The 273940-nt window shown below is 42.8% G+C and overlaps 6 protein-coding genes across 12 annotated transcripts; 2 read left to right on the top strand and 4 right to left on the bottom strand.

Moving 5' to 3' along the window:
• Positions 1–45295: 45295 nt before the first annotated feature.
• Positions 45296–98333, bottom strand: LOC133388758 (protein regulator of cytokinesis 1-like). 4 transcript variants are annotated; one of them, XM_061635025.1, is made up of 14 exons: positions 98114–98331; positions 88915–89047; positions 87164–87286; positions 85126–85359; positions 83715–83885; positions 74585–74737; positions 66098–66245; positions 65699–65835; positions 62130–62225; positions 61033–61173; positions 59145–59234; positions 50821–50913; positions 48022–48123; positions 45296–45808 (listed from the first exon to the last, which is right to left on the bottom strand). In XM_061635025.1, the coding sequence occupies exons 1-14, from the start codon at positions 98305–98307 to the stop codon at positions 45737–45739; spliced, it is 1887 nt and encodes a 628-aa protein (XP_061491009.1). In that variant the 5' UTR covers positions 98308–98331; the 3' UTR covers positions 45296–45736. The 4 variants fall into 4 exon arrangements, with proteins under 4 accessions (XP_061491009.1, XP_061491036.1, XP_061491026.1 ...); XM_061635052.1 differs by lacking the exon at positions 98114–98331 and adding an exon at positions 97766–98021; XM_061635042.1 differs by lacking the exon at positions 98114–98331 and adding an exon at positions 96920–97152.
• Positions 97907–166304, top strand: IDUA (alpha-L-iduronidase). 4 transcript variants are annotated; one of them, XM_061634984.1, is made up of 14 exons: positions 97907–98864; positions 100462–100602; positions 129948–130030; positions 132186–132293; positions 135911–136006; positions 139245–139447; positions 139759–139938; positions 144175–144391; positions 147674–147880; positions 155263–155384; positions 159076–159201; positions 161723–161799; positions 162698–162798; positions 165221–166304. In XM_061634984.1, exons 1-14 carry the CDS (start codon positions 98656–98658, stop codon positions 165316–165318), a joined length of 1968 nt encoding a protein of 655 aa, XP_061490968.1. In that variant the 5' UTR covers positions 97907–98655; the 3' UTR covers positions 165319–166304. The 4 variants fall into 4 exon arrangements, with proteins under 4 accessions (XP_061490968.1, XP_061490976.1, XP_061490986.1 ...); XM_061634992.1 differs by lacking the exon at positions 97907–98864 and adding an exon at positions 101566–101599 and having other exon boundaries at positions 100470–100602; XM_061635002.1 differs by lacking the exons at positions 97907–98864; positions 100462–100602 and adding exons at positions 118038–118128; positions 122582–122671.
• Positions 111402–117817, bottom strand: SLC26A1 (solute carrier family 26 member 1). Its single transcript, XM_061622448.1, has 3 exons — positions 117810–117817; positions 114020–114626; positions 111402–112904 (listed from the first exon to the last, which is right to left on the bottom strand). The coding sequence occupies exons 1-3, from the start codon at positions 117815–117817 to the stop codon at positions 111402–111404; spliced, it is 2118 nt and encodes a 705-aa protein (XP_061478432.1).
• LOC133376879 (purpurin-like) lies at positions 166255–182098 on the bottom strand. Its single transcript, XM_061609784.1, has 4 exons — positions 182058–182098; positions 174106–174218; positions 172560–172772; positions 166255–166417 (listed from the first exon to the last, which is right to left on the bottom strand). Exons 1-4 carry the CDS (start codon positions 182096–182098, stop codon positions 166407–166409), a joined length of 378 nt encoding a protein of 125 aa, XP_061465768.1. The 3' UTR covers positions 166255–166406.
• Positions 182099–182584: 486 nt separating this feature from the next.
• On the bottom strand, positions 182585–188073 carry LOC133382899 (uncharacterized). The gene is made up of 3 exons (XM_061622578.1): positions 187700–188073; positions 185494–185562; positions 182585–183416 (listed from the first exon to the last, which is right to left on the bottom strand). The coding sequence occupies exons 1-3, from the start codon at positions 188064–188066 to the stop codon at positions 182665–182667; spliced, it is 1188 nt and encodes a 395-aa protein (XP_061478562.1). The 5' UTR covers positions 188067–188073; the 3' UTR covers positions 182585–182664.
• A 7681-nt stretch (positions 188074–195754) lies between these two features.
• Positions 195755–236156, top strand: PDE6B (phosphodiesterase 6B). The gene is made up of 22 exons (XM_061622710.1): positions 195755–196225; positions 198453–198605; positions 198712–198801; positions 208566–208706; positions 212158–212232; positions 212315–212379; positions 213263–213329; positions 213702–213749; positions 214003–214152; positions 215302–215445; positions 216727–216792; positions 218330–218476; positions 219165–219272; positions 220617–220726; positions 221057–221144; positions 223555–223655; positions 224547–224654; positions 227412–227475; positions 230416–230490; positions 231882–231965; positions 235407–235563; positions 236088–236156. The coding sequence occupies exons 1-22, from the start codon at positions 195755–195757 to the stop codon at positions 236144–236146; spliced, it is 2571 nt and encodes an 856-aa protein (XP_061478694.1). The 3' UTR covers positions 236147–236156.
• Positions 236157–273940: the final 37784 nt, after the last annotated feature.

Consider the following 273940-nt stretch of genomic DNA (forward strand, 5'->3'; position numbering starts at 1 on the left):
TTCTCATTGCTGCTTGACAGGAGATTATACTTGGCTAGCTTAGTGAGCACAGGAACACCATGGCAAATTGAGGTCTTGTGAGGTTGGGCTCCTGGGGCCTTTTCACACATTACATTTACTGTATGGGGAAGGACAGTGCAGTCAGTGTGACTACTTCCTGCACTGCTTAGGTAACTTGAAAAACCCAAGCTGATTCCTTTCTATACCTGGTATGGGGAGAAGCATCAGTGTGGCCCCCCTTCCATGTGGTCCAAGGCTTCTCAAGAGACCTTGAGTAACGTCAGCAAGAAGCTACAGTACAGCAGCTCACACACTATAAGCTTATCAGGAGAAAGGGCCTCCAGCTGAATCAGGAGGGATCTGTTAACTCTGCAATGTTTTCAACGCAGCCATTTGTTTAATTAAATATTGCACTATTTTGCAGCAAGGTCTATTCCCTTTTTAATTATTGGTATTGTAGATTTGCTGCACTTTCTCAAAGGAATTGATTCTTTTTTTTTTTTTAATAATTTTTATTCAAATTTTTCCAAAAACAAACAAAACAAAGTCAAAAAAACATAACAATACATCAACAAAAAATGAAAATAAAATAGTTGACTTCCGATTTGTCGCAGATCAGCTATAAGTATATAATATACATCAAACCTGTCCCTTAATGTATACATACAGAGTCCCTTTTCTCCGTAGGCTGTCTTAATTAATCGTCAAATCCCAGTATCATCATTTTATTTTGATCTTTCAACAAAAAGTCTAAGAGAGGCTTCCATTCCTTAAGAAATGTATCTGTCGATTTTTCTCTAAGTAAACATGTCAATTTGTCCATTTCTACTAAATCCATTAATTTCAATAGCCATTCTTCCATTGTTGGTGTTGATTCCATTTTCCACTTTTGTGCATATAATAATCTTGCTGCCGTAATCATATAATATATTATTCTTCCATATTTCTTTTCTATTTGTTTATCCATAAAACCCAATAAAAAAAATTCTGGTTTTGACTGAATATTTATCTTTAGAATTTTTTGCATCTTCCTACCTATCTGTGCCCAAAATGATTTTGCCTTTTTATATAACCACCACATATGATAAAATGATCCTTCTTGTTGTTTACATTTCCAACAAACATTAGAAACATTACTATACATTTCTGACAACTTTTCTGGAGTCATGTACCAACGGTACATCATTTTATAAAAATTTTCTTTAAGATTATAGCATAGTGTAAATTTCAAACCTTTTTTCCACATATTTTCCCATTGATCCATTTGTATGTTATAACCAAAATTTTTTGCCCACTTTACCATACACTCTTTTACTTGTTCTTCCTCCATATCCATTTTCAATAAGAGTTTATACATTTTCGCAATTATATTTTCATCATTTGTACACAATCCTATTTCAAAATCAGATTTACTTATTTCAAACTCATACATTTTCTTGTCCATTTTATATCTTTCTAACAATTGTAAATAGGCAAACCATTGAAAACTATATCCTTCGTCAGTTGTTCTCTCTCTTTCATTGTATATTCTCCATGTACATTTTCTAATAGTTCTTGATACGTTAACCATTTCTCTTTTCCAGCCATTTCTCTTCTATAAAACGCTTCTTGACTTGAGACACATAATGGTATTTTCGAATAAAACCTTGGTTTATATCTATTCCATATTTTCAACAGAGGACGTCTTATAAAATGATTGTTAAAGTCTACATTTACTTTTACTTTGTCATACCATAGATATCCATGCCATCCCCACTTCAAATTATGGCCCTCCAAATCCAATAGTCTTTTATTCCTCAATAAAATCCATTCCTTTATCCAGACTAAACAGCAGGCAGCAAAATAAAGTCTCAGATTTGGTAATCCCCGTCCTCCTCTTTCTTTGGCATCTTGTAGTAGTTTAAATTTAACTCTTGGTTTTTTTCCTTGCCATACAAATTTAGAGATATATTTTTGCCATTGTTTAAAAGGTAAATCAGAGGATATTACAGGTATTGTTTGAAACAAAAACATCATTCTCAGTAATACATTCATTTTTATCACAGATATTCTACCCATTAATGACAGTTGTAGTTTATTCCATCTTAGCAAGTCTTTCTTAATCTCTGTCCATAATTTTTCATAATTATTATGAAACAACTTTGAATTTTTATTTGTCATAATGATACCTAAATATTTCAACTTTTTCTCTATTGTAAAATCTGTCTTGTCCATTAACTCTTTCTGTTCCCTTAAAGTTAAATTTTTCACCAACATCTTTATTTTTTGATTGTTGATCTTAAATCCTGCTAACGGTCCAAATTCTTTTAATTTGTCCATCAATACATTAATTCCTTCCAAAGGATTTTCTAGTACAATTATCAAATCATCAGCAAATGCTCTCAATTTATATTCTTCTTTTTTTATCTTTAATCCCGAAATTCTTTTATCTTGCCTTATATCTCTAAGCAGCACTTCTAAGACCAGAATAAATAAAAGGGGAGATAAAGGACATCCCTGTCTTGTACCCTTTTGTATTTCACATGAATCCGTTAAATCTCCGTTAACAATTATCTGAGCCTTCTGAGATGTATAAATCGATCTAATCCATTTTATAAAATTGTCTCCAAAATCCATTTGCTCCAAAACCTGGAACATAAATTTCCAATTCAAATTATCAAATGCTTTTTCAGCATCTAAAAAAATCAAAGCTGCTTGTTTATCATTTCGTTGTTCTAAATATTCCAAGACAGTCAAGACATTCCTGACGTTGTCACGTAATTGTCTTTTAGGTAAAAACCCTGATTGATCTTCCTGAATAAATTGTTGCAATATTATTTTCAATCTTTCTGCCAAGATCATTGTAAAAATTTTATAGTCATTATTCAATAGAGATATTGGTCGATAATTTTTTGTTTTAGTTAAATCTTGCTCCTCTTTAGGTATTGTTATATTAGCATTTTTCCAACTATCCGGTATCTTTCCCTCTTGCAGAATAAGATTCATTGTAGACTGTAAAGGTAGTAAGAGTTCTTCCTCCAAACATTTATAATACATTGCAGATAACCCATCTGGTCCTGGTGCCTTTCCTAATTTAATTTTGTTTATAGCTTCAGATATCTCTCTTGACGTAATAGGACCATTAATAGCTTGTCTCTGAAAGTCTGTAATTTTAGGCAAATTCTGTTTAGATATATACTCTTCTATTTTTTCAGATGGAATTTCCTGACATTTGTACAATGTTGAATAATATTGATGAAAAATCTTTTTAATTTTTACATTATCTGTCAACGTCTCATCTCCTTCTTGTATCTTTAAAATGATATTTTTTTGACGTTCTTTTCTTAATTTATATGCTAACCATTTCCCAGGTTTATTTGCAAATTCAAAAGTCCTTTGTTTAGCAAAATTTAGTTTTCTTTCAATTTCTCTAACTGTCAGCATTGATACTTGCTTCTGTAACATTTTGATTTGATTTACAATAGAAACTTTAGTTGGATTCTTTTTCAATTCTTCCTCTTTTTGTTTTATTTCTTCCAAAATTAATTGCATTTTCTGTTGTTTCTTTTTTTTTAATTCAGAGTTACATTTAATAAGATATCCCCTCATAAATGCCTTACTTGTATCCCAAACGATATTTTCACTTGTTCCTTTATGTAAATTATGTTCAAAAAACTCTTTTAATTTCTTCTGACATTCTTGTACTACTTTGTCATTCTGTAATAAAGATTCATTTAGTCTCCATCTAAATCCAAGATTTTTCTTTTTTAAAGTTAATATCACAGGGTTATGATCCGAAAAAGTTTTTGGTAATATATCCATTTTAAAAGTGTCCTTCACTAAAATTTTAGACATCCAAATCATATCAATCCTCGAGAATGTTTTGTGTCTTTCTGAAAAATAAGTAAATTCCTTTGCATTATCATTTATATATCTCCAGGTATCCATTCTAAATGTTCCATCAGTTCAAAGCAAATCTTCGGTAATTTACCCTGTGTCTCTTTGATATTTTTTTCAGAAAGCCTATCAATTTTTAAAGGAATTGATTCTTGAAAAGTGACAGACCACGCAAGACATACAAAAAGGAATGGGGAACCTGTGGCTCGCTCTCCAGATGGTATTGGACTCCAACTCCCTGGCCGCTAGCCTTTTGGTAGTGGCACCTGGGCTATAGAATAGCTTCCCCAGAGAGGCTCACCTGGCACTTTCTCTACGGTCTTTTCAGGGGGAGACCTTTTTATTCGCCCAGGCTTTCTAAGTGAGTTTTAAATCTAGACTGTAAATTATGTCATGTTGTCTCTGTTGCAAGGAAGATCTCTCTCTCACCCTCCCCCTTCTTTTTTTTTATCTGTCCTTTATTGCTTGTTGTTAATTTTAATTATTATATATTGGATCTTTAACATGTTTTTGTTTTTAAGCCACCCACAGAATATTCATTGATGGGTGGCTATATATATATATTAAAAATAAAATAAAAATAAATAGAAACATCAGAAGGTCCATCTGGCTCATTATTGTCCACACGGACTGGCTGTGGCTCTCCAGGATTTTAGGCAGGAGACTTCACCAGCCTTACCTGAACATTCCACAGACTGCAGATGGAAACTTTTCCTTCCGAAGCAGGTGCTCTGTCACTAAGATACAGTCCTTTCCAATAAAATACGAGCAAAAATCAATATTCAGACAAATTACCAGACTGACATTTTGAAAATCACGTGCACAGACAACCTCATATCCTCTTGCAGGTTTATGTGGAGAATAACAGTTTACAAAATTACAGCTTACAGTCGCTACAGAAGACAAACCTAATTAATCAAATATTTCCACGGGCTTAGGGGTGCCTAACTCTCTTCCAGCAGAACATCATCACAGCCACCCTTCTGAAATCTAAGACTGACTTGTAAACAGCCACTTGCCTGGTTGCCAGGAGCAAGTGAAAATCACCCTTACGGGCAACCAGCCATGCAAGCTTTTGTAGATTGTTCTCTCCAATAACCCCCCCCCCATCAGCACCACCTTATACTAATTGCAACAGATTAATAAAATATTGTAACAGCAACCATTCATGTATTGGGGGGGTGCAGATTAATAGCTGATAATTAGATGATGTTTCTTTAATGAGAGTTAATGGTTAGGAGGCAGCTACTTGAACAACAGAAACTCGCTTTGCTGTGCTTGAAGAAGATACCCAGCAGAGTTTGGAGAACCCACATAAGGCAGGTGGGGGAAACCTCAGACCCAAGCTACTCAATTTGGCTATCTCCACGCCATACCCCTCACCATCCTTGCTTCACACTTTCCTTGAGTGGCTTTGCCTGGCTGCTTTGGGGAGGGTATTCATGGACTTGCTTGCAAGGCTGATTTAAAACCTCATTCCAACATTTGAAATGCTGGAAAAGAAAGTAGTTAATGTCTCTTATCCATTTTTGTACAGGACACCTGAGCAGTAAGTTACGCTTTAAGAACGAGCCCAATGAGTATAGAACAAAGGAAGTATTAAGAAACACATAACATTCAAAAAGCCCCGTCTTCAGTTTTTTCTTTTTACATTCTGACTTCCGTACAGGGCTGGGGGTGGGGTGGAGAGCTAAAGGATTTGATTGTCAGCTTTTCTATGGCTTAGTGTAGCACTCCACTTGAAAGGGGGAGCAGGGGTCTCTCATTTTGCAGCTGGGCGTTTCCCTTCCTGGACATGAGGGCTAAATAGAGTTTCCTCTTTCTTTGTTTCCACATCACTTATTCCAGTAATACAACTCAGGCACTTCTTGCTCAAAATGGCAGCCTCCTTGAGTATGGGCCACTGTTTGCATTTATGCACCAGAGGACTCCCACACTGAAAATGATGGCATGGGAATGATGATTATACCTGTGTTTTCTGGCACTAGAAAGAACAGGAAAGTTCCTCCTCTTCCTGGCTTTTAGCCACCTTGACTGGAAGAATAAGGAGAGAACTTTTTCCCAGTTACGTTATCTCAGTAACCCTTATAAAACTCTAGAAAGTAGGTCAGCATTATTATCCCCATATTACAGCTGGCATCTGTGATTCACAATGTCAACATATACACATATCCCACTCCAATACTGGGAATGCTGTATACCAGGGGTGTGGAACCCTTTTTCAGCCTGAGGGCCACATTCTCTTTTTGGAAACCTTCCAGGGTTGACATGCCAGTGGTGGGTGGGGTGAGAGGGGAAAAGTGAGTGGGACAACATATGTGACTCTTATCTTTGTACAGTGGGCTAAATTCTAGCCACAAAAAAGTGTGTTTCTATACACACACACACCCCCCTCTATCCAGGCAGGCAGGAGGCATTGGCACAGTTCAAGGACACATTCCAACCAGACAAAAGCTAGAGGGTACAAAGCAGGGGCAGGGTTGGCCTGGGGGAGCAGGGGTGAGACCTAGGAAGGCGTGTGGCTGGGGATGTGTCCCAAGGGCCAGACAGAGAGACCTGGAGGGCCACATATGACCTTGAGTTTCTCCATCTCCACTGTATATGATGAGAGGCAACCTTTGGTTTGCACCTTTTACAATAGTGAGGTAATCTGCTAAACCAGGCGTTCCCAGATTGTGGTCTGTGGAAGACTAGTGGTCCTTGAGCTTGATTCAGGTGGTCCATGGTGTGTCTGTGAAGAACACTTCAGCAATTTTCAAGTGCTCAGTGGGGAAAAAGTTTTGGGACCCACAGGGCTAGAGAAAACGACAGCTTTTGAGACAGCCTTTTTAAAAAGAAAAAAGAAAAAAGAGGAGTTTCTTTCCTACTTCATAGTTTTCTGTGATGGCTGGTGCTGGGCCTAATTTATAATTTTTGGTGATAGCTCCACATCTGTGCAGTGACCTCCTCACTGAAGTGCATCTTGCCTCAACCTTATTTTATTTTAAATCCTAGGTAAAATCCACATTTTTGTTGGGCTTTTTGGAGGCTGATGAATTAAGTCATTTTTATGATACAGGAATACCCCGCTATACGGACCTTCACTTTACGGACACTCACGAGTACGGACATATTTACAGTAGCACCATTCCCCTGTTTACATACACTCGCTTCGCAAGAACGGACACTTAACGGCATGACGCCACCGCCCAATCAGTTTCCAACTACAAACGTTTTCTTAAAATAAGGCCTACTGTGTTTATTTTAGTTATAAATGCATTATTTACATCAGTTATGCCCGTATATGACGACTGCAGTGCAGTATATGCATCGATAATTGAAAAAAGGTAGTGCTTCACTTTAAGTACATTTTCGGTTTATGTACTCGCTCTGGACCCATTGCGTATGTTAATGCGGGGTATTCCTGTATTGTTAATGATGTAATTTATGAGAATTATTGTAATGTTTCTGTATATTATGTTTTTACATTACCCTATTTTCATAAACCACCCATTTTTGGTGAAGGGAAGTGTAGAATCTCTTAAGGAAGAAAATAAAAGAACAGATCCTGGGGCTCATGCCGGCTTAGAAGTCATTTTTTTTTTATCTCCAAGCTCTTTTATCCCAGGTATGTTGACTTGGCTGTGGGGAGTGTCTGGTGAATGGGAAACATTGAGGAGGAGAGTCTGAAAACCAGTTTCTGTAACAGGCGAGTTCTGAGCAAGGGAAATGTTTGCATCTAGTTAGCATTCTTCATAACACCTGATAGTCAGAAGCTCCAACTATCTTGAGAGATCACCTCAGAGCTTTTCCCACCAACTCGCAACATTCCTTGATGCTGCCTGCAATCTTCCCTCGCTATATCTTCTTGGAAAGAATTGAGGCTTCTTCACACAGTGCTTAGTTAAATGATGGAATTCATTCTCACAAGAGGCAGTGATGGCCAACAAGAGGATTAGACAAATTCATGGAGGATAAGGTTATCACTGGGTAGTAGCTATGGTGGCTATGCTCTTCCTCCATAGTCTGAGGCAGTTTGCTTCAAAAAAGCAGTTACTGGAAACTGCAGGAGGGGAAAATGTTCTTTGCACTCAGGTCCTGCTTGCAGGTTTCCCATGGGCAACTGGTTGGCCACTGTGAGAACAGGATGCTGGACTAGATGAGGCTGCACATCCCGGGACGGGACACACGGACCTCCCTCCCTCCCTCACTGACTGATAGAAGCCGGAATACAGCAACATGTGGAGAGAAGCAGGTTCCCCGTCCCTTTCTTAAATATACACCTAAAACGATAAAATATGGAAAGACAAACACGTGCATCACACTGGAAAACTTGCCAGGCGGGCTTCGTTGGTTGCAGCTCCCTGTTGAGGATACACTTGATGGCAAATGTGGGTTTGCTCAGAGGTAATGCGCAAAACAGTCTCATTTGGTCCTTATTTCAGCAGAGTTCTCATATAGCCTATGAAAAGTTCACAATGTGTTTTCTCCTTCTTCTAGATATACAGGCTTCATTCCAAATTTTGAAAGTGTAGTTGGAGAAACCTATGGCAATGCAACACGAAAGCTGCTTGCCCATCGGGCAAAGCTGTTGCGATTAAGCCACACTGCTGTTGGCGTACCTAGGCACAGAAGCCGTCTCAGACAGCCATGTGGCCATCATTATACTCAGCTGGCAGAAGACAGAAACACTGCATGCGGTATGACTCCTGTCCTAATGATATGATTTAGTTAGTTAGTTAGCTATTTTATTTGTATCCCGCCCTTCCTCCCAGCAGGTGCCCAGGGCGGCAAATAAAGCACTAAAACACTTTAAAACATCATAAAAACAGATCTTAAAATACATTAAAACAAAACAGCATTAAAAACATTTTAAAAAACAACTTTAAAAAAGGGTTAAAAACATTATTAAAAAACTTATTAAATTCTGACACAGATGCAGACTGGGATAGGTCTCAATTTAAAAGGCTTGTTGAAAGAGGAAAGTCTTCAAAAGGCGCCGAAAAGATAGCGGAGATGGCGCCTGCCTAATATTCAAAGGGAGGGAATTCCACAGGGTAGGTGCCGCCACACTAAAGGTCCGTTTCCTATATTGTGCAGAACAAACCTCCAGATAAGATGGTATCTGCAGGAGGCCCTCACCTGCAGAGCGCAGTGATCGACTGGGTATATAAGGGGTAAGACGGTCTTTCAGGTATCCTGGTCCCAAGCTGTATAGGGCTTTGTACGCCAAAACTAGAACTTGGCCCAGTAGCAAATGGGCAGCCAGTGCAGTTCTTTCAGCAGCGGGGTGACATGTTGGTGATACCCTGCTCCAGTGAGCAGTCTCACCGCCACATTTTGCACCAGCTGCAGCTTCCGGTCCAACCTCAAGGGCAGCCCCACATAGAGCGCATTGCAGTAATCTAGCCTAGAGGTTACCAGTGCATGGACAACAGTGGTCACATTTGGCACATGAGAATGAAAAATACTTCTCTCCCAGCAAAAACAAATTCTAAGAACATAAAAATAAATAAATAATAAATAAATAAATAAAAAGAGCTGTGCTGAATCAGGCCAAAGGCCATCTAGTCCAGCATGCTATTCTCACAGTGGCCATCCAGATGCTTATGAGAAACCTGCAAACAGGACCTGGCTCTTCACACTAGCAGTTCCCAGCAACCAGTATTCAGAGACACACAGAGGTAGAGCATATCCTCCATGGATACTGCTTTTTAAGGGTTGAACTGCACATTAGATGTTATGCAGACATGCCACACAAACTGTGATGGGTTGTCCCCTGCTCCACTTGTTAAGTGTAGGATTACTTATGCTGTACTGCATGTGGGGAACCTTTTTCAGCCTGAGGGCCAAATGCCCATTTGAGCAACCTTCCAAGGACCGCATGCCAGTGGTGGGCAGGGCCAGAGGCAAAAGTGAATCTAAATTTTACCTTTTCTTATAGTAGGCTAGTTTCTAGACATGGTCACACAGTCCTCTCTAGCCTCTATCCAGACAAGCAAGAGGCATTATCAGAGTTCAAAGACCAGAGCTTGGAAAAGTTACTTTTTTTGAACTACAACTCCCATCAGCCCAATCCAGTGGCCATGCTGGCTCGGGCTGATGGTAGTTGTAGTTCAAAAAAGTAACTTTTCCAAGCTCTGTCAAAGACACATTTCAGCCAGGTTAAAACAGGGTGGGAAGCAGAGCCAGTGAGGGGTGTGGCCTACAGAGAGTTCCACGGGCCAGGTAAAGAGGCATTTAGTCCCCACTTTGTGACATCATGTTGTGTTTCTCCATCCGAAATAACTGGCTGCTGCTGGCAGTGGCAAGGAAACATCCAATGTGATGATCACAACAAGAGGAAAGTGAACCAACATGTTATGGGGAAGAACTTGTGAGCTACCTCCTTGTTGCATCTAATGTGTGGTTCTGCCCCAAGACTGGAAGATTTCTAAGAGAGCTGAAATGGACGGTCACAAATATTCTGAAGAGGTCTCAACATTTTTTCCAATCAAAGTTTGAACTTGCAAATTTGAAAGATTTAATGCTTTAGGTGTGGCACCTCTTAGATTGCTTGTGGTAGGTGTATACTATGCAATCTGAAGCTGTCATCTGCCAAACTAAACGCCATTTTACATCAGCAAACAAATATTAAATACCTGTACATTTGAAAATGGCATGCGGTAAAATTAACATTTGACTGTCAAATAATATCAAATATGAGATCACATAGCACATCAACTATCAAACACAGGCAAATATTGAAATCAATTCCTGCTTTTCTTGTCTTTCACCTCTCTCCTTGTCTACCTTTTTAAGTTCCATTCTCTGCAGACTCAGGATCCAAACAGACTATCTGTTTTGGTGGTCAGTTAGATATCAACACAGGTTATGCTACCTTGAAAGTGCTACATAACTCTGACCGGGGGGGGGGGACTAAAGATAAAAGGGGGAAAGAATGAAAACTAGCACTCAGTTCAGACATAACAATCTCTGATCTGATAGACCATAGGTTTTTCAGACCAAGAATGAGACTTATGCCTGCATGCTTCCTTCTCCTCCTCCCTCTTATGCACCTTAATGCAATATTTCCAAAGTCTGTTAAAGCACAACTAGTTGTTGCATTCAAACTATGGTTTATACTCTGATTGCAGTGCTAGTTTACAAACCATGATTAAACTGTGGTTTGAAATTCTCATTTGTATTTATTTATTTAATTTATATCCCACCCTTCCTCCCAGAAGGAGCCCAGGACAGCAGTCAGAGCTTAAACCAGTTTCCCATTTTGGAAACCATGGTTTAACAAACCCCAAAAGTATAATCAGATCAAGATAATTACACCTGAACCAAGCCTAGCAATGCAATTTTTGATTCTCCAAAGGTTCTGAAAAAGGAATCATAAGCATCTACTCCGTACAGTACTTTCTTGCCCAACCTAATCAAATCAATCCATAGTGCACTCCATAAACAGATGAATGGGGAGGTGAAAGGCATGGGGATTGGCTTTGAAAGTTTTCAATCCCCCTTCCCACTTTTTAGCTAGTAGCAACCAGTCAAAATAAGTGTCAGCGTGTTCCTAACCCAACCTCTGTAGCCACCCATATTATAAATCCATGTATCTTGGTTACATCAATTCAGGAGAGGCAAAGGGCTTCTCCACACACTGAATTCATTAGCAGGACATCTGTGGGCAGCTATGCCACCTATCCTGTGCAGAAATCTACTCTAAATCAGTTGAAACAGGTTCTTTCCTCCCAAGCCTCATAAAGAGGAAATTGTATGGTGTTTCAATTCCACTTTCCTTTGGAACAAAGCAAGAGCATAAAAATAATAGCCTCATAGAATAGTAGAGCTGTGCCTAGAAGGCCCTCAACTCCAACCCCTGCTCAATGCGGGAATCCCAATTTAAAGCATACCCAACAGGTGGCTGTCCAGCTGCCTCTTGAATGCCTCCATATCCCCAGAACTAAGCACAAGCAACATACCTTTTCAACATCATCGCAAAGCAGCTTGACACTAATAGGAAAGCGCATATGAAATTTACAGTTTTATGAGCAAAACGAAATAGGAAGTAGAAAGACATAAATGATCTGAGTTGTCTTAAGATGACAACCAAGCATGAAATTCCAACACTGAACCTTATTATCTAGAATTAAAGCAATGCCTTCCTGATTTCAAATGCATGTTCAGTTTTTATCTCCATAAGTGCTATAAACTTTCCTTCTGTTCCAGAATACCCACCAACAAATACCAGTCATCACCACTTCACACAAAGACTTCTCTATGATGGCGATCCTTCAACTACTTCTGCCATTCAGTCAATAGAAAGGATGAAAGAAGACTTAAAAACACCACCAAAATCAAGCAAGACCCAACAGCTCATCCTAGCCAAGCCAGAAGATGAGACAGTTATGGTATGTAGGTTTCAGGACCGATACTGCTATGGTTTTCATACACTCCAGAAAGTATCAACACTATCTGGTTTTGATGTTACACATTTAGAACTTCAGGGGTCCTCTAACTGAAGTCAATGGCTCAGGCTAGACATAATGCCAAGCCATGCTTTGGAATTTTATTTATATATATTATTTGATTTATATCCCACCCTTCCTCCCAGTAGGAGCCCAATTATATGACAGAGCTTTCTAGCTGCTTATTCCCCCCTCCCCCACTCACATGCTCCACTTGATTAGTAACTTCCTGGGCTTGGGCAAACCATAGTTCAGTGCTAAATCTGAACTAGCAAAGTATGGTTTGTAGGAGGCCTGCAAACCAGAATAAGAAACCATGGTTTGGTCCTGGTTCCATTTCTTAGCTTACAGGATAAGAACAACCCATAGCTTTGGCAGTTCAAATGTAACAGAAAACTGTAGTTTGTCAAAACTCAATACATTACTAACGAAGCTTAGGGGAAGGAGGAGAAGGAGGTGTGCAAGCACAGGGTTCATTCATGTGATGTCAAACCATGATTAGCATTACACGGACCCAATACCATGATGGCCACCAATGATTAATGTAGTGTTATACATTGTCTGTGCAGACAGACTAATAAAAATGTTTCAGGGCCAGGACGTGAGGACTTTTAATGTTCAAGATGGTTTTATCATCATCATCATCATTGTATACACCACTATCTGTGAATATGGCACTTACAAATTAATATAAGCAAAAGCTAGCAATGCCCTATCTCCAGGAAGCTTAAGGTCTAAATTTTCACAAAGCGGGAGATTACTGTGAGAGGGCCAAAAGACAGAGGCCAGGGAAATGGGAAGAATATGCAGAAACACAGCTACAAGTTTGAAGCTGCGTTTCATTCTAGGGCAGCATTAATCTGTAAGGGGCATAGGAGCATAGTAAACTGCTGTATACTGAGTCAGATCATTAGTCTAACTCAGCATTGTCTACACTGACTGGTAGCAGCTCTCCAGGATTTCAGATGGGGATCTCTTAGCCCTACCTGAAAATGCCAAGGATTGAAACTGAGACCTGCTGCATGCAGAGCAGATGCCCTGTCACTGAGTTACTCAGCATGCCAGCTGAGCACTGTGCCTGGAACCAAGATGGCCTATTTTCTCTTTCTTCCAGCTCCACCTTTCCTCTCTCTCTCTCTCTCTCCCTCCTACGCCCCCTCAATCATCCCTTTCTCTCTCTTTCTGCCAGTCCCTTTTCCCATGCTTCCTGTCTCTTTACCACCTTCATGCAATTAGGCTGATGTCTGGGATAAGCATATGACTTCTCCAAAGGATCCTGGGAACTTTAGCTGCTTAAAGGCGCTGGGAATTGTAACTGTGAGGTGTAAGCCACAGTTTCCAGGATTCTTTGGGGGAAGTCATGTGCTCGAAATGTATGGTGTGTACGCAGCCAAAGTTTTCATGAAAAATATCAGTTGTGTGTGTGGGGAATCAGAGAGGTGGCATCACACCTTGTTCTCAGAGGGGTTCAGGCAAAAGAAGCAGCAAGAGAGATTGAGCAGAGCTGGTTAAGGGAGTGGGAGACATTTGAACTGTTGAGGATGTCAGAGATGGAGACGAGAAGGTCAGAGGGTCATCATTTTATTCTGAATTATTTCTACCATGATAGATTTCATCTTCTGCAACACATAGTTTGCCCTCTGATAAGAAGATGTCTAAGAAGATCTCGGGTACCACCATCCCCAAGACTAATAATGAACAAAAAGCAGAACGACCCCAAACATTATCCCCTAGGAACAGAGATACAATTCAAAAAAGACAAGGCAAGACGATATACAGAACTGACTGTGGTCTCCTTCCAAATTACACTGGCTACATTCCAGGTATGTTCCCACCACCACCAGTCTAAATCTGTGGTTCCATTTGCTTTAAAAACCTTAATCTATTTTGCCAGCAAAGCTTAAAAGCAAAACAGGAAATAAAGTCTATCCCGGTCAATTCATTTGCCCCTTTAATATATCCCCATTATAAGCCATTAGAGAAAGTGAAAACATTGTCTGCACATATGTGGATCTAATCCTTAGCAAATTGAGTGTTGCAAAGAGGGTGAAGGGCAATTTCACAAATGAAAATTGAGATAGTCCGTACAGAGACTCTCCTTGCCCTTTTCTTTTGTTGGGTCACACACAGAAGCAAAGAACTTCCATACTTAAGGATTTTCATGACTAGATCCCAAAGTTTTGAAGGAGCTTATGGCCTCACAACCTACGTTATCCTGGTGACAACCACAGTGAAAGAGATTTGCTCACTGGATGACATATCCCCACTCCACCCCATCAGATGTAACCAGGGTTAATTCTAACCAGGTTTTGCTCTCTTTTAGAAATATTTTTCTTTTTTAAACTTTCACATCAATTTCAGCAAAACAAAAGACCCCATAGCTTAAATACAGACACTGACAAAAATAAACTCAAGGCACTTCCAGGCCGATGTTTGCTGTGCGATGGGTGGACCTTATGCAGGCAGGTTTTTTTGCAGCTTCCACATGACATACTTGTCATCAAAATGCCAGCCCACCCATCCCATTTAATCCAGATTTACCCTTTTCAGGGGAAATCCAGTAGGTTGAGAAAGAATATTGCCAACAACCCCACTGCAATATCTCAACAGCCCCCTAACCTGTCCCTGTCTGCAAGCACCCTACATTTCAAACCTATACATAAAATAAACCGGAAATAGGGCTTGAAGCTGAACCAGGTTTCAAACCCTAGTTAAGAGCTAACTTAGGTGATCTCCCACGGTAGAGGTTTATGCCAATGTCATCCTATTCTTTGTAACAAAACTAGTGCCTGAATTCAGTCATTGCCTCTTCCCTCCCAAACCAATTTCCTTTTGCGTCTTTTAGATTGTTAAACCTGAGGGCAGGAATTAATTTTTATTTTATTTATTTTATTACATTTTTAGACCGCCCTATAGCAACAAGCTCTTTATAATCTTTATAAGCCATTCTTCCAGATTTTTTAAACCTAGTACAAGAATCATCCCCTCTAGGATCCACACCTTAACGTGGTGAGGGGGTTGAGAGTGTTGAAGAAGCTGAGAGCAATGCCGTCAGGAGTGTAGACCAAGAGGCTAGACTCCTAGCAGGGTCACCCAAGGCGGAATGGTCAAAGCTGAGACACCAGACTAAGATGCATCCAAACTCGGAGGAAGGCAATGGTAAACCACCTCTGAATACCTTTTACCATGAAAACCCTATGAATAGACTATCCAAAATGCAACATGAGATAGTGCTGGAAGATGAGACCCCCAGGTCAGATGGCACTCAGTCAGCTACTGGGAAAGACCAACGGACAAGTATGAGTAGCGCTGTGACTAATGACGCAGCTGTGTCAAAGCCAAAAGGAAGCCCAGAGGATGATGCGCACAGATGTGAAAGGAGAGTCCGGAGTTGTACGACACACACAGTAGGAACATGGAATGTGAGAAGCATAAAGCAGGGAAAGTTAGAAATTGTCAAGCAAGAAATGGAACGTATCACCATTACAATACTTTGGTGTGAGTGAATTAAAAAGGACAGGAATGGGACATTTTCAGTCAGGCAACTACAACATGCAGGAAATGAGAAATTAAGAAGAAATTAGCATAGTGAGATGTAGAAAAAGCAATTAGGAGCTATAATGCAAGATCTGAGCAAGTGATTTCAATGAGATTTAACTGGAAACCTATCAACATAACCATCATCCAAGTCTATGCTCTAACAGCAAACCCAAAAGAGGAAATGGAGAAATTTTACACAGAAGTACAGGAGGAAATGGATCACACACCTAAACAGGATGTTCTGATAATTATGGGGGACTGGAATGCAAAAGTAGGGAACAAACTAGAAATTGTGGGGAAATGGGGCTTAGGAGATAGAAATGAAGCAGGAGAAAGACTTACTGAATTCTGTGAAGCCAATAATTTGCTTCTTGCAAACACATTTTTTGAGCAACCGAAAAGACGACTGTACACGTGGACATCACCAAATGGTCAATATAGGAATCAAATTGATTATGTAATTGGTAGCAGAAGATGGAGAAGCTCCATACTTTCTGCGAAAACAAGACCAGGAGCAGACTGCGGTACAGATCATGAACTGGTCGTACTGAAAATCAGAGTAAAAGTAAAGAAGAACCAAGCAATCATAATGCCAAAATACAATTTAAATAACATCCCAGAAGAATATAAAGATCAAGCAGGAACAGAGTTGAGGCTTTAAACTTAGTTGACAAAGAACCAGAACTATGGAGTGAAGTCAGAGACATTATCAGGGAAGAATGCAAAAAGACAATTTGTTGTTGTCGTTAGGTGCCTTCAAGTCAATTACGACTTATGGCGATCCTATGAATCAATGACCTCCAAGAGCATCTGTCATGAACCACTCTGTTCAGATCTTGTAAGTTCAGGTCTGTGACTTCCTTTATGGAATCAATCCATCCCTTGTTTGGCCTTCCTCTTTTTCTACTCTCTTCTGTTTTTCCCAGCATTATGGTCTTTTCTAGTGAATCATGTCTTCTCATGATGTGTCCAAAGCATGATAATCTCAGTTTCATCATTTCAGCTTCTAGTGACAGCTCTGGTTTAATTTGTTCTAACACCCAATTATTGGTCTTTTTCACAGTCCATGGTATATGCAAAGTTCTCCTCCAACACACATTTCAAATGAGTTGATTTTTCTCTTATCCACTTTTTTCACGGTCCAACTTTCACAGCCATACATAGAAATCGGGAATGCCATGGTCTGAATGATCCTGACTTTGGTGTTCAGTGATACATCTTTGCATTTTAGGACCTTTTCACGTTCTCTCACAGCTGCCCTCCCCAGTCCTAACCTTCTTCTGATTTCTTGACTATTGTCTCCATTTTGGTTAATCAGCGTGCCAAGGTATTGATAATCTGTGACAAGTTCAATGTCCTCATTGTCAACTTTAAGGTTACATAAATCTTCTGTTGTCATTACTTTAGTCTTTTTTAAGTTCATCTGTAGTCCTGCTTTTGTGCTTTCCTCTTTAACTTTCATCAGCATTCTTAAAAAAGATAATACCTCTAGTTAAAAAGAGAGAAAGACCTCAATGGATGACTGACAACATTCTTAAAATGGTTAAAGAGAGAAGGAAAGCAAAACCAAAAGGAGATAGAAACAAAGTTAGAACCCTAAATGTAATAATATAGCAACTAGTAAGGGACAAAGAGAACTATTACAATAGATATTGCACAGGAATAGAAGAGGATAATAAAAAAGGTAGGACAAGAGCCCTATTCCAAACGATTAGAGAAATGAAAGGAAATTTAAACCACAAGTAGGGATGTTGAATAATCAACAGGGGAACACACTGACTGACCAAGATGAAATAAAAGGAAGATGGAAGCAATACACTGAAGAACTCTATAAAAGAGATGCCAGGATGACAGATTCATTCACGGAGGAACCGTATGATGAAGAACCAGAAATTTTAGAATGTGAGGTGAAAGCTGCTCTTAAAATACTTGGAAGAAACAAATCACCAGGAATAGATGGCACACCAATAGAGTTGCTACAAGTTACTGAGACTGAATCTGTCCAAATTTTGACAAAAATTTGTCAACAAATATGGAAAAGAAAACAATGGCCCACAGACTGGAAGCGTTCCATATACATCCCAATTCCAAAGAAAGGGGATCCCAGAGAATGCAGTAATTATCGAACCATCACCTCACAGCTGGTATAGCACAGTGGGGAGGAGAGCCTGGCTGGAAGGCCAGAGTCTGTGAGTTCAAATCCCCGCTCGTGTCTCCTGGGTGTCAAGGGCCAGCTGAAGATCACCCCCACAGTGAATGGCTCAGGGGTTACGTGCCCTGCCACCTCTGCAGCTGTGGGCAAGCTGCATAGTCTCAAGGAGCCCTATTGCCCCCCAGCTGGCAGTTTCGGACAAGGAAGGGACTGGCTTGTGCAGCTGTGTCAAGCTGAGCAGGCCCTAGCAAGCTGGAGAGGACTAGCCTCAGAGGGAGGCAATGGTAAACCTCCTCTGAATACCGCTTACCATGAACACCATATTCATAGGGTCACTATAAGTTGGGATCGACCTGAAGAGAGTCCATTTCATCGAACCATTGCTTTAATATCTCATGTAAGTAAAGTAATGCTCAAAGTTATACAACAAAGGCTCTTACCATATATGGAGCAAGAAATGCCAGACGTCCAAGCTGGATTTAGAAAGCGAAGAGGTACCAGAGATCATATTACAAACATACATTGGATAATGGAACAGGCCAAGAAATTTCAGAAGGAAATCACCCTGTGCTTTACAGATTACCTCTCTCACCACAGGGAGAAGTTAGCAACTGGGCTAGGAGACCTTATTGTTATTTATTTCTTACAGTTGTATCCCACTTTTCCTCCACGGAGCCAAGGTCACCCAGTCAGCTTTTCAGCTGAGTGGGGATTCAAACCCTGGTCTCCGAGGGCATAGACCAATACCCTAACCATTACACCACACTGATCTTGTGAACAAACTACCCATGGATACAACTGAGCATCCCCAGACACAATCATGCCTTTAAAATAGCATCAGTGCACAGATGTTGGCAGGACATGGCTCATATGATTTGTTAGACAATTTATACCACTCCCTCTGTGACTTAGGCTGCAATCCTAACCCCACTTACTTGGAAGTAAGCCCCATTGAATTCAGCAGCTGAAGGAACTGCTTCTCAACCATTTTTGCAACTCAGAGCCTGGAGTATTACAAAGGAGCATTACAAGGGATTAGACAAGAATTCCAGCTACAGCTATACACGATAAGATACAAGATAAGTTTACCATCTGTTTATTGTTGTTGTGCCATTGTCGACCTTGTCAGGTAGACTCCACCAGTGGGACATTGGTGGGAGACCCCCCTCCTTGTAAACATATGCCTTATTACCTATGACCCAGCACTTTTGATTAGAGGAGGAAGCCCACCCAATACTATCTAACAGAGGAGGCGATACGAGTCAGCTGTGTTATTCTGCTGCTGCCATTGCTCTTGCTGGGTCAACTCTATCAGTGGAACTCTGTGAAAGATCCACCTTCTTACTGATCCAGGCTCTGTCAGCCGATACTCAGTAGTCTCTGCCAGGAGAGGAAGTTTTACTTAAGAACTTAAAAACACCCACTGGGAGAGAAAGTCCTCTTAAGAACAGCCCTGCAGGAGGGACTGCGCCAGATGATATTAGCCATCTAGCTGCTGCTGCTATTTTTGTCGGGCTGACTACCTTGCAAACCCAGGTCCTAGGAGAGAAAACCCGTCTAAGAACATCTAAGAACATCCACAGGGAGAGGCAGTCCACCTAAAAACACCTACATAGGAGGGACGCCGCCAGATGACGCTAATCATCCAGCTGTTGATGTTGCCTCTGCCGAGCTGACCCAACCAGTGGGCCTCTATGAGAGACTGATTGCCCCGCAGACCCGGGCCTGGCCTGTTTCCTAGATGGGGGAACAAGGGCAGGGTCGATAATTGATGATTTTAAATTAATTGTTGTTGGGGGGTGGGTCTTTGGTAGGGTTGTGGAATTTTAGGGTATTCTGGGTAGTTTTAAGAGTAGGTTCGGGGCGGTTTTAAGCGTGGGCGGCCTGCCTGAGTTGCGGACTCTAGTGTTAGGGGCATGCATATATCGGGGGACTGATGGGGGGAAGCCAAGATATAATGAGGCTGGACGGCAGATGCTGGTGGGGTGCTAGGGGCAGGCCACGTCAGGTAAGAGGAACGAGGGAGAGATACGTAATATCTGTCCCTTATTCCGGGCCTGCCCAACACCAGAAGATAGCTGGGGGATGTGGGACTCCATGTTCTGACGTTCGGCTGCTGCTGTGCAATGCCAGGTCTGTCGCCCAAAAAAATCTCTCATCCATGATATGATATTGGATGAGGGCGCGGACCTGGCATGTATTACGGAAACCTGGCTGGATGAGGACTTGGCTCCCATCCTTGAGGCCATGTGTCCAGCTGGGTCCCTATGTGCACATCAGCCGAGGGTTGGAAGACGGGGAGGGGGAGTGGCAGTCATCTATTGGGGGTCCCTGGTTCTCACCAGACCTCCTCTCCATGAGACCAAGGTAGCTGATTGCGTGTACTGGAGGTTGGGCCCGAAGGGAAGCTTGCTTAGGGATTCTGCTCGTGTACCGTCCATCCCACTGCACGACAGACTCCCTGGCCGAGGTGCTGGAGGTGGTCTCGGATGTGAGGGCACAATCCCCAAATTTGCTGGTTCCTGGGGATTTAAACATACATGCTGAGGCCACCCTCACAGGGGCACCTCAGGATTTCATGGAAACCATGGCTTCCTGGGAGCTGCACCTTATTTCCATGGGGCCCACCCATGTAGCTGGTCATGCACCTGACCTTGTATTTGCCTCGGGAGAGGAGGGGAGTGATCTGAAAATGGGGGCTACATTTCTTACCCCCTTGTCATGGTCAGATCACTACTTGGTGAGAGTAGACCTTTCAATGCCACACACCCTCCGCGGGGGCAAAGGACCCATTAGGATGGTCCGCCCAAGGCGTTTGATGGATCCCGATGGATCCTGATGGATTCCTGAATGCGCTTGGGGATTTTGTGGAGCCTGCAGACGGGCACTCGGTCGAATCCCTGGTGGAGGAGTGGAATGAGGCGATCACCTGGGCATTAGACCGGGTGGCTCCGAAACACCCTCTCCCCCTGAATAGGACTCAGACGGCACCGTGGTATACTCCACGGTTGCGAACTCTGAGGCGGGAGGTGAGACGCCTAGAACACCGGTGGTGGAAATCTCGCTCTGATGACGATTGGACACGGGTTAGAGTGGCTGCAGCAGCCTACCATGTGGCAATAAGGGCAGCAAAAAAAGGTTTTTATGCTGCCTCTATTGCGTCCGCAGAGTGCTGTCCCAGGAGACTGTTCTAAGTGGTCCGAAGCCTGGTTGGTCCGTGGTCCAGTTGCTTCGGAACCGATGGGACATTCTAAGACCTCCTGTGATGAGTTTGCAAAGCACTTTGCGGATAAAATTGATTGTCTAAAGCGTACGATTCCGCATGCTATGGATACAGTGAGTGAGCCAGAGTCAGCCAGTGGTTCTCCGGTGATGTGGGATCGGTCCAGCTTCTTCCTTCTGATGAAGTGGACAAGGTGCTTTCAAACTTAAGGCCAACCACCTGCTTACTCGACCCTTGCCCATTGTGGCTCATTATGAGCTGCAAGAACAGACTGGGCGAGGGGATCAAGGCGGTGGTAAATGAGTCCTTGGAAGAGGGTGTGATGCCATCAGCTCTCAAGGAGGCAGTAATAAAACCAATTTTAAAGAAGCCCTCTTTGGATTCCCAAGATCTGAACAACTTTTGCACAATCTCAAACTTACCATTCTTGGGCAAGGCGGTCGAGAGGGTGGCGGCGAAGCAGTTGCAAGCGCACTTGAAGTGGATTATCTGGATCCATTTCAGTCGGGCTTCAGACCTGGACATGGGACTGAAACAGCCTTGGTGGATGATATGAAGAGAGCGTTGCATGGGGTGAATGCACCTTCCACGTCCTCCTGGATCTCTCAGCGGCTTTTGATACCTTTGACCGTGGTATCCTTTTGGACCGCCTGGAGGAATTAGGCATAGGGGGCACTGTGTTGCAGTGGTTCCATTCCTTCGTCTCTGATAGGCACCAAAGAGTAGCATTGGGGGATGAAGTTTTGGATCCTTGGCCTCTCACCTGTGGGGTGCTGCAGGGCTCCATCCTCTCCTCGATGCTATTTAACATCTATATAAAGCCACTGGGGACTATCATCAGGAGATTTGGGCTGCAGTGTCACCAATATGCAGATGACACGCAGCTCTATCTCTCATTTAAATCTTCACCGAGGTTGGCTGTAGAAACCCTGTCCAAGCGCCTGGAGTCAGTGAGTGGCTGGATGGGAAGGAATAAGTTGAAACTGAACCCTGACAAAACCAAGGTACTGTTCGTGGGAGACAAGGGAAGGTTAGGGGATGTTGACCTGGTGCTCAACGGGGTACAATTGCCCCTGAAAGACCAGGTCCGCAGCCTCGGGATCATTCTTGACTCCCAACTGTCCATGGAAGCTCAGGTTTCGGCTGTGAGCCGGGCAGCGCTGTATCAACTCCATCTGATACAGAGACTGTGCCCCTACCTTTCCAATCATCTGCTCCCATCGGTGGTACATGCCCTGGTCTCCTCTCACCTAGACTACTGTAATGCGCTCTATGTGGGGCTACCCTTGAAAACAGTCCGGAAGCTGCAACTGGTACAGAATGCGGCGGACCGCCTGATTAAAGGCAGCCGCTGGCGAGATCACATCACTCCAGGGCTAAAAGAGTTGCACTGGTTACCCGTTGCTTGCCGGGCCCAATTCAAGGTGTTGGTTTTGACCTTTAAATCCCTATATGGTCTCGGCCCAGCCTCCAGCATCATCAGCTATGCCGCCCAACAAGATCAGCCTCAAAACGCCTTCTCTCCATCCCATCAGTCAAAACAGCCAGACTGGTGAGGACTACAGAGAGGGCTTTTTCAATTGCGGCCCCCACCCTGTGGAACTTCCTCCCAAATGATCTCCGCCATGCCCCCACTATAATGAGTTTCCGCTGGGCCGTGAAGACCTGGCTCTTCAGGCAGGCTTTTGGGGAGGGCTAGATTTTATCATTGTTTTCAGATTTTTAATGTCTATTATATTTGTATGCCTATTTTGGACGTCACCCAGAGTAGCTGGATAGCCAGTCAGATGGGCGACTAAGAAATTCAATAAATAAATAGAGAAGGTTAGGCTTGTGCTGTAAGATGTCCCTAAATAATTGTGTCATTTTTTAAAAAATAATTCCTTTTGTTTTCATGGCTCTTTCCACATGGCAGTTCATTGCTGACTCAGTGCTACTCAGGTATGCAAGTTTTGTGCCTTGTCCACACAATGTCATTCTCATCAAAATGCAAACCCATATCCTTGGACTCCTCCTGGAAGGAACGGCGGGATATAAATCTGATAAATAAATAAATAAATATCCCCCTCCCTAATTTAATCCAGATTTACCATTTCTGCTGGGGGGTTTTGTTTGTTCATTTTTCCTTATTGTATTTTCTGCTGAAACAGTAAATCCCAATTAAATGGGAAAATAATATGGGACAGCATTTTGATGGGGAAAGTGTTGGGTGGACACTGCGTTGCACTGAAAGAAATGTTGTTACAAGGGATCCTAAAGATACCCAGGGTGGAAGATCTGTGAATCAAAACAGAACTGCCAGAACCTAGGTATATTATTAAAGTTAATTGTATTAAACATACATAAAAGATAATTTAATGCTGTTAAATTCACACATATACATACCCAGTACTTAGGGTTGCCAGGTTCAATCCCTGAGACTGATCCTGTACCTTTAGGAGAAGAGAAAGTCAGCCAAGTGCAGGTGTTCTTGCAACACTGTGATGGAAAAAACCACAAGGTGGAATTCTCCTTCCCCCCTGCACAACTTTTAAAGATACAAAAGACCTCTGGGAGGCTGGGCCTGGCAACCAAGAGGTCTTTTGTATCTTTAAAAGTTGTGCAGGGGGGAGGGAGAATTCCACCTTGTGGTTTTTCCCATTAGAGGGTTGCAAGAACACCTGCACTTGGCTGACTTTCTCTTCTCCTAAAGGTACAGGATCATTCTCAAGGATTGAACCTGGCAACCCTACCAGTTGGCAGTTATCCCAGCGCATTTACGCCAGGAGTGGGGAACCTTTTTTAGCCCAAGGGCCGCATTCTGCCATGGGCAACTTTCCAGGGGCCACATACGAGTGGCCAGATTCAAAAGTGAGCCGAGCATTAGATGCGACTCTTACCTTTGTACGGTAGGTTACATTCCAGCCATGCAAAAGGCAGGGGTTTCTATATACACACAGCACATCTCTCCATCCTACATCCAGGTCCAGACAAGCAAGAGACATTATTCAGCGGCACATTCCAGCCAAGCACAAGATCATGAGGTGGGGGTAGCCTAGGAGAGGGGGGGTGACCCAGGAAGAATCTTCTTGAGGCCTATGTAGGGAGGCCTAGGAAGGCACATTTAGACCCTGGACGAGAGGCTTCCCAACCCTGCTGACTGGGCAAAACGCTGGAAGGTGGACTTCTTAGCTAGCAATTGGGAAGAACTCAGAATGCAGTCAGCACATTTTGTTTTCTGTCTTAGAAAGCTAAGGGGTGAGAGCCTTACTTTCTTAAACAAATGCTGAACATTCCAGGAAAGGGCTTGGAATTTCCCTGGCAGCGTCAGCACTCCCCACAGTTCCCTCATATGGCTACAGCCCTATTTGCCTTGATTGCACAGGAGACTCAGACTCTTCCCAATTGGAGAAGGGGCTGTAGCTCAGTGGTGGGATAGAAGGTCCCAGGTTCCATCCTTGGCATCTCCAGGTAGGGCTGCCTAAAATCCCTCCTGCTCCTTTTTCCTTTTGTATCTTGTCTCTTAAACAGTAAACTATTATTATGAAATGAAAAGCACCTTGGGTGCTTTAGCAGAAAGGCAGCTACATAATAAATACATGAATTAAATCTGGTAGTTCACTAATGTTCCCTTCTATGCTCAAATAGAAGAATCAGGTAACACAAAATAAAACTAACCATGAATTCTTCTCCTTCAAAAACTGGCCACAAGTTTTCATTTGGAAAGACCTGGGGAGTAAGCACCAGGGACTCTCTGGGATCAAGAAAGAGGCCTTTTGTATGGACTTCTCTTACGTGAGCTGGGCTGATGGGAGCATTTGGAAAAGGGCATGATCAAACCGCATGCGTTAAGAGAGCATCAGTGCAAATATTTGCTTTGGCATCTGAAACACATTAAACTCTGTCTACACTTTTTAAAAGCATAACTGTATGCATAAGATAACTTCTACCAAGGCTGAGCTGAAACTAATCAGTTTTCACAAACTTTTCTCCTCAGAAATATAAAAACAAAGTCTCTTTTTGATTATTTTTCAGCACCCCTTGCAAAACAATTATTACTTACATGTTTACATTTTGCCCACTCCCACTCACAGGCTGTGTTCAGGCACAACACTAAACTATGGTTTAGCATTATGTGAACAAGCCTCCGGTGACATATACACTCCCCTCCCCACTCCAGCATGGCAATGAGCAGGACATCTAAAGTGTTGGTGCCCATTTACAACTAATTGCAGTTATGCCTCAACTGGGACAAACTGTCATTAGTTTTAATTCTAGTTTGCTCAAACAAGCCAACTTCAAACTGTAGAGTATAATCTTAGCATGTTTTGATAAACTATAGTTAAACCTGCAGTATGCTGTTTGAACAAAATGACAAATTACCATTAACTTAAAATGGAAAAAGATGCTGCTGATCTCCCTGCAGCTGCACTGGACGAGGAGAGGGAAACAGGCTCATGTACATAACACTAAACTGTAGTTTAGCAGTACTTCTGAACGAGGCTGCAGTTGACATTGCTTGCCTTCAGTGATATCATTGTATGACCTAATAGGCTTAGCCACATTGCATTGTGACATCATCCATTTGCTCTGTGTCATCTCTAATTGGGTGGGACCATCTGGAAGGAAGCAGCAGTAGTGGGAGAACTGGGAAGCAGAAAGAGCATTAAACAAAACTGGAAAAAGTGAACATCTGCAAAACATGCTTTTCAGGATTTCCACCCCAACCTCACTGAAATAGGTATTTGCAACCTGAAAAATGGTCTTGGGAATATTCAGTGTGGCTCTGCATTCTGCATGTTTATATTCATGTGATGTTCTCTTCCATTTCTAAGCCTGTATTGTATAAAAACACCAACCCAAAACAAGTCATGCTGGTAAAATTCAGAACTTGGAAAAGTTACTTTTTTTGAACTACAACTCCCATCAGCCCCAGCCAGCATGGCCACTGGACTGGGCTGATGGGAGTTGTAGTTCAGAAAATTAACTTTCCAAGCTCTGGAAAATTCCACTCAGCAATGCAAAATCATTTAAAATGTTCTTTGTTTTAGCTGCCGTTTACAGTTACTGCAACAGTGGCAGTAAGCGATGAAGATAGGGGAAGGAAAGGCAGAAAACAAAATGCCAATTGACAGGCTGCTAATTATAAAGAACTTGCAAGTCTTGATGTATCAAGAAAGGGATAGGAGAGGGATTAGTTTAGGTCTGCATTTAAATCCTAATCTATCAAATTCACACTTTCCGAAACAATATGAGAATCAAAACACATCCATCCTTTGAAATGCACAATCTGAATTTTACAGTGCAGTTCTTCAACCAACCAATTATTAAAAAATGCATCTATTAGAGGAAGTATGCACAAAAATGAATATATTCGTGAAAATAACATACAAAATGTTTTATATTGTTTAACATTTTTAAATTGTGTTTTAAATTGTTTTTTAAAAAGATGTATTTTAAATTGTATTTGTTTTTAGTTACTGTAAACCGCCCAGAGAGCTTCGGCTATGGGGCGGTATACAAGTATAATAAATAAATAAATAAAATGCATTATATTAAGATTTTTTTTGAGGATTTTTTTTAAATGGCAAATTGCTCCAGAATTGAATTGAAGACTGGAAAAATGTAAAACTGAGGGAACTGAAATTAACAGACCTTCCTATCCCTAACAAGAAAGGAGTCAATCTTTGATTACTACTTGAACATAGACAAGATCAGAAATGCTAAACATCAGAATATTCTCACAACTTTCCTAGTTTTGTCCAGTTCATCATCTATCAACAAATCCACACCCACCTCTCAAACAGGAAACTATCAAGATTCTTTTTACCCAGAAAAGTCCTTCTGATCTGTTTGGCCCAAAGACACATCCTATTGTATATTTCACCCCATTACATAGCTTTAGAACACTAAATCCACTATGTAATTCCATATTTTCAATGTATATTTCAACACTTTTTGAACCAGAAATACCTCCTAGTGACGTGAATAGCCTAACCATACTGAGTTTCTTGCCGCAAGATTATGTAAACAAAATTAAGAGAAGATACTCTCTTCCTGTTTATTATATTACTAACCTATTAAGATTTACCAACAGTCCTTTTATTGACCCCATTCTCCTAATGCTATTTTGTTCTGCAAAAGGAAGGCAAAGGAAAGAGTTCTTCTTATGGTTATCACATAAATACAAAAACCTCTTACAGAATTAAGAAACCTGTGCTAATTACTTGAGGTCATTATTTGACCCAAAAGATAAGAAAGCCTTTACATTAATTTGTTTCACTTAGCTGTTTTGGAAGGAACCTTCCATGTGCGAATTGGGTGTGTTCGTGAAGAAGATGTACATTTTGTGGAACTTTATTAGAGAGACAAAAGGCTTACCTGTTGTTTGATCATTGTTCTCTTCCCAGTGAAATGTTTAGAGTGGTATCCGGCCTCCCTCCTCATCGATACACAATCTTACGTAACCAAGTCTTGCAGAGTTTGTATTCCGAACCATTACAATCCATAAGTAACTTTTACAGAATTACATCTTATTTAAATTTTCAACAATGAAAAAATGTATTGTTAGTGGGCTGCTCTGCATTTCTGTGTTACCCCCCATCCTATTGCATGGAATCAAATGCATGTTGCTTTTTGCAATTTGAAGGTCTGTGAATTATTAAACTTGAAGTATTCTGATCACTTGTTATTTATTTATTTATTTATTTAAGCTTATATACCGCCCGACTAGCAACAGCTCTCTGGGCGGTGAACATTAAAAATACAATAAAAATAACACAATACAATATATCACAATACAAAATTGTACAAAAAACTGTACAGTCTAAAATCAAAATATAATAATTTAGAATTAACAGGAATTAAAATGCCTCAGAGAAGAGAAAGGTTTTAACCTGGCACCAAAAAGATGATAGTGTCGGCGCCAGGCGCACCTCCTCAGGGAGACCATTCCATAGTTTGGGGGCCACCACTGAGAAGGCCCTAGATCTTGTCACCACTCTCCGGGCTTCCCTATGAGTCGGAACCTGGAGGAGGGCCTTCGTAGTAGACCGTAGTGTACGGGCCGGTTCATATCGGGAGAGGCGTTCCGACAGATACCGTGGTCCCGCGCTGTATAAGGCTTTATAGGTAAGTACCAACACTTTGAATCTGGCCCGGAAGCATATTGGAAGCCAGTACAAACGGGCTAGCACAGGTGTTATATGCTCAGACCGCTTAGTTCTTGTTAGCAGTCTGGCCGCCGCATTTTGCACTAGCTGTAGCTTCCGAATCGTCTTCAAAGGTAGCCCTATGTAAAGCGCATTGCAGTAGTCCAGACGCGAGGTTACCATAGCATGTACCACTGATGTGAGGTTATCCTTACTCAGATAAGGACGTAGCTGGGCTACCAACCGAAGTTGGTAGAACGCATTCCGGGCCACCGAGGCTACATGAGCCTCAAGTGTGAGGGAAGAGTCTAAGATGACTCCCAGACTACGCACCTGTTCCTTTAGGGGGAGTGTAACCCCATCCAGGACAGGGTATATATCCACCATCCGATCAGAGAAACCATCCACCAACAGCATCTCAGTCTTGTCAGGATTGAGTCTCAGTTTGTTAGTTAAGAACATAAGAACATAAGAAGTGCCTGCTGGATCAGGCCAGTGGCCCATCTAGTCCAGCATCCTGTTCTCACAGTGGCCAACCAGGTGCCTGGGGGAAGCCCGCAAGCAGGACCCGAGTGCAAGAACACTCTCCCCTCCTGAGGCTTCCGGCAACTGGTTTTCAGAAGCATGCTGCCTCTGACTAGGGTGGCAGAGCACAGCCATCATGGCTAGTAGCCATTGATAGCCCTGTCCTCCATGAATTTGTCTAATCTTCTTTTAAAGCCATCCAAGCTGGTGGCCATTACTGCATCTTGTGGGAGCAAATTCCATAGTTTAACTATGCGCTGAGTAAAGAAGTACTTCCTTTTGTCTGTCCTGAATCTTCCAACATTCAGCTTCTTTGAATGTCCACGAGTTCTAGTATTATGAGAGAGGGAGAAGAACTTTTCTCTATCCACTTTCTCAATGCCATGCATAATTTTATACACTTCTATCATGTCTCCTCTGACCCGCCTTTTCTCTAAACTAAAAAGCCCCAAATGCTGCAACCTTTCCTCGTAAGGGAGTCGCTCCATCCCCTTGATCATCCTGGTTGCCCTCTTCTGAACCTTTTCCAACTCTATAATATCCTTTTTGAGATGAGGCGACCAGAACTGTACACAGTATTCCAAATGCGGCCGCACCATAGATTTATACAACGGCATTATGATATCGGCTGTTTTATTTTCAATACCTTTCCTAATTATCGCTAGCATGGAATTTGCCTTTTTCACAGCTGCCGCACACTGGGTCGACATTTTCATCGTGCTGTCCACTACAACCCCGAGGTCTCTCTCCTGGTCGGTCACCGCCAGTTCAGACCCCATGAGCGTATATGTGAAATTAAGATTTTTTGCTCCAATATGCATAATTTTACACTTGTTTATATTGAATTGCATTTGCCATTTTTCTGCCCATTCACTCAGTTTGGAGAGGTCTTTTTGGAGCTCTTCGCAATCCCTTTTTGTTTTAACAACCCTGAACAATTTAGTGTCGTCAGCAAACTTGGCCACTTCACTGCTCACTCCTAATTCTAGGTCATTAATGAACAAGTTGAAAAGTACAGGTCCCAATACCGATCCTTGAGGGACTCCACTTTCTACAGCCCTCCATTGGGAGAACTGTCCGTTTATTCCTACTCTCTGCTTTCTGCTTCTTAACCAATTCCTTATCCACAAGAGGACCTCTCCTCTTATTCCATGACTGCTAAGCTTCCCCAGAAGCCTTTGGTGAGGTACCTTGTCAAACGCTTTTTGAAAGTCTAAGTACACTATGTCCACTGGATCACCTCTATCTATATGCTTGTTGACGCTCTCAAAGAATTCTAATAGGTTACTGAGACAGGACTTTCCCTTGCAGAAGCCATGCTGGCTCTGCTTCAGCAAGGCTTGTTCTTCTATGTGCTTAGTTAATCTAGCTTTAATAATACTTTCTACCAGTTTTCCAGGGACAGAAGTTAAGCTAACTGGCCTGTAATTTCCGGGATCCCCTCTGGATCCCTTTTTGAAGATTGGCGTTACATCTGCCACTTTCCAGTCCTCAGGCACGGAGGAGGACCCGAGGGACAAGTTACATATTTTAGTTAGCAGATCAGCAATTTCACATTTGAGTTCTTTGAGAACTCTCAGGTGGATGCCATCCGGGCCCGGTGATTTGTCAGTTTTTATATTGTCCATTAAGCTTAGAACTTCCTCTCTCGTTACCACTATTTGTCTCAGTTCCTCAGAATCCCTTCCTGCAAATGTTAGTTCAGGTTCAGGGATCTGCCCTATATCTTCCACTGTGAAGACAGATGCAAAGAATTCATTTAGCTTCTCTGCAATCTCCTTATCGTTCTTTAGTACACCTTTGACTCCCTTATCATCCAAGGGTCCAATCGTCTCCCTAGATGGTCTCCTGCTTTGAATGTATTTATAGAATTTTTTGTTGTTGGTTTTTATGTTCTTAGCAATGTGCTCCTCAAATTCTTTTTTAGCATCCCTTATTGTCTTCTTGCATTTCTTTTGCCAGAGTTTGTGTTCTTTTTTATTTTCTTCATTCGGACAAGACTTCCATTTTCTGAAGGAAGACTTTTTGCCTCTAAGAGCTTCCTTGACTTTGCTCGTTAACCATGCTGGCATCTTCTTGGCCCTGGCGGTACCTTTTCTGATCTGCCGTATGCACTCCAGTTGAGCTTCTAATATAGTGTTTTTAAACAACTTCCAAGCATTTTCGAGTGATGTGACCCTCTGGACTTTGTTTTTCAGCTTTCTTTTTACCAATCCCCTCATTTTTGTGAAGTTTCCTCTTTTGAAGTCAAATGTGACCGTGTTGGATTTTCTTGGCAATTGGCCAGTTACATGTATGTTTAATTTAATAGCACTGTGGTCACTTCTCCCAATCGGTTCAACAACACTTACATCTTGCACCAGGTCCCGGTCCCCACTGAGGATTAAGTCCAGGGTTGCCATCCCTCTGGTCGGTTCCATGACCAACTGGTCTAGGGAATAGTCATTTAGAATATCTAGAAACTTTGCTTCTTTGTCATGACTGGAACACATATGCAGCCAGTCTATGTCCGGGTAGTTGAAGTCACCCATTACTACCACATTTCCTAGTTTGGATGCTTCCTCAATTTCATATCTCATCTCAAGGTCTCCCTGAGCATTTTGATCAGGGGGACGATAGATCGTTCCCAGTATTAAGTCCCTCCTGGGGCATGGTATCACCACCCACAACGATTCTGTGGAGGAGTCTGCCTCTTTTGGGGTTTCGAGCTTGCTGGATTCAATGCCTTCTTTCACGTATAGAGCGACTCCGCCACCAATACGTCCTTCCCTGTCCTTCCGATATAGTTTATATCCAGGGATAACCGTATCCCACTGGTTTTCTCCATTCCACCAGGTCTCCGTTATGCTCACTATATCAATGCTCTCCTCTAAGACCAAGCACTCCAGTTCTCCCATCTTGGTTCGCAGGCTCCTAGCATTAGCGTACAGGCACTTGTAAGCAGTGTCTCTCTTCAAGTGTCTTTGGCACTTGTGGTTAGGCCTGTGGTAATTTTGCTCTTCTGAATTTATATCCTGTGCCCCTGCTCTCACAATGCCTACTTCTAGGCCTACCCCTTTTAAAATTTCATCATTTCTTTGGTTTTTATCCCAGGGGGGAGGTTTATTCCAAACCGGACCTTTCTCAGCTCCTGTCGGGTTTCCCCCCTCAGTCAGTTTAAAAGCTGCTCTGCCACCTTTTTAATTTTAAGTGCCAGCAGTCTGGTTCCATTCTGGTTCAAGTGGAGCCCGTCCCTTTTGTACAGGCCCGGCTTGTCCCAAAATGTTCCCCAGTGCCTAACAAATCCAAACCCTTCCACCCGACACCATCGTCTCATCCACGCATTGAGACTGCGAAGCTGGGCCTGTCTGGCTGGTCCTGCGCATGGAACCGGTAGCATTTCAGAGAAAGCCACCTTGGAGGTCCTGGCTTTCAGCATCCTACCTAGCAACCTAAATTTTGCTTCCAGGACCTCACGGCTGCATTTCCCCATGTCGTTGGTGCCAACGTGCACCACGACCACTGACTCCTTCCCAGCACTGTCTACCAAACTATCTAAACGACGGGCGATATCCGCAACCTTCGCACCAGGCAGGCAAAACACCTTGCGGTCTACACGCCCATAACACACCCCACTGTCTATGTTCCTAATGATCGAATCACCCACTACAAGGATCCCTCCACCCCCTGGAGATATATCCTCGGCACGAGAGGATAGCTGCTCATCCCCCAAGGAATGGGTCCCTTCTAAGGGATCGTTTCCCTCTTCCTCAGCTGGATGCTCTCCTTCCCGGAGACCATCGTTGTCCATGATAGCAGGAGAGCTATCATCGTTGGAGTGGGACTCAGCTATAACGTCCCTGAAGGCCTCCTCCACACACCTCTCTGCCTCTCTCAGCTTTTCCAGGTCCGCCACCTTGGCCTCAAGGAAATGAAGTCGTTCCCGGAGAGCCAGGAGCTCATTGCACCGAGAGCACACCCACGACTTCTGTCCAACAGGCAGATAGTCGTACATGCTGCAGGCGGTGCAAAACACTGGAAAGCCCCCACACCCCTGCTGGCTTCTTACCTGCATAGTTTTGTTTAAGGTTTATTACGTCAATGGGTAATAATGTAATGTAATGATGTAATGTATGATGAAAGTGATCACCTCAGAAGCTGTCAAATGGAGTAGAAGCAAGAAGACTGTGGCTTATGGGTTGAGCAGGCCTGAATGTCTGCTTTAAGGACAGAAATGTCTCTGTATGCCTAGACTCTGCTGGATAGTGAGGAACAGAAAGCTTGGGCACGCTTCAGTTAAGCTGAGATCATATTCCTGTGTGAAGAAGATACAAGGTGTGATACTCTCCACAGCCAACAGTGCTGGGTGACCCTGTGCTGGAATAGTCAAGCCGAGATCATGCCAAGATGAAAAGGAGTCATTAGCAGCTCTGAGTGACCTTCACAAGGCTCCTTGTACCCTGAGAAGGCTGAACTTATTTCCTATTTGGACCATTCTGGATTCATCTTTCTCAGCTTTCCCTCTGATTCCACAGAAGCCAGTTTCAATGGATCCCTGCTTGGACTGGTACCCGCTTTGTATCTGGTGGTGGTGGGTGCCAGTCCATTGTCCAGTCCATTGTCGCAGCCAGGCAATGGTTCAGCACGTCGACTGCCTCACCTGAAGAAGATGTAAAGGAGAAGTAGAGCTGCGTGTCATCAGCATACTGTGCCTTCTATCATGTTTGCTTCAAAATTTTCAATAATCATAATCCCTTTTTCTAATGTTTGTGCAAACCGTTATATTTGCAATGTTTCCTTTGAGTCCTAGAGTCTTAAAAATTCCTCTGCCTCTAGTTCTTATATAGTTGATTTCCTCTCATATCTATATGCTAATTTAAAAGCATCTAATGGATTCCAGGGTGTAGCCATACAGGGTCTTGGGAGGAGGTCTTAGTCCCTTTACTTTTTTGGGAGCAGGATCCCATCAGGGTCCCTTTGTCTCCAGCATCCTACAAGCCAATCAGTATGAAAGGGGAGTGTGTTAGTCATTGAGAAGGGTCTTCTAGCCTGCTTCTTTGCCCTTTCCTGCTGATTGGGCCCAATCAGAGTGAAAGGAAGTGAGTGAGCCACTGAAAAGACTCTTCTCAGTAGCTAACACTCTCCCCTTTCATGCTTATTGGCGCCTTGGGTTGTTGTGGGAGAAGGCATTAACAAGGATCTCATTCTCAACTAGTAACAAAAAAGGAGTGTTTATGGCCGTAACTAACATAAAGGGACCCTGAACTTCTGAATTTGCCACTACACTACTACTGGATTCTCTCCTTGTCACCTATCTGCTAAGGCTTTTTTCTTTAGGTAAAGTGACTGGTGAAATATTTGGGGAGTGAGGAGGGTAGAGAGACACTCTTCCACATCCATCTATTTTTATTTCAAAGTTTTCTCCAAAGAGCCTTCTATTATACATTATACAATTTTAGTAAACAGATTAGGTTTCAGCAAGCTGTTTCACTGCCAGCATTTTGGACGGCAGTTGAAAGTAATTTTCTCTTCTTTTTAATATCAGCCTTTTGAGCCCTTGTAGATAATTACACTCACCCCAGTCCCCTGAGTAGCGAGACCCAGGTTCTGTTTTCTTGGAACGAGGCCACTAAAGGCTTTTGGTGTTTTTGTGACATAAGGTTTTATTTACACATATACACAACTGAGCAAAGGTGGAGACACAGTTTAGCTTCAGCAGATGCCTCAAAGTCCGCTGGTTCTCATCAGAGCTCTAGGTGAACACAGCCAGCCCATCAAAATGCTGCAAACTTCCGAACTTCCGGGAAGGGTGACTTAGCCTGTGCCTGCTTTTGAGACGGGCTCCTGCCTCAAAAGAAGCTTATTCAGATATATCAGTCAGATTTTTTTTTTTTTTGACTGATTAAACTTCTCCCGGGTAGGGAGAAACGAAGAGATTAACCTCAAAGCCTATTTTTGTTGGGACGACCAGATCTCATTAATTTATGGGACGAGGTCCAGCCGACGAAGGTGGGACGGATTTTCAACAACAAGCTCTATCTGATAAAGCGAACGTTCATCTTATCTTCTAAGAGAGAACGCACTAACAGGCAAGCACCCTTCTTTCTATATTTTTCTTTTACTTGACTTAAATTGTTGCTGTTTAAAAGAGATTTGCCAGATTGATCGGTTTTTGACATCTCACTGGGGAGCCATAACTTCTCTCTGCTACTCACTAATTAATAGCTTATCTCTGTTTTTGTTGCAAAAAGCTGTCCTGGATTTGCATTCTAAAGATATACACAGAAGAGGGATTTCTATTCCAGATTTTTATTTTGAAGAATATTATATTGTCTGAGACTACTCTCTTTTTGGTCTATTTTATTTTGACGAATCTGTTTCCTGACGACCGCCATTAATTGTTTTGATCCTGGGAACTGCATTTTGTTTACTTAAGCATGGAGAGATAAGGCTGTCTGCTCTGTTTATGCTGTGATGTCACCAAGTTTGGAGTATTAACCCAATTGTTGCTGAAATAAGAAGTGGTTTTCCTATATTTTTCTTTTAAAATGGCAATTAAGAAAGTGGCTGAGAATCTGGAAATAACTATGTTTCAGAAAATAATGGATGAGATTGAGATAACGAAACAAAACCTGCGACAGGGTTGTAAGGAGCTGAAAATTGAATTGAGTAAAATGAAGCAGGAGATTAAAGATATAGGGGTCCCTGTGAGAGAGGTGACCCTGGAAGGGGTCCCTGTGAGAGAGGAGACCCCGGAGATTGGAACAAACGTGGAACAGGAAAAAGATTTGGAGTCTATGGACTTTAGAAACAAAATCTATTGTTTGGAGACACAGGAGATTAAAGACATAGGGGTCCTTGTGAGAGAGGAGACCCTGGAGACTGGAACAGGGGTCCCTGTGAGAGAGGAGACCCTGGAGACTGGAACAGGGGTCCCTGTGAGAGAGGAGATCCCGGAGATTGGAACAAACGTGGAACAGGAACAAGATTTGGAGTCTATGGACTTTAGAAATAAAATCTATTGTTTGGAACTCAATGTTATCTCTGAAGAAATTAATGAAGATTCTAGAGATAAAGTTATCAATGGCATGGATAATCTTCTGGACTGGACTGATGTGATGGAGCCCAATATAGAGAAAATCTATGGAATTAACTGCAGCCATGTGACAATGGAAAAACTTTCAAGAGATGACCCAGTGTATTTTGAAAAAAAGAACAGAGATATGATTTTACAGCAGTATTTCAGCAACCTATTCAGAATGGATGGCAAGAAAATATTTGGGATAGAGGTAATTCCCATCAGACTCTTACTATATGACTATGGCTTTGACAGCAAGATTATTATGGAATACTGATAATGGAAGATTGGATACTGAAATTACTGGACTTAACAAGACTACTGAAGATGGAAGATGGAAAATGGAACTAATAGGGATAATAGAACAATGGCTACTGAAATTACTGAACCTAACAGATTCTGATGTGATGGATTAATTGAAATGTTTATTTTGACTATGGTTATGACAATAAGATTATCATAATTAGTAATGAGATGGATTAATCGATATGCTTATCTGGAAAAAAAAATTGATAGATATATTTCTTAAAGAATTGAAACCTCTCTTTGACTTTTTGTGGAAAGAATAAAGTAATGTTTATGAGATTTGATGATTAAGTAAGATAACTACTGGAGGAAAGTGATTTTATAATATGACTTAAGAGACAGGATTGTTATATATTATAGACTTATAACTGATTTGATCTTTGACAAATGGGAAGTCAATATTTTACTCTTTATTTTTTATTTTTGTTTTTTTTTTCTTTTTTTTTTTTTTGTTTAACTATTTTTGATTTTGTTTTTTGTCTTTGAATGTTTTATGATTTCGTCTTGTATGTTTTATGAAAATCTGAATAAAAATTATTGAAAAAAAAAAAATGCTGCAAACTTCCAGGGGTGTCATGTCCCCTTCAGAGGACTCCGCAGAGGAAGACTCGGGGGCAGCATCAGCAGACCCAGAAGAAGGAACAAGGGGAGTCCCTGAGGACGCAGCTCCAGCTCTCCCTCAGCTGGAGAGTGTCTAGGACACAGCTGAAGCCTCTCAGTCAGATTCAGAGAATGAACAAGAGGCTCCCCCACCACCCCTGCAGAGTGAAGATGTTAGCAAGTATTGCAACAATGCCATCGGTCTGGCTGTTTAAGACAAGCAAGCTCTTAGAAGATGGGAGGCTGATTACCTGCACCTGTCTTAGGGAGTGGGATTTAAAAGGCAGTTCGTGATTGCAGCAGGCTGCTGACTACAATGTTGGTCGTGATCTCCATGCAAGACCCAACTTCCAAAACCCAGATCTTCAGACTGAACTCTTGGCTCATTGGACCCAGATTTCCCCCTTGACTGTGCTTTTGGATGCTGGCTTGGTATGTCTGTTTGGAAAGACTCCTCTGCTGAGTTTACAGCCCAGCTATCACGCCTCCAAAGCTGACAGTTTGTAGTCAGCCCAAAAACAAGGAAACAAAGCAAGAGCTGGGAATTTGCCTGCCATGGAGCAGCTCCAGCAGGAAAACCTGCTTTTATGCCCGTTCAAGTCTTACAAGTTCAGCCGTCAGCAGCCCCACCCACCACACCAATGGTGAGAGCCAAATGCCCTGTGGCCATCCCAGAGAAATTTACTGGGGCTGCTGACCAGCTCTCAGTGTTTCTGGCCCAAACCCAGCTCTTCATGAAATTAAGACCAGAGGCCTTCCCTGATGATAAGACCCAGTTGGATTCCTGATTAGCCTGTGCACTGGGGCTATAGCTAGGTGGGCCACGCCCGTTCCTCGAGCGTAGCCCGGTGTTAAATAATCTGGCTGCCTTCACCACAGAGCTGCGAGTGATGTTTGAGGGCTTGGTAAGATCGACTATTGCTAACAGTTGCATATGCAGGCTGCGGCAAGGCCGGCGCCCCCTGGTAGAGTATGTGACTGACTTTCGCTAATTGCAGCAAGACCTGAGATGGAAGCAAGCGTTTCTGAGTTCAGGACTATAAGTTTTGTAAGGTTTTGTTTTGAAATGTGCTTATGGGAAGCAACAGAATGGCATGGGGGTATTTTCAATTTAACATTGTGGAATGCAAAAAATCCATACTGGCTATAGTATACAGCCACTCTCGTGGCTCTATATGCCCATTTATTGTTCTCTTTTACTCACACGTATCACAATGACATCACTTCTAGCCAGGGAAGTGAGAGAGAAAAATATGCCTTCTTTTGCCCTGCTGGCTGTCACTTTCCTCAAGTTTCTCCAGCTGTTTAGTCTGTGGCAACACATTGTCCCCAAGGATAATTAAATGCAATTGGTCTGAACCTTTTTGCAGCTGTCCACTTCTGCAGATCTCAATCCTGCCCTATCCATAACTACTCAGAAGTAAGTCCCACTGAATTCAATGAAGTTTAGCCCCACCTAAATGGTTTAATATAACCTGAGAAAATCCTATTCTAAATTCCTGCCTCACTTCAGTTGCAATCCCGTTCATGTCCACTCAGGAATAAGCTCAATTGGGTTCAGTGGGACGTTCTCCTAGGTGTGTATTGGATTGCAGCCTTAGTCTTCTATTAGCGTTAAAATATTACTGTTCCAAGTTTTTTTTGGGGGGGGCTCTACCTATATTCTTGAATTTCTTCCTTGAACTATGAACTTGCTGTTTTCTAACTCTATAGCTGTTCTGATTTCCAGATTTTATAGTTACTTCTGGTCTGAGTATTTCTTCCCCTTGCATTTTTTAAAAAATATTTTAAAAGATGTATTTCAGGAACCACTGCTGTAGCTCATCTCTGCTAGACCAGGAAGTTCACCTTGCTGCACTAAACTGCTACAGCTAAGGCTCCTCCTCTCTGGTGTACGGGTTAAGGTATCTCGGAAGGCTGCTGCCCCACAAATGGCTAACAGAGTGTTGCATTTGCCCCTATTTCCTCCTGCCGCTGAGAGGGGGAAGGTGCAGCCACAGTGGGCTCACAGGGAGCGATGAGAAGTGCCTTCATGTGGTTGACCATAGCTATGGGGTTGGTGAATGATGACTTCCTCTCTTTCCACAGGGCTCCCTTTTCCTCCAAGTATGCACAAAAAATTAAGAGTTGTTGCAGGGTTAAATAAATCTTACTCAAATATATGAGTTCAAATCAATTAAATCAGCTCCAGGCCAGCTCCAGACACTCTTGGATGAGACTGATTATCTGGATACATTTCAGTCGGGTTTCAGGCCTAGCTTTGGCATGGAAACAACCTTGGTCGCCCTGTATGATGACCTTTGTCGGGAGAGAGACAGGGGAAGTGTGACTCTGTTGATTCTCCTTGATCTCTCAGCGGCTTTCCATACCATAGACCATGGTATCCTTCTGGGGAGACTGGCTGAGTTGGGAGTGGGAGGTACTGCATTGAGGTGGTTCCACTCCTACTTGGCAGGTCGCCTCCAGAAGGTGGTGCTTGGGAAACATTACTCGGCACCCTGGACTCTCCAGTATGGGGTTCCGCAGGGGTCAGTTCTGTCCCCCATGCTGTTCAACATCTACATGAAACCATTGGGTGCAGTCATCCGGAGCTTTGGAGTGTGTTGCCATCAGTATGCTGATGACACACAGCTCTATTTCTCCTTTTCATCTTCTTCAGGTGAGGCTCTCAATGTGCTGAGCCGGTGCCTGGCTGTGACAATGGACTGGATGAGGGCTAATAACTGAGTCTCAATCCAGACAAGACTGAGATGCTGCTAGTGGGTGGTTCTTCTGACCGGATGGTTCTGTTCTGTTCTGGATGGGGTTGCACTCCCCCTGAAGGAGCAGGTTTGTAGCTTGGGGGTTCTCCTAGAACCATCTCTGTCACTTGAGGCTCAGGTAGCCTCGATGGCACGGAGTGCCTTCTACCAACTTTGGTTGGTGGCCCAACGACGTCCCTATCTGGACAGGGATAACCTGGCTTCAGTTGTCCATGCTCTTGTAACCTCCAAATTAGATTACTGCAATGCACTCTACGTGGGGCTGCCTTTGAAGATGGTTCGGAAACTGCAGCTTGTGCAAAATGCAGCAGCCAGATTGGTAAAAGAGACCAGACGGTCTGAACATATAAAACCGATTCTGGCCCGCTTGTATTGGCTGCCTGTATATTTCCGAGCTCAATTCAAGGTGCTGGTTTTGACCTATAAAGCCTTACACGGCTTGGGACCACAATACCTGATGGAACGCCTCTCCCGATACAAACCCACCCGTACACTGCGTTCAAGATCAAAGGCCCTCCTCCAGGTGCCTACTCCAAGGGAAGCTCAGAGGGTGGCAACAAGGGAGAGAGCCTTCTCAGTGGTGGCCCCCAGATTATGGAATGATGCTCTTGACGAGGTGCGCCTGGCGCCAACACTGTTATCTTTTCGGCGCCAGGTCAAGACTTTCCTCTTCTCCCAGGCATTTTAGCATGTGTTTTAAATTTTAAAATTGTGTTTTAAATTGTTTTTAACATGTGTTTTAAATTGTATATTTGTTTTAATGTTGTTGATTGCTGTAAACCGCCCAGAGAGCTTCGGCTATGGGGCGGTATACAAGTGCAATAAATAAATAAACAAAAATAAATAAATATGCATATCCCTACAATGATGGGAAACAATCATGGAAGAAAAAAATGCTCCGTTTTTAATATGATGCACAAATGTGTCACTTCTGCTGTCTGCAGTTTATTTTGCATTCCTAACATTTTGTAAGGTTTGAAAGTGCTGCCTGATTTAAGAACGAGCACCTTCATAGTCAGATTTATTTTAATGATCAATCTGATTAAACTGATTGAAAGCACAACCCCACACATATTTACTAAGAATTAAAATTCTACTGTGTCCAATGGAGCTTGCTCTCAGGTTAGGTATGCATATGATTGCAATTTAAAAGGTATAAGCCTTATTAAACACAAGATGGAGATGTGAAGGCCCAGAAAAAAACTGAAAAATTAAAAAAGAACACCCCATTTTTCATTTTCAAAAAATTGGGGGAAAAACAGAAAAGGGGTTTCCCTCCAAGACTTCACATCTCTAGACACAACAGGCCTTAATTCTGACAATGCATGGATGGGATTGCACCATCAGTGCAACTTCATTTGTTACCTTAATTTAGGCTGCTATCTGATGCCTGCTCACCTGGAAGTAAGCCCATTGCGCATAGGATTGCACTGCTAACCACATTCTTTTCTATCTTCAGTGGGCTTGATAAAAATGTATTTCATCTCTTCTGGCAAAGACAAGTGCAAACCATTAACAAAGCAAACCTTTGTCAAGTACAATAAAAAGAATTTACCAAGCATCCCTGCCTGCAGTATTTAACCCCATTAGTAAAATCTTTTGATCAAGTAAATTCACACAGCCGTTGAACTGTAATTTAATGATTCCCACACTTTGCTGTGAAAAGTGGCTGCATGGATTGTCCTCTCCCACATTTGTTTGGAGCCTCGTTATACTGAGTGAAATGATCAGAGATAGTTGCAGAGCTTGGAAAAGTTACTTTTTTGAACTACAACTCCCATCAGCCCCAGCCAGCATGGCCACTGGATTAGGCTGATGGGAGTTGTAGTTCAAAAAAGTAACTTTTCCATGCTCTGAGTTTTGCAAACATAGCTTTTTATTTAGGTAACTGCAGAGTTAGTAGAATCTTGCTTTCCAAAACGCTATTCCATTTAGAATGACAAAAAAGTACAAATACCTGACATTTTAGAAGTCTACAAGGCAGCTATTTAAAGATCATGTTAATAACCTTTTAAAAACACAGCTGAACACAAAAAAGCTGTCAATACAGAATAGTAGTATTCATATCAACATGTTACCATGATAAATTGTTTCTAAACAAAAAAACTCCGTACCCAGCTACTTGTTATATAACAAAACAGAAGTTGGATTTACAGCTCAATTCAATGCATGTTCGTTTGGAAGTTAAGTAAGCAAGAATGCTTAGGATTGCAGCTTTAAATCTCTTGCATGGAACACAGAGTCAGGGTTCTGGTGTTTTCTGTAGAAGGCATTTTGAACCAAATGAAAACAGGATCCTTAGATGTCATACTGCTTTTGATGGTCAAGTTTAAATTAATGTAGGTCATCATGATGATGAACTGTCACATGTATTTGTTAAGTGTGGGCTGGATTTGAAAGGCAAACAGTGCTGTCAGTTAAAGGATCCTGTGCATATGTTCCAAGGTCCTGGCTTTCCAGCATGTAGTAGAAAATCTGTTAATGTCATTTTTGTCTAATCATTTGATTTTAGGCTACATCTTTAAACTTGGGCAGTTTTTAACCAGGGCAACCTCCATGTTCAGCAGACTTCTTTGGCTGCAGTTATAACTCAGCATAGGAAGTCCCACTATTCCCTTCATGTTGCATAATGGACGGAGGGTACGTTGGAGCAAAAAAAAAAAAAAGGCTAGTGGTAGGCATCCAGAAGTTTCCCATTATGCATAAGCTTATTTGGCAAAATGTTACCAATCTCAGTACTGAGACTTTATGACATGCTCCATATTTTGATTAGTCCCTTCTTTGTACCTCATAATCCGTCCCTTTCTTTTGTTCACCCACTTTTCTGTTTGCACTAGGTCTTTTCTTTTTAACTGACTGTCTGTCTCTCCCCCCCTCCCAAAAAAACCCTTTGCTTTCCCATTTAGGGTTTGTAATTTAAGCGTACTTTAGAGCTTGGAAAAGTTACTTTTTTGAACTACAACTCCCACGAGCCCAATCCCTGGGGCTGATGGGAGTTGTAGTTTAAAAAAAGTAACTTTTCCGAGCTCTGGATTCACGTGGTGGTGATGAAATGCCTTGTGCTACCATTTTACTACAGTAAATTTGTTATTACTAGTTAATATACATTTGCCATTTATGAAGGAGTCGGACAGTAGAAAAATAGAGGAGTCGGAGTTGAAGGTCTGGTGTACCGACTCCACAGCCCTGCTTGCAATTATTGTTAACTACAAGAGTTCTGTATGAATTGTGTCCTTTAAACAAGCCATCAGAATAATCCCCTGTTGTATTATTCATAATGGGCTGGATCCATACACAATACCCTTCCATATGTACATTTCAACTCATGAAAGATGTTGAACTCTTTGCACTAGAGCAGAAGCCAAAGTTTGTTTCTGACTTCCTGCTTGTGATTTTCTTGGGAGAAGCAAGTCACAAGCGCTGCTTCATACCTAACACTAAACCAGATGCTGTGTGGCTCGTTTCTCCACCCTAGGAAAGGGGTAGTGATTCAAGGCTCAAGCTTCATATCAGCGTGCAGCTCCTACAGAAAGCTAATTTGACTAACTATGGTTTGTGGCAAACACAGCCAGTCTCACCAAGTATTAGCATTAAAGCAATTAAATCTTTTCTAGTAATATTACATACCAGCAAGCCTTCTAGACATTTGGTGCCAAAGCCGTTAAAATGCCTGGAATGAAATAAGGTCTGTTCATAAAACTGCTCCTTGTGCTTTGCTTCTAATTGAAAAGGGTGCCATAATCTCTCTATGAAGAGGACAAGTAAACATGTGAGGGAGGGCAGAGATGAGCACACTAAGTCTAAACCAGGAATGGGGAACTTGTGGCCCCGGCCCTCCAGATGCTATTGGACTCTTAACTCCCATAATCCTTGGCCATGATGGCTGGGAGTTGGGAGTCCAACATCTGGAAGGGCACAGGTTCCCCATCCCTGCTCTACACCCTTTTTCATCGTTTTTCTATCTGCTTTCATGGGTTGGAAGGTAATAAAGGCAACAGAGGGAAGCAGTGCACTTACATTGTCCTTTTTTATAACATTATTATTATTATTATTATTTATTAAATTTATATACCGCCCGACTAGCAATAGCTCTCTGGGCGGTGAACATAAAATAGCATAAAAATACAATGAATAACAAAATAATACTAAAATACAATCAACAATCCAATACAATAAACATTTTTAAAATTAAATCAGTGTAGCTTAAAATGCTTCAGAGAATAGGAAGGTTTTGACCTGGCGCCGGAAGGAGAGCAGAGTCGGCGCCAGGCGTACTTCCTCAGGGAGACTGTTCCATAGTTCGGGGGCCACCACTGAGAAGGCCCTAGATCTTGTCATCACCCTCCGGGCCTCCCTGTGAGTTGGAACCCGGAGGAGGGCCTTCGTAGCAGAACGTAGTGCACGGGCCGGTTCATATCGGAAGAGGCGTTCCGCAAGGTATCGTGGTCCCGCACCGTATAAGGCCGAAGAGGGCTCATTATCTTTATATTTATTCCAAATATTTATAGCACTATCTGTAAAAAAAACCCTTTACCTTCCCATTGCTTTCTCTGTAATTCAATCAATACCTTCACAGGTATAGAAATACTTTGCAGCCCTATATACTGTATTCCAGCTAAGGTTCCATCGGCATTATACATGTAAAGCAGGATCATACCACTTTAAATAGTCATGACTTCCCCCAAAGAATCCCGGGATCTGTAGTTTGTGAAGGGGGTTGAGAGTTGTTAGGAGACCCCCTATTTCCCTCACACAGCTACAGCTCTCAAGGTGGTTAACAGTCAATCTCACTTCCCAGGGGAGTTGGGAACTGTAGCTGTGTGAGGGGAATAAGGGTCTCCTAACAACTCTCAGCACCCTTCACAAACGATCCTTCTCAGGATTCTTTGAGGGAAGCCACAATTGTTGAAAGTGGTATGATACTGCTTTAAACGACTAGTTCAAATGGGGCCTAAGACCGGAAAGGATATCTTTTATTTCCTAACCCTGACACATTTCAGATAGGATTGGATCATGGCAATTTTGTTAAATGGCCAACAAAATCCTTATCTATGACTTGTTCTTTTGAGATCGATTCTTTGATGCCACTCCAGCTAAGGGCAATGCTTCCACGGCTTGAAGAAGCAAGCTTGGAACAAAGATGAAAGACACACCGACTAAAGGGGGTCATGCCCCTTCCTGTAATCTCCCAGACATCAACTTGTAAACTTATTAACATAAAGGTGTGGGGAACCTGCTGCCCTCCAGATGTTGCTGAACTACAATTTCCATCATTCCTTCCTTGCTGGGGCTGTTGGCAGTTGTTGTACAGCAACATCTAGAGGGCCAAAAAGGTTAATATAACTTTACTCTCATAAATTATTGGGTAAGAACCACTGTCAACATGGCATTAAATAAATAAAAATGAGTTTCCAGATCATATTTGAGGCAGCTCAGGATTTCATGGCCATTTTATTTATTTATTGCATTTGTATATATTTATGATTAAAATATACTATCCTTCAAACAGACTTTACCAGGTGACTAACAAATGACCGTGATAACCACGAGTTGTTCCAGAGTGTTTTAGGCTCAATCCACATGGCAAGTCATGCTCCTAGCTTTGGGGCTGGGAGGGCAAGAGATAATGCCCGGCTTCATCCATGTCCACGCTAACATGCATTTATGCATCAAAACTTTTGAAAAGAAAAAGTACTTGTTAAACAAAACTTTTTATTTTTTTTAAATTTAACGAGGAAAATGCATTTTATAATTTAAAATGAAGACATTTACAACACACCGCTAGACAACATAATAATGCATGACTTAGGCAAATATGCATGACATGATTTAGCAAGTCAGAAGTTTCAACATTCAGAACACAAGGTTCCACCTTGATATCGTACGTCAAGAATATTCTCTGCCCTTTACCATGACTCCCGTGCAAGCATTTGCTAAACACCTTTAAAGACAATGTCCTTTCTTCTCATAGGTCATACTCCAAACATTTGATGGTATACATTGCTGTAATAGGGACACCGTGATTTAAACAAACAAAGGTATTGATATCTTGCAAGAGCTGTCCGGAATGTATATATTTTTTAATACTGCCCTTTCTTCAATGAGCCTTGTATCAGCTGAAATCCTGATGGGCTCATTCATTTAAATTCTCCTTGAATGTAGAACTGAGAATCCTGCTGTTGCTGCTTTGCACAGAAAGTTCTTTCTGTAATGTTTTAAAGAAATAGTTACATCTCTCTTTAGCAGTAAGATGCCAGTACAGACAATATGGTATTGCATCATCAAATTAGAAGAGATATAGCAGAAGGTTTATACCTCATTCATTCCCCTTCCACACTTCTGCTAGGCTTATAAACCAGATGACCACCCCTTTTACTCTCCAACAGCTCAATACACGCCACAGGTTTTGCCATTATATGGTCTGTATACTCGATTAAAACTTCGATGCTTACAATATTGTTGTTATGACAATTAAGCTTCTTTGTAAAGTTTGAGGCAAGTTTTAAATATTTACTTCTAAACATTGGCCATAAAAGTTTCCATAATGCTGGGTGACGGAATTAAACCACAACTACGTTCAGGGTTCTGTCATCATTACTCTTTACTAGTATTCCAAAGTAGTAAGCCTTTGAATGACAGCACCCCTACTCTTTCCAGATTAATTTCCTGCAGTGGTACTTCCCTGTAGTTAAAACATTTTAGCTCATTCCTTCAACCTCAAGACAGCATTTTGTTTTATATGGAATTTAATTTTCATCCTGTGGTCAACAAGCATTTTAGACATTGACCTTCCCTGCGAGTAGAAATTTGAAGCTTGTCTATTCTTCAAATTTTCCTCCAACCTTGGCACACCCAAAAAATTACTTCCAAGGTTAATGATCAGGTTTTCCCCATTCCCAGTATGAAATAGGATCTCCTGTCACTAACATGTAACTGAGGGAGCTGCCCATATTCCCAAATCTTTATTTATACAATGCTATTAGTGTATACAAGGCACCTTAAAGAGTCAACAAGCAAAGAATAAAAACTAAAGATAGGGAGCTTACAGTCTAAAGGAGATATAGGAAAAAAGGGGAGCAAGAGAATAATGTGGAAAAGTGGGAACAAAGATGAAAGGATTAAGTCAAAGAGTTTAAAAAGGGGTGGAGCCAGTTGAGGATATGGTGGCATTGAAGACAAGCTGCCAAGCCTCGAGAGTGGGCAGGAGCAGGTAAGGAACATGATGTTGTGGAGTGTGATTGCTTTCAAGGTGTGGAATAAAGTTGTAGAAGAGTTGGCAACAAGTGGGGAATGAGACTTGAAAAGAAATGATACTGGAAACAAGCACCAAAAAGTGGAGGAGACAAGTTGGGGTGGGACTTGAAACCTCAGAGAAGAAAGGATTCAGAACAGGAAAGGGGAGGTGAACTGGACAGAGTGGTGGATGTCATAAGGTGTAACTCACTAGGGGAAGGGAGATCAAAAATGAACACTACGCTAGTGATTTGACAGCCATCATTGCTGATGGGGGACTAACACAACGGAGACGTACTCCTTAGTCCAAAGCAACTACAGGAACAGATTTCATTTACATGAACTAAAAAGAAGAGTAACAGCCAAGGGATGAGAGCAAGCAAAACTAGCAGAAATTGTGCTTGAGTTTCCTTTAGTGAGCCAGTTTGGTGTAGTGGTTGCAGTATCCAACTAGGACCAGGGAGTCTCAAGTTCAAATCCCAGTTTAGCCATTAAGCTCACTTGGGTGACCCTGGACCAGTCACTATCTTTCAACCTAACCTACCTCACAATGTTAATGTCAAAACTGATGGTGGTTCGTGGAGGATATAGTAGCCCCAAGCTGCTTGGAGCTACCAAAAAAGCCAAGCAAGAACTAGTAAAGGCTAAAAGCAATTTTTTTTTGCAACAGCTGATGGGTAAACCAATCCTACAGCCACACTCTTCAGTTCCTTTAGATAAGTATTCCCAGATAGGATGATGCTCATCCCAGAATGCAAAACAAAATAACTGTTTGCCCTCTAAAGCAGATTTTGGAAAAAACTCAACCCACATTAAAGTATAATACTACAATGAAACAGATCTTTGCCAGCATTAAATTGCCAACCAACAAAATTGTGACTACTGTTTCTTCAAGCACTCCATGAAATACTGTTAAGTACTTTGTTTCTGAACTTTCCCTAGCCTCTGCTTATTTTCATTATTTCCATAATCATTGAGCTTCTTCTGTATGCTGAAGATGCACCTCTTTACCCTGGCTTCTGCTTCGTTTAACCGAAACTGTGCTGCTTTTGTTTGGGATTTTTACTTGCATGATTATACTGTTATAACCTGCTCTGGGATCTTAAGGTGAAAGGCAGATAAGAAATCTTATAAATCAAACTTCCTATGAAGCTATGCAATAAAGATACACAGGATAAGACATACCACAAAATCTGAATAGCTAGGTTGGATGGTTGATTTGCTTCCCTTGCACTCTTCTAATGGTGTTTGATACAGAGAATCTAGAGGTGTTCTTTTGGAAGGAGTCTGCAAAATGTAATTGCAATTACACACCAACTTGTCTCAAACTTCATTTAATACAAAAAAATCTAATGTGATGTGGACCTGTCATGTGACTGGAGGAAAAGTTATTATATCTAGTATAGTTGAATGATTATGTAAAAGTTCCAACCAGTTCCTCCTCAGAGTGAGTTCTGAAGTTCACCTAACATTTCTGCATCTTTGCTTATCAACCACGTTATCCAACATAGCCACTGGATAATTCTTGTTCTTCATGCAGCTTTTACTTTGTGCTTTATTATTCTACATTTCAGAGACTAGTTCAGTAACCATCTAGATACTGGCTCAACTTCTATTACTCTCTGCCAGAAAGTCTTATTGGCAAGCTGCATTGTTTTCCAGATTTCTTTTTTGGGATCCTTTCTGCATTTTCTCATTAGCAGTTACATCTGATCAGGCCTTATCCGTGCCTCCATTGCCCTTAGCTCTAAGTGCATTTACTGATACAACCAAAGTCTCACTCGATTTTGAACATATGTACCTACTCCACCAATACCACCCCAATACACAGTCAATTCTGTTTTCTAGCTTTCCATTAAATGAAGACTTCCCTATAGTCTTCTCCATCTTTCACGCTATTGGGTGGATCATTATTTCAGGTAGAACATGAACTTTTAGGGAAGGATCTAACTTTAATCAAACTGCTTTACAAAGACCAGTTGTTCTCCCAGGCAGAGACTGCCACAATCTGTTGTATGTTTTGCATGATTGCTGTAGTGTGCCGTGCTCAACTCCTCATTATCTTGCTTGGCTGGTTGAGATTTAAAATTGCACATTTAAGAATGGGGCAAGAGCTATCAAAGTGAAACAATGCTGGGCACAGCATCCATAGCCACAGTTCATCTAGTTGGCATCCTTTGCTTTTAGAGCTACTTCTGAATGCCAAGTGATGTCGAGTCAAGTATTCGGATTGTTATTGTGATTAACTCCCCTAAACTAACATATTTTTAGGAGGAAACTATTCCTTCTTTCTCAAGTGCAGCAAGTTCTTCATAAGACTTAAGGAGGTACATACTTAAGGGAGAGTAAATCATGCTTAGTCTGATTTACTTCCATGTAAGTACTGTTAGTCATGCAAAGTGAATGGAATGTAGTAAAAGGGAAACTAGAATTTAAGAACACATTTCTCCTGGCTTATTCTCAGCCTTGAACATCCGTGCTGTACTATGACTTTTTCCTAATAAACAGAAAATATTTAAGAAGTTTCACCTGGATATATTCAAGAGGACAAATTCCGACATAAGAGTTTTTTCCCTTTGGCAGGCACACATAGGAAAGTCTTTCAGACTTTCACAAAACATGAAGGAATGAATACTTACTTCTACTGTTATTTCTTGGAAACGCACATGGACCTGAGATTCCATGCAGCATTTGCCTTATGGCAGCCATGCTCAAACAAGTTAGGACCAGGTTTAAATGTGTTGTTTACAAGATGTCCTTAATGAGTGGAAAGGGAAACTTACACACAAGGCCCTTCTTTAGAAACATCTAGATGGGGAACCTGTGCCCCCCCCTGTGTTAGACTCCAAGTTCCATCAGTCAAACCAGCATGAATACTGGTCAGGGATTATGGATCTTGTAGCCTGGAAGACCACATATTCCCTGATCTAGATCTAGATCCCCTTTCTCAGGAAACAACAATGCAGAAGTGTTTTTCTACAGCGTTAAAGCACAGAGCTCTTGTGGTTCATGTTGAACTCTCACAATTGAAGTGGATCACTAAAGGGATCACTTCTCTCTGCACACCTAACTCCCTGGAACCAAGACAACGGTTCTGCATTCACTGGACAATAGCAACATATTCTGTAGTGGATAATATTTTTGCTAGGTTCAAAAGTGCAAGCTTACAGTTTCCTTCTGTTGGGGAAAGTTCATGTCTATGGCCTTACAGTTCCATCTATCAAAGCTAGTTTTCACAAGCAACATGATTACAACTAGCACAATCGATGTTTGTTTTGGGAAGCTGAAATAAGGTTAAGTTATCCTCTCCAGTCTGTCTTAACCCCATACATGCAGCAAAGATCGCTCCATTCTCTCCCCACGCTCACCCCTTTTTTGTTTTGAAGATTATCTGTCAGAGGGGCCATTGGTTGTTAATGAAAAGCTAAAATATAGAAAGTGTGACTCACATATCATGAACATCCAAACCAGATGAGATAACCAGAGTAAAATTGTTCTGAACAAACATTTATGGAAAAGACAATTTAATACTTGTAGATTCCAATCAGTTCTTGCTTATTATGATCCTATTTTAGGTATTTATGAATACTCAACTCAATTTAACAGTTTAAGTCAGAGCTGGTCAACCTATCTTGCAAAGTATTCGATCGAGCCTCTCTAGCACAAATACATTATGCAACTCTCTCAATGCATTGTGGGGCAGGGGGATTCCTATCTCTAGTCTACATAGCACTCAAGTGACAGGCAGGAATATAGGTCATGCTTATTTGCCTTGCTATTCTCCAGAAATGCTACAACTTGGCAGTGCTACTTATCCATGATTTAGGATAATCCAGCATTTGATAGTTAAGTATTGGATTGGCTTTAGTCAAACACATCCCTAAGATTGATATGAGCACCCTTTATTTTACAACCTCTAAGAACATTTCAAAGTTTTAAAATATACATATAATAAAAAAGTAATTTCAGATTAATTTTACTCACCTTTGTTTGAACTGACTGTTTGCCAGCAACAGCAACGTTCGCTCCTATGTTAATGCAGCTGGTTGCTTTCAGTACAGTTAGGTTAGAGGCTACCTGCAACACACAGTTCTTATTTAATATCAGAAAAATGAAGCTTAGGAAGACTTCATATTAAGCTTTTAATTCTAGCATAAAATTAATATTTTCATGGAAATCTATCAGATGTGTCAAGGACATCTTGAATATTATTATCAGAGACTTCATTAACTTCAGTATCCCATTCCTGTTTTGAAAGTAAATAAAAATCCAGAGGGGGTCATGCCTTCAAGTCTCAGCCTAGGTATCAATGCCAGCTTAAGTTTCTGTACCGTACAAATATGGAACAGCAAACGTTGTCTGGGATGTATGGATCAGAACATTTGACCCTTCCCATGAAAGTTCCTTCTGGTTTGGTGTGACTGAGACATCTAATAGGGCCACAATCTCTTCCTAACACCCAGGAAGACAGGGCTCACGAGACCTAGATTTCAAACACTAGGTCTGGTGCTTCAAGACTCCTCTCCAGCTCCATTAACCAAGTGTGGGACACAGTATAGACTGAGGAGTCTAGAAAGTAAAAGTAAAGAATGAAATACCCCTAAGCAGGATGTGCCTGAGATACCTTTGTCATACCAAACCAGAAGGAATCTTCATAGTTAAGTGTTCAATGTTCTGTTCTTCATTTGCTGTGAAGGAGATGTTCAATAGTGGGATATACACAAACAAACGCGATGTCCAGGGAGGGAAAGGAAAAGCAGCTGAGGCGGTGACAAAGAATGTGCTGTAGTGCTCTCTTCCCAAAGGCTGCCTCCTCAGAGGCAAGCGTATATAGCTTATGGCATTCCATGATGTATTTGGCTGCCCTACACATTTCTTTGAGGGGTATGTCTGTGCTGCAGTGAGAGTGGGCTGTGACATGGAGGGGTGGTGGTGGTAAAGGCTGAGGCTTGTATTCTCTCGCTCACGCTTGCTCCCACTCCCTTTCCCTCTCCCTCCCGCTCCCCTTCTCACTCCCTCTCGTCCCCCCTCTCCCTCTCTCTCTTCCCCTCTTGGCGGTTTACAAAAAAATAAAAACATAGAACATTAAAAACAAATATACAATTTTAAAAACCATACAAAGTTTAAAACCATGAAGCACAGATAAACAAGGTAAAAGACCTGGGCTCAGAGCTCAGCACATGCTGTTAGAATGCCTGGGAGAAAAGGAAAGTCTTGATCTGGTGCCAAAAAGATAACAATGTTGGCGCCAGGCAAACTTCATCAGGGAGATCATTCCATAGTTTGGGGGCCACCACTGAAAAGGCCCTCTCCCTTGTTGCCATCCTCTGAGCTTCCCTTGGAGTAGGCACCCAGAGGAGGACATTTGATGTTGAGCGTAGCGTAGTGTACGGCATGTATGGGATGGCAACACAAACTTGGAGCCATCTGGTTTATTTATTTATGTTTATTTCTTGGATTTCTAATCTGCTTTTTACCAAAGGTCCTAAAGCAACGAACAATAATAGCAAAATATACAGACCTGTGTCAATTAAAAACAACTCGATACAATACAATCATTAGAGCATTAAAACAATACAGTACAGACAGCCTGGCCCTGAGGCAGTACTGGTCAGTTCCACTGAAGACTTGGCAGACAATGTGTTTTACATTGAGTCAAAACTTAACAGTGACGCCACTGCTGTGCTTCTAAGGGGAGGGAATTTCCAAGCTGAGGCACAATCACCAAGAATGTCCCAACACGGCAAGCAAAACTCACCAGTGGGACAACAGACAGCCCCCCCTCAGTCAATCTTGGAGTCTGGTCCGACTGATATGGGGAGAGGCACTCCATCACATACATGAAGGCCCCAGAACTTTAAAAACCAACAAACTGTCGTCATGTGAATAAGCGAGTGCCCAGTTCCGGTGTTACCCGGCAGTGAGTGAACCAGAGAACAGAGACAAGTGCAGACTTCTGAAAGTTTTAAGAGTCCTTTACTTGAGTTAGACACAAGCCTCAGACACATACAATCCAGCTCCACGTTCCTCTCCATAGACTTTCCCCCCACACTCTGGTGGTTTCGCTTTCCAGCCTTTATCAGGATGGTTGCCCTTGCCAACGCCAGGTGTTGGCCTTGGGTGCCTGGCAAGCTTCAGTAAGCAGCTTAACCCCTGCTCTGCTTAGCTCTGCCATAGTCTTGTGGAAAAACTCCAGACTGTACTGCTCAATGGTCAACAGCCCCCACCTTTTCCCACAAAGGCTATAAAGTGCACACATCCATCCCCTTTTTACATTCATTAACATACAGTAAATACATTTCAACACTGCATTAATACATTTTCAGTTACATGTTTCAGTTCAGTGTACATTTACATTTCCTTTATTCCTTTATTTCACAGAGGTTTTACAAACACCATCAGTTTATCACTTTGGGTTTTACACACTCTAAGTACAATGTGTCAAGAACCATTTCCCTGTGTGTGTGTGCTTCATTTCCCTTAACTGTGGCAATCCTAAATCTGTCAGGCGGCACACCCAAATTTGCCCTTTCAGAACGTCTCAACATTTGATTGTCACTTTTACCAGGTTTTTCAGTGTCTTCTTCTTTTACCCCTGTTTCTCTGTCATGTACTGTGGGTGCATTTGACGAACCATTCAAAGCAACATATGTATCCCAATCCATTTCTGATACCTTTATGCTTCAACTTAAGACTACCTGTCTTTGACTGGGAACCCATACTCTATAATAGGCATTCTGAAATCCAATCACATTCCCCTTTTGAGCATTTGGAGCCAACTTCCCTCGTCTTTTACTTTTGGGAATGTGCACCCAGCACTTAGCCCCAAATCTCACTATGTGATTCAGCCTCGGCTTTCTGCCTGTTATCTTTTCATATGGTGACTTTCCAATGACTCTATGCAGCACCCTATTCTGAATATACGCTGCATACATCATGCATTCTCCCCAAAATGCATTAGGCAACACAGAATCTGTTAGCATGGCTTTCGTGGCCTCCAGCAATGTCCGGTTTTTGCGTTCAGCTGTCCCATTCTGATATGGGGAAAACGGGGCAGTAAAGTTTTGTTCTATGCCTTTCTCTTCCAAGAAATCTCTCCAGGCTTTACTCGTAAATTCTCCCCGATCACATAGTATGCGCTTAATTGTAACTCCGTGTTGCGTCTCTATCTTCTTGATAAACATCTTTAGTTTCCCTTCTGCTTCATTTTTCCTTTTAAGCAGATACACATTGCTAAACCTGGAGTAATAATCTACAATGACCATAAAATACTTTGCACCCCCTTGCGACTTTTCAAATGGTCCTGCCAGGTCTATGTGAATCAATTGGTATGGTGCATCTGTAGTGCTCTCTGCTTCATTGTTAATGTTTGCTATTGTGGCTTTCGCTTGGCTACATGCATTACATTCATAATATTCTCCACATTCCCGCAATTTCATGTCCTCACTATGCTTTGGGGTTTTCTCTATTGTTTCATAATGAACGTGCCCTAACTTTCTGTGCCAGTCATGTACGCAGTTCTCATGTAGCTTGCTATGAGCTTTCAGTGTAGCACACCCTGCGTGTCTGCATTGCACATAGAAAAGAGAGTCTTTCAGAAATCCTTGCATACAGACCTCACGTCCCTTTACAATGTTACACTTCCCTTTTTCAAATATTACAGTGTAATTCATCTCATTAAGTTTCTTAACTGACAAAATGTTGCTCTCTAACTCCGGAACTAATAACACGTTTGTCATTATTGTATTTAACTTATCTATCTTAATGGAACCCCGCCCCAAAACACTTCTTCTGGAGCCATCAGCCAAAATCACAGTCTCTTGCACGGCTTTCGAGGTGTGAAACAACTTAGGGTCTGTGATCATGCTGTGGGACGCCCCCAAATCAAGGACCCAATCTTCAGCTCTCACACAGTTCTGTGATTTATGAGTTTCCACACTCACCATTTTCACGCTTGACTTCCTCCAGCCCTTATCTCTCTGCTTGGCTGCACAGTCTCTCAATAAGTGTTCTTTAGAGTTGCAATAGAAACACGCTTTTAGTCCATTTGCTCTGCTTTTGAACAGCTTCTGTTTGCTTTCACTTTGCTCAGTCCTGTTCTTTACTTTACATTCTTGGCGTCTTTCAAATTCCTGAATCAGCTTGCCCTCAATGTATTCCTCGGACAATCCCGCGTCATCCATAGCCTCCATCGATGTCACAAGTGGACCCCACGTTTCGTCTAGAGATGACAGGATGAGCTATATCTTTTGTAGTTGGGTATGGATTATTTCTCTCTCCTCCAATTCCGCAAACAGTCTCTTAAACTCCATGAGGTGCTCAGACATAGTTCTTCCTTCAACTAGTCTCATCTGGTATAATTGGCGTGCCAGTTATATTCTACTGCCCGCTGTCTGGCGTATATGAACTCTGTTCAAAGTCTCCCACACGTCCTTTGCTGTAGTCTGGTCCTTTGCATACAGCAACTGTGAGTCAGATAACGCAAGAATAATAAACGCTCTTGCCTTCTCGTCTCTCCGCGTCCAAGCCAGTTGCGGAGCTGCCGGGGGGGCTCTATCAATTACCTCCCAGAGGTCTTCTTTGATCAGGAGAGCCTGCATGCGAAGTCTCCAGCTGGAATAATTCCTGTCCGTGAGCCGCTCAAGAGGCATGCCTGCTGTCAACATTGCAGCCATGTTCAGCACGTCTGCTCACCTCTCCAACACTTGGCCACGCTTTTCAGCTTCTTTCAGCTTGCTTGCATCTGTCAGCCCCTTAGCCTGGGCTACCGTCTTCACAACTGCACTGGTTCTACTAGTTTGCACTGGGCAATCTGGGCCCATAACCCCTGTCGTCGTGTGAATAAGCGAGTGCCCAGTTCCGGTGTTACCCGGCAGTGAGTGAACCAGAGAACAGAGACAAGTGCAGACTTCTGAAAGTTTTAAGAGTGCTTTACTTGAGTTAGACACAAGCCTCAGACACATACAATCCAGCTCCACGTTCCTCTCCATAGACTTCCCCCCCCACTCTGGTGGTTTCGCTTTCCAGCCTTTATCAGGATGGTTGCCCTTGCCAATGCCAGGTGTTGGCCTTGGGTGCCTGGCAAGCTTCAGTAAGCACCTTAACCCCTGCTCTGCTTAGCTCTGCCATAGTCTTGTGGAAAAACTCCAGACTGTACTGCTCAATGGTCAACACAAACATGAGAATCACCCACTAACAGTGCATCCTTCTTGTCATGATTCAGCTTCAGTTTGTTTCTTGGCCCTCGTCCATCCCATCACTATCTTCAGGCACCAGTTCAACTTGGACACAGCTACATCAGCTTCAGTTGAGCGTTATATCTGAACTTGAAGCCTCCCACTTCCTGCCGTTCAAGGTGGGATGAAAGAAAACAAAGATGGTGCAATCTGAAGGAGAATGCACAGTTTATGCAGGTCTTGAGTGGTCTGCACACGTTGGGCTTGTGCCAGGCCACATAAAGGAAGACCATTTTAAGGGGCAGCAGCCTTTGGATGTTGATTTTATTGGTTCAAAAGGAGCCTTTGTGAGAGTCCTAAGGCCTGTGTATAAGTTTTGTGATAGAAATCTATGTACTGAAGCCTGGGGGTGGCTAAGGAGAGCCCTCTGAGAAACCTTTGAAGATGCTGATGAGATCATAGAGGCCTGCAGCCCAGTTTGGACAGGACTGATGAAAGAACTGAGGCTTGCCTGCACAGGTGTTTTGCTTAAGGCCCAGGTCAAGACTCACCTGCAAGGACTGAGTTCCAGCCAACCATAGCTGGCTTCTAATTTGGACAATGTTCACTGTACTACCTCTATTTGACAGTGAGCCCCTCCCACCCAGCCACAGAGGGTTACATCTGTGTACGTCTCTCTGCAGAGCCACTCCTCGCAGTGGAGGGGCACTCCTCTGCAGAGATTGTGAGGGTTCAGTCACCTTTGGAAGGAGTCCCTCATCTCTGGGGTGAACATAATCCTCTTGTGGCATCATGGGTATTGCAGAGGTCATGAATGTAGGTAAGCCTTTGAGACTGTCTCAAGGCAAAACAAAAAAAGTCCTAGCGTACATGCCAAAAATATCAGTACTGCCAATCAGCTGGATCCCAGAGGCCTGATGTCCTGCAGCAACTTATGGAAATGAACCTGCTTCAGTGTTTGTAGTGTTGAATTGTGAGACGACTCTGGGAGCTGAAGCAAGGCAAATGGAATGCTGTGGAGGTTGGCTGTGTGTACTCCTACATAGTTTGCTGCAGATCTAAAGAGGACATGGCTTTTGAAAGTAAAGGCAGAAAATCATAATTATTAAGTAATCTGGAAATAAGTGACCCATGAAGGAAAGAATCAGAAGGATTTGTCATCTGTCTGCTCCTTTTATGAGAGTGACCTTCTCTGTTATACTTTAGGAACTGAGAAGTCAAATCACTAACAGCTTGCTTAGTATTTTGTAAGAGTTATTCCTCTAAAGTGAAAGAGAGAATTGCCAAGGTGCCAGTCTCATGGGAGGAAGCTAGCCCCACAAAATGAGAAACTTGTGATGTTTGAGACAAATTTACAGAACAACTGCAGAAATCTTACTCAGTGGAGGCTCCTTTCTTTATGTTGCACTGCCACCTGCTGTCCATGATCTGAAATGCACTGCATAGCACTGCAACAATATGGAGATCTAATTACAAATAGTAACCCGGACCCTCCCAAAACACATTCCTGCTCTGTTTCACCTGAAAGGCCTGGATCTTATTCTAAAAGTGTGATGTTCTGAAAATGGATTAACCTGATGGCCAGCATGAATGGGTCCTCAAACATGTGGGCAGGAGGTCTCCTTGTGTTCCACTGCAGCACGGACTTGCGCTTGATGACTCCCAACAAAAGTCCCTGTAGCAGCTGCATGGTTTTTTTGTTGGCTCTGGCATCCTTTACAATCCTAATGTGCTATTTCTCATTTTTAAAAGCAGACTTAGTACTAGCTTACTTCAAACAGCAGCCTGGGCGATGATATTCTCTGTGGCAGTCCTAAGCTTCCTCCCTACAGAGGTGCTTCTGGCACCTTCATCCTATAGCTTTTATCATACGCTGAAGATGAATCTCTTCACCCTGGCCTTTGATACCACATATATATATTTTAGAACCTTCCCTATTTTTTCAATTGTAAATAGTTTTAACTGATTTTAACATTGGTGAAGGGTGGGTAAGAAACAATAGTAATAGTAATAATAATTAATTCCATTGTCATAAAAAAGAGGAACTAATATGATCACGGGGATGGATCAACTCCCCTATGAGGAAAGGTTGCAGCATCTGAGGCTGTTTAGTTGAAAGAAAATAAGCGTAAAAGGTGACACGACAGAGGTTCATAAAATGATGCATGGCATGGAGAAAGTGGATAGAGAAGTTCTTCTCCCTTTCATATAACACTAGAACTCATGGACATCCAAAGAAGCTGAATGTTGGAAGATTCAGGACAGATAAAAGAAAGCCCTTCTTCGCACAGTGCATAGTTAAGCTGTGGAACTCACTCCTACAAGAGGCAGTGATGGCCACCAGCTTGGATGGCTTTAAAAGAGCGTTAGACAAACTAAGGGAGGATAAGACTGCCAATGGCTACTATTCATGACGGCTATGTTCTGCCTCCACATGCTTCTGAATACCAGTTGCTAGAATCCACAGGGTGGGGTGGAGAACGCTCTTGTGCTCAGGTCCTGCAGCAGGCTTCCCATAGACATCTGGTTGACTACTGTGAGAACTGGATTGTGGACTAGATGGGCCACCGGGCTGATCCAGCAGGCTTTTCTTACCATCTGAGAGCTACAGGTTTCCTATAGCTGTCTAAATAGGTTATAATGCCATTTCAAACCAGAACTTTCCTCAGATTTCATTGCACACTTATGTAGGTTGTCACTCAATCAAGGCTTCTGGGCCAACAGTCTGCTTGGACCTGGGTTCTATTGGATTTTTTTTTACACAGCCCTGGCTGCATAAAGAGGGGTAAGGAGAGAAAGCAGTCCCCAAAGTGAAACTGCTACAAATCCCCCTCTTGTACTGTCAGTGAAGAGTGAATGGAAACTGGGTGGACCTCTTCTCTAAGGGGAAAAACTGCACAGCCCTCCTTCTGGCAACACTGGGGGAAGGCGGGGAGGGAGAACTAGCCCACAAGGACACGGGTTCTGCCAAAGTGGAAGAAAGCAAAGTTAACAGTTGGCATTATAGTACAGTGCTTTTGGCTGAGACAGGTTAATTGTACTCCACCTCATCTATACATGGAAGACTACATCCTGAAAACATGCACACTATTTCCATCAGATACTTTTTCAAACAGACAGGCAATTATTTACCTTGCGCATCTTGCTAGGAGTTGGAGTGTTCACGGCTGCAGGTCTTTTAACAGCTCTTTTGGGAGTTGCAGATTCATTCATCCTCAATGACTGCAAGACACAATGTTATTTTAAATCTAGTAAAAAAAAAATCCAGTTCATTAGCAAATTCTCCTGTTGTCCTTTTCTGAAGGGGATCAGTTTAGAAAAGTATTAGCAGCTAACAGAAGTAATGCTACAACCCCAACAAGCAACAGCCTCATCCCTACACTTCCAAGCGATGTTCAGGATCTCTAAAAGTCAAGGCCCCAGGGGCAGTAAAAAGCAGCACAGCAACTTTGAAAAATGCCTCCCCACATACATTTGCAGTCCACATTTAACAAATATAGGATATATAACCAATACCATGTTCACAGCCTACTCTGGGATTTTAAAAAAGAGGTATAGCACTTACTTATATTTAATGTCCCAACACTTAACCTGTAAAAATAGGACCCCTCGTTGTATTACAAATTTCCTCTAGGGGCCAATGCATGCACAGCAATTTATCACAGAAAGTCTGCTTCTGCATTTTCTGAACAGTTAAGCGCATCTTGCCAGTACTGCTTTCCCCCGACAACCTAGCTGGTTTGTGCAAGCTGCTATCCTTGTGTGGCAGGGCTCACCAGTGCCCCAACGGCCTCCCTGCTTTCTACATGTGGCAGCACCATCAGCACCCTCCACCCGTTAACCTTCCCACACGCATAAAGAAAAAGGAAACACCGCTACAAGGCTAAGAAAGAACACCTTTGTATGCCAGAACTCAAGCTCTCCATTGATTCTTAAGGGGAAGTGTAAGGTTTTCATGCTACTATTATAAAGAAAGCTTGCAAATCTAGTCCCAGCCTGTTCAGTTGTACAGCTAAGACACGATGATCAAAAGGCTGATGGAGACAGAATACGTCCTGTTCTTTAATGAATGGGGGACTAGGCTGCTGGATCATGTGCTCTCTCCCCTTCAGCCCTTCCTTCCCAGTGGTAAATACTGATGACCAATCACCATTTCTACTTTTCAGAGTTACCTCTTAACTTTGTATCTGTAATCAGCTTCAAAACCATGGCTAGATTTTGGCTAAATAACTGACGTTGCGATAGCAACTGGGGAAATGGGGGGCACACACTAAAGAGGAAGCAGCAGACAGAGCCAATAAGGTGCAGTTATTATTTAGTTAATAGTTGCCAACATATTTTGCAGATCTTTTCAGAGCGTCAGACTGGGACCTGGGAGACAAGGGTTCAAATCTCTGCTCGGCCATGATGCTCACTGGGTGACCTTAGGCCAGTCACCCTCTCAGCCTAACCTATTTCATAAGGTTGTTGCAAGGATAAAATTGGAAGGGGGAGAACCATGTTTGTATGCCACCGTGAGCTCCTCAGAGGAAAGATGGGATATAAGTTTAATAAATAAAATAAATAAATATAAATTTGTTCAACAGGCATATATTACATCTCCCTATGGTGAGATAGACCCTCCGTGGCGCAGAGTGGTAAGCGGCTATAACGCAGCCAAAGCTCTGCTCACGGCCGGAGTTTGATTCCAACTGAAGGAGGAAGTCGAATCTCCAGTAAAAGGGGTCGAGGTCCACTCAGCCTTCCATCCATCCGTGGTCGGTAAAATGAGTACCCGGCATATGCTGGGGGGTAAAGAAAGGCCGGGGACGGAACTGGCAATCCCACCCCATATATACGGTCTGCCTAGTAAACGTCGCAAGGCGTCACCCTAAGAGTCGGAAACGACTCGCGCTACAAGTGCGGGGACACTTTTACCTTTATGGTGAGATACGTATCTAGTTGCACCTCCTCCAAAACGTGGCAATCATATTCTTATCAAATAACCTGCTGCGTTAAGAGACTTGCATCCGAAACTTACAAATTTAGGTTGGTCTTTTTTAACTTTGTGATGTTCCAGTTGATGGGCCATGGAGTCCAGAAACCTCTGGCTATTAATAAGGAAGCACGAGTCATTTTCCTTCTCCCAGTTTGCAATACTTTTCGTCAGTTCTTCTCCCAACTTGTTTTGGCAAAAGACATTTTTTAAAAAAAAATCAATCATTATTTATACTCGATATAATAAAAATTTCTAAGCAGTTTAAATAAAAATACAACATTCAATAAAATTTCCTAAAAGCTAGAGAAAAGCCACAACCGTGCATCACAAATAAAATCTGAGCAGTGTAAGGAACAAAAAATTAAAAGTCCAAGTGCACGAAATCCTGGCTAAACTTATGTTTTCAAGAGGCATTTAAAGATCATTATTGTTTCCGCCTCATAAATTACCCAAAAAAGGACATCCCAAAAGGCCCACCTGCATGTTGTCACCATGCAACAATCCATGTGGAATGACCAGCAGGGTCAAAGATTGGCTTAGTACTGGGAGAGGTGGAGCCCTGGTCCCAAGTTGTTTAGGGTTTAAAACATCAAGAAAACTTTGAACTGGCAGGCAATTCAGGAAGACTTTCAAGTCCACACACTCTTTATTCTACTTTAGAATAGTACTTATTAGCCAACTTTCTATATATCCGGCACCCAACGTAAAGAGAACTGTAAAGAGAACACCCCACAATTAAAGTATGATACTATTAAAGGCATTTCATATGTCTTCCAACTCAGTTTGCAGCTGAACAACTCACTGGGCTCTACAAAACCAGAGACATTAGCTAGCCCAGCCAGGGAACCACCATGCATTCTGACAAGGTTGAAGTCATGTGAACTTCAAACTTAAGGTGTGCCCATTGTGCTTTCCAGAGGCAACTTTATATGCACAGAAGACTCTTTAAGTGCTTACAAGCTTTGTGAAATGATTTTTAGTGAGAAATCTAAGACACTATACCATCTACGTATTAAAAATGTTTTGCATCTTGGACTGTTATTCCACAATGAGGATGTTTTACTTATGATGGTTCATGGTAACCAAACCTCATCCCAAAATGGATGGAGAAGCTACCCAAAAATGGCACTGGCACTTACCTTTAACAATTGCTTTTGAATCTTTGATCTTTCCCTTTCATCTTTGAGTAAGTTACCCCCTCTGTTTAGAAGTCTACTTGGATCTGTTGATTTTTTCTTAACAGAGAAACGGAGTAGGTTACATACCTAGTAACTACTTACTTATTGTAAAGAGCTACTTCCACTACTACTTTACAGTATTATAGTCACTAATTCCAGGGAGACAGATGCAGCTTCTGAAAGTTTCATGGAGAAATCCACTAGCACTCATCAGTACTTCTGTCAAATGGTAGCCAAATCACGGTGCACACAGCAGATACATATTTTTCTTGAATAGAGCAAGTATTTCTATAGTAGTTTCTGTTCCACAGGACTATTTTAGCTTAAAGTTTAAACATGCAAGAAAAGCATTATTTCACCAGGTGATTTTGAAGAATCTGGGTTTCCTAAATTAGTAGGCTTATGATTGAAATCTGGGACAGGAGTCTTCACTCAGAACAGGTTTGCAGCTCTAATTAGCAATATCAATTAATTATCAGTGAAGGTCACCTCACTAATTACAGGCCAAATAAGCTACGTTTCTGAAATTTTCCCTTGGCCTACTCTCTCTCTCTTTTTTTTTTAAAGTAAAATTTAAATAAACTTTATTTTAGTTAGTATCACAAATCTTGCCATTCAGAGTAAGATTATAGCTTTCATTCTAGTAGACTCCCAGGCAGATGAAATATTGCTCTGTTGAAGCAAGTATGAGGGATTTTATGGCTCTGTGTTATATATATCAGTAACCATGGTGGTCATTCCTTTAACGTATAGTCATAACATCACACTCCACTGCTTTTACGTATTTATCAACTAGTGATGGGCAGCTGGTACCATCCTTGTATCAGCATAGTATAGAAGCTGTACATTTCATAGTTTTTTCAAATGGTCCTTTCTGAACAAGTGACCTGTTCTTTCAGTCAGTCAGTTTTCATTAATTTGCTCCATTTGGAAAGGTGACCAAGAACTAAAGGGCTGTGGAAGTTTTTGTTCATCCAGGTGGGCTTCACAGGTCCACTTCATTGAACATAAGAACATAAGAAGAGCCTGCTGGATCAGGCCAGTGGCCCATCTAGTCCAGCATCCTGTTCTCACAGTGGCCAACCAGGTGCCTGGGGGAAGCCCGCAAGCAGGACCCGAGTGCAAGAACACTCTCCCCTCCTGAGGCTTCCGGCAACTGGTTTTCAGAAGCATGCTGCCTCTGACTAGGGTGGCAGAGCACAGCCATCATGGCTAGTAGCCATTGATAGCCCTGTCCTCCATGAATTTGTCTAATCTTCTTTTAAAGCCGTCCAAGCTGGTGGCCATTACTGCATCTTGTGGGAGCAAATTCCATAGTTTAACTATGCGCTGAGTAAAGAAGTACTTCCTTTTGTCTGTCCTGAATCTTCCAACATTCAGCTTCTTTGAATGTCCACGAGTTCTAGTATTATGAGAGAGGGAGAAGAACTTTTCTCTATCCACTTTCTCAATGCCATGCATAATTTTATACACTTCTATCATGTCTCCTGTGACCTGCCTTTTCTCTAAACTAAAAAGCCCCAAATGCTGCAACCTTTCCTCGTAAGGGAGTCGCTCCATCCCCTTGATCATTCTGGTTGCCCTCTTCTGAACCTTTTCCAACTCTATAATATCCTTTTTGAGATGAGGAGACCAGAACTGTACACAGTATTCCAAATGCGGCCGCACCATAGATTTATACAACGGCATTATGATATCAGCTGTTTTATTTTCAATACCTTTCCTAATTATCGCTAGCATGGAATTTGCCTTTTTCACAGCTGCCGCACACTGGGTCGACATTTTCATCGTGCTGTCCACTACAACCCCGAGGTCTCTCTCCTGGTCGGTCACCGCCAGTTCAGACCCCATGAGCGTATATGTGAAATTAAGATTTTTTGCTCCAATATGCATAATTTTACACTTGTTTATATTGAATTGCATTTGCCATTTTTCTGCCCATTCACTCAGTTTGGAGAGGTCTTTTTGGAGCTCTTCGCAATCCCTTTTTGTTTTAACAACCCTGAACAATTTAGTGTCATCAGCAAACTTGGCCACTTCACTGCTCACTCCTAATTCTAGGTCATTAATGAACAAGTTGAAAAGTACAGGTCCCAATACCGATCCTTGAGGGACTCCACTTTCTACAGCCCTCCATTGGGAGAACTGTCCGTTTATTCCTACTCTCTGCTTTCTGCTTCTTAACCAATTTCTTATCCACAAGAGGACCTCTCCTCTTATTCCATGACTGCTAAGCTTCCTCAGGAGCCTTTGGTGAGGTACCTTGTCAAACGCTTTTTGAAAGTCTAAGTACACTATGTCCACTGGATCACCTCTATCTATATGCTTGTTGACACTCTCAAAGAATTCTAATAGGTTACTGAGACGGGACTTTCCCTTGCAGAAGCCATGCTGGCTCTGCTTCAGCAAGGCTTGTTCTTCTATGTGCTTAGTTAATCTAGCTTTAATAATACTTTCTACCAGTTTTCCAGGGACAGAAGTTAAGCTAACTGGCCTGTAATTTCCGGGATCCCCTCTGGATCCCTTTTTGAAGATTGGCGTTACATTTGCCACTTTCCAGTCCTCAGGCACGGAGGAGGACCCAAGGGACAAGTTACATATTTTAGTTAGCAGATCAGCAATTTCACATTTGAGTTCTTTGAGAACTCTCGGGTGGATGCCATCCGGGCCCGGTGATTTGTCAGTTTTTATATTGTCCATTAAGCTTAGAACTTCCTCTCTCGTTACCACTATTTGTCTCAGTTCCTCAGAATCCCTTCCTGCAAATGTTAGTTCAGGTTCAGGGATCTGCCCTATATCTTCCACTGTGAAGACAGATGCAAAGAATTCATTTAGCTTCTCTGCAATCTCCTTATCGTTCTTTAGTACACCTTTGACTCCCTTATCATCCAAGGGTCCAATCGTCTCCCTAGATGGTCTCCTGCTTTGAATGTATTTAGAATGTATTGTACAGTCCTTATACAGCTTAAGGTATTCTTGAAATTCAGAATACTTCAGAAGCGAAACCTTTGGTATACCACAAGAAGCTATCATCAAAAGAGGAAACGGGGAAGCCCTTATGTATCTGGGCATGCACATAGGGGCTCTATGGATCCAGGCAAAAGGTAAACCTGATAATCCACAAATAATGGTTATTACTACTACTACTAAAATATATATCCCAGTGTTCCCCCTACAAGGAGCCCAGGGTGGCAAACCAAAATACTAAAAACATCTTTTTAAAATCTATAAAAATAAATCTTTAATTTTTTAAAAAAAATTCTAAAAACAATTCCAACACAGATGCAGACTGGGATAAGGTCTCTACTTAAAAGGCTTGTTGGAAGAGGAAGGTCTTCAATAGGCACAGAAAAGACAGCAGAGTTGGAGCCTGTCTAATATTTAAGGGGAATGAATTCCAATGCATAGGTGCCACAACACTAAAGGTCCACTTCCTATGTTGTGCAGTATATAAGGGTAAAACAATCTTTCAAAAACAGTGTCGTTCCTCCCTCTGCAGTGAGATAACATAACAATGAAACAGTGCCAACCTCCAGTTCAATAAACTGATTCCAGATTGCTTCCCATTTGTGAACACTATCATATATATGCTTGCTTTTCTCATAAACATCTTTCATTTTCAGAAGTTCTTCATCATGTTGATTCAGCAGTACTTCTGAGAAATTGTCTAAATCAAGAAAGCAAGAATTAAGTTTTCACCAGGCCCATAGCATGACTCTGTATACTAGAAGAGGAGAATCAAATTGTGACCAGATACCCTCACTGTGACCCAACCCCATAGGACTTGATAGCATCTTGTCTCATCAACCAGTCAGACTCTTTTGTTTTGTTTAATTATGATGAAAAAAATAGATCCAACTCTTAAAGCAGGCAGTACAACCAACAAAATACTAGTTTGCATGTGGAAGACATAGACCAAAAGAAATTACCATTATAAAAGGCCTGAAATGTAGATCTTTGTTCATCAGCATAAAAACATTTTTTCCAATAATTCTCAAGCTCTTGCCTGACTTTCAAAGTAATTTCTTTTAAACTCGCTTTCTTCAGCTCTTCCAGGTTAAACAACTCCTCTTCCCACTAATAAAAACAAAACGAGCGTCCCACGGTTATTGCATTTAGCAGTAGAGATCTTGCTTTCACTATTTCCAGACACATTACATTACTCAGTCTTCTACACAACTACAAATTCTTTTCAATGACTTACTAAGCAGAGGCAGCAACAGTGACGTACATACACAGGATATTCCTGTGACTTGAGTAATCTAATCTGACTGCAAGTTTGACACCAAGAGGCATTCATGTGAAATAGAATTAACTCTTCAGATCTTTTAAAAAGTTGATTTCAATGTTTTCCATGCTTAACTTAATGATTCTGGCCCCCTTCATGTCAAATGAGCTTTGGCAGAAGATCAAATGCTCAAAATATGTTAGACTAAGATGTGAGCTCCAGATAGTAAAATATTGAGATGGCTCCTCCATTATCCAACTTAAGGCACTGCTGCTTAGCTTTAAAGCCTTAAACAGATCTGGGTTCAAATGGCTGGAGGAGGTCCTGCTCCAGCTGCCCAATTTCATAGAGGTACACTATTACTTTCACAAAGGAGAGATACTTTATGGTGGTAGTATCCTGGTTTTGGAATGCCACCACTAAGGAAGCATGCCCGGCACCAACATTATAAGATTTTCAGCACATGGCAAAGTCCTTCCTATTTGTCCAGTTTTTAAAATTGTGATTTATTCTGTTTTTAGCTTGTTGGGTTTTAATTTAGCCTTGTTGTATCTTGTAATGTTCTCTTCTCTTTTTTTGGCCTTGTTTTATTTATTTTCCAGCTATAACAAAGCAACCAAAACAGTGGAGTACAAAAACTGGAAATTAAGAATATCTCGATTGCGTATTAAGAATCACAAAAAGCATATCAAAAATACATTTTTCATGCACCTAGATACAAACAAAAGAATACAATACAAAAACATTCACCTTTACAAAATTCACAAAAAGCCTTGGGAACCTTGATATTGCTATCTGTCCCATTAGTTTAAGAAATAAAATCCCACCATTCTGCAACAAATGTGTCCTTTTGTTTTCCACCTTTTGCAATCTTTATAATTTGCATAAGTTTTTCTATCAATGCTAACTACGAAATTTTATTGTACCACAAGAGGATGGAGATGGCCTTCAAATCCTTCCAAAATTGGGCAATAAGAAAACAGACTACAAATAACTAGAGGCAATTCAGGAGTTTATATACATAAACCTCAATGTTGAAATGCAACTGGTTGCTCTACTTTTTTTTGTTAAGATTGCTGATTTATGGTTTCTGAAGTGTGTGCATAGGTCAGTTTGACATCCTGGTCTTTTGCATTCGATGACAAATTATACTGCAGGACCTGCAGGTGATGTTCTGTTTGATGTAATATGTCCTGCCTGTCCTAGTGCAGTGAACTTAAACACCTTCTTCTGAGAGGATATCCTCCACATATTATCGATTGCAACATCTACTGAGCCTCCATTCTGTCCAGAGAAAACCTCCTCCATCATAGTGAGGTGTCAAAGAGCAGAGAACATTTGTGGTAGATTTCCATCCAGCATCTCCTAACTATCACCGAGCAATCAGAAGAGCTACCCATTGCTGGCAAACTCTGAACATCTTGCTAGAGCCATCAGCAGGCTTCCTGTTGTAGCATTTCGCCAGCCTCCTAATTTGTGCAGACTGTTGGTGAGAGCTGTGCTTAAGCCACCTATCACCAATCCTGGGTCTCATCCTTGTCATTGCAAACGCTGTATCATCTGTGTGTACCTCAGGGAGACAGCCACTTTTACAAGCACTAGGACAGGCAGGACATATTACATCAAACAGAACATCACCTGCAGGTCCTGCAATATAATTTATGTCATCGAATGCAAAAAATGAGGATGTCATATGCAATACATAGGAAAAAACACAACTGACCTACGCACATTCTTCAGAAACCACAAATCGGCAATCTTAACAAAAAAAGTGGAGCAACCAGTTGCAAAACATTTCAACACTGAGGGTCACAGCCTGTTGGACTTTTCTATACCAACAGATCCAGCAGCATTGACTAAAAGGGAGAACTTTTGGATATACTCTCTGGACACATTGGCACTACATGGCCTGAACCTGGAGGACAGTATTAGCTTCTGCAAATAAAACCTCTCTGATCATTCCATCCTCAAAGCTCTATAACTGCCACCTTGGTAACAGCATTTGTATGTTAGCAGCTGATGAAGGCAAAAGCCGAAACGTTTTGGTATTACAATAAAAACCTCTGTTTTGTTAATCACAATTATGTGCATATATTTCTAGGTGATTAATGGAATCCTTATAGGGATCCAGAGCAAGCTTGAGTGAAGTTCATATAAGCAATTAGCAATAAGAGAACAGACAACTAACCAACTAACCACTTATTTTAGATGAGAGCCACAAAATTGTTCAGGGTCTAGCATCAAAGCAGTTCAGTAAAACAAATTAGGTGATAAAAATCAGTAAATATTGTCATTTGAAAACACACTGATATTTTGCTGCTAAGTAGCAAGACCATAATTCACTGCCTCCTAAAGGGCCAAGACCTTGCCACTTGGTAGTGACATGCCAGCATGTTCACATGAACAACCTGAAATCACCATTTTCCTAGTTAGATTCAAATTAAAGAGTCATTTAACTAGACAAAGCACACAAGTAGACTCCCTACTTCAGTGAGTGCATCATGCAAACTGCATTCTGACGTTATAAGGAAAAAAGCTTGCTTGTTCATTTACTCTTGAGATTTTATCATATTAATTATTTCACATCCTTTCAAATCACATGGGGCCTCTTCTCCAGTTAGTTACATGCTGCTTGAACAGTTTTTCTCCTACAGTAGTTTCAGAATTGTTCTGGGGAATGACTTGGACCACATTCACACCATACATGTTTTCCACTATTATTCCACTTTAAACAGTCACAGCTTCCCCCAAAGAATTCTGGGAAGTGTAATTTGTGAAGGATGCTGAAAGTTGTTAGGAGACTCCTATTCCCTTCACAGACCTGCAGTTCCCAGAGTTCCCTGGGAAGAGGGATTGACTACTAAACCACTGTGGGAATTGTAGCTCTGTGGGAACAGGGATCTCTTAACAACTCTCAGCGCCCTTCACAAACTACACTTTCCAGGATTCTTTGGGGGAAAGCCATGACATGGAATAAATGTATGGTTGGAATGTGGTCCTGGTTCCTGAGAAGCTCATCAAGATGCCCAGAATGGCAAACAAGTTACCCTGAAAGGCAGCTTTATCTTCCATTACCCATCTCGCTTCTACAATGAGCAATCACAGAGTACTGAATACATTCTAGGCTGCACTTTCAGTGCATTCAGGTGAGAAGAGGCTCAACAGGCCTGGCCAGAGCATGAGCAGACAGTACAGCCTAGGACATGCCCCAATATCTTCTGCAATACACTGGGGTTCCTTAGCATATGAAACACTGTAGAAAGAGTTCTCTGAAGTGACGAAGTTAGAAAGCCACTTCACCTTGCAGACATGCAGATTTTTGCCAGCCATGTATAAGCATTCTGCACTTTGCAGGACTATGATGGTACAGTTTAGTAAGTAAAGTAAAGTAAAATTTAATTTTTGTGTCGCCTATCTGGCCGAAGCCACTCTAGGCAACGTACACATTGAAATTGATAAAATACAATATAAATACAGAATAAAATAAAATGCAGTCAACCATAACCATTTTAAATAGCAGCAGTATAGAACAATGTAGGGCAATCAATAAACAATTTAAAACAATCATAGAAAAATTAGCCCACCCCGGGGATCCCGAAGGCCTGTCCAAAGAGCCAGGTTTTTAAGGCTCGGCGAAATGTATCCAGGGAAGGGGCATGGCGGAGATCGAACGGGAGGGAGTTCCAGAGAGTGGGGGCCACCACTGAGAATGCCCTCTCTCTAGTCCCCACCAACCTAGCTGTTTTCGTTGGTGGGACTGAGAGAAGGCCCTGTGTGGCTGATCTAGTCGGGCAGCTTAATTGGTGGTACTGGAGGTGCTCCTTCAGGTAAACTGGGCCGAGACCGTATAGGGATTTAAAGGTTAACACCAACTCCTTGAATTGGGCCCGGAAAACAACTGGAAGCCAATGTAGATGAAATAACACTGGCGTGATGTGATCACGGCGGCGGCTGTTTGTAAGCAAACGAGCCGCCGCATTCTGCACCAGTTGTAGTTTCCGGACTGTTTTCAAGGGTAACCCCACGTAGAGCGCATTGCAGTAGTCTAATCGAGAGGTGACCAGGGCATGTACTACCAGTGGGAGCTGATGAACTGGGAGGTAGGGTTGCAGCCTCCGTATGAGGTGTAGTTGATACCAAGCTGCCCGGCTCACTGCCGAAATCTGAGCCTCCATGGACAGCTTGGAATCAAGAACAACCCCGAGGCTGCAGACCTGATCTTTCAGGGGAAGTCTCACCCCATTAAGCTTCAGGTCAACAACACCCAACCTTCCCCTGTCACCCACAAGCAGCACCTCGGTTTTATCAGGATTGAGCTTCAGCCTGTTCCTTCCCATCCACCCACTCACTGATTCCAGGCACTTGGACAAGGTCTCCACAGCCAACTCCGGTGAGGATTTAAAAGAGAGATAGAGCTGCGTGTCATCAGCATATTGGTGACACCGCAGCCCAAAACTCCTGATGATGGCTCCCAGCAGTTTTACATAGATGTTAAATAGCATGGGAGGATAGAACCCTGTGGCACTCCACAAGCGAGGGGCCAAGGGTCTGAAACCTCATCCCCCAATGCTACCTGTTGGTGCCTGTCAGAGAGAAAGGAACGGAACCACTGTAAAACAGTGCCTCCTATTCCCAATCCCTCCAGGCGATCCAACAGGATACTGTGGTCGACGGTATCAAAAGCCGCTGAGAGATCCAGGAGGACAAGAAAGGTGAATTCTCCCCTGTCTAATGCCCTCCTCATATCATCCACCAGAGCGACCAAGGCTGTTTCAGTACCATGTCCAGTCCTGAAACCCGATTGGTATGGATCCAAATAATCCGTTTCATCCAAGTGTGCTGACAACTGGCTAGCCACCACTCGCTCAATGATCTTGCCCAAAAATGGCAAGTTCAAAATGGGGCGAAAGTTGTTCAAGACTTGGGGATCCAAGGAGGACTTTTTAAAGATTTATTTATTTATTATTTTATTTTATTTATTAAATTTATATACCGCCCGACTAGCAAAAGCTCTCTGGGCGGTGAACATAAAATAGCATAAAAATACAATGAATAACAAAATAATACTAAAATACAATCATCAATCCAATACAATAAACATTTTAAAAAGTAAATCAGTGTAACTTAAAATGCTTCAGAGAATAGGAAGGTTTTGACCTGGCGCCGGAAGGAGAGCAGAGTCGGCGCCAGGCGTACTTCCTCGGGAAGACTGTTCCATAGTTCGGGGGCCACCACTGAGAAGGCCCTAGATCTTGTCATCACCCTCCGGGCCTCCCTGTGAGTTGGAACCCGGAGGAGGGCCTTTGTAGCAGAACGTAGTGCACGGGCCGGTTCATATCGGAAGAGGCGTTCCGCAAGGTATCGTGGTCCCGCACCGTATAAGGCTTTATAGGTTAATACCAACACTTTGAATCTAGCCCGGAAACATATTGGCAACCAGTGCAAGCTGGCCAGAACAGGTGTTATATGCTCGGACCGCTTGGTCCTTGTCAGCAATCTGGCCGCCGCATTTTGCACTAGTTGTAGCTTCCGAACTGTCTTCAAAGGTAGCCCTACGTAAAGCGCATTACAGTAATCCAAACGTGAGGTTACCAGAGCATGTACCACTGATGTAAGGTCCTCTTTACTCAAATAGGGACGTAGCTGGTCTACCAACCGAAATTGGTAAAACGCATTCCTAACCACCGAGGCTACTTGAGCCTCAAGTGAGAGGGAAGAGTCTAAAAAGACTCCCAGACTACGAACCCGGTCCTTTAGGGGGAGTGTAACCCCGTCCAGGACAGGGTATATATCCACCATCCGATCAGAGAACCCGTCCACCAACAGCATCTCAGTCTTGTCTGGATTGAGCTTCAGTTTGTTAACTCTCATCCAGTCCATTGTCGCGGCCAGGCAAGATGGGTTTTATAATTGCCTCCTTGAGGGCCGGTGGCATTACACCCTCCTTCAAGGATGCATTTACCACCGCCCTGATCCCTTCGCCCAATTTCTCCTTGCAGTTCATAAGGAACCATGATGGGCAAGGATCAATCAGGCAGGTGGTAGGCTTCACCGTTGAAAGTACCTTGTCCACATCCTCAGAAGGAAGAGGCCGAAACCGATCCCACTGAACCGGATTGCAACTGGTCAACTCTGGATCCTCTACTGCATCCACAGTGTACGGAATCGAGTTCTTCAGGTGTTCGACTTTATCGGCAAAGTGCCTTGCCAATTTGTCACAGGAAGCCTTAGAATGCTCCAAGGGTTCCTGAGCAACTGGACCAACCAGGCTTCGGACCACTTGGAACAGCTTCCTGGGACAGCACTCTGCGGATGCAATAGAGGCAGCAAAGAAATCTTTCTTTGTTGCCTTTATTGCCACCTGGTAGGCAGCTATTGCTGCTCTAACCTGTGTCCGAGCATCTTCAGAGCGGGATTTCCGCCACCGGCGTTCTAGTCGTCTCACCTCCTGTCTCAGACTTCGCAACCGGGGTGTATACCATGGTGCTGTCTGAGTTCTGTTCAGGGGAAGAGGACGTTTTGGAGCCACCTGGTCTAATGCCCTGGTGATTCCCTCATTCCACTCCATCACCAGGGTTTCGACTGGGCGACCTTCAGCAGGTTCCAATTCCCCCAGCGCAGTCAGGAATCCATCCGGATCCATCAGGCGCCTGGGGCGGACCATTCTAATAGGTCCTTTACCCCTGCGGAGGGTGTGTGGCATCGAGAAGTCAAACTTCACCAGATAGTGATCTGACCATGACACGGGGGTGAAAGAAATAGCCCCCAACTTCAGAACACTCCCCACCCCTCCCAGGACAAATACAAGGTCGAGGGCATGACCGGCTACATGGGTGGGCTCAGTGTTACTAAGGTGCAGTTCCCAGGAAGCCATGGTTTCCAGGAAATCCCGAGGGGCTCCAATGAGAGTGGTCTCAGCATGCACGTTAAAGTTCCCCAACACTAATAGTTCTGGGGTCAATGTTCGCGCATCCGAGACCACCTCCAGCACCTCGGTCAGGGAGTCTGCCGTGCAGCGGGGCGGGCGGTACACAAGCAGGATCCCCAAACTGCCCTTCGGGCCCAACCTCCAGTACATGCAATCAACAAACTTGGTCCTTGGGAGCGGAGGCCTGGTGAAAATCAAGGACTCCCGATAGATGACTGCCACTCCCCCTCCCCACCTTCCTACCCTCAGTTGCTGTGCATAATGGAAACCTGGCGGACACATGGCCTCAAGAATGGGAGCTGAGGCCTCGTCCAGCCAGGTCTCCGTAATACACACCAGGTCTGCGCACTCATCCAGTATCATGTCATGGATGACATATTTTTTTGTGTCACAGACCTGGCATTACACAGCAGCAGTCGAAGGTCGGTAGGAGTCCTGCTTCCCCCAGTTGACTTCTGGTTTTGGGCAGACCTGGAACAGGGAATGGGTATTACGCATCTATCCCCTGTTCCTCTAAATTGACGTGGTCTGCCCCTAGCATCAGTCCAGTGCCTGCCGCCCAATCTTGGTATAACTTGGCCCCCATCCTTCTCTGTTTCATCCCCCCTTGGTTTACACATGCCCCTATACCTGCTGCCTAATGGACAGGCCTATCCTAAAACAATAATAAAAGCAAAGACCCACCCCGTACACTGCCAGCCAATCCTTTAAGACCGCAGTAAAAATAAAAATAATTTAAGTCATACACTGTCCACGCTCATACATTCCAATGTACATTATAAATTTTAAATTAAATCATAAACTATCCACACTCATACATTCAACCATACATTTACTACTACACTATCACACAATCAATCTAACACACAACAACAACAATCAAATTAATGGCTGTAAAGTGAAAGTGGAGCAGTAGAGATGGTATCAAATGATGTTAGATGGCACGACGTGATAACAAGAACACAGCAGAGTCCAGTAACAACGCCAGTGTAGATAAACTTATAAACAATAAAATAAACTATATACACACACACTCTCTCATACACATCAAACCCATTTACATATACCAAACAATGGCCAAGCATACACATATACATTCAACAAGCACAATCCACATAAACATCAAACAACCCACATCAAACAGTTCTTTCAGGGCAGTTTAGGAACTCCAATCTCTTGTGTGGTAACACAACAAAACAGCCTGTTTAAGCACAGCTAAGAAGTTAATGAATAGTGGTATCAGAATTCTGATTCTATTACCATCTTTACTGCTTCAGTGATGGAACATTTGCTTGTCATTTTTGTGAGCTGCTCTTGCTTTTCTCCTGGCCATTGAAGTTGGTCCCACAAACGTTGCACCTCTTTCACCAGATCCTCCTTGCTGGCAATCAGAAAGTCTTGCTTGGCCTGCAACTACCAAGGCACATCCCCGTTAATACATACAAAACAGTTATGTGAAAACAGCAAGGCATGTGAACTCGACCATATAGCCAAGGTTGACACTTTACAGTTTTATTTCCATCTACGGAGTAAAAACAAATATATAAAGAGAAAAATGCGCTGGAGAACAGAAAAGGTATATAACAACAGAATGGCTTATGAGAAGTGCATTGGCACATTGTCAATTTTCATTTTGTCTAAAAAGTTAAGAAAACCAGAGGAAAGATTTGATATTAAAGCTGATAAATGAACCAACACAGAAATCTATATGAGAAACTGAGAGTCTAGATAGTCTTCCCACCAAAGCAATAGATGTGTCTCAGTAAGAGGTTCTCCAAAGATGGCAAGAAGCACAAGTTTGCTGATAAGAACAATGAGCACATACATTTGCTTGGGGAGCTAATACACTTAAAGCAGGAGTGGGGAGCCTGTGGCTCTCCAAATGTTTGGATTCCAACTCCCATGAGACCCAGCCATCATGGCCAAGCATCAGAGATGATGGGATCAGAGAAATGCAGGATACAATTCACAAAGTGCACAGATTATAGATTAAATGAAGGCTTCCCAGATAACTTCGCTAAGTTCCTACGATCAACAACCACCTCTAAGAGAATTACGTCAGGACTATGCTGTCCCTTTAGCATTATCTAGCCCAGATGACCCTAGGGATTCCTTAATGAATTGTTGTGATCATAGGATATTGACGCCTTCTGCTAATATATCCTTGCCTATTATTAAGAATTCTAATCGCATGGAGCCTGTTGATCATCCTCTTATATTAAAAAAGCCCCAGGTTGAAGAGTTAATGATTAAATTTCCTAGTTTCTCTGATATAGCCCAACAAGATATCATTGATGACCTACATAGTCTCCTTAGAGTGCTGCAGAATCATAGGTTGCCACAGAATAAGGAAAGTTCTAACCATCATTTAGCAGCTGAAACTGCCTGCAGTTTCTTAGAACAAACTGCTGTGACGGATTCAGCACTCTCTGCCCCCTTTGGGAATCTATCTCAGACAGACTCCCCTAAATACAGACCCCCATTAGAATCTGATGTTGCCACCTCTTTGAATTCTATCGCAATTGATATTGAAGAATCGAGGCGGGTACCTATCGAAGGTCTTTGATAGCAACCCTATTCCTACGATATTAGGTAGAAGGAAGTACAACCAATTAACACCATATGTTCGTTCCAAAGAAGGCATAGTACATCGCCATCTACTTGCCCCTGTACAATTAACTCAAAAAGAGGGTCAGACTCCTGCCTTAAACAACTTTTTCGGATCCCAAATCGCACTCCTTAATGCAAGATCTGTAAATAAGAAATCGGTGATTATCCAAGACCTCATTGTGGACGAACAAGTAGATGTATTATGTATTACTGAAACCTGGTTAGACGAAGCCAGCGGAGTTAATTTGACTAGTCTTTGCCCGCCTGGCTTCATGGTTATACATCAACCTAGACTTGGCGATCCTGGAGGCGTGGTGGCAATAGTATATAGAGAGACTATCTCCCTAACTAGGATCCCCCTTTCATCTCCTCCTGGATTCGAAGTCCTTAGTCTAAAATCTGGCAACCAGGATAATTTGGTAATTTTATTGACCTACCGTTCTCCATGCTGCCCCACGTCCACATTGCAGGATCTATCGAATTCGATCCTGGAATTAATGTTGATGTCCCCCAAACTGTTAGTATTGGGTGACTTCAACATTCATGCTAATTCTTCTTTATATGGTGCGGCTCGAGAGTTTATGACGACTATGTCGACCTTAGGACTTCTTCAACTAATTAAGGAACCTACACATAGAGCTGGAAACACTCTTGATCTTGTTTTTTACACAGGATCAGATGAAGAGATTTTAGCAGTCTCTGACTTATCTATTCGTCCATTACCATGGACGGATCATTATTTAGTTAAATTTAAAATTCCACCATTATTTACCCCTTCTACAGGAAAGAATCCCATTAAAATGATTCGTCCAAAAAGATTATTAAATCCAACAACTTCTTTATCTACTGCTGAAAAACTCCTAGTTCCTCAACCTAATGAGTCTATTGTTGATCTAGTAGATTTCTGGAACAATACAATGTCCAGAACTATAGATATTATTGCTCCGTTACGCCCTCTCACACACTCTCGATCTAAAGTTGCCCCATGGTTCTCTAAGGAGTTGGCTGATATGAAACGGACCTATAGGGGCTTAGAACGCCGTTGGCTGAAGACACGGAGCCCCTGCGACCATCTTCAGGCAAAAAATTTTCTGAAACACTATATGTCATCTAGAATTACGGCTCAAAGAACCTTTTTCTCGGCCACCATTGCATCTGCTGATGGCCGACCAAAAGAACTCTTCCGGGTGGTTAAGAATTTACTTAACCAAGACCAGCATAAGCCGAATCCTGATCATTCTGCTTCCCGTTGCCAAGAACTAGCCACGTACTTTAGTACTAAAATTGCTCAGATCCGTTTCAACCTTGACACTAAGAATATTATAATTTCCAACCCCCTCCCTGCCACTCATGTCTGCGTTGCCACCTTAGACTCTTTTCAGATCGTACATCCAGCAGATATAAATAACCTTTTGGAAGGGATGAGACCTACCACTTGTCTACTTGACCCTTGCCCTTCCTGGATTATAAAACAGTCCAGAAAGAGACTCGCAATTTGGATCAGTGAGTTGATTAATGCCTCCCTCCAGCAAGGTCACCTTCCAGGAAGCTTAAAAGAAGCAATTGTTATTCCATTATTAAAAAAGCCTTCCTTGAACCCTTCCTGTTTAGACAGTTTTCGTCCTGTTTCTAACTTACCTTTTTTAAGTAAAATCATTGAGAGAGTTGTAGCCGCGCAACTCCAGAGTTTTCTGGAGCTGACGGATTACTTTGACTCATCTCAATCTGGTTTTAGGCCAGGTCATGGAACTGAGACTGTATTGGTGGCCTTAGTAGACGATCTTCAGAGAGAGTTAGACAAGGGGAATGTGTCCTTACTAGTTCTCCTCGATCTTTCTGCAGCGTTCGACACGATCGACCATAAAATCCTCCTAGACCGCCTCTTTGAGATGGGCTTGCGAGGCACTGTTTTTCAGTGGCTCCGCTCGTTCTTGGAGGGCAGATCACAGAGAGTATTGCTTGGGAATTTTAGTTCTGATCCCTGGCTGTTATCATGTGGAGTTCCACAAGGCTCGGTGCTTTCACCGATGCTATTCAACATTTACATGAAACCGCTAGGAGAGATCATCCGGAGGTTTGGAATTCGATTTCACCAATATGCTGATGATACCCAGCTTTATTTTTCCTTTCCTCCGGATACGAAAGATGCCATCCTCCCATTAAACAATTGTCTAACAGCAGTAAAGACCTGGATGACGCAGAATAAACTTAAACTAAACCCAGATAAAACAGAGGTGCTGGTGGTTGGACATCGAACTAAGTTGGAAACAGGGAATGTTCAGATATTAGACGGAGTTGTACTCCCTTTAAAGACTCAAGTCTGTAGTCTCGGTGTTCTCCTAGACTCGGCCTTGACTCTACAGGCTCATGTTCTTGCAATCTCTAGAAGCGCTTTCACCCGCCTGAAGCTAGTTCGCCAATTGCGTCCTTTTTTAGAGCTTTCTGACTTGACCATGGTTACCCATGCCTTGGTCACGTCTAAACTAGATTATTGTAACTCACTTTATTTAGGTCTTCCCCTTAGAATACTCCGCCAATTGAAATTGGTTCAGAGAGCAGCTGTTAGGATGCTAACTGGGGCGGACGTCCGAGCTCACACTACTCCGCTTTTAAAACAACTACACTGGCTTCCAATCTCCTATCGAGTTCAGTTTAAAATCCTGGTTTTAACGTTTAAAGCTTTATCGGGCTCAGGTCCTAGTTATCTATCAAATCGTTTGTCAACAACAAACATTTATTGCACTGTAGCCATAGGCCATTGCATAGCATACAAAATATAACAACCATTACAATAGCATGTCAGGTGTCAACAATTTAAATTATCAGAATCAAGTGTTTGTTTTATAGTTTTAACATACTGAGCTCTAATATGTTTTGCTGCAAGGGCAAAATTAGTAACCGCTATTGTAGTCTCTTTGTGGGTGTCTGCCAGCAATTCTGTAATTAAAATATCTGGTAAAAGGCCCTCTCTGGGCTTTATAAAAACCTCTAAAAATTTCCTTCTTGGATTTGAATAAAATGGGCAATTTAATATATAATGAACAAGATCTTCAACCTCCTTACAACCACAAATACAGAGACGTTGCCCCCTCGGGATCCCCTTATATCTGCCCTCTAGGACAGATGTAGGCATTGATTGAAACCTAATTTCCGTAAAAGCCTTACGCTTCACTGGATTTAGTAGGGTAGTAAAATATGAAGTTGTTTGAAAATTAGGTTTAAAAAGGGGAAACCATCTTGAATACGGGGATGACACAATGTATAACCTGTCTTGAATCTCATCAAAGTTAAAAACCCAATTGCGAAGTTCCGTTGGCGTAAAAATTTTAAGATCATACGAGGAAAGCTTATAATAATCAATTAGTGTTTTTGTTGCTTCTGCCCATCCCCCTTTTTGTAATTGTACATGCCAACAGTCTGTAACAATTGAGTGGTCTTCCAAAAGTAGTATTTTCCTCCAGAATTGCAAAATTGCTAAATCAGTTTTAGCTCTCAAGGAATGGATTCCCATTTCCATCCTTACATGAGCTGAGGGCGTACCTTTCGGGAGACCCAAAATTTGTTCCAGGAATACATTTTGGAGGGGTTCTATAAAGGGCTTTAACAAATGGCCCCACATTTCATCAATGCTTTAGCTTTATAGATTTTTATCATTGGAGCAATTTGCTGACCTCCTCTGGTGTAGAAGAATTTTTTTAATTGACCTAATATTCTAGCACTAGCTAGTTTTATTTCTTCTAATTGTGGTCTCCAGGAGAGAGTTGACGAAAAAGTTATCCCAAGATATTTAAAGGACTGGGCTTGTTACAAACGGATTCCATCAAATGTCCAGGAACTTTTAGACTTCCTGTATTTTCCGCAAATCATGATTTTCGATGATTTATCTTGAGATGGTGACTACAGCAGAAATCTTCTAGCCTGGCTAACATTCTTTTTAGTCCTATTTTATTTAGGGAAAAAAGTACTAAGTCGTCTGCGTATAATAAAACTGAATTTTTTTCCCCCTTTATAGAGGGGGGGGGGGAAATTTAAAGAAGAAAGAGCCGGAACTATATCATTAATGAAATAATTAAAAAGAAAAGGAGCCAATAAGCACCCTTGTTTCACCCCTTTCCCAGTGAAAATATTTGCTGACAGGGCACCATTTCTCCCTAAGCGTACCCTTACCGTGTTAGCGTGATGTCAGGATTTGATAAGCCAACTCATACGCCTATCAATATTTGATTTTTCTAGTTTATCCCATAGCAGCTCCCTGTCTACCGAATCAAAAGCCGCTGCAAAGTCAATAAATGCTATATATAGTGATGGTATTACTCTCTTTACAGCATTATTTATAAGATGTTGTAGAATATATATTTGTTCCATCGTACTTCTTCCTTTTCTGAATCCCGCTTGTTCTTGATGTATAATTGAATGTTTTATTTCCCATTCTACCAGTTTGTTTAATAAAAATCTCCCATATAATTTCGCAGTAATATCAATTACGCTGATAGGCCTGTAATGACTGGGATCAGTTGGATCTCCTTTCTTAAACACGGGGACTATTATACTGGTGCGCCACCCTTGTGGGAAGTCACCCGTATTATTAATGTGTGTAAAAAGGGCGGCTAATATCGGGCTCCACCATGTCCTATCTATCATAAAAAGCTCAGGGGGTAGCATATCCTCCCCTGGAGCTTTATTCGATTGGAGAGTCATAATCAGGTCTTCAATTTCGGCACTTGTGACCGGAGGCCATTGAGGTATATCTATACAAGGTTCTACCCGCCCGGGCGTAATTAAGGATGACGCGCCAAATATGAAACTAAAATGGGCAACCCAGGTTTCTGGCAAAATTGGGGGAATGGATATTCCTTTGTCCTGTGCAAACCCTCTCTGTACCAGGTTCCAGAAATCTGTATCCTTTCGATGTACAATGGCCTGGTCGAGTTCTCTCCAATTATCAGCATAAAACTTTATTTTTTTTTCTTTTAGGAGGGTTTTATATGCTCTCTTTAGAACAAGTAAGTCCTGAACAGCTTCATTTGATGGAGATTTACGTATAATTCTAATTTGTGCCGACATTTCTTTCTTTTTAGCTCTGCATTCTCCATCGTACCATGATTTCGCCTCCCTGGTCTCTTTTTTGGGGATAGTCGATGATACATAATTTTTAAGAGATGTTACTACTTGATCGTATATGGTCAGGATATCTTCAGGGTTGGAAATTGCCCTGGAATGGAGGGATATTAGAGGGCTCGAATCTAGTGATTGCTTTACCGACGCCTCAATGTTTATTGACCATTTAATGCGTCTATTAGTCGAGAGGTTATCCAGGATAGGGTTAAATGTGCTCGGGCGAAGTGAGGAGGGTGAGGTCTTTATGTTTATATTTAGAGGGAGGTGGTCACTATCAGATCTATTTATTAACTCCATCCCTCTTACTAGAGGGATTAAAGAGGAGGAACCTAGGAAATAATCAAGGACACTCATACCTCTACCTGATATAAACGTATAAAATCCTTGGGATCGATCTAAATAAGTCCCATTTAAGCAGACTAGTTGTTGAGTAAGTAATAAACGAAATAGAGATTTCCCGTTTTGATTTATCAGTTTGTCTCTTGATGTTCTTGGTAAAATTGGGTACTCTTCAAGGGAGACCCCCACTAAATCATCTATCTTTGGATAATTCATCCCTAACCTTAAAATTAAAATCGCCACAAATTAATAGTGGGTGAAGCGGGTAAGCCAGAGCTAACTTTTCTAGATACAGTTCTAATGACGACCATATACAAATACGCCTCTGTGAAGAGGAGGGAGCAATGTAAACATTCAAACATATAAAAGGTACCGAATTTTTACAGGAAATTATTAGAGCCAAGCAAAAGTCTGGAGGGGTTTCAATAGGGGCTGTCAACGACACATCCAACGCAGTGGATATTAATATTGCCAGGCCGCCACTATTACGACCCCTCATTGCGTTCTTCGAAGCAGGAGTAGTCCATATTTTAAAGCCCTGCAAGGTAAGTAAATTCACCTCCATGATCCATGTCTCTTGTAAACAAATAATGTCAAAAGCTTGGAGAAAGTTTATAAAGTCTAAATCTATTACTTTGTTTTTCCAACCAGCTATGTTCCAAGAGAGACATGTTATATCCGATTGATTGGCATTTGAAAGCTTCCTGCAAAAGGTAAATCTGGATGTTTCACTTGTCATATCAGATACCACTTCTAGCTGGGATTGATTCCTGTTGTGTGGGGAAGGACTTAAGAATTTCTGTCAATTATCTGTTTCCGTAATTGGTGTAATTTCTGAGAATTCTGGACTTATTACGCATACGTTTGACAGGAACGGGCCCTGAGCAGGTTTCTTGGTATTCCATCGAGGAGGCTCTTTTCTTAAAGGTTCCGTTTCCTCTGCGTCCAAAGCCTGTGTCTGTACCCAGGGAGGAGCCCTCTTCACCGACTCCTGCAAATGGATTTCGGACAAACGAACAGCTAGAGCTTCAAATCTCACAAGTATCTCTGATCTCTGTGCATGAGGTAGATGGCTAAAGGAAAGTAACAACGACTGTTCCTCTTCTATTCCATCAAGAACTCCCTCCATAAACTGTGGCACTTCGCTCCATTGTGATTTAATTGGACTTTCGTGAGATTTTGAAACTGGGGCATCTTTTTTGGTAATTTTTTCTGTAACCTCAGTTTTCAGATGAACATTAAAATCAGGATAATCAAGATAATCCTCATTTTGGGTTTTTTTATTCTGTTGGTAGGAATCGGATAATGGATTTGAGAAGGAAGTTCGAAGTCCTAATTTGGGACTCTCTGATGATTCAAATTTAATCAATGGGCTACAGTTCGACTGACTTTCTGTCCACTGTTGTGTGATAAAGGTATCATTCATCAGATTCACTTGGTGGGCTTGATTTTCAAAGATCCTAGTGACAGTTATACCCTGATATATCAAAGCTGTCTTATTTTGTCTAATATATTCCGCTGTATCACGTTTGTCATTTTATGAACCGGCCCGTCCTTTAAGATCTTCTTTAGACCCTGGTCTTAATATTCCCTCCTTTTCCCAAATTCACCAGACGGGCATTAGGAATAAACTGTTCTCAGTGGGGGCACCAACTCTTCGGAATGCTCTTCCCTAGGAAATTCGTTCTTCCCCTTCTCTGTTTAGTTTCCGTCACCAAGTTAAGACCTTTTTATTTCGGTTAGCTTTTGAATTGTAATGTGTGATATACTGTATATTTCTTATAATGTTTTATAACTTGTTTGGTATGTTATACTGTACTATGTTGTTTTATTATGCTATTGTTTGCCGCTTAGAATTCCTTGGAACTGAAGTGGGATATAAACTTTTTAAATAAATAAATAAATAAATAATGTGGTACACCTGCCAGGGGCAAAGAAATGCCATGGACAAGCTCAGATTGACAGAAAAAAACTAGAAGAGATAAAACTTCCATATCATGCAATCAACTGTTACCCAAGGAGGCACTCCCACCCCCAAACTTAAGAGTCTGCTGAAAGACAATTAAGACTGACAGCCCATGTGTTGGCCTAACTAAAAAACCACAAATCTGCATCAAAGGAAGTAGAGTGGGAGGTTAGAAACCTCCATACTGGAGGCCTTTCTTACACTTTGCAAATCATGATCATGAATAGCACACTTAATTGTATTTGCCCCACATTGTGCTTCTGGAAACACATTGCTTTTAGTTTTCATGCAGGCTAAGCAACCTGAAGAGCAGTCTCACTCATTTGAATGTAAAAACATTATATACACAAGACCAACCTGATGAACAAGCAGTTGCAGATCCTCAATGTTCTTCTTTGTGAGGCAAATACATTCTTCTTCATCACTTAATATATCCTTTTCCAACGTCCCATCCGGTATATGCCCAATTTCTTTATTATACCGTTTGATTTCTCTCCTCAATTTAAGAAACTCTTCCAACCTTTCTTCCTATACAGATAAAATGATTTAAACAGGTGCCAGATCAAACAGTTGTCCGATTTACTGCTGTCATAAGGCCTACGGTATCAAGAACTTATACAAATAGGGGGCATATTAAACTACCTTCTTGCACCAGCAGAAGCCAGGACAAGGATTCCTGATAGTGAAATGGAACTTCCCCCCCTTACCCCACATACCTTCCCCAAATCTGCTCCAGAGTCAGGAGAGCCTCCGGAACAGCACATAGGGGGAAGAGCGAGGAGATTGTTCCATCAGGCAAGCGGAAATGCTTGCGCTGACAGAACAGGCTCCTTAGTGCTACATTGAATACAACCCTCTATGTTTAACTCAACTTTTATCCCAGAACAGACTGAGAATATTCACAGCAGTGTCCAACTTTAAGTGCAACACAGGAGCTTAACACTAGGTTCATCTGTTCAGTAACAGAGGAACAGATGTATTTATTAAGGCGGTTTGCTTCACAATTCTGGATAACCATGGTATGAAACTGATTTGAGTTGCATGCAGTTTCTCTAGAAATCCAAAGGCATCCAAAAGCCAGAAGCTAGGGGACAGGAAAGCATTCTTTTAGTAAAGATGAGCTAGCTCCCCATAGCTCACATCAGACTGGCTCAGAAATAAGTTGAATTACTGCCTCTCTTCCTCTTGGGAAATACTTACTCCCAAGTCAACTTAAATTCAGCAATCGAACCTTCAGCCCAGCCAGCCAAAAAGCTGTCATTTCAAAGCTCCACAACCACCACTGGAAATGATAGCTCCTGCCAACAAAAACGCTCCTTGGCTGCTTCAACTGAGGGGAGAAAGAGGCTGAAGTCCCACAAAAGCCAGGGAAAGAGGGGTAACTTTTTTGGCCTATATTGGACTGTGAAAAAGCTTCCTGCTGCAAGGAATCTCCTAGGTAGTGGGGAATTAGCTTCCCTTTGCAACTAGAAATAAGGGTGTTTGCAAGTCTTCCTAAACCATGGTTGCCTTCACTTTTTTGTACAGTTAGGAGAAGTCCCAAAAGGGTATCTCTTGGCTGCACAAGTCTGTCATTTTGGGGCTGGCTCGGAGGAAGAGGAGTACAGCCTGGAAATTCTTCTTACAATTTAAGCCACAGAACAATTCAAAGGCCACATAACACTCACCTGAGCCCAAGCCCAGCAAGATTCATCTGCATGTTGAAGTTTTACTGTAATGTTTTTGTTTTTTTGATGCAAAAAAAGGGAGGGGGGAGTCAGTACTACACCTTTATTTTCAAGAGCTGCTGAACATGTTCTTTCAGTTCTTCTAGCTCGAAACAACTTGGAACACTGCCAGTAGGTATGTAGTATGGGGTAGCACAGAGCTCTGTACAAAGTGTCTGATCGTCCTGCTGCAGCTGCTTCAACTTCTTCAGCCTTTCTTGTTTTTCTTTAAGAGCATTTTCTAAAGCCAGACGAAACTCTTTCTCTAACTGGATGATGGATAAACCATCATCAACCTGTAAAAAGTTAAAAAGTGTGGTGTGCAGAAATATATAGATTATACAGTGAGTGGCGGTCCTGAGCCAAGATCACATGTGAGCAGGGTTAGATCTATTCTGAAACTGCAATGGCATTTGAACACTAACCTTGCAGTTAATTGCCAGACCAAATATTTAAATCCTTAATTCATTAGAACAGAAAGAACCAGTGTGAAGGATCACACTAATTACAATAATGCCTGAGGGCGCCAGAGGCCAGTCCCTTCAAAAGCTTTACAAAACACCCTGTCAGATCACATGGGAGGATCCTAATTTATGTAGCAGTCCCAATTTATAGAGGGACAGATCACAGGGGCCTGTAACAACCTCTTCTGTGCACTTGCTTCATGTTGCCAGTTCAACTTTGCAGACTTCTTCAGAGATGCCTGCAGAACACATGGCTAGTAGGAAAGCTCGGTCCTATGGAATAAGAGTTGTAGGGCACAGTCTGCCTGCTGCTAAAACAGGGGAGGAGTATGTGCCTCATCCCAACTTCAGCAGAAGTAGGGAGCAGGGGGCCTCACTTCTGCCTTTGCTAGCAGGTGACTCCAGGATGCAATAAAATGGTATGCCAAGACTTAAATGAAAGGTGTTTGTTTTTACACTCCTGTGGAATATTTGACAAATCAGTTGATCAGCATTTGTCTGTTTGTAAAGTGGGAAATATGCAAGACACACACCCTCATGCCTAAAAAGGAAAGTGGGTACAAAAGGGATTGACCAAACCCTACTCTTTCTGAAAAATAGCAAGGGGGAGTTTCACAACACCTCACCTTCACCACTTGCATTGGCTACTTGTATGTTTCCGAGCTTGATTCAAGGTGCTGGTTTTGACCTATAAAGCCTTACACGGCTTAGGACCACAATACCTGATGGAATGCCTCTCCCTATACAAACCCACCCATACACTACGTTCAAGATCAAAGGCCCTCCTCCGGGTGCCTCCTCCAAGGGAAGCTTGGAGGCTGGCAACAAGGGAGAGGACCTTCTCAATGGTGGCCCCCAAATTATGGAATGATCTCCCTGACAAGGTGCGCCTGGTGCCAACACTGTTATATTTTTGGTGCCAGGTCAAGACTTTCCTCTTCTCCCAGGCATTTTAGCATGTATTTTAAATTGTTTTAAAAAGATGTGTTTTTAAATTTGTATATTTGTTTTAATGTTTTTAGTTACTGTAAACAGCCCAGAGAGCTTCAGCTATGGGGCGGTATATAAGTACAATAAATAAAATAAATAAATAAATACCGCTCCAAGAATTGCACAGTCTCTCAGGTTGTCAGGGAATACCCCAACAGCAGGAGCAGCACACATCCAGTAGTTTCAGGCCCTTGACCCGCTAAGCAGAAAGGAACATTACTCTTACAGCCAACACAAGATGTTGTCAGGTGGGCACTCTGAAGGCATCTCCTGTGTCCCCAAAGCTCCTCAGCCATGAAGAAACAGAGGCTGATCGTTTTTCAGCACATGTTCCTCTTATGCTACATAGTAGCTTCCCATTTTGATGATGTGTAGATTCCAGGTGTTCAACCAGACACCTTATACTTGCAAAGCAAGAGCTCCACATTTTCAAACGCAATGAAAACAGCTCTAAGGAGAACAAGAGCAAGAACCTCATACTGATGGCACATCCTTGTTAACAGTGCAGTTCTCTATACATCTACTCAGAAGTATGCTCCATTGAGCTTAGTAAGACTTACTTCTAGGTACATTAAGTATAGGATTGCAGCCTAAGTGACATCTTTGTGCTTTGTTATCTGGAATAAGCATCTGAGAAGCACCTTACCTGGTAGGGGTCCAGCTTGAGTTCATATCTGATTGCATTCAACTGGGTCTTCTGCACTTCAATGTCATTTTCAATTTTTTCTTTCCAATTACATTCTTCCTCAATCATTTCATTCAACAGAGCCTGTCCAAAAACCCATACAAAAGCAGCATCACTATACTTTCTTATCAAATGTATTAACTGTTCTCAGCATTCACCTAATTAAAACATTACATCCATAGCCAAATTAGGAACTTGTGCCGCATTAGCGTTCTCCAAACTTCAACAGAAACCAATCATTTTTGTAACAGAAGATGCATTTCTGCCAGGTAAACTATCATCTCCTAAAAAGTGACAAACTCAGGAACTGGAGTATTGCCAAGTAGGCTTCTTTGAGACTTACTGATGCATGTGTGAACAGCTGACTAGCAAATAATCCTCCTCCACCACCAGATGACCAGGGGAGTGAAGTTTCTATAAAATGAGAAGTAACTCAATTCTTCCCTCACACTTCCTTTTAAACTATTTATGTGCCTCAGATAACTTACATGCATGGGCAGACAGACTCATAGCTTTTGTGGACATCGCAAGACTGTTCTAAAAATTGGGATCAGGAACATTTAACCCAGCACTCTGTGCCCTCAGCCATGTCTCTTGGTCTCTTCAACTAACCCTACCTATTTTAGACTTATGTAGAGAATAGTCCTTGACCGCCCAAGCCTTTGGCATCTTTGGCACAGGGGTCTCAAAAAAAAAAAAAAAAAAGAGGGTAGAAAGTGTGTGTTGCAGCCACTGTAGTAAAAATGAAAGAATAAAAGTACTTTAACTTCAGCACAAAGAAAAGCCAATTGCTGCAACTCATACATTTTGCAAACTAAGTTAGCAAGGATAATTCATTCTGCTAGTGGAGATATGAAGTTCCATAAATTAACTGAAAAGATTCAGTATCTGCAAGCCCACCAGATACTGCTGGACTACAGCTGCTTTCGTTCCTGACCATTGGTGAGGCTTGGAATACAACAAAATATGGACAGCCATGGATTCCCCCTGTGCTAGATAGCAAAGCAAAAAAACAAAACAAAAAAAGAACAAGTATGTTAGTTTACAGCAGTTTTCTATTAAAAGCAGTGAGACACATTGGTATATTTCTGAAACAAAAATATGAATGGTCCTATTTACTAACTACACTGGATGCATCAGATTTCATGTTTTTAATGGCAAATAACGTTCAAGTTGGGTAACTCATCATAGCTTATATTTCAGTTTTTCCTAAATGCTCCAATTCTATTTTGATGATGATTATGATTAATTACATTTATATACCACCCCATAGCCAAAGCTCTCTGGGCGGTTTACAACAATTAAAAACATTAAAAACAAATATACAAATATAAAAACAATAAAAAAAAACAATTTAAAAACACATGCTAATTCTAGCAAGAAGGTCTTTACCTCTGGCTTCAAAATTCTACATTTCTATAATCTAGCCATGGAGATCAGCAAGAAGCTTTGCAGGATAGCCCTTGCCCCTGAACACTGGATGTTGTAGAAAACAAACTATGAATGAAAACGCAAAGATTTTAGCAGGCCTTGCCCACAAACTGTCAAGTGCATCTTCATAGCCATAAGAGGTGGAACCCTGCCCTTTCAATCCCACCTCCCCTCATGGAACCAGACGTTCTTAAGGAGCAAAGACAGTGGGAAGATGGCAAAGAGATCTACCCAATCATCTGATGTAGAACACATTACAAAGCCACCACTCAGCTTCATACCTCAATGTGTGCCTTTGCTGTCTGCATGCGCTCCAGCTGCAGTTCTCTGCTGATACCTATTTCATTCCATAGGTCTAGCAGCTTTCCAAAAGCCTGGGTCATACTATTCACAACTGAGGAGGCCAAAACCTCACTGGACAGGAAAAAAATAGAAAATGGCACATGAGCAACTCCAAGTCTTTATTTTATCACAACAGTTTGTTTGTTTCCTACAATGGCATCTTGCTCAATAACATTACATGACTTGTACTTCACCAATAGTTACTTTATAAGTTCCTAATTTACTTTAAAACACTATACCAGAGCAGCAGAATGTAGAATACGTAAAGGCTTATCCTATGCACAGCTTCTCAGATGCAAGTCCAACCACTGTGGACTATGCCCAGAAACCAATGCAAATGGGGCAAAACTAGTGTAATATATTCAGAGAAGCAAACACCAGAAGTTACTATGGCAGCTGTAATTTGTGCCATCTAGAGTTTCTAAATGCTTTTCAGCTCCAAGTAGAGTACACTGCAAGAGTCCAATCTAGATGTGACTAGGTCATGAGTATCCAGATCTGCATAATCCAGGGAAGGGCAGGGGGAAAAAACACTTGAGGGAAGGTCAGACTGTTTGCCCATCTAACTTCGTACTGTCTACTCCAATTAGAAATGGTTCTCCAGGGATTCAGGCAGAGAACTTGCACTATCATTTGCTATCCAGTTCTTTAGCTGGAGCTGCCAGGGACTGAACCTAGGACCCAGTTATAAAGCACACGTTCTACTACTGAGCTATAATTCCTCTCCTAAATGGAACTTGAGCCCAAGTAAGTCTGCATACAACTGCAGCCTTACAGGATGGATAGATTTAAATCAATTATTTCAATAAGCAAGAAAAAGAGGCTACTTTAAACCAAGTTTTGCATTGATATATGTAAATAGAGTATTATTTACAACGTTGCTCATTCTTACAACCAGACGTATCTATCTGTCACACAGTATACTACTTGCATGTTTTCCCTTTTTACTTATACAGTAGGGCCCCGCTTCGCTTCCCGGCGTTCAGCTAATGCGGCAGCTTTTGTTTTCTATTTTAAAGCCAATTTTTGCTCTTTTGCAACGTTTTGGCATCATTTTTGTGAGACGGCCCCATTATAGTCCATGGGTTCTGCTTTACGGCAATTTCCGCTTTACGGCAGGGGTCCAGAACGGAACCCACCATATAAGCGGGGCCCTACTGTAGAGGGATGTCTTTGAAATATTTCCATGTCGGGTCATTTGTATGACCAGCATCTATCACAGTTTGCTACGTTAAGGATGGGAATGTAGGAACTTGCACACTGGACATCTTTGTCGTCTCTTCTTTCTGCACTCTGCTACAAAGTAGCAAACATGGAATGCCCATGGCTGACAGGTAGAAGTCAGGCAGCCATGTAAATAAGCCAAAGAAGCTAGTACCCTGCTTGAGGATAGTAGCCTTGTTTCCATGCTGGCTGTGGAAGAAAGTTGACTCTTCTACAGCCAGCCTGGAAACACGGGTTGCTAGCCTTTTAGATTAGAAAAAGAAATTGACTTTACCAATCAAGCTGGCAGCCAAGGATCAGATTTCTTCTTTCCAACTCTGCCAGCCCACTAATTCACCTACACATAATTCCTGGCTGCTACCAGGCAAGTTGTTAAATACAAGGTTGAAGTAAGGCTTACTAGTTACTGAGCAGACCAGAGGAGTTTATTTTTATCAGGCAAAAATGAAATGCCTATATGACAGGGCAGAATGTAAACATCCCTAGTTGAGAATGAAGTTGGTTCTTCGGACCTAGTTTGCACATCACATTAAACCATAGCTACTGAAACATTCTTGCTCTACTATTGCCTCTTAGTCGCTGCTTGTGGTTTGGATGTTACTGCAAGCCAGATTCTGTCTTGTTTTCTCACACTGGAGGAGGAGTAGAGGGAGAACCTTTCAGCAGCATGCAGTTTAATATTTTCTTCAGAACTAGTTTGCACATCACATTAAACCATAGCTACTGAAACATTCTGGCTGTACTATTTTTTTAATTTATTGCCTTACATTTTTAAAAATCTGATTTTAATTCATTGGATGATATTGGCATGTATGGAAATAGCCATTACAAAGCAACACATGGTATTTGACAGGCTAGGGGAGTTTGTTTATATAAAAGATGTATCCTTTTCTATTCTATGGATATTGATATATCTATTGCATTAATATGCCACCTTTTCTCCAAAGTGCTTAAGGAGACAAACAGTTCTTCCCCTCCTCATTTTATCTCCACAACAACCCTGTGAGGTAGGTTAGGCTGAGACACAGTGATTGGCCCAAAGTCACCAAGTGGGCTTCATGGCTGAATGGGGATTTAAACCACGGACTCCCAGGTCCTCGACCAACATGCTAACCACTACACCACATTACCTTGGACCTCCAAGTTGGCTAAAGGTATCATATCCACCGCCCTGGGAGCTTATTGCTATAGGGCGGTCTAAAAATGTAATTAAATAAATAAATAAAATAAATAAATAATGAAAACAACATAAAATCAATGAAACTAACAGCCAATACAGTCTGTTATTCAAAAGCCTATTGAGGCAGTGCCATCTTCTGACAGAAGGCAGGAAAGAAAAAAAATCAGTCAGATTCCCCAGATTTTGGTTAAAATCCCTACTCTGCTACAAAGCTCAGTAAAAAACACCAGACATTGCCGTGGCAAAACATACCATCTAACATATATATCGCACCTTTGGGTGTTCACATTCAGACTTCTTCACATATTTTATTGTGGTGTAATCCTTAAGGCAACCTTGCAAGAGATAGGCCAGCGCTATCCTCATAATGCTGAAGGGGGAGCTGAGGATATCTTGCCCATGGCCATCTAGTAAGTTCATGGCAAAGCTAAGCTTCAAAGCAGCAGACGTGAGTATGTCATCAACACCTCAGGCATTCACTATAATTAAAATGTGACACTATTTTGTCAGCCATTACACAATCTTGAGGCAAGATCTATTCATGGATGTGTTTCATTCATCTTGTCAGCGTATTACAACACTTGTTCTGTTTGCAGGTGAAAATTGGCTCCCAATATTGCTAAAGCATTTTAACAGCAGTTGCATTTTATTTAAATAGTCTAAAAATAAATACACACCAGTCCTTTTTATACAGTGCCATTGAAGATGGCAATTTTATCAAAATGTTGTATAAATAACTAACCATGGGGGGGAGGTACCAGTTCAAGAGGTGCCTCTCATTTTTATTTGCATAACCCACTTTGACTTATTTGTGTCTATACTGGGTTGTATTCAAGATTAGCCATACATAGAGAAGCATTACTGGACAGGACTTTTACTCCAAAAAAACCCTGTTGATTACAACCCTATGTGCATAACTAGGTAAAACACAACATCCCTTTGTCATCCCTTGTAATGTCCCTAAAGTCCCCATACATCTTCCTGGCTGAAAGGCCTGAAAGAATTGGAATAACTTGCTTATGAGGAAAGGGTACATTGACAAATAAACTGCGACATGACAGAGATATTTAAGAATATACATGGTGTGGAGGAATTGGACAGTTTTTCTCCCTCAATGAAGCTGAATGTTGGAAGATTCAGGACAGACAAACGGAAGTAGTTCTTCACGCAGTACCTGGTTAGAACTCGCTCCCATAGGAGGCAATGATGGCCACCAACTTCGATGACTTTAAAAGAAGATTAGACATATTCATGGAGGATAATGGTATCAAAGGCTACTAGCCACAGTGGCTATGCTCAGCCTCCACAGTCGGAGGCAGCATGCCTCTGAATGCCAGTTACTGGGAATCGCAAGTGGGGAGAGGGCCATTTGCACTCAGGTTCTGCTTTTGGACATCACCAAATGGTCAATATAGGAATCAAATTGATTATATAATTGGTAACAGAAGATGGAGAAATTCCATACTTTCTGCAAAAACAAGACCAGGAGCAGACTGCGGTACAGATCATGAACTGGTCGTCCTGAAAATCAGAGTAAAGGTAAAGAAGAACAAAGCAATCATAATGCCAAAATACAATTTAAATAACATCCCAGAAGCATATAAAGATCAAATAAGGAACAGGTCTGAGGCTTTAAACATAGTTGACAGAGAACCAGAAGAACTATGGAATGAAGTCAGAGACGTTATCAAGGAAAAATGCAAAAAGACAATACTTCTGGTTAAAAAGATGGATGACTGACAAAATTCTTAAAATGGTTAAAGAGAGAAGGAAAGCAAAAGCAAAAGGAGATAGAAACACAGTCAGAACCCTAAATGCAACTATACAGCAAATAGTATGTAGGGACAAAGAACTATTACAATAGTTATTGTATAGAAATAGAAGAGGACAACAAGGATCTGCTCTAGATCCTTGTCCATCTTGGCTAGTGAAGGCTAGCAGGACTACTACCACCGGCTGGGCCAAGGAAGTGATAAATGCCTCCTTGAGTGAGGGAGTAGTCCCTAGTAGCCTCAAGGAGGCAGTAGTAAGACCTCTCTTAAAGAAACCTTCCTTAGACCCAGATGACCTGAACAACTATAGACCGGTGGCGAATGTCCCCTTTTTGGGCAAGGTTCTGGAGCGGGTGGTTGCCGGTCAGCTCCAGGTGCTCTTGGATGAGACCGATTATCTGGATCCGTTTCAATCCGGTTTTAGGCCTGGTTTTGGCACTGAAACAGCCTTGGTCGCCCTGTATGATGACCTTTGTCGGGAGAGGGACAGAGGGAGTGTGACTCTGTTGATTCTCCTTGATCTCTCAGCAGCGTTTGATACCATCGACCATGGTATCCTTCTGGGGAGACTCGCGGAGTTGGAGGCACTGCTTGGCAGTGGTTCCGCTCCTACTTGGCGGATCGTCACCAGAAGGTAGTACTTGGGGAACATTGCTCAACTCCTTGGACTCTCCATTGTGGAGTCCCTCAGGGGTCGGTTTTGTCCCCCATGCTTTTTAACATCTACATGCAGCCTCTGGGTGCCGTCATCAGGAGTTTTGGAGTGCGTTGCCACCAGTACGCTGATGACACGCAGCTCTATTTCTCCTTTTCATCTTCTACAGGTGAGTCTGTGGATGTGCTGAATCATTGCCTGACCGCGATAATGGACTGGATGAGAGCTAATAAACTGAGACTCAATCCAGACAAGACTGAGACACTGTTGGTGAATGCCTTCCCTGCCCAGATGGTGGATGCTTACCCTGTTCTAGATGGGGTTACACTCCCCTTGAAGGAACAGGTTCATAGTCTTGGGGTTCTTTTCGATCCTTGTCTCTGGAGGCGCAAGTGGCCACGGTGGCAAGGAATGCATTCTACCACCTTCGGTTGGTAGCCCAGCTACGCCCCTATCTGGACAGGGATGACCTCGCCTCAGTTGTTCATGCTCTGGTAACTTCTAGGTTGGATTACTGTAATGCGCTCTACGTAGGGCTGCCCTTGAAGACAGTTCGGAAGCTTCAGCTAGTGCAAAACGCAGCAGCCAGACTGCTGACGAGGACCAGCCGGTCAGCGCATATAACACCTGTTCTGGCCCGTTTGCACTGGCTACCTATTTGCTTCCGGGCGAGATTCAAGGTGCTGGTTTTGACCTATAAAGCCTTACACGGCGTGGGACCACAGTATCTTGTGGAACGCCTCTCCCGCTATGAACCGACCCGGTCACTTCGCTCAGCGTCTAAGGCCCTCCTCCGGGTACCAACCCATCGGGAAGCCCGGAGGACAGTTACTCGATCTAGGGCCTTTTCTGTAGTGGCCCCCAAATTGTGGAATAGCCTCCCCGAAGAAATACGCCTGGCGCCGACACTTCTATCTTTTCAGCGCCAGGTTAAGACCTGGCTATGCTCCCAGGCATTTTAAAGCGTTTAATGTTACAATTTTAAATCTCTTTGTTTCAGTTTATTTATTGTGATATTTTGTATTTCTGTACTTTTAATCTTTTGTACACCGCCCAGAGAGCTATTCGCTATGGGCGGTTTAAAAATGAAATAAAATAAATAAATAAATAAATAAACAAAAAGGGTAGAACAAGAGCCCTATTCCAAAAGATTAGAGAAATGAAAGGGAAATTTAAACCACGAGTAGGGATGTTGAATAATCAACAGGGGAACACACTGACTGCCTGAAATGAAATAAAAGGAAGATGGAAGCAATACAATGAAGAAGTCTATAAAAGAGATGCCAGGATGACAGATTCATTCACGGAGGAACCGTATGATGAAGAACCAGAAATTTTAGAATGTGAGTGAAAGCTGCTCTTAAAATACTTGGAAGAAACAAATCACCAGGAATGGATGGCATACCAATAGAGTTGCTACAAGCTACTGAGACTGAATCTGTCCAAATTTTGACAAAAATCTTTCAAGAAATATGGAAAACTAAACAATGGCCCACAGACTGGAAGCGTTCCATATACATCCCAATTCCAAAGAAAGGGGATCTCAGGGGAATGCAGTAATTATCGAACTATGGCCTTAATATCCCATGCAAGTAAAATAATGCTCAACATTCTACAACAAAGGCTCCTACCATATATGGAGTGAGAAATGCCAGACGTCCAAGCTGGATTTAGAAAGGGAAGAGGCACCAGAGGTCATATCGCAAACATACATAGGATAATGGAACGGAGCAAGGAATTTCAGAAGAAAATCACCCTGTGCTTTATAGATTACAGCAAAGCCTTTGATTGTGTAGATCATGAAAAACTATGGAATGCTTTAAAAGAAATGGGGGTGCCACAGCATCTGATTGTCCTGATGCGCAACCTATACTCTGGACAAGAGGCTACTGTAAGGACAGAATATGGAGAAAATGATTGGTTCCCCATTGGAAAGAGTGTGAGACAGGGGTGTATTTTATCACCCTATTTGTTTAATCTGTACGCAGAACATATCATACGGAAAGCAGGATTGGACGAAGATGAAGGTGGTGTGAAAACTGGAAGGAGAAATATCAATAATTTAAGATATGCAGACGATACCATACTACTAGCAGAAACCAGTAATGGTTTGAAACGAATGCTGATGAAAGTTAAAGAGGAAAGCACAAAAGTAGGACTAAAGCTGAACATCAAAAAGACTGAAGTAATAACAGAAGATTTATGTAACTTTACAGTTGACAATGAGGACATTGAACTTGTCATTAACCAAAATGGAGACAATAGTCAAGAAATCAAAAGAAGGCTAAGACTGGGGAGGGCAGCTGTGAGAGAACTAGAAAAGGTCCTCAAATGCAAAGATGTATCACTGAACACTAAAGTCAGGATCATTCAGACCATGGTATTTCCAATCTCTATGTATGGATGTGAAAGTCAGACAGTGAAAAAAGCGGATAAGAGAAAAATAATCTCATTTGAAATGTGGTGTTGGAGGAGAGCTTTGAGGATACGATGGACTGTGAAAAAGACAAATAATTGGGTGTTACAACAAATTAAACCAGAACTATCACTAGAAGCTAAAATGATGAAACTGAGGTTATCATACTTTGGACATATAATGTGAAGACATGATTCACTAGAAAAGACAATAATGCTGGGGAAAACAGAAGGGAGTAGAAAAAGAGGAAGGCCAAACAAGAGATAGATTGATTCCATAAAGGAAGCCCCAGACCTGAACTTACAAGATCTGAACAGGGTGGTTCATGACAGATGCTCTTGGAGGTCACTGATTCATAGGGTCGCCATAAGTCGTAGTCGACTTGGAGACACATAACTACAACAACAAATGGGCATCTGGTCCGCTACTGCGAAAACAGGATGCTGGCATAGATAGTCTATCTGGCCGGACCTATCAGCTGCGCTTTTCTTACTCCCAACCAGATCTAGGGGCCTTCGGGCCTCCCTTCTATTTCTTCGGTCGCAACCTACGTCGCGGCGCATTTTACTTGCAAGTAAGTCCCATTAAATTCCGCGTAAGCGCACGGGGCACCGTCTTGGCAGTTGAGCGCGCGACCTACGCCTTTCCTCTCCCGATGCCGCGCGTTCTGGTCCCCCCAAAAAACGTTTTCTCTCACCTTTCCCTCACCATCAGCTTCGCCATCTTAAAGTGAAAGAAGGCCGTCTCGAGAAAAGAAACGATGACCGAAGAACAATTCCAAACAAATTCGGCCACGGTGGCCGCCACCACCGCCAAAATTCAAACCAACAAAGTCAAAACAGCCCAACTCCAGGGCGCGCCACAACGCCTCTTAAATGGATAGCGATTTGACCAATCACGCATCGCTTCAGGGACAACCGGTGCAGCGAATCAACAGAAGAAAGCGGGCGTTTTCTTCGCTCCCCCCTATAAGCACAGTCGCGCGCCTCTATTGGATAATAGCCGGAGCTCATATAAGGAGAGTGGGAGCAGCAAAGAGCTGGTCGACGTCCTTTGTCGCTTAAAACCAAATCAGTTTTTTAAAAGTTTATTAGGGCTTTCAAATCCAAAATCAGCATGCTACAATGCCTCAGAAACACAGTGTTGAATGGAAAGTTGCTGTCAGGCTGTTCAAGGAGAACCCAGACTAAAGGCCGAGAGGTATTGCGTACGGAAGTCTGTTGCGCGGAAAGGGACCCCGGTACAGAGATACATTCCATAATAAAGGGATTTAGGCTGCAATCCAATACACACTTACCTGGAAGTAAGTCCCATTGAACGAAATGGAGCTGACTTCTGAGTAGACATATACTGAATTCCACCCTTCCACAGGAAAGGGCCATAGCTCAGTGATAGAGCACTCGTTTTGCATTCAGAAAATCTCAGATTCAGTCCCTGGAATCTCCAAGAATCATTGGGAGACACCGCAGTCTGAAACCCCGAAGAGCCGCTGACCCGTCTGAGCTAGATGGACCAATAGAAGGCAGCTTCCTATGCTCCTTACCTTGATAAGTGTGTTTAGTCCTGCAGCATTACAGCCCAGTATGTTTACTCAAAGAAGTCAATTCTGCGGTGTTCAATGGGCTCACTTCCTTGTTAATGTGCACGAGTGCAGCCTCAAAAAGACACCAGAATCGGCATCAAAAAAAATTCGGGGGGGGGCAGAAGGGGCAAAGTGTATTTCTAAGTGGGCGAAATATATTAGGGGGGCAAGCTCCTAAGCCCCCCTTTGTCGCCGCCCCTGGAAAGAGAGAGCATGTATGTGCGCGCGCATGCAAATCGCCTGTTTTTTCTGATCCTGCACGTTTGCTCGGAAGCCCAGTGAGTTATATGGCGCTTTACAGTTTCCCACCTCTCTTGGAAAGTCACGCGCCGTAGATTGGAACTTCCTTCCAAATAAGCGAGCTGAGAATCGCAGCCTGTGGCTCTCTCCCTGAGACCGATCCCTGTATTTTTCGATATCGGTCCCACTGAGCTCAGAGAGGCTCCTTCCCAATTAAGCGTGTGTGTTATAGAGCTACAGCTTAACTTGTGAATAAGTCCCATCAAACTGGATTTATTTTGGAGTAAAAAAGCATCGAACGCAGTCGCTCACTTTTTCCCTCGGGGAGAGCGTACGTTTACGTGCCTCTTTCTCGCCGAAAGGAAAAGCAGGAAGTAAAACAGGAACTACCATATGTTATAAAGAAGAGGGGTGGATGGACTCCTCGATTGCAACGTTGGAACAAAATTGCAGCATGTTGTGTCTCTAGTAACGTTCGTCCCCTCACTAAGGTTGTTTTGCACAGACCCAAAGGAAGCAATTAGGAAATGAGGCAAACCAAAAGTAACAGTTGAGAGACAGGAAATGCAATGTGTCCCGTCCCCCCCGAGAGGGATAGAGCATGCCCGTGAATGAGTTTGAAAGCACATGATGGAATGGCGGTAGCGTCTCTGTCTTGGAGGTTTATTCATCTGGATCGGATGAAGTCACACAAGACATGGAGCACTGCAGCATTACTGGGACTAATAATGGAAGTATCCTTGGGGGCTTTCCTGATCAATGTGGATGTCTCACGGACTGAAAGAGAATTGAAGCCCTTCTGGAAAAGCACAGGATATTGGTAAGAAATTATTGTATACATTTTACAAGTATTTGCCAGGGATCAGAAGAAGTCGTCTATATGCAGAGCACAAATCAGCATCGGTACCCCAAAAAACAGTGTGCATCAGTATACACTCACGCCCCGTTGCAAAACTCATTCTAGGGGATGACTATATTCAAACTATCAAATAGTTTCTCTCCAGCCTTCATTCTAGCTAATAGCCATGTAAACCATCAGTGCGTCTTCTAGCTATTGTTAGGTCAAAACTAAAATTCTGAGCTGCCCATTTACCTTACTCACCTCACGTTCACCCCTGGAAGAGTGGTGTCAGGTTAGGGGCAAATAAACCAAAATCAACTTTATTTCTTCCAAGATTCTATTTAACCCAACACTATTAATGCATCCTAAAGTCACAATGCTATGCTAGCGTTCCGCAACCTGGTTCCCTCCAGATTTTTTCAGACTGCAACTCCCATAAACCCAGCCAGCATGGCCAATGATCTTGGTTGATGGGAGTTGTAGTTCAAACCATCTGGAGGGCACTAGGTTGGGAAAGGCAGAGCTATTTAATAACCTACACTGTTGCATTCCTATCACACAGCAGGATAGATATATATTGCACTGACAGCCCAGTCCTTGGATTTTTTTTAATTCAGAGAATCAAGCCCCAATGATGGCAGGCACACACAAGAACAGACAGTGAGACTCCTAGATTGTTGTTGTTATATGCCTTCAAGTCAATTACGACATATGGCAACCCTATGAATCAGCAACCTCTGACAGCATCTGTTATAAACCACCCTGTTCAGATCTTGTAAATTCAGGTCTGTGGCTTTCTTTATGGAATCAATCCATCTCTTGTTTGGTCTTTCTCTTTTTCTACTCCCTTCTGTTTTCTCCAGCATTATTATCTTTATGGTAAAGGGCAAGTAAGAAATCCTATAAAAATAAAAATAAATGTACCTTTTTCCCCCACAGGCAGTTTATAAGTTTACTTTTCAAGGAAAAACTTGATGTTTGCTTTCTGTGAACATAGCTTAGACATTTATTTTACAATCAGCAGAACTGATGTAATTTAGTGACCAAGGCTGCAGTCCTAAACCGACCTTAATAAGTCCCACTGAACACAGTGGCACATTTCCAAGAACAGTGCACTGCAACAAAATGAGCTATGAATCAAGAAGTGTCTGGTTCAAATCTCACTCAGTGAATTCACTGGGCCGTCTTAAGCTGATCACTGAACCACTTCAGACAATCGTAGCTCTGTTCATTCAAACCAGATTCAGAATAAACCAGGATATTAAGCCATGGTTTGAAGTTGATTTAATATCCTGCTATGGTCTGGAGCTGTTAACCATAGCTTACTGGGTTGCGCAAAATGGGAAGCTACTGTTCACTGAAGACATCCATTTGCTTTCTGTGTGTGGGGGGGGGCTTTGTGTACAAGCAAAGGACTCCAAACGCACCTATTGCAGCCCTCACCTGCAACATGGAGATCATACTGAACTCCCCCCTGGAAACGGTGTTGGAAGGATTGCTGAGATAATATATGTGAAAGTCTTTAAATACTCAGAAGCACTATTCTAATTACTATTATTTTTCCTAATCTCTTCAGTCCTCCCCTGCCACACAGTCAAGCAGATTTGTTTGATCTCAGTAAAGACCAGAGAATTAACCTGGCCTACATTTCTTCTGTGCCACACAATGGCATTGACCAAATCCGAATCCACTGGCTCCTGGAACTTATTAAAGTCAGGTAAGTTGAATTCTGGATTCAGTCATTTGTGGTGTGTACTCATTTGGTTTTCTCTGAATGGTCTGGCAGCAGCTAATCGTTAGTTCTATGGCCTTAGCTAACCAGGCCTGACCTTATAAGCCATGTGGGTAGAAGATGGCCTTAGAACCATATGTAAGCCATTCTGTCTTTGAAGGAAGAGTTTGAGTAGAAGTGTATCAAAAAATAGAAAAGGGGTTAACTTTATCCTTTTGGACAAATCCACAAAAGTCTGCCTGCGTGGATATAATGGAGATGGATTTTCAAATTTTTAAGGGTTCTAAATGGTGTGCTTTGAAAGCTTAGCAATATAATGATTAGTAATGATATACAAGTTTCCCGGAAACAAACCTTGCCTCAGAGCCCGCCCCAGAGTACAGTCACAGGGAAGTGTTGGGCATGTTCTAGGATGGGTGGGGAGCCTGTGAGCTGTTCAGATGCTGTTGGACTTCAACTCCCTTCAGCATGGGCAATGATCAGGATGATGGGAGCTGAAGTCCTGCAACATCTGGAGGGCCACATGTTCCCCATCTCTGTCCCAGGGCAAATTTGCACCATGGTTTGTTGGTTCCCTTCATGAACTTCATGGTCCACCTAGGAAGTGCCTTAGCATTGTATGCAACATACAAGGATTCTGTGGCAGAGAAACCCTGGGGTTTGTTAGCTGACACATCTGACAATGAGGATTCTTCTTAAAATACTTGATCATGTTCTGTCTGTTAGATATCTCCTCTAGCCTAACTGCTAAGTACTGAAAAAATACAGAATCCCTATCTATTTTTCAGTGTTATCAAAGAATGTGTAGACTTCCTGTTGTACCAATTTTATGCACTTTATGGAGTGACACTTTATTGAGCATTGGTTCCTGTTCATATTGCATGCTAACAGGAATCCAGCCATGCAATGTTTTGATCTGTTCCACCTACATTTTGTATTTTTATATAGGCCTCTGTGATGTTCCTATATTAATGTATATATGGTAAGTGTTGTTGTTTTAGAAGATACATGGTAAGTGGAGTGAAAGAGGAGGGGGAGTGAATGGGCAGTAGAATGCGAGATGATTGGCTGAGTGTTTAAAATGGCTGAATGTATAAAAGGAAGAGTGAGAGTGGAATCTGGGGGGAGAAGAGAACTGAGTGGGTTGCTTGGTGGGGTTTAGAGAGTTGTTTACCAGGAGGGAGGTGGAGTTCGGATTAGTATTGAGTAAAACCATATGCTTATGTGCCTTAAGAAGAAATCTTGTTAATCTTGTTAGCTTTGTTATCTGTAATAAATACTTAATTTGGTTTACCAAAGGCCTGATCATTGGCTGGGGTTTCACAGACCAGAAGAGAGGGTAAGGTAATGACCAAGGCTGAAGGGGAACTGTAACAAATGGTGGCAGCGGTGAAGAGAATAACAATACCAGTATTCAGAGTCTCTGGGAATACTAGTATTGGGATGTTACTGGTGGTTGCCTAGCAGGGGGATCTGTTGAGATCTGTGCTAGAGCGGGGAGAGAAACCATAAGAGAGAGCAGTCCGGACTGGTGGAGTCCCTGGTGGTGCCTAGTGACAGGCAGTAACCACGAGCAGGTAGGAACCTGACAGGGAGAGCCAGGGAAGGATGCATCCCAGTCTCCCTTTTTATATTTTCAGCCAAAGTGTACCATTGTTATTGTTGTTAAGTCTGTTTGAAGGTCAGCTCCTTTTTCCTTCTATTTATAACTTTGAAATGCTTAAGTGTGCACACATGCACACTCAGCTGCAATACTTTGGGAATGATGTTCGTAGTCATGTACAATAAAGTGCTGCATTATAATCTTGCATTTCATTTAGGGTGCAGGCCAACTCACCCTTCCGCCGGGCTGGGGTGAGTTGGTTGCTGTGGATCCCCAGCAGTGCTGGGCTCCGTTGGGCTCCACCGGCAGCAGCCCTCCACTGTGGCAGAGATGTGAATCTGCGAGGAGGCTCCCGGCACCACTGGGGGTCCGCCAGAGAGGGCCACCCTTGGGGACGAAGGACTGGTGGATGCCGGTAGAAGGTGTGAAAACAGGGCATCCTGGAGGTGTGGGGGAGAGGAGCCACGGGGGGGAGACACTTGTGCGAGATCCTTCTCACATTCAGACCCCTCCCCTGGGTCCAGATCTCCCTTCAAACTCCGCCAGCCAAAAGGCCAGCAGAGTAACACAATTATTTTTTTCCCCATTCAGGCCTATAGGGAGTTCTTACTCTCTGCGAGGCCTGTTTGCCAGAGCCAGCGCTTTCTGGCCGCCTCTTGCACACGGCTCCCAATGGAGCTAACATTCAGCTGGGCTGGCAGCTCCAGAATGGGAGGAGGATCCCGCAGAGCTTTTCACCGTCTCCTCCTTCGCTGGCTCCCCCTCCACCAGCTGCCCAGCAGTTGGAAAGAGCAACATATTATAGTTCTACTTATTTATTTCAACAATGGGGCTTTCTATAGAGTAAACATGTGCTCAGAGGCACATGTTACCAAATTCTTCCAAGCTACACAGGAAGTGGATTCGACTGTGAAAGACCAACCCCAATGGTGTTTGCATTTTGACCAATTTGTAGGGCAGTACAGTATCTCAGAGAGGAGGTCAGGTCTCCTGCTCCCCTGGTGCATTCACTATAGCTGCCCAATTTCCCTGCTTTTTAAAGTTTGATAGATATAGCTGTGGGCTATAGGTACGTTCTTAAACCACAAGGTTTTTTGCCTATTAGTGAATTTCCCTGCTTTTTAATCCGGGAGGTAAGAAATGGGATCCTGTGCAAGTTTGCTGAGAATGGATTGATCATTTGCATGCTTATTGAGTTCAATGGGATTTACTCCCCTGCAATCATGCTTAGGATAGGTGAAACTGACCACAGAGGATGGGGAGGGGAGGAAACGCAGAGTGGAGGACTGGGAGGGGAGCAGGCAGGAGGGGGAGGGGTGAAGGACAGGTTTGATCATTTGCATGTTTATTGAATTCAGTGTGATTTACTCCCATGCAATCATGCTTAGGATGGATAAAACTGACTGGAGGGAGGGAGGGCTGGAGTGAGCAGGGGAGGAGGAAGAAGGAAGGGGAGGAGGAAGGGAGAGGAGAGAGGAAGGAGGGCAAAAGCAGGTCTGATCATTTGCATGCTTATTGAGTTCAATGGGACTTACTCCTATGCAATCTTGGTTAGGATAGGAAAAACTGACCATGGGGGAGGAGGAGTGGGAGTGGGGAGTGGAAGAGGAAGGAGGAAATTGGAAGAAGATGGGGATGGGGAGGGAGGGGCAAAGGAAGGGGGAGAGGGCAGGTTGCATGCTTACGGAGTTCAGTGGTATTTACGTCTGTGCAATCATGCTTAAGATAGGTAAAAATGACCATGGGGAGGAGGAAGAGGAGGGGGAAGAGGAAGTGGAAGGAGGAGATTGGAAGGAGATGGGGATGGGGAGGGAGGGGCAAAGGAAGGTGGAGGGAAGGGGTAAGAGGGAGGGGATAGGAGCAAGGAGAAGGGAGGGTTTGATCATTTGCATACTTTTTGAGTTCAATGGGATTTATTTCTATGCAATCATGTTTGAAAATGGAAATGGACTGCCTTCAGTTGATCCCCACCTATGGCGACCCTTTGAATAGGGTTTTCATGGTAAACGGTATTCAGAAGTGGTTTCACCATTGCCTTCCTCTAAGGCTGAGAGGCAGTGACTGGCCCAAGGTCACCCAGTGAGCTTCATGGCTGTGTGGGGATTCGAACCCTGGTCTCCCAGGTCATAGTCCAACACTGACCCAGGGGAGGGGGAGGAGATTGGGTGGGTGAGCACTGGGCAGAAGGGAAGCCCCTTTCCTTTCCAAAAGGAAAACATCGTGAACAGATCATTCTTTTTCAGGCTTTCCCCCACCTTTTTATTCTACAGCAGGCACATGTAGCCTCCCACCCAAATTTAAACTAAAGCTTTCCCTGGCCACATCCACACCAGGCTTTTATTTCACTTTGGACAGTCATGGCTCCTCTCAAAGAATCCTGGGAAGTGTAGTTAGTGAAGGGTACTGAGAGTTGCTAGGAGACGCCCTGTTTCCCTCACAGACCTTCAATCAGAGTGGCTGACTGTTAAACCAGTCTGGCCGCTGCTGGAGCTCTCTCAGTGGAACAGGAGTCTCCTCTCAGCACCCTTCACAGACTACACTTCCCAGGATTCTCTGAGGGAAGCCATGACTGTCTCACATGAAATCAAAGTCTGGTGTGGGTGTGGCCCCGTTTAGCCAAGCCCAGCAGCTGTGAGGCTTTTAGAACACTGACAGTTGGTCCTTACTGAGCATGCCCGCCCTTATCATTGGCTTCCAGCCAAAATTTCTTAAATTAATTAAAAATCAAATTAACTTTTAAACTGCAGAAGATGAAGGTCACAGTATGGGGCAAGGTCAGTATTAGGATTACAGGTACTCTGTGAACATGGCTGATTTTTAATGAATTTCAACAGATTATGAGAACTCTCAGGGGGAAAAGTCCAAAAGGGTTCCGGGTTTTTTCTCTCTCTTTTTAGACTTTGAACTCTCAATTCTCTCTGACTGTTTTGTGTATCGCCATGAAAATTGACAGGGTTGTTAAGCAAGCGTTTCTGAGTTCAGGACTACAGTAGGGCCCCACTCATACAGCGGGTTACGTTCCGGACACCCGCTGTAAAACGAAAACTGCTGTAAAGTGGAACACATTGACTAACATTGACCAAAATGGCGCCCGACGGCCAAAAAACGCCGTAAAAGCGTAACAAGCGCCGTAGGAGCGGGGCCTTTCTGCAATTGATAACTGCTGTATTAGTGGAATGCTGTCAAGCAAAACGCTGTCAAGCGGGGCCCTACTGTATACGTTTTGTAAGGTTTTGTTTTGAAATGAGCTTAAGGGAAGCATCAGAATGGCATGGGGGGTATTTGCAATTTAACATTGCGGAATGTGAAAAATCCACACTGGCTCTAGTATACAGCCACTCTTGTGGCTATATAATGTATTGCTATGTTTTGTAAACTGACTTCTCTCTCCTACCCCAGTGCTTTTATTTTGAGTGTTAGTTGTAAGCCACTTTGGGCACAGGTCACTGTGGAAAGGTGGCATATAAATAAACTCAATCAATCAATCAATCAATCAATTTATATACCATATACTTCACCAAAGATTTAACAGAGATCATACAAGCTCCAGTTCATTTTTTCCAAAAAATCACCTTCCACTGATATTAATTATTCCTGCAGGAATGCAGGTTTTACAATGCAGTACCTCAGTTCAACACCACACGATGATTATAGGCAAAATGCATACAATTCCAAAAGAGATATTGGAGAGAAAACAATAACAGTAACAATAACATTGCCCTATATAGGCATGGTTAAAGCAAACCATAACTTACAAACTCACATCAGACCCATGGTTTCATGTTCTGGTTTCTGGCCAAATCATATATCATTACCTGGACATGCAGATGTAATGCTTAACCATAGCTGAGTGTTATATCTGAATGGAACATTAGTAGTAATGTTTTTGGCCAAAATGATAGTTTATAATTGGAAATATTTAAAGTTAGTAATTATTATGAGATTTGAACCCTATATATTTATATCTTGTCTCATGGCTGAAAGCCCACAGGGCAGCTTACAAAAATTAACACATAGAACCAATTTAAAACATCAACCAATGCAATATTAAAAACAATTTAAAACCAGAGTAGCAGCTCACTTAGAAAAGAATTTATAAACAAATGAACCTGCATATCGGAGGCACTACTGAAAGACTGCAGGATTTGACCACTTAAGGCACTAAAAATGTGAATTCACCTGTGAGTGCCTCACACCAGGAGTGTCCAGGGTAGAGAGCCTCTGACTCACAGGCCTAATGATGCTCCCAAGCTCCCCATTTAACCCACGAAGCCTTTTGGGCCAAACCACGCCCAGCTGTCCTTCACCTGACATCCTATATGTGCCATTTATTTATGTTTATGAAATCAACTATGCCCAGGCAGGAACTATAATTGGGACCTGGTGGGATATACACAGAAATACAGATTTAGATTATGTGTAAACAGTTCGTCAAACAGAAGCCAAAATGAAATAAGTATTTTAAAGTCATATTTATATTTTATTGTATGTTTTAAATGTTTTATAGACTGTTTTCTTTTATCTGATGATTTGTCTCGTTGGGTCTGTGACCGTACAATAAATTGATTGATTGATTAATTGAAATACGTATTTGAAATTTGACAATATTTCATAATGCGAATTCCCATTTTTTAAAAAAAATCTTAAAATCTTCAAATTGTTGTTAATGTTTACACTAGCATATTTATTTCCTTTTTAAAAAACAAAACAAACTTTAAACGTCAATGAATTAAAAGGGAGTTAGTGTGGCATAGTGGTTGGACTACGACCTGGGAGACCAGGCTTCGAATCCCACACAGCCATGAAGCTCACTGGGTGACCTTTGGCCTGTCACTGCCTGTTGTGCCCCAGGTGCAAGGGGAGTTAGATCAGGGAGAGGAGTCAGATGAGGATGAGGTCCCTGGGGGTGTTGAAGGAGAGGGGGACTCTGCCAGCCCGCAGACTTCCTCAGCCAGCACCCCCATCGAGGCAGGTCCCGCCTTGCCTGCGAGCTCCCCGCCTGAACTGTTGGGAAGCGACCCTTTGCGTGCGCCAACCCCACCTGTGCAGGAATCCCTGCCCGGCACTTCAAATACTTCCCCCCCCAACCAGTTTCCCACTCGCTGAGGTCACGCCGTCACCTAGCAAAGCCCCGCTGGAGACTTTCAGAGGGTGGAACTGTGGAAGAGCTGTCGTTTACGTGCAAAGACCTTCCCTACTTAAGCAGGTGTCCACCCAGGCTCTAGTGCTGAGTGAACTCTCCCCACACGCTGCAGAGGCTGTTTAGGTAGGCTAGTTAGGGAAAGTAGTGAGTCAGAGTAGACAGGTTTATGAAGCTCACTGCTTTGGATGTAACCATCACATTAATAAAACAAGAATTAGACCGAACCAAACCTCCATCTCATGTCTTGGACTCTGGGAAGGACACTGCCTCTCAGCCTCAGAGGAAGGCAATGGTAAACCACCTCTGAATACCGCTTACCATAAAAACTCTATTCATAGGGTCACCGTAAGTCAAAATCGAGTTGAAGGCAGCCCATTTCCCATTTTATATCAACTTGACAAGCTCAATGCTTTTCTTTTTTTAAAAAAAATCTAAAATCCCAAATCCAACAGCGGTCATAATTCAAAACTTTGAGCCTAGAGTACATACTTGAGAATTCTTTTCCCCCCAATACATTTCAGCTGCCGATGAAAGGCATTGCTCTATTATGGGGTTACATACTTGTGCTTCTGGAAGTGTTCTTGACATTCTCAAATATTAACATTCTAAGAGAAGATTGTTAGCCCACACACAGACTCAGAAACTCTGTTGCCTATATGGAACAAAAGGCACTCAAGCTTTCTAGATTTCCATATACAGTAGGGGCCCGCTAATACGGTGGGTTAGGGACCAGGCCCCCGCCGTGAAGCGGAAATCGCCGTAAAGCGGAACCCATTGACTATAATGGGCCACATCGCACGAAAATGTTGTAAAACGCTGTAAAAGTGGAATTTCTCCAAATTGAAAGCTGCCGCATCAGCGGAACGCCGCAAAACAGAACACCAGTAAGCGGGGCCCTACTGTACATACGTATATTTGCTCTCTTAGGAGCAAATACAGTGCTTCTTGTTATTGACTATATGCCTCTAATTATATGTCTGTAGGAAGGCACTGTCAGGGCCTCCACAGCTGAAACTGGGACAGTTACCTGGGCCTGTGTGTTCTTAGGCCACAGGGTTCTTGTCAGGCACAGAAGGCAATGGGGATGTGCAACATCAGCCCCTGTGATTGGCTAGGTATGATACAAATAACATAGGCTGTTAACCAAGCAGTAGCTGCTGGCTGGCTGCCTTTCAGGCTTCACCTCAAGCCCTCAGCTCCGGTGATTGACCTCAGGGATTCTGGGCTTCATTCAGAACACACACTCCAGCTCTGAATTCCAATATGGCCGGCCTTGACAGACACTGCAAAAAGCAGTCAGAAGGCTTTTCACTTATTTGTGCAAGGCAGGCAGAACAGAGCAGAACATACACTTAGAGATTGTCAGGAGTCCACAAATCATGGCTGGCTTTGGTAGCACCCAGCCCATTCTCCCAAATTCCAAGCTTGGGAGAGAAGCAGGGCCTTCTCCTTGACTTCACCCTGAGCTTCAGAGGAGCATGGAAGCAGCAAGATGGCTTGCTGTTTCTGAGTGCCCCTGAAGCTCAGGCACGATCCAGAGATGTGACACCTGCCTTAACTCAAAGCAAGAGACTGCCGGAGGCTCAAATGCGCTCCCCAGAATAAAATATGTGTTCACCACTCACAAGGTGGTTAGTTCATTTGCGGACTCCTGCAGATTGTTCTGTAGTGTTTAGATGTTCCTCTTTCAAGAGGTAGTTAAGGACTATGTGGGATCCTGGCTATGTCTCCTCATGGCCCCTGAACCAATAGTTAGAAATATATTTGGGAGACTTCTAAGAAATATATTTGGGAGACTTCTGCCCTGTATTCCATCTTTTCAATGCCTCATTTGAAGAAGCTATCACATGTTCCAATCCACAGGAGATCAGCTGGTGGGCTGTGATCCAGTATGAACTGCATGCCAGAACTACTGCTGCTGCTGCTGCTGCCGCCGCCGCCGCCTTCTTTTTTATAATGTGTTCTGGAGCAGCTTCTGGGAGCACCAGGAAGGAGCAACATAAAGATCCCTTCCTGAGCATGTGTGGGCATACATCAACAGGGTCTTGGTTGCTTGCTGCAATAGCATGTTGTAGCCAGTGCATTCAGCTCTGGCAGATCCATTTGGCTTTCTGTTGCAGCAGCCCCTCTACTTTACCAGAGATATTTTCTTCATCTGCATCTGGGAGTGGAGATAGGTTGGGGGAGCTACTGACTGGGGACATTTGGGTGTGCGTTTGGACACATTCAGATGACTTGAATAATTTGTGATTGAGTAAATGACAGGGAGACAAGGAGAAGAAAGGGGAAAGACTGCCATGGAATGATTGTTACCAGTGATGTAGTTGTCTGGGGTTGTGGGGGTCATAGACCCCATTTTTGGGAGCAGGGTCCCAGCTAGGTCCCTATGTATGAGCCAATCAGTGTGAAAGGAGGTGAGTCTGCCACTAAGAAGACTCTTCTTAGTAGCTAACACACAGTCTCCCTTTTTATGATGATTGGGTCCTAGGAGTGTCTGTTGTAGTGGAGTATGGAATGAGGAGAAGGCACTTTGCACATACTCAGAGACACTCTTTAACTTTTACTTCACATATTTCTTCATATATTTCAGAACTCAGTCCTGGTTTTCAAAACAAATTCCAGAGTAGGCCCTGACATCGGTGAAAACCTGATCAGATCCTGTGCTACTTTCCCCCTTAAATCAAAGCTTAATTATCAATGCTTTTTACTTTTAAAAATTGCTTTGCATATATTAATTTTATACTATTTTCCCCCAATCTGATTATTCCTGTTTAATATTTTCTTGAGATTATTGTCTCTTCAATTGTCTAAAAAGTTATAGAAATGAAATCTTTTTGTTGATGTGGTTTCTTAGAACCTCAAATAGGGCAGGGCACAGATAGATCTGATCTTCGACTATTGAGCTGGAATACCTTGTGCCTCTCCATTTCATTCTTTTGTGGAATAATCCCCCCTTCATCCATAGACATGCATAAAAGAGGGAGGTGGGGAGGGGACCACTATCACGCTTGAATTGTGCTAGTTGAGTACTATTGCATTGGTAAAATCAAGTATGTTTAAGACGACATAATTAATTTGGCTTCCATTATCTAATGTGTGCATGCTGCACATGCACTATTTGGATTTTTTTCTTCCTGACTCCAGGATGTGTCGAGCCAGCTCAGCTTAAAGTGACTCATGTTTAACATGTCTATGTTGGGTAGACACTTGCCAGTGTTCTTCACCTCAGTAAGCAAAGAGTGCCCAGCATAAGCAAGTAATGTTATGATCTCTGTGTTGCTGTTTGATAAAACTTACCCTGTTTGAGCAGGACTTTTAAGCAACGCTGGCCCTCAAAACAAAAGCAAGAAACAGACTTGCAAGTGAGTCCCTTTAATAGAACTTGGTTCAATGAAACCTTAAAGGAGAAGGCCCAAGGGTACCATTAAAATGGGCACCTAGTCTTAATTTTTTTGGGGGGAAAGTACTTGATTTACTAGTAAGAGAATAGTGATGCTATGGTTTGGGTCAGATGGAACTATAAACAATGGTTTGACATGAGAATGAGTCCTAATGAATTAATAAACTAGGATCTGAAAGCACACATTGATTCTGATTTGCTTGAACTAACACACTTAAAATAAATCAGTTCCCTGACTTTGGACATAACAGGAAACTGTGGTTTGTTAAAATGTGGAAGCTTTCCCTCCCCTTGTGTACAAAGGAGAAGAGAGAAGCACATAAGCCCAAGGCTTGTCGCAGCATATTCTGGTAGCACTAGACAATGGTATCATGTTACGTCTGAACTGTGCCTGTGTATATTGTACAGTGGGTCAGACCTATGTTTACTGGCCTAGATTTTAAGATTAAAATATCTTGTGTTGTATTTGTGGTACTTAGTATCCATAAAAAATTAAAACTTTGAGAGAGGATTCCTTATTGCACATTGTAGTTTGTGGAGCACTCTACATCTGGACACGTTGAAGACCACAACCCATTTGCAATGAATGCAAAGTTCCCCATCCGCAAGTTGTTGGAGTTATAATGGAGAACCTCAAACTATACAAAAGAATCATCTGCTAGAATTTCCCTCTCTCTCACAAACTGGACAGCACTGTGTATGCTATGAAACAGCAATTCTTGCTTGTCTTTGTTTGCACTACTCAAGTAGCCCCCTCTTTCCAGAGAAGCTATCACAGAGGGATTGCAGCAAGCCAGGAGAATAAGGATCTTCAGTTCCTCATAGTCTTTCCGTGTGTCTTTTAATGTGCTTACACCAGCTGTGTCCAGAAATGGAATGGAAGAGCAGTCTATGATGATGGCCCGAAAATCACTGTGTTTATTGACCAGGCATGAAGTTGTATCTCCCTGTCCAAATCCCTTCTCAAGGCTTTGTTGCCTTTTGCTCTTGACCTTTTTCCTTTTGGCAATTTCCACAGCAGGATCCAGTCCTGTCCTGTCATGGAGGCACGTGAGGAAAAAATCCTTATTTGCATAATAAAGTGGTGCTTCAAAACGAAATATTTTTACCCTTGGAACAGGCAGGAGGTTTTTATATTCCTCATCGTCTTCATAGAAGACAGTGCTCCCAATCTGGCCTAGTAAGGCAGCATGAGGGCGCTGAGTACGGCCAATGATGCACAGAATTGAAAAGACAAGCCCAACCAGGAGCCCCATTTCAGTGCTGATCAGGGCAGACGAGAGCATGGTAACACACCACACCAGAGCATCTGTTCTGTCTAGGCGGTAGCGCTGGGGAACATCTTTAAATTTCTGAAGGGCTCCCCTCAGGCTGACAATGATAATGCATGCCAAGACGCACTTCTGCAAGTTGAAGAAGAGGGGTGCAAAAAAAAGCAGCACCAAGAGCACCACCACAGCGCTCACGACACTGGACAGCTGGGTCTGGCACCCTGTCGACGCTTTGACCAGACTCTTTGCCAGCGCTGCGCTGGTGGCAAAGCAGTGGAAGAAAGCCGGGATGATATTACAGAAGCCAATGGCAAACATTTCCTGATTGGCCTTGACAGTGTAAGCGTACTTCTTGGCAAACATTTCTGAGAGTGAAACAGTGAAGGCAAAGCCGACGATGGCGAGAGGGAAAGCATCAAGGGCGACTCTCTGCATGAGGCTAAAGCTGGGCACCTGGGGAGGAATAAATCCAGTGGGGATTTCACCTGACACACTGGAGGCATAGATATCATTCAGCTGCCCATAATGGGAAACCAAGGTAGCCACCACAATCACCACCAGCTCTGTGGGAAGAGGGATCTTGAGCCTGTGCTTATATCTGTCTCCCAGTTCTTTAGCAGTGACCAGCACGGCAATGCAGATAGTGCTTGTGATCACATCGCAGAGATTAGCCTGGGCAATATTGCGGAAAATGTTCACCCAGGTTGTTATTAAGATCCCATATCCCTGGGCACGGGGGATTTTTACCCCAATGAGATACTTAACTTGAGCTGTTAAAATGGTTAACGAAGCACCAGTTGCGAAGCCATCCAGCACAGGCTCAGAAAGATACATTGACACAAAACCTAAGCGAAAAATCCCCATCAGAACCTGCAAGGAAAATGAGAGTAAACATAACGGGAGGACACACTGTGTTTTTGGTTAACAACAGGTCGCCTATGCCTTTGTGGCTTTTTAAATTTATTTCATCTCTTAATTTGTCTTGTACAGAAAAAGATGCAGTCCTACAAGCAAACTGAATTGGCAAGACTAGACCTTCTGCTTTTTAGCACAGTAAAACTGCATGAAAGGATGGATGCTTTTCTGTACATTGAACACAGAGAGAGAGATTCTGTCTCTCTCCCCCTCTCCACCCCCCTCTCAGAAATGACCCACCCCTTAATTTTCTCTAGGTACATGTTGTAATTGCATTTGGACGCATTCATCCCATTCTATCATCAGCCATATTCATCTACCTGCCTGATGCCCCTGTGTTGGCTGTCATTTTGGAATAGGGGTTAATATGCCTAAGTCAAATTCATGCTTTAGCTATATTCAGACCCGTATAGGTTTCTTTACCAATGTGACATCCAAGAAATGTCAGTGAGGAAGGCACAGTTCCAATCCCTCATCGTGCATAGGGTTTGCATAGGCAAAGCCATGTGTAAACAAGGCTTGTGCCTTTCCTATTCCTTCATCTTTGCTGCTATCTCAAACTTTTTTTCTTGGTTTCTCTTAAATGCAACTTTGACTAGACTAAGTTGGATTCCTTCCCTGAGGAGGTCTGCCAAGCCTCCCTCTCTTCTCGTTTTTAGTTGGGTTATTCCGGGCGCCATTTAGCTGATGATCACAGGAAGCTGCCTTTTATCGAGTCAGATCCGTTGATCCATCTAGCTCGGTATTGTCTACACTGACTGGTAGCGGCTCCCCAGGATTTCAGACAGAGGCCTCTCTTAGCCCTACCTGGACATACCTGGGATCGAACCTGGGACCTTCTGCATGCAAAGCAGGTGCTCTGCCACTGAGCTACGGCATTTCCCTAAACGGTTTTTATTGTTTTTGTACTGGATTTTTGTGCTTCTGTATTTTTACTGGCTTTTGATATTTGACTGATTTTAAATTGCAGTTTTATTGTTCTTTTGATTTTGTACGTCGCGGGGGGGATTACATACATACAAGCATACATACTGGAAATGTGCAACCAAAAGCGTAGATGAAGATGTTACCTGATAAACTCCAGCCAAGAAAGTCAGTGCTGTCGCTACCCTAATGGCATAGCAGTCTTTCCCACATTCAGGGGTCATCATGCCAAGGGTAACACTGTACACCGTAACATTCAAATAGTCTGTGCCATCAGTGGCTTCCTGACGGTCATCGTGGAGGTCAAATCCTGCCAAAAGCAGTTCTCTATCCACTACTTGCCCAACCATTAAGCTTAATAAGCTGAAGATGCCAACTGACACATGTCGGGAGGTGCCCATAAGAAAATAGATGATGTTGGCAAAGAAGGACGTGTAAAGGCTATAAATAGGCTTCAGACCTGCCAGCAGGGAGTAGGCTATTGCTTGAGGTACTAAAATGATCCCAATAATCAAGCCAGACATAATGTCCCCCCAAATATATTCTTTGCAGTTGTATTTGGGAAGCCACTGCAACACAGGGAAGAAGTCCACGGCTGCCTTTTTCATTCGTGTTCTGCTGCAGGAGCAATTTTTTCTCACTTGACTTTTGATCATGGCTGTTTTGCTGATCTTGACAGGAGTCTTTCTTTCCATGTAAAACTGGAGAGGGGATCCATTTTGCATTCTGGCTGTCTCAATTTCCTTTTCCATTCTGGATCTGTCTTAATCAGTTCCTATGATGTAAAGAGATTACCATTTGAATGGGTCTGATCATGATGCTTTTTTGTGTACGTGTACTGGGAATCGGGCTAACCTCTAGCTTTGCATGGGTTTTGTTTGAAAATTAATTCCTATTTATTCTGTTTATATGCTGCTCTGTCGCAAAGATTCTGGGCAACTTCAACCAATGTTTAAATATTTCCATTTAAAAAATAATAATTCCCCCTCCCCCCAATAATTCTCTAAGAAAAGGGAGCAAAGCTTCATAATAAAACAATAGTCCTGTGGCACCTTACAAGACTAACAAATTATTTTGGCATAAGCTTCCGTAAACCACATTCTACTTCATCAAATGCTTGCAATGCTATCTGAGTTGCAAGTGCATGGATGTGTGTATATTATTTATTATTTGTTCATTCAATTTATATCCCGCTCTTTCTCCAAGAAGGACCCCAGTGTGGCAAACAAAAACTCTAAAAGCACTTTAAAATATATTAAGAACAAAAGACTTTAAAACTTATATACTGTACAGACACTCATTCATGGTTAGGGTAGCGAAAACTAATAGCAAAGTTAGAAGGAAAAGAAATGCAGAAAAGTACAGACAGTGATAATTATATTACTGACAGTGGCCATTCACAAACCAGTAACTTGAAAATGAACATCCTTGCATTGGTAAGCCGATTAAAATGTTAAAAAAACATTGTGTCAATCAATCCACAAGTGATAGCATTGAACTTCTTGATGTGTTCAGTGGTTTCACATTGCTTTTGAAGTTCCTTTGTTCCAATTTGGCCATTTTAAGATTATTTACAGAGTGTTCTGGGAGGCTGAAATTTTCTCCCATTGATATTTTGATACTGCCATTTCTGATGTCAGATTTGTGCCTCTTTATTCTTTTGTATAGAGACTGACCTGCTAGTCCTATGTAGAATGCAGAAGCTCATCGGTGGTGGTATGTATCACATCTGAAGATGAGCAACTCAGGATAATACTTCCTGCATTTGATGAAGTGGACTGTGGTCCATGAAGGTTTGCGCCATAATGAATTTGCTAGTCATTAGATGCCACAAGACTATTCATTGTTTTTGCTGCAAGAGACTAACATGACTACCCCTTTGCAAATGGATGTTATCTGTACTTTTGCATATATATATTGAGTTGTATTCAACTAAGGCCTACTCAGAGTAGACCCATTGAAATTCATGAACCTACGCTTGTTTTGAGTGTCTTTTTGAAAAAAAGTGACAAATAAATAATAAGACAGTTATGTCTATTAACTTAAATGGGTCTGCTCTGAGTAGGACTTAGCTGAATACAGCCCATTGCAGACAATATGATTTATTGGCCATTATGAGCAACAGCAGCTTGTGGGACTGTCTAGTGATCCAGCTTCAAAGCATATACATCTGGTGGACAAAGCAATCCTATACTTCCATTATGCTGGGACTGGTCCGGAAAACAGTGGGAAAACACACCAACATTGCTAGAAACAGCTCCAGTGCCACCAGTCCAAGAGTGGGTTGGTAACATGCCCATCTATACAGAGAGGCACCCAATGGACTAACAATGTGAATGTATACTCAGCACGCACCCCTGCATCACCACACACAACACTTAAGAGGACACCAAAGTGCTCTTGCTCCATCAATCCCACTGGCGCAGCCAGCAGTGACCATCACCCCACCCTCCACACACACTGCTATCAGTCTTCCGGCTTCCCTGCAGGGAGGGGTTTGAATCCTTTTATGCTCCTCACAGACACTTTTTAACAACACACACAGAGAGCGGAGGATGGATGAAACATACAACACAGCACCCAAATAGCTCCTTGTGCAAGAGGCCTGCAGAGAGCACACACAATCCTATTGGGACACGGGTTCAAGACCCACACAGGAAGGGAAAGAACCTTTGGCAAAGCAGCCAAAAGAAGGCCAGAACACACAAAAGGAGCCACCACCAAACACTAACACCCACAGCAGCTGCCAGTGATTCACTCCATAGCGTATGGGACTGGGAAGCAAGGGATGAGAGTTTGAGCCCTAGCAAAGTCAGCGGGGGGGGGATCCCCTACTCACCTTTTGTATGTTTGGCAATGATAACGATGATGATGGGGGCAAAATAGAAGGTGCTCCCAGGGCTCGAACCCATGCTGCAAATAGCACAGAGCAGCTCCTGCCACTGTGGCAGGCGGCAATTGGAAGCAGCGTGGAGTATTTGTCTTCCCTCGGATCCAGGCATAGATCACAGGGGCAGCAAGCCTGCAGTGAGCCCCCTTTCTTTTGCCTCTGACATGACTGCTTTTGACCAGGCATTCACAAGGTGAATTGAGCCGTATCCCTCCCCTATCCTCCCTGGTTGGGCTTGAACTCCTGCCCCTTGCTTCCCAACCCCGAGTCTTATGGAATGAGCCCTCCATGTGCTGCATCTCTGCCCCCCTCCCTTTGGCTGCATGGTAAAGAGCCTTTCTCTGCTTTGGTCTCAAACCCTTGCCTTAGGAGGCCTGTGTTTCCTCTCTGCAGGCCTCCTGCCAGGGGAGCTGTTTGGGTGCTGTGTTGTACACCCACTCCTTCCTTTCTTGTGCTCAAATCATTGTGAGTAGTGTGCGGCGTAAGGGGACTCCCAGTAGTGGGGTTGTCACTGCCTCCGTCACTCAAGCTCATGGAGTGTGGGTATGATGATAGTGTTGGATGTATTGTGGGGTAGGAATTGTCCTCAGGGCTTGTCCCCATTGGTGTGCATTCATTACTGCCCTCCGTGGTATGTAGACTGCGTTGCTACCTCAGCCCCTGATAAGTGAAGGTTGGCAGGGTTTCCATGAGGTGGGGGTGCAGCGTGGCTGCCATTTCTGCACCATAAAGTGATTTTTCTGGTTCCGTGTTTCTCCCTTGCTGTTGTACTGTTTGCAGTGACTGCATTTCTCTCCCCGCACCCCATATAATTAGTATATAGGGTTGCTCGGTTAAACAAACAGCCCAATTAAGATTGGGAATGTACTATATTTATTTCTGTACCATTTACAGAAGGTTTAGAAAAACTGAAGATTGTGTATAGTGTTTAATGCAGCCTGAGTTTGTCATATTTCTTCTGTATTTCATGCCCAGTTGACATAGTGAGTGTTCCAGCAGGGGGTGCAAGAGTAAAATTAAACTTTTGACACATTACAATTTCTCACCCCAGCATCGCCCTTATCAAAGCAATCATGTTACTTTTTTAAAAAATGAAAGTATCTGTGTAGTGCTTTTGTCCCTGGGGATTTAGATCCATTTCTGTGAGGGTGGCCTTTAAAAAGAAAAGAAAAAATGGAAGTCTTCCTCTCAATGAAGTTCCCACTATTCAAGAACCCTTTTTTTAATTTTGAAGATTCATTGACCAGCCTAGAAGCTGCTTCTGATCCATCCAATCTTACAAGTTCACTGCTCCACAGGCTCGGTATAGGATTTGGGGAAGCAACTGGAATTAGGAAAACGGAGAAAGGAGTTTTTTCACCTATGGTAAGACCCTAATCCCATCACCCTTGTTTGGTTACCAAACGTTTGATCTTAAATCAGAGCAGGAACGAGGGTCAACCTTTAAATGTTGGTAGGTCTGGGATTGGAAACATTGGTATGGTGTGATTACCATATTGGTGGTGGATATAGAGAAGCAGGAAATACGATCTAACAGACATCCGTCTATTGCTAATCTGACTGGGAATTACTGTTACATTATGTGTGTGCTGTCAGGATAATATTATTGTTGTTGTTATAAAAATTTATATCCCATCCTTCTTCCCAGAAGGAACCCAGGGAAGCAAACATCAACACTAAAAACATATTAAAACATCTTTAAAAATAAATATTTAAAACATCTTTTAAAAAAATCTAAAACCAGTTCCATCACAGATGCAGACTGGGATAAGGTCTCTACTTGAAAGGCTTGTTGAAAGAGGAAGGTTTTCAATGGGTGCCAAAAAAATAACAAGAGATTTTGTTTTAAAGTATCATAGTGTCTTAATAGACATAATTATTCCTCTGTAGCTGTAGTGATTAGATGTCTCTACTTTTAAGGATCATAAGGGCTGTTCACATAATCTTTTGAGTATCGTCATAAGAAACAATGTTTTCCCAATGGACATTATGAAAGCAGTATCTCAGTAATCAAGTGAGGCTGTGTACAAGGTTACTAGGGAGCAAGCTGCATTTTATCACTTTGCATATGGCTATGGGTCACAGAACAGGGAGTTCACAGGGAAACCATTTTAAAATGCAATTCAAAACGTAACTATTGGCACAATTCCCACAATGCACCTTGATTGTACTAATGTCCCTACTTAAAGAATCTGGGTAATGAAAAGTCTGAGAAATTCCCTTGACCTCAATTGCCAACATCTTGTGCTGAATGGGAACTTCCAAGCCAGTGGTCCCCAAACCTTTTCCCCCACAGACCGCTTGAAAATTGCCGATTGTCTTGGGGGACCACATGATGATTTTTTCCGCCTGTTGCAGCAATTGTGATGTGCTGTGCTAGATGCTGTATGATTTTTAATCTTATTTTTATTGCTTCTTTTATTTCTTATTGTATTTTATTGTACTACAGTTTGTATACCACAGCATTAAACTGTAACATCTTGCAACAGAATAAATAAAAGAAGCAATAACAATAACAGTGAAAATCAATGTGAGTAACTAATGCGGAGACATTGCAGACCACCTGAGTGAAGCTCATGGGCCTCTATCAGTGTCAATAAACTAGTAACAAGTAGCAGCGTTCCAGCTGACAGAAAATTCTTTCAAAGAAAGCCTCTTGGAAGGCTGCACTTTTCAGGCAGTGATTAGAATACCAACAGGGTTAAGATAACATGATTATCAGTCTTCACAGCAATAGCAGCATCTTAAGAATGAACAATGGAACAAATCATACTTTTCAGATACCATCTATTCTCAGCCAAGACAAATGTTTGATCGTTTGTTTTAAATCACAAAGTGATTTTCAGTTGCCACCTCATGGTGAACCTCTTTTATTTGGACTCAACCAGTCCGATTTCATCCTAGGCACAACATGAACTCCTTGACAGAAAATACGGCATTTGAGCCGTCAGCCAGCAAGTCGCTGGGACAGGGTCTCATCTCACCCATGAGCACGCTAGCGCTTCAGGCAACCCATTATTCTCTCCACCTCAACATCCACATCTGCTATATACGAATAATATTTTCTAAAAAATTAATTGGATTCTTCAGAAACTCAAGGCACAGTCCAGCATTAAAAGCAGAATGAGAATATAAACACATCAGACTAACAGTTATAAAACCACTCCAAACTTCCCTATGTCGCCAAGGTGATAAATAAATAAAAACAGCTGTTCTTAATGCCACAAAGCTTGGCTGAATAAGCAGGCTTAACACAGTCATCTAAAGGCTTGTAGGCAGATATTTCTTGAAGAAGGTAATTCCATGCTCCTGAGGACACAACTGAATAGGCTGTGCTCCTTGTTGCTGATGACTCCACCTTCCATGCTGAGGGAACACAGAGCCAAGTCCTTAATTATGACATCACTGAAAGATTAGACTGACCTACCTTACAAGGTTGTTGTAAGCCAGGATTGCCAAGGTCCACATCTGTGAGGAGTCTATCTTTTACTGAGGCAGAGCCCTATGCTTTGGAATTCCCTCCCTATTTATATTTGATGGGCATGGTTTTAGAAACTGCTAAAACCCTTTTTATTTTGGCAAGCCTATCCAGATATGTATACTTGTTTTTAAATGTTTCTGAATTTTATCAGCGTGTTGTCTTATATAGATGCACACCACTTAGAGATTTCTCAGTAGTTGATACATTATTTTAAATAAATTAAATACTTGGAACATTCAGAAAAAAGTGCTGCATAAATACTTACTATTGTCACCAAGCTTGGTTTTCATAAAACGCAAAGAGTGCCAAAAGTGTCCTGTGGAGAGATAATGGAATGAGCACCTTGCTGAATTGAAGCTTGTAGCACTAAAAACAATTAGTCCAAATGGATGCAAGATGTGTCAGTAATGACTTGATCAGAGGAATATTCTCTTCTCTCAAAAGGACACGCTTCATGCTCCTCCCGAAAAGCTAAGCCACACATTGTGCAAAAACACACCAGCACTTGAAACACGTTAGAACCTATGATACCCTCCTGAATATAAATTATTTTTACTCAAATGGATCTATTATTTTTGTTGCTGCATTTTGATTGAAGCTGTTTCCCTCTTCACTTGTGATATCACACAGACATTTAAGCCCTTGCAATGTGAAAGAAGAATCCACTTTTCTTACCTATCTTGTTTGGCAATGTGCACGTAGTTAGTAACAAACAAGGATCAGACCTGAATTCCATAGTCTTTGCAGCCAAGTGCATCCAAGCAGGTAGATGCTAAAGACTGAAGTGGATATACGTTAATGCTTGTGGGCAGGACTGTAGTCTGTGCTAGGTAAATATTGAAGGGTGTAAACAAAGGACCACAAAGTGCAATCCAAACCCTTTGCTCTGTTTCTACTTGCCTTGATCCTAGCTATAAGCCATTTGACCTCAATTGTTTACTTGTTCAGTGGCAAACATTAAACAAGCTATAATCTTTTCAAGTATAGCCTGTATAATAATTGATCCAAGAAACCTTTCTCAGATGGTAGTAATGACTTAAAGGGGACTCAGGACAACATGTTTTGTTTGGCAGTGGGGCTTTTTGCAAAAATCCAACTGTGCTTTTTTTTTTTAATGAGGCACATAGGTGGTTTAATGTATAACTGGAACAATCGGAAGCTCTGACGTATTTAAATTGCAGGGATGAGATTATTGTATATGGCAGCGCAGACTACAGTACAAAAGTCGGTCTGCTAAATGCTGAGATAAGACTTCATTTATTCTAAGCGGTAGCCCACAGTACACTAATGGTTAAGTAAGCATACTTTTTTCTCAGTCAGAAACATGCATTGGTTCTAGGGCTAATGTTGCCGGGTTGGATCCAGAGTTGCTGTTACATGAATGGAAGTACTCCTTCTGTTTGTGGAAAAGACTGATCCAGTGGAAGCTCCTGCTGGAGGTAGTAAAGGAAAGGCTCGCCTCTTCACCAGTGCAAATGGCTGCAGCACCACTGAAAGAACCCCCTGACTGCTTGTATGCCCCCCACACATACCCTGTTACACATAACCTGTGCTGAATTACACTCACAGAGGGAAAATGCAACAGTTAGTTTTAAATAGGGCTATTACCTATTTATCTTAGATAGATAGATAGATAGATAGATAGATAGATAGATAGATAGATAGATAGATAGATAGATAGATAGATAGATAGATAGATAGATAGATAGATAGATAGATAGATAGATATTGTTACGGCCAATGACCAGCATGAGGTAATCAGATAACATTGTTAAAACACAGTACTGTAAAATAGAGTTGTCAAAGTTATAGTTATAAAACCCAAAAAAGACAGGAGTTACAAGGTGGCTAGAGTCAGATCGTGGCGAATTTTGATCACTGCAGCACAGAATTTGGCAACACTGAAGGTAATGGAAGTATTTTGATGAGAAAGGAGTAAAAGGACATAATATGTATCTTGAAGATAATGTTCCTCAATATAATGACGTTTAAGAACCACTGCTGTAAATCATGCACGACAAATTTTGAAATGCATGAAAACAGTCTTCTATATATTTTGGAATGATATGCCTGTCCTGTTAAATTTATGTGAACATCCAAACACATGTCTGCTGTTTTTCTGTCTCAAGCATTTTTCCTGCCACTGGAGCAAAATATGTTTTTTGCTCCTCAAGATTATAATTATGATTATAATAGTGTTAACAAGATGAAGAGCAAAACATTAACTCACTGAGTTAGACAAGACTCCTACCTATCCATGAGATACTGTATTGTCTGGCAAAGCCTGGACTGAACCAATGATTTTAGCTGCGCTCTGTACATATGATTTATCTACAGGGATGATGGGAGCTGTATCCAGCAACATCTGAAGGCACTACATTGGCTACCCCTGCAGTACCACAGCAAAACAAGCAATACCGAAATGAGGTGCTTTGAGAAGTCATTGTGGGTGGCACACAAATGCAATTAATTACTGTGAAAAACTTGCTAATAAACAGAGCTTGGAAAAGTTACTTTTTTAAACTACAACTCCCATCAGCCCCAGCCAGCATGGCCACTGGATTGGGCTGATGGGAGTTATAGTTAAAAAAATAACTTTTCCAAGCTCTGCTAATAAAAGAGCTTTCCTGGAAAAAAAGCCTAATGATTTGGCCTATAGGAATAATTGCACTGTACATGTCTCCGCAGAAGGTAATGCAACTGGCTTATACAATATTGCCACAAAAATGTATCAATTTAACGGTTACATATACAGTACCATTTGTTAAATTCATTCATATTATAGATCTGTGGATGCCCAAATAAGCAATCTCACCAGCGTCATTTAAATAAATATATAACATTGAACTTTAAACCCACATTGTTGTTCCCTTTTCCTCTGGGTGATAATTCCCTTAGCAGAGGATGGTCAGTAGCTATATGTGTTCAGCTTGAACCAATTTGTGACTAGGTATGCTAGACTAGTCCACAGGTAAAGGGTGAAAGCAACCCCCAGCAGGTAGTGTTTAAACTGATGGAGATACAGTCCACCCCCACCCCCCATGTCATACAGAATTGCTGTTAGGATGTGATCTGCTGGAAACATATTCTATGCAAAAACTCTGCTGAAATGAATGAGAACTTTTGCAAGACTACGTGTTTGTTCCTTTGCATACAAATGATGCTTTTTCATTCAAAAAGGTGGCGTGCAACAAAAACACATTTCAGTTAAAAAAAAAATTACACAATAAAATATTAACCATTTGTGAGCAGTATAGGAAGGGGATCAGTTACCAAAACCAGCGGTTCCCAACCTTTATGAGCACGGGACCCCCTTTATAAGCTGAAATTTTTTTGTGACCCCCTCCCCCCAGGGAGGCAGGCTGACTGCGAAGAAGAAAGGGGGAAAGCAGCCTTTCTTTACAGGCTTGCTTCTTTTTGCTTCACAAAAAGCCCTCTCCTCTCATTCTAAGCAAGGGCGTTGCCAGTAGCGGCAGTGCAAGGAGATGGGAATCAGTGATAGTAATCCCCTCTTCTTCCAGGTAGCTCCACCCTCAGCCTCCTTTGGCATCTGCCATGTATTTTATAGGCAGATGCCTGCCCTCAGTGCGCCTGAAAGATGCTCTGGCGCTTCAGCAAAAGGCCTCCCCTCTCGTTTGGCGCAAGGGGGAGGTGTCATCTGCAGCGGCAGCGGAAAGCAGACAGTGTAGAAGGAGTGAAGACTTTTTTAAAAAATTAATAAATAGTTCATTTCTTTACTGTTCATGGCCCCCTCTGGATTACTCCGCAGCCCCCCTGGGGGTCCCAGCCCCCAGGTTGGGAACCACTGCTCTAAACCATACCAAATGGGAGAATGTTTGGCAATATGAAAAACACATCTGAGTGGAGAAGTGTTTACAGAGCACTATGAAAATAAGTTATGGCCGGGAAATATGTGCCCTATGGCCAGTGCCCAAGCATAATTTCATTGGGCTCAGTGTATACCTGCAAGCCCTGATCCTTTGTTTGGAAAAACAAGAGGACTGACTTGCATTCTTGAGATTTCTTGGGTCCCACTGGTCACACCCACACCATACATTTAAAGCACTTTTATACCAATTTAATAGTCCCAGCTTCCTCCAGAGAATCCTGGAAACTGGAGTTTATTAAGGGTGCTGAGAGTTGTTAGGAGACCCCTCACAGAGCTACAGTTCCCAGCACCCTTAACAAAGTACAGTCCCCAGGAGTCTTTGCGAGAAGCCATGACTGTTAAAGTGGTACAAGAGCACTTTAAATGTATGGTGTGGATGTGACCAAAATTTTCTGACTGCCTGATTTCTATTCATAGCCAGACAGGCCAGTGTCTTGTCTGCATAACGCATTATATCAATTATATTATTAAACTGTAAGGAAGTCAAGTATATTAATGCTGTGCTGACACAGTGGCTTAGGGCTGTTCATGATGCTGGCACAATGCTATAGAAAACCAACTTTGATCCAGAGTTTCCTTGAGTAAAATAAGTAAGTTCTCCCTTGGAAGTGGCACCAATTCCTGTATGTACAGTGAAGACCTGAGGCCTATCTAATTTACAGCGCAGTTCTAACCATGTCTACTCAGAAGTAAATCTTACTGAATTCAGTAGGGCTTACTCTCAGATAAGTGGAGGTAGGATTGCAGCCTAAGTCACCTTTTGCACTGAATCCCATCCAGGGTGTATTTATTCAGGAACTGGAGGAGGGGACTTAGTCCCTTCCTTTTTTGGGAGCAAGATCCCAGCATTGAGTGATTGTCTTTCAGGCCCCTGGCAGTTGTATTGTGGGGTGCCCCAGGATACCATCTTGTTCCTCTACAGAAGCTGGGTCAAACCTAGTAGCGTAGCAAAGCTGCTCCTTCTGGTCACCTCCTGTAATTATTGCAGGTATCTCCAAACAGGCACAAAGGCAGATCTCAGCAGCAAAAGTCACTGCATAACTAACTGGAGTGGCTCCGGTGATGGCCGTGACCAGGGATGCTTTTTACCAGCTTTAGCTGGTACACTGGGTGTGGTCTTATCTTCAGAGAACAGACCTCGCCTCAGTTATCCATATGCAACAGACTAGATTACCGTAATACTCTCTACATGAGACTGCCTTTTTAAAAAATCCAGGAGCTTAGGCAGGTACAAAATGCGGCTGCCCAGCTATTGTTTAGAGTCAGGCAGTCAGAAAGCTTTACACTTATACTGTACCGCAGCTGCCCGTGTAATTCCAGGCCCAATTTTAAGTGCTGATGTTCTGGTGAATTACGCTAGCCACCCCTCATTTAGGTCTCAATCAAGACCAGGCATTTTCCTTCTACTACAGGTGTTCAATTAGCATAGCAAAGTTAGGAAGATTGTGGTATTATGGATCACTACTCTTTTGAATCACAAGCCCCATCTGCACTATACATTTAAAGCAGGACCATACCACTTTAAACAGTCATGTCTTCCCCTGAAGAATCCTGGGAACTGTAGTTTGTGAAGGGGGTTGAGAGTTGTTGGGAGACCTCTATTTCCCTCCCAGAGCTACAATTCCCAGAAAGGTTTGATAGTCAATACCTCTTCCTAGGGAATAGGGGTCTCCTAATAACTCTCAGTAGCCTTAATAAGCTACCGTTCCCAGGATTCTTTGCGGGAAGCCATGACTGTAAAAGGGGTGTGATAACTGCTTTAAATGTATACAGTGCAGATGGAGCCATACACTTGAAACATCATAGATGTACTGTAATTTAGTAATCTTGCAGCCTTTGGCCCTACTGTTACTGTGTATGTGTGTATTTCCCATAAATAGATCTGCTGATTTGTGTAACTTTACTTCAAATTTGATCACAGCAGTGGCAGTGAGAGAAAGGAATATTTAACCCTTTCTCTTCTCGCTGTTTCCTTGATATAAATCCCACCCCCAAAGTTGCTGTTAGCTTTGTTGGGGAGGGGATTACATGCATGTTTGTTTCCCTTTAAACCATGTTGATTTTATTTATTGTTATATGCTAGCTACTTTGAGCATTTTCAGGGAAGTTAGCCAAATAGGACAGTGCCTTTTTTTAAAGGTTAATGGGAACAGTCAGTACTCAAGAACACCCCTAAGAACCCTTTTTAGACGTTTGATGTTGTCCTCCTACCCCCCTGCAACACCCTGATGGTGACCTGATTTACAGGGGTTTTATGAGAGCAAAAAATTCAAACTGGAAATATATTGAAAAGATAGTACGTAACTCCTTGATTCTTGGTGGAAGTTGGTTAAGCCTATCTAGCACCTGTTACATAATAAGATGACATAGTACTAGTGTTCAGCCCACAGATCATTCAGAGCAGTAGCTCCTTGGCCTGCAACTGACGTTTAAAACAGAACTGCTGTTTGTATTGGTGCTGCCCTAAGATTGGAATCTACTAGACAATTAATGTGTCTGTATATGGAGCTAAAAGAGGAATTCATTTTATGTGATCTTGTACATGTCTACAGCAAAATAAATAAATATAATTAGAAGGATGTTCAGGCTGAAATTGCCTTATAAGCTTGTTATCAAAACCTGCCTGTGTGGCATTACATTGTCTCCTGTGTCACAGTTCTGCATACCCTGATGTTCAATTCAGATACAAATCTCCCAAAGGTGGATGTGTTATCTCCTTTAAGATTGTGCTTTTTAAAGCCTAGGAGACAATTTGCTTCTGTTTCGATTGCCGGATTTTCTCTGTCAAAATTACAGCAGCTGATGACTTGAAACCTTAAGCTAGGAGGAATACATTTAATGCTAATTTAGAAACACACTCACCTCCATCGAGCAGGGAGCTAATGGTTCTTTGTTTGCATTGCTCTCCTTTTGAAACCTGCCTCTCGCTTAGCCTCATTCCTGTGGCACACGCACTGCTGAGGCTCGGAGGATCAGCTAACAGAGCGAGGCTGCCTGAGAAGTGGGAAGTCGCAGGCCCTGTTTTTTAGCAGCTTGAAAGCTCTCATTGTTTTGCTCGCAGTTCTGCTTCTTGGATGCGCCCTGCTCATTGACAGGCATCTCACAATGGCGATCTGACAATATTCTTGGCCTCTCAATGGTCAGAAACAGGGAATAACAACATATATGTGTGGAAATATAAGTCAGAGCCTTCCCCCTGGCAATTTGAGGTTAAATGTATGTATGTAGCTTGATGTCTGCTAAATGCCGTACTTTTAAAACGACGCTTTAACATTAACAGGTGGAAGAAGTGTTCATTATGTGCTCATTTTTGTGCCTAGTTTGTGTGTTTCTTGCTTTCACATTAAGCATCAGACTGGCTGTAATTGCACTGAGAATTTGGGTGATTTAGTCAAGCTGTCAGATTGGTTAGATTGCAGGGCAGCATGAGCAAAAACCTGCCTGCACCACTGTACCCTTTGATCGTCAGAGCATTGTCCTGTTCCATCTTCCTCCAGAGCCTGGTAATTCTAACACTGAGGTTTGGTTCTGACTATCAGACAACTTCTGATTGCAAAAAATATCGGCTCCCAGGCCAGAACTCTGGAAAGAGCCCGTTGGACGGAGCCTGGGCTGAAGCTAGTGGGCAAGTTTAAAAAATGGGGAATGGAGCCAGGGAGGATCTGGAGTTTATTGGCTTTTTAGACCCCTGTACTGGTTACCTGAGACAACACCTTTTTACAGACCAGTAGAATGCTAGTTGGCTAACAACCCTAAGACTTAGGCATTGCTTAATATAGTAAAATCTGTGTAAAATGTGCCTGGAGACTATCTAGGAGTCCCAGCTTTCATGGCCCCCAGCCAGGGCACTGGCCTTTTAAAATCCGTGTCAGGTTTCATCAAAGAGTGGGTGGGGGATGGGGCTGAACATCTGGCCAGCACCTGTCATGTTCTCATCTGAGGCCAGATTCCATGGAGAAAGCAACAAAGTGGGTCAGGAGTTGTAGAACCAAGGTTGAGAGCAGACTGAGCCTTTTTAAGCTTCTTCTCCCAGGCTCCACCCCTTATGATTAACTTTAGATTCTTACAGGGCCAGAGTACTCCTCCATTCCCTTGCCTCCCGTCTGGCATGCCCTCTGACCATAGGCCTAGTCAGCTCTTTTGGGAAGCATTTGGTTCTTGAGGGGAAGGTGCTTGTGAGGGTGTCTGGGTTCTGGCCCTGCATATATGGGAAGTTCTTCTTGAGTGGTCATGTTCATCAGCTTGAGGCTCAGTGGGCTTCTGATCTCCAGCAGCAAGCTCAGGGCCTTGCACCTGGTGTGGCTTCTTCGCCAAAGAGTCTGCAGCCTCTGATTCAGAGTCTTGATTGCTGCTTAACTCTGGGATCATGGCACCACTGCTGCTTGGCTTGGCTGGGGTGTGACTAATGAAGCAATACCCTCCTTCATGAACTGCAGTCCAAGGTCTTGGAGAACCTGCCCGTGCTACCTGTATATCACTACTTTGGAGTTGGGCTTTCCTTAGCACCCCATAGATCAGTGTTCTTCAACCTTGGGTCCCCAGATGTTAATGACTACAACTGCCATCATCCCTGACCATTCACCATGCTGTCTGGGGATGATGGGAGTTGTAGTCCAACAACATCTGGGGACCCAAAGTTGCCATATATTCATCATCTGGCTGGAGAAAGGATATATGCTGCAAGTGGACCAAACATTTTTTAAGCTTGTTCAGATTGTTGAGCTTTAGATCAACTACACTGATAAAATATTGTTGCTGAGATGCATAAATGCATCATGTGCCTTCAGGTCTCATCTCACATGCAGAGTCAGACACATGATATCCCATTGTCCAAATACTGTTAGTTGATTCTTATATCGATATACATGATACTGAAAATCCTCTCACAAGATATTTCTTTTATTGCCATACAAACTGAAGAAGAATTTTTGATGTCTTCAACCTCTTTATGTGAAGTCAGCATGTTGTATGAGCTGCATTCAGTTGATACAAAACTAAAGTTAATAATTTCTATGCTTGTTCATTGTGTGATTAAATATTTCAATAGTACACAGCATAGCATCTGGCAGAGATGCATTTCACTAACTTAAGTGGACAAAACTACATTTTTTTCAAAGGTGAAATCTGTCTTGAATGAACGACTTGCCATTTTTGCTTATACATACATAAAACCATGAACTTTTGGTCATTTTCAGGAAATCTAGGCCACTGAATTCCACCCATGAATTTTATTTACAAGACCCTTAATTAAACTGATTGCAAATATTTTAATTTATGGCAGAAGTAGAAGAAAGCTTCCCAGCCCTTAGGCCTGGAAAGGTATGTCCATCTCTAAAATGGTAAAAAGAGAGACAGATGAGCATGTGAAGAACAAACAAAATAAACAGTTACCTCCCCAAATACTGTATCTTTTCATGATGTCCAGATCAGCTAATTCAAGTAGAACTATTGACTTTATGTATATGAAGGTCTGCCAGTAAGATACATACATGCATGTGAAGTGGCCAGTCTTGCAGTTCTTAGGGTCAATTCATACATGCCTGTAGATCTTTTGATTACTCCACAGCTGGATGTATGATAAACACACTCACCTTTTATCCCCTTTTATACAAAATATTGTATTTGAGGTGATATAGGTGACATGAAAATCACATCTGTGATGTTGGAACTCTTATGGGTCCTTTGCACATGCAAGTTGTCATTTTGTGCTACAGCCATCAAGTGAAGAATATGCATGGGTGGGCTAGCCCACAGTCTGAGGATATGATGGGAAATTGACAGTTTACAATGGATCTAATCAAATGTTTTCTTCAGGGAGGCAAACAGGACACTTCATTACAATTTCACCAACCTGGATAACTTTATGGATCTTCTTTGGGAAAACAGGTTACATCCAGGTAAGCCTAGTCATTCCTGTAAAACTTTGCCAATTCTAAGCTCTGTTGTACAATATTTAGCTAAAGGTATTGGGAGTTTTGTACAGGGCTTTGCTTTAGTACATCAAGAACAGCAGGAATTTTACAAGCCAATGTTGCAATTCATGTTATGTTAAACTTCCACCAACGCTAATGGGAATTTTTGTCATGCCTTAAGGCCAAGGGGAAATTATGAGTTTCTGCCATCTCTGCAGTAATATTAGCACTGAAGTGTATGCTCCCAACTCAGCAGAATGGCTGCCTTTAACTTCAGACTTCAAGAAAACCCATGTCTCATACTGAACAGGCGCACGGCCATGTGCTTGCGGCTTTTCAAATGGCAGTGAGTATTGGGGGCTTTTCATGCTTGCCCAAGATGATAGTGTGAGAAGCAGGGCTGGGTGAAGACATGCTGATGCCCTAAGCCATGTCAAGATTCAGAGGCCCTATACCATACAAAAGAAAAAGAAGAAAAGTGGTGGGAAAGTGGCAAGGAGGGGGTTAGTGGAAATGATGTCTGGTGTGGAACGGGACCTTAGATTGTGTTGGTAGGCACATTGTCTCCTCTGGAGTTCTGAGGTGAGGTTGGGCAACCTCTGGATGATTTCAAGTAGCCAAGCAGCCCTGGAAGGGAAGTTGATGGGACTGGGTGTGGATTGAGATGAGGAGGTCAGGGTTCAGAATTTTGGTGGTGGATTGTATATGAAAGGTTATTTAAGCCAAAGCAATTTCAATTATAGTAAATCATCTTCATCATCTTCAATATATTTGCAGGCCCCTCATAGTGTGAGGCCCTAAGCCGTGGCTTGTTCCTAAATCCAGCACTGAATATCTCACAGCTCCATGCTGTGTCTAGAACAGTGATGTAATGCACTTGCCTTTGTCTTAGAACCCCATTTTTGTAGGCAGATTTGGGAATAGGCATGGGATCTACCCAGTCTGCTCCCAGTGTATCAGTAGAAGTGGATATAAGCAGTGTAATGTTAAAAAAAAAAGTCAAGAAGGAAGTCTAGTTCTCACTGAGGGAGTATAAAACCCCTGTGTATGAGCTATACCACTTCAGGCTGCAGGTGGGGACTCTCATGACTGGATGCTCCCTCCCCCCCCCCAAAAAAGATATATCTCCACATATGAAAATGGCCTGTCAGGGATTATGGTTCTAGCCTAGCCTTCTCCACAGATGTGGAATAATTTTTTCTTCTGTTTGGAGGGGCCCATACATCATATGTGCCCCCACTTGCAGTCTGAAGTGGTACAACCCACTTATTGAGAACTTGGATGAGCTTGTGGAAGCTTTGCCAGATAGGTATCTCACATTAGCTCCTCCCTCCTAGCATTCTACTAAAAATATGTGATGCTGGTTTCTGCCTCTGTTCCTTATAGGTATTTAAAAAAAAAATAAGGAAAAAATAAGGAAGTAGTATTGTGTACTGATTAAAAAGAAAGAGCTGGAAAGTCTCAGATTTGGGGGTGGGTGGGAAGAGATTATCATATAATAGTACTGGAGTATGTATTCTATAGACTCTACAGTACAGAGTTTCTGTAAAGCACTTGGGAAACACTCTCTATAAAGCACTACAGCTGCAATCCTAACCTCATTTACCTGGAAGCAAGGTACTTTGAATGCTGAGGGACTTCTGAGTAGACACGGTTAGGACTGCAGCTTAAGTATAGTTAAGTGGCTCCCTGGTGCTGTTACCAAGTGAAGACAAATTGTATTTTATTTTATTATTAATTTTTATGCCATCCTTCCTCCCAAAGAAGGCCAAAGCTACCCTATTATATGATCCAACAGTAAGGTGGCATGGACCCAAACAGCCAATTTAGATGTGGCCAGTGGATTTTTTTCATTAAATGGCTGAACCCACCCCTGTGCCATTATCATAACTTGTTTAATTCTCTTCCATCTGCAAGTTGCCAGGGTGACACAGAGAGTGTGGTGGCTTGGCCCTGCTGCCAGAATCCCCTGTATAAGACTTCCAAACCCTCCTATACAAATTCATAGTCAAGTGGCTCTTTGGACTTTGTCATGGTGCCCAACTGAGGACTATAGGAGGTTTTGCATATCTGAATCCAAAAACACTGTTAAATCATGACTGAACAAGTTTGTGGTGGTTGTTTTTTGTACTAATCGAAGGATTCGAATTGATGGGAAGTCCCTCAGGACACTTCACTGACTTTGAAGATAAAAAGCAGGTGATACAGTGGAAGAACTTGATTACACAGTTGGCCACAAGGTATATAGGTGAGTTAACAAAATGTTAAGTTGTCAGTTCAGCATTGGCACAAAACTGTCTAAAAGAGTAATGTCCAAGAAAAATGCATTTGTTGTAATCATTGAACCTTTCTTTAAATGGCCCTCAGTTTGGGTGCTCCGTGGCTTATAATTTACTAAATTGTGTCTGGTAGCAGTTGAGTGGCCAGGAGAACATCAGCAAGGAATTCCATAAGCAATAAACAGTTATAGCATATCAAACTGGGGAAGTGATGGCAACTGGGAAGGCAGGTTGGCTGAAACAGGTGGACTCAATTCTATCATTTTAGCATGCGTTTTTAAATTGTTTTTAAAAATGTGTTTTTAAATTTGTATATTTGTTTTTAATGTTTTTAATTACTGTAAACGGCCCAGAGAGCTTCGGCTATGGGGCGGTATACAAATGTAATAAATAAATAAATAAATAAAACTAAGAGGATTACATGAAGAATGCTCTAGAACAATGGTTCCCAAACTTTTTTCGCCATGGAGCACTTGAAGATTGCTGAGGGTTTTGGCGTACCACTTAATGATTTTTCTGTTGTAACAATTGTAATACACTGTGCTAGATGCAATATGATTTTTAATTGCATTTTTATTATTTTATTTCTTGCATCGTGTTACAATTTGCATTCCATAGAATTCAGATTGTAATACAATAAAATACAATCTAATACATAAACAAAGCAATAAAATACAACTAAACATCAATATGAACAAAAGACGACTGTACACGTGGACATCACCAGATGGTCAATATAGGAATCAAACTGATTATATAATTGGTAGCAGAAGATGGAGAAGTTCCATACTTTCTGCAAAAACAACACCAGGAGCAGACTGCGGTACAGATCATGAACTGATCGTATCGAAAATTAGAGTAAAGCTAAAGAAGAACAACAAAGCACTCATAATGCCAAAATACAATTTAAATAACATCCCAGAAGCATATAAAGATCAAATAAGGAACAGGTTTGAGGCTTTAAACTTAGCTGACAGAAAACCAAAAGAACTATGGACTGAAGTCAGAGACATTATCAGGGAAGAATGCAAAAAGACAATACCTCTTGTTAAAAAGAGAGAAAGACCCCAATGGATGACTGAAGAAGCTCTTAAAATGGTTAAAGAGAGAAGGAAAGCAAAAGCAAAAGGAGATAGAAACGCAACAATACAGCGACTAGTATGTAGGGACAAAGAAAACGATTACAATAGTTATTGTATAGAAATAGAAAAGGACAACAAAATGGGAAGAAGAAGAGCCCTATTCCAAAAGATTAGAGAAATGAAAGGGAAATTTAAACCACGAGTAGGGATGTTGAATAATCAACAGGGAAACACACTGACTGACCGAGATGAAATAAAAGGAAGATGGAAGCAATACACTGAAGAACTCTATAAAAGAGATGTGAGGATGACAGATTCATTCACGGAGGAACCATATGATGAACCAGAAATTTTGGAATGTGAGGTGAAAGCTGCTCTTAAAATTCTTGGAAGAAACAAATCACCAGGAATAGATGGCATACCAATAGAGATGAAAATTGGAGGGAGAAATATCAATAATTTAAGATATGCAGAGGATACCAGACTACTAGCAGAAACCAGTAATGATTTGAAACGAATGCTGATGAAAGTTAAAGAGGAAAGCACAAAAGCAGGACTACAGCTGAATATCAAAAAGACTAAAGTAATGACAACAGAAGATTTATGTAACTTTACAGTTGACAATGAGGACATTGAACTTGTCAAGGATTATCAATACCTCGGAACAGTCATTAACCAAAATGGAGACAATAGTCAAGAAATCAGAAGAAGGCTAGGACTGGGTAAGGCAGCTGTGAGAGAACTACAAAAGGTCCACAAATGCCAAGATATATCACTGAACACCAAAGTCAGGATCATTCAGGCCATGGTATTTCCGATCTCTATGTATGGATGTGAAAGTTGGACAGTGAAAAAGGCGGATAAGAGAAATATCAACTCATTTGAAATGTGGTGCTGGAGGACAGCTTTGCGCATACCATGGACTGCGAAAAAGACCAATAATTGGGTGTTAGAACAAATTAAACCAGGACTGTCACCAGAAGCTAAAATGATGAAACTGAGGTTATCATACTTTGGACACTGTGATGATCCCCTCAGCTGGTTCTATCTGTGATACTCCCACCAGGGCCACCACCTGTCAGGATCTCATTTTTTATTTGTTCTCTCACATGCTGTAGCACAGATCTCACAAGATCCCACTGCTAGGCAGCACCACCAGTCACTCCCTGAAAACAATACTGCTAGAGACTTTGCCTTAGTCTCCTTATGGCTTGTTACTTTGTGTCTGGGTGCCCTTGCTGTCCACAACCCCCTTGTATCTTTGTCTATAAAGCATACAATCCTGGGTTGCTCTGGATACTTGACGATGTTACAATATCTCCCTTCACCGCTGCCACCATTTATTTGATACTGTTTCCCTCCAGCCTTGGTAATTATACCCTGCCCTCCCTTCTGGTCTGTGTATCCCCAGCCAAGGATCAGGCTTTAGGTAAACCAATAAAAGTATTTATTTGATAACACCAGGTAATAACAAGATTACTTTAGGAATGTTCAACAAGTGTATGGTTTCATTTAGTGCCACTCTTTATGTTTCCAGTCTTATATATTCTGCCTAAATACCAGCCAAATATAATCCAACCCACAACCAACTCCAATCCACACTCCACAACCAATCGCCAACAACTCCCCCTCCAACTCAACTGTCATCCTCTCATTTGTACCTTCAGCCATTCAAACACTCAGCCAATCATCATCCAACATTCTCCAGCATTCTAGCCCATGTACTCTCCCCTCTTACTCAGTCACTTACCATATATCACTTAATAAACCCGCACTTACCATATTTACAGATATTAAAATACAGGGACATCACAGACACATCATGAGAAGACATGATTCACTAGAAAAGACAATAATGCTGGGGAAAACAGCAGGGAGTAGAAAAAGAGGAAGGCCAAACAAGAGCTGGATTGATTCCATAAAGGAAGCCACAGACCTGAACTTACAAGATATGAACAGGGTGGTTCATAGGATTGCCATAAGTCATAATCGACTAGAAGGCACATAACAACAACAAACCACAGACCACCTGAATGAAGCTCGCAGACCACTGGTGGTCCACAGACCACAATTTAGAACCCCCTGCTCTACAACATGGGTGGGGATTTTTTTCCTGTGGAGATCCATCGACCTATGGGAAGATCAGCTGGGAGATGGAACCAGAACAAAAAGTGGGTGGAGCAACCCTTTTTCTCTCTCTCTTTTTCTGCCTCCCCTTTTCTTTCTCTCTCTCTCTCTCTCTCTCTCTGCCACCCCTTTTGCAACTCATCCTGTAAATCAACATCCAGCCAAATGTTGGGCCCTGCCATAGAATAAATATCTGTAAGCGTGCCCCTGTCCTGGATTGTGTGTCTGAACATGCCCCTAAAGGCAGAGATTCCTCTTAAAGGGATAAGAGATAGTTTGGAACAATAGTCCCTCAACTGAGATGTTTTGTTTGTGGCCAGATGAAACCGTACTATTTAACATTATAAAGCAATGATCAATGCAGGTTTGATTTCCAGAGCGGTATGGATTGAAACATGTTTCTAAGTGGAATTTTGAGACTTGGAATGAGCCGGATCACCATGACTTTGACAATGTATCAATGACAGTTAATGGTAAGCTGCTTTTGAGTCCTTCCTATTTTTAGCTGTGAATGAAGTGTGAAGAGTTCAAACAAGATAAAGAAATGTTCCAATTTAGACCCTGTAAAAGCCTTGCATCATTCCCATCTCAGAGAGATAGCGCTTTCATCATTCAACCTCTTAAAAGTTAAATCAACACATCTAAGTTACCAAACTGAGCACAACGGTTACTATAGGAATGTTACTTAGCTGTTCCTAAGTAGTTATACTGTTTTATAGCAATTTTAATGATGCATAGTAGTTATATTCGTTGCTTAGCTGGTTTTTAAAACCACAAATCTTTTTACCTATCATGGCATAGAGACTGGAAATCTGGATGTATCAAGTACAGTAGTAAGCTGAGAAGAGATAGCAGCAAGATATATCCAATATTCTCATGAGTTTCAGACATTTATTTTAATATTAATTTTGAAAGCATAAGTCAGTTTTGTGGAGAAATTCAACAAAGGACAAGACTGCTAGATTAAGCTAGACGTAGGGGGTGATAAATATTTACTTAATTGTTCATTTTAATCCATTGTGTAGAAATCTAAATGTATACAGTAGGGTCCCACTCATACGGCGGGTTACGTTCCAGACCCCAGCTGTAAAGTGAAAACCGCTGTAAAGTGGAACCCATTGAATAGAATGGCGTGCCATGCCCGAAAACTGCCGTAAAAGTGGAACAAGCACCGTATGAGTGAGGCTTTAGCCTAATTGTGTCTAATTGAGACCACTGTATTAGCGAAGCACTGTAAAGCGGGGCCCTACTGTATAACATTTCTGAATACTATTCTGGTTGTCTGCAGTGCACACACTTGTGTTGTTTTTTTATTGCCACCCATTATCTTTGTTCAAACAAATTTTGAAGCATTAAAAAAAACATCAAACACAGTTTTCATGGAAACCATAGGTGGTAAATGTGTATCATAGGCAACAGTGATTCTTTTAAGCCAGCTTCTGAATAGTCATTACCTGTACCCAGCCAGTCCCAGATTCCTCTGGAATCCGAGCCTTCAACAGAAAGGCAATGTGTCCAATAATTAAAAAAAAAAATCCTTTGGCACCTTAAAGACTAAGATTTATTATGACATAGATTTTATAGCATATTATGGCATACACTTTCATGGACTAGAGTCCATTTCATAAGCAGGAATTTTACCCTTAGTTGGCAGGAGAATGTGTATATATTTTTGTGCATACGGATCATTTAACCAACACAGAAAACACTGGTGCCAAAAGGCCGTGAAATGCAAGAGGTACATTTCCACACAAAGCTCCGGTCAGCTCCCTCCCTGCCTCTAGTCCTAGAACTCCTGCTGGTCTTTTTTTCTCAGAGTGCCCCCTGGTGGAGAACTTACTCAAAGAGTTCCATTCCCCCATTTCCTTACTGAACTCCACTCCGTTTTTGTTGTTGTTTATATCAGTCTTCTGTCCTGTCTTCTCTTGTACAGCCCTTCTCCTGACTCCTCTTGTACCAATGCCCTGTCCTGCCTGCTATTTCACCTCCCTCTTTCTGGCTCGCCATTAGGAATAACAACCTTAGACCCTTCAGTCCTATTAATCTTCCTCTTTCCCTTCCTTGTCCTTCTGAGGCAGCCCAAATTCCTTTTGTAGCTTCCCTTCACCTCCTTTCCTCCTTTGTCTCCAAACTGTCTTGGTTACTTTGCCTGTCTTTCTCCTCCATCATTCCTGTCCCCCTCCTCATTGTTCTCTCTTACAGAACCCGAGAACATGCTCTCAGATGCTGCCTTTTCATCTCTTGCAGGATGCTCCTTATCTACCACCAGTTCCCACTTCTCAGCTGTGTGTTGGCTCAGAGCAAGGAGTGACAGCACCTGTCAGAATCCCTTCACACAGCTCAGTATGCCCAGGATAGGTGCCGTAGCAGTAGTAATTGGCTATAACACAATCTTTCTAGCTTTGCTAAGTTAATTTTAGAACTAATAATGGGAGAGAAGCCAATCAGGTCTGTCGAAAATGAATACAGTCAAACTTCCTGATAATTTCTACTTCAGCCATTTCATGTTGACATCTCCTATTGAGGTTTTTGTGCTGGGGAATAATGTTTTTTTCAGTTGAGTAGATTATCCTGACTGAAGGGACTGAAGGATATCATAGAGAATAAGGCTATCAATGGGTACTAGCCATAATGGCTAGGTTCTACCTCCATTATCTGAGGCAGTATACCTTTGAATACCAGTAGCTGGGAATTATAGGTGGGGAGAAACGCTACTGCACACAGGTTCTACTTGTGGGCTTCCCATAGGCATTTGGTTGGCCACTGTATGAACAGGATGCTGGACTGGATGGGCCATTGGCCTGATCCAGCAGGGCTATTATGTTCTTATGACTGAAATGTCTTCCCACATGTTGTGAGTGCCCCAATTTTTCCTTCCAGATTTCTGTATTTATTCTATTGCATAGAAACTGATCCGCTTGCCCCATGTAAACTACATAAGAGCATTGTTGGCAGGTGATTGCATGTAGCATGTCTGTGGATGACCAGATGAAAGAGCCCCTGATGATGTAGCTGATATTATTAGGTCACATAATAACATTGCCTGTGTGGATATGGGAGCAGAATTAGCATCTAGATTTGTTGCAAGGCCTAATCTGTCTATATTTCTGTTAAGCTGTCCAGGGAGGAATAGAAATTTAATAAGTAAATACATATTAGGTGTTCCATCCTTGCTGCTGAGTAACTATTGTAGATTAGAGGTCTCTCTGTAAGTAAGGATAAACCTATCACCCAAGGCCTGCAAGAGATAAGTGTCACATGTACCTGCCAACTGAGGATATCATGAATCTGAATGATGAAGTGGACTTTAGTCCACGAAAGCTTATGCCACAATAGGTGTTACAGTACCCTTCTTTATGTTGACTATGTCAGACAAACACATATACGTGGATCCAGGCTTACTACAATCATGAGGGCTAAAATAATGCTTTAAACACTGTGTCTGTCAGGATGCTGCTGCAGGTACTGAAATCTCTAATGGAGTCTAGTCCATAGCATGACCTGATCCTGACCACCCGGATCCCTAGACCTCTTCCTTATCGTTCTTAGTCTGATGTTAACATACAGTACCAAATACAGTAGGTTGTGCACTTTTTTTAACATGTTTCACTCCAGTATCTTCTGACGGGTGAGACCCTCTCCTCGCCTTGTAGCAAGATATTGCTCCCCAAATGCGCTGAGCTTACTGTGCCTGCTCTATTTTGCTCCTAGGCTTTCTCAACTACTACGATGCCTGCTCTGAAGGTTTAAGACAAGCTAGTGCTCAGCTGAAACTGGGAGGGCCTGGAGACTCCTTCCACCCATTCCCCAAATCCCCAATGTGCTGGAGCCTCCTCAGCCACTGCCACAATGGAACTAATTTCTTTACCAGAGAGACAGGAGTCCGGCTAGACTACATCGCCATGCATAAGAAGGTCAGCTCTTTGTTTAACTGCTGTGGAATTCAGGGCACACAAAATGTGCCTGTCCTCAATTAAATGCTCACATTTAATTGCCTTTGTGCACTAAAGAGGTTACTATCTGGTACAAAGGTCCTGGATTGAATTCAAAAAGTGGCAATTGCATCTCGCAGAGGTTTGTATTTTAACACTGCATAGCATCTGTATACTGCTTTAGAGTGTTCAAAGTGCTTCATGTACGTTATCGTGATGTAATCCTTGTGAAATAGGATCGAGCAGACTATAAATCTAATAAATAATAGCAGTAATGATAATTCTTACCGCAGGGAGCTGGGCAGTCACTTTACATCTTAGAACAAGAAACTGAAGCAGTGGGACAGATCCAGAAGCTCTTCCCCAATTTCATCTCTGTGTCCATATACAACGATGAGGCAGATCCACTGGTAGGATGGTCAGTTCCACAGCCATGGAGAGCTGACGTAACCTATGCGGCTATGGTGGTAAAGGTAAGCCCAACTTTGATCTTCAAATGCTAATAGAAATAAAAGGCATTGTTTCCAAGTTTCTCATTACATGTTGGCAACTCAAAGGGAGGGAAAAGGTCTTGACCCTCTTTCTTAATTTCCCCCTGCCTGCTCTGACAAGACATGCAAGGCATCTGGCCTAGGCCAGAGCTGCAGGTCTCCAGATCTGGAGAGTTCATTCCCCAACACAGGATCCTGGAAATTAACGGAAGGTCAGCTAGAGGCCGACACTTAAAAGCACAGTGAGCAGAAAGGGCCGTGCTAGTGAGCAGGCAAAGGCTCAAGACCAAGCTCTTAGCATCTATACCAGTGGCGGGAAACCTTTATTTCAGCCTGAGGGGCACACTCCCTTCCGAGCCACTTTCCAGAGGCTGTGTGCCATTGATGGGCAGGGGGCAGGAGAGACAAGCTCTGGTGCTAGATGAAATTTATTGTGAGCTCGACGCGTTTCGGAACTTGTCTTCCTCAGGAGCTACAAACCACACTTGCAGCTCCTTCTGGAAGTGCAGAATTTATTTATTATTTGATTTATATCCCACCCTTCCTCCTGGCAGGAGCCCAGGGCAGCAATATGAAGGGTGGACTACAAAATTAATAAATAATAAAATAAAACCACAATACTATACAGTAACACTTCGGTTAACAAAGTAGATGCATTCCTGGACATTACTTCCTTAACAGAAACGTTGGTACCAGAGGAAGGAATAACATGGAAAGATCCTACACCTGCTCATAGATGGTGGGACAGCTTCAACAGGGGCTTTAAAGGGTGCCTCCCTGGCACCCTTCCCCTCCCCCTCTGAATTGTATTGGATCCTTCCCTCCCCAGGCCTGGGAGAAAGCAAGAGATCTCTTTAATGCAAAGCAAACACACAGGCCTATCAGTTTCACCCTAGCAAAACAAAGGCAGGGGCTTGAAAGTTTAACCATAGCAAAGCAAAGCTGGTCAGTTTCACCTTAAAAAAGGCCTTTGTTAAAAGGATCTTCATTCCTGGAAGATTTGTTAACTGAGGTATTACTATACACAGTTGCAGCTGAGGTGACTCGTTTCTCCTCCACCTGCCCCCAGAGGGCCACTGAAGAACCATTTTAGCCCTGAGGGCAGGGGAGGAGAGCGAAAACACAGAAGAGGCTGGTGAGATGCTCAATCAGTAGCTCCTGGTGTTCCAGCTGAAATGGCTCCTTCCTTACCCAGCTGCTACCAGAGGGCCACTCAAGGACCATCTTGCCCTGAGGGGAGCAGAGGTCTGGCTAATATATCTATATAATAGGTTTCTTCTCTTTTTAATTTAATGTAAAGTGCTTTGTAACAATCGCCTGAAAAGCAGTATATTAATACTTTAAATAAATTAACGTCTCAGGCTGCCATAACTGTTCTGTCTGTATACCTGCTGCTGTCCAGGCTAGGCTTGCTAACTGACCAGAAGTGGGGTGGGGAGAAAAGACTCAGCTTGGTCTACTTCTAGGGAGGTAGCAGAGTCAGCTTCCATCCTAATGCTGCTATTCAGAATGTGCCCCTTTCCTTTCACCCACATAAGCCAATGATCGTCATTAACTCCTATGGAGAAAATCAAATGTTGGACTCTTGGCCACTGCTTTGAATGCAGCCAGACCTGCCTTCCATCCCTGATTCAACAGCCTCATCCATGCTAGGGATTCCACAAGAAGATATAGTATCTCTGTCTTCACAATGCACCCCCTTTGGGTTCTTATAATATTTAGCCCGTCTGTTGTGACACACCTACCTATACTGGCAGTCATTTTGCTAGTATTATTTATTTGTTAATATGCACGACAGTTTACAAAATATAAGAGGATCATTCCCCACCCCAAGGAGCTTACACTCAATAGTCCATGCCCTTTGTTGTCTCAGAGAAAGAGGAGGGCAGCGGACAGAGAGCTAAACAGGTGAAGAATATAGGCTTATTTCTGTTGCACTTAGTAAATTAAAAGTGCTAGAAATGATCAAAGTTGTTTATAGCAATCGTCGTTGTGCAAGCCCTGATTCTCATTGAATACTACTTGAACTCCTTAGTTTCTGATTTTTTAAAAGCATTTTTACAGAACTCCTTTCTGCAGAGCTGGATGCTTTTTTAAACCTAACCTGCTGCTTTATGTATTTTGGCACTGAGCATTAATTCCTTTACATCTGATTAGTTACACCACCGCAATCCTCCTCTTAAGTTCCTAATTTTAGCAAGGCTGGGGAATTAAGTCAACGAAGCTACTGGAAAGTCTTCTTATTGGATCCTGATGGTAAATTATTATGCTACATTTGCACAGTATAGCTTCATATATGGATTACATTCTTCCAGAGCCAGAAATATCAGTGTGTTGTCAACTGTACAGGGGGCGGGGTAGGGGTGAGGCAGTAAAAAAAAATTGTCAGAAAGAGTTCCTGTTCCTAAAGGTTGGGGCTGTCTGCATGCCTTAAATGTGTAGGAACACAGATAAGCTACAGAATGCGATATTGGGCCCAGAATATAGCTGCAAATCTCAACTTTTATTTTTAAAAAAACAAAGCACTTTCTAGTCCTTATGGTTACAACTGTGTGTTTGAAAATATGTAGTTCGTCAATATTTGCTGAAATCCTAGAAGCCTTGGGATGGGTGAGATTTCCACTGAAATCAGATTAACACCGGATTTTTAAAAGCATACTCTCCATCTTTGCAGAATGATCTGTTTGCTCCAGCTTCAGCAGCTTTCCTGCACACCAGATTTTTCCCTTCAAATATTTCCTCAAATATATTGTTCTTTTATTGATTTTACTCACAGCACAGCTCTCTCCTCTGCCACCCCCCATCCACTCAAATAATCAAAGGTACAAGCAGGGAGGAAGCAAGCCAAGCCTACAATAGCAGAGGAGGAGGAGGATGCAAAGCCGCTTTCCTTTCAAAATATCAATCGTTTCTTTCAAAATATTGATATCAATATTGATATTTTTGGGGAGGAGAAAAATTGGACCAGGAAAAACAATGGATAGCAGGCAAAGAACAAACTCGAACCAATACTGCCTGCTAGCTGACGGAATGCTTTTGAAGTGGTACTGGCCAACGGATCCCATCCCTACTCTTTCCTAAGCAACTGTAGGTTACATTCTAGCCACTCAAGTGTCAGAGGTTTCTGCCCCACCCGCATCTCTCCATTCACCATCCAGGCAAGCAAAAAGCCTGATCACAGTTCAGTGGTGCATTGGAGCCAGACAAAAGGGGTCAAGCAGGATGCAAAGCAGGGCTGGTGAGAGTTGTGTCCTGGGGAGTGTCCCAAAGACAGGCCTGGATGGTGGCATTTAGCCACTAAGCCTGACGTTTCCTACCCCTGCCTTAAAGGGTGGGAACTTCAGTGCTCTGCGTAGTTCCCCCTTGCCCCCATTGCCAGGAAAAGCAGAATAAATCATGCCAGATAATACAAATGAGGACTCAATTGTGCAAAATGAGAGAAATGCAAACTCTGTTTGATGTATACAAGTCGCAGAGTTTGGGTTACCTTGGTGCAGATTAAGACACACAGCCCTAATTATGCTATATCATCATTTGAAATGAAAACCAAAAAAATATTATTATTATTATTACTCTTTATTTTTACCCCGCCCTTTTTCCAAAACTGGAACTCAGGGCGGCTTACAAATAAAAACTACACATAGGTAAAAAACATACAAAAATATACAATTAAAATAGAATTAAATTATTCGTAACATTAAAACCATGAAACATACACTTAAGATACTAAGACAATTAAAAACATTAAGAATAGGACCATAGAACAATACAACAGACCTTATGAGGGCCTATCTTAAACATCTTCTAGTCCAAAAGCCTGTCAGAATAAAAAAGTCTTTGCCTGCTGATGGAAGGATAGCAAGGAAGGGGCCATTCATGCTTCCCTAGGAAGAGAGTTCCAGAACCTGGGGGCAGCCACCGAGAAGGCCCTATCTTGCGTCCCCACCAATCGCGCTTGCAAAGGTGTTGGGACTGAGAGAAGGGCCTCTCCTGAGGATCTCAACGCCTAGCAGGCTCATATGGGGAGATACGGTCTGACAAATAGCCTGGACCTAGGCCGTATAGTTTTGCCCTGCACTGAGATGATTGATAAGAATCTTGACAGCTCTTCTGTATGGTACAGTGCAGGCCTATCTTGGGTCTTGTGTATCTGCAGGGTTAACACAACAGCAGCACTCTGATGCTAAGCTTTAAATATGCTGTTCCTTTCCCTTGCAGGTTATTGCCCAGCACCAAAACCTACTGATTGCTAAAGCCAACAATACCATAAACTACACTTTGCTGAGCAACGACAATGCGTTTCTGAGCTACCACCCCCATCACTTCACCCAGAGGACCCTGACAGCACGCTTTCAAATGAACAACACAAAACCACCACATGTCCAGATGGTGAGGAAGCCAGTGCTCACTGTGATGGGCCTTCTGGCCCTGCTAGGTACAGCACATCACTCACTCCATTTTCTGTTCACAAGATGAAAAGCGGCAGCAGCAGTCCGTGCGGTGGGGTGGATACGCCCTCCCATCACTGGTATCACTGCAGCCTACCCAGATAGGGCGGTGGCAAGGACGGGGCTGCAGGGTAAAAGCACCTAATTAGCCATGCGGGTGCACCTGCACAGCCCTCACCTGGCCACCCGCCCTGCCCTGGTGTCAGGAAGGCCTATCCGTCCCACCACAAAAGCCGCTATTGGTGTGAAAGGCTTTGTTCTTCAAATTCAAAAGAGGAGATACGGTATATGGGCAGCATTCCATTAACTTGTATAGTTGTTTTTAATGTTTTAATTTTTGTAAACCGCCCAGAGAGCTTTGGCTATGGGGCGATATACAAATGTAATAAATAAATAACTCATCCCATTAGTGTTTTTCCCCTGCCCCAATCTGCCATATGATTATACTGGAGTATATATCTCATAGCCTCGAAAGTTTAGAGCAGTGGTTCCCAACCTGGAAGCTGGGAAGTAATCCAGAGGGGCTGCGAACAGTAAAGAAATTAATAATTTATTTATTTTAAAAAGTCTTCATTTCCTGGACACTGTCTGCTCCCCACTGTCGCTGCAAATGACACCTCCCCCTTGGTCCAAACGAGAGGGGAGGACTTTTGCTGAAGCGCCAGAGCATCTTTCAGGCATGCTGAAGGCAGGTGTCTGCCTATAAAACACATGGCAGATGCCAAAGGAGGCTGAGAGTGGAGCTACCAGGAAGAAGAGGGGATTACTTTCACCGACTCCCGACTCCTTGCACTGCCGCTGCTGACGACACCCTTACTCAGAACAAGAGGAGAGGGCTTTTCATGAAGCAAAAAGAAGCAAGGCCACAAGGAAAGGCTGCTTTCCCCCCTCCTTCTGGCAGCCAGCCTGCCTGCCTTTCTTGGCTCCTGCTTCGCTGCCATCTTGTTTAAAAAATTATTCTTAGTTGTGGGGCCTCCCAGATGGAGCCAAGGAGCAGTGAGGAAGCTCAGGACTTGCTCGCCCCCACACCTCTGAGGCGAAGTGTATGTGCCAGTGTCCCCCCTTTCTTCCACTTAATCTGTGCCCCCCCTTATCTCTCTCCAAGATGCTGTTGCACTTGAGGGCTTCCCCAACCCCCCATGCCTGAATGCATGCACCTGTGCAGATTCTTGCAGGAGGAGCAGGTGTTTGTGTGTGTGTGTGCGCTGACCCTATCTTCTGCTCCACTGTCATTCCCCGAGTGCACGCTAACCAAGCCATCGGTTCTGATGATCATCCCAAGGCCTAACCCCCCCCCACTCAATCTATCCACCCTTTTGTTTTTACAATCTAGCATCCCCACCACTACCATATTGCTTTATTATTATTATTATTATTATTATTATAAAAAGCTCAGCAGATTGGCTGAGGTCCACATACTGCAGCTGAAATTTATTTATTAATTTATTTAATTATTATTGCATATTTATCCAACCTTTCCTCCAAGTTGCTCAAGGTGATGCACGTGGTTCCCCCCTTTTCCATTTTATCCTTACACCAACCCTGTGAGGTAGGTCAGGCTGAGAGACTGTGTCTGGCCCAAGGTCACCCAGTGGGCTTCATGGGGATTTATTTATTTATTATTTGATTTATATCCCGCCCTTCCTCCCAGCAGGAGTCCAGAGTGGCAAACAAAAGCGCTAAAAACACTTCAAAACATCATAAAAACAGACCTTAAAATACACCAAAACAAAACAACTTTAAAAAACATTTTTTAAGAAAGCTTTAAAAACATATTTTTTAAAGGGTGAAAAAAAATACTGTTTTTATTTAAAAAAAAAAACATTAAAAAGCAATTCCAACACAGATGCAGACTGGGATAGGTCTCAACTTAAAAGGCTTGTTGAAAGAGGAAAGTCTTCAAAAGGCGCCGAAAAGATAGCAGAGATGGCGCCTGCCTAATATTCAAGGGGAGGGAATTCCACAGGGTAGGTGCTGCCACACTAAAGGTCCGTTTCCTATGTTGTGCAGAACGAACCTCCTGATAAGATGGTATCTGCTGGAGGCCCTCACCTGCAGAGCGCAGTGATCGGCTGGGTATATAAGGGATAAGACGGTCTTTCAGAATTTGAACCTGGATCTTAGTCCAACACTAACCCATTGTTGGGAGACAGGACTGTATACTTTCACAATGTGGGGGGGGGGAAGGGTATACCAATTTGATTGGACCTTTGCATTAAGAAGAGAAAGCAACACCTTCCTTTCTGCAGGGAGCTTTTTTTGGAAAGGGATATTTGAAGATGTGATTTTGCCACGCACCATTTTTTCAATTAACAGAGGCTAAAATTACAATTAGCATGGGGGGGGGGGTTCCACGAAATTTTTTAAGCTTATAAAGAGGGTCCTGTACTCATAAAGGTTGAGAACCACTAGTATAGAGGTTCTGTAAGGATTTTGAAAATCTATGTAAAGCACTTTGGAAACACTCTCTATAAAACACCAAGGGCAGTACTCAGCTAAGTAGTTGCAGATGTGCAAGGATTACCTCTAGTGCAACGGCACTCCCTCCTCTGCCCTGTGTATGCCCCACACTTCCCCAATCTGCTGTGGAGAGTGGGGGGAACTTCTAGAAGAGGTTGGGGGGGATTTCCATTGTGCTAGCAGTAATCCTTGTGCTAACAAGACCCTGACTTAGCACTACATTGAACACAGTTCTATGGTACTGGCAAACCAGGGTTGACTCAACTGAACTAGGTGTTACCCCAGTGCCCAAGGGACCATCACCTTTGGACCTGCTGCTTGCAGACCTCCCACAGACACCTGGTTGGCCATGGTGAGAACAGGATGCTGCACTAGATGGACCTTTGGTCTGATCCAGCAGCGCCCTTATGTAGTTCCCCACAATCCCACCCTTGCTGTGATGTTTTCTTAAGACCTAGCAGGTGCACAGTATTGGAATGAAACATGGGCTGTGTATGCAACATACATTTAAAGCACAGGACTTCCCCCAAAGAATCCTGGGAACCAAAGCTTACCCCTCACAGAGCTATAGTTCCCAGCAGTCTTGACAAACTACAGTTCACAGGTTTATTTGGGAGACATCACGTGCTTTAAATGTATGCAGCTTTGGTAGCTGGGAATGGGTTGGTACTAGCAGGCCACTCCTATCAGCAGAGACATGGCAGCTTGGGGAGAGGTGAGACAAGGGGATGGGAAAGGGACAAGTTGGCGGGGGGGGTCCAATACACTGAGACCAAGTTTAAGATAAGGTTCAAGATTTTCTTGTGTAGGAGAGGAGCAAGTCTCTGCTGACATCTCCAGCCAGGAATCGGAAGACGATAACACTCTTGGAGTACTAGCCAGCCTACACAGACCTGCGGAGCAACCGTCAGACAGCTGGCAGGTCTCCATATTGATCTATTCCAGCAATGATAATGAGACATCCTCAAACATCAGCGCCGTGGCAATAAATGTAACCAACTACCCCAAGCACAAAGGTAACAGTTTTTTCGCGATTGGTATAGTGGTTGCTTGCCTAATAAAACATTAAGCAAATGCAAGTCAAACTTTATTGCAGCTGATGATTGGCTCCCCTTAATCTAGAAGTTGAGCAATAGCCATTTCATGGAATTTAACCATGGCATGATCAGAACATGACGGCATGACACAATCACGTATTTTACTACTAACTTTCTTTGCCACTCCTGTGTCATGGTCAGACCACTACCTGGTAAATATGGACTTCTCGTTGCCATGCCCCCTCCGCAGGGGTGAAGGACCTATTAAAATGGTCCGCCCCAGATGCCTGATGGATCCGGATGGATTCCTGACTGCGCTTGGGGAATTGGAACCTGCTGAAGGTCGCCTGGTCGAAACCCTGGTGAAGGAGTGGAACGTGGGGATCACCAGGGCATTAGACCAGGTGGCTCCGAAACATCCTCTCCCCCTGAATAGAACTCAGCTAGCTCCATGGTATACACCGCGGTTGCGTAGCTTGAGACAGGAGGTGAGACGACTAGAGCGCCGGTGGCGGAAATCCCGCTCCGAAGATGTCCGGACACAGGTTAGAGCAGCAGTAGCTGCCTACCAAGTGGCAATAAAGGTAGGAAAGAAGGCTTTCTTTGCTGCCTCTATTGCGTCTGCGGAGTGCTGTCCCAGGAGGCTGTTCCAGGTGGTCCGAAGCCTGGTCGGTCCAGTTGCTCAGGAACCCTTGGAACAGTCAAAGGCCTCCTGTGACTTATTAGCAAAACACTTCGCTGATAAAATCGAACACTTACGGAGCTCGATCCCGTGTGCCGTGGACACAGTGGATGAACCAGAGTTGGCCAGTTGCATGCCGGTAAGTTGGGATCGGTTTCGGCTTCTCCCTTCTGAGGAAGTGGACAAGGTGCTTTCATCTGTGAAGCCAACCACTTGTCTTACTGATCCTTGCCCTTCGTGGCTCCTTGTGAGCTGCAGAGAGAAATTGGGCGAGGGGATCAAAACGGTGGTAAACGCATCCTTGATGCCATCAGCCTTCAAGGAGGCAATTGTAAAGCCCATCTTAAAGAAGCCCTCCTTGGATCCCCAAGTGTTCGATAACTTCTGCCCAATTTCGAATTTACCATTTCTGGGCAAGGTCATTGAGCGAGTGGTGGCCAACCAGTTGTCAGCACACTTGGATGAAACGGATTATTTGGATCCATACCAATCGGGTTTCAGGACTGGTCACGGAACTGAAACAGCCTTGGTCGCTCTGGTAGATGATTTGAGGAGGGCATTAGATAGGGGAGAATACACCTTTCTTGTCCTCCTCGATCTCTTAGCGGCTTTTGATACTGTTGACCACAGTATCCTTTTGCTTCGCCTGGAGGGATTGGGAATTGGAGGCACTGTGTTACAGTGGTTCCATTCCTTTCTCTCCGACAGGTACCAACAGGTAGCGTTGGGGGAGGAGGTGTCAGACCCTTGGCCTCTCAATTGAGGGCTCTATCCTCTCTCCCATGCTATTTAACATCTATATGAAGCCGCTGGGGGCAATCATCAGGAGATTTGGGCTGCAGTGTTATCAATATGCGGATGACACTCAGCTCTATCTCTCGTTTAAATCTTCACCAGAGTTGGCTGTGGAGACCTTGTCCAAGTGCCTGGACTCCGTGAGTGGATGGATGGGAAGGAACAAGCTGAAGTTGAACCCTGATAAGACCGAGGTACTACTTGTGGGGGACAAGAGAAGGTTGGGCGACATTGACCTGAAGTTCAACGGGGTAAGTCTACCCCTAAAGGACCAGGTCCGCAGCCTTGGGGTTGTGCTTGATTCCAGGCTGTCCATGGAGGCTCAGATTTCGGCAGTGAGCTGGGCAGCCTGGTACCAACTACACCTCATATGAAGGCTGCAACCCTACCTTCCTGTTCATCAGCTCCCACTAGTGGTACACGCCCTGGTCACCTCTCGTTTGGACAACTGTAATGCGCTCTACGTGGGGTTACCCTTGAAAATGGTCCGGAAATTACAACTGATACAAAATGCGGCAGCTCGACTACTTACGAATAGTCGCCGCCGAGATCACATCACACCAGTGTTGTTCGACCTACACTGGCTTCCAGTTGTTTTCCGAGCCCAATTCAAGGTGTTGGTATTGACCTTTAAATCCCTACACGGTTTCGGGCCAGTTTATCTCACGGAGCGCCTTCAACGCCACCAATTATGCCGCCCGACAAGATCGGCCACACGGGGCCTTCTCTCAATCCTGCCAACAAAAACAGCCAGATTGGCGGGTACAAGAGAGAGGGCATTCTCAGTGGCGGCCCCCACTCTTTGGAACTCCCTCCCACAAGATCTCCGGCACGCCTCTTCTTTAAATGTGTTTCGGAAAGCCTTAAAGACCTGGCTCTTTCAGCAGGCCTTCGGGGTATCTGGGGAGGGTTAATTGTTATAACTGTAATGCCTCCTGCCCAGTTTTAATATTGTTGTTGCAGATGTATTGTTTTTATATTGTATTATTGTATTTTATTAATTGTATTTTAACAATGTTGTAAGTCGCCTAGAGTGGCCATTGGCCAGATAGGCGACAAAGAAATTAAATTTATTATTATTATTATTATTTGATTCCTGCAATGAAAATCAGGCTTGTCGCCCTGATTCTTTGTTTCTGAAAGCCTGTGATTGGATTCACCTTCTAGAAAGCTTGCTGCCGTGACACCTCGGCTGTTATTTTTGAGGAAAGAATGCAATATTTCTTCATGTGGAATGGGAACCTGGCAAGGAGTCAGAGAAATGTAAGGGGCAAAAGGATCACAGCTAATAATTCCAGTAGAGGAGGGTTGCCAGTTGTTGTGCTGGGAACAGGAAAACACCCTCTGAAGGCAGCTAGAAGTCTAAAATGGAGGGGGATTTTTCAGCCCGAGGGCCACATTCCCTTCTGAGGAACCTTCCGAGGGCCACATGCCGGTAGTGGGCATGGCTTGAGGGGGGGGGGACTTGAAAGGCTCTGGGCAGAGGGCCTTTTGGTGGGCTTGCATGCTGTGTGTTGCATCAGGTGATTGGGTCCGGCCTCCATTTTAATTTCCTCACAAAGCCCCTGCATGTTATGTCATTCTGGGGCATAGTGAAAAAACACCCAGCCGCCCAGGGCTGCTTGGACCACAGATCAGAACAATAAAATAAAGGGAGTCCTGGACAGGCATCACTAGTGGGTCCTTCCAGGGCCCTGGCAGATGCCTGAGGATGTTCGGTGCTGACACTGGCCCTGGAGCTGGGAGTCACTTAAAGGAGAAGCATCCTGTCTTTTTAGCTAGGAACTTGCAGAGAACTGAACCTTGGGCAATTTGTGAGGTAGCAGAACTGTCAACTCCTACAAGAGTTTGCTGTGTGTGTGGTAAAGGTGAACGGGAGGGAGAGAAAGGGAGGCCTTAAACACCTCACGGCAATTACATCTGCCCCCTCATCCTCCTGCTAGCCTTTTATCTGCCAGCAGTTGCCGTCCATCATCTGGCAAGCCTCTTGCCATCAGACCACACAGTCGAGCAGCTGAAAACAAAAGGAGCGGAGGACTCTGCAGCTGCCGCCGGTTAACTGCTATCAGCAGCAGAGCTATATAGTAGAGCCCCATCCCACGGGGGCCCATCCCATCACTTCGGGGTCATTGCTTCAGGGTTGTTTTGCTTTCTTTCCCCACCTGTGGGTATTTTGTTCTTTTTTATTATTGTATGTAACAGGCAACTGGGGTATGTGAGAGGCTGAAGTGCATGACACAATTTGATCTTACGCTTTTTGAGTGGTGCGTCCCAGAGAGTTCAAAACCTGTGGGTGGGAGACAGGGGTAGAGAAGTGATTGTGTATGCCCCGGCTGAGAGATGGGGTGGGATGCCTGCTTATTTGTTTTGTTCCCTTTGCTGGAGAGGGGGTATATCTAGGGCAGACTGTATTGTGGTCTCATTATTGTGAATTGATGTCTTCATAGCCTGGTATATTTATTATTTTTTTATTCTAGCAGAGTGTTTCAACGATGCGTCTGGGAGGGAGAATACTGAAGGAGGGGGTTGTTGTGCAATTTCTCTCAGCGTTTAAGGAGAGGGTAGGCATGGTAGAAGGAGACGTCAGAGGGATGATGATAAGTGCTTGCACCTGATATCCTACACGTGATACTAATGGATGCTCTGCCATGGTCCCCAATAGTCTGGTGGTTCTACTCTTGAACGCCAGGTCGGCCTTTAATAAAACCATGCTGATCTATGATTTGATCATGGATGAACAGGCCAATCTGGCATGTATCACCAAGACTTGTTGGGCATCCCAGCTCTGACTCAAATCTGTCGACCAGTACGACATCAACCCAGATTGGAGGAGCGGGGGGGGAGGGGAGGAGGTATTGCTGTAGTCCATAGGAGTTCACTCCCTATTACCAGGAAACCCCTCTCTCTAGGAGTGGAACTGGAGGGCCTGCATCTGATAATGGGCCAAATATACAGATTAGGGATGTTGTTGGTGTACCACCCACCCTGCTGCTTAATCACCTCCCTGACCGAGCTGGCTGAGGTTGTCTCGGGTGTGGTGTTGGAGGAACCCAGAACTGTGGTTTTGGGTGACTTCAGCATCTACGCTGAGGCTGCCTCAGGTCCAGCTCGGGAGTTCATGGCCTCCATGGCAACTCTGGTGCTGTCTCAAATGGTCGTCGGTTCGCAGTGATTTAGACACTACTTTTGTGGCAGTGCCAGCCGAGGTGTCCAATGCAATGTCAAACCCAGTGTTCTGGGATCTATTCCAGTTAATGTGGCCTGATAATGTGGACAAGATGTTTGCAGTGATGCGTCCAACCACCTGCTCATTAGATCCTTGTTCATCCTGGCTTATTAAAGCTAGCTGGAGTGGGGTGACTGAATGGGTCACAGGTGTAGTAAACGCATCTTTGTGAGATGGTATGATGCCCACTGCCTTTAAAGAGGAGGTGGTGCGTCCACTTCTTTAAAAGTCCACACTGGACCCAATGGAGTGTAACAACTATAGTCATCAACACCCCTTTCTTGGCAAAGGTGGTGGAAAAGGTGGTTATAGGGCAATTGTAGGTATTCCTGGATGAGACTAATTATCTAGATCCATCACAAACTGAATTCAGACCTGGTTTCAGAATAGAATCAGCCTGGGTTGCCCTGATGGATGATCTTTATCATGAGAGAGATAGGAGGAGTGCGATCCTATTACTTCTGCTTGATCTCTCAGTGGCATTTGATACCATTAACCATGGTATCCTCCTGGACTGACTCAATGGGATGGGTATTAGAAGCACTGTATTACAGTGGTTCTGCTCTTATCTTCAGGGTTGCATCTAGAGAGTAACACTGGGTGAGTGTTCCTCGGCCCCCTGGCACTAGCACTACGGGTTCTGCAGAGTACTGTTCTTTCCACACTGCTGTTCAACATCTATATGAAGCCATTGGGAGTGATCATCAGGAGTTTTGGAGCAAGGTGTCAGCAATATGCTGATGACTCTCAGCTATATTTCTCCATAACATCTGAATCAGAAGAAGTTGTAAATGCTCTGGATGCTGTAGTGGACTGGATGAGGGCCAATAAACTGTGATTGAATCCTGGTAAGACAGAGGCTCTTTGGGTAAGTGGTTCCCATGGCCAGGAGATAGGCAAGTTACTTGTTCTGGATGGGGTTTCGCTCCCTCTAAAGGACCAGATCCGTAGCCTAGAGGTACTCCTGGATTCATCTTTGTCATTAGAGGCCCAAGTATCTCTGTGGCCTTTTTCCAGCTTTGTCTGGTTCATCAGCTACAGCTTGTCCTCTGTAGTTCATGCGTTGGTTACCTCGAGGCTGGATTACTTCAATGCGCTCTATGTGGGGCTGCCCTTGGCCCTGGATCAGAAGCTCCCACTGGTAGAAATGCAGCTGCCAGATTGCTGATGGGAGCACAAGGCCAACAACATGTGACACCACTTTTAAAATGTCTGCTCTGGCTGCCCATCCGCTACCAAGCCAGGTTCAAGGTCCTTATATTAATTTACAAAACCCGGAACAACTTAGGCCCCGGGAATCTCAGGGACCGCATGAACCCTTATATCCCAGCTCAAACACTGAGATCATCTGCAGGAACGGCTTTGAACGTCCCCCGAGTTGGTGAGGGTCATTTAACATTGACACGAAGTCGAGCCTTCAGTGTAATCGGCCCAGTTCTCTGGAATGCTCTGCCAATAGAGATTCAGCAGGCACCTCTGGTTTAACTTTTAAAGCGCCAGCTAAAAACCTTTCTGTTCTGCCAGGCTTATGCAGGTAATTAAAAATATGCTTTTTTTTTTTGCAACAGTTGATCTTTGTTTTTATTGTATTTTTAATGTTTTTTCCCTATGGTTGTTGTTGTTTTTAACTTGTTTTAAACTGCTTTGGTGTTTTTAGCAAAATAGCGGTATACAAATATTTTTATAAATAAACAAACAAACTCCAGTTCCTCAGTTGAAGAGTCTTGTCCCCAGCTTGAGGGACAGAATCGGGTGTTATGTAGTCTTCATTAGGGTGGCCTGCTGCATACTCTACCTCAGGTTGTGCCTCAGGAAACTTTGGATCCTTGAATCACACTCCTGGTAACCCAGATCTCTGTAGGCCCCCTAACCAGGCATGTTTTAAGTAATAGTTGTGTCTATAAATGGACACCCCATCCTCGCTTTTGGACACCCAGTGGACGCAAATTTAAGCAATGAACCTGGAGCACAAATTCAGATTGGAAGCCACTGAGACACTGACCGGAGGTATGCATTTTTAGTGATACAGAATAGAAACAGTAGAACATAGGGGCACATTACACAATAACTCATAGAGTTCTTACAAACTATCAGTCTTTCTGAAAAACAACTTCATAAAATCTCTCTCTCTGTACCCTGTGATGTCTGGTTCTCTGTGTCTTTGTTCTTTTTTCATAAGAATTCTGCTACAGCAGTGCATGGATTATAAGCAGCAATTCCTGTGAAATTCAGTGCAATGAACAGTTTTGCATTCATAGATATTTACTGGTGGACAGGCTAGTAAGAATTTTGCTAGATTAGCAACTTGTGTAAATGTATTTGCAAGGCTGTATTCACTCCCTGATTTATTTTTTATTTTGAACCATTTTCATCTCAGGCCAAACATCAGGGCTTGTACGCGGTAGAGAGGCTTCCACGTGCAAGCCATTTGAATTGGGAAAAAATGGATGCTCAGTCACAATTCCTTAAAAAGTGCACTGCCCCCTAAGATACACTATCCAAGGTTATGGGGCATAGCAGTGATCTTCTGAGCCTTTCTTGACCTTGTAAAAACTTAGGCTGTGGTAAATAAGAACACTATTTGAAAGCCACAGTCTCTGACCTGATGTTGAACTAAAATCAGAGTTTTCATTTTACTGCCCCTTTGTCTTCCCAAAGAACTTATGTACGTAACTTACTACTTGGACAACTACCTGACCAACCCATATTTGGAGTGGAAGAAATTGGGAGCTCCTGATTTTCCTTCTGTGAAGCAACTGGAGCAGATAAGAGACGCTGAGGTATGATGTGTTTGTACATGCAATCCAAGTTATATCTGGCTGAATCCAGTGGGGCTTGCTCCTGAGTAAATGTGCACAGAATTGCAGCCAGGCATCCCTGTTCCGATCCATGTTTTCTTGGAAGTAGCCCTGCTATGTTTAGTGGGTGTGGGTAAGATTTCTCCCTTAGGATTATAGCTCATCATAACTGTAAAGTTTGGGAAAAAAGGCAAAGTAGGCTTTCTCTCCTTCCTGCAGAGTTAAAGTCTACTCAGGGCCTCTCCAGGCTTCTTTTTTTATTGTTCATTCATGATGATTTATACTCACGGTGTTACCAGGGCTGTCACCTGTGATCCTGCTATCAATACTATTTGTAGCTGCAGACGTTTTGGGGCAGTCACACTGCTTCATTTCCAGTCAGTGCATATCCCATAACTCCTTCCTGAAATCCCATAACTTTGGATACCGCAAATATTCTGGTTTATTTTTGTACTGCTTCTGTTGTGCTTTAGTCCCTTTGGACAGCAATAATGTGGTAGCATTGGGAAAGCATTGCAAAACAACTAATGAAGCAGGGGAAAAGGCCACTAACGCACTATTATTGTGTCATGAACATGTTGCAGAATCCACCCGCAATGAAACACTAGTCTGGAGGGGCCTCAAAGCACCAATTCTCCGTTCCATAGGCTGAATGTGCACATTCCTCCTCAAGAACTCTCAGGCCATCTTCTCCCTCTGTCCCGTTTCCCCACACTTCCCTGGGTGGTATTGGTTTGATCCCTTACCTCAAAGAGTTGGCGCTCCTTGCTGATCACAAGGGCTGCCCTGCTGGGTCAGACCAAGATCCGCCAAGTCGAGCATTCCGTTTCCAACAGCAGCCAGTTAGATATATCTCTTGAGTTCACATGCCAGTGACAGTCATTCTTCTGTTTTGAGTACCCAACGCTGGGGACTAATAGGTACACTGTTCCTGTAAGAGGAAGTTCTGTTTAGCTGTCATTGAGTTCCGTCTGTCCTGAATCTACTGCCACTAAGCTTCAGTGGGTGACCTTCAAGTTCCAGTAATAGTAAACTGGTGGAGGCAATATGCTTCTGAATACCAGTTGCTAGGAACCGCAGGAGGGAAGAGTGCTCTTTTGCTCAGGTGGGTTTCCCATGGGCATCTGGTTGGCTGCTACGAGAACAAGATGCTGGACTAGATGGGCCACTGGCCTGATCCAGCAGGCTGTTCTTATGTGAGACAAGGCCAAAAGCACTTCCTTCTTTCTAGTCTCTCCACAACCTCTATTAGTTTATAAATCACTATCATGTCCTGACTTAGGCTTCAGTCCTAAGTGTAAGCAGATTGCGCTTAGTCATTTTTGTTTTCTAAATTAAGAAAGCCCCAAGCACTTTAGCTTTTCCTCTTAGCTACACACTTTAGCTTTTTCTTCTACACATGTATAAACATTTGAGTGAAAGAGTGTTCGCTTGTTGGTGTGTACAGCTCAACTATTGTGGGCAGATATACACAGACTATACACTTGTAGAATGCCTGAGGCATAAAATCCCACAAATGCTTCACCCTCCTCCCTAAAAATAAAATAATAATAAATTAAATAACTTAACCATTTGCTGTCATTTATGACACCTAAATCAACAGCCTGAGGCAGCCACCTCACCCTGCCTAACAGTAGTGCTGGCCCTGCTTCTGCTCACCCTCCTTGAATTTTTGCGTGATGCATTTGTACAAGAGGGAGAAGATCTTGATTGTGGTTCTTGTCTGCTAGATTATGGCAGGAACTGTCGTCCCCCCCACTCGCCCTCCTCAGAAATCCTCCCCCTTTCCTCTGCTAAAACTTATCTCTGTCTTTGTCAGCTAAATGTGGTATAACCACAGGACTACTCTACATTACAGACTTAAACTGCAATAACATCCATTCCCTCCTCTCAGAAAATGTTGTGAACTGTAGTTTGGGTGGAGGGGAGGCAGAAGCTAGGGCTTTCTGACAGAATTGTCAGCACACGCTCACCAAACTACAGTTCCCAGGATACTTTGGAAGAAAGCCACAACAGTTAAACTGGTATGAAACTGATACACATTTGTAGTGTAGCTAGGACCACAGAGGAGTCCCTAAAAAGAAGGAGATGACTCTTAACACCCCCTTTTTTCCCCCTTTCTACTTACGCACCACTTGTGCCTCTGGTCTCCAGTTCCTTGTGAGTACCCAAGAGATGGGAGTTGGCAAAATGTATTTCCTCCCTTTTATCCTGTCCAGATGTTGGCTCCCTGCTGGATCGACCTTTTCTGTAGAGGGGACTCCACAGTACACTGAGGATGCTACATAAATATTTGTTGTAAGAATATCCTAACAAACAAGAGCAGTGGAAGGGCCACCCTTTTGTTTTGCTTTTGAATTTTCCCCAATTCTCCTTTGTAAGCACATACCTGCACATTGGGGAATCTGTGCCCCACTGGTCCCCTTCAAGGAAATCTGAACGCTGCCCAGTGGATGTTTTCAAAGTTAATGGGAGGGGGTGTTTTGACTAAGGGAAGAGCTATAAGTTATTCAGCAAGTGCATATTCTCTAATATAGGGACAGGGAGAATTGCAGGAGAAAATCAGTGAGGCAGAAGGTGTGCTCAACCCCGTCTTAGGCTACCAATTCTCCACTGCAAATCACACCCAGAGCATGCTTAGAAATGGGCTGTATGCTCACTAGTTCTTCAGTCCAAGTTACTGTGTTTCTGGCATTCCAGCCCGATCAGAACCCGTTTCTTTCCTCTGAATGTCCAAGAGCTGCTCTCCCACATCCCCCACCCACCAACCAATCAATCTACCAGCAATCTGTCTCCTCCAGACCTTTGTTGTGATACAAAGATTGTGAGGCCATGCTGAACCAGCCACATCACATTACCCCAATAAGTGCTTCCATAGTGATGGCACAGCAATTTATCTGAGCTTCCCCCTGGATCTCATGAGGCTAATCAACTGTGATTTTTTTCCCAACTCGGAGTGCTGCAAATCCTGTGGCGCCAAGGTAGTGTGGTGTAGTGGTTAAGAGTTTTGGGCTAGAACTGGAGAGAGCAGGGTTCAAATCCCCCCTCAAGCCACAAAGCTCACATGGTGACTTTGGGCCTCTCTCTCTCTCTCACACACACACACACACAGCCTACCCTACCTCACAGGATTGTTGTGAAGGTAACATGAAGGATCAAAGCCATGAATACTACCCTGGGATTGTTAGAGGAAGGATAGGATATAAATAAATAAACTGGACAATTAAGTATAATGATTCTGACAGCCTCATTTTTCTGTGGAGGAATAAATATGAAAACTATTGTGTCAGAATGTAAAATCTGCAAGGACAGTACTGCATTGTGGAGCTGAAGTCAAGTATGTGAAGCCCAGCTCTCTCCCACAAAAGTTTACATTACAGGTTTTGAATTCTGACATGATGAGCTAAATGTGCACGCATTTCCCTGTGAAGGAAAAAACTGGCTTTGAGTCACCTTTATTACACTTTTTCTGCTCTCCTTTCAGAAAGCACAGCATTGCTAACTTGGGACTGCTGGGTGAGCTCCCTTTCAGGCTATGTGCTTTAACACTGCCACTGCATCATGTGTCCACTGGACCCTGGACAATATTAAGCATATTACCATGGTTAATATTGATAAATTCCAGAAAAGCTACTCCTCGGGTGCCATTCAGCATTTTAATTTTATTTCGCAGGACCCAGTGGTGAAAGGGCCATTTCCACTTCCAGCAAAAGGCAGCTTGATGCTTAAACAAGTGCTGCCGGTTCCAGCTATCTTCCTTGTCCATATCTGTGCAAAACCACTGTCTGCTCCCAATCAGGTGGGAACAATGTCCTATGAATGGTTTGCTTTCGTGTGTGGAACTTTTATTCAGATTCAAAACAATTTTTTCTTGTTGTTCATTTGTTTTCCTGAGCCCAGCTTATGACACTGGAGTTTGGGTGCTTGCAGATTCTTGGAACTCATTTTGTTTCAGATAAATATTTTTGGCTCCTTCTTTTGCTTTCATTAGCCACTCTCATCAGCAACTGTGGCCTGTTATGTGGTACAAGGAGGTTTTTGCCCTGCTGTGCGCCAGATGCCAGAGGTGGCCATGTGCCCTGCTTTACAAAGGACAGTCCTCTGTGTGAAGTCTGATTTAAAGACAAAGAGTCATGGGAAGGGAAAGGAGGGACCGTGAAGTTGCCCATCAACAGTTCACACCTGGACAGGAGACTGAGCAGGCATACAGGTCACCTGGTCCCAGTCTTCCCCACAACAATGTGATGCACTTCTATTTCAGTTACAGTAATTATTTACTGGAGATATTGGGAATGTGTAAGTGCCCAAGCCTCCAGATGCTTCTTCTCTACCCACGTCCTATTACAAATACGCTCCCTTTAGAGGAGCTGTCAGCTGTCGAGGCTGCGAGGGGAAGCACCTGCTTGCTGGCCACTCTCAAAGCCTGGCCTGCAAGGCCTAGTCCTCCCTGAGACAGTTTGATCGTGTCTCAGTTATATCCCTTCTGGCTGCAGGTGGGGGCTCTCAGGATGGAAGGCCATCTCATGAAAAAAATATTTCTACGCATAGTAAACAAGCATGTCTGTGAGAAGAGCGGGTCCAGAAGAGGGCGATGAGGATGATAGCCGGTATGGAGAACAAGTCTTATGAGGAAAGGTTGAAGGAACTTGGCATGTTCAGTCTGGTGAAGAGAAGGCTGAGGGGTGACATGATTGCACTCTTTAAGTACCTGAAGGGCTGTCACATAGAGGAGGGTACAGATTTGTTCTCTGCTGCCCCAGAGGGTAGGACTAGGTCTAATGGTTTTAAGTTGCAGGAGCGTAGATTCAGATTGGACATTAGAAGGAACTTCTTGACAGCAATGGAACCAACTGCCTAGGGAGGTGGTGGGATCCCCTTCACTGGATGTCTTCAAGCAGAGTCTGGACAGCTATCTGCAGGAGATGCTCTAGCTGTGGACTTCCTGCTGTGAGCAGGGGGTTGGACTCGATGGCCTACAAGGCCCCTTCCAACTCTATGATTCTAAGAGGGGTGCAAAGTGTTTGCCAAAGGAGCAGCACAGCCTAGAACCGAATGCCTGGTGCTCAAAACTTGTGATCTTCCCTCTGTTTTTTGGTAATGCTCTAGCCAGGAGAGGGGAGAGATTGCACTGGGCATTGTGCTGTGGATTGTGTCCTTTCATGTGGCTGCCATAGATTGATACCAGCAGTTGTCATGGGCTGAGCCTGCACCAGTTCTAGTTAGAGAAGTGCCCAAAAGGGGTTAAGCTTTTGCAAGCATTCCAATTAAACCCTTGCATAATTTTGGGAGCACTTGATTCAAATGCTGTGAGGCCTTCTCTCCAGTCAAAACAAGACACATAGAGTCCAGGGATTCTCAGACTGGTGGTCCCAGTCCCTGGCAGGAACAGATACTAGCTGAGGCCCTGGAAGCATCCACCACCTTCCCTTATCTGGGGGATTCTTGGGTTTAGAGGCAGGTAGAGGCGAGCACAGCTCTGTTTGCAAGCATCCCTGGTCGAAAGAAGTTGCTGCACAGGGACACGGATGGTGGATGTAAAAGCTACTCTCACAGCTGCCACTTTCGGGTTGCTGCATTGCTTTGCCGCCGCCACCCTGCCTGTCTCGCCTTAAGAGACAGAGGTGAGGAGCCAAAGAGAAAGCACAAGATGCACCCTGTGGTCCAGGTATGGGGAATCTTTGGCCCTCCAGATGTTGCTGGACTACAGTGCCCATCATCCCTGGCCATGCTTGCTGGGGCTGATGGAAACTGTAGTTCAGCAACATCTCATTTAACAATAATCTTCTAAACTTGTATCCAATATTATTGAATTATATTGTTGTTAAAATGTGTTGTTTTATCATGTTTCTTTGCTGACCATATGGTCGTAATAAAACTATCTATCTATCAGCAGCATCTGGAAGGCCAAAGGGTCCTCACTCTTGCTGTAGTCTCTCGCACAGCAGTGTGTGAAATGATGATCCAGGTGTGAACTCAACAACCCAGCTCTTTATTGCACATGCTTGTGTTCAAGCACGTGCACTGAGTGAAAATGCCGCTGCTGACTTTTACTTACAATCTTTCAGCAACCAGCCCAGAATGGCGAGTTTAAAAAACACCAGCACTTTTCCCAGAGGTCCCCCAAACCAGTCAAGCTGCTTGCTTGCTTGTTTTTTCCCCAGCTGGTTGGCCATTCCTAGCAGCCTCATTGTTTAGGCACATTGATCTGCTTCTAAGCTCTCCTCAAAGTTTTAATTGATCCAAATATGTAAAATAAGATTTTTAAAAGCTCATACTTTACATACGTGCTGTGCTTACCTTGAGTTCCTGTCTCTTGCCAGGTGAGTAGCATTCGCTTCATCGGTCTCACAAATGGACAAGTTCTGGTAATGTGGGATGACAGCTGTGTGGATTCCAAGTAGGTAACTCGAGTCTAAAGAAATGCAAAACTGTATCTGTTTTAAATAATATTTTATTCATTTCCAGTGTAAACAATATTACCAATTGATCAGCTATTATACATTTTACAAGTTGGGACCCTGTGATGAGTTACAGGCTGGAAACTCTTCCCACACCCTTGATGAATTGTTTCTTGCTCACCTATCCCTCAGTCTCAACAGGGTGGGGGAACCTGTGGCCCTCAAGATGTTACTGCACTCCAGTCCCCATCAGCCCCAGACATCATGGCCAGTTGTTGGGGATAATGGAAGCCATAGTCCAGCAACATCTGGAGGGCCACAGGCTCCCCAACCCCACAGTATAGAGTGGGTGTTAATTTTATCTCCTCTTCTGTTTGCCATGTGGTGGTTTGGGGCAAAGGATTGGAGTTGAGCGATATTTGCCTCCTAATCTACATCTACAATTCCTGAATCTTTTGAGCTTTTCACAACTGAAGGAGTGAACTTGAGAGGAAAGGAAAGAGAGGAGCAGAATCTGTGGTAAAAGAATCAGCCAATAGACCTTGAAGTGCGCTTGGTGTACCACCATCATTCTACCCAAAGAGGTTCTCCAACAAAAGTAATCACTAAGTAGGGTCTCAAGTTGAAGACAGCCTTTTGTCCAGATACAGCAGATAGTACCCTATCAGATGATCATTATGTTTATAGAAAGGGGTGTTGGACACCTGACATAGGATGAACTGAAGATAACTCTGTGTACATGCTCATTGGGCTTAACTTTGCTTTAGAATAAATGGGTTTGGAATATATGTCTTCAGTTTCAGCTGACATTTTCTTGAAAAAGTTCCTTTCCTTGCAGGATATCGGCCAAAAGCTCACAAGCCCCTGTGATGTGGTTTCTTTGTTTTTTCCTCATAGGTGTCTGAAAAGATTTGAAGTGGTATTCTCACAGGATGGGAAAGTATACCATCAGATCAGTATCAAAGACAGTATATTTACAAAGTTCGTCTACAGCCCAGGTAAAGCCCAGTGTCTTTCTTTATTTTTAATTTTAGAACCAATGCAAATTAAGATCATTTCTGCGCAACATTTTTTAAATTTGCAGCTTCAGTTTTTGAAGCAACCTTGTTGAAATTGTAATGTTTGCTTGTTTGTTGATGGAGATGCCTGTTTGCTACTGTGATGCCCCTGTAAATGTTGTACAGTAATTATGGTAAGTATAGTGTAAGTGTGGTAAGTAGAGTGAGTGAGGGGGGGAGTACATGGGTTGGAATGTTGAAGAATGCTGAGTTGTGATTGGCTGAGCGTCTGGGTGGTTGAAGGTGTAAATGAGAGAATGATAGTTGGAGGTTGGTTGGTTGATCGCTGTTGGATCTGGGTTTTGGAGGGAGGGATTTGTGTTTAGGCGGGTAGTGAGGCAGGTTTTAAGACTAAGAGATATAAAGAAAAAAATTATTATATGTAACCACACACATGTTGACTGAACTTAAAGTAATCTTGTTTATTCCTTGTGTTATTAAATAAATAGTTTTGGTTTAACATCACGCTTGATCCTTGGCTGGGATATTACAGACCAGAAGGGTGGGCAGAGCAAATACCAAACCTGGGAACAGTATCAGTGGTGGCAGCGGTGAAGGGATAGTGTAACAGCAGCAGGTATCCAAAAGCAACCCAGGGCTGTCGTCTTTAAAGGCAGAAAGATACAAGGGGGTTGTGGCCTGTAAGTGCACCCAGACAGTACATAGTAATCGGTAAGGAGGAGACTCAGGCACAGTCTCAGGGCAGTATTGCGTTACAGAGTGTCAGGAGGTGGCACCTAGTAGTGGGATCATGAGAGACCTGTGCTGGGGCCATTGTGAGATAGCCATCCATTATGAGACCAGACCCAGAGTAGGGGTCTCACAGCTACTGTTCAATTTCCCAAAAATTTCACTAGTGTGAAGGAATGAAACTCTTCCACCGTTTTGTATTCTGCCTGGTTGTTATAAAATGATTGCTTTTGGTCTTAGAGGTTCGTTTGTACAAGAAGAGCAAACATTCACAGGTATATTAAAGGTGTACAAGGAGATGTGCACAGGAGGGTCAAAGGTTTACCAGGGGATGCTGTTTAGAAAGGTTTAAAAGTAGACATGAGGGTCAAAGGTTCAGCCTAGAAACATAATTAACAAGGAACAGAAACTTAATTTTATTCTCCTGATTGGCTAAAAGGTTGGGAGGGGAAGTGAAAATAGTGTGTATAAGGGCTCATCTACTCGGTGATTTAGTGTGTGTGTGGTGCTATTCACATCTCCTTTTAATTCACATGGTTCACATGACGTTACTGGCAAACAGGAGCTATCATGCAGTTTCCTCTTGTAAATCCATACTAACCCAATCTGCTGATAATACAAAAAGTTTAAAACAGTACGGCTCCACTCCACATGTCTTTGAAGACTGTTTGCTTCAATGTTTTTTAGTGAGCAGGGTAGCTCCAGGGGCCCTCGGGCCAGTGCCCCACCTGGCCGCCCTTTAGAACTGGCCCTGGTCATCTGCCCCCCTTTCTCTCCTGCCCGTTGCTTTTTCTGAGTTAATCTTCCCCACTAAAAAAAAAAATCAATATAATATCAATTTTAAAAATAAAATATCAATATTGATATTTTGAGAAAATATCAATATCGGCATTTTGAGGGAAATTTTATTTTCTCAAAATATAGATATTAATATTAATATTTTTGAGATGACTTTTTAAAAAAAACTAGATTTTTTAGAAAAAAAATCAGAAACCAGGCGTGGAGAAATGTTACTTCAGAATTCTCTCTGCGAAGATACAGAATATGAAAATGATAAAATCCAATAGCAATTCCCATGGCTAGTTACAAGGAGTGAAGGAAGTTTACTCCTTGAGAAAGGGAGAAAAAAACGGAGGGGTGCAGCAAACTGTGAAGGGGAAAAGACAGAGCAGTCAGAAGTTGCTAGATAAACCATTGGAAACAAAATGGAATTCATGGGAGAGTCAGTGGGTGGAGAAAGGGGAGTAGCTGAAAGTGACGATTCACCTGCCCACTATTATTATTATTAATTTAAGAAACATCTCTCTCATAAGTCTCAAAGCAATTTAAAATCATACAATAAAAAGAACTAAAGAGAGGTTTTAAAACAATACAAACAAACATCCAAGGCAGAGACCTTTTTTTTAAAAAAAAAAAATCCCAATCTAGCTGGGAAAGTTTGTCAAAGTAAAAATGTTTTCAACTGTTTCCAGAAAGTACAAATAGTGGGCACCTGTCTTATTTCAACAGGGATGCAGTTCCAAAAACAGGAGCAGCTGAATGTTCAGCTGAGTAGATACGCATCCATTTATTTTTATTAAATGCAAATATAGACACTTTGTACACACTGAAGTATTCCAACCTCTGTCTTTATAACTGAGACCTTCAGTTTATTATATGTCTTTCTTTACAGGAACAAGAGTCACAGGGTTTTACAAAGTGCGAGCTGTGGATTACTGGGACAGGGCAGGCTTGTTTTCTCTGCCAGGCTACTACAGGGAAGCATCTTAAGCAGGAGCAAGAGTGCCCCATTGGCAAGTCTGAAGTTACAGAATTAAGCCTGCAGTTTGTAAAGCTACAGAAAGCAGTGATTCTCATGCCCTTTGAGAAATCCACTGTCCCTTGCTTCTGTTCCTTCCTGAAGGCTAAACTACACATATATTCGTCATGTAGCTCCATCCTTAAGTGCAAAGGTTGGGGGGGGGGTTAGAAATAAGTGTGGGGACCCTGATCTGAATTGGACCTTGGTCTGTGGGGTTATGAGGCATTAATCCTTTGCCCTATGCTGTGGGCCAATCCAGTTCATGCCCTCTGTGCTATTTGACTGTAGAGGACTGATACAAAGGCCCTGTAGTACTTCCTGCTTATGGAAAAGGCTTTATAAGTTTTTTTGGGGGGGGGGAACCACAAAGAAGTAATGTGTGCAAATAAATAGTTATGGTTGTCAGTGTTTAGAAAGGCATGCACAGAATTATACTATACTTCCTTTTTGGCCTCTGCCACTTTCTCGACCAGTGATCTCTGTCTGGCTGTCTGCCCCCTTCACGCCTCAAAAATTGCCTCACTCTTACTTCAGTTGTCAGGGAAGGGTAGAACAAAGTGACATGAGAACAGCAGTGGGCATGCTTGACCTATGTGATAAGTGGATCCCATTGACCTGAAAGGGCTGGGCTACTTTATACCTAAAAATGGCACCTGAAACTTGAAACCCGATGCTACATGGTGCCAGGCGATGGGACTCGTAAGATTGATGGCAGCCCATGTTCTTTTTAACCCTTTGTGTGGGGAAATGTATGTGAAGACAACTAAAACCATAAAGTTCCCAAATCTCCTGCTGAAGTACTTGATATCACAGGTTTGCCCATGCAAACACAGCCCGAGGAAACAATGTAAAAGATTACTTAAAACCATTTATTGACCAACATGAATACAGTTCTTTGTGTGCAGATAAGCAATATGTGTTGCTCCCAAGTGCAATAAAATAAAAAATAAACCAACAGATGTGTTTGAGGAAAAGCTCTAATCCAATCTATACACGGACAACTTCAAGATGCAGAAATCTGGCCTCTGCTCCAACTCTGGATGGGAGGTGTTTTGATTTAACAGGCCCCTGCAGAGACAAGCAAGATCAGCAGACACTCAGATTTGCATTATCATATTTCAAAGTATGATTCAGCTTCAGCTATTTTATTTAATATGTTTATTAGTCACCTCATGCAGAAGCCTCTAGGTGACATGACCCATCTGGAAAGAGTACATAACTATTTCTTTCTTAATACTAGAACTCAAAAGTTATTCTATGAAATAAACTGGCAGCCCTTACCACCCAACAAGAACAACTTTAACACAAGGCATACGTAATACATGAAATTCATTCCCACAAGATGTGGGGATAACCTATGGGTTAGACTGCTTCTAAAAGACTTAGGCAAAATGCATAGGGATGGACAGCTATTAGCCATATCATCTAAATCAGACATGGGAAACTTGTGGCCTTCCAGAAGTTGTAGGACTACAATTCCCATCATTCCTGACATAGGCTGTCTGAGGCTGGTGGGAATTGAAGTCCAACAAGAATCTGGAGGGCCACAAGTTTCCCACCCCACTTAAATGCAGCTTCCATGTTCAGAGGCATTAAATTCTTGAGCACCAAATGGTGAGGGCTAATAATAAAGGATGGCTATATTGTTCCATTTGTGACCTCCCCCAGGGCATTTAGTCGTCTGCTGCTGAAGTCAGAATGCCAGAGCAAATTGATCATTGGTTTGATTAAGAACATAAGAAGAGCCTGCTGGATCAGGCCAGTGGCCCATCTAGTCCAGCATCCTGTTCTCACAGTGGCCAACCAGGTGCCTGGGGGAAGCCCGCAAGCAGGACCCGAGTGCAAGAACACTCTCCCCTCCTGAGGCTTCCGGCAACTGGTTTTCAGAAGCATGCTGCCTCTGACTAGGGTGGCACAGCACAGCCATCATGGCTAGCAGCCATTGATAGCCCTGTCCTCCATGAATTTGTCTAATCTTCTTTTAAAGCCGTCCAAGCTGGTGGCCATTACTGCATCTTGTGGGAGCAAATTCCATAGTTTAACTATGCACTGAGTAAAGAAGTACTTCCTTTTGTCTGTCCTGAATCTTCCAACATTCAGCTTCTTTGAATGTCCACGAGTTCTAGTATTATGAGAGAGGGAGAAGAACTTTTCTCTATCCACTTTCTCAATGCCATGCATAATTTTATACACTTCTATCATGTCTCCTCTGACCCGCCTTTTCTCTAAACTAAAAAGCCCCAAATGCTGCAACCTTTCCTCGTAAGGGAGTCGCTCCATCCCCTTGATCATTCTGGTTGCCCTCTTCTGAACCTTTTCCAACTCTATAATATCCTTTTTGAGATGAGGCGACCAGAACTGTACACAGTATTCCAAATGCGGCCGCACCATAGATTTATACAACGGCATTATGATATCGGCTGTTTTATTTTCAATACCTTTCCTAATTATCGCTAGCATGGAATTTGCCTTTTTCACAGCTGCCGCACACTGGGTCGACATTTTCATCGTGCTGTCCACTACAACCCCGAGGTCTCTCTCCTGGTCAGTCACCGCCAGTTCAGACCCCATGAGCTTATATGTGAAATTAAGATTTTTTGCTCCAATATGCATAATTTTACATTTGTTTATATTGAATTGCATTTGCCATTTTTCCGCCCATTCACTCAGTTTGAAGAGATCTTTTTGGAGCTCTTCACAATCCCTTTTTGTTTTAACAACCCTGAACAATTTAGTGTTGTCAGCAAACTTGGCCACTTCACTGCTCACTCCTAATTCTAGGTCATTAATGAACAAGTTGAAAAGTACAGGTCCCAATACCGATCCTTGAGGGACTCCACTTTCTACAGCCCTCCATTGGGAGAACTGTCCGTTTATTCCTACTCTCTGCTTTCTGCTTCTTAACCAATTCCTTATCCACAAGAGGACCTCTCCTCTTATTCCATGACTGCTAAGCTTCCTCAGAAGTCTTTGGTGAGGTACCTTGTCAAACGCTTTTTGAAAGTCTAAGTACACTATGTCCACTGGATCACCTCTATCTATATGCTTGTTGACGCTCTCAAAGAATTCTAATAGGTTACTGAGACAGGACTTTCCCTTGCAGAAGCCATGCTGGCTCTGCTTCAGCAAGGCTTGTTCTTCTATGTGCTTAGTTAATCTAGCTTTAATAATACTTTCTACCAGTTTTCCAGGGACAGAAGTTAAGCTAACTGGCCTGTAATTTCCGGGATCCCCTCTGGATCCCTTTTTGAAGATTGGCGTTACATTTGCCACTTTCCAGTCCTCAGGCACGGAGGAGGACCCAAGGGACAAGTTACATATTTTAGTTAGCAGATCAGCAATTTCACATTTGAGTTCTTTGAGAACTCTCGGGTGGATGCCATCCGGGCCCGGTGATTTGTCAGTTTTTATATTGTCCATTAAGCCTAGAACTTCCTCTCTCGTTACCACTATTTGTCTCAGTTCCTCAGAATCCCTTCCTGTAAATGTTAGTTCAGGTTCAGGGATCTGCCCTATATCTTCCACTGTGAAGACAGATGCAAAGAATTCATTTAGCTTCTCTGCAATCTCCTTATCGTTCTTTAGTACACCTTTGACTCCCTTATCATCCAAGGGTCCAATCGCCTCCCTAGATGGTCTCCTGCTTTGAATGTATTTATAGAATTTTTTGTTGTGGGTTTTTATGTTCTTAGCAATGTGCTCCTCAAATTCTTTTTTCGCATCCTTTATTGTCTTCTTGCATTTCTTTTGCCAGAGTTTGTGTTCTTTTTTATTTTCTTCATTCGGACAAGACTTCCATTTTTTGAAGGAAGACTTTTTGCCTCTAAGAGCTTCCTTGACTTTGCTCGTTAACCATGCTGGCATCTTCTTGGCCCTGGCGGTACCTTTTCTGATCTGCGGTATGCACTCCAGTTGAGCTTCTAATATAGTGTTTTTAAACTACTTCCAAGCATTTTCGAGTGATGTGACCCTCTGGACTTTTTTTTCAGCTTTCTTTTTACCAATCCCCTCATTTTTGTGAAGTTTCCTCTTTTGAAGTCAAATGTGACCGTGTTGGATTTTCTTGGCAATTGGCCAGTTACATGTATGTTTAAGTTAATAGCACTGTGGTCACTGCTCCCAATCGGTTCAACAACACTTACATCTCGCACCAGGTCCCGGTCCCCACTGAGGATTAAGTCCAGGGTTGCCGTCCCTCTGGTCGGTTCCATGACCAACTGGTCTAGGGAATAGTCATTTAGAATATCTAGAAACTTTGCTTCTTTGTCATGACTGGAACACATATGCAGCCAGTCTATGTCCGGGTAGTTGAAGTCACCCATTACTACCACATTTCCTAGTTTGGATGCTTCCTCAATTTCACATCTCATCTCAAGGTCTCCCTGAGCATTTTGATCAGGGGGACGATAGATCGTTCCCAGTATTAAGTCCCTCCTGGGGCACGGTATCACCACCCACAACGATTCTGTGGAGGAGTCTGCCTCTGCTTAAAACGTTTGTATGTTCTTAAAATATAAATCCAGTTATCAGAATGGGCTCTGAAGAAGGCTACAGACCTTTACACACTTGCCTGGGAGTAAGGGTAATTAAACCTCTGAGCAGACATGTATAAAATTGCACTGCATGCTAAATGTGATAATAAAGTTATACCATTAAGATGCTGCTGTAAATTGTTTACAGTCTCCCTTCTCCAAAATTCATGAATACAAAATAGTGTTCAAGAGATCTTCAGTCTACTCCCTTTCATCTTCAACACAGCACAATGTGCCCAAAGCTGGCAGAACAGATTTTGTCCCTCCATTTGTCAAAAAAGATTCATCAGACACAAAAACTATGCAACAAGTTCCATAAAACATGCGCGCAAAAAAACACCCAGATAAAGCTCTTGGAAAGAGGGCAATTGCAACAGAAGGTAGGGGATGATTAACCTTTTCCTACCTGCTGTTTTCCTTCTCCAAACCCCCTCCAAGGATTTCAAATGACACCATGCCCTTTATGGGGGGAGGGAGGAAAGGAAAGGGTGAATGCCAGTGGGTTTGCCGGTGGAACACTGATAGGTCTTGCCTGGAGGCCCCATAATCCTGGAGCTGGTTGTGATTCTCAACTTGTACACATGTAAATATTTATTCATCAAGTGTGGAGCTTGTCACAGAGGGTTTGCTTTCTTGCCACCCTGCAACTAGAGGCTGGACTTTGAAAAATGGAATGCAGCATTTGGTTTGCTGCTCTTCTGGCTGAAGCTGATCTTCTTTCCAACTGGTTTAGCTCCTTTAACATTACAGGATGACTTCTGGTCAGTATGAAAGCAAACCTGTCTCCAAAGTTCCAGCTATATGGTTTTTCTTTGGAACACCTTATATCTTTGGAACACCTTATATCACACTGCCAGAGTGTGGCAGATGTGCAATGCCAACAAGACCTAGGCTTAACTTCCAATTATTTTTAACAAACAGAGCACTCCAGCAAACTATCTACATACGCTTTTGGTCCAAAATCATCATAGAGCCTTTACACTGGTGTGCCTTAATATTCTTCATCAGTTTAGGAGAGAAGATACCAAAAAACCCCGTACCGTGGATGCAAGTGTCTCTGTGACTCTGGAGAAGTCAAATCGGTGTCCCATGTTGTTTTGTATTGGCTCTATTACAGAAAACTATGGGAAACTGAATGTATTCAATCCCTCGTACTGAATCTACCAGGACAACTGGATGCAGTTTGTGATTTTAATTGAATTTCTGTAATATTTCTGTGCAGATATCTTCATCTTCTTTTATCCAATCACATATTATATATTTACTTTATTTCATTCTGTTTTATATTATGGATAATGTGTTTCATGCTGTTCCTGAATGCTGGTCTTTGACTGTAGTAAAGAGTGCTTTGCTTTGCTTTGATTTCACGTCTCCCTTTATTGCTATGCAGCAAAGAGAGAATGAAAGTCTGGTTCCAAAACTGCCACCTCTCTCCTAGCCAGACTGGAGGCAGCCATACCCTCCTAAGCAGCAGGCTCTAATAGGCCAAGGTCCAGGGCCCAGCTAGCTTTCGGTCCACCTGAGCCAGGAGCAGCCACTGAGGATATATGAGAGAGGCACTTAAGCAGACCCCATTGTACTCACTACTACAGACAATCCAGAGCTTGGAAAAGTTACTTTTTTGAACTACAACTCCCATCAGCCCAATCCAGTGGCCATGCTGGCTGAGGTTGATGGGAGTTGTAGTTCAAAAAAGTAACTTTTCCAAGCTCTGATCAATCTACCCAAACTGAGGAGCAAGCATGAAGGAGAGGGCTTTAAGAGGCCTGGTGTCGAATGATTGACCTATGGGGTCACTGGACTCAGTAGACAGGCAGGGTGGTCTTGTAGCCTAGATGTTGCCCTCAAAACTAAGGTTGTCATGTGCCCTAGTTTAAAGTGGGACGGTCCAAGTCCAGTTTAAAGATAAAGACAAGGAAGGGCAGCGAGGGCCGTGAAGCTGCTCATCAACAGTTAGCATCTGAACAGCAGACTGAGCAGGCACATAGGTCACAGTCTCCTCTGTTGTGATGCAATGTATTTCTGTTTGAATTGCAGTAATTGTTTCTTAAAATGCATCTATACATATAAATTAGCACCGGTCAATTTTACGCAGATTTGTGCCGGGGTGTGTGATCCAGTTCCTCTTTTTTAGTATTGTGTTCATAGAATAGTAAAGCAAGCTTTGCCATGGAAACAAGCTGGTAGCACAGGGTCAGAAGGCAAAGTGCCAGAGCCTGATTGCTAGGAGCCCTGGTATGAGACCCTCCGTTTAAGAGCACCAGTCTGGGCTGGAACTATTCCTTGGACCCACAACAGTCTTCATACGTGAATTTCCCCTTTCGTACATGTCTTATGTCAGAGGTGGCTAACCTGTGGCCCTCCACATGTTCTTCATCAGCCAGCATGACCAAGTTGTAGTCCAACGACATCAGATCTGGAGGGCCACAGTTTAGCCACCCCAACCTTAACACAACCCTATTCTGCCACAGAAAACACCCTTATGTGAGCCTTCTGTACATCAGCTGAGTGGGTCACGCATGGCTCTTTTAGGTCAGCCGGCTTCATGACACTTTATATTCTTGTAGATCAGTTAGCCATATGTCTGCATTACAGATGGTACAGCACAAGCAACGTTGCCCAAAACCGTCAAACTTTTCCTCATTCAGGAACCAAGCAAAATAGCATTTTCTACCTACCCGACTGTAGTACAGGCTGGAACTGGCCAGACATACAGATTTCTTCCTGCTTCTGGTGCACAATGGGCTGAATGGCTGGGGGAAGACCGCGGGGATTGCGGGAGAAAATAAGGGAGTAGCCGTCAACGCAGGATCCATCCTCTTTCAGACTGCAGCAGGCATAGGTGATGGCATAGCTATCATAGTCTGGGCCAATCACCCAGTAGCTGTCACCTGAAACCAGGCCAAGAATCCAAAATCAGATGACGAGTTCCAATATTGGGACTGGCTTTAGAAATAACCCCCTCCCCCCAGCGATATAGGAGAATAACAGTGTGCATCTGTGTGCAATGTCACTGCTCAATAGCTGAGCTTGGCTACACATTGCTACTACACAAAAAGCAGCCAAGCCCTACCTGTTTAGAACTACGAGGGCTCCCTCTTGAGTCCTGATGGTCAAAGGAAGCTGGAAAGCTGAACTGTTCCACAGGGAAGGAGAAACAGCTAACCAGATTTCTCCTTTGTTTTTGCTACTATCTCAAATTGTTACCCCTGTGAGTCACGGCTAATCTTCTCTAACAGCAAATATTAGCCTCCAAGAAGAGAGGAGATAAGAGCAGATACTTTAGTCGAACTGCTTGATTTTTGTTTTGATTTTAAGTGTTTGGTTCTTGGTGTGTCTGTCCATTGGATGTTTATAAAACATAAAGCTGCTTTGAGGACTGTAATCAAAAAGTGGTACATAAAAAAGGTAAAGGTGTCCCCGCACTTATAGTGCGAGTCGTTTCCGACTCTTAGGGTGACGTCTTGCGATGTTTACTGGGCAGACCGTATATATGGGGTGGGATTGCCAGTTCCTTCCCCGGCCTTTCTTTACCCCCCAGCGTATGCCAGGTACTTATTTTACCGACCACGGATGGATGGGAGGCTGAGTGGACCTCGACCCCTTTTACCGGATATTTGACTTCCTCCTTCCATTGGAGTCAAACTCCAGCTGTGAGCAGAGCTTCAGCTGCGTTACCCCTGCTTACCACTCTGCGCCACTATCTAAATAAATAAGAGCACAGGCAACAGCTCTTCCTTCCCTGCAAGTATGATAGCCATATTATGGGCTTCTCCCAGGTGGCTTGGATAATCTGAAATTAGGGGCTGGCATCTAAGATGGCCTTTTCAGCTGGGACATCCAAGATTTGGAACAGTCTTCCATGGGAGATCCACCTGACCCTGTTGCTGAGTTCCATTTTTAATAGGCTTTTGAGCTTTTACTGCTTTTTAAATGTCCCTCCTGATTTTTTTTATTGCATTCATATTTGAAGCCACCCTGAATATTTTATACAGACATATTTTAATAATAACTATAGTAAATCTGTGCTATGAAGGAAGGGTCACATGGTGCAGTGGCTCCCACACTAAGATAATGTTATAAGGGACCATAGACACATACAAATGCCTCATTTGGATACAGAACCAGACACAGCTCTCCAACATTCGTAGCTCTATCGATACACATCACACACCCTTTTTCTCCACATTCTCACCCCCAAGCAACAAGAGATATCTTGCTCACCTCCACTTGACAAATAGCTTGCCAGGCCTCGATAATTCATGAACATTTTTGCTGGAGTGCTGGGGTCAGGCACTGAGTACTGGGCAGCCATGTCAGCACAGATTACCCAGAATCTGAAACAGGAAGACAGTAAGATTAATCAGAGCCAGTCCTAGCATCAGGCAGAGTGAGGCAGCTGCCTAAGGCAGCAAAACCAGGGCAGGGGGCACAGCATTACCTCTCCCAGCTGTTCCCCTCTGCTGGAGTCCAGAGCTGTGTGTGCCCTCTAAACTACCTTCCTGCCCTCAAGAGTGGTGGTGGACACTGTCTCACTGGCAGTGTTGAAATAAGATTCAACTGCTTCTGTACATGGAGTGTGTGTGTGTGGGGGGGGAGGCTTTCTTGTGCTTTGCCTCAGGCTCCAAAATGTCTTGAGCTCACCCCCTTTTCAAAACACAGATAGCAGAATGCTGCTATTTTGCCCTATTCATCTGCATCCTCTTCTAGATGCAACATTAACATGAAGTAAAAGCCCCAACTTACGCCAACTCATTCAACCTGAAGCCCTCATCTGATTCTGCATGGCTAGACACTAGGGTTGCCAGGCTCAGGCCTGAGACTGATCCTGTATCTTTAGGAGAAGAGAAAGTCAGCCACGTGCAGGTGTTTTTGTAACATTGTAATGGGAAAAACCACAAGGTGGAATTCCCCCTTCCGATACAGAAGACCTCTTGGTTGCCAGGACACATTGGCACCACATGGCCTGAACCTGGAGGACAGTACCACCACTGCTTAGCTTCTGCAAATGAAGCCCCTCTGAGCATTCCATCCTCTTGGTGTCCAGGGAGAAAATCCAAAAGTTCTCCCTTTTAGTCAGTACTGCTGGATCTGCTGACATCTCTATCACTGTAATGGAAAAGTCCAACAGGCTGTGACTGTCTATGTTCAAATGCTTTGCAACTGGTTGCTCCACTTCTGCATCTTCTGTAGCTTCTAGAATTTATTCCTAGAAATTTATTCTTGTTGCTCTGAAGAAGTCTGACTGTGGCTGGCTCTAGCTGCCTTTAAATAAGGTGTCTGGAATGGCATTAATTGGCTATTTGTCTCCTGGGCCTGCTTAACAGTGGATAATCCATTATGTAAAAACCATCACCAGTAATCTTCACAGTGGACTATCGGCTGTTATCAAACACACACTGCTTTTACGTAATCCAACAAAGCATCCCAACCAACAAGCCTGAATAGTTGAAGCATCTTTGCCATATTCAGCCTTCTGTGTTCTCTGAAACACATGGCCCACTAAATCAGAAACTCATGCATCCTAAGATGGCCAATATTAAAATTACACAAGAAAGATTGTACCTTCCTCCAACAACCTCAGGTCTCTGTCTCTGTCTGTCTTGTGTGTGTGTGTGTGTGTGTGCGTGCGTGCGTGCATGTGTGTGTGTGTGTGTGTGTGTGGTTTCCAGGTGGATTCCTGGCCAGGTGCAGAACTGACCTGCTTAAAGTAACACTGAATCGTGTGCCTTTAAACCATTCTTTATGCCTTATCACCAAAAACCATATAGATTTTTAAACATTTATCTGCTTTGCATGCACATGCCTCAAAGAGGGCCCCCACCATGTGTGCTGAAATTTAAATTGTAAGCTTTTCAGGACAGGGACTTATTGTTGCAAAGGACCAAGCACATTAATATACTATGTTGTTTTTGTTGAATAGTTCACTATTTCCACTATAATTGTTATGAAAGTATTGATGAAGACATGGGATAAGGCCAAAATAGTTTAACTAAGCAATGGAATACTAGATCATTTTATATCAAGTTGTTAAATGCTTTAGCTGTCTGTTTTAGGGATTTTATCTGATTTCTTTTTACTGTATTGTATTTTATTCCTTGCTGTGAACCGCCCAGAGAGCCATAGGCTAGGGGCGGTATAGAAATGGAATGAAATAAATAAAATAAATCATCAGAACTCTGTGTAAGATTTTGGTCATGTTCAACAATCCTAGTTTATGAGGCTGGGCCATATACTCATGTGGTATATGTACACAGCAAACTTAATCTGTTTTATACCAGTTTAACTGCCATAGCTTACCCCAAATTAATCTAGAAGTTGATGTTCAGTAGTGGTGCTGAGAATTCTATTAAAGATCCCTAGCCCCCTCACAGAACTAGTTTCCAGGATTCCCTGGGAGACTGAATGACTATTCAACCACTTTAAGTGTGCAGTGTAGATTTGCCCTAGACCACTCTGTCCTGTTCTCCTATTTTGACCTCCATGGATGGAAACTAAGCCTTTGTTGGAACTTTCCCCTTCCAACTGGAATGCAGAGAAATGGACTTCAAGAACCACTCTTTACAGGTTTCAAAGGAAACCAACCATCTCTGAGCCTGAGGGCTAATCCATAAGCCACTAGATTGGCATTAAAAGGTCATGGCTGCTCCAGACTTTGCACACTGGTATTTGGTAGAACAGTGCACTCATGTGTACTGTAAATTGTTTATTGCCAGAACGCTAATTACCATTATTTTTCCTTTCCCTCTGTTGTGTTGTGGTAAAGGGCATGTGTCCAAGATTTTGGCATTACTGACTACGGAACAAGAGTGCACTTGGACTCAGATGCGCAAGTCTATGTTGAGAAATGAACTACCATTGTCTGTTAATATTCCCATGGACAATGCACATTTGCATTACAGTTACTCTCTAGGAAGCTCCACCAGAATCCCGTTCCGTGCCCGGTACCTGCCGGGCAAAGGGGCGTGTTTGCGGCTGCTGCCGAAGCCAGGCCGCCATCAAGGGTGTGTGCGTGCGCACGTGGCGCGCCAGCGCGCCGTCGTGACGCACAGTAAGGAGGCGGGGCAGCTGAAGGCCATTTAAGGCCACTCCACCAGCCTCCCGCCCTCCTTTGAATTTTGGTGGCGGAGGCCTTGTGGCGGCGGCTGCTGCGCGCCGCGGGGAGCCTTCCGGCCGCGGCGGGCCCTTTGGTGCGCCGGCCTAGCGGGGGCAGCGGCGGCAGCGGGACGCGAGGGGCCTTCGGGCCGCGGCGAGGCTCGGGAGGCCTTCCGGCCACGGCGAGGCCTTTGATGGGCCGGCCTCGCGGCTGCGACGAGGCACATGGGGACTTCCAGCGGCGGCGAGGCACGGGAGGACTTTCAGCCACGGTGAGGCCTCTGATGGGCCGGCCTTGCGGCTGCGACGAGACGCGTGAGGACTTTCAGCCGCAGCGGGGCACGGGTGGCCTTCCAGTTACAGTTTCAGTTTCAGTTACCCCTGAGGAAGAATCTTTAATTCAGAACATGTCAGGCCTAAACAAACTGCACTGCTATGGGGGCACCTTTGATGCTCTTCTGCTCTCTCCTGTTTCTTTCCTTCAAACTATCACCTTCTGATTCCATCATTTATCATAGAAATAATGTTTGGGATTAAGGGAAACACAACAACCTACTTCTAGTTAAATAGTACCCTAGACTTTCTATCATAAACCTGGAATATGTGGAGTAGGGGGAGAGACAATGTTTAAAATTTAATTCTATGCTGATAGTAAAAGAGAGATTGAAAAGGCCAAATATGTCTTGCAACCCAGGGCATGTGTGTCTGTGTTTTAAGTATGCAGAGAGAAATGTTTACTTTAGCTGAAGGTGAATTACAGTCAGCATTTTTATGGATTAAATATAATTTGAAAAGAACAGTAGGGGAAAAGGTTATTTTAAGGATTTTCTATTTAAACTAAACAAAATATTTATGCAGGCAGGCTTCTGTGCAGAACATAGAGGCAAGTATTCATGGAGAGCTCCTGTCTGTTTCTCTAAGCATAGTAATGCAGCAGGTAAAGGGATGATGCATAGACGAAGAGCTGTCTCTCTCCTCTTCTATGTATTTAGGTCCAGTTCCACACTTTATGTGGCAATTGACATTGCCGCTTGCTCACTACATGTCTCTCACAATGCTGTAATGGGTGGCAAACCTCCAGTTAGGGCCAGGAGATACTTCTATTGGGGTCCCCTTCCCATTACAGAAAGCAAAATAGGAATAGACTCCTTTTCTTGATACTGAAGTGTATTTTTAGTTTAAACTAAATGTTACTTTTCAGTTACCAATTACCTAGAGAGGTAGTGGGCTAATTTGGCAAAATTGCCTGCACTCCCACACCCTCCTGCTGCCTGTGGCCGCCACTTCTTTTGTAGAATAACCTAGAAAGATGCTCTGTCATAACGTAGCGGCCATTTGGATTGGAGCAATGCAATGTAATTACAAAGAGCAGAGGCTTTTTGATGAGGGTGGGGGGCAGCTGGAGACAGAAAGGAGGCTGCAGGAGCCAGTAGGGACCCCCAGTTAGTGCTGCAACCTCACCTCCAAAACTACTTCAACTCCAAATGCAAAGGGAACTCATCCCCCCTTTTTTCACTGTCAAGCTTCTCCCCCCCCCAAATACGTTCTTCAAAACCCAGGTAAAAATATATGAACCTTTCCATCAGTTAAGTCCCATAAACCTCTGTCCTAAGACCCATTTAATCTGTGGTATTCTGAGTAAACACACATAGGATTCTGCTGTATGTGTGCAATCACATGCACCCTTCCGGGGGAAGAAGTAACGATACACTCGGGGATTTTCTCATAAGTAAGTATGCATAGAATTGGTCCAATTCATATTTCTCTGAGTAAATTATTTAAACATAATGGAATTAATCACGTGCAGGCTGCACATTTGCTTGCATCTTCTCTTTAGCTAGTTTACAAACTGGTCTGTAGATAAGGTGCCCACCTTTTTTACAGGCCTCTAGTCCTGTGCTTTTAAGAGTCATTTGATCTGCAGACATTAGAAGATGACATTGCTTAACTCCATGCCATCTAATAACTGCTGAATACGAACCTGCTATTAAAGGCACAACAACAAGCCAGAAGGATATGTGGGGCCAGGGCCCCCCAAAGGAGTGGGAAGCAGCCCCCAGCAGAGGCTGCTTGAGAAAAGTGTCCCTTCCCAGCTACGCTCGAGGGCTATGGACCTTGCTTGCAGACTGCCCAGTTATGGGGAGACTCATTTTATGATGTGGTTTTTCTTTATTATGCGGTTTTCCGGATCCTATGGACGCACTGGTCCAGGGGACAATTGATGAAGACATACAGTTGGGCAGGGTTATTGGCCCCTTCCCATCATCCCCTACCTCTGCTCTCTCAGTGCCCCCCCCGTATAGTGCCCAAAGTGGCAGTGGGCAAAGTCTACCTGATTCACCATCCGTCATACAAGTGGGGTCAGTCAGTGATGGCTTCATACCAGATAGTCTATGCACAGTGCACTACACTTCATTCAATATAGTGCGCACCTGTGGCAGAGATGCCTTATGGGCAAGTGTGGCAGCTAATCTGCCTGCGTTGCCAGCTGTTACACATGGTGGATTTTGAGCTGCTGAGTTTTGCCTTTTAGGTCAACTATGCAGCAGAGCATTACCTATGGGCTGCTGTATTCTTGCATGGAGCACTTCAGCCCCTTCTTGGAAGGGACAGCCAGGAGACGAGAGGCCCCAGAAGCGGTGGGGCACTATTTTCATGATGTCCAGTTCTCGGGTAGGGCAGACTTTGGGTGCATGTTAGCGCTTGATGGCACAGTTTATAGCGTAGCTATGAACTGGGGAGTTCTTTTGGCAGCTGGGAAAGTGGAGGATCCTGCCCCAGTGTTCACCTTCCAGGGTATTAAAATTGACTTTTGGATCCAGGGCTGCAGGCTGCCTGGGAAAAGCTTGAATTGTTGCAGATCAAGATCCTGAAGTTTTCAGGGGCTGGGAAAGTGTTTGCTTTCTGCCCTTCAGGTATTGGGGGCCTTCTGCGGTGGGGTTTATAGTGCCATAACAGGGATTTCACAGCCTTACCACAGGTTCAGGGTTTTGGCTGCCTTATGCGCCAACCTGCGGTGTGGCCCCCTCCGTTCCTGCAGTGTGTCAATGGTGTTTCAGTTAGAGGAAGGACCGACTCTGCTAGTCCCATACCGCATACTGGGAGATGGGGGAGGGGAGTCAGAGATGGTCAGGGCAGGAGGGGATTCCTGGGAGTTGGGGGATGGCAGGGGCTATGCAAAGTGTGGCCTATTCCTAGGAATCATGTCCTGGAATTCATCACAGATGGTAGGAGTAAAGCTTGTCTGTCAGTGTGTCGCAAGGTAGGCTTGCAGGGGGCCTTTAGGACCATTCACATGTCTTGGGATATGTCATGTGCTGGCCAGCTGGCCCATGCACACCCCCATACCCCTTATCCTCACCCTCCATGTTCACCTGACCCGCCAGGGATTGTTGATCAGGGAGGTGCCCTGTGACCATCATGCTTCAAAGCTCAGCGGTTACATGTAGCACCCCTCACACTTAATTTTGGAGCCTTCCGGATGGGGGGTGGGGGTGTTTGGGGCCAGGTCAGACTTCCCTTCGAGCCATCCTGGGGTCCAAGGTTTGTTTCCAGGCAGACCAGGGGTACAAGAGTCATTCCACATTATTTTACCCTCCCCTGGTCTGGACACTTCCCCATGACGGCGACATAGTGTTTTTGGCCGGAAGCTATAGGCCTGGTTGCCTGATATTCAGGGGGAGGGATCCTCCCTCATAAAGTTTCGGTCTAGTGTCGCGATGCCTGGGAGCGGACCCATGGGGGTTTGAGGGTCATGCCCCTCCGGAATTGGGGTTGCCTACCCGGCAGTGGAATTGCCTACCTGGGACGGTCTATTTGGTTTTTGTATATGCAGGTGCAGGCCGTTAGGAGGTGGAAGTAGGGGGCGCATGGAATACATTCACCCCAGGGGCGAGTCTGAAGGTCTGGGACCCAACTGTTCACGATTGTTTCTGTTTTTGGCAGGTTGCTGGACGGGGATGGAGCAGATGCGCAGTCTACTCTGCAGCCATGGCATGAGCTCATAGGCTGGCCTTGGGGCCGCAAACGCACATTGGTTCACAGCTGGGCCTCTGATGGTGGGCCATGGTTTGGTGACTGGGTCGACAGAGTATGCGCTGGAATGGTCTCCTACCCATGTCGTTCCAGCAGGGTTCAGGGCAGAAGGTTACTGAAGGGCAAGACATGTGAGAACATGCAGTTGAGGCCACAATAGCCTCTGGTCGTCTGCTATGGTCAGACAGGAAGGGCAAGGCCCTCAGTGGCAGGCATGTGAGGACATGCAGCTGAGGCCTTGGTAGCCTCGGGTCGTCTGCTGTGGTCAGACATGGAGGGCAAGGCCCTCAGTGGCAGGCATGTGAGGACATGCAGTTGAGGCCACGGTAGCCTTGGGTCGTCTGCTGTGGTCAGACATGGAGGGCAAGGCCCTCAGTGGCAGGCATGTGAGGACATGCAGTTGAGGCCTCGGTAGCCTTGGGTTGTCTGCTGTGGTCGGACATGGAGGGCAAGGCCCTCAGTGGCAGACATGCTTGGACATGCAGTTCGGGAGGCAACGATGCCATCCTCCTGATGGACCTGCAGAGGGGTCTGCATGAGATTCTTATCGGGTGTGGGGTAAAGGGAGACTAAGCAGAGGCTTGTCCCCCTTTTGTGGCAAAGAAGTGCGGGAAAAGGTTTAAAGGGAAAGGGCAGCTAGGTGACACCTTTAGGCACCTTTGGGGGCGATTGGCGGTCCGGGGGCCTGCAGCTCAGGGCTATACGGCCCGGGGGGCAGAACACGGGCCGCCTTTGGGGCCAACGTGCCTCATCCGCTCGGAGTTTCACGGCTCCGGGGGGCGGTGATGCGGGTTGGACCCCCTACACATCTTCTGGGTGTGGACTGAGCTGGGGGTCTGGCACAGGGCAGCCCCGGGCTCAGGCAAGGTTTGGTCGCCCTATGGCTGCAAGCAGGCTTTGCCTGGATCATCAGAATGCTCCCGCACTTGATTTCCCCTCTGCAGGTTCATTATTCTAATTGATTCCGTTTAATAAAGTGGCCCATGTTTTAACCCAATGAATGGTGTTTGTGTTTTATTTCGGCAATAGGCCGCAAAAGAAAACACTTGTCCATTTGCTGTGCCATTTTCAGGGTGATGATTATCATGATTCGGTGTGCGCCTACCTTTCCCCCCATTCATTATGTATATGGTGTATATGGTGAGCTCTTATTTATGTGCCATTATTTTTAAAATTGAAACACAAGCCACTATTGCAGTTGCACCCCCTTGTTATATGGTCTGATGTTGCTTTTTTTATTTGTGTGTGCACCCCATGTGTTACCAACAACTGTAATCACCACTTTTTCCCTTTTTTGGCAAGCCCAGGTATAAAACGACTTCACTTTGGGGAGAAAAGGAACCACAAACAATTTCAGGAAAACATATCCCTAGGGACAGTTTTACAAACCACCACCATGCACACCAAACACCAAGAAGTTTCTATTTTCGTGTTCTGCACACATACATGCTTTCCATTTAACAACAACAACAACAAAAACTCACTTCAGTTGGTTTTACAAACATAAACTTTTATTTTGCTTTCATGCTGTCCATTCACCATCCAACAACAAATAATAATAATAAAAAAATTCTAATCCTTCCCTATTTTTTTTTTAATTGCCTTCATTTTCCTTTTGGCGCCTATAAATGGTGTGCATTAAGAGTGCCCTGCTTAGGGGCTGTACGGCACCCTTTTGCGGGTTGCCCATGATGGCCGGGACATGGACTGTGTGGAAGTCAGTGGCTGCCTTCGTGGTGCGGCAATGCTTGGCGAGCTTTGGCTCTGTGTAGTGTACATTTGAGAGTGCCTGGATGGTTCAGTTGGGCTGTGGGCTCCCATGCACTCGCTTTCTATTCCAGATGTGTTGAATGTTGTGCCCGGGGCAATGCCTGAAAGCAAGCTCTGGGATGATGGGATCATGTGTTCCTCATCATCAGAGCTTGTGAAACAGGGATTGCCTACAGGTTCCCCATTCTCAACGGGGATAGCTATATATTTATGTGTGTTAAAGCCAGGTTGTGAGAAAATATTTGTCACCTGGCAGCTATCTGGGGCAGGTGTTGCTTTTGTCTTTGCTTGTTCATTGCACACATAATCAGCCAGTTGATTGAGGGTATTAAGGATGGCGCTCAACGATGCCTCCTTTTCACTCATACGCCTTTCGTAGGCTTCTCTGTCCTTCCTGGACTCCTCCAGCTCTTCCCGTACCAGCCTCATCATTCTATCATTGTTGTTTTGTTTGGAACGCATTAAATGAAGGAACTGCTCTCGCTGTCTGTGGGAGACCTGTGCTTCTTCTTTTGAGTGCTCCAACATTGCCTGAAGCAGCGACTCTAGGCATCCTTCCTTGGTTTTTCTTGTTCTTAGAATTGCTAAGCGTTCTGCAGGGCAAAGGGTTGCCACAGGGTTAGGGATAGTGTTATCTGTAGCAAAAGAAATTTCAAAGGAAGTTCATTACAAACAAATGTTGCTTCGGGAATGGAACAGCGTCAGTCCTTCTGGTTATTTCCTGCTTTTAATTTTTAGGTAATAAAAAAGAGGAAGTTATCAGATGGTGGTTGCAAGGCCAGTTTGTAATTAGATGCCATTTTATATTTAGCGTCATCATTAATGAGTTTACTGGGATTTCATCTGGCAAGGGTCTGTGCAGCAAAAATAACTTCATACAATCCCACAAGCATTGATTCAGGAGACACCCATCAGTGCCTGCCTGCTCTGCCTCTTAGTGGATAATGCACAGAAGTGTTCATACAACTATGAAGTTTTTAAAACTTTTTAAAGGCTGGGGGGGGAACATCTGGCATAAAAAACACAGAGTAGCAACACTTGTGCAACTAGGTGTTTTGCACAGAATGATAAATAGATCAGCTGGCCCTGATTACATCCTCCTAGTAGTGGCGATACTAAGATGTTGCTTTTCATGTGGCTGCTCACCAGTACTTTGTCGGGACTTCAGTGACATTATTTGCAGCATTCATTTCAGGGATAGTAGTTTCACTAGCAAGCTATGATGTGACAGCACAGAATTGGCTGTTCCCATAAATAAGTCTTGGTCAGTAACCAATGCCTTTGCCAAATCTTTGTGTCCACACACACACAATTGTTTTGGTCTCAGCACAATACAGCCCATACAAGCACATTTTGCTTGCCATTCGAGATGGAGCCATCAGACTTTAAGAAGGGAGTTTAGGGTTGTATTAACTGTGCATTTGCAATGGTCTGCCGTCCAGTCCCAGAACAAATGCAAAAGCTGTGCAGAATGGAATCCAGACTACTTGCCTGCAGCTTTCTGTTACCAAGGTGGAAATGGTTGGAATTAAATATCCCATTCTTTTCAGCTCATTGTGTTCTTTGAAAAAAAATTATCCGATGGAAATGTATAATGACCCATTTGGAAACACTGATGGACCTTTCCACAGGGGATGGGAGTGGAGTAGGGTCGTGGCAGCAGGCAGGAGCGGGAGGAAGTGGGCTGTTTAGATCATTTTCAGGGACAGGGGTTTCTGTGTCATTCACTCGGTCCGATTGCCAAAACTGGCCATGCGGGAGGGCCAGTGGTAGTGGGTGTGGGGGAGGAGGAGGAGGTGTCAGGAGGGCATTGGAAGGGGGTGGTTGTCATGAGTGATGGGTAAAGGAAGGTGGGGTTAATGGGACACAGAGAGGGGATAGGAGGGAGGAGAAGTGAGGTTGGGTTTCATAACTTTTTTTTTTTTTTGAGGAATTTCCGTGGCATCGAGTACAGCTCAATCATTCTTGGGGCAGTTGGACGTGAAATCGGGGAAGGCTGGGGAGGGAGGTGGGAGGGAGTGCGATTGGACAGGTGGACACTAGGCAGAAGGGAAGCCCCTTTTGTTTCCCAAAGGAAAAAAAATGATCTTTTTGTTGTTGTTTCACACACTTTTTTTTCTACAGCAGGAACATGTAGTATACAATCATTATTAAAACCAAAGCTGCCCACGCGCACAGCCGGACCAGACTGTTATTTTACATTACAGTCATGTCAAGTCCCTATTAATCCTTGGAAATGTTGCTGAAGGTTCCCTGGACTTACTAGGACATGCCCCATTTCCCTCGCGGATCTTGAATGGGAGCTGCTTCCTGTTCAAGACCTTTGGCCACTGGAGCTCTGAGGGGGGAATAGGAGTATCTGCTAGGAAATGCCCCCCAACTGCACTTCCAAGGATTGCTTGTGGGAAGCCATGTCTGAACTATGGGAACAGGGCAGCTTTTTACATTTTGAACACAAATCATGAGAAGTGTGACTGAAACAAGTCCAACTGTTGTCTGCTTTTATTATCTCTTTTCACACTTTTAACTATCCACTCCCTCTCACTGTTTATTTTTGGTTCGCAATTACAATTTACATTGCTGTTAAACATGCGGGGTATTAATTTTCTCAAGGTTTTCTTGGGAGATGAGGTCATGGCAAGCCTCAGGATGGCATGATTTGATTTTGTGGCTGTATAGTTGGGCAATGGTGGAGAATCACACTTTACGCACCAACTGAAGAAAGCAGATCTTCTGTTGGCATAGCTTGCATGCCACTGCTATTCTGGTTTGTCGCAGCACCTGTGACATGAACACATTTGTTGATAATATTAAATAAAATGATGAACTGAGGTTATACTTTGGACACTTAATGAGAAGACATGATTCACTAGAAAAGACAATAATACTGGAGAAAACAGAAGGGAGTAGAAAAAGAGGAAGACCAAACGAGATGGATTGATTCCATAAAGGAAGCTACAGATCTGAACATACAAGATCTGAACAGGGTGGTCCATGACAGATGCTTTTGGAGGTCGCTGATTAATAGGGTCGCCATAAGTCGTAATCAACTTGAAGGCACATAACAACAACAACAAAGGTTTGTGTGGGGAAAAAAAATCTGAAAGTAGAAAAACTATTCTTGGTCATTTACAAGTTTATTCTCACATCTGCCTTACATTACATGCCTCCTACAGTCTAAACTATGTTACCTTCTTTTGTTTCACAAAAATACAGCACATCTTTTTGGAAAAGCAGTCTTTTCTGCTTTTTGCTTTCAGTGACCAAATTACAGTGCACAGGTGTGCCACGATATGGCTAGAGCCTTGTGGATTTCTGAAAACACACCACTTTGTGCTCCATTGATGGGTTCAAGGAAGGAATGTGTCTCATCATCCTCATTAGACAAATCGCCTTCCATGTTGTGGTCGGCAGCAGCAGACAGGGCATGGGGGTCTTCATTTAATTTTTTTTTTAAAAAAATTGCTTACAATGGTACGCAATAGCAGAATACAAGCTCCCCCCTTTTGACACACAACTGGTCTGCGACGGACTTTTCCACACTGCTTCAATCTAATAGAATGTCCTATAACTATACTTTGTCTTGAAAATAACATGGCTTTCGAATTCCACATTCTCTACTGTTTTTTCAGCTAACTATCATACCATTCCAATGCAAACGTCTAACAACTGTCATGCGAGTTCAGTATTTCAATGCATAAGAACAAAAAATTTGCACAGAATAAGGGTTTTAAAAAAGCAATCATCGTAATATCATGAAAGCTGTGATAGAAAAACAGTCCCATTGATGTCTGAATGACTTGCGCGCGTTGGGGATATTTGCACACTGTCAGGTTCTGCGTTCAAATTGTAGATACAAAGGGGGCTGTTAACTGGTTTTTGTTTTTTCAGACAGGCTTTGTGGGGGGGCATGGGAGTGCGATCACAAACACACGGGAAACCGATCTACAAAAGAGAGAGAGACAGACAAACACAGAGACTCAGTGCACAATGCTCTGGGCGCTGCCATAATTCCTTTTTTCAAGGAAAAGGGGGGTGGGAAATTGTTGTTTGTTTCCCGCCGCAACGAATGGCGTGCAAGACTGTCACAATTTCTTTACTGGCCACTTTAATCGCCAAACCGTATGTGACGCTGCGTTAACGCAGTTTATTCCAGAGTCACACTGCGATAAATGAGAAAGGGCAAGTGCGAGCCTTTCTGCCAATGAAGCGCCAGGAAAGAAAAATCCAAACATAACACGTACAGACACTTAAAAGGTCCGTGGTTGGGTTTTGAACTTTTAAAAGAATAGTTGGGGTTCAATAACAAGCGGTTTGGAGCGACGTGATGTCTGAGAGACAGCAACGGGCAACCCAACCGGCTTCTTGACTTTGCACTCATATAGGTCTGGTTGCTATTACATAAACCCCTCCCTTGGCCGTTTACGCAATAGGGCAGTCTGCTTTCAAAATGTGCATTTCTCTCTCGTACACGTCATGCAATCGAACTAGCATCACCCTATAGTTTGCAAGCATTGACAACTTTATAAGTGGGACTGTGGCATGGGGGGGGGTACTCCACGTCTCACAATGGAAATACATTGAAGTAAGAAAGGGCATTCACACATCTCTGTCCTATTGCTACCGCTAATTTAACATTCAGGTACCAAAAGGTTTTCGGGCGACAATTTTCCCTGCTCCGTTTTGCACACGCCGTTTCCTTTCACCCCAGCACCACCGATCTGTATGTTGCAATCTTTCACGCATGTATAATCGACCTTGTAACATTTTTTTACACAAAAAAATGGTGCCAGTGGCAGAAGCAACAAAGAAACTGGCAGGAAGAAGGTGAAGGTGGCCACATTATCAGGCAAGACAAATTAATAGCAGAAGGGATAAATATGAAGCCTAACCAACAGCTACGTCTGTTGCTACTCACCGTGGACATCCGTTTTGCCAAGGTAGTGTCCGACATCCACCGTCACCAAACCTTCGCAATTGATATTGGCACGCTGTGGCCGCCCAGCAACCGGCGTTCCCATTGCCGAAGGTGTGGGTGGTTGCTCTGTGCGAGCCAGACTTGGGATACTTCGTGCTATTCTTTTTGGGGTGATGCTAGCATACCCCCAAAGGATGTTGTGGAGTTTCTCATAGAAGGGGCAGGTTGCTCTGCTGTTGCCCGACTTACGGTTGTGCGCGATCACTTTCCGGTACTCGCCCTGCAGTGACTTTGCTTTATTCCTGCATTCTGCTCCGGAACGGTTGTGTCCTCTGCTGGACATCTGCTTCGCAATTTCTTCAAACATTTCTATGTTTCCGTGGCTAGACTTGAGAATCTCTTGGATCTTTGTTTCACCCCATATGTCCAGGAGATCCGAAACCTCTCTGCGCCGCCATGAAACGCCACGTCCCGTTTTGCCAACATCGGATGATAATTTCTGTGCCATTGTAAAATCAGAAACTATATTTTTTTGCGCCCAAAAGCAAAATTTCCACAAATGGACTTTCTTTTTTGCAGGAACACAAAGCCAAACTCAGAACAGGTTTTGATTCCTGTTAATCCGCAAAGAGGAAAGATCCCTCAGTGTTGCAGTAACTGGGAAAAATGAAGAAAGACCAGTCAATAGGCCTATTTGTAACCATTTGTATGCAAATGTATTGCTTCCGTTGAAACAAAAAGAAGTTGCACAATTAACGAACAGTGAAGTATTAGCCCAGGTGGAAGTACTTGTCTGTTGTTACCATGTAACAGCCAAAGGTGATAGCCCTATAAGGCCCCTGTTGAAGGCATTGTGTGAAAATGCATGCCAAAGGAAAGGTTTTGAAAGAACTAGCTTTAGTTGTTGGAATCCTTGTTTCAGTGCTAGGCAATTTCATTGTTGCGTGCCACCCCAATCTTTGAGCAGTGAGATTTCCAGGGGGTCCCTGCGCTCGCCCAGGGTTTGGTTTCCTTGGAAAGAAGGTCAGCAGAGGTTGTGGTGTCTTTATGAAATATGGTTTGGACCTAACAGTTTGTTTATTTACACACAGTCCGACCTGAACTTAGGATGGAGGGGTTAAAGGCATCAGCAGTCCAATATCCAGCTTTTCAGGGTTACAGGAGGAATCCTAAAGCCATGATGCAGGGAGCCAGTCTCTCTGCCTGCTTCCAGTTCCCAGCCTTTCACAGACACACTAGAAACACAAGCCTCTTCTTGGTCCCAGGAAGGGGGGGGGACGCTCTCCTGAAGAGTTTCAATGACAAAAGGATCTCCCTGGCCCATTCACCAGTTGATGGGCACCTGATAGACCCATTAACCCACCTGGCCACTCTATTAGATTAACAAAAGAAACTCATCTGACCAGCAGATCAGGTTTCTTACCCCCAGGTGCAAGGCTCCAAATCAGAGGCAGGAAGGGGATTCATAGAAATCATCCATCTCACCCCCAAACCCATAACATAATGTTTCGGTGGTTCCAGTATGCATGTAAAAATGTGGTGTGTTTTTTTAATGAAAGACATGTCAGGATGTGGTCATTTGCATTGGCCTTCTACATTTTTGGAGCACGGGGAGGTTGCCAATTGGACATAAAGTCCAAAACATCTGGAAGGCACCGTATTGGCAGAGGCTGGCTGATGTCATTGCCAGTGTACAGAGCCTCCCAGTCTCTTTCTTGGACCCTCCTCCTCCTCACATTACACCCGCCTGAAGCAGGCAGGCATTTGTCTAATCCTCCTTTAAAGCCCAGGTGGTGGCCATTACTACTTATGTGTTTGTTTATTTATTTAAATAAAGGCAGCAAACAGAAATGCTAAAAACACTTCAAAACATCATAAAAACAGACCTTAAAATACATTAAAACAAAACAATGTTAAAAACATTTTTTTAAAAAAACCTTTAAAATCTTTTTAAAAAGGGTTAAAACATATTATTAAAAAAACACATATTAACAAGCAATTCTAACACAGACGCAGACTGGGATAAGGTCTCAACTTAAAAGGCTTGTTGAAAAAGGAAAGTCTTCAAAAGGCGCCGAAAAGATAGCAGAGATGGGCACCTGCCTAATATTCAAGTGGAGGGAATTCCGCAGGGTAGGTGCTGCCACACTAAAGGTCCATTTCCTATGTTGTGCAGAATGGACCTCCTGATAAGATGGTATCTGCAGGAGGCCCTCACCTGCAGAGTGCAGTGATCGACTGAGCATATAAGGGGTAAGATGGTCTTTCAGGTATCCTGGTCCCAAGCTATATAGGGCTTTGTACACCAAAACTAGAACCTTGAACTTGGCCTAGTAGCAAATGGCAGCCAGCGCAATTCTTTCAGCAGTGGGGTGACATGTTGGCGATACCTTGCCCTAGTGAGCAGTCTCGGCGCCACATTTTGCACCAGCTGCAGCTTCCAGACCAACCAGAATGCCATAGTTTCACCAGTCCCTAGCAGCATCCCACAAACCAGCCTTCTCAAGCTTGGTGCTGTCCAGATGTCTCTCCCCCCCCCAAATGTACAAGGAACAGTCTGCATGGCCAATAGTTAAGGATGATGAGGAGAGCTCAAAACATCTGGAGGGCACCAGCTTGGAGAAAGTTGTGCAAATCAGTGGAAGGAGAGGAGACATTTGCCGCTTTTCTGGCAAGCCCTGGCAACTCAACTGCCCCAGGCTGCAGTCCTGGTGAGCATTTCTGTGCTGAGAGCCCTGCTCTGCCAGAGAGTGACCAATTAATTCCCTTGGAAGTGGACAGAGTTGACCCAGATTGCTCGGAGGAAACTCTTCAAAGAGTTCAGTGGCTCTAGATGACAACCTGGATTCTCAGTAGCTTATAGTGTGAAATATCATTGCACACGCTCCTGGCCCATAGCTTCTGCTCGGTGCAGGGTACTCATAAGGGCATCTATGCAGAACGAAATAATGTAGAGTAAGTAGAGAAAACTATGTAATTTGTGATTACCACTCCAAAATCTGCTGTGGGCCATGAAACATCATTCACCTCAGAGAAAAGGGGAGAGTGTCCTGAACAAGATGCTACTGCATGCTGCCTGGCATGGATTTTCTTGTGGAAACACAAAATGGATATGTGCATCTCTGCACAACATGCAATGCAGAACGTATATAAGGAACTGCAGGTTCCCACCACACACCAAAAAAAAAATGCTTTGGGAACTAAAAGTTGTACATCCATGCATGTGGGAGAGAGTTCCCACCCAGTTCAGAGCTTCTTTTGTACATATGGTACAGATGGAACAGGTAAGGGCATATATGTGTTAGAATTTTTTTTCATTTTCAGAGGAAAGAAAATAAGAAACTGGGCTTCCCATCCTGAATGATGATTTGGGGCACCACAAATAATACTTCAATACATCTGGAAGAGTGTGTTCTATGAGATGCCATCCATCCATACTTTAGTGTCATTTACTAAATTACATCTTCTTCAAGAAATCATTGTTCGTTGACTCTGCCACGAGTCACCAACATCCATGCCTTTTAATAATAATAACTGAGCTATAACAAGGCAAATAACAGGGAAGACCTATACCAAAAATTAAACATTAAAAAATTCCACATAGATCATAAGCACTGGCTGTAAGCACTGGGGTATCATTAAGACACTCTGTCATTTTCTGGGGTGTTTGACTTGTCTTGACCCATGCCCTGCAGTGCACCTAGCAGAAGCTCTGGGCCAGGAGCGAATCATGGGCATCTCATAGAGGACACCCTCCCCTTTCCTGGGGTGTATGATTTGTCCTGGTGCAGAGCAGATTGTAGGGTGGCCACTCCCAGTTACTGATTTTTTTCTGCCTCTTTTTGTCCATTTTGCTTGTGCGTAGATGCCATTATCCATGCCCTGCACCCAGGAAAGCTCTGGCCCAGGCGGGACACACTGGCATCTTGTAGAGGACACCCTCCCCTTTCTTGGGGTGTATGGTTTGTCCTGGCCCAGAGCAAATTGTGGGGTAGTCACCCTCAGTTACTTATTTTCTATGGTTTTATGACATCATTATGCATTTATGACCATTTCAGAAGCCTGATGATTTTGATTGAATAAATTTATTGTTATTCTTGACGGGTGCAGTCCCCCAATCACAGTGATATATGATATGGGGTATCCCAACATATATTTTGGGGTTCTAAGACATGTTAACTTTGGCTTGAAGTTGCTGAAGCTGTCACCTTTTTTAAAAAAGTGTTTTGAACCTTCAAGCAAATAAGGAACTGGGAACCAACTTCAGCGTTGTCTGTGAACCTTTATTATCCTGGTTAACTAAACATCAAGGAAGGAACTTTGAGTTTGAATGAACGACAGCGTCCTGTTTCCCGCTTTGGCCAGATTTCGCTTCTTCATTTGCGCCAACTGTCAATCGCCCCCCACAGCGTCCCCTTGTCATACGATCTGTGCCAGGAGGGCTAAAATCTACATCTGACCAGCTATAACCACACACAGAAAAAAACAGGATGGCGCTGAAGGTGGTTGCAAGTTCCCTGTTTCCTTCTCCTTATTTGTTTGAAAGTTGAAAACACAGATAAGGAGTAACTGTGGGCAGCTCCAGCAACCTCAAGCTAAAGTGAGCATGTCTCTGAATCTGCACATCTATGTTGGGGCACCCCATAACAGATATCTGGAGTCTCTCCTACTCAATAATAACAACGACCTTGTTGCCTCAAAAATTTTATGGCTTCTGAAATGATCAAGAAAGCACTACGATCTCATAAAAGCATAAAAAGAAAAAGAAACGGGGTGGTGGTGGGGCGCCAGGGGAGGGGCACCCAACAATCCGCCCTGGTCGAGGACAAATCATACAACCCAGGAAAGAGGAGGCAACCCTGTGGACGATTCCACTGCTTTGAAGATTCACATGGCTATGGTTCAATGGCATTATTCCTTAAAAAAAGGGGGGGGGGAACGCTCCGCCTACAGAAATACATAAATACCGAAGTGACGACAGGAGCAAATCTTCAATGAAGCTCAGGGCAAGCGCCGCCCGCAGAGTGTCTTTATGAAAGCCTACAGTGGGCGAATCCTAAACCACCCGTCATTGTTCTTGCAACTAGACGATCAACATATACATTGTGTATTGGTTCCTGGGACATCTCCCAAAGGTATTTCTAGCCAATTTCTATAGACACAACAGCTTTGTGAACTGAAATCATTGGACTATGATGCCATCTAATGATCAGATCAAGAAATGAAATACTGTGACGAGCGAGTATAATGTTCGATATTAATTCCTAAGTAAGCATTATCACCTATCAGTCTCTGAGGGTGTCCTTTTCTGTGCATGTATGAATATGAGCATGGAAAGGACTGGACAGAAGAATGATTTTAAGTTGACTGTGCATGCTAGCTGATGTAGCTTTACAGTCACAGAGCAGATAAATTAAACTGAGCCACACATGATGAAATTCAAGGCTGATTTACACTTTACCTTTTGAATATGGATGTGCTGCACACCCCACTGGAGCCAATGGACTGCTGCAGTGGACCCAAGATTATACACTGTATCTAGCCCTGGGACCAACTACTTAGTGAGGGCCAGTGCCCATCAGGCCCAGTCGGGCAGAAGGCAGGGAGACCAGCTGCAGGTGGAGCCAGAGCCAATCACAGGCAGAGCCACCCCCTGACTGGTTGTCAGTAACAGTGCAAGTGGGACTGAGTGAGGGTGCTGGGCAGTGCCCCTTTTGTCCAAATGGATCAGCCTTCACTGATATTTAATGAATTGCCCCCTCTCTGCCGGATCTCTTACCTACTATTTTGCCCTTCTGTGTCTTCCTGTGAAACCCTCAACCCTTCTTTTGCCCCAATGAGCAACAAAAGTACTTAACTGGGAAAACATGTGGTACTCAGATCTGTGGAACCTTTGGCCCTGCAGATGTTGTTGAACTGCAAATCCCATTATCCCTGATCAATGGCCATGATGGCTGGGGCTGATGGGAGTTGGAGTCCAAGAACATCTGGAGAGCCAAAGGTTCCCCAGCAGTGCTCTAGGCCATCCACTAGAGTTTCCTATTTATAAAGCCATAATCCTTCTTCTGGCCTTTTAAAAATCTATTCTAAAGTTAAATATAACATTTTCCAGTCAAAGCACAATATAAAATAAGCATCTGAATCTCCAGGAGGTTTTTCCCCCTCAGCTGCAACAAATGTTTAAGCATGAAGTAAGGGTCAGAAAGACCAACAGACACTATCTGGTAGTACTAGGGTCTGGCACTCGCAAGGGAAGTGGAAGCAAGAAACTGGTCCAGCAGGTTAATTCTGGTCAGGCAAAGAAGCAGAGCTCCTGACCAGGTCAGAACCCTAGGCAGCTCCCAGTAGTCCTACTGGCTGAGCTTTGGAAGGTGTTGTCTCAGCTGGGAACTGTGAAGTTAAAATCTACCTTAACGTAAATACAGTGCTTCAAAAAAAAGTTAAGGTACAAGCATGAACTGCAAGGTTATAAAATAATATCAAAAATTTAATATATGTATAAACAAACAATATAAAATCCTTATAGGTGTTCTCGTATAATAGTACAGAAATGGCCAAAAAATATTTTTAAACAACTCAATGCCCATACATAATGAAGAACAAAATATATACAGTAATATGGTCAAAACAATGTCAATATAAACATAAAGGGAAACTTTTAACAATGGCCAATATACATAACTCAATGCCCATGAAATGCAAAATGTGTAACAAAGCCATATGCGTTTCGACACAAAGTCTTCTTCAGTGGCCTTGGAGATGGATATACACTACAAGGGGCAAAAATATATAATAGCGAACAGCTGCTAATGGTGAATGCCTCAGAGTAAGAAATGTTATGCAACTGATACAGCAGATGCCATAAAATCACTTACTTTTGTATGTTATGTTCTGAGATATATGGGCTAATATATGGGCTGTATATTAATTTAATGGTTCTGCATAAAAATAATTTAAAATTAAATTACAAACTCATCCAATAAACATTTCTAACATTATTAAGCAAAATGATTTTGTATATAGAGTATAAAGCATAATGCATACCATTTCCTTCTGTCACTCAATTCTAAAATGTATTGAAAATTTTACCAACATGACATATCCTGAAGGTGTTGTTGTATTTTAAATACCTGATCAGCTGTTAAGATGCGTTGTTTTACAAATATGGTTTTTGACTTTTGTGATTTGTGCTTTATTTTTTTCTGAAGCCATAAGCAAGGGTTTGAAGAAGTCCTGATAAAGTTGTAATCTGACATTTTAAAAATGCATCCAGGTTATTTGGTTGCTTATCCAAACTGCATCAAACATCTAGGCCAGACATGACTCAAGACATCTCGGTGGCTAAGACAGCAAATCCAAATGGCGTTCCCTCTAGAAGTTGGTGAAAATGCAATAATAAACTAAATAACAGTTTGACTTTTTATTGTCCCCAGATATGTCAATCTCAGGTGAGCCACTTCGCCTCCATGTAATGGCATGTGCTTAGCTGCTAGAGGAAGTACAATGTCCAGTCAATATTACCTCTTGTGGATAGTCTGAACTAACCTGTTTATGGAATACATCTGTCTCATTTTATGTCAGGTTTGATACATGCCTCTTCTGACAGCAGGAATAATAAGATATTCACCTGGTTAGCTAAGGATTAGAACTAAGCAGAGTGTGTTTAATTAAGTTTCAGGGAGCTTATTTGACTCTTAAGAACCATTACCAGGGGCTATATATACATATCACAACCACACTCAAAAAAACATTACTTTGTCAATGAGTAATAGAATGCAGGGAGCGTATTGCAGGAAACTGTTCCTTCTAAATATAAAATCATAATAGCTGTGTTTACATTTAAGAGGAGGTAAGTAGGAATTATTTACAGCTTTGGGACAGGTTTTCTAATCTGTTTGTTTGAGAAGATCTGCCCTCCCACATACTCAGCCTGAACATTAGCTGTTGTTGGATAATTACCTCACAGACCATCGTCTCCGTATTTCACACTGAGGCAATACTTTGGAAACCACGTTTTTGCGGAAAAATAACATTGAGAATCAAAGGAACCTTAACATGAGCCTTAATGCAGATGAAGTTGAAGTATTCCTGGACACCAATCCAGATTTTGCTAGGCAGTATTTTGATAGGAAATTGGGGAACCAGACCTCATGTGCCATGGCAAGCAACAATCAACACTTGGAAGATTTTACAGGCTTTGTAGGGCTGGGCCAGGAGGAGGAGAGTGAAACACTTTTTGAGTTGATTGAAGACATGCAAGAAAGTATCAATATGGAGAAGGTAGTCTTCAAGACCCTACGAAGAATCAGCGCTCTGATCCATGCTGACCGCTGCAGCCTCTTCATGTTCAGGCAGCGAAATGGCACCCCAGAGCTTGCTACCCGGCTGTTCAATGTTCATAAGGAGAGCACAGTGGAAGAATGCTTGGTAACCCCTGACTGCGAAATTGTTTTCCCTTTGGACATTGGTGTCGTGGGGCACGTTGCTCAGACCAAGAAGAGTACAAACATCCGAAATGTTGATGAGGTAAGTTGTTGTTCTGTTGCTGGTAAAGCCCAAAGAATAAGATTGTGCTCTTGTCTATATTTGAAAAGGGCAGTGGGTTCTTGAACTGTGATTGAGGGATCAATGGTGGTGACTGATGTGCACTTTTCTGGTGGTCACTGAAGGATCAATGAAAATAACAAAGGAAAGTGATAAGGAGATGAAGGCTTGTTTGAACTTTCAACCACAAGATGAAGAAGCAATCCGCTTTTTGATTCACATTTTATAATTTAAATGGAAAAGCAGCTTGTCTCTTCAACAACGCAAGGAACTGTAATTGTAACTTCATAGAAAACCCTGTCTATGTTGTCTGCACACATTCATCAGTTCTTTACAAACCACACGTCCAATTGGCTCTCTCTATCAGCTATGCTCTTTTTTTACCTTGCAGCTTCATGTACCTGGAATGCTCTTCCAAAATCAGTACAATTTGCTCCTTTTTTTGTTTATATTTTTTCTCTCCCTTTCCAACATGTCCTGTTTTCTCTTTTTGAATGGCACATTATTAAACCCCTTTCTCTCCCAGTTCCCCTCCCCAGTGAAATGTTATGGCTATTTGGTTGTAAGACTGTGGACTTTCAGGTCCATGACGTTTCAATTATTGTATGGTGCAGTATAAATTAGGATAGTGGCAGTGATAATGATAGTAGGTCTCTCAATGCAAAGTTTAATAACTACTGAGCAAGAATATTCAAAGGATTAACAGGTAAGTCTCTATGACTACAAGTTGCTAGTCATTGCATAAATGGAATCACTTCTACTCGTACAAAAGAACTGCCCCTCCTGCTTCTCCCAATCCCCACACACATCTCCTGCCCCACCCCCAAATCTGGTCTGGAGGGTTGGGGGAAATTCAGAGCAGATTGGGGAGGCAGGGGGCACATAGGTGGAGGAGAAGGAGGAGAAGGAGGCCCACTGAACAAGCAGAAGTTGTTCCATTTGCACAATGATTTAGCTAGATACCACCCTAATTCAATAATCAGAAACCAATCTTTCCATTTCCTGCCTGCGGCCACTTTCAAATTTTAAAATACAGATTGTGTCCTTTCAAGTCTGCATACTGCAATCAGAATTATTAATCTAAAATCCCTACAGGCCATAAATGCTATCTAGGATTACTTCACTGATAAGTAATCTTTAAATATTTAGGTCATTTGTTCATCCCAGATCTGTAAGTAGGGTAACCAAATAGTTTATTCCACAACATAACTAAAACCATCTGACCATGGTACCTTTGTGCTCCTCTTTTCTCCAGACAGTGGGATGTTCTGGGCAGACTTTACTGTGTCATTTTCCTTTGGCAGAAAGTGCAGTGCAATACCTGATGGAAAGCTTCTCGTGATGCAAACCCACCCGTACACTACCTCAACATCAAAGGGCCTCCTCTGGGTGCCTACTCCGAGGGAAGCTCGGAGGATGGCAACAAGGGAGAGGGCCTTCTCAGTGGTGGCCCCTGAATTATGGAATGATAGTTTTGACGAGGTGCGCCTGGCGCCAACACTGCTATCTTTTCGGCGCCAGGTCAAGACTATCCTCTTCTCCCAGGCATTTTAGCATGTGTTTTTAAATTGCTTTTAAAATATGTTTTTAAAATTTGTATATTTGTTTTTAACGTTTTTAATTGTTGTAAACCACCCACAGAGCTTCAGCCATGGGGTGGTATATAAATGCAATTAATAATAATAATAATAATAATGGTGTCTATAAGGCTTTATTTATAAGTATATAGTTAGAACAGGCTTTACAAGGGCTCACAGACACAAGTACACGGGAAGGCAGTTCTGTCCCCAAAATCATCCCAGGCACCATAGAATCCCAAGCACTCTCTCTCTCCAGGAACACTTATGCTAGCCTGTCAACCAGCTTCAACTACCATTCAACTCTCTTTCGTCTACAGTCTGTAATGTATTGTCAAAACTTTGTTGAGCCTCCACTTCACCCAGCAGGTGGGTGTGACCTGAATAATTAATCCTGTCACTGATCAGACAGCTGTCGGCCTTAGGAGAAAAAAACCTGCATAATAGGACAGCATGATTGCACTAAGTTAAAAATCAGATATGATTTCTGTATAATTTACATATTTATATGTTCTGTGATGAGTGAAGTGTAGAAAGTCTAACCTATCTGAGACATCTCTACAGCTTAGACAGGTTAGTGCAAAGTTACATTTTGCTTAATTTTTTATTTTTTTCTTAAACAACAACAACAGTGTGGCCATTTTAGTACTTTTGTTGATGAACTCACTGACTACACTACAAGGAACATTCTCGCAACCCCAATTATGAATGGCAAAGATGTGGTTGCTGTGATCATGGCACTGAATAAGGTCGGAGGTTCATTCTTCAGCAGCACAGATGAAAGTGTAAGTACTGAGACAGGAGGATCACTCTGCCCATAAACATGGCCTATAAGTGTTGCAGTGTCACCTCACATTGTTGAACTGAACAAAGATTTCTTAATGTTCCCAGCTGTTCCTGAAATATGTAAATTTTGCCTCTTTGAATTTGAAAATTTATCATCTGAGCTATCTTCACAACTGTGAAACTCGAAGAGGTCAGGTGAGGAAAAGCTATTTCTGGAAGCAAAATTTCTCTCTCTCTTTCTCCCCCCCCCCCTGCTCAGGGCTAGACCTTCATTAGATAAATAACCATATATTTAAAATAGTAGTCCTTTAAAACTAGGGCAAAGACAGATGTAACATTTTAAGAATGATACAAATGGTTTCAAAACACCTCTGTTCACAAAGCACATATCCATTTTTTTGTCTTGGGGCAAGCTGTAAAACTTTTTTGGCATGTTTTCTCCAGGAATAAGCTAGCTATGGTGGACACCCATTGGCTGGTGCCCATGATGACACCAGTGACACGCTCCGCCCCGCTCTATATCCACAATACAATTTTGCAATTGTTGACTATTGTTCTAAGCAATTAAATGGGATTATGTACATATGAATTCACTAATAGGCAAAAACCTCTTGCAGTTTAAGAATGTACCTATAGCTAACAGATATTTCTATCAAACTTTAAAAAGCAGGGAAATTGGGCAACTACAGTGAATGTACCAGGAGAGCAGGATACCTGACATCCTCTCTGAGATATTGTACTGCCCTACAAATTTGTCAAAATGCAAACACAATTTGGGGTGGTCTTTCACAGTCCACTGGAGCTGTGTCAGGGGAATAGGGTGTCTCCTAACAACTCAAAGCACCCTTCAAAAAATATACTTCCCAGAATTATTTGGGAGAAGCCATGACTGTTTAAAGTGGACTAAATGTCTGGCATGGGTGTGGTCACCTGATTAGCCAAGCTAAATAGCAGTGAGTCTGGCTTTTACAACACTGACAGTTGTTTCTTACTGAGCATGCCTGCATTATCATAGAGTCCAATGTAAAATTTCTTAAATTAATTAAAACTCAGCCGTACATTTTTTAAACTTTTAAACTGCAGAAGATGAAGGTCAGAATATGGGGCAAGGTCAGTGATAGGATTACAGGTACTCTGTGAACATGGCTGATTTTTAAAATTAATTTCAACAAATTCTGAGACCACTGACAGAAAAAATTCCAACAGAGTCTGGATTATTTTACCCTTGTTCTGAACTTTGAACTCTCGATTATCTCTGAGTGTTTTGTGTATCGCCATGAAAACCTAGAGGTCTGTTAAGCAAGAGTTTCTGAGTTCAGGAGTATAGGTTTTGTAAGGTTTGTTTTGAAATGAAATGAGCTTATGGGAAGCAGCAGAATGGCATGGGGGTATTTTCAATTTAACATTGCAGAATGTGAAAAATCCATGCTGGCTGTAGTATACAGCCACTCTCATGGCTTATTATATCAAAGGCATAAATCCCCTTACTTTTTTTTTAGGGTGACTATTTGAGCTGCTATTACATTGCTATAGTTATTGGGAGGTTGGAATAAAAAAAATAGTCACAACAACAAATGTTCTTGAAATACACTGTTTTGCAATTTGTCTGTGAATGCATTTAAGAGCAACCCTTTAGATCTTCCTGAATGTCATTTCCTAGAGCTAAAACAACCAGCCAGAACTTTAGTGGTCCGACTGGCAATACTGAGTTCTGTCAGAAAACCAGTCCTAGAATCTGAAAAAAAAAGATAATTAAATTCCAGAGTCTTCCATACTCTGCCCATACTCGACAGGTGCCTGTCCAGCTGCCTTTTGAATGCTCCAGTGTTGGAGAGCCCACCACATCCCTAGGTAATTGGTTCCACTGTCATACTGCTCTAAGAGTTAGGAAGTTTTTCCTGATGTTCAGCCCATTATTCCATGTCCTGCACCCTGGGACAATCAAGAAGAGATCCTGGCCCTCCTCTGTGTGGCAACCTTTCAAGTACTTGAAGAGTGCCATCATCTCCCCTCCTCTTCTCAAGGCTAAACATGCCCATTTATTTCAGTCTCTCCTCAGAGGGCTTTATTTCTAGTCCCGATCATCCTCCTTGCCCTTCTTCGAGTTTGTTCCAGTTTGTCCGCATCCTTCTTTTTTTTTTTTTACAATAATTTTTATTCAAATTTTCATAAAACAAACAAAACAAAATCATAAAACATTCAAAGACAAAAAACAAAACAAAACAAAAATGATTAAACAAAAAAATAAAATGTTGACTTCCCATTTGTCGCAGATCAGTTATAGGTCTACAATATATAACAATCCTGTCTCTTAAATTATATTATAAAATCACTTTCCTCCAGTAGTTATCTTAATTAATCATCAAATCTCATAGACATTACTTTATTCTTTCCACAAAAAGTCAAAGAGAGGTTTCAATTCTTTAAGAAATATATCTATCAATTTTTCTCCAAATAAACATGTCGATTAATCCATCTCGTTAATAATAATAATAATCTTATTGTCATAACCATAGTCCAAATAAACATATCGATTAATCCATCTCATCAAATCTGTTAAGTCCAATAATTTCAATAGCCATTATTCCATTATCCATATTAATTCCATCTTCCATCTTCAATAGTCCTGTTAAGTCCAGTAATTTCAGTGTCCAATCTTCCATTATCAGTATTCCATAATAATCTTGCTGTCATAGCCATAGTCATATAATAAGAGTCTGATGGGGATTTCCTCTATCCCAAATATTTTCTTGCCATCAATTCTGAATAAGTTGCTGAAATATTGTTGTAAAGTCATATCTCTGTTCTTCTTTTTTACAAAATGCACTGGCTCATCTCTTGAGAGTTTTTCCATTGTCACATGGCTGCAGTTAATTCCATAGATTTTCTCTATATCAAGCTCCATCACGTCATTCCAGTCCAGAAAATTATCCAAGCCATTGATAACTTTATCTCTAATATCTTCATTAATTTCTTCAGAGATAACGTTAAATTCCAAACAGTAGATTTTATTTCTAATATCCATAAACTCCAGATCTTTTTCCAATTCCACATTTGTTCCAATCTCCAGGGCTTGTATCTTCCCTTTATTTTTTCTTTTCTCATCTCTGATCTCATTCTCCTCTCTCACAGGATCCCCTATTTCTTTAAGCTCCTGCGTCATTTTGCTCAGTTCAATTTTCAGCTCCTTACTGCCCTGTCGCAGGGTTTGTTTCGTTATCTCAATCTCATCCATTATTTTCTGAAACATAATTACTTCCAGATTCTCAGCCACTTTCTTGATTGCCATTTTTAAAACCACAAAGACAAAACAAAACAAAAATAAAGAAGAACCACTTCTTATTTCAGCAACAATTGGGTTAATATTCCAGGCTTGATGACATCACAGTATAAACAGAGCAGCCTGCCTTATCTCTCTATGTTCAAGAATACAAAACAAATTTAGTTCCCAGCATCAAAAAGTGGCGTTGTGAAGAAGCAGATTCGTCAAAATAAAATAGACCAAAAAGAGAATAGTCCCAGACAATATAATGTTCCAAAGTTCATATTTTTTATTTTTTTCTCCTCGGAATAGAAATCCCTCTTCTGTTTATATCTTTAGAATGCACTTCCAGGACAGCTTTTTGCAATAGAAACAGAGATAAGCTGTTAATTTCGTGAATAACAGAGAAGAGTTATAGCTCACCCAGAAGTTCTTTAAAGCTGATTCATTTGACAAATCTCTTTTTGCTGCAACAATTTAAACCAAGTAAAAAAAAGATAGAAAGAAGGGTGCTTGCCTGTTAGTCCGTTTTCTCTTTGAAGAAAAGATAAACGTATCGCATTAATCAGAGCTTGTTCGGAAGTCTGTCCGGCATTGCTGGCTGGACCTTTTCTCATAAATTAATGAAATCCAGTCCTCCCAACAAAAACAGGCTTTTGAGGTTGATCTCTACGTTTCTCCCTGCCCGGGAGAAATTTCATCAGTCAAAAAAAAAATGTTCTGACTGATTTATATCTGAATAAGCTTCTTTTGAGGCGGGAGCCCATCTCAAAAGCAGGCACAAGCGAAGTCACCCTTCCCGGAAGTCCTGTCCGCATCCTTCTTAAAGTGTGGTGTCCAGAACTGGATGCAGTACTCAAGATGAGGCCTAACCAGAGCTGAATAGAGGGGAACCAATACTTCACGTGATTTGGAAACTATACTTCTGTTAATGCAACCTAAAATAGCATTTGCCTTTTTTGCAGCCACATCACACTGTTCACCATATTCAGCTTGTGTTCAACAACAATCCCAAGATCCTTCTCACATGTATTATTGCTGAGCCATGTATCTCCCGTCTTATAACTGTGCATTTGGTTTCTTTTTCCTAAGTGTAGAACTTTGCATTTATCCCTGTTACATTTCATTCTGTTGTTTTCAGCCCAATGCTCCAGCCTATCAAGATCCCTTTGAAGTTTGCTTGTCTTACAGCAATCCTTACCAATTTTGTATCATCTGCAAATTCGATAAGCATTCCCTGCACCTCCTCATCCAAGTCATTAACATAAATGTTGAAGAGCACTAGGCCCAGGACCGAGCCCTGCGGTACCCTGCTTGTTACCTCCCTGCAGTTTGAGAAGGAACCATTGATAAGCACTCTTTGAGTATGATTCTGTAGCCAACTGTGGATCCACCTGATAGTTGTTCCATTCAGTCCACATTTAGCTAGCTTGCTAATCAGAATATCATGGAACACTTTGTCAAAAGCTTTGCTGAAGCCAAGATATATATTATGTCCACAGCATTCCCACAGTCTATGATGGAGGCTACCCGATCAAAACATGAGATTAGTCTGGCAGGATTTGTTCTTGATAAATCCTTGTTGGCTTCTAGTAATCACTGCATTGTTTTCAAGATACTTACAGACTGACCGCTTTATAATCTGCTCCAGAATTTTCCCAGGGATCGATGTTAGGCTGACTGGCCTGTAGTTCCCAGGTTCCTCCTTTTTGCTCTTTTTGAAGATAGGGACAACATTAGCCCTCCTCAAGTCACCTGGCACTTCATCCATCCTCCACGATTTTGCAAAGACAATACACAGTGGTTCCGAGAATTCTTCAGTCAGTTCCTTCAATACTCTAGGATTCAGTTCGTCAGGCCCTGCATGAGTTTGAATTCATTCAAAGTGATTAGGTATTCCTTGACCATTTGTCTATCAGTTTCAAGTTGCAATCTTTCCCCTTCAACTTCACGTTTCCCAGGAGGGTCACAGACCCTCTTTTGGCAGAAGACTGATCCAAAGTAGGAATTGAGCACTTCTGCCTTTTTTTTGTCATCTGTTATCATTTTGCCATCCTCATTGAGTAGCTGTACCACCCTTTCTTTTTTCTGTCTTTTACTATGGATGTACCTGAAGAAAGATTTTGTTGTTGCTTTTGGCATCTCCCGTTAATCTCAGCTCATTCTCAGTTTTAGCCTTCTTGATGCCATCCCTGCAATTCCGTGCTACCTGTCTGTACTCTTCCTTTGTGGCCTGGCCTTCCTTCCACTTCCCGTATGTGTCATTTTTTGTTTTCAGATCTCTAAGCTTTCTGTGAAGCCGCATTGGCTTCTTCTGCTGTCTTCCCCCTTTTTGCCTTGACGGAATTGTTTGCCATTGTGCCTTTAGAATTTTCTCTTTTAGAAACTCCCACCCATCTTGGACTCCTTTTCTCATTAGGGTCGCTTGCCATGGAACCTTACTTGTCATTGTTCTGAGTTTATTAAAGTCGGTCCTGTATGGCTAGACTACTCTCAGCTTTTGCTTCCTTTACAATCATGAATCAAGTATAACATGTTCACTTTTCCCCAGAGTTCCCGTAACTGCCACTTCATCTACCAAGTCATCTCTATTGATTAGAATCAAGTCAAGGAATCAAGTCAACTGATCCTCTAGTTGCTTCCTCCACTTTCTGCAGGAGAAAGTTATCTCCAACACAAGTCAGGCATTTCTTGGAGGGGCCGTGTTTGGCAGAATTTGTCTCCCAACAGATATTGGGGTAATTGAAGTCCCCCATTACTACTACATCATGTCTCCTTGAAACATTGGAAATTTGCTTTGCAAAAGTTTCATTGTCATCTCCTCCTTAATTGGGTGGTCAGTAGTAGACTCCAACCACCATGTACCTTTTATTCCTTGCCCCATTTATTTTAATCTATATACTCTCAGTGGAGCTGTAAAGTTCATCCTCCTATATTTCTGTGCAAGGATATACATTTTTAACATATAGTGCGACTCCACCTCCCTTTCTATTCCTCTGTTCTTTTGAACAAGTTATAGCCTTCAATTGCTGTATTCCAGTCATGGAAGTCATCCCACCAAGTTTCAGTTATACCTAACAAGTCGTATTTACTCTCCTGTATTAAGAGTTCGTTCGTCCTGTTTGTTTCCCATACTCTGGGCAGTAGTATACAGACACTGAAAACCATCAAAGACCATTTATGGCCTGGTTTCCTTCCTACATTTTTATGAAGACTGTTACAGGGCCTCATTAGAGCCATTCCCTCAGTTTTTCTTCCTGTGCACAAGCCTTTGTTAGACATTACTGCCAAGTTTACTTCTCTCTTCCCCCTAGGATTCAGTTTAAAGCTCTCCTGATGAAGTTCTCCATGCTGTGGCCAAACACATTCTTCCTCCTTGTGAGGTGCAACCCATCACTTGCCAGCAGTCTATCTTCCAGGAAGCATAGCCCATGGTCCCAGAATCCAAATCTTTCACGTCAGCACCACCTTCGTAGCCAATCATTCACCCCAGAGTATTTCCCTTTTCCTTTTTACTCCTCTTCTAAGAACTGAAAGGATGGATGAGAAAACTATCTGGACCCCAAAGTCCTTGAGTTTCCTTTCCCAGAGCTTCAAAGTCTGACATGATTTCTTCTAGCTCCACTTGGCAGTATCATTCGTTCCCACATGGATGAGAAGGAAGGGATATCAGTCAGTGGGCTTTATGAGTGATGGCAATCCTTCTGTCACATCTCTAATCCATCCTCCAGGGAGATAGCATACCTGGTGAGTCCATGAATGTTCTCAGCATACTTGGGTTTCAATCCCATGCAGTAGGAAGTCTCCCATTTCTACTGCTCTTCTCTTCTTGCGGTGGGGCATGGTTTCATTGCCTCTGCTTGACTGAGATTCAGCCTCTCACTTGCTGTCATGTGAGGTCTCATGTAATTCTTCCCTTGCAGACTGTCCTCTAGTCTCATTCTCAAGTGCCTGGAAGTGGTTCCATAGTTCCACCAGTTAAGGGTGTCTTCTAGCTCTTCTACTCTGTCACCCTTTCCCCAGAGTTTCCTCCACTTTGTTGTTGCTCTCCACAACAGGGCTTATCCACATGGGAGCATAACTTCAAACTAAAGATGCTGTTTTTGCCTTAGTTTTCTATTTATTTATTATTTAGATTTATATACCGCCCTTAGCAAAAGTAGCTCTCAGGGCGGTGAACAAACAAAGTAAAATACAATATATCATAATAAAAGACCACAAAAACATATACAAACAAACAACAAAAAAATGACAAAAATGAAATACAGCACAAATTAAAGAAAATACAGATTAAAAGATTAAAAAGGTTTAAAAAATTAAAAGATTAAAATGCCTGGGAGCATAAAAAGGTCTTTACCTGGCGCCGAAAAGATAGGAGTGTAGGCGCAAGGCGTACCTCTTCGGGGAGGCTGTTCCACAACTCAGGGGCCACCACAGAAAAGGCCCTAGATCTGGTGACCACCCTCCGGGCTTCCCGATGGGTTGGTACCCGGAGGAGGGCCTTAGATTCTGAACGAAGTGAACGGATAGGTTCGTAGCGAGAGAGGCGTTCCACAAGGTATTGAGGTCCCACGCCGTGTAAGGCTTTATAGGTCAAAACCAGCACCTTGAATCTCGCCCGGAAGCAAATAGGAAGCCAGTGCAGACGCGCCAGAATAGGTGTTATATGTGAAGACCGACTGGTCCTCGTCAATAGTCTGGCAGCCGCGTTCTGCACCAGCTGAAGCTTCCGAACTGTCTTCAAGGGCAGCCCTACGTAGAGCGCATTACAGTAATCTAATCTTGAAGTTACCAGAGCATGAACAACGGAGGCAAGGTCGTCCCTGTCCAGATAGGGGCGTAGTTGGGCTACCAGACGAAGACGGTAAAATGCATTCCGTGCCACCGAGGCCACTTGGGCCTCGAGAGACAAGGAAGAGTCGAAAAGAACCCCCAAACTACGTACCTGTTCTTTCAGGGGGAGTGTAAACCCATCCAAAACAGGGTGAACATCCACCATCTGAGCAGGGAAGGCGCTCACCAACAGTATTTGCATTGTCCACAGTAAGGGCTCAATGCCAGCTGCAAACATTGTGTTTTCTATTGACACTGAGGGGAAGGATCAATCACACAGTTTCCTAATGACCATGCCCTCTCATTTAACATTTCTACTCCTTCTGGTTACTTGGCAACCGAGCATGCTCAGTTTGTTCTACCAGTAAGTTTCATTAAAAAAACAATAACCTGGACGTGTGATTATTTGTGTTTTCACTGGTACAATACAGCTGAAATACAAATGTTTGCTTGAGCAGTGTTATGCTTTTGCATGCAAGTTAGGGGGAAAAGAAAAAATAAGGCACCATTTGCAGCTACATAAAAAAGTCTAGCAAAATGGGGGAGAGCAGCCAGAAGTTGCTTTTCAGCCTACAGGAAATAAAATGAATGAAGGGAGGAGGAGGGAGTGGGCTTGGAGAAGGGAACGATTGACACACCCACCTTAAAGCATTGGAGCAAAGTGTCTGCAAGCACTAGTGATAGGGAATGAACACTTTTTCCCTTCCCTTTTCATATTATCAGGGGACTGGGTTAGTACAGATTTACAGGGGGGAAACTGTGTGATAGCTTCTGTTTGCCGGTAACATCATGTGAACCATGCAAATTTAAAGGAGATGTGAATAGCACCAAACATACAGTAAACCACTGTGTAGATGAGCCCAACAGTCCCCTCTTCTGCTTCAACTTGCTGTTGTTCTTCCACCTCCTGTACTTCTCTTTGCTGTTCCAGTGTTCTCATCTTCCCTTATACTCTTCAGTTGGCCACCCGCCGTTTCAGGCCCCTCACTTTTTCTTCCAAAAGCACCATCAGCTTGCGCTTGTTGCACATGCACACCATGTTGTTCTCAGGCAAAAAAACCCACATTGCACACACCTTGCAGGTCACCACTACTGCAGTGTCCTTCCCGTCCATAGTCTCTACTGCCTTTTGTTTCTTTTTTACTTGTATTGGAATGACTTGTGCTGTGTCCTGTCCTCCTGCAGGGTAAATAGGAGAGTCCCACTGGTATGTAGTGCACTGTACAAGAAAAAAAAAAGGGACCTTCCCTTTGACCTCCTCTGCCGAACTCCTCTGCCCAAATCCTGTTAGCTTTCCCTGTTCACACTCTGTTCACCTGCTCTCTGAGAGCTGGCTTGCTTGTATATCCTCTGGACCAGCTGACACAGCTCCCTGTGCTCTGCTCACTTAGGAGTCAGGAAACAGTTCAAGGACATATTCCAGTCAGGCAAAAACACTCAGGATATGAGATGTGTTGCCTTGGGAGAAGGGGTGTGTCCTGGGGTGAATTCAGAGGGCCAGATAGAGAAGCTTAGAGGGCCATATTCAGCCCCTGACCCAAAGGTTTCCCATCCTTGTTTTAACCCCTTACTTTCTATTTGTCCATTCATGTCCTGCTGTATTCTGCCTTTGCTCCATGGCATACCCACTGGACTTTTCCAAGTTCCAGAGCTAGCATACTAAATCCTGTACTGTCTCTACCCCTTACTTAGCTTGTTTTTCCTCCTAGTTCTGCTTGCCTTGCCCCAAGGCTGAGGGCCAATGTTTCTTAAATGAAACGGCAAGTTTGTCCCCTATACACATAGACAGATTGAAATCGGAAATCGGGTTCCTGTTTGCGCTATATTGTCCAATCAACTTACATTTTAATTTGCTGTTCTGCAGGTTTTGCTGTGGTCAGCCAATAAGGTATTTGAGGAACTGACTGACCTTGAGAGGCAATTCCACAAATCATTTTACACAGTGAGAGCATATTTGAATTGTGACAGATATTCTGTAGGCCTTCTGGATATGGACAAAGAAAAGGTGAGCTACGTTCCTAAGATTTTCAGCTGCTGCTGCCAAGAAACAGTGGAACAGCACATACTTTGCATGCAAAAGGATCCTGCTTCAGGCCTTGGCATCTCCAAACAGAGCTGGGAAAGACAGTTGCCTGAAACCCTGGAGCCACTGTCAGTCAATGTACAATACTAAGCTAGATGGACCAATGCAGCGGTGTCACTAGCGGGAGTGCGGGGGGGTGCGGACCTCCGGCGCGTGCTCTCCCAGGTGCATGGACGGGGGTGGCTGGTCTTGCATGCGCACGCACATGCGCACGCACGCACTCACCACGTGCTCCAGGCTGGTGGTGGAAGGCCCGTCCCGGCTTCACCACCAGCGAGCGGGCGCCTGCTGTCGGTCTTGCCCGCCCGCCTCCGAGGAGGAGTTGGCTGCGCTGACCCAGAGCACTTCTCGGCTCCTGTGCCGGCCAACGGCGTGGGGCGGGGCGGCTCTGGGTGTCACCCCCCTCAGGGTGTCACCCGGGTGCGGTCCGCACCCTCCGCACCCCGGTAGTGACGCCCCTGGACCAATGGTTTGATTTGGTATAAAGTAGCTTCCTGTGGTTTTTCTTTTTCAAGAAGTCAGATTCTGAAGAAGTTATTTGAACTGCACAGTTCAAGGCACGTAACACTCTTAAAAATGTTCTTCGATATTTTTTTTACAAAGGGGGGAGTTATGTGCCTGCAGTTATTCAGGTTTTTAAACTAAAAATTATTCCACAGCTACTCTATGGGGTTCCCTTATGGATTCACACATTCAATTCTATGGCTGAATCGGTTCTTTCCCTTTTTTTATGCCAAATTTTGGGTTTACCGATATGTGCCCCGTCGGCGGTCCTTAGACTTAAATGTGGTCTACCCTCTATTGAATGCCAAGCATGGATGATGGCTACCAATTATTGGGTTAGATTAGCTTATGAACAGCCCCCGGGTTTCTTATCATATTTTTGGAGCGATACCTTTACATCTAGTTGGAATAAAAAATTTAGGAGCAAACTTGCCTTGTTGGGTTTTTCCCCTGAGTATTTAGCCACACAAACTTCTACCTCGGCTAAATCTGATATTCGAACTCGTTTAAAGGACACAGACTCCCAAATTGCAATTACTATGGCCACAAAAATGTGCTCTCCTATCCACTTTAAATTACAGCCAGAGCCATTCAAATATGTTCCATATTTGGATTTTCTCACGATTCCAAAATTACGTCTAGCCTTTAGTAAGGCTAGATTTAATTCCCTCCACTCCGCATTATTGATTGGGAGATATCAAGGTTTACCCTATGAACAACGTGTTTGCCCCTGCGGGGAAGGTAGTATCGAAACACTCTATCATGTCATGTTTGACTGCCCTATATATGAAGCTGTACATTGTAAATTTCTATCTGCTGAAATGGAAAGTATTACGCGGGTAGTCCCCGATAATAAGCTAGGTTATTTAATTACAGGAATTAAGAAAGAAACTACAATGAAGGTTGTGAATTTTATATATGCAGCGCAATTGTTAAGATCGGAATTTTTACTTACTTAACAAATGTATTTTATGGATGTAAATACTGAACTGAAATGTATGGTCTCTTGCTTTATAATTTCTTTTACTATTTTTACTGTTACATACCTGTAATAAGACAGGTCTTTGACCGCAAATAAACTAAACTAAACTAAACTGAACTGCACAGTTCTGTAGGAAAAGTCAAGCAATAGTAGGTGAAGGACCATAGTTCCATGGCAGAGTATATACGTTGCATGTAAAAACTCATAGATAACGTAACCTTAACATAAGTAACTTGGATGTACTTTGAGAATAGTGTACTCTACTCTCTGAAAGTGTCTAAAATTGGATATCACCCATCGTTTCAATTCTTGGCATATTTCACTAGTAAAGAGACATAAATTGGTTTAGAATTATAACACTGTTAGTAAAGCAGTTGGTTCATACATTACCTGAGCCAGAGGGTAATGAGGTTGGGCATCTGCTGGTGCTCTAAGACTAACAAAGGATTCACTGCCCCAACAGTGCTGGCCGTCACACTTTGTGCAGGACAGACACACACAAAAGTTTGCACACTTGTCTAATAATTAAAGAAGCACACATTAAAGAGAGCCAAAGCGGGTCACATAGTTGATCAATCAATAGCCAGTGCAGCGGGGTGCGAGCCAGCCAGATTAGGATCATAGCATGGTGGGAAGTGGGCATTAACTCTTTGCTTCCTACATAGTCTCAATCAGAATCCCTCCCACCTGCTATTCACAATGGAAGGAAAGCTCCAATTGGCACCAGCACCAGTTATAAGAGGCCTAGTGACATTAGAAATGTAAAGTGTATGGTAGGGTGGACAGAGACAGAAAATGGTGGATCAGCTTCCATGAGCAGGAATTTCCAATTCTGGAACATCTCCTACTCACAAAAAGTGATTTGTGATCTTCCTTGAGTTCTTTCCTCTTACTTCATAATATTGCCCTCAGGCACAAAATGTTTCCATTTAAAAAAAGGGCGGGGGAAGGTTCTTCCCCACAGGAAATTAGATGTTAGGGAGAAAGGTTCTAGTCTAGTCTTCTTCCCAAAATGTTGGTTTTCTATTGCTGAGAACATTTTTATATGGAATAGCATTCAGCATTCAGTGATGTGAGCCTCTGCTTGCAACATGAAGTGGTACAGCCCAGGAACAAATTTCTTACCTCAGAACTAAGCCAAAGAGGTATGTGTAAGTTTGTGTGCAGATTATCATTTTGCTACACATTTGTTTCTGATAGAAATAAAAATTCCCCTCTCCTCTTTGCATGACGATTACCAAGAACAATTCAGCACGTGACCACCTGGTAATTATTCATATATCTCCACACTTGAATTCATTAACATCAAGGAGAAAGTCAATTCTAAGCTCACCCCCTCTCTCTGCGGTATATACATTTATCAGAAAAGATACCCATTTGTGCATCCACAGGGAACAATATGGCCTCAAACCATGGAGCACCAGCATAGTGTGGTCTTCCTAAAAAGAGAGCAATGCCTTTGCCTTATGTACTATTGGAAAGCTAGTGGATAACTACTATGGGTAGTGGTATAATCTACCACTTATATAGCTGTCTCATAATACTGATTCAGATCAGTACCAAGCTCAAAACTGTTTATTCTGACTGAGTATTGACACCTCTAGGTCTTGTCCCTAACTTATCCTATATAATTTTACCTGTTCTTCTTCACAGTCAAAAGTAAGCATAATCCTATATCATGTTGACATTAAATGTCTCTTTTCTTTTGAAGGATATATGTTTTTGAAATTTACATTAAATATATATCCTTTTTTATTTATTCTCTTATAATAATCTCACACCTGGACATATTCAAACCATGGGAAGTATTCAGCATTCACTTTTTTGTTTTCTATCTTCATTTGACCCAAACTGATATTCTGTTATAATGGTTGTCTCCTTTTCCAGGAATTCTTTGATTTATGGCCAGTTCTAATGGGTGAAGTTCCACCATATTCGGGACCTCGGACTCCAGATGGCAGAGTAGGTCATGAAATAAACAAGAAATATCCCCTTCCCCCATTTGGCCTCTTGTTACGAACTCCCATTTCTGTTCTGTTTATAGGAGATTGCTTTTTATAAAGTCATTGATTATATCTTACATGGAAAGGAAGAAATTAAAGTTATCCCGTAAGTAAAGAGAAATAATCTCATGTGCAGTACAAAATTATTAAAGGTGCAGGAGCCCTGCCCTCTTTTTTACCTGGCCATCATATTCCCAAAATATATTTGTAAGACTACATTTTGATTGAAATGATGAACGTGTAACCAGTACCATGCTTCTTTAGCAAGCTGCTCCACTCATTGAATAAATTAATAATATGTATGTGTGCATTTATTTATTTATTTAAAACACTTTTTTTTTGCACTGGTCATTAGCTCAGAAATGCTTACAGAGTGGCTTACAAAGATCAGACCTTTGAAAAAGTAAACAAAACACAGTAAACAAGCAACAGAGCAGAGCTTGGAAAAGTTACTTTTTTGAACTACAACTCCCATCAGCCCCAGCCAGCACATGCTGGCTGGGGCTGATAGGAGTTGTAGTTCAAAAAAGTAACTTTTCCAAGCTCTGCAACAGAGCAATTCTAAGTGGGGTAGGGTGGAGTGGGGGATCTGGTGGATCTATTGCCAAATCCCAGGCCCTCCTGACTCACACAGGCTAAATTGGAAGTGGGTGGTTGGTTGGTTTCTTGTAAGGAGCTGGTATATCTAAGGAGCCTTAGGATTGGGTCCTTTGGGGGATCTGCCAGTGACCTGCCCTGACATTCCTGTTTTGGGGCTTTCCCCTCTGGCAGTAGTTTTCCAGCTACCTGAGTGAAGCTAGAGCCTGTGCTATAGTGACCCCCGCTTTCCATGCAGTGGTGCTTCTCTCTGTCAAGGAGGCCCCAGCCATCAGCACCAGGCATTGAAATTACACTTGTTGTTTATGAATTTCATAAGTAACTTAAGCATGTTCCAATTGTAGCCAACCCTAATTTGATCAATGTTTTCATATATTTTCCTTTCCATTTAGAAATCCTAAGACAGATCACTGGGCACTGGTTAGTGGGCTCCCAACATATGTAGTGGAAACTGGTTTTGTAAGTATTTAGATTAGCAGTGTTTCCATAGCTCATCAAGACAACTATGGCCAGGAGCTAAAGAACCATGGAATGATTTCCAAGTGACCCAGGCAGCTTTGGACTTGTTTTCTCAAATGGCACCTTCCCCATGCCACATGGCAAGCCACCTTTGAAAATGAGGGAAGTTACAAGCGCAGTTTTTGATATGACATGGGGGTTGTCTGCTGTTCAGAGATCAACATTTTCAAATGTGTGCAAGTTTTTGGGTATCCAAAGCAGGTCTTTGGAACACAGCCATAGATTGTTTAAATAATTCTGCTTTAGATTCAGTTAAGAAAACATTAAATGTACACATGATTATGTAAACTAAACATTTCTGCCATTTTCTAGATTTGCAACATTATGAATGCATCTTCGGATGAAATGTTTACATTTCAGGTATCGTAAGAGCATGATTACAGGTATTCTTGAGTGTCCCATATTAGCATCCCTGGGAAGAGGAAATGGCCATTAAATCCATCTAAGTTTGTAATGTGGAAATATGCTCCAATAGTTGTAGTTTAAATACAGTACTATCCATACAGCTTCCTCTTTTACATTGTCTAAATAACAGTATAATGATTTCTATTGAGTCAACATGTAATTTATAGTGTCATATATTTCATACCTATCCACATACTGCTGTTTTAAGGAAGGTCCTGTTGATGAATCAGGCTGGATCATCAAAAATGTTCTCTCCATGCCAATAGCCAACAAAAAGGAAGAAATTGTTGGTGTTGCTACATTTTACAACAGAAAAGATGGGAAGCCCTTTGATGAACAGGATGAAACTCTAATGGAGGTAGGCCCCTTTAATGGAGCTGTAGTTGAAAACAGGTGTTTCTAAAAGACAGTTGATTACTAAATGATCATCCAATTCTGCAATATACCAATATTATGTTCACCAGTTGTGCTAAAAGTAACCCAGCCAATTCAGCAGAGTCCAACTCCTGCACTAGCCTTGGGTTCCTCCACTATGCAATGTGCAAAGAAATGACCACCTGAGATTATCTAACAAATGGGGTTAGCCTGCATTTCTTAAATGGCTGGTCTTCCATTTCTTCTTTTCATGCACTTCCATCAGTGCCCGACTCTGCTACAAACCCATTTAATCCATGTGTTGACAGTGTCACTCACTCCTTTAGATAATTCTTGAGCTGGCTTCCTATTGTCTTTAGCTGAACTTTCTACTTGTCTTTATCTTCAGCCTTTCATTCTCCCCAGTTAGAGTATCTTCTTTTGCTTTGTCTGTCTCCTTGTTCTCTTTGATCACATTCAACTAATCATTGTTCCAAGCCCAGGATTTATGTGCATTTTTCATAGCTGTTTCTCCATCATATTTTTCAAACCATCTTTAAAGTAGCCTTTGCCAACCTGGTGCCCTTCAGGTGTTGTTGGACAACTCCCATCAGTCCTGTCAGTATAGCCATGCTGACTGGAGTTGATGGGAGTTGTAACCCAACAACATTTGGTGGGCAGTGGGTTGGCAAAAGCTGCTTTAAAAACCTGTCTCTTTAGATTGTATGCCTGCCCCCCTCTCTGTAGATATTATCCCCTCCAGAATTGCTTTGTAGCAGATGTTTCTCGTTTGCTGCTAAAAGTTTTTACAGTATTTTTGTTTTTTAAATTATGATATTGTTATACTGTTTTTTTAATTTATTGGATATTTTATAGATTGTAAATTTCAGCATAGGACACAAAATATGCACTTGATATAAATGTTATAAAATATAACATATTGTTATTCTGTTTTTAATCTGTGAAGTTAGCCATCTTGACAGTTTCACTATGAAGCAGAAAGGCAGGAGAAAAATCCTAATAATAGTTAATAAACAAGCACAATCATATTATCATCAGTACTGTTCTTTAAAATTAATAACTGAGATTTGGGAAGGGTAGAAGGGTCACCTCCTGTTCAGCTATAATAGCGATTTCTGTTTTATTTCCTGAGTCATTGACACAGTTTCTTGGCTGGTCTGTGCTCAATACTGATACCTACGATAAGATGAATAAACTGGAGAATCGAAAGGATATTGCACAGGAGACAGTGCTCTACCATGTGCAATGCGACAAGAATGAAATTCAAGCAATCTTGGTATGGTTCTTAAAGCCTTTGTTTCTTCACTAACTCACTCACACACAGAGACTCCTAAACCTCTTGTTAACATTTTAAACATTCATATCCAGAGTCTCTCCCATTTCTACTCATGCCAATCACTTTAAGTTAGTATTCTTGAGCCCTCAGTTTTTCACTTTACACATCTTTTGAGGAAAACAGTCTCTATAAGCTTGTACAAAAGGTTGCTTTCATCATGTCACAGAAATTGGAAATTTTAAAGAAAAACTCACAAATCCATGAGCCCTGATCTTGCAACAAGTACATGCCAAATATCCAAATAGCACACAGATACATGCAGTAAAGGCCATTATTTTATTTTTTACTAGAAGGCAGCATCAGAAGGCTGCAGTTTTGAGCAGAGGAGAGGGAGGAGGAAAGGTCAACCCCTTCCTGCTGGCTGTCTTCCTAACACAAATCACCCACAAGCTGCATTACCCCCTCTAACCACACCACCCTGGGGTTCTAGATGCATATTTACCTGAACAATTGGAAAACCATCTTGGGTGAGCAATTTTGGGGAAATGGTTGGTGGAGAAGAGGTTTAAGCACTCCTTCCCTGTCATTCCTCCACTCAGAATATGCAGCTTTTTCAGGCTGCTTTTCAATATTGTCTAATTTATCCCTTGAAGAGAGGTTTGCTTCAGTGCTGCAGAGTGAAGGAATGAACATACTTCCCAGGTGGGGAGGAGGAAGCCGTGTAGTGGAAGACAGTGTACCTTTGCAATAATTTGGGTGTGTATTTTAATTGCTTTTTAAAGAGATGAAAATTTTATTTATTTATTATTTGATTTATATCCCACCCTTCCTCGCCCTTTAAACAGCAATAAACACCTTTAAAATGTTTCAAAACCTTCCAAAGATGTCTGGGCAGGTATACTGGCCCGTGGGCAAGCTTCACCAGCAGAATAGTTGCCTGAAGGCAAGGGGGGCTTGTATCCCCCCCCAGCCTTAGTTCTCTCTAGCCTAGCATTCAGCGTGAGATGGGTCAAGGGACGGTCAATGTTTGCTCAGAGCCACCTGGGGCCTAATCTGAGATTCCTAATAGGCATTTCAGTCTAATGCTCTGCAAAGAGTCCTGTGTGATGCTGGGAAGGTGCCTTGTTAACCAGATAGTACAGACCTTGGAGCAATTAACTCACATACTCTGTCACCACCAGTAGCTATTGCAGCATTAGATCTGCCTTAGGCACCACAATGTCTTGGCCCATCTCTGAGTGCTGTGTGAGTCATAACTTTGACATACATTTGTCTTCACAGCCAACGCGACAGAAGCTCGGAAAAGAGGTGACTGAATGTGATGAAGAAGAACTGACAGCGATTATAGTGAGTGTTGACATGTTATGGGTTCATACCTTGGTTTTAAAATTTTACTGTAAAATGTCCTCCTCTGCCAAGCATTACAACTGAGATTACAATATAACCAAGGGGAACATGTCCTCCAACATGGGTTCTCTCATAGATGTGCAGTGTATATCAGCATAGTGCAATATCAAACAATATGATCAATCCTGTTAGGGGTGGACAATGAATTTTATCTCCCAACCCACCTCCTGACAGCTCTTCTAGATTTTAGCCAAAGCATCATATATATATATAGTCAATTTAAGTTCTTCTCATGGAAAACTTAGACTCAGTTGTCCACATTTCTGCAGCAATTTGCAAGTTTTTTAAAAATCCTCATAAGGATTTTAGTGTGAATTTCTCCTAATGTCACATAATGCATTTTTGCATGTTATTTTCACTCATTTAGTCATTTTAATGCACACTTTCCCCTCATGTATGTATTTTTGTATACATTGGTTGGTGAACTGCCTTGCAAAATTCGAGTAAGTGCAAATTTTGAAGAATGGATGCATGTTGTTCTCATGTTGTTTCCGAAAGTGGGAATTTGATAAATACAGCTTGAAATGCAAACTGAATCGAAATTCTCACCCATCCTTAATATATATATATATGCCATACTTTAATGTTATTTCTCGGTTAAGTATTGGTTTTGTTCAGAGCCTGGAAAAGTTACTTTTTAAACTACACCTTCCATCAGCCCCAGCCAGCATGGCCACTGGTTTGGGCTGATGGGAGTTGTAGTTCAAAAAAGTAACTTTTCCAAGCTCTGGTTTTGTTATAGAACTTCACTCACAGTTAGGTTGGGTTGTGCAGAAAATCATACACTTTGGCCTCCCAAGAATACAGGGTAACTATACCTAGTCTAGTGAACCTCGCAGTAGCCATTTCAGTTGGTTGTATTTAAAAGTTTAGACAAATAAATGGAGGATAAGGCTATCAATGGCTACCAGCCATGATGACTATGCTCTGACCCCACACTCAGAGGCAGCATGTTTCTAAATATCAATTCCTAGAAATTGCAGAAGGGGAGAGTGTTCTTGTGCTCAGGTCCTGTAAAGGGCTTCCACTGGCATGTGGTCAGCCACTGTGAGAACAGGATGCTGGACTAGTATATCCACAGAAACTTAAATCAGGGAAGTAGGTTGGGGATGTGTCTGAGACCACAAGACTAGCTTGACCCCCACATTATTCATATTGTATTTATTTATTTATGACATCTGTATAACATAAAGTTCTCTGGATAGCCCCATAACGTTAAAGATGTCTGGGGAGCTTACAATAAATATCCATTGGCAGAAAGAGAAGATAATTTTTGGCAATTAATTTTCCTCCACAAAAGCAAAATATGCTCCCCATCACAGAAGCAAGCACTGACAACACAATTATTATTATGGCAATCACACATGGATACATAAAAACAATTAGCCCAGCAGCCATAGCCTGGAAGATCTAAACACTCACTACTTCAGCATTGGGACTTGTATCACATCACCAAGTGCTGTGATTTCCCCCCCAGAAAGAGCAGCTTCCAGATCCTGCACAACTTGAGATCTATAGCTTCCACTTTTCTGATATGGAATGGACTGAACTAGATCTTGTAAAATGTGGTATTCAGATGTACTATGAACTTGGAGTGGTGAAAAAATTCCAAATTCCGCAGGAGGTAAGTTACAACTTTAATGTATGGACCAGTTCTCACAGTTGTCCATATCAGAGTGTATCAGGGATGGATGGATAGATTTTCCTTTGACCTGTCCTTAATCTGGAACATATTATGGTCAGTTGACTATTATATCCTGATGACATCTGCCCCCAGAGCCAGAAGCTCCACAAGACAGCAGTACCAGTAGCCTGCATATGAAGCCCCACCCTCTTAGGTACTAAGACTGGGTAGCTCCAGCAGCCATTTTGGGCTAGGGTTGTTCCCTCTGAGTCCTACTGCGGCCCAGAGATTTGGCAGTTGGAACATCTGAGACCTAAGGGAAAACTTATATACTTATGTTTTCTGAGTAACTCTTGTCTAATTTATTGGATTTAAAACATACTGTAAGATGCTTTCAGAACTTTGGTTAGTAGGCAGGGTATAAATGCTCCAAAATAAATAAATGAACAAGCTGTGGGGCAGCCTTGAAAGGAAGAGGAAGAAGAAAAAGCAACATTTCCTAACCGTTTTAGGCACTCTCCTAAATCTCCCATGCAAATCCCTTGATTACAAAAAGCCAGCCAGTGGTTTATTTATTTATTTGTGTGAGTTTCTGTCCACTTATGGTCTTATTTCATGATAACCTTCTATTCCATTCCTGGCTGCAGAGCTGTCAAAACCTGTGCTCACTATAGTTCTATTTTCACAGGTCCTGGTGAGATTCATTTATTCAGTCAGCAAAGGTTACAGAAGGATTACCTATCACAACTGGCGCCATGGCTTCAATGTTGCACAAACCATGTTCACTCTTCTTATGGTATCTTTTTACTGACACTTCTCCCTCCCAAGATAGGTCTCAATTGAGAGCAACTGTCCTTTCCTTACACAGTTCTCATCTTCCCACCCACTTGATTGCCTTTGTCCTTAAGTGAACAAAGAACCAGCCCCCATCAGCATTATATATTTAAAGCAGTATTATGCCACTTTAAGCAGTCATGGCATCCCCCAAAGAATTCTGGGAAGTGTAAGGGTGTAAGATCCCTATTCCCCTCACAGAGCTACGGTTCTCAAGAGTGGTTTAATAATCGATCCCTCTTCCCACAGAACTCTGGGAATTTTAGTAGCTCTGTGAGGGGAATAGGGGTCTCCTAACAACTCTTAGGACCCGTAACAAACTACAGTTCCCAATATTCTTTGGAGGAAGCCATGACTGGCTAAAGTGTATAATACTGCTTTAAATGTATAGTGCAGATGGGGGCCTCAGTGTTGCTGAAGGAAAGGAGTTTTTGGACTTCTTTAATGGTTTGCATAAGAGACATTATTTATTTATTTACATACTTTTTATCCCACTCTTCAGCCAAAAAGTCTCCCAATACAGCTTCGTTGTTATGGACTGCCTTCAAGTCGATCCCGACTTATGGCGACCCTATGAATAGGGTTTTCATTGTAAGCGGTATTCAGAGGTGGTTTACCATTGCCTTCCTCCGAGGCCCAAGGTCACCCAGTGAGCTTCATGGCTGTGTGGGGATTTGAACCCTGGTCTCCCAGGTCATAGTCCAACACTAAAAAAAAGGGGGGGAAGAATAGGCCCTGCCCTCAGGTTTACAATCTAAAAACATACAACAGAAAAGGAAAATCATTTGTGAGTGAGGGAGGAGGAAATAAGCAAACTCAGGTGCAAGCTCTTAGTGATGCAAGCTCTTCTGATGACAAGCTGGGGTGGAAAAGTTCAAGGATAGGAGGTGGCAAAAGTTACTGATCACTCAGATGTGTAGATGGAAAGCCCTTGCATCCCTTCTCCTTAGACATCCACAACACATTGTGGCTAAGATTTTCTGCCTTGACTGTTCCATCTTTGCCTAAGATCCTGGATTCAGATCCTCCCATCATCCTACAAGAGACCAGGGGCTAGTTTATACAGCCAGTGGAATCAAATAGTGAAGATTTTCTTTAGCTTCAGGCTGCTGATGTGGGGGTTGCACATTTGAATGCTTTTCATGCTAAATGCAACATTATGATAGAAAGCAAACAGCATTAGAAGTATGACATTTCAGTTTGGTTTCTCCTTTCTAGAATGTTTTTGACTACCAGTAACTAACAGATCCAATTGAAATTTATATTAGAGGCACTAATCAAAATTTGTGATCCCCACCCTCTGTAGACAGGCAATCTGAAGCAGTACTACACAGATCTTGAAGCACTTGCCATGGTAACTGCAGCTTTGTGTCATGATATTGACCATCGAGGAACCAACAATCTTTATCAGATGAAGTAGGTACTTCTTTATTAATGGGTGTACAATTTCTATTTTAATATGTTGAGCTGGAGAGAGATGAGCCCATTAATGATGAAGCGTAGTATAAAAATGTATTGAATAATAGGAATACCTCTCATAGCTCAATGACATAATTATTTTGAACATAACTTTTATTTATTGAAAAAAACATATGCCTACATTTTATTTGAAAAAGGAAAATGTCTGCTAGCTGCTTTTGCTCCTAACATAACAGTTTATGTACTAAGCTTTTTCTTTTGTTTTGTTTTTGGCATTCTTTTAACTATTTTCTGTTAATTTTGTTCTTCGAACATATTTGCTAATAGGTCACAACACCCCTTAGCAAAACTTCATGGTTCATCAATTCTAGAGAGACATCACTTGGAATTTGGCAAGTTTCTACTCTCAGAAGAGGTTTGTGATCCACACTTTTCTTGTCGGGGTTGGTTTTAGTACATACTAGGTTGCTTTCTAGGAAACAAACTGCAATAGATACCAACCAAGGTTTTGCAGCTTTACCAAGGTAAGTATTGACTTACAACTCTGTACAAGGCTAAAAGACCACAGATAGCTTGGCCACTGTGGTGCTGGCATAGGTGCCCTCAAGACTGGATCACTGCACATACAGTCTATGTGGGGCTATCCTGGGGCTTAAGCCAGAAGGTGCAGCTGGTGCAGAATGTAGCAAGTAGGTTGTTGACTGGGGCACCCCATCCACACCATATAACAATTTTGCTGAGGGAACTGCACTGGTTGCCAGTATGCTATTCTGTCCTGTTTGTATTTCTGTATGCAAGTTTAGAAAAAATCTGTACTGAAGTCATATAAAAATGCATCACTGTGTATGAGGTGATCTAAGAGATGCCTTTAAAGATTTCATTTTTTTAAAAAAAATGTTATGCACACTCCATGTGACTAAACCCCCCACTGCTTGTGCAACTGCTCCCACATGTTTTCAAAATGGGGCCACAAGTATTCATGGGAGGGAAGGGTGGGGATGCATTTCCTCTCAGTAACTTTGGACAGGAAAAAAAATTGTTTCCCTACATCCATCCTTTCCCCCCCATACGAAATCCTTAAGAGAGAAGGCACATCGTCTTCTTCCCTCCCTCTTGGTTCCACTTGCTGCTCCATTTTGAACACCTGCAGAAGCAGAAGCAGCCAGGATTTCTAACTACTTGGAGCGGCTATTACAGTATGTGTGTATTTAAAAAAAATGAAAAGGTTTAAAGACAGCCCTTAGACCACCTCATAACAGAGTAGGTATGAAATCCAGATCTAGAGTAGGTTCCAATCTGCACATTGGTTCAGGAGGTACAAATCAGCATCCCTAGAGGAACACCCTTCCCAGAAGAAGGAGAATGTGTTCAGTCTTAGATAAACAGCATGTACCCACCTGGTCTATTCATGTCATCAGTAGAATCAGTGCTTTTTTGGTAAAAAATGAGGTGCTGGTACTCATATTCATAAACGTCCTATGAGTGCCAGCACAAAATAGTTGCCATGGACAGCTAAAAAGAGGTGCTGGTACTTTATACTAGTGAGCACCATCACAAAAAAGCCCTGAGTAGAACACACAGTGGACATTATTTAACAACATGATTTCACAGGTAATTGTATCAAAGGGCTCATGGCATAGTAAGATGTAACTTGAAACAATACCAGATTTTTGTTGACCCATAAGCCCTATGAACATGTTACAGGAATACCCCGCATTAATGTGTGTGAGAGGGTGTGGGACTGTGTGTGTTTCTGAGTTTGTCTATCCACTTGTTCCCCCTCCTTTCTTTCTCTCACCGTTTTTTTTGGGGGGGTTGTCTTCCCCATTTTTTCCCGCCCTTCCTTCCCTCATTTGTGTTGGGGGCAGCGGCGGCTGCCATTCCCCGTTAGGCAAGACGCTTTTGCGACTCTCAAGCCCATTTTGCTGCTCTCGAAGCCTGTCCTTGCCGCCCACTTTCTTTCCATTCAGGCAGTGGCTTTGTTTTTTCGGCTGCGGCTCCCTTTTTTGCAGCCAGGGCCGGCTCCAGGAATGTCGGGGCCTTTGGGCATCAGCCTGCCCTGGGCCCCTCCACTCCCCTTCCGCTATCTGTGGCACGAGCTGCACCACGGATCACAAGACAAGAGCTTCCGAGCCACCCACCGCCACCACCACCATCCCACCCGCTTCACCTACCTTTCTCTGCTGTTTTTTGTGGCTGCGAGCACTGCACGCGCAGGGTTGCCAGCAATCAAAATGGCAGCCGAGGTTTCCGTAAGGGACTGAAGCTTCTGCTGCCATCTTAGTTAAGATGGTTAGTCTTGGTTAAGTTAAGACTATACGTTTTGTAAGGTTTTGTTTTGAAATGAGCTTATGGGAAGCCTCAGAATGGCATGGGGGGTATTTTCAATTTAACATTGCGGAATGTGAAAAATCCCCGCTGGATATACAGCCACTCTCGTGGCTGTATAATGACATAGTGGGATATCACCCAGCATCATTACAAGACAACCAGTTTTATATTAATTATATGATGGCATTATTTGCCATAGCTGCCAGGAAATTACACACATGCTTTTTAAATGAATGAATTTTGATTTTAACAAGTAAGAACAGTATGTGGGTTTTATTTTGAAGATTTTTACGTACGTCATCAATGTACATTTTATTTTGTATATTAGTTTGTTGTATGAATCAATATAAGGTTTGCAAAAGCCCTTTGGCTATATGCAATAGTTTATTACAACTGGGACAGAGTATTAATGAAAAAGGAACAGATATGCACAATGCTGCATGACTGACAAATACCAGTCTTCCATTCTGATGTCTGCATTCCCCTGCCTTTAGTCCCTGAACATTTACCAGAATCTTAACCGGAGGCAGTTTGAACATGTGAATCACTTGATGAATATTGCCATCATAGCTACTGACTTAGCACTATACTTCAAGTAAGTTCTTCATATGTTTGCTATGGAAATTAAAAATAGTTGATGTTTTTCTTCAAATCATTCTTTTGTATTCCTGTGGAGAAGGAAGCAGGACAAGCTGAGGCGAGCAGGTAGTGCTGATATCAATCCTAACATTGTATCTCAAGGGTCCACGCAATCTATTTAGGAAATGTACAGCTGGCCTTTTTCTTTCAGAGACGATTATGCCCCTGCTGCTGTTGGTGAAACAAAACACACACTAGAGTGGGAGGGGTGGAAGACTTATTTTGAAGCAAAGCAGCAGAGCCACACAGTTCCTTGTATGGAAAGCAGTCTGAAAAACTTTTCTGGGTCCTCTATGTGTGTGCAGTCAGCTTGGCAAAAATATCCTGCTGACCTTTAATTTTAGAGACAAACAGGTCTGGTGTGGCTCAAGACATTTTGACACCACTGGCAAAAAACAAACTGCTTTAAAAACCAGCACTTGGCTGCTTTTTAACAGTACCCAGAGCAACACTGCCTAACAGTAGGACAATCCTTGTATAATATAGTGTGAAGACAGTTTCTTGCTCATAGATAATTCTTCTGTTGCTCTTTGAGTGTGTATTGAAGGATTACAGATAAGGAGAAAATGTGGTGTATATAAATAGACTATAGCTGTAACTAATGAAAATGGATAAGCCCATAGGGAAATTCTTGCAAAGCACATCAATCCTAGGCCCAGTTTATTTAATAGAGGAAGTTGTTCCACTTCTAGAAAGAACTTTGATGATGTTGAAAACATCATCCCAAGAGTTTTTTGTTCTTAGTATTGGGCTACTGGGGAGGTGACATGAATTTATATGAAACTCAAGGCACAGAAAAGGGTCTAACCTTCTTTCTATCCCTGTCCACAATCTTATTTTTCTAAAGAAAGAGGACAATGTTTCAGAAAATTGTTGATGAATCCAAAACGTACAACAATAAGAGAGAGTGGGTTGAATATTTGTCTTTGGAAACAACAAGAAAAGAGATTGTCATGTAAGTGATTAAAACACATGCACCTTTGTCTAAATAAATGAATTCTCATTTTCCCCATGTTAAATTCAGTTCTCTACATTCTACAGCGGTCTGCAATTTTTTTTTAAAATCCGCATGAAAATTCTCCACCATTTTAGTGCAAATTTCTCCAAATAAACACATGATTGTAGGCAGTTTTGACAAAGGTACACATTTTTGAAAGCCGTTTCTCATCATCTCATGCCTTTTTGCATGTTATTTTCACTCATGTATTCATTTTTATGCACACTCTCCTCTAATATATGCGTTTTTCTAAATGTTGTTTAGTTGGCAAACTGCATCCCAAAATTCTAATAAATGCGAATTTCAAGGGATGGCTCTGTTTCGGTTCTCATATTGTTTTGGAAATTGCAAATTTGATAAATTCTGCCTGAAATGTGAACTGAATTGAAATTCTCACCCATCCCTAGTCCTGACAAGGGAGCATCAGATTGCTTGGTCCTTGTGGTACTGAAGGAGCTCTGATTTTCCAGGAGCTAAAGCACAAGTTAAATAAATTTTGTTCATTGAATTTATTGGCATTGTTACTTATATCTGTATAAAGAGAACAATGCCTTGTTAACCTTTCCACTTTCAACCAGGTTTGTCCTCCTGTGCTGATTGATTCAGGTGCTGCAGGACAATTTCAAAAGGCCTGAATCTCAAAAGGAAGAGATGCGGATGTTCTAAGGCTTTAATGATTCCCTCCCAGTAGGAGTGACTCTCAGAGCAGAGTGTGCTTTTCAGTAATTTAAGCCAATTGGGTTAAATGAGTCATTACAGCATCATCTAAGCGGCGGTAACGCAGCCTAAGCTCTGCTCACGGCCGGAGTTCGATTCCAATGAAAGGAGGAAGTCGAATATCCGGTAAAAGGAGTCGAGGTCCACTCAGCCTTCCATCCATCCGTGGTCGGTAAAATGAGTACCCAGCATATGCTGGGGGGTAAAAAAAGGCCGGGACGGAACTGGCAATTCCACCCCACATATATGGTCTGCTTAGTAAATGTCGCAAGACGTCACCCTAAGAGTCGGAAACGACTCGCACTACAAGTGCGGGGACACCTTTACCTTTTTAAAGGAACCAGCAGCCTTTTAGGATGGGGTGAGGATTAAAAATGAAACCTTGAAAGACTTGGGCTACATTAGCAACTATGCCCACCCACACAAATAAAAAGCACACATGTACAGTTTCAATCAATAACTTATTGTGGACTAGCATCGAAGGCATGAAAGAGCGTGTTACAATAACTCAAAGCTTGGAAAAGTTACTTTTTTGAACTACAACTCCCATCAGCCCCAGCAAGCATGGCCGCTGGATTGGGCTGATGGGAGTTGTAGTTCAAAAAAGTAACTTTTCCAAGCTCTGCAATAACTTAGCCAATGTTCTGTAGTGCATCTTTAAGTATAGGCATAAAAGCTCACACTTTGCTACTAAGTCTTTTCTAAGAACTATAAACCCAGGATTAAGGAGATTTGACTACAAGGTCAAAAGAAGCAACCATATTAACTAGACACATGACAGGCTTGCCACATCCAACTTCACCATCCCAACTGAATAAAATGTAATTTACGTTGGAGTAAAATGATACATAACTTGATAAAATTCTGGCATAAAAGACTGACCTGAGACATGTTGCTTCTTGACGCAGAGGACAAGGGGACTCCCCCTTCCCACTCCATGTATAGAAGGCAACTAGATTGGCAGCTAAATATTACTTCCACATTGGACGAGATAAGTGTCCTCCACTGCACCTGAGATGACAAGCTTGTTTAGGGGGGCAGGACAAGCCACACAGCATACATAACTCTGTCCAACGGAGGGGAATGACTAGGGAACAACAGCCAGCATCTGCTGCCTGAGACAGAGCCAGCTTTGCTGGTGTACAACAGTCACTGGCCATACTAGATTCTGTAGCCAGAGACACAGCTTAAAACACTCAAAATTTCCACTGTTTCCTCCTACCTAGACAAATTCCATATTTCTCATATTATTTCTACTCAGCCAGACCTCCTTGCTGCCTTCTTAATGCTCCCTCCACACACAGTCAGAGGCAGCATGCTTCTGAATAGCAGTTGCAGGAATTGCAGGAGGGAAAAGTGCTCTTGCTTGTAGGTCCTGCTTGCAGGCTTCCCATAGGCATCTGGTCTGCAACTGTGAGAACAGATGCTGGACTAGATGAGCCATTGGCCTGATCTGGCAGGCTCTTACATTCTTAAGTGGGGCTGCCTTGAACATAAGAACATAAGAAGAGCCTGCTGGATCAGGCCAGTGGCCCATCTAGTCCAGCATCCTGTTCTCACAGTGACCAACCAGGTGCCTGGGGGAAGCCCGCAAGCAGGACCCGAGTGCAAGAATACTCTCCCCTCCTGAGGCTTCTGGCAACTGGTTTTCAGAAGCATGCTGCCTCTGACTAGGGTGGCACAGCACAGCCATCACGGCTAGTAGCCATTGATAGCCCTGTCCTCCATGAACTTGTCTAATCTTATTTTAAAGCCATCCAAGCTGGTGGCCATTACCGCATCTTGTGGGAGCAAATTCCATAGTTTAACTATGCGCTGAGTAAAGAAGTACTTCCTTTTGTCTGTCCTGAATCTTCCAACAGACTGCTGCTGCATTTTGCACAGACTATTTTTCTGAGCAAACTGCTGCCAGAGACAGGGTGAATGGAACATATATTGCCAGTCATAACTGCATTGATTCCCTGTTTCTCTTCTATTTCCCCCCCCCTTCTTCTACAGGGCTATGACGATGACTGCCTGTGACTTATCTGCTATCACAAAACCCTGGGAAGTACAGAGTAAGGTCAGGTGCCTGACACACAGTGCACATTATTTAACACATAGACTAACAGCACATTGCTTAGTCCTAGGTTTCCTAATCCTTTAGTTGTTTAAATTCACTACCTGTTTCATCAATGTATAAGGTGCTTTACAGAGTTAACATATGCAGAAGACAGAAGCCTATTCCGATAACCTTGCAATCAAACAGGAGGAAATTAGGGGCATTTGTTGTGTTATTTTTTTCTTCCTTGCTCATCAGCTTTCACCCACTTGTGAATTTGTTGTTGTTATGTGCCTTCAAGTTGACTACGACTTATGGCAACCCTATAAATCAGCGACCTCCAAGAGCATCTGTCATGAACCACCCTCTTCTGATCTTGTAAGTTCAGGTCTGTGGCTTCCTTTATGGAATCAATCCATCTCTTGTTTGGCCTTCCTCTTTTTCTACTCCCTTCTGTTTTTCCAAGCATTATTATCTTTTCTAATGAATCATGTCTTCTCATTATGTGTCCAAAGTATGATAACCTCAGTTTCATCATTTTAGCTTCTAGTGACAGTTCTGGTTTAATTTGTTCTAACACCCAATTATCTGTCTTTTTTGCAGACCGTGGTATGCGCAAAGCTCTCCTCCAACACCACATTTCAAATTAGTTGATTTTTCCCTTATCAGCTTTTTTCACTGTCCAACTTTCACATCCATACATAGAGATCGGAAATACCATGGTCTGAATGATCCTGACTTTGGTGTTCAGTGATGCATCTTTACATTTGGGGACCTTTTCTAGTTCTCTCACAGCTGCCCTCCCCAGTCCTAGCCTTCTTCTGATTTCTTGACTACTGTCTCCATTTTGGTAAATCAGTGTGCCAAGGTATTGATAATCCTTGACAAGTTCAATGTCCTCATTGTCCACTGTAAAGTTACATAAATCTTCTGTTGTCATTACTTTAGTCTTTTTGACGTTCAGCTGTAGTCCTGCTTTTGTGCTTTCCTCTTTAACTTTCATCAGCATTCGTTTCAAATCATTACTGGTTTCTGCTAGTAGTATGGTATCGTCTGCATATCTTAAATTATTGATATTTCTCCCTCCAATTTTCACACCTCCTTCTTCTTGGTCCAATCCTGCTTTCTGTATGATATGTTCTGCGTATAGATTAAATAAATAGGGTGATAAAATACACCCCTGTCTCACACCCTTTCCGATGAGGAACCAATCGTTTTCTCCATATTCTGTCCTTACAGTAGCCTCTTGTCCAGAGTATAGGTTGCGCATCAGGACAATCAGATGCTGTGGCGCCCCCATTTCTTTTAAAGCATTCCATAGTTTTTCGTGATCTACACAGTCAAAGGCTTTGCTGTACTCTATAAAGCACAGGGTGATTTTCTTCTGAAATTCCTTGGTCCGTTCCATCATCCAACGTATGTTTGCAATATGATCTCTGGTACCTCTTCCCTTTCTAAATCCAGCTTGGACGTCTGCCATTTCTCGCTCCATATATGGCAAGAGCCTTTGTTGTAGAATCTTGAGCATTACTTTACTTGCATGGGATATTAAGGCAATAGTTCGATAATTACTGCATTCCTTGGGATCCCCTTTCTTTGGAGTTGGGATGTATATGGAACTCTTCCAGTCTGTGGGCCATTGTTTAGTTTTCCATATTTGTTGACAGATTTAAGTCAAAATTTGGACTGATTCAGTCTCAGTAGCTTGTAGCAACTCTATTGGTATGCCATCTGTTCCTGGTGATTTGTTTCTTCCAAGTATTTTAAGAGCAGCTTTCACCTTGCATTCTAAAATTTCTGGTTCTTCATTATATGGTTCCTCTGTGAATGAATCTGTCATCCTGGCATCTCTTTTATAGAGTTCTTCAGTGTATTGCTTCCATCTTCCTTTTATTTCATCTTGGTCAGTCAGTGTGTTCCCCTGTTGATTATTCAACATCCCTACTCGTGGTTTAAATTTCCCTTTCATTTCTCTAATCTTTTGGAACAGGGCTCTTGTTCTACCCTTTTTGTTGTCCTCTTCTATTTCTATACAATAACTATTGTAATAGTTCTCTTTGTCCCTAAGTACTAGTTGCTGTATTGTTGCATTTAGGGTTCTGACTGTGTTTCCATCTCCTTCTGCTTTTGCTTTCCTTCTCTCTGTAACCATTTGAAGAGTTTCTTCAGTCATCCATTGGGGTCTTTCTTTTTAACTAGAGTTATTCTCTTTTTGCATTCTTCTCTGATAATGTCTCTGACTTCATTCCATTCTCTGTCAACTAAGTTTAAAGCCTCAAACCTGTTCCTTATTTGATCTTTATATGCTTCTGGGATGTTATTTAAATTGTATTTTGACATTATGATTGCTTTGTTGTTCTTCTTTAGCTTTACTCTGATTTTCGATACGACCAGTTCATGATCTGTACCGCAGTCTGCTCCTGGTCTTGTTTTCACAGAAAGTATGGAACTTCTCCATCTTCTGCTACCAATCAATTTGATTCCTATATTGACCATCTGGCAATGTCCACGTGTACAGTCATCTTTTCGGTTGTTCAAAAAAATGTGTTTGCAAGACCACTTGTGAATAGTGTTCCAAAAGATGGATCTCATTTTCATTAGTATAACTGTTAATAAAATTCAAAGGCAAGGCAGCCTATAAGATTCAACTAGCATATCTGCTTGATATTACAACACATGAAAAAGTGTTCAGAGCAACATAGCCTGTTTTTCTTAGTAGCGAAGCACGCAAGATGTAAGAATCTGTAGAGATGGGATTTAAAAATATATATAATTCAGTTACTGTCTTATATAACAGCTATAAACAATACGATTCTGGGAAAGAAGTTGCCATTGAAACATTCACTACACCACTTATTCTGAAACTGATCCTTGATAGCTGTAAGGGTATTTATGAACCAGTATGCAAGTTGCTAACGTTTCAATGCCCCAAAGCCTAGGTGTTTGCTTTCCTTGATACAGGTGGCATTACTTGTAGCAGCTGAATTCTGGGAACAAGGAGATCTAGAAATATCTGTACTGCAGCAACAACCTATTGTAAGTTGACCACAAAAAGGATGAAATTAATTCCCTCTCCCTCCTGCCCCCTCACCTCTAAGGCATTTCTTTCAGTCCTAAAAAACACAAAGCTATGTTGTGTCCAAGCTTCCCTCCCAAATTTGCACACTGTAGTAGGAAAAACAGGCTAGTGGGCATAGTCTCTATTCTGTTTAAGCAGGCATCAGGTGATGGTGCAGCAAAAGGTAGCCTTGATAAAGCATGGCCATCACAGCAGAATCTTGATTTGGGCCCTTCCACATGAAACCAATTTTTCCCTGTAGCTACACCACACTGGCTGTCTAGAGTAGTAAATAGTAGCCATTAATTTATATAAGAAATATTAAATGTGTATGTAGCCAGTAGCAAGTTAATGGAATGCTGGGAACTTGGAACGTTGGGGTAGGAGTTGCTATGCAAGAGTTGCCTAACGAGAGAATGATGGACAGTGGGGAAGGGACAAATGAAAAAGGACAGTTGGGGCAAATTACAGGAGGGGGGGGATGCACTGAACAGAATGGCAGTGAAGAGCAGGAAAATTGGGAGACCTGCATCAGACAAGCCAAGGTACCAATCAGCAGCTGCTTAGAAAAGACTGCAAGTTGATAATAACTGAGAACAATATATATTGTTGTTTCTTCTGATTGTCTGCTGGAATCCCTCAATTGCCCATCTCAGATTGTCCTTGAAATCTTCTACATGTACATTCAAAGTCATCTCTGAGATAGGGTGCTAAACCTGCCCCAGATATTTTTTTAAAGAGTGCTTAAAGTGGCTATGGGTCCTATTTTACAGGGTTGTCAGAGGACAGTCCTCTATTTGAAGGTGACCTCCATTTGAGCGCTGGCCCACCCAAGTCTGGTTTACAGACAAGGAACTATAAAAGGAGTAGCAGGAGCCTTAACATTTAGCAGCATCTAGTCAGCAGATGAACAGGCACATATGTCACCTGGTGTCTTCCCCACTATGGTGAAATTATTGAATATCTTTTTAAATTATAGTAGTTATTTGTAAATTTGTGCCTAGACATATAAATTATCATATGCAAATTGGTGCCCTCTTTTTTGGTGATGCATAACTGGCCACCCTAAGAGTGCTAGTTTTGTACCTTTCCCAGCAGTCTTGCTGATTGTAGTCAATTTGTTTTTGCCTACAGAACTGAGATCCACTGAGATTTCTGTGTACTTCTATCTGTACAGTATGACTGGCTTCATTTTTTCCCCCCTGCATTACAGCATATCAAAGAGATAGATGTATTTGTATGTTTTTATTCTGTACGTCGCCCAGAGTGGCTGGACAACCAGCCAGATGGGCGACTAATAAATCTAATTAAAAAAAAAATAGAGCCAAGACAGTGTGATAGTTCAGAATGTATTGCTGTTTTCTCCTAGCCTATGATGGACCGAAGGAAAGCTGCTGAACTTCCAAAACTTCAAGTTGGTTTCATTGACTTTGTGTGCACATTTGTTTATAAGGTAAGCAGTTAACTCTCAAGATCTGCTATGTCCTTAAACTCTTAGCTACAGATAATTTAGGCAAATAACTTTTAATTAGAGCTAACATTTTCAAATATTTTAAAATCATGACATAATTTAGGAAACCAGGATTGTTTCTACACTAAATGTTTCCTCAAGAACCAGGGCTGTGGAGTCGGTACGCCAAACCTTCCACTCCGACTCCTCTATTTTTCTACTGTCTGACTCTGACTCCACCTGAAATTGCTTCCAACTCCACAGCCCTGGAAAGGGCTGTAAATTTCTTTTTAAATTGGAAGCTCTCATAGGAGCATTTTCATCGCTGCCTGAATATGCGCTGATCTTGGCATCACAGCATTTGTCTTCATCTGGGTCCTATGTCATACACTGACACACAAAATGTTTTCCATCTTGAGTTATGGTGAAATGCTCAACTACAGCTGACTTCATGGGAAGCTTCTTTGACATTTTGAATTTATATTTTAAATAATTTGTCAATCAAAATTTATTTTAAAGTCGGAATCGGTACATTTCTACCGACTCCGACTCCACCCAAAATTGCTTCCGACTCTGACTCCACAGCCCTGTCAAGAACTACCATACTTTGCTCACTCAGATCTTTTTGAGAATCCAGATGACTGTTACTAAATTGTTGCACTCTAGTGTTTTTCTGTTGTTCTCCCAGATTTTTTCAAGGCTAATTTGTGGCAAATTTTTGTAATGCAATCCAGTTGTAGCACTGCCCTGTATAGCAGGGATAAGCAATGAGCTACTGCACCTTTAATTAAAAGCCTCCTCCTTGCAGTTTCTGCCCATTACTGCTTGTGGCTTAGTGCAGTTAGGAACTTAGTGATGAATTGTCCTGTCCTTAGTCAGCTTCTGTATCCCTCATATAGGGTTGCCATATTATAGGTCTTCAAATCCAGGTAGGCTAATGTACATATTATGCAAATTATTTACTGATTACACAAATTGAGCACATTCATCGACACATTATAGCAAGCAATTGTTTTCTACTGTCCCTTATTCTCTTGCTCCAGCAGTACATCTGCTCAATTAATGTGTAATCAGAAGTTTCATTTGTGTATGTGAGTCCTTTCTTCTTCAAAGTCTTAAATGCCTTGCAGCTGGATACTAGGAAAAAAAAGCCCCCTCCTTTTGTTTGTGTAGCTCAGTTTGTGTTAACAGTTCTGCTTGACAGCTTTTCGTGGATGCGTTGGTATATTATTTTACTTTAATAGAATCATAGAATCATAGAGTTGGAAGGGGCCTTGTAGGCCATCGAGTCCAACCCCCTGCTCACAGCAGGAAATGCACAGCTAGAGCATCTCCTGCAGATAGGTGTCCAGCCTCTGCTTGAAGTCATCCAGCGAAGGGGATCCCACCACCTCCCTAGGCAGTCGGTTCCATTGCCGAACCGCCCTTACTGTCAAGAAGTTCCTTCTAATGTCCAATCTGAATCTACGCTCCTGCAACTTAAAACCATTAGACCTAGTCCTACCCTCTGGGGCAGCAGTGAACAAATCTGTACCCTCCTCTATGTGACAGCCCTTCAGGTACTTAAAGAGTGCAATCGTGTCACCCCTCAGCCTTCTCTTCCCCAGACTGAACATGCCAAGTTCCTTCAACCTTTCCTCATAAGACTTGTTCTCCATACCGGCTATCATCCTCGTCGCCCTCTTCTGAACCCGCTCTAACTTGTCTATATCTTTCTTAAAATGAGGCGCCCAGAACTGAACGCAGTATTCCAGATGAGGCCTGACTAATGCAGAATATAGTGGGACTATTACTTCCCTCGACCTGGAATAAATAAATAAATAAATAAATAAATAAATAAAAGAAGGGGTGTATTGAATGGAAACCAGTAATAAAACCCCAATCAGGGGAAGAGGTTAAGTAATTTATTTATTTATTTATTTATTTAATGGACAATTTCATCACTAATTCCCCCAGCCACACTGAACAGGAAACAGTAAAGGGGATGGAAGTTACAAGGAGGAAGTTATTAATTAATGTTGCAGGAGGAAATGTTTACTTGGGCTTATCTATGAGTAGACTTTACAGAATGATCTTTCATATACCTTACCAGTGAAAAGTCATATCAAGGCAGAGGGTACCAGGCAGCTCACTGTGGTGGAGAAGTTGCTGTTAGAATGTGGCAGTACTAGCAAAAGACTGGTATCTAGGATCTATAATTTTTTGATAGATAAGGATATGGGGACAAATCAAGGCTTCAAGACATACTGGGAAATGGAATTGGACATTACACCTAAGGATACAGAATGGATAGATATGTGGCGCAAATTCCCATATCGTCCTGTAGCAGCTTCCTTCAGGAAAACAGCTTTAAAAATTGTACAATTGATGCACATAACTAAAATAGGCTTCTCCACATGCTGGAAAAAATGTGGAGAGACGGGCTCATACCAACATATGTGGTAGGAATGGTGGAAAAGTCAGAGCTTTCTGGGAGGCAGTGGGGGGGTTATTCAAAAATCTCGAGACACTAGACCTGAGCTGACTTTATTGAATTTATTTTTGAATGACAACCTCTCATATAAAAGACTTACTGGATTTATGCTGGTAGCAGCACGGACTTTAATAGCAAGGTTCTGGAAGACTCTAGAAGGATTATCGATGGAGAATTGATACCAGAAACTGTGGGAAATAAAGTTCTTAGAGAAATTGATCCAAAGCCTGTGAAGAGCAAAGGGAAAAAAGAAGATTACTTTGAGGTGGATTGGGGGCCATTTCTGTTAATTACTTTGTAAAAGACCAATAAGAGGAAGTCCCAACCCCTTTTCAGAGTTTATGGTTTACCTGACTTTTATTTGTCTGTATGAGATCTATTTTCTGTACCTGGGAGATGGAGATGACTCTGTTTGTTGGAGATCAAGTTTTGTTTTGGGAAGGGGGGGTAATTTTGTCTCATTTTTTGCATTTTTAAACAAAGCTTGAAGAAAAATGATAAAAAAAGGAATGACCTTTAATGTGGATAGGTCAGTGCCAGATAAGACAGCCTCACATTTTCTGTGAACCACAGATTAACTTCTGTTTCCAGCTGATTCCGGAAAGACTCCAAGTGTGGAAGCAATCCAGATAAAGCCTTTAAGGTGAATAAGCAGTGCTCATTCACAGGATTGTATACTCCAAAATCCTAAGGCTCATCACTACAGTGTTTTCACAGGCATATCAAAGACAGGAAGGCAAATGATACAAATCTACACCAAATCATTTGGGTGAAATTACCTTTCCTGTAATTCAGATTTTCAAGGGAAGAGAATGGGTGCAGAAATGAAGCCTGTGTGTGTCAAGGAGGGAGATAAATATGACTAGTGGTAAAGACTAAAAGTTGTGCATCGGACTCATCCACCCCACCAAAGCCATAGGAATTGTTCTGTTTTGGATTTATGTTCCTTTTAAAAAAATTGTTTGCATCAGGAATTTTCACGGTTCCATTCAGAAATTCAGCCAATGTATGAAAGACTGCTGAACAACAGAAAAGAGTGGAAAGCCCTGGCAGATGAGTATGATGACAAAATGAAAGCTTTGGAGGAAAAACAAAAGAAAAAAGAGGAAGAAATGGCTGCCAGTAAAGGTTAGAAAATAAACACCACTTAGAATGTATCTGGAAATATTAGTTTTCTCTGTTCCCTTCCAGCTACTACCTTTATATAACCTCTGTCTGAAATTAATTTGTGTATACTTCAGATTCTGGATAAAACAAAAATACTAGATACTGAGGCATCCTACCTGAGGCAGATTCATTAGCATATAAATCCAGCATCAAAGCAAGAGCACAATTTAAGACTTAAACATGAACTGGCCCAGTTCAACCTAGTTCTCTGTCATGCATTCATTTTCATATACTCCAATTTCATATACCTAATATATACTTCATTTGCCAACAAAACCTTTGCTCATCACTACATCCAGAATCCGCCTGCCAAAGAAATCCCTCCCTCTCAAGAATTGCCACCTTTTCTGACTCTGCTCCTACAATGTCAACAGCGACTTCTTGTGTAGAAATTATGTAGGCTGAGCTTCATAGCCCTTCAGTTTTTTAAAAATGACCCTTCTAAAGCAGCTCACCCAAATAATGACTGTTGTTTCTTCTTCTAGGAACTATGGCAAATTGCAATGGGGCACGTGTTCCCTCATCTACTTGTTGCATATTTTAAGCCAACACAGGGCTGTTTCAGACATCATGTGGCATCCGGCCTGGTTTCACCACTGGATTTGGTGGATTTTGCAGTAAACCAAGAGTCACAGCCATCCTGGCTTCCAGAAGAGTGCACCTGTATGATGTGTGGCTACAAATATGTCTCATTACACTTTGTTTTTATGAGCAGAAATTAAAACAACATAGATATACACCTAATTTATATCTAAAAAGTAATACCATTGACCACTGTATATTCTAAATGACTTCTGTACATTCTAAAAGACTTCCCCTGGAACTCTCTCTCTCTCTCTCTCTCTCTCTCTCTCTCTCTGTGTGTGTGTGTGTGTGTGTGTGTGTGTCTACATAGACATTTATATCTATATATGAAAGAAAGAGAAGCTCCCATGGTTTACCACTCTGAACATCTTGCTAGCTTCTTGTCATAGCATCCCACCAACATCCAAATCTACACAGTGAGAGCTGTACATAAACAAACAATCAGGATAGATGGATCATACCCTTGTAAATCCAAATGCTATAGCACCTATGTTTATCTCATGGAGACAGTTCTCTTAAAGAGCACGATTGGCAGAATTTGCCACATCAAACAAAACATCACCTGCAGGTCCAGCACTGACTGCTAATGGCTAGGGTGCCATATTCAGTTAAGTGGATAAAACAAAAACAACAGTCTGACACATGTTTTAGGAGTCACACGTCCACAATGTGACAAAATTAATGGAACAGCCAGTTGTACAGCACTTTAATTCAGATAATCACAGCCTCTCTGATTTATCAGTTATTGTGACAGAGATGCCATCTTATCCAAGAGCTTTGGAAATGAGAAAATTTCTGGATCTATAGGCTTGACACCTTATCATCACATGGTCTCATTCTGGAGGATAAAACCTCCCATCACTCACCTGCAGCAGATGCTTCACTTCTGAATATTCTGTCCTCGGCATTCTAGAAATACCACCTTGGCCACACAGCACCATTTGAGTCACGTTAGAGCAGCTGAAGAAGGTGAAAGATGAAATGTTTTGCTTTACAATGTTAATATATCTTTTTTTAAGTCACTGTAGTAAATATATAGTGGAACTATGATTCTGCCTCCTATTGGATTCGGTACCTGTTGTCTTAAATAAATAAGAACCACATTTACATTTTCACTCCCTCTGGATAGTTCTAAAACATCCCATCATACATTGAGAGTGGGATGTCTGTAAAGGGGGATATACACATGAGTAATTGAACACATATAGGCATCCAGTGCAATTGCACAAATTGCCTATGTACATTCATGTACTAATGCACTGTACCCCTTTACACGTGTTCATGCTCAATGCATAGACTCTGAGGATGAGACTAGTGATATTATGCACACATAAAGGGCAGAGTGAGCAATGGGGCTCCACCTCCCATTAATAAACATCCAAAGGGGGTACTACAAGTACCATGAACCTGCTCATGTTTACTTTCCTCTAGTTAGAGAAGAAATATGCCTGATATAGTATTATACTCCACGCAGAACAATGGGAGTTAAATTCTGGAATCGTACCCAAGAAACAGCACCTATATCATATGGCTTTCTGTTTGTAGACAAGGATGGGGCTATAGCTGTCAAGAGCTGGCAGTTACTTATTTTAATGAGATGAAATATCCACAAATATATTTATTAGGTAGCCAGAGAATAGGTAGCCATGTAGCCAGCCACATTTCTAGGTGGGGCATTGGGGGAGGGGGGAGAGGTACATAGCACCAGTTCTGTATAGCAACTGATGGAGAGGAGGCAAGGGCCAGGCCAGCAGAAGGGAAGGCAGTAACCTTCCCTGTCACTCCTCCTCCATCCAGAGATAGTGTTAATTTACACGAATGAAGTTTAATCTGTTGAACTGTCTCACCCTTTTAATTTTTTTTATTTATTTATACCCCGCCTTTCTTTTCACAATAGAAACCCAAGGCAGCTTACATATGGTTCCCAGGTGGCCTCCCATCCAGGCACTGACCAGAACTGACCCTGCTTAGCGTCAGCAGGGAGCTGGCCTTATGTGCCTTCAGACCATAGCCTGGGACCCTTTTTTTGAGAGATCCCCGTGAATACCAGACTCAAAAGATTGACTTTGCCTGTAACTATAGTCCCCTTTCACCTGTGGTCTCCCACTGTGTTCTGATTCTTCATGAACGGAACTACTTTGGTAATGAGCTTGGCTTTGATGCTGTAATAGGTATCTCAGGTTTAGATTCCACCTCAAAACAAACTTGTCTCTACTACAAGTGTAAGAAAGGGCAGAGAGAAAATCAATACTATCGGGTGTGTTTGTTAACTCCTCCTTGAAAGTCCCTTCTTCTAGTCTTTTTCCTGACCTTTAAATATTCCTTCTTGTTGGATAATCAAGTGAAAGCTGGCTGTTATATAAAGGATGAGCTAAGCAATGGGAAACTAATTGTGGAAAACACAACACATTGTAGCTAAGATTTTCTGCCTTGACTGTTCCATCTTTGCCTAAGATCCTGGATTCAGATCCACCCTAACCCTAACCCTGACTCTAACCCTAACCCTAGATCTAAACCAGAATTTAACCCTAACCCTAGCCCTTACCCTAACCCTAACTGTAACCCTACCCCTAGATCTAACCCAGAATTTAACCCTAACCCTAACCTTACCCCAGCTCTAGCACTAACCCTAACCGTAACCTGGAACCTCATTGTAACACACAACCTAAACAAGAATTTCACCCAAACCGTAACACTAACCCTAGGCGTAACCCTAACCCTAGCCCAAACCCTAATACTACCCCTACCCTAACTCTTGCCACAACCCTAACACTAACAATAACCCTATCACTCAACCTAAACCAGAATTTAACCCTTACCCTTACCTAACCTTAACCCTAGCCATAACCTTAACCCTAACCCTAACCCTAGTCCTAGCTCTAGCCCTAATCCTAACCTTAACACTAACACTCAACCTAACCCAGAATTTAACCCTAACCTTAGCCCCAGCTCTAGCTGTAATGCTAACCGTAATGCTAACCGTAACTCTAACACTAACACTAACACTCGACCTAAACCAGAATTTAACCCTAACCCTAACCATTACCCTAATCCTAGCCCTAACCATAACCATAACTCTAACCTTAACTCTAGATCTAACACAGAATTTAAGCCTAAGCCTAAATCTTATCCTAACTCTAGTCCTAGCTCTAGCTCTAGCCCTAACACTAACACTCAACCTAAACCAGAATTTAACCCTAACCCTAACCTTAAACCTAGCCCTAACAGTAATCCTAACCCTAGCGCTAACCCTAACCCTAGCCCTAGATCTAACACAGACCTAACTCAGAATTTAACCCTAACCCTAACCTTAACCCCAACCCCAACCCTAACCCTAACCCTAACCCTAACCCTAACCCTAACCCTAACCCTAATCCTAATCCTAACCCTAACCCTAACGCTAACACTAACAAACACTAACACTAACACTCAACCTAAACCAGAATTTAACCCTAATTCTAACCCTTACCCTAACCTTAACACTAACTCTAGCCCTAGCTCTAGCCCTAACCCTAACACTAGATCTAACCCAGAATTTAACCCTAACCTTAATCTTAGACCCAGCTCTAACCCTAACTCTATCCCTAACCTAACCCTATTCCTAACCCTAACCCAAACCTGGAACCTCATTGTAACACTCAACCTAATCAAGAATTTCACCCAAACAGTAACCCTAACCCTAACTCTAGTCCCAGCTCTAGCCCTAAACGTAACCATAACCATAACCCTAACCCTAACACTCATCCTAAACCAGAATTTAACCCTAACCCTAACTTTAACCCTAGTCCTAACCCTAACCCAAAATGTAACCCTAACCCCAACCTTCGTCCTAGCTCTAGCCCTAACCCTAACACTAACCCTAACACTCAACCTAAACCAGAATTTAACCCTAACCCTAGATCTAACTCAGAATTTAACCCTAAACCTAACCTTAGCCCCAGCTCTAGCCGTAACACTAACCCTAATCCTAACCCTAGACCTAACTCAGAATTTAACCCTAACCCTAACACAAACCCTAACACTCAACCCAAATAAGAATTTAACCATCACCCTAACCCTTACCCTAGCCCTAACTCCAACCCTAACCCTAGCCCTAGTCCTAACCCGTGCCCTAACCCTAACTCTAGTCTTAGCTCTAGCCCTAGTCCTAGTCCTAACCCTAACCCTAACTCTAACCCTAACCCTAGATCTAACCCAGAATTTAACCCTAATCCTAACCTTAGCCCTAGCTCTAGCCCTAACCCTATCTCTAGCCCTAACCCTATCTCTAACCCTAAATCTATCCCTAACCTAACCCTAACCCTATTCCTAACCCGAACCCAAACCGTAACACTTAACCTAAACAAAAATTTAACTGTCACCCTAGCCCTAACCCTAGTCCTAGTCCTAGCTCTAGCCCTAAACCTAACTCTAACCATAACCCTAACCATAATCCTAACCCTAACCCTAACACTAATACTAGCACTAACACTTGACCTAAACCAGAATTTAACCCAAGCTCATACCCTAACCCTAACTCTAAGGGTTTATATATTGTGCTTGTTTTTATCTTTTTGTACACCGCCCAGAGAGCCTTCGGGCTTAGGGCGGTATATAAATTAAACTAAATGAATAAATAAATAAATAAAATAAAGCCTAACCTTAACACTAGCCCTAGCCCTAACACTAGCACTCAACCTAAACTAGAATTTAACCCTAATCCTAACCCTAGATCTAACCTAGAATTTATCCCTAACCCTAACCTTTGCCCCAGGTCTAGCCGTAATGCTACCCCTACCCCTCAACCTAAATCAGAATTTAACCCTAACCCTTACCCTAACCCTAGACCTAACTCAGAATTTAACCCTAACCCTAACACAAACCCTAACACTCAACCCAAATAAGAATTTAACCATCACCCTAACCCTTACCCTAGCCCTAACTCCAACCCTAACCCTAGCCCTAGTCCTAACCCGTGCCCTAACCCTAACTCTAGTCTTAGCTCTAGCCCTAGTCCTAGTCCTAACCCTAACCCTAACTCTAACCCTAACCCTAACCCTAGATCTAACCCAGAATTTAACCCTAATCCTAACCTTAGCCCTAGCTCTAGCCCTAACCCTATCTCTAGCCCTAACCCTATCTCTAACCCTAAATCTATCCCTAACCTAACCCTAACCCTATTCCTAACCCGAACCCGAACCGTAACACTTAACCTAAACAAAAATTTAACTGTCACCCTAGCCCTAACCCTAGTCCTAGTCCTAGCTCTAGCCCTAAACCTAACTCTAACCATAACCCTAACCATAATCCTAACCCTAACCCTAACACTAATACTAGCACTAACACTTGACCTAAACCAGAATTTAACCCAAGCTCATACCCTAACCCTAACTCTAAGGGTTTATATATTGTGCTTGTTTTTATCTTTTTGTACACCGCCCAGAGAGCCTTCGGGCTTAGGGCGGTATATAAATTAAACTAAATGAATAAATAAATAAATAAAATAAAGCCTAACCTTAACACTAGCCCTAGCCCTAACACTAGCACTCAACCTAAACTAGAATTTAACCCTAATCCTAACCCTAGATCTAACCTAGAATTTATCCCTAACCCTAACCTTTGCCCCAGGTCTAGCCGTAATGCTACCCCTACCCCTCAACCTAAATCAGAATTTAACCCTAACCCTTACCCTATCCCTAGATCTAACACAGAATTTAACCCTAACCCTAATCCTAACTCTAGTCCTAGCTCTACCCCTAACCCTAACCCTATCCTTAATGCTGAACCTAAACCAAAATTTAACCCTAACCCTCACCCCAACCCTAAACCTAACCCTAATTCCTTGCCCAGACCTTTGGCCTGTGGTGGGACTGGGAGGAGGCTCAGGGCGGGGTTGGGCCGGAGAAAAAGGCACATTATCACTGGCAGCCTGGGTGGCGGCCTTTGGCCATGGCTGGTGGGACTCTGCCTGGGCAGCCTGTTGGTGGGATGGGAGGCAGCTGTGCTTCCGTGTCACATCGGCCTGGCGGGGGGGGGATGCTGGCCTACCTGGTGCCCGTCTTGATGGCCATCAAGTGGTGGTTGGTGCAAGCCGAGTGGGTCCGGGGCAGCCTGCTGTCCGGCCGCCTGCTCCACTGCCACCTCTACCGGTGTATGTTGGAGGAGAGCCTGTTTTGCCTGGAGGCAGAGCACTGAGTCGAGCGGGTCGGCCTCTCCCCATACCTACGCTGCTACCCAATCCCCCTCTTTCGGGAGCAGCGGGTCCCGCTGCGGCTCTAGGATGTGCGTTGGAGGTTTTATCACCAAGTGGCAGCAGTGGCGGCTGCGTGGCCATGGGTGGTGGAGGGGGAGCAGTTCTGCCGGCTGCTGCACTGCACCAGGGAGTGCAAGGTGATGGGGCCATGCAGCCACTGGGGGGGCGAGAGACCGTGCAGCATTTTGTGGCCACCTGCCCCACCTTGTGCCAGGTCTGGGAGAGGCTGGCCCAGCATTGGGAGGCAGTCATCTCAGGGGCAGAGCAGCTAGGCCTGGGGGGCCCGGGGGGCCCAGGGGGCTGGCAGTTCCCATGCTCCACCCTCTGGCTCCTCAATCTGTTGGTCCTCAGTGCCCTCTGGGGGGGCGCTCCTGGGAGCGGGTGGCACGGAAGGAGAGCGCTCCGGAGGACACCATCTGCTACGTCCTTGCCTCCCTGCGCAGCCTGGCAGGGCACGAGCGGGTGCGTATTCATGCAGCGAGCTGGGCCCGCCTCTGGCCCTCGATGGCCACCGCCCCGCCACCCATCACTTGAGCCCTGGCCTGTTGTCCTTGGACTCTGGTCCGTGGCCTCTTCCCCTTTCTCCCAGGGTCGGACGCTGGACACTGAATGCTGGACATTGGACCCTGGCTGCTGGGCCCTGCCCTGCTGGACATCGCCCTGCTGGGCCCTGCTGCTGGACCGGGTCATCATTCTCATCCTGCTGCATTGCGTTGCTGCTGTGGTGGGCCTTTGCCTTTGCCTTTAGCTGTGGACTTCGTGCTGGACTCGGTGGGTGTGGGTGTGTTCTGTTTATGCTTCTGTTTATGCTTCTGGTTATGTTTCTGGTTATGCTGCAGTTTTGCCTCTGTACTTTGCCGCTGCCTTTGGTTTTGGCCTTTGTGTTTGTGCTTGTGTTTGTCTCAGTGTCGCTGAGTAGCGGCTGAGTTCCTTATTCGTAGGATGGTTCATTTTAAATAAAAAACATTTGTCCCTAAAAAAAGCATTTGTCCCTGACCCTGACCCTGACCCTAAACCCTAACCCCAACCCTCACCCCTCACCCCAACCCAACCCTAACCCAACCCTAGCCCTCACCCTAACCCAACCCTAACCCTCACCCTAACCCAACCCTAACCCTCACCCCAACCCCAACCGTAAACCCTAACCCTTACCCTTACCCTAACCCTAACCCTTACCCTAACCCGTACCCTGACCCTAACTCTAGCCCTGACCCCTAAACCCTCACCCTCACCCTAGCCCTAATCCTCACCCTAACCCTAACCTGTAACTCTAACCTGTAACCCATAATCCTAACCCTAACCCAGACTCTAACCCGGACCCTAGCCCTAACCCAGACCCTAACCTGGACCCTAACCCCAAACCCGGACCCTCACCCAAACCCCACACCTGGACACTCATCCTACACCTGGACCCTAAACCCTAACCATTAGGTGGCATTGCAGTGGCATCATTTGTCCAGCAGCTGGCAGCACAAGTCTTTATGGAAGCATTGTGCTGCAGCAGGAAAGGTTCATGCAATGGCATGGTTTGTCCACCAGATGGCAGCAGAATTCCTTACTGGATTCTGATCAGGTAAGAAAGGTTCATGCAACGGAGGACAGCACTGAAAGCAGGTTGTCAGGTTTTGTCCAGTAGAGATACAGTTACAGTTAGGGCTACAAAGAGAACACTATCTCTTGGTCTTCTATGCCAGGGCTTTTCAAAATGTGGCCTGCAGATCATCACTGCTCCACAATCTTCATTCTGGTGTTCCACAGTTTTCTATAAAAGTACAATTTCAAAGCATACAGCATCTAGCACAGTGTATTACAATTGCCACAACAGGTAACCTGGTCCCTCTCCTGGGTTTCTCTGCAGGTGAGAGAAAGAACTTATCCCAAGTGAGTTCCTGAAAGTGGAAAAAGTTAGGCTTTTAATCAGAGAAGAATGTTTTGGTTCAAAAGGGGGTGCTCCTGAATCCCAGGGGGCAAACATCTAGAGTGGACATTTTCCTGGGCTGAGGGTGGGAGGGAAGGAAACTCCTGTGCCAAGACATTTTATGACTGGCTTTCACTTCTGTTCCCTAAAATGCCAACCTCAGACGAGGGGATGAACTCATCCATCTGCGGTCCTGTAATGGAAAGAGGAGGAAATGATATGAAGAAAGGTTCGTTTCTCACATGGATTATTTGAACATCTTCCTGTTTCTTATGCCTCTCCGCTCTGTCCTCAGCCCTCTCAAACCTCTCTGTGGCTTCCATCCCCTCTCTCATTACGCTCCACCTCAGACCCTTCACAGGGCAGGAACCTTGCCATCTTCAGGCTAGACTTCAGATGATCCCCTCTGCTCCCTGCCTCCAACCCTCCCCACGCATCTCCCTCTCACTGGGAGGCCCATCTCCTTTCCCTCTCTTTCGCATTTGGCACCCTCCTCCTCCTCCTCCTCCTCCCTTTCTTTCATATGTCATGTCTTTATTCTTACTGGAGGCATATAAAATGGCACATGGAGTGGAGAGAGTGGACTTTCTCCCCATCTTGCAATGCTCGAACCCAGCGGGGTCATCCAGGGAAGCTGAAAGGTGGGGGATTCAGGACACACAAGAAGAAGGGCTGCTTCTTCACACAGCATTACATTGCTCAAGGATGGCATTCCCTGCCCCTCGGTTTGGTGATGATGGCTGACATATAGGGCAGCTGTAGAAAGGGGTTAGAAAAAATGGGGGAGGATAAGGCCATCAATGGCTCTTAGTCAAGATGGCTATATGTAACCCCCAGGAGAAGAGGCAGTGAGCCTCTAAATAGTACCTGTTGTTGGGGATCACAACTGTGAAAAGGCTCCTGTGGGTGGGTCCTATTGCAGGCTTTGTCCCTGCAGCATCTGGTTGGCCACTGTGGGAACACACTGCTGGACTAGATGGGCCTTTGGTCTGATCTAACAGGGGTCCTCTTATGTAGGAAGCCTGCCCATCAGGTTACCATCACATAGACTCTGCATTGCCATCCTAACCTTCTCCCTCTCCACAATATGGGACACCTGCTCACACCAGCAGCCTCACCTGGCCTGGCTTTATGTTCAGGAGTGACTTTATTTTTATTCCACCTGAATCAGGGACACTTCCATGGTTTTTTGGAAGCCGCCCCCAAAGGGGGTGACCTTTGTGGTCCTGTGAACCAGCAGGCCCATAGGCATTTAAACCTGAAAGAGATGGGTAGAGATGAGAATCTGCAAAGCAGCCAAAACAGAAAATAGGGGTAGTCTTCTATGTGTCAAGCTCTTTCATTGCAAGCATTGCCTCTACCATTTCAGGTGTATCGGGATCTCTGGAGGGGGTGTTGTTAAAATCTCCACTGATCCCTATAAAGTCCAGATTACTGCCCCCACATTGCAAACAGCAGCTTGGAGGCAGCAATGGTTGCTACATCAGGGCAAGGAAGCCTCCAGGAGGGTCCTGAACACACCAACGTGTAAGACAAGTGTGAGCGGAAGGATGCTGGACAGCAGAGGAGTGTGGTGGAGCCTAGGATGGAGCCAGAGTGATTGGCAGGCAGATGGAGAGTGGCTGTTGAGACTGACTATTTGACAGATGAAAAATGGTAGAGATTAGGAAAGGCGCCAGGACCAGATGGGTTATCTGCAATGTATTATAAATGTTTGGAGGAAGAACTCTTGCTACCTTTACAGTCTACAATGAATTTTATTCTGCAAGAGGGAAAGATACCGGATAGTTGGAAAAATGCTAATATAACATTAATACCTAAAGAGGAGCAAGATTTAACTAAAACAAAAAATTATCGGCCAATATCTCTATTGAATAATGACTATAAAATTTTTACAATGATCTTGGCAGAAAGATTGAAAATAATATTGCAACAATTTATTCAGGAAGATCAATCAGGGTTTTTACCTAAAAGACAATTACGTGACAACGTCAGGAATGTCTTGAATGTGTTGGAATATTTAGAACAACGAAATGATAAACAAGCAGCTTTGATTTTTTTAGATGCTGAAAAAGCATTTGATAATTTGAATTGGAAATTTATGTTTCAGGTTTTGGAGCAAATGGATTTTGGAGACAATTTTATAAAATGGATTAGATCGATTTATACATCTCAGAAGGCCCAGATAATTGTTAACGGAGACTTAACGGATTCATGTGAAATACAAAAGGGTACAAGACAGGGATGTCCATTATCTCCCCTTTTATTTATTCTGGTCTTAGAAGTGCTGCTTAGAGATATAAGGCAAGATAAAAGGATTTCGGGATTAAAGATAAAAAAAGAAGAATATAAATTGAGAGCATTTGCTGATGATTTGATAATTGTACTAGAAAACCCTTTGGAAGGAATTCATATATTGATGGACAAATTAAAAGAATTTGGACCGTTAGCAGGATTTAAGATCAACAATCAAAAAACAAAGATGTTGGTGAAAAATTTAACTTTAAGGGAACAGAAAGAGTTAATGGACAAGACAGATTTTACAATAGAAAAAAAGTTGAAATATTTAGGTATCATTATGACAAATAAAAACTCAAAGTTGTTTCATAATAATTATGAAAAATTATGGACAGAAATTAAGAAAGACTTGCTAAGATGGGATAAACTACAACTGTCATTAATGGGTAGAATATCTGTGATAAAAATGAATGTATTACCGAGAATGATGTTTTTGTTTCAAACAATACCTGTAATATCCTCTGATTTACCTTTTAAACAATGGCAAAAAGATATCTCTAAATTTGTATGGCAAGGAAAAAAACCAAGAGTTAAATTTAAACTACTACAAGATGCCAAAGAAAGAGGAGGACTGGGATTACCAAATCTGAGACTTTATTTTGCTGCCTGCTGTCTAGTCTGGATAAAGGAATGGATTTTATTGAGGAATAAAAGACTATTGGATTTGGAGGGCCATAATTTGAAGTGGGGATGGCATGGATATCTATGGTATGACAAAGTAAAAGTAAATGTAGACTTTAACAATCATTTTATAAGACGTCCTCTGTTGAAAATATGGAATAGATATAAACCAAGGTTCTATTCGAAAATACCATTATGTGTCTCAAGTCAAGAAGCGTTTTACAGAAGAGAAATGGCTGGAAAAGAGAAATGGTTAACTTATCAAGAACTATTAGAAAATGTACATGGAGAATATATAATGAAAGAGAGAGAACAACTGACAAAGGAAGGATATACTTTTCAATGGTTTGCCTATTTACAATTGTTAGAAAGATATAAAATGGACAAGAAAATGTATGGGTTTGAAATAAGTAAATCTGATTTTGAAATAGGATTGTGTACAAATGATGAAAATATAATTGCGAAAATGTATAAACTCTTATTGAAAATGGATATGGAGGAAGAACAAGTAAAAGAGTGTATGGTAAAGTGGGCAAAAAATTTTGGTCATAATATACAAATGGATCAATGGGAAAATATGTGGAAAAAAGGTTTGAAATTTACACTATGCTATAATCTTAAAGAAAATTTTTATAAAATGATGTACCGTTGGTACATGACTCCAGAAAAGTTGTCAAAAATGTATAGTAATGTTTCTAATGTTTGTTGGAAATGTAAACAACAAGAAGGATCATTTTATCATATGTGGTGGTTATGTAAAAAGGCAAAATCATTTTGGGCACAGATAGGTAGGAAGATGCAAAAAATTCTAAAGATAAATATTCAGTCAAAACCAGAATTTTTTTTATTGGGTTTTATGGATAAACAAATAGAAAAGAAATATGGAAGAATAATATTATATATGATTACGGCAGCAAGATTATTATATGCACGAAAGTGGAAAATGGAATCAACGCCAACAACGGAAGAATGGCTATTGAAATTAATGGACTTAGTAGAGATGGATAAATTGACATGTCTACTTAGAGAAAAATCGACAGATACATTTCTTAAGGAATGGAAGCCTCTCTTAGACTTTTTGTTGAAAGATCAAAATAAAATGATGATATTGGGATTTGACGATTAATCAAGACAGCCTATGGAGAAAAGGGATTCTGTATGTATACATTAAGGGACAGGTTTGATGTATATTATATAATTATAGCTGATCTGCGACAAATCGGAAGTCAACTATTTTATTTTCATTTTTTGTTGATGTATTGTTATGTTTTTTTGACTTTGTTTTGTTTGTCTTTTGAAAAATTTGAATAAAAATTATTAAAAAAAAAAAAAGAAAAATGGTAGAGAGAGGGAATGAGATGGGAGGGAGAATGGAAACTCATATAAAGAGTTTTGAAGAGAAACATAGAATAGTAGAGTTGGAAGGGGCTTAAAAAGTCATCGAGTCCAACCCCTGGCTCAATGCAGGAATCCAAATTAAAGCATACCCAACAGGTGACTGTCCAGCTGCCTCTTGAATGCCTCCAATGTTGAGGAGCCCACCAACTCACTAGGTAATTGGTTCCATTGTACCGTTCTAACAGTTAGGAAGTTTTTTCTGATGTTCAGTCGAAATCTGGTTTCCTGCAACTTGAGCTCATTTTTCTGTGTCCTGTACTCTGGGATGATCAAGAAGTGATCCTGGCCCTCCTCTGTGTGGAGTGCTATCATATCTCCCCTCAGTCTTCTCTTCTCCGGGCTAAACATGCCCAGTTCTTTCAGTCTCTCTTCATAGGGCTTTGTTTCCAGGCCCCTGATCATCCTTGCTGCCCTCCTCTGAATCCATTCCAGTTTGTCTGCATCCTTCTTAAAGTGCAGTGTCCAGAACTGGATGCAGTACTGAAGATGAGACCTAACCAGTACCAAACAGAGGAGAACTAATACTTCATGTGATTTGGAAACTATACTTCTGTTAATGCAGCCTGAAATAGCATTCGCCTTTTTTTGTAGCCACATTGCACTGTTGGCTCATATTCAGCTTGTGTTCAGCAACAATTCCAAGATCCTTCTCACATGTAGTATTGCTAAGCCAAGTATCCCCCATCTTACAACTGTACATTTGGTTTCTTTTTCCTAGGTGTAGAACTTTGCACTTAGTCCTGTTAAATTTCATCCTGTTGTTTTCAGCCCAATGCTCCAGCCTATCAAGATCCCTTTGAATTTGTTCCTGTCTTCTAGGGTATCAGCTATACCTCTCAGTTTTGTATCATCTGCAAATTTGATAAGTGTTCCCTGCACCTCCTCATCCAAGTCATTAATAAAAATGCTGAAGAGATGTTACCCAATTAAAAAATGAGATAAGATTAGTCTGGCAGGATTTGTTCTTGATAGTTGAATGCTGGCTTCTAGTAATCACTGCATTATTTTCAAAGTGCTTATAGATTGACTGCTTTATAATCTGCTCCAGAATTTTCCCAGGGATTGATGTCAGGCTGGCTGGTCTGTTATTCCCAGGTTCCTCTTTTTTGCCCTTTTTGAAGATAGGGACATTAGCTCACCTCCAATCATCTGGCACTTCACCCACCCTCCGTGATTTTGGAAAGATAATAGACAGTGGTTCCGAGAGTTCTTCAGCCAGTTCCTTCAATACTCTAGGATGCAGTTAAGATTTGAACTTGTTCAAAGTGATTAGGTATTCCTTGACCATTTATCTATCCATCTCAAGCTCCAATCCTACAACATCACATTTCCCAGGAGGGTTATAGACCCTCTTTTGGGAGAAGACTGAGCCAAAGTAGGAATGGAGTGCTTCTGACATTTCTTTGTTATCATTTTGCCATCCTCATTGAGTAGCTGTACCACCATTTCTTTTCTCTGTCTTTTACTATGGATGTACCTGAAGAAAGGTTTTTTGTTGCTTTTAGCATCTCTTGCTAACCTCGCCTCATTCTCAGCTTTAGCCTTTCTGGCACCATCCCTGCAATTCCATGATACCTGCCTGTACTCTTCCTTTGTGGTCTGGCCTTCCTTCCACTTCTTGTATTTGTCCTTTTTTGTTTTCAGGTCATCTCTAAGCTTTTTGTGAAGCTACATTGGCTTCTTCTGTTGTCTTTCCCTTTTGTTAGTTGATGGAACAAGATCAGCCACGCAGGATCTCCTCTCAGTCCCACCGGCCAAAACAGCTTGGCTGGTGTGGACCAGAGAGAGGGCGTTCTCGGTAGTGGCTCCCACCCTCTGGAATTCTCTCCCCTACGATCTTCGACATGCCTCCTCCCTGATGAGTTTTCGCCGAGCTTTAAAGACCTGGCTATTCAGGCAGGCCTACAGGAACTTTGAGCTAGATTAGTTTGTAATGTATTAACTGATGTTTTTGATGTTAGTTTTAATTGACGAATGTGGTTGTATTTTATTGTATTGTGTATTGTATTTTATTGTATTGTGTATTGTATTTTGTTGCTGCTGTAAGTCGCCTAGAGTGTCTGTTAATTCGGACAGATAGGCGACTAACAAATAAAATTTTATTATTTATTATTATTATATTATTTGCCATTGTGCCTTTAGAATTTTCTTTTTTAGAAACTCCCACCCATCTTGGACTCCTTTTCTTATTAGGGTTGCTTGCCATGGAACCTTACTTACCATTTTTCTGAATTTATTAAAATTGGCTTTCCTGAAATTCAGGGTACATGTGTGGCTACTGTCAGTTTTGCTTCCTTTAAAATCAAGAACTTGAGTATAGCGTGGTCTCTTTTCCCCAGAGTTCCCGTAACTGCCACTTCATCCACCAAGTCATCTCTATTGGTTAGAATCAACTTAAGGATAGCTGATCTTCTAGTTGCTTCCTCCATGTTTTGTAGGAGAATGTTATCTCCCACACAAGTCAGGAATTTCTTGGAGAGGCCATGTTTGGCAGAATTTGTCTCCCAACTGATGTTGGGGGTAACTGAAGTACCCATTACTACTACATCATGCCTCCTTGAAACATTGGCAATTTGTGTTTCAAAAATTACATCCTCATCTTCTCCTTCATTGGGTGGTCGGTAGTAGACTCCAACCCCCATGTTCCCTTTAATTCCTTGCCCCATTTATTTTAATCCAGATAATCTTGGTGGAGCTACCTAGCTCATCCTCCTGTATTTCTGTGCAGGGATATATATTTTTAACACATAGTGCAACTCCACCTCCATTTCTCTTCCTTCTGTTTTTTGAACAAATTATATCCTTCAATTGCTGTGTTCCAGTCATAGGAGTCATCCCACCAAGTTTCAGTTATACCTATCAAGTCATATTTACCCTCCTGTATTAAGAGTTCAAGTTTGTCCTGTTTGTTTCCCATACTCTGGGCATTAGTATACAGACATCAAAGACCATGTGATTTACAGACTGGCTTCTTTTCTACATTTTTATGAAGACTATTACTGGATCCCATTAGAACCGTTCTCACAGTTCCTCTTACTGTGCACAAGCCTTCATTAGTCGTTACCGCCAAATTTACATCTCCCTCCCCCCTAAGATTCAGTTTAAAGCTTTTCTGATTAAGTTCTGCATGCCGTGGCCAAACACATTCTTCCCAGTCCTTGTGAATCCAATAGGTTTGGTTGTAAGAATGCTAATGTTAGTATTCTGGATGAAAGAACTATGCGTTATGGGTACTATTTGTTTGAATAAATGTATGTTTACTGTCTCAGCTGTCTGTGCCCTAATCTGGGTGTATCATCAGGGCAGCGTATCTCACTCCACCTGTCTTGTGTAGATAAATAAGACTTTAGAGGAGGTCTCTGCAGCTCAGAAGGTGGTGGAGGCAGGCCTCGTGTGGATCATTAAGGAAAGTCTGGACTCAGCAAAGCAGCTGGGCAACTGACCTAGCAATTTCCAGGGATGAAGGCTACACAGGGGATCCCAGGCATTTCCCCCCAGGATATGAATGAAAGCAGAAATAATCCTACTTATTTTTTAACAGCCTCTCCAAAACATCCCCTAACCCTAATCTCAACTATCGCCCCCCTGCAAATGATAAATCAACACCCTTACATTTTATAATTGTTTTGTTCATTTTTCAATTCAAAATGTTTTTTTTTTTTCAATAATTTTTATTCAGATTTTCATAAAACATACAAGACAAAATCATAAAACATTCAAAGACAAAAAACAAAATCAAAAATAGTTAAACAAAAAGAAAAAAAAGAAAAAAAAAACAAAAATAAAAAATAAAGAGTAAAATATTGACTTCCCATTTGTCAAAGATCAAATCAGTTATAAGTCTATAATATATAGCAATCCTGTCTCTTAAGTCATATTATAAAATCACTTTCCTCCAGTAGTTATCTTACTTAATCATCAAATCTCATAAACATTACTTTATTCTTTCCACAAAAAGTCAAAGAGAGGTTTCAATTCTTTAAGAAATATATCTATCAATTTTTTTTTCCAGATAAGCATATCGATTAATCCATCTCATTACTAATTATGATAATCTTATTGTCATAACCATAGTCAAAATAAACATTTCAATTAATCCATCACATCAGAATCTGTTAGGTTCAGTAATTTCAGTAGCCATTGTTCTATTATCTCTATTAGTTCCATTTTCCATCTTCCATCTTCAGTAGACTTGTTAAGTCCAGTAATTTCAATATCCAATCTTCCATTATCAGTATTCCATAATAATCTTGCTGTCAAAGCCATAGTCATATAGTAAGAGTCTGATGGGAATTACCTCTATCCCAAATATTTTCTTGCCATCCATTCTGAATAGGTTGCTGAAATACTGCTGTAAAATCATGTCTCTGTTCTTTTTTTCAAAATACACTGGGTCATCTCTTAAAAGTTTTTCCATTGTCACATGGCTGCAGTTAATTCCATAGATTTTCTCTATATTGGGCTCCATCACATCATTCCAGTCCAGAAGATAATCCATGCCATTGATAACTTTATCTCTAGAATCTTCATTAATTTCTTCAGAGATAACATTGAGTTCCAAACAATAGATTTTATTTCTAAAGTCCATAGACTCCAAATCTTGTTCCTGTTCCACGTTTGTTCCAATCTCCGGGATCTCCTCTCTCACAGGGACCCCTATTCCAGTCTCCAGGGTCTCCTCTCTCACAGGGACCCCTGTTCCAATCTCCGGGGTCTCCTCTCTCACAGGGACCCCTTCCAGGGTCACCTCTCTCACAGGGACCCTTATATCTTTAATCTCCTGCTTCATTTTACTCAATTCAATTTTCGTTATCTCAATCTCATCCATTATTTTCTGAAACATAGTTATTTCCAGATTCTCAGCCACTTTCTTAATTGCCATTTTAAAAGAAAAATATAGGAAAACCACTTCTTATTTCAGCAACAATTGGGTTAATACTCCAAACTTGGTGACATCACAGTATAAACAGAGCAGACAGCCTTATCTCTCCAATAGTTAAGTAAACAAAATGCAGTTCCCAGGATCGAAACAATTAATGGCAATCGTCAAGAAACAGATTCGTCAAAATAAAATAGACCAAAAAGAGAGTAGTCTCAAAACAGTATAATATTTTTCAAAATAAAAATCTGGAATAGAAATCCCTCTTCTGTGTGTATCTTTAGAATGCAAATCCAGGACAGCTTTTTGCAACAAAAACAGAGATAAGCTATTAATTAGTGCGTAGCAGAGAGAAGTTACGGCTCCCCAGTGAGATGTCAAAAACCGATCAATCTGGCAAATCTCTTTTAAACAGCAACAATTTAAGTCAAGTAAAAGAAAAATATAGAAAGAAGGGTGCTTGCCTGTTAGTGCGTTCTCTCTTAGAAGATAAGATGAACGTTCGCTTTAACAGATAGAGCTTGCTGTTGAAAATCCGTCCCACCTTCGTCGGCTGGACCTCGTCCCATAAATTAATGAGATCTGGTCGTCCCAACAAAAATAGGCTTTGAGGTTAATCTCTTCGTTTCTCCCTACCCGGGAGAAGTTTAATCAGTCAAAAAAAAAAGAAAAAACTGACTGATATATCTGAATAAGCTTCTTTTGAGGCAGGAGCCCGTCTCAAAAGCAGGCACAGGCTAAGTCACCCTTCCCGGAAGTCTATTTTTCAATTCAAAATGTTATAAAAATGTAACAAAGCAAATAAGGACAAATAAGAAAATCATTATGGAGTAGGAAAATGTTTTGTGTGAATAGTAAAATAAATAAAGTAAAAAGAAAACCTTTTTGTATTGCCTTTATTTAGCAAAAACATAGTTACACAAATTTAGCCTTACGTGTTTTCATGTTTGAGAAGCCACGCATATGCCAAATCCCCCTAGGCTTCCACCGTCATGGCTGCTTCCTTTGGCACCTCCTTGCTTTGCCTCAGCAGGGATGGGCAGGGGGAGGGGCACCAACCGCCCCAATGGTCTCCCTATCTCTGTTTTGCACACGTGTGCATTGCATGAACCACAAGCTGTTATTCTGAGAATAAGTGCCCCTTCCTTATCATGGTGAGGAAAACAGCCATGAAGAGAGGAGAGGGGGCTTTTAATTCGAAGTGCGTCTCCTCGGCTTGGAGGCTAAAGCGGCCAGTATTTTCTCCTCATGATATTTAATCTCCTTCCTAAAGAGCTTGTGAGCGAGGAGGTTTGAGATGAAAGGGTCTTTCTCTGTTATTTGGTGCTTCCTGCCTGGAGAACTGAGCTGAGAAAGCATTCATCCCCCATGGCCCCCCTCCCCACACACTCGCCTTGTGTGGGATTAGCACCAGTCAGAGTCCCTTCATGAGGCGCTAGTGAGGATGCTGGCCGACCAGGCTCAGCAGTATCCGTTTCAGGGCAAACGAGTCCTGTTGCCTTTCTTGCCTTTCAGGGCTGTGCTGCTGCCCACCTTAATAAATGGTGTAAACTCTCAGAAAGAGTTACAGCTCCTCCCCCCCCTTTTCAGACAAAGTGCTTTGATGGTGGTGGGGAGGATGAAAGAGGGAGAGGTTGTGCCCCGCCCCACCCTTCTCCCACTTCCCACATACACTAAGGCTGCAACCCAATACACACGTGAGACTAAGTCCCATTGAACCCCATGGAGCTTACTTCTGAGTAGACATGTATTGGATTGCATCCTAAGTCGCCCCGGGGGCTTTTTGTGACCTGCTTTGCTGACTGCTTCTCCATTCTGTAACAGGCAGCTGTTTGATGGAGAGATTCTCATTCTTCTTCATATTGTCTTCTACACACCTGCACACACACACGCACGCACACCAACCCCAGGTCGGAGTTCTTTTATTTTGTTTTAAAACATTGCAATTAACCAGGCATGGTTCCCATCGGCTCCATCTCATTTGACTATGTGTGCGGCTGTCTAGTTCTAGAAGTAGATAAGGCTACAATCATTACGATATTTAGTGTTGTTGTTCTTTACTTATTTATTTGTTACTTTTATATAGCCAAAGCTCTCTGGGCGGTTTACAAAAATTAAGAACATTGAACATTAAAAACAAATATACAATATTAAACCATACAAAGTTTAAAAACCATAAAGCACAGATAAACAAGGTACAAGATCTGGGGTCAGAGCTCAGCACATGCTGTTAGAATGCCTGGGAGAAAAGGAAAGTCTTGATCTGGTGCCAAAAAGATAACAATGTTGGCGCCAGGTGAACTTCATCAGGGAGATCATTCCATAATTTGGGGGCTACCGCTGAAAAGGCCTTCTCCCTTGTTGCCATCCTCTGAGCTTCCCTTGGAGTTGGCACCCGGAGGACGACCTTAGATGTTGAGTGTAGTGTACAGGTGGATTCGTGTCGGGAGAGGCATTCCATCAGGTATTGTGGTCCCAAGCCGTGTAAGGCTTCATAGGTTAAAAACAGCACCTTGATTCAGGCTCAGAAACATATAGGCAGCCAATGCAAGCGGGCCAGAATTGGTTTTATATGTTTGAACCGTCTGGTCCCTGTTACCAATCTGGCCACTGCATTTTGCACAAGCTGCAGTTTCCAAACTGTCTTCAAAGGCAGCCTATGTAGAGCGCATTGCAGTAATCTAATTTTTGCATAAAAGCAAAACAATTTGGCAGTTTTGCTTGTGTGAAATTAGGCTCTAAGATAAAGTTTTCATTTTATACATAAGAGTAGTTGATTATCAGTATGCGTATGGGGGAAAGTCCTCTAAGCTTTGAAATCTAGGTCCCCCTCCTTTCCCTAACAAGACTGCACATAATTAATGTTTTTAAACCACTCTCTGCTGCTTTTTGTTGAGTGAGTGAGGAACTGGTGTTTTTCATTGGCTATCCTGCCTTTGCATTGTGAAAACAGAGTAAGGGAAGGTTAGCTAATGGTGAAGCAGAGAGAAGTGAAGAGTGTTAGTTTAATGCTCAGCATACTTTGACAATTTAGGTATACAGTAGGGCCCCGCTTATATGGCGGGTTAGGGACCAGGCCCCTGCCGTAAAGCGGAAATCGCCGTAAAGCGAAACCCATTGTCTATAATGGGCCGCATCGCGCAAAAATGATGCGAAAATGTCACCAAATGCCGTAAAATCACAAAATCGGCTTTAAAACGGGGAATTTCCCCAAATTGAAAGCCGCCGCATCAGTGGAACGCCGCAAAACGGAAGGCCGGTAAGCGGGGCCCTACTGTATAGCTTGAATCAGAATTTTATCCTGATAAATCTAGGACAGAGCTGTTTCTGGTGTCCAGTAATCTGAGTAATTACCTTTGATGTATGTTTCTATGTGACTGGACAACTGTAGTGCACTCTTTGTTGAGGTACAGCAGGTACAAAACATTCTGGGTCAATTCAAACATGATGTCAAACTGTGGTTATGGAAGCTTAACTTCTTTGGCATGATGTTTGAATTGACAAACCGTGGTTTCTCAGCTGATTGCAAGTCACAGTCAGAAACTGGTTTGAAGTGTTTCACAGCCCATGACTTGTGTTAACTGATGTTTGGAATTGACAGACTATTACTCCATTTTCTGATGCTACTGGACCATAGGATGGAAGTGAATTGATGAAGCTATGGAAGTGAGTGCTGGGTGGATGGACAATGAAAGTAGTACAGCAGCTTTAAACCATGGTTTGCATTCTAAACTATGGGAGTGTAAACAACAGTTTGTCACCATGTTTTAATTGAGCCAATAGCCTGCCTTTTTGATAGTATTGAATCACTGGGACTTCACAGTGCAGCACCTGTACTGGCTTTCCTATGGTAATTTCAAACACCCAAGTGAATAGTTTACCACAAAATATCTGTATATCTCCCCAAAATAGGTGCACTCTTCTATAGTTGAATAATAGCAAAGGAGCTTTGTTTATCTTGTTTAATATCTTGTGTATTTCCCAAGGCATTGTAACAGATATGCCAACATGATCTGTGGCTGCTTTAACATAATGAGAATTCTTTTTAGCAGATTTTCCTGTCTTCTTCATGTGCTCTCAAGGAAAAGTAATTTGAAGTTGGTTAGTCAGCTTTTTAGGAAGCTTCAGGAAAACCATATACAAAGCTATTCAGTAAGGCAAGAATTTATACTTTTGTCATCTTTTTTCCAAGTAAGAAAAATGTCATAGGGATGCTGCCTTCCATTTAATGTATAGATACATGTGAATTTTTGCTTCATATATGGTCTCCAAGCTTATTCCAGGTTTAATACTGAGCATAAATTAGGTTTCACAAAAATGGAGCTTTTTCTTTATTTACTCTGTTGTCTGCTCTCTCCAATCCACATCAGTTCTATATTCACAGGTAAGCATGCAGAGATTCTCACACACAGTCGTGCCACTGAACCAGCACAAGGTGGGGTATTGTCTATGGCAGTGCAGAATGGAGGGGGGTTAAGTCTTCCCATCTCAGCTGTAATTTTGGTGAAAATATGCCTCTCCCATGCAACATTTTTCACAAGGAAGCTCGCATTTGCAGCAGTAGGAATTTCACCCCTAATTCTAATTGCCATGTCAGGGTTGTGGTATGTGTCAGTTTTCACTTACTTAAACCTCCCGTCCATGTGCTGCAGTGCTGACAATCACTCCTTCCTTGTGTCTGATTTTTTTTAACCTATCAACAAAAGTGTAGTTGGGCTGTTAGCAGCATAGCAAAGCTTTCCCTATGGCCACCTAATATAATGACAGACATCTTTGAAGGAATGCAAGTAGTCATCAGTGACAAAGGTCATTGTTTTACATTAACTTTTCAAAAATAAATGTATCTGTAAGCAGACTCTGGTTTCCAATATAGAAGTCAAGAGAATAACTGTTCAGTGAATCATTCACGTTTATAGAAACTTTACCCAACATTATTTATAATAGGTCATTCATTATATTGTAGAAAAAAACTTCTAAAAACAAATTCAGTATGAGAATTTGTTTATGCATGATTCATAAGTATCAGACATGTTGATTAAAGGTATCATTGAAAATGAAATGGAAATGGACTGCCTTCAAGTCGATCCCAACTTATGGCAACCCTATGAATAGGGTTTTCATAGTAAGTGGTATTCAGAGGGGGTTTACCATTGCCTTCCTCCGAGGCTGAGAGGCAGTGACTGGCCCAAGGTCACCCAGTGAGCCTCATGGCTGTGTGGGGATTCAGACCCTGGTCTCCCAGGTCATAGTCCAACACTCCAACCTCTACACCACACTGGCTGTCAAAGGTATCATTATTCAACCAATATTTGATGACAGTTTTCCAAATCTTTTGTCTGGTCAAATGTCCAACTCTGCTTGAGAATACATTGGGCTGGAGGCTTCTACAGCAACAATAGTGTGTGAACAAAACGTGGAATAGGAAGTAACACAAGGAATATGTTCCAGGGCATAGTCTGAAGGCACGCCATGCTAAAGCGAAGCAGGTTTGGTTCTCATCAGTGCCTTAATGGTTGCTTAGGTACCCAATGTATACCTGCCACCTTGAGTTCATGGGAAAAAGAAGAGCTATGAGTAAACATTGCATGAGCATGGGGCTTGGTGCTAATGTTGCTGGTTTTAACACCATGATTCTTTGCCCGTGGTTGATGTAGTAATGGTATTATTGAGCTACATTTTTACTCTGTCTTTAAGAACACAATCCTATTCAAAGGTATTTTTCAGACAATCAGCAAATCAGCATATATTTCTAGTGGATCTACTGAGATTTTAGTAAACCTGACAATATCAGAGTAGGTTCAGAGCACAAATTTATATCTTGCTGTCCTTCTGTTTGTCTGAGGCCATACGTGCTGCCTTGACCTACCTAGTTCAGTCTGTTGGGCCTAGCAGCTGTAAGTCGGAGAGTCTCTGGCCACATTCATACCATACATTTATTTCACTGTTAATTCCACTTTAAACAGTCATGGCTTCCAGCAAAGAATCCTGGGAAGGGTAGTTTGTGAAGGATGCTAAGAGTTGTTAGGAGACCCTTATTCCCCTCACAGAACTAAAATTCCCAGAGTGGTTTAACAATCAGTCCCTCTTCCCAGAAAACTCTGGGAATTGTAGATCTGTGAGGGGAATAGGAGTCTTCTAACAACTCTCAGCACCCTTCACAAACAACACTGAATTGTTGCTGAACTACTGACTACTATGGAGAAACTGCCACTGATGCAGGGTGCAGGCAAAAAGGAAAGCATTCTTTGTGTTCATTTGGCTTTTTTTTCTTCTGTGTGTAGTGTCCAATGAAGAATTTGTGTCATTGGAAAATCTGATTTAACCCCCACTCTGCTCTCTTAACAACGTATTTATTATCCACTGGACACAGCCAGTCTGTCAAATGTTATTCGCTGTGAAGAGCAACAGTTGAGCAAACATGTGAGAAGCCGTACCACTATAAGCATGTTGTCCACATCCCCTGGACACATAACATTCATTCAAATAAAAAGGACCAGCTGATTCTCTCAACACATCCTGTGACTGAACTGGTACACTTTTGATATTCAGAATTGTGATGGATACAAGTTCTTTTCTCCTCAAATGTTTTGCAAATAAGTTAGAGCTCTTGGTGGATCTGAGTGTTCTATAGGTTGTCTGCCCTTCCTCTTGGTTCTATTCCATGCTTTCCTCTGCCTGTCCACCTATCTCACTATCAGTTCCTGTCACATTATTCCCTTACACAATGAACGGACTAAAGTACTATCATTCATAACCACTGGGTTCTCCCCATTTGCATCAGTGCACGTGTCTTTCTCCCCTTAGCGGCACAGATTCTCAATGCACCCATTGTCACACATGCAGACTTAGATTTCATTGTTTTTCTTCACACTCTGTTCTGTGCCAGATCTTAAGTCTTCTACAAGTGCCTTTTTATTATTTATCCCCTTTAATGCATCTTAATCTCCCCCTTGCTGTCACATAGACATGTTCCTCTTCCTTAAGACATCTCAGATGCCATTACAACACCAAAATGGAGACATTCAGTCTTGTTTAAGGTTTCCTCTTTCCAAGAAACTGCATTATTCTTATCTCTTCTTAAGCCACTGCTGCCTGTTATTCTTCAGTATTCTCCAACATATTTGATATTCTCCAACATATCAAAAGCAGCCCCCAATTCAAATGCATCCTTCCCTGTACAAAATAGTTATTCTACACCTGAACTGAGACAAAATAATAAGTGGGGGTACTGACCATAAAGGACAGTGCACAATCAGTCTTCAACAGGCATAGAGAGGATTGCTGAAGATTCATGCCTGTTATGCAAATATAAAGGGCCCTCCAGCTACTCATTGTAGGTACGCCCTACAGATCTTAGGTCATTTGCACACATTACACAGCAACAAACCTAAGTTATTGAGTGTACACTCAACACTCAAGACTACTTGCATTTAGGGTTTTGTTGTTGTTGCTGTTTCCCACTGATTTATATTGGCTCTTCGTTACTGCACATGCACATCCAACACACATATACACACAGTGTCCCTTTACAGTAGGGCCCAGTTTATACAGCAGGTTAGGGACCAGACCCCCGCCGAAAAGTGAAAATTGCAGAAAACTGGAACAGCATCAAAATGGCGGGAAAATTCAAAAACAAAATGGCGGCCGTCACAGAGGTGAAGAGAAAATAGCTCAAAGGAGCACAATGGCGGCAGTCACAGTAGAGGAGACAGCCTCCTGGGGTGGCAGAGAAAGGACGAGAGGGAAAGAGCTGCCACCATGAGCAGAGCTTGGAAAAGTTACTTTTTTGAACTACAACTCCCATCAGCCCCAGCCAGCATGGCCACTGGTTTGGGCTGATGGGAGTTATAGTTCAAAAAAGTAACTTTTCCAAGCTCTGACCATGAGCACCAAACGTGCCGCAGGAGCAACAGCAGGGAGCCAGCACCCGATATCCTAGCAGCCACAGTAGCAGCTGAAGGGAAAAGGCACCATCGCAGCGAGGCAAGTGGGATGCCGCGGTTAAGCCCCAGCCTCTTTTCAGCCCCAAGAGCACCAAATACAGCAACGGGGAGGGGTAGTAGCTGCACGACCACCAAACAGCTGATCGCGGCGCAGCTTAGATCAACCGGCCCTGACTCAGGGAGTGGCTGGCGGGGAAGGTAGTGGTGGAAGCCTCAGGGGGGGCAGTTGCACAGCCACCCACCAAACGTGGCATGGCTGTGGGGGAAAGGTTCCCCGAAGCCAGGCTGACTGGCGCAGCGGGAGCCCAGAAACGGCTGGCGGATGTAGCCACGAGGTGGGGGTGCACCCCGCGTGGCTCCCTGTGGCTAAATGGGGGAAACAACCCCTAAAAGAAGGGAGAAAAAATGGCACCTGTCCACACCAAAAATAAACAAAAGTAAATGGGGAAAAACAACCCCTAATATAACAAGAGAAAAAATGGTGCCCGTTTGTGCCAAAAGTAAATGAAATGTGGTGCCACATGATGACATGCTACCGGCATATTAGCAAAACACCAAGAAGCGGAATGCCAAGAAGCGGGGCCCTACTGTAGGTACATAAACACACCACCATATTTCTTGTCTCAGCCCCTCAGAAATTATTATGATCAAATGAAGCTAATCCCAAGGAAAGTGTGTTCATGAAGCTTTTGTCATAAAAGCAGAACAGATAGCCAAATTCATGTGCCAACACAATGCTGCAGGTCATCTAAGTAAATGAAAATCCAAGATAAATATAATGATCTGAGCCATTGAAATCCTTTCCTAAAGATACAGATTAAGTGTCCTCTTCTCAATTTTCTCCGTTTCCAGCAGATTAGCACGATCAGGCTGTGATGGGCCTTTTAAGAATTAGAAAGCCAACAAGCACACGTTCCACATGCTAGCGATAGGGGGATGGGGCTTTGACTGCAGTATATAAAGGGATACAATGGCAGAGCAGAAGTACAAGCCAGTCAGTGGGCCAAAGCAATTGGCTACTGAGGCCCAATTTTCCTATCAACCATTTTTCAAATCTCAGAAGATTTGTATCCTTTGGTAGTGCTTCCTGCACCCCACCCTTCAGTCAAAGGCCCAATAGCAAGATACTGTTCCAACAGTTCTACCCAGAATAGCCCACTAACTTTCCTTTCCTGGCTCCTTCCATTACCTATCCACAGCTAGAGAGTTAAACAGCTGCACAATTTCTGGTTTCAGTATGGGTCAAGCAAGCTGTGAGCAAAGTTGTTTGATATTGTTCTGGTTTAGGCTTCCTCCAGACAGCGCTTTCAGGGCCAGCCCCAGGCATGCCGGGGCCCTTGGGCATCAGCTTACCCCAGGCCCCGACATGTGCACATGTGTGTGCGTGTGCGTGGACCCCACCACACACCCCACCTACCTTTCTCTGCTCCCCTTCCCCCCATGCCCCCCCACCTATCTGTCTCCGCTTCCCCTGGAGCTACAGGGGCCCCTCCGCTCCCCTTCTGTGATCCGCAGCAACAGCTGTGGATCACAGGGCAGGAGCTTCTGCCTGCCCACCATTCCCTCACTTGCCCCACCTACCTGTCTCCTGTCTTTTGGCATTGCCATTAACCAAGATGGCGGACATGGTTTCCCTAAGGGGATGAAGCCTCTGCCACCATCTTGGTTGATAGCATGCATGCATGTTACGCATGTGCATCTCTGCCATCAACCAAGATGGCAGCATGGGCTTCAGCACCTTAGGGAAACCTCGGCCGCCATCTTCATTAAGGACAATGCTAAAAGGCAGGAGACAGGTAGGTGGGGTGAGGAAATGGTGCGCAGGCAGAAGGGGACGGGAGGGGGCCCTCAGGGGCCCCTGTAGCTCCAGGGGCCCTCAGGCCAGTGCCCCACCTGGCCGCCCTTACCGGTCCTGAGCACTTTTAATCTTCATTCAGGGCAATTTGTGCACCTGACGGTATCAGGATGGTTGTATGTGCTCCTGCATTCAGGACATTTTACTTCTTAAAAACTTTCTGGATGGTCACACGGCATTTGTTGCAATCCATGTGCAGTCCATAGCTTTTTTTAAAAAAAGAGAGAGAGAGAGAGAGTAAGCCTTGCCTCACACAGGTATGCTCTAGCAAATGACATCAGAAAATGCACTGCTTTGTTTGCAAGTTCTATGTACTTTCCACTTCTTTGAATCCAAGACTCATTTAGGGGAAGCCTTTTTAGTTGTGCACATGATGTTTCATCACAAGACAACTCCAAGAAATACTCTTGTACTTTTCTGGACAAATTAGATGGCCGCTCACTTATTTCAATACTGAGTGGATTACATATCCAATTATGTGGTTCTGTTTTGGCTGCAAACTAATCTTCAAATTGTTTCTTCAAACTAAGATATTCTTTATTATCATTTTTTAATGTTTTTATCAAGGAAAGAAAGAAAACATTCCAGTGTTGGAAATTGGCTGAAATTATCTTTTTCTAAGGGGCTAACCAATAAGTGAAGCATTGATTTTGTCTCTCACATTCAGTAATGTTACTGAACTTCCTTAAAGAACAGTGTCTTTGAATCCAAATGTGTATTCACACACATTTAGGCATATGAATAGATCCACTAGGTATGCTAATAGCAAGACCCAGGGTTAGTCTTCAAAATAATGTTGAATTGAAATGAAATGAAGATTCTGATAGAAATAGCTGTAGTTCAAACAGATGGATAAGTACTTTACCTCTTGACAAACATCTTACTTCTATATAGAAGGGAAGTTGTAAATGAGCACCCCCCCATTTCTTCACACAAGCACACACAAAAAATCTTGAATTGTGTAGGTCTAGCTTTTTTGAAATGAACAGTTTTCACAGCAGTGCACAAAACAACCTTCATTTCCAAGGGCGTTCCCTTTGCAGCCAGTTTACTTTCTCGGCCAGTTACAATGCACCCATCTGACATTAGAGACCACTTGACGGATGCAAGCTACTAATCCCCTGTGTCTTCCTGTCATTACACGTGTACCATCAGTACATATCCCAATGCAACCTTGCCAATCAATACCATGTTCCTTCAAAAACTCGTAGAGTATCTAAAGAAGTTGGAGATTGTTCTTGTTTTTAGTGGTTGACGGAACTAAACCTCTTCAGGTAGTGTTCCCTCCCCCCCCCAGATGAATGGAAGAAGATTTGATACGTCTGCAATGTCACTCACCTTGTCTAATTGCAGTACTTGCTAGTACTTGCAATAGTACTTGCTATTGTGCACACATTTCACTACTAAAATATCTTTAACATGGGCTGCCATATCTTGGATTCTGTGTGATACAGTATTATTTGAAAGAATCACACAATCTGACTGTTTTGCGGTCTTTTCTGCAAACATAATGAATATGAGTTCTCGGACTGCATGCAAAATAAGCTCTTCTCCAAGAGTATGAGGTTTTCCCATGTCGACACAAAGACACAGTATGAAGCTTCAAGTGCCTTTTTGCTTGTTGATGCAAACGTTGTTAATTATGGTTTTCACCTCATTTTGTTTGCACTTTAAAAATTCCAGAGGGTTATTTTTGAAGGCATTGTGATTAGTTTCCAAATGATTTGCAGGTTTCAAACTTTCCTTAGCAAGCACTGTGTAGCACAATACATATTGCACTCTTGGTTCATTTTGTACATCAGTACATGTGAAGCCAAAATTAATACAGTTTTTATCCTACTGTTTTTCTGCATTTCAGTGTATCTTCATTATCGGTACTTGCATTTGCTCCTTCCTTTAACATCAGAAAAACTGTTTTAAGAAATTTCAAGGACCATATAGTCAACAGCTCAAACAGGCACCCCATTAATACAGTGAGGACTCAGTTCAGGGAACCGATAGACAGTTGGGAGTCTTCCACTTGAGGAAGTGCTTATACAGAGGATGAGCCAATAACACACAAGCACAGTGTCACCACCTGTCACTTAATAATGTTTGAACTTAAACCCTTCTCTACCCAGACTTGTAGGAAACCCAGGAGGTCCTTCACCTCCCTGGCTGTAGGATCTACTCTAGCTAGGGAGCACCATGAGAGGAAGACCTATGTGCTGCTATAAACACAATTAATAGAAGCTCTCTGGAAGATGGGAACATATCCAACACATACACATGGAAAAACCAGCTGAGTTAACCAGTGCTTTTCAGCCTCTAGGCTGTCAGGTGGAAAAGGCTTGTCTGGAGGTACAACACTTAGACCTGCGAGAGTAGGTCTTCCTGAAGTGGAAGTCTCCATGGATCCTCAACAGAGAGATTGAGCAGGTCTGGAAACCAGGACCTCCTCAGCCATCATGGAGCAACAAGAATCATATCCAGCTGCTGAATCTTCCTCATGGTATGGGGTATGAGAGAAAGAAGAGTAAATGCAAAAAGTAGGCCCAGTGGCCATTCCTCCTCCAGAATGTCCATGCCCTACAATGTTGAATAGGGAAAATGTGTCATAAACATCCACACTTGAGCATTGTTCAATATTGCAAAGAGGTCCACTACTAGGAAACTGAAGCAACTCATGATTTAACAGAATATCCTAGGATTCAATTGCCACTCTTGCTTCCTTGATTGACATCATTTTGACCAGTCAGCGTTCATGTTGTTGATCACAGCTAGGTGTTCTGCTTTCAAGGATTATAGATGACGATCTGCCCATTGGAAGAGCTTGGGCTCAGCTCTCAAGAAGAGATTATGTGAGAGGGTAGGGAATGCAGTCAGGAATCGGGCTACCAGTCATTTTTTGCTGGCACTGGTGCTTCCTTTTGCCACTCTAGGAGCCACCCTCCTCATTCTTGCTAGACCTCTTCCACCTCCCTGTACCCTAAAGACTCGGAGACCAGATGTCAAATCTGACTCTGTGTATGACTCTGTGTATACTCTGCCAACGCTATTACAGAACCTAATAACATCATCCACAACAGAAAGGGCTCATCATCCAGTGTGATATGCCATAATCTGCCAACAATGCCCTTCTGCATTCTACATAGGACAAAGCGGGCTATCTCTACCAGTAGTGGTTGGCAGGGCAGCTGAGGAGGGTGTTGTTGCTTACCAGCCTCCCCAGTGTTGAGTATCACTGTCAGTTCTTGAGAGGGGGAAGGGAGAGGCATGAGGAGCACAGTGCGGTCTGGGCATAGCAGCAAAGCAAATCTGCCGCTCCTGCCCCCATGCCTGCACCACGGTGAGTTCTCCATGCCTCTCCTTTTCAGGAACTAGCAGCAATGCTGGGAACTAGGAAAGCAGATGAGTAATGCCACCCTGTCTGTGCTATTCTGCCAACCACCACCAGTCTCTATGCAAAAGAATAAATGGACATCAATCTGACATCAGAAATGGCAATAACAAAAAAACGGGAGGGGGGAGATTTTATTTATTTATTATTTGATTTATATCACGCCCTTCCTCCCACCAGGAGCCCAGGGCGGTAAACAAAAACACTAAAAACACTTCAATACATCATAAAAAACAGACTTTAAAACACATTAAAACAAAACATATTTAAAAACATTTTTTTAAAAGCTTTCAAAACATCTTTTTAAAAAGGTTAAAAACATTGTTGTTGTTTTAAAAAAGATGGTTTAAAAACATTAAAAAGGAATTCCAACACAGATGCAGACTGGGATAAGGTCTCAACTTAAAAGGCTTGTTGAAAGAGGAAGGTCTTCAGTAGGCACCGAAAAGATAACAGAGATGGTGCCTGCCTAATATTTAAGGGTAGGGAGTTCCACAGGGTAGGTGCCGCCACACTAAAGGTCCGTTTCCTATGGTGTGCAGAACGGACCTCCTGATACAATGGCATCTGCAGGAGGCCTTCACCTGCACAATGCAGTGATCAACTGGGTATATAAGGGGTAAGACGGTTTTTCAGGTATCCTTGTCCCAAGCTGTATAGGGCTTTGTACACCAAAACTAGAATCTTGAACTTGGCCCAGTAGCAAATGGGCAGCAAGTGCAATTCTTTCAGCAGCAGGGTGACATGTTGGTGATACCCTGCCCCAGTGAGCAGTCTCGCCACCTCATTTTGCACCAGCTGCAGCTTCCGGACCAACCTCAAGGGCAGCTCCACATAGAGTGCATTACAGTAATCCAGCCTGGAGGTTACCAGTGCATGGACAACAGTGGTCAGGCTATCCCGGTTCAGAACCAGCCACAGCTGTCCTACCAGCTGAAGCTGGTAAAAGGCACTCCTAGCCACTGAGCTCACCTGGGCCTCTAGCAACAAAAATGGATCCAGGAGCACCCCCAGACTACGGACCTGCTCTTTCAGAGGGAGTATCACCCCATCCAAATCAGGCAACTGACCAATTATCTGCAGACCGTCACTGGTTGTTGCCCGAATTTGTGAGGCTCATCTGATATCAGACAAAACCCAGCCTTCAGTGTTATTGGCCCAGACCTATAGAATGCTTTTCCAATTGAGATTCAGCAGGGTCTTCTGATGTAATTTTAAATGATTGCTAAAACAAAATTCTTACTCTGCCAGGTTTATATAGATAATTAAGGAAAATACTTCCTATAACTGTCAGTGATTTGTGATTTTAATTGTTGTGTGGTTATATTGCAAATTAATGTGGAAGTGTGAGGAACTGAACTCAAGGTTGAGAAAATGAGAACTGAGAGAAGCCAAAATTAACACATTCACCCATACCTGACAACAACAACAGCAACAACAAATTTTGTTATACAGTGACAGGCCCAGTGCCATGTAGACATATACCCATAGCTCAGGTTAACATTTGATGCATCTGATGAAGAAGACTGTGTGATGCCCCTGTATTTTGATAACTGTAAATATGGTAAGTGCGGGTTTATTAAAGTATACATGGTAAATGGATTGAGTGAGAGGGGGGAGTACATGGGCTAGAACGCTGGAGAATGCTGTATTGTGATTGGCTGAGCGTTTGAGTGGCTGAAGGTATAAATGAGAGGATGACAGTTGAGAAAGAGTTCTGTTGGTTGAGTCGGTTGTTGTGGGTTGGAGTTGTTGTGGGTTGGATTATATTTGGCTGGTATTAAGGCATATTATATATGACTGGAAACATAAAGAGTGACACTATATGAAACCATACACTTGTTAAATATACCTAAAGTAATCTTGTTATTTCCTGGTGTTTATAAATAAATATTTTATTGGTTTACCAAAAGCCTGATCCTTGGCTGGGGTTTACACAAACCAGAAGGGAGGGCAGGGTAATTACTAAGGTGGAGAAACAGTATCAAATGGTGGCAGCGGTGAAGAGATAGTGTATCATCGAGTATCCAGGGCAACCCAGGGCTGTATGCTTTATAAACAAAGATACAGGGGGGTTGTGGCCTACAAGTGCACCCAGACACAAAGTAACAATAAGCCAGAAGGGGACTAAGGCAAAGTTCCCAGGCAATATTGTGAAATAGGGAGTGGCTGGTGGTGCTGCCTAGCAGTGGGATCTTGCGAGATCTGCGCTAGAGCCGGTGAGAGAACAAATAAAAAACAGGATCCTGACTGGAGGGACTTGACAGGTAGAGGTCTGAGGTGGGATCCTGACAGACTGTAGTCCACAGAATCAGATGCCTTAATGAATGTGTTAACACAGCTAATCCTCTGGATTATTATTATTATTATTAGTCATTTGCTCAAGTAGATCCCAATTTGGATATATCCGAGCATTAAAATCAGCCATCATAATGAGATAGGCCTCAGTGTATTAAGTCTGCAACACAAAAAGATAGTGTTCGAGCTGCTCCCAGCTATTTTCAGGGTAGTAAGCTGATTTCCAAGATGGGATATAAACGTTTACTAGAACAAAGGAGATCATAACAAACCTCAGTAAGGTTGCCATAGCCCACGGGCCAAAGTGGCTTATTAGATGGGTTTCTGCTTTCAAAATAGCAGCTATGCAGCAGGCCAATTCCCCCAGAGGTGTCCTTTTCGACTGGTACGGTTTGCTGGGACTGAGTAGGTTATACAGTAATTGAGCAGGATATCCCTAAGGAATGTTTTCCGAAGGGAAACAATGTCAACCATTTGAGATACTTCTGGAATGGGGCATCTAATTTCTTGTTATGCCATCTGGAGACATTCCAAGATAAGCACTTGAAGGACTCCCCGTAAGTCCCCTGTTAAGGGGAAAGTAAGTGGAGCAGAATGTGCATAATAACCAGTTATTTCTCATTTCCTTGAGGTAAATTCATTCCATGCATTTCCCAAAATGCTCATGGGCCTCATGGAGAATGTGTACATAATCCATCCATGAAGATGGAAGTATGCACATTTTCCGGTCAATGTATAAAATCCTCAATAAGCCTTGGGGAAGGTGCATATTATCAACTGAATTTTGTACATTCTCTGGCCATTATGCGTAATTCCCAACAGGCTTTAGAGATTGTGAATATCTCAAGCAGACTTTTGTACATTTTCCAGTCATTATGTATAACTGCCAAGAGGCCTTGGGGAATGTGCATAACTCAACAGAATTTTGTACATTCTCCAGCCATTATGCATCTTCTCAGGTCAATATGTATAGTCTCCAAGAAATATGCCCTTATTTCTGTCTCTAGATCAGGTGTGCAATTTGCACCCCTGGGCTGTTTCTGGCCCCACTGCCCAATCTTACATGGCTCTTCTGCTGAGCAGAAGGAAGAAGGGGTGGCACTCCAGATTAACATTTTTCTGCAGTCCAGCCTCTCCCCTCCCCAGTTGTTTCCCAGTCTACTGAGCAGCACAGGATGGATTGCAGGGAGAGGGGAGTTTAAATTCCCTCTCCCTCCCACAATCTTGATTAAACCCCCATGTCAACTGACACAAGCTTTGGGAAAAACTTAACAGCAGTATGGGGTCAATCATCTTTGGGATTGCAGTGGAATGAGGAGTTAACCAACTGAGGAAGGGTTATCCAGCAGAGGAAAGGGCTGGGAGAGAAAGAATGTGAGGTACCTCTGGCTACATCCACTGCAAGTTCTGGCCCGGCCCACTGCGGACAGATTACCTCCAAAGGAATTCATCTCTTGATGGAAAAATGTTGTTCACTCCTGTTTTCACGGCTGTCTTTTCAAGGCTGTAGGACTGGATCCTGGAGGGTCAGACACACAGGCTATATGCATAGTCACTGAAGTGATAGCAGAGAATGAGAATTCCTCTACCAATCAATACGAGAAGATCTCTCAAATTCCACCAAAAACCCTCAATTTCAAAACAGGGAATTAAAAACATAGATGTACTGTTTTTACATCATTAAGGATATGATAAAACCCAGTAACAAACAGTTCCCCCCCTAGATGTTAAGAGTGCTGAGAATATTTCTTTAGCTATTATTTCAAATTTGAAACAGGATAATAAAATAGCTGACAATTTTAAGAAATTGTTCCTGCTTACACAGAATATACAGGAATTTTGGGAAATGCTCGGAATGAATTTACCTCAAGGAAATGAGAAATATAACATTTCAAAATGGAATAATACTTCAACTTGTAATTGTGGTGAATAAAATTCTGTGAGAACATAAAATACATATGAATGCAGTATTGAAGTATCACTTTCAATACGTCCTTTACTTCTTCACGGTGAGTGGTCACTTCTTGTTACAACAGAATCAGCTACTGTGACATTTTGAGCTGCAGAGTACATTCATATTCTTGCACTTACATTTGTGTAGCATTATGCTTTACAGTGGCCCCACTGATACTCCTGGCCACCAGACTATGACTGTGGCTTTGCTATTCCTGTCAGAGCTCTTTCAACAACAGCTACTTCTTCAACTGCTAGCCTATTTTCCGGACAGACTGAAAATTGGTTCCAAATGAAAGGCTGCTTCAGTTTTCCCTCTTTGGTGACTCGTTGATAGCATTGTCCATCTTCAATTGACATCACAGTCAGAATGTTTCTTGCATCAGTTCTGCCCTGATCAATATCTAGTACATGACGTCTTTTTTTAATTAATAGTTTTTTATTTAATATTCCAAAAAGAACACAAAGAAAGTCAAACAATTCATAATAAATCAAAACACTGTGTTCTGTGCAAACACATAAGGGGGAGGAAGGAAAGCAGGGGTGGGTGGGGAGATGGCTGGTAGTTCAGACCAATCCAGTGCTAAAGCATTCAAGCAAATCACTCTGTATAAGGAGTACATGTATCAGAGAGCTTCCCATCTTTCTTGTGTTTACAGAAGGTCACCTTCTCATATGCTGCCAGCTGAGCCATGTCAGTGAGCACACACAAAATTGCCAGGTATTATACAGCCACAAGACTGGCTGTATACAGGCATACCCTGCATAACGTTGCCCCGCTTAACGTTGCCTCGCTATAACGTACATGCTCCATTCATCCCCATACCCCGCTTAACGTTCCGTATACTTTATTGGCATGACACCGCTGCCATCTAGTGGTGATTGCGTGCAGTACAAGTGAAGACAATTGCTTCACTTAAAGGTTATTTTCGCTTAAAGTATACTCTCCAGTCCCATTGCATACATTAAAGTGGGGTATGCCTGTACTATAGCCAGCATGGATTTTTCACATTCCGCAATGTTAAATTGAAAATACCCCCATGCCATTCTGATGCTTCCCATAAGCTCATTTCAAAACAAATCCTTACAAAACGTATAGTCCTGAACTCAGAAAAGTTTGCTTAACAACCCTATAAATTATCATGGCGCTACACAAAACAGTCAGAGAGAATTCAGAGTTCAAACTGTAAAAAGAGAGAAAAACCAGACTACTGTTGGACTTTTTCTGTCACTGTTTTCATAATTTGTTGAAATTAATTAAAACTCAGCCATGTTCAGAGTACCTGTAATCCTATTACTGACATTGCCTCATACTCTGACCTCATCTTCAGCAGTTTAAAACTTAAAAAAATACCTGGCCGATTTTTAATTAATTTTAAGAAATTTAACATTGGAGTCAATGATTAGCCCGGCCATGCTCAATAGGAACAGACTGCCAGTGTTCTAAAAGCCAGACTTACAGCTGCTTGGCTTGGCTAATCAGAGGGCCACACCTATTTCACTTTAGATAGTCATGGCTTCCCCCAAAGAATCCTGGGAAGTGTAGTTTGTGAAGGGTGCTGAGAGGTGACTCCTATTCCCCTGACGGAGCTCCAGTCAGCCACTCTGATTGAAGGTCTGTGAGGGGAACAGGGTATCTCCTAGCAACTCTCAGTACACTTCACTAACTACACTTCCCAGGATTCTTTGGGAGAAGCAATGACTGTTTAAAGTGAAATAAAGGTCTGGTGCGCATGTGGCCAGGGACAGCTTTGGTTTAAATTTGGGTGGGAGACTACATGTGGCTGCTGTAGAATAAAAAGGTGGGGAAAACCCTGAAAAACAATGATACTATTCACAATGTTTCCTTTTGGAAAGGAAAGGAAAGGAAAGGAGCTTCCCATCTATCCAGTGCCCACCAACCCAACCTCCTCCCCTCCCCTTCCCTCACTCCCCCTCTCCTCCCTGCCCCAGGTCAGTTTCACCTATCCTAAGCATGATTGCACAGGAGTAAATCCTATTGGACTCAAAAAGTTTGCAAATGATCAAACCTGCCTTCCCCTCCTCCTCCCTCCTATCCCCTCCCTCTTGCCCCTTCCATCTCCCTTCCTTTGCCCCCTCCTCCTCCATCTCCTTCCAATCCCCTCCTTCCCCTTTTCTTCTCCTCTCCCTCCTTCTCCTCCCCTATGGTCAGTTTTATCTATCTTAAGCATGATTGCATGGGAGTAAATCCTATTGGACTCAAAAAGCATGCAAATGATCGAACCTGCCCTCTCCTCCTCCTCCCTCCCATCACCTCCCTTTTGCCCCTTCCCTCCCCCTTCCTTCACCCCTTCCAATCCCCTCCTTTCCCCTCCCCTTCCTTCCACCCCCTCTCTTCCTCCTCCCCTCCCCCTCCCTCTTCCCCATGGTCAGTTTTACCTGTCCTAACCATGACTGCACAGGAGTAAATGATCAAACCTGCCTTTCCCCTCCTTCCCTTCTCCTCTCCCTTCCTCCTTTCTTCCTCCCCTACCCTCTTCCTTCTTCCTCCTTCCCTGCCCACTCCAGCCCTCCCTCCCTTCCATGGCCAGTTTTACCTATCCTAAGCATGATTGCATAGGAGTAAATCCCACTGAACTCAATAAACATGCAAATGATCAAACCTGCCCTTCTCCCCTCTCCCTCCTGTCTGCTCCCATCCCCCTCCTCCCCTCTGCCCTCCCTCCCCTCCCTCCTCCTCTCTTACCCCTGCCCTTCATCCTCCCCCCCTCCCCATCCCCTGTGGTCAGTTTCACCTATCCTAAGCATGATTGCAGAGGAGTAAATTCACTGAACTCAATAAGCATACAAATGATCAATCCATTCTAAGCAAACTTGCACAGGATTACCTCCCAGATTAAAAAGCAGAGGAATTTACTAATAGGCAAAAAGAAATTTGTGGTTTAAAAAAGTACCTATAGCCAACAGATATTTCTATTAAACTTTAAAAAGCAGGGAAATTGGGCAGCTATAGCAAAT

Source organism: Rhineura floridana, chromosome 1 (assembly GCF_030035675.1).
Source record: "Rhineura floridana isolate rRhiFlo1 chromosome 1, rRhiFlo1.hap2, whole genome shotgun sequence".
In the NCBI taxonomy this organism is placed as follows: domain Eukaryota; kingdom Metazoa; phylum Chordata; class Lepidosauria; order Squamata; family Rhineuridae; genus Rhineura; species Rhineura floridana.

Excerpts from the sequence above, each read along its gene's own strand:
- LOC133388758 (XM_061635025.1), bottom strand. The coding sequence starts at position 98,307 with ATGGGACTTATTCACAAGTTAAGCTGTAGCTCTATAACACACACGCTT. Across the intron at positions 66,246-74,584 it reads TCACTGAAGCAGTAAAGATG|TGGGAAGAGGAGTTGTTTAA; the intron begins GTAATAGAATCA and ends TGTTTTTATTAG. Across the intron at positions 48,124-50,820 it reads AACAGTCAGTTCAAACAAAG|ACTCCTTCCAAAAGAACACC; the intron begins GTGAGTAAAATT and ends TACATTTTGCAG.
- IDUA (XM_061634984.1), top strand. The coding sequence starts at position 98,656 with ATGAGTTTGAAAGCACATGATGGAATGGCGGTAGCGTCTCTGTCTTGG. Across the intron at positions 155,385-159,075 it reads AGCAGATAAGAGACGCTGAG|GACCCAGTGGTGAAAGGGCC; the intron begins GTATGATGTGTT and ends TTTATTTCGCAG. Across the intron at positions 162,799-165,220 it reads AAAGTTCGTCTACAGCCCAG|GAACAAGAGTCACAGGGTTT; the intron begins GTAAAGCCCAGT and ends CTTTCTTTACAG.
- SLC26A1 (XM_061622448.1), bottom strand. Across the intron at positions 112,905-114,019 it reads TCTTGGCTGGAGTTTATCAG|GTTCTGATGGGGATTTTTCG; the intron begins GTAACATCTTCA and ends TTTTCCTTGCAG.
- LOC133376879 (XM_061609784.1), bottom strand. The coding sequence starts at position 182,098 with ATGATAATCATCACCCTGAAAATGGCACAGCAAATGGACAA. Across the intron at positions 174,219-182,057 it reads ATGGCACAGCAAATGGACAA|ATTCTGGGTAATCTGTGCTG; the intron begins GTGTTTTCTTTT and ends TTCCTGTTTCAG. Across the intron at positions 172,773-174,105 it reads AAGCTATTTGTCAAGTGGAG|GTGACAGCTACTGGGTGATT; the intron begins GTGAGCAAGATA and ends GCCTGGTTTCAG.
- LOC133382899 (XM_061622578.1), bottom strand. The coding sequence starts at position 188,066 with ATGTTTGAAGAAATTGCGAAGCAGATGTCCAGCAGAGGACACAACCGT. Across the intron at positions 185,563-187,699 it reads TGGCAAAACGGATGTCCACG|GTGCTGCGACAAACCAGAAT; the intron begins GTGAGTAGCAAC and ends TTCATGTCACAG. Across the intron at positions 183,417-185,493 it reads AGATCTGCTTTCTTCAGTTG|ATAACACTATCCCTAACCCT; the intron begins GTGCGTAAAGTG and ends CTTTTGCTACAG.
- PDE6B (XM_061622710.1), top strand. The coding sequence starts at position 195,755 with ATGAGCCTTAATGCAGATGAAGTTGAAGTATTCCTGGACACCAATCCA. Across the intron at positions 216,793-218,329 it reads AAGAACTGACAGCGATTATA|AAAGAGCAGCTTCCAGATCC; the intron begins GTGAGTGTTGAC and ends TTTCCCCCCCAG. Across the intron at positions 227,476-230,415 it reads CCTGGGAAGTACAGAGTAAG|GTGGCATTACTTGTAGCAGC; the intron begins GTCAGGTGCCTG and ends TCCTTGATACAG.